The 287,059-nt window shown below is 43.8% G+C and overlaps 5 protein-coding genes and 3 long non-coding RNA genes across 17 annotated transcripts; 6 read left to right on the forward strand and 2 right to left on the reverse strand.

The window, feature by feature from the left end:
* Positions 1-3,303: 3,303 nt before the first annotated feature.
* MRPL15 (mitochondrial ribosomal protein L15) lies at positions 3,304-8,473 on the reverse strand. Its single transcript, XM_059901187.1, has 5 exons — positions 8,317-8,473; positions 7,340-7,494; positions 6,582-6,747; positions 4,272-4,395; positions 3,304-3,819 (listed from the first exon to the last, which is right to left on the reverse strand). Exons 1-5 carry the CDS (start codon positions 8,422-8,424, stop codon positions 3,482-3,484), a joined length of 891 nt encoding a protein of 296 aa, XP_059757170.1. The 5' UTR covers positions 8,425-8,473; the 3' UTR covers positions 3,304-3,481.
* A 10,480-nt stretch (positions 8,474-18,953) lies between these two features.
* Positions 18,954-39,412, forward strand: LYPLA1 (lysophospholipase 1). Its single transcript, XM_059901191.1, has 9 exons — positions 18,954-19,131; positions 19,927-19,958; positions 26,076-26,141; positions 27,975-28,022; positions 29,833-29,903; positions 32,274-32,347; positions 34,463-34,564; positions 35,871-36,047; positions 37,664-39,412. The coding sequence occupies exons 1-9, from the start codon at positions 19,063-19,065 to the stop codon at positions 37,715-37,717; spliced, it is 693 nt and encodes a 230-aa protein (XP_059757174.1). The 5' UTR covers positions 18,954-19,062; the 3' UTR covers positions 37,718-39,412.
* A 7,917-nt stretch (positions 39,413-47,329) lies between these two features.
* TCEA1 (transcription elongation factor A1) lies at positions 47,330-80,195 on the forward strand. The gene is made up of 10 exons (XM_059901737.1): positions 47,330-47,593; positions 55,803-55,865; positions 60,635-60,740; positions 65,163-65,250; positions 68,195-68,340; positions 69,478-69,534; positions 71,191-71,345; positions 74,276-74,422; positions 76,896-76,967; positions 78,649-80,195. The coding sequence occupies exons 1-10, from the start codon at positions 47,531-47,533 to the stop codon at positions 78,655-78,657; spliced, it is 906 nt and encodes a 301-aa protein (XP_059757720.1). The 5' UTR covers positions 47,330-47,530; the 3' UTR covers positions 78,658-80,195.
* Positions 80,196-86,606: 6,411 nt separating this feature from the next.
* RGS20 (regulator of G protein signaling 20) lies at positions 86,607-165,255 on the reverse strand. 3 transcript variants are annotated; one of them, XM_059901276.1, is made up of 6 exons: positions 165,091-165,255; positions 138,254-138,553; positions 104,898-105,046; positions 98,248-98,334; positions 92,585-92,819; positions 86,607-87,408 (listed from the first exon to the last, which is right to left on the reverse strand). In XM_059901276.1, exons 1-6 carry the CDS (start codon positions 165,253-165,255, stop codon positions 87,220-87,222), a joined length of 1,125 nt encoding a protein of 374 aa, XP_059757259.1. In that variant the 3' UTR covers positions 86,607-87,219. The 3 variants fall into 3 exon arrangements, with proteins under 3 accessions (XP_059757259.1, XP_059757260.1, XP_059757261.1); XM_059901277.1 differs by having other exon boundaries at positions 138,254-138,563; positions 165,083-165,255; XM_059901278.1 differs by lacking the exons at positions 138,254-138,553; positions 165,091-165,255 and adding an exon at positions 136,858-136,946.
* LOC132351493 (uncharacterized) lies at positions 138,415-169,022 on the forward strand. Of its 4 annotated transcripts, XR_009498359.1 has the most exons (5): positions 149,630-150,011; positions 150,425-150,526; positions 150,617-150,664; positions 160,474-160,722; positions 168,715-169,022. It is a non-coding gene; the product is annotated as an uncharacterized LOC132351493 (long non-coding RNA). The 4 variants fall into 4 exon arrangements; XR_009498360.1 differs by lacking the exon at positions 149,630-150,011 and adding an exon at positions 138,415-138,472 and having other exon boundaries at positions 150,425-150,664; XR_009498358.1 differs by having other exon boundaries at positions 150,425-150,664.
* Positions 169,023-169,775: 753 nt separating this feature from the next.
* On the forward strand, positions 169,776-231,898 carry ATP6V1H (ATPase H+ transporting V1 subunit H). 3 transcript variants are annotated; one of them, XM_059901273.1, is made up of 14 exons: positions 169,776-169,988; positions 171,356-171,510; positions 177,050-177,152; positions 178,119-178,208; positions 182,349-182,462; positions 185,137-185,241; positions 188,366-188,419; positions 198,455-198,552; positions 202,920-203,112; positions 211,431-211,609; positions 214,379-214,504; positions 216,673-216,774; positions 218,462-218,575; positions 231,539-231,898. In XM_059901273.1, exons 2-14 carry the CDS (start codon positions 171,398-171,400, stop codon positions 231,597-231,599), a joined length of 1,452 nt encoding a protein of 483 aa, XP_059757256.1. In that variant the 5' UTR covers positions 169,776-169,988; positions 171,356-171,397; the 3' UTR covers positions 231,600-231,898. The 3 variants fall into 3 exon arrangements, with proteins under 3 accessions (XP_059757256.1, XP_059757257.1, XP_059757258.1); XM_059901274.1 differs by lacking the exon at positions 188,366-188,419; XM_059901275.1 differs by lacking the exon at positions 169,776-169,988 and having other exon boundaries at positions 171,451-171,538.
* Positions 231,899-279,332: 47,434 nt separating this feature from the next.
* Positions 279,333-284,307, forward strand: LOC132351848 (uncharacterized). Its single transcript, XR_009498501.1, has 4 exons — positions 279,333-279,459; positions 279,606-279,779; positions 283,312-283,420; positions 284,116-284,307. It is a non-coding gene; the product is annotated as an uncharacterized LOC132351848 (long non-coding RNA).
* A 931-nt stretch (positions 284,308-285,238) lies between these two features.
* Positions 285,239-286,973, forward strand: LOC132351847 (uncharacterized). 3 transcript variants are annotated; one of them, XR_009498499.1, is made up of 3 exons: positions 285,239-285,514; positions 285,731-285,786; positions 286,650-286,973. It is a non-coding gene; the product is annotated as an uncharacterized LOC132351847 (long non-coding RNA). The 3 variants fall into 3 exon arrangements; XR_009498498.1 differs by having other exon boundaries at positions 285,735-285,786; XR_009498500.1 differs by lacking the exon at positions 286,650-286,973 and adding an exon at positions 286,546-286,627.
* The last annotated feature ends 86 nt before the right edge of the window (positions 286,974-287,059 follow it).

Genomic DNA, 287,059 nt, shown 5'->3' on the forward strand with positions numbered 1-287,059 from the left:
CTGGTAACCCAGTGAGCCCCCAACCACAGAAGGAGAGGGTGTTGCAGTTAAAGGATGTGCCCCAGGTCATCCGGCTGCCACTGGAGCCTGGAGCAGCACTGAAGTTTACATGTGCAAGATCGCGCCACGCCTGGCACACTGTCTGCAGCAAAGCCTCCCAGACGCGGGCACCAGAATCTGCACTAACTAAAGTCAGGGAGCACGCTTTGTTCTCTGACGCACGCGGAGCTGGGTCCCTCTGCTGCTGTCTGGCGTTTTCTCCGCCCTTGCAGAGCCGCTCCTCGTTCCAAAGAATAAAGTAACATTCAAAAAGGAAAATAAACCAAGGAAATCCAGTTACTACTTCCAGGCATGAAAAGATCTTTCCTAATGCATATCAACTCAAGCTTCTCTGGTCTTGGACCCACACAGGCCACGTACACTGAAAACAGGCTGAAGCCACACACCAGGAAAGGACTGCAATCCAGATGGAGGGCGTCTGGCTTTTCTACTTAGATCTCCAGGTGATGTGAACTCTTCATCCTTGGAAATGACCAGCAGCACCCAGCACTGTTACATAATTCAGCTTGAGTCTCCCTGCTACGCAGCGATTTTAGGACTGGCTTCATAAAGCAGAATGGACGGATTTTGTGGAACGTGCCTGTTTTGGCCAAGAATGATCTGCACGATCATACGATTAAGCCCAGGATACAGCTGTTTGTGACTAAGCCCCTGTGCCCTGAGGGTGACACGTCACCAGGCAGCTGTTTCCTGTTTTCACTCTTCCCTTTATCATTCTATCCGGACTTCCTTTCACCTGCAGGCCCCCAAGTCGGCCAACTTCAGCGAGTCTGGCGTCTGCCATCTCCTTTCCCACCCTCACTGCTGCTCAGGGTACTTGAGTCATTTACGTGGCGCGGGGACCCTCCTAAGGGCCTCACGAGTACATCCTGCGACTGGAAGGCAAGGAGGCCCCATCACCCACCTTCACGCGACTAACTGCCCCCTCGTTTCCCGTGAAGAACTGTCCAGGCGGCCCTGGCCCCTCCGACACAACTGCGAAGTGAACCACAAAACGGAACCTCTAGCAGCATGTCCGGGGGGCAGTAACCCACCCAGAGCGAGGCCAGCACTCTGCACAGAAAACGAGTGGTCTCTCGGGCTTGTCTTCTGCTTCAGGCCGGACACGGGACAGGATGTGTTTAAATGTAAGGAAGTTCATTTCTGTGCAAATAGGTTGAGGTCAAAGAAGTTTTCCTCAGCCCAAGGCAACACCTCAGTCATCATGGTATTTGAGCTTGTAATATACAAAGATTATGGGTCACTGCACTTTACAGTTGGCAAAGGTGAAGGAACTTGCCTAATGGATCCTATAGCAATGACTTAAGAATAGGGTGCAGTTTACCTGAACGGAAAGTGCCTTTGAAACAGTATTAGATGTAACAATAAGAAGTAAGGTCATTGCCTTTATTTGCAGTCTATGCCTTTTTTTAAAAAATTTATTTATTTTATTTATTTATTTTTGGCTGCACTGGGTCTTCGTTGCTGCGTGCAGGTTTTCTCTAGTTGCGGCGAGCAGGGGCTACTCTTCGTTGCAGTATGTGGGCTTCTCACTGTGGTGGCTTCTCTTGTTGCAGAGCACGGGCTCTAGGCATGCGGGCTTCAGTACTTGTGGCACGTGGGCTCAGTAGTTGTGGCTTGTGGGCTCTAGAGCGCAGGCTCAGTAGTTGTGGCGCACGGGCTTAGTTGCTCCATGGCATGTGGGATCTTCCGGGACCAGGGCTCGAACCCGTGTCCCCTGCATTGGCAGGCGGATTCTTAACCACTGCGCCACCAGGGAAGCCCCCTTTTTGATTCAAAAAAAGAAAAGAGACTCCAAACAAACTAAACAGTGGTAGTAGGTCAGGGACGGGCAACAGTAAGAGAATATGGACTTTTACTTTTTAGACTTCGGTATTACATAACCTCAAAACAAGCATGGACTACTTTTATAATGATAGAAAGTTTTTGAGGACTTTTCCCCATGATTTTAAAAAATGAAAATGTATTCTATTCCTGACTCTTAGTCACTGTAATCATCAACAAAAACACGTTTTCTCTGTACCTTGGAATTTTTCTTTGCTACCATCTGTCTTCTTCTGTATATAATATTCAAATAAAACTTTTTAGGTACCTAGCATAGGAAGTGTAAGATGGCTTTATGGCCAAAATGTTTAGAAAAAGAGGCACAGAAAAAAGTAGATGGTTTCTGGTGTTTTATCATCACTCTCCCTCAGAAACACCTGTCACTTGTATCTCTGAAAAATAAAAACATGTTTTTAAATTGTTGCCCATCCTCTGAAATTCACAGGTGACTATCCGAGAAGATGGGGCTAGTAGTGATTCTTATAAGTTCTGGGTACTAAGAAATGGTTTAATAACAAGCCAAACTAAATAATCTTGGATAAAAACTGAAATACACTCTTGGTACTTAAATTATAAACTGAATCTTAGCTCAGCAATATTGAGGTAGATAAGGTAACAAAACAATGCACTGTTTAGTTTTTTTAATTTTTTTATTTTCGTAAAATAAACAAGCAGGAATCATTTTTATTTCTACTGTTGAAGAATTATCATGAATTATTCAAGATTTAATTGCATCAGGATAAATTAAGCTTTCACGTGGTTAGATACAACAGATCTTTGCAAAGCTAAATGAGCTTACTGACTGAACCTTTTAAATTAACTGAGTTTAACTTTCACATGACCAATTGTTTTTATGGCTTATATAATCATTGACCATTTTTTCAAAAGCATTTAAAATGACTGAAAAACAAAGGTTTCCAAAGTCTATGAAATAAGTAAAATCGTATCAATTAGAATTAGAACATTTACCTTCTTCAAGGAAAAAAATGTTACTGGCTTGATCATTTCTGTCTACTCTGAGTTGAGAAAATGAATTCCCTTGGACTTTTTGTCTCAATTTTGCTAGCAAATATTGAACTACTTAGAAGCTACTCACCAGTCTTAAACCTTCAACTCACATCCCACATCTTAATCATCCCAAGCTGAAGGCTTACTGTCTTGACACTGGGTAGCAGCGCTTCGTGGCGGCTACCGAGTAAGAGGCTCACCAGCTCATTAGCAGCCCTCTGACCTTGACCAAGCAGCCGACAAAGCAATCCCATCCCACTTGCGCGTTCACTCTGATTTGCAACAATAAGACAAGACCTGGATGGAAAGATGATGGAAAACTCAACTGGAAATTGTCTGAGAGTTACACTCTTCCTTGGGCAGAGAACCAGGGAGCTCAGAACGGAGACAGAAGCACACAGTTCCACCAGATCCTCTATGCAGTCCTTGCTTACTGTATTTTTATTTTAACTTAGATAACAAAGAGAGAGATGATGACACAGAAAACACCAACATCTGCAGAATTACAAATTAAGCAAATGCAACGGGAAACACACGTGTTTCAGTCCCTTTCTGGTGCTCTTTTACCATCTGCTCTCTTGGAAGGAACTCAGGAGCTGTAGTACTTGAGGAGATTCTCATCCGTAGGTTTGAGGATTTTCTTATCTGCCATATTCACTACCCACCCGGGAGCAAGACCAAAGAAAATCTGCCTTGGATCTTTTCGAGCACTGAGCATTTTGAAGAGTTCGTCTTTAGTGATATCAGGTAAAATATAACCGTACTTCTTGGCGAGCGCCAGTCTCGCTTCAGGAAATTCAGCAGGATCCGCCAAGTAACCGCGATTCCTTGCATCAGTGTAATAGGTTACCAGTGCCTCAGGGGGGAGCATTCGCTTGGGAATGGGTTGTCCACGGAGAAAGAATGGAATAGGTTTGCACAGAATTTCTAAAAAAAATGTTTAAATAGAAAGAGAGAGATGCAAATACTGGCTATATACATAATGATTTTCTCTTAATAATGGTATTCTTTTAATTATTAATTTTTAAATATTTCCAAGAGGGAAACTTAATTCCCAAAACTTTTTTTTTTTTATTAAACAGGTTTGTCTTAAGTAAGCAAATGGAAACACTTGACTTTCAAGTCTGCATCTTGAAAGTCAAAGTTACTCCTGGGTCACCAACAGCGAGTGAATTTCTAAACGTGGGAAATAGCATATTTAAGCCCCATGTTTTACAAAACAAAACCTTTTTACGACACACTGGCTGAGGTGTACGAGAAGGCGGCGCCACCAGCCACACGACTAGCAGAAACCCCTCAAAGAGGAAGCCAAGGGGGCTGCAGAGCAAGTGAAACCCTCAAGTGGCAGTCAGCACGAGACCCCGAGGCAACAAGCTTACCCAGGCTTCGAGGGTCGTAGAAGGCCGTCGTGATGACACCCCCGTTCTTCTCGATCGCAGCGATGGCCAGCTCTGAAGCCAGCTGTACTTCAATATTAACTTTTGCCTTAAAGGTGTCAGCACCCTGTCACCCGTCAAAACAAGGTCTGTGAGGAGACGGCTTGGCTACAAGTGAGTTAATTACATGAGCTTCCCTTCTATACCGTGTTTTCTCCTCTAAAGGGTCTGCAACGTGACAGCTATTCCGACTTTAAATACCCCTGCTTTGAGGTCCTATCAAACACCAAATTCTTCCACGTTTTTTTAGGCCAACTTGTTTTACCAATTTTCATTCCCTACGAGCAGGGGTGACTAGCATTCGATTTTATGCGTTTGGCGGGTACCAACATGAGTACATATTCCCATTACTTCATTAACAGCACACTGTTTAATCCTCAGAGCAACTCTGAACCCACAGAATCACTGCCACACCAATGTCACAGACGGCAACACTGAACCACAGAGAGGTTAAGCAACTTGCCCAAGATCACAAAGCCAGGGAGTCTAGTCCCAGCGCCTTCGTTCCTAACCACATTATGCCGCGTGACACCGATAAAAACTTACCTTCCCGACCCATAAGTAAGCAAGAGGCCAAGAGCTGGTTAAAGAGGGGGGCAAGTGGGCTTGAGCCAGCAAAAGAACAAAGTATCTGGGCTTGGGAGGGGCCAGGCCCCTCTAGGGAAAGGGGCAGAGACAACAACAAAAATAAAAATAGTACTCAACTTTTTAAAGTCCTGTCTGGGCACTTTCATTAGGATGTGCTATATTTTACTCTAATTTCAAAACAGATTCTGACAAAATAAAAAGATGGTGGCACTACCATTCTTTTTGCAGTAATAAATTTTTTTTTGCTATTTTGGTGCGGCCGAAACAAGCTGGCTCCCAATTTCAAAATATTCCATCAATTCTAAGACACATTTTCTCACATTTTTCCCATCTATGATACTGGTAGGTATTTTTACAGTCAATGGCACTTTTGACTCAATGAAACAAAGTCTTGCCATATTATTTGAGATTTCTAATTACTGTTCCACAGATTGCTTAACCATTTCCCTATCCTTGGGCATTGGGGTTACTTCCAGCATTTTCAGTGTTATAAGAAGAATATTTAGCATTTCATTATATTAGGTTTCTTTTATTTTGTTTTTCCTTAGGACTTCTGTTCCCAAATTAGTAATGTTGTGCTGAAAGAGCAAAAAGAGTCTTACTATCCACTATTTACTACAAATCTGAAATCCAGAAAAGGGCAAGCAGTTTACAGAGCTGTAAATAATGTATAACTGTACTTATTCAACCAATGTCCTGGTGTAGATTTCAGAATGATTTTTGCTAGTTTAATACACACATGCCTGAAAGCTGCTGGGATGTGCATTAATGCCTGGTGAGGTCAAGGGTTTTTCCATATGTTAATCTACAATTGTGTTCCCTTATACACAATTCTATACAAGTAGAATACTGAGGCTTAATGGTGTATTTGGTATTCTCTCTTCGAATCATTTTATTTGGAAAACTTTTATCCACAAGTGTACTTTTTCAAAGGAATCTAAAAGGTTTTCCCATAAACTATGCTTCCCTCTAGTGGACACTAAGTTACTTACACAGCAACATCGTATTACTGACATACAAGAAACAGGTAGTTGATTAACAATCTACAAGTTTATTTGCTTATGAAACTCCTGGCCAACTTCTACAAATAGAAAACCGCTCCCTACAATTAGAACTGGATTTGGTTCATTTCTGTCTTCCATGAATACTGAGTGACTATCACAAGCCAATATTTCCAATGTTGAAAATACAGCAATGAATCAAAGTACCTGCTCTCAAAGAACTGACATCACAATGAGGAAAACAATGAAAAATAAATGCATTACTTGGTAATAAGTGTCAGGTGTTCATACACTCAAAGAAAGGTCCTTCGGGCAGAATAAGGCAGACGGTCGGGTATGAGAGTATGAATGTTCCTTTATAAAAAGTGTCAAAAACATCTTCCTGCTAGGATGACATTTGAACAGAGAACCAAAGAGAGTGAGGGAGAAATATGAATGGGTACCCAGGAGAAGAACATTCCAGGACCAGGAAACAGAGCCGCCCCTGCCTCCGCCCACAAAGAGCATGCAGCTTTCTAAAACCACAACGAGTATAACACGATCGCCGCTACATAATGGTTATGACAACTCAAAAGGGATAAAAATAAAGAAGGCAGAGTGTCGATTATATGGAAATCAGAAATAGCCATCTATGCAACTCCACAAAAATCTAACTCAGACTTACCTCCTCTACCAGCTGGACACCATAATCCCTTTTAGATGGCTGGATGGTCACGCCTCTCCCATTGACAAGTTGGGTTAAATCAATAGGTTGTGTAGGATCAACTCGACCCAAATCAATAAGATACTGCAGCCTGTTGAGACTCAAAGGCTGATACTGGCGTCTGAAGCTACACAAGAAAGTAACCGTAGTTGGAAAACTCAGTCAGATTTACCTTCCAGCAAGATCTCCAGATCAACTCAGAGCTTTGTCCTGGGTTTTCCTCCATCAATTTATATGGTTTAACAAAATAAAACCCCTGAGTATGGCATAAACATGTAATATTCCTTGATTTGGGCACAATGAAACAAAACCAGTAAGTACTTACTTTGTTTCACCAACAATTATTTGCCTAGGCATCTACTTCACTCATTTACACAAATAAGTAAATATGTGGAAAATTTAACCCACTATGTAAATTATACATTAATGGAACTCAAAGTAACAGTGATTACCATTTACTGGGTGACGACAATGAGTCAGATTTTATATATGTAATCACCCTAAAACTCGCGAGCAGGCACCATTATCTCCATTTTGCAAGTCTTAGTGCAACGTCTGGCTTTTTCCCCAATTCAGGCTAAACTTCATTACCAAAAATGGTTCAGAGAAACAGCAGTGAAAGTTTGCCTCAAAGTGGATTTAAATTTCTACCAACCTATTTTTAGGTAACTCTCAGTGAGAATTAGGTACTTTTACACTAAGAAGCAAAGTAAACTTACCTATGTCCTTCATTAAACCCGTATTTTGGGATTCGCAGGTAAAATGGAGTCTGGCCTCCCTCAAAGCCCAGCCGGGGCCGGGTTCCTCTCTGTCGTTCTCCCTTGTGGCCTCTGCCACATTTCCTACCTCTTCTCTGACCTCTTGGTCGTCTTTCCTGCAAGGAAAGAAGAATGTTTTATGATCTACAGATGCACTTTTTAAAATTGCATTTCACCTTTGCACTGTATTTTTTGGTTATGCCCTTCATTCAGCCAACCAAGCAGGACTAGCCAAGCCCACTACGTGCCAGGCACCATCCTAGCTGCTCTGAAGTCCAAACACTCCACATGAGCAGCTCTGCCTCTGAAGATGTAGCTAGTTCTTGCAACCAAACTCCAAGTTGTGTTTCAAAGGGAAAGTTCCAAGAATGAGATGAAAAAAAGGAGACTGTGACAGGTTGGAACTGAAAAAAATTGTAGAATTAAAACATCTACAACAAGCAAAGTTCGCATGATATGCAAGCGCATTTATTTTGGAATTTACTGTCAGTATGCCATTGTTACCCATATATATAGCGTTTTATTTAAATGCCAATTTATAAGGAAAATATTTTTCTTACTTTACATCCTGTCACTTCAGGAAAGCAACAAATTGATTTTTAAAGTGACAGTATGTCCATGACAGCTTTTCTAGCTATATTCAATGATTTGCAGAAGAGACATCAAACGTAATAAATCTTTCCCATGAAGATAAGGTATGGAAAAGTACTCCATGTTAAACCCAATTTTAAAAGAGACAATCATTTGTACTTCCTGCGACCTCGCGCCCCCGCCCTAATTAACGTAATTAAGCCTCTAAACCTGAACCTTACCGAGAACTGGGACCACGTGGGCAGGTTTTCCCGCGTCACCTAAGCAGAGGGGCTCAGGGGTCCCTGGTTCCCCCCGCGCCTCTGGACCCGCGACCCCGAGGGCCCCCGCGCCGCCCCCAGCCTTACCGGTTTCCTGGAGCCCGGGTTCGGCCTCATGTTAGCCAGGCTCACACGGGGCAGGGCCCGCAGCAGGTCCAGGGCCTGGGGCCCGCCGCCCCGCACCGGGCCGGCCATGACCCGCGCGCCCGCCAACCCGCAAGGGCGCCGGGCCGCCAGAGCCACGTGATTTCCGGCGCTGCTTTACGGCCGCGGCCCCGCCTCTGTCGTGCTGCAGGCCCGCCGCGCCGCGCCGCCAGCCGCGGGGCATGCCGGGAGCCGAGTGCAGTTGTGGCGGCGGCAGGTGTGCGAGGGTGTGTCTTCGCTGTGCACCGGCTTTATGTTTAGTTCGTTGGGGATGGGATCCTGTTTTGAGAGGTCGTGCCTTGACCTTGGCTCGGAATGTGCTGCATTCTCTTCCGCCGCACAAAGCACGCGTTGAAAACGGTGTGCGTTAGAGGGCTTGGATTCACTGGCCTGATGTGTCTCCCAGTCTGGTCCTTAGAGGCGCAGGGTCTTCTCCGAGCTCCAAGTGGGGCCCAGAATAAGATACCCTGGGCGCTGAAGTACTGGCCTGGAGCTGAGCCAATTATACGCCCTGTCCTCTGAAAGGAATTGCACAACGGAGAGTTGTGGGTTAATTGTTATTTGGGGCAAGATGAGGGCTATAGCCTGGGAGATAGCCCCTCAGCTCCGAGGAACTGCTCCGGAGAAGGTCAGTATATATGTGATTTACGTGAAGGGAGGTACGTGTCATCAAGCACACATGTTGGCAGAGGCTTGCTGCTGGTCACAAGGAGCAGATGTCACCGTTAATGATTCTAGTGCTCTTCTAGATACAAAGAGATGCCAGAATTTGGGCTCATAAAATCTTCTGAAAATGCCTATCTGAAAGCCTGTTCTGCCAGTTTTCCCAGAGCAAAGCGCGCCTTATTCCTGATCTCAGCCCTCAAGTCTTTTCAGGGGGTGTTGGAGGTCAGCGGCTGCAGTGGCTACTGACTTCATCGTTGTAGAGGCAGGTGGCGAGTTCCGACTTTTAGTTGGCAACCCTGAGATTCGAAAATAATACCCAGGGTCGAGCTATTACAGTGGCTGGCTGGTACCAACCCGTGAATAGGACTCAAACTCTGCATCCTGTACGAGTGCGTCTGTGTTGCTTTGACCAAGTCACAGACATGCTAACTTCACTTGCTGTTAATAATGAAGGAGCCACGCTGAGCGCTTGGCTATGTGTCAGTCGCGTGCTGAGTCACCCTCATTCGATTCATCAACTAAACAACCCCTCGTGGGGTAGATGTTATTACCTTTCGGACTTGGCAAGGGCGGTAGCTTGAACGACGTCTCAGAGCAAGCAGCAGAGCCAGGATTCACACTTTGCCTCCTATTACATAAGTAGTGTTTTTTATAATATAAAGTTGAATATCTGCAGCACAAAATACATAACAATATTTTCACTCAAAAGTATCGGCTTCCCCATTTTTGTCTTAAGTGAGTAACATAGACTATGCTCTTTTCTTTTTCTTTCTTTTATTGTTCTTTTTATGTTTCACTGTCTTGCTGGGGGGTTGTTCCTGCTGGTCCCTACTGGTGATCACAAATAGTGAAGGTGGAAATAAATTTTTGGAGGGCAACTACTTCTATGTTTAACTAAACATTTTTGAAGTTATTTTAAATCAAGTGTGAAAAACTACAGAGGTGACTCCCTGGCGGTCCAGTGGTTAGGACTCCGTGCTTTCACTCCTGGGGCCGAGTTCTATCCCTGGTCAGGGAACTAAGATCCCACAAGCCCCGTGACGTGGCAAAAAAAAAAAAAAAAAAAAAACACAGAAAGAAAAAGTTGCATTCATTCCTTTATTTGAGCAATATTTATGAGCAAGACACTGAACTTGTTACTGAAAAATATACATGGATGAAGTCAAACAGGATCTTGGTCCCAGATTGTTTGAAATCTAGTAGGGGAGATTTCCCAGGAATTATTATTATTATTTTTGGCTGCACCACACACTTGTGGAATCTTAGTTCCCCGACCAGGGATCAAACCCGGGCCCTTGGCAATGAAAGCGTGGAGTCCTAACCACTGGACGACCACGGAATTCCCCAAGAATGAATATTTTTGAAAAGTTAAAAAAGAATTAGGCCTCTTGTAGAACTAATAGCACTACAAGAGAAATACAAATATGTGAGTTCTATAAAACAATATGAAGATAAAAGTCCATACTATTTAGAAGTGTAGAAAGAAATATAGTGAAAAAAATAGAAGCTAGTTCCTGCCTTTAAGGGTTTTCAATTCAATATATTTCATCACCTTTCTGTTAGAAATTTCATACTTCTGGGAAGAAAATTGCAAAATATGTTGCAAAATGTGTCCTAATTTACAGAAAGATACACAGTTTTCCCCCTATCTAGAAAATCATTGTTTGCACTAAGTAATGAGTTTCTGGATGAGTGTTAGTTCCAATAATATTTTTTATCATCGAAAAAATTTTTATTGAATAAATGAGATACAGGAAATATAAAACAGTGTGCTGCACTTCTGCGAAGTAGATGCTTTTTGTTGTATACATTATGTAATGTTATTGGTGGACATCAGTTAATAATAGTGGAAGTAATAATTGTAGGCTACATATTTGTTTAGCCCATATGCAACATGTTGACCAAGCATATAAAACAGTCAAAATAATTTGATGAGTCTCATCTGTGTTGTAAAAATGTAAATTAAGGGTGTGTGGTGAATAAGTCATCGATCTTTAAGTCTACAGAAGTTTTACATCATCATTATCATTGCAGGATAATATTTATTAAGCACCCACATGCTTGGGATGTTGTCCTAGCCCCTGTTTAAATCACATTAAGGAGACCTTGTAATAAGAAAACGTCTCAGCAACTATTTAAGAGTCATCCTGACTCCAGCCCTGGTTAATAGTGACTACTGAGTCATTATATAAAAGAATGAAGTGAACCCTATAAAGATGCTATAATTTGAAGTCCATTGGGAAGGCCCTCCTTCTCATACACTCCCAAATAATCTTCCCCCACCTATCCCAGTGCTTTGACAGTCTGTCAATATAGATTGATTCCTTTTAGCTAATTAATTAAAATAAAAATTTTCAAGGATGTCAGAATGGGAGTCGGGGATGAAAATAAAAGGGGATAAATTCATCACACAAGGTACTGTGTCTGAACCATAATGATAATACACTATGAAATGAAGAGTCACATCAGGACTTCCCTGGTGATGCAGTGGTTAAGTATTCGCCTGCCAGTGCAGGGGACATGGGTTTGAACCCTGGTCCGGGAAGATCCCACGTGCCGCGGAGCAACTAAGCCCGTGCGCCACAACTGTTGAGCCTGCGCTCTAGGGCCCTGCGAGCCACAACTGCTGAAGCCTGTGCCCCACAACAAGAGAAGCCACTGCAGTGAGAAGCCCGCACACAGCAAGAAAGAGTAGCCCCATGCTCTCTGCAACTGGAGAAAGCCTGCACACAGCAACGAAGACGGAAGTCAGCCAAAAATAAATAAATAAATAAAACAATAATAAATTAAAAAAAGATCAACTCAACTGTTTCTGAGATTAAAAAACAACAAGACAAAAGCATGCACATAAAAGTCTCCCATCTCATCTCCCTAAATGAGGTCACACATTAAATAATATTTTGGCAGGGATGGGAACAGGAGGAGGAAAGGAATTTCAGTGATTCAATTATTACTGACAAGTCATTTTTAGAATGGGACGAAGAATAGGCTAATTTTGTGAAGATCAAAGTTGAGTAAAAAAAACTGGGGATGTGATTTTTCTTAGTGAAGGAAGGAAGTCAAGGGTGGGAAAGAAGTGAATGGCTTTGATATTGGGAGACAACAAATATTGAGACAGAGAAGAGAGCATGAAAAGGGTTGAAAATAAATGTCACCTTCAAAAAAATTACCTAGTTTTATCAAAGGTTGGTCCTGACTCAAAGGTCTTCATTCATACCTAGATAATTTTTGTTTTGATTTTATCATAGTACATAATGCATACATTTGTTATGAAAAAAATGCAGTTGTACAAAAGGGCCTACAATGAGAAGCAGGAGTTCTTCATAGGCAATCACTTTTAACTTTCTGTTTTTATTTCTTCTGGTGATTGCCTCCATATTTACAAATTAAAATTTCCCTACACTAATTGTTTTGATCAACTTTTGACATTGTATATTCACTTGTCTTATGATAGCTGAAGATTTATATTAAACTACTTCCTTCTAGTATTTTCTTTTCTCTCATGGTAAACTGTGTGATTTAAATAATATAAGAACTTTAAATAATATAAGAACTATTTCTTGGATGTTCAAGTTTCAGAAGTATATATGAGCTCCTCCCTCTGAGTAAGATGAAGATACTGACAAGCCTCACCTGTCACTCCTTTGCCCCTTCTCATTTCCAACTTCTGTTAGCTGTCTATTCACTAACAATTTACTGACAATTTAATCCATTGTCATGGATTATCAATATACCTGTACACTTTCAATCATCATTTAGTGTAAATAAGAAGCTACAACAATTACTGTATTTGCTCTTTCTAGACCAGTGTTCAGTATTTCCCTCTTTCCTGGCCCCAGAGAACTGGCTTTCAGGTTGACAGGCTTTCTTTAAATTCATGACCATAAACCTCAAATTGGTCATCCTACCTCAGTGTTCTAGAAAACTTACTTTTTCACTCTCCATGATGACTATTTTGTATCTACTCTCCCTCTCTCTCTCTGTCAATGATTTTCCTTTATACTTTAGAAAAAGAAGTCATGAGATGGAGAATTTCTTCCACATCCCACCAGTAAATGTACAGTCCTTCCTAGAACAGCATTCATCCTCTATATCCTATTAAAGAGAAGGAAGTGGCTTTTCTCCTAATGGACAGTCTTTCCACCTGTGATCTGGACTCCTCCCACCTGCTTAAGAATTCTGTAGTTTTCATATCCCCTTTCTTTCCTACATTATCAATCTCTCCCTGTACTGCTAATCAGAATATAAAAATGTAAAATGGTGCAGCCTCTTTGGAAAACAGTATGGAGGTTCCTCAAAAAAGTAAAAATAGGGGACTTCCCTGGCAGTCCAGTGAGTTCAGTCCCCGGTGGGGGAACTAAGATCCTGTGTGCCGCACAGTACAGCCAAAAAAATTTTTTTTAATTAAAAAAATTTTTTTAAGTAAAAATAGAGCTACGTTATCCGGCAATCCCACTCCTGGGTATATATCCAAAAGAACTGAAATCAGTATCTCGAAGAGATATTTGCACTTCCATGTTTACTGCAGCATTATTCACAGTAGCCAAGACATGGAAACAACCCATATGCATCGACAGACAAATGGATAAAGGAAATATGGGATAGACCTACAATTAAATATTATTCCAACTTAAAATTTAAGGAAATTGTACCATTTGTGACAACATGGATAGACCTGGAAGATGTTATGCTGAGTGAAATAAGTCAGTCAGAAAAGGACAAGTACTGCATGATTCCACCTACATCATGTATCTAAAATAGTCAAACTCATATAAGTAGAAAATAAATTGGTGATTGCTAGGGATTAGGAGTGGGGTAAATGGAGAGTTGTTGGTGACTGGGTATAAAGTTCCAGGTATGCAGAATGAATACTATCTAGGGATCTATATGATCTAGGGATCTATAAGATCTAGAGATCTATAACATTACAACATTGTGCCTATAGTTAGCAATGTGGTGTGTGCTTAAAAACTTAAGAAGGTAAATCTTTTTTTAAAAAATATTTATTTATTTATTTATTGGCTGCATCAGGTCTTAGCTGCGGCATGTGGGATCTTTTGTTGTGACACGCAGCCTCTCTAGTTGTGGCTCGTGGGCTCAGTAGTTGTGGCTCGCGGGCTTAGTTGCCCCGAGGCATGTGGGATCCTAGTTCCCCGACCAGGGATCAAACCTGCATCCCCTGCCTTGGAAGGCGGATTCTTAACCACTGGACCACCCGGGAAGTCCCAAGATGGTAAATTTTATGTTAAACATTCTTATCACAAGAAATCTTTAAGAGGTGATGGAATGTTTATTACCATGATTGTGGTGATGGTATCAAAAGTGTAAGCATATGTCCAAACTCATCAAAATGTACACATTAAATATGTACATTTTGTGTATATTAATTACACCTCAATAAAGCTAAAAAGTAGAAATTATCTTCTAAAGTGAGTTCTTAGCAGCACTCAAAGCAGTTGGCCACCCCTACTTGAAATATTTTCCTTGTTCGATTTCTGGATAGCCCACATTTCTGGTTTCTTTCTTCCATCCTGGCTGACCTCTCTCACTTTTACTGTCTCCTCCTACACTATCTGACCTCTAAATGTTGAAATTTATTTTTTCTATGCAGATGTTCTCCCAAGGTGATCTTAAATGGTTTATAAATTCTCAGATTTATACCCGCATCCCAAATCAGAGCCAATTTGTATAGAGGGAAGACTGTGAAGACACGGGGAGAAGACAGTAATCTACAAGTCAAGGAGAGAGGCCTCAGAAGAAACCAGCCTTGCTGACACCTTGATCTTAGACATCTCACCTCCAGAACTGTGAACAAATTAATTTGTCTGTTAATCCACCCAGTCTGTGGTCCTTTGTTATGGTAGCCCTAGCAAACTAATAGAGATTTTGCTACCAGGAATTAGGGCACTGCTCTAACAAACATCTAAAATTGTGGAAGTGACTTTAGAACTGGTTAATGGGTAGAGGCTGGGAGAGTGTTGAGGGGCATGTTAGAAAAAGGAACGAAAAGAGAAGATTTGGAAATTTCTCAGCCTTTCTATGTTGCAAAAAATGAGAGAGTATTCTGGAGGGAACATCAAGGGTGTGACTGGACAATCATTCACTACAGGGGCACAACAGTAAGCTTGAACTGAAAGATGGAACAGTCAGAGAACTTAAATATAGATTGATAGAGGTTACACAATCTGAGGAACAGAGAAAAAGAATGAAGAAAACTGAGCAGGGCCTTACAGAATTGTGGGACACCATTAGGCATACCAGCATTTGTGTAATGGAAGTAACTGAAGGAAAGGAGGGAGAGGAGCAGAAAAATATTGACTATATAGTGGTTGAAAACTTCCCAAACACTATGAGAAACATTACGTATCCAAGAAGCTCAATAAACTCTTAGCATGACTGAAAGGAGGTCTACACCCAGACACATCATGGTCAAATGCTGAAAGCTGATGGTATATGTCCAAAGGAATTGAAAGCAGGAAGTCAAACAGATATTTGTATGCCAATGTTCATTGAAGCATTGTTCACAGAAACCAAAAGATGGAAACAACCCAAGTGTCCATCAACAGATGAATGGATAAACAAAAAGTAGTGTACATCTGCAAAGGTATTTTATTCAATCATAAAAGGGAATGAAGATATGATACATGCCACAACATGGATGAACCTTGAAAACATTATGCTAAATGAAATAAGTGAGATACAAAAGGACAAATATTGTATGAATCCACTTACATAAAATATCTGGAATAAGCAAATTCATAGAGACAGAAAGTAGATTAGACATTACAGAAGGTTAGGGAGAGGGTGGAATGGAGAGTGTTGCTTAATAGTTACAGAGTTTCTGTTTGGAGTGATGCAAAAGTTTTGGAAATAGTGGTGAAGACTGCACGACATTTTAAATGCAATTAATGCTACTGAATTGTACACTTTAAAATGGCAAAAATGGCAAATTTCATGTTAAATACATTTCACTACAATTACAAAATTAATAATGTAATGTACCAAAAATCATTGAATTGTACACTTTAATGGATGAATTATATGATTTGTAAATTATATCTCAATAAAGCTGTCAAAGTAAAAGGATGGAAAAAGATAAACAGCAACAATAAGAGAGCTGGAGCAGCTATGCTCATATCCGAAAAAATAGATTTTAAGACGAAAATTGTTAACAGGAAGCAAAAACTGACAGAATCTAAAGAAGACAATAGACAATTCAACAATAAGAGTTGGGGACTTGAATTCCCCTCATTCAATAATTGACAGAATAAATAGGCAGAAGACTGATGAGGTTATAGAACATTTGAACAACATTAAAAACTAGCTGGACATAATAGACATCTATCAAACACTCTACCCAACAACAGCAGAATACATATTCTTCTCAAATGCACATGGAACAGCCTCCAAAATAGACCATATGCTGCGACATAAAACTTGTCTCAATATAACTAAAAATTTGAAGTCATACAAAGTATGTTTTCTGACCACAATGGAACTTGTGAAAGAAATTTGGGAAATACACAGATACATGGAAATTATTTTCAAGTATATAATTGCCTAAAACTATGGAATCTACCAAAAAAAAAAAAAGCTACTAAAACTTAAGTGAGTATAGCAAGATTTCAGATACAAGGCCAGTATGCAAAAATTAAATTCCTGTATCTAGCAATAAATAATTAAATTGAAATTTGAAATACCATTTACAATTGCATAAAATATGGATTTTCTAGGCATAAATTTGACAAAAGGTATTCCGGCCTATACAATGAAAAGTATAAAACATTACTAACAGAGGGCTTCCCTGGTGGCACAGAGGTTAAGAACACCTGCCAATGCAGGGGATACGGGTTCGGGCCCTGGTCCGGGAAGATGCCACATGCAGTGGCGCAACTAAGCCCGTGCGCCACAACTACTGATCCTGTGCTCTAGAGCCCACGAGCCACAACTACTGAAGCCCACCTGCCTAGAGCCTGTGCTCTGCCACAAGAGAAGCCACCGCAATGAGAAGCCCACGAACTACAACGAAGAGTAGCCCCCGCTTGCCACAACTAGAGAAAGCCCACGCACAGCAACGAAGACCCAACGCGGCCATAAATGAATAAATAAAAATTTATAAAAACAAAGAAACACTTTAAAAATAAATAAATAAAACATTACTGACAGAAATCCAAGATTGCCTAAAAATACATACTAGTTCTTGGATCAGAAGACTCAGTTGTCAGATTTCCTCAAATTGGTCTGTAGCTTCATGAGAATCTCAATGAAACTCCCAATAGCCTTTTTATTTTGGAGAAATCAGCACCAACTTAACATTTTTGAGAGCCCACAAAATTCTCAGCACTCAGATCCAGGATAAGAATGATTGGGGAAAAAATAAAAGAGACTATGAATAAGACCCCCAAACTTCAAGCATTCTGGCTATCATATAATTAAAATGGAGATTTTGTTGTTTTGTTTTTGTTTTTCAGATCTTTGTTCACTAGCTTCCCCTTCCCTTACACTGGACTCCCTAAGGACTGTTAAAAAACAAAACTCAACAGAGTAAATTTAAAAATCTAATTGGCTTTATGCAACGATTCATGAATGGGGCAGCACCCCATCCAGCAAGTAGAGAGGAGCTCCGGGAAGCCGCACAAACAGAAGACTGTTAAAGGCAGAAAGAGGGGGGCAACGAGGAAAGAGCAGATTACTTCATTTTTCTTTGGGGGATGGAAGGGGTCTAGACAGGCTGATTAACTCACTAACGCCGACTAGGAAATTCCAGACTGACTTTAAGATTACATTCTGCCAGAGATTGAAACTGGAATAAGTTTAGGTAGTAAGTTTCAGTTCGGGGCTGATGTGGGCTTAGCACAAGTGACTCCATTTTGGGCCTGTTATCTTCCTTTTAACAGATTGTATATATCCTCTAAGTTTCTCCACTAGATTGTGACAACTAAAAACTGTCGTTTGCCACCTGGTTCTACAAGGATGAAGTCAGTAGCCACTGCAGTCGCTGACCTTCAACACCTCCAGAAAGGAGTTCAGGGCTGAGATCAGGATGAGGTACCCTGTGCTCTGGGGAAAACTGGCAGAACGGGACTTCAGATAATTAGATACTTCCAGGTGAAAATTTTTATGAACCCAAACTCTTGCATCTTCGCACATTCAGAAAAGCACTAAAACCATTAAATCTCTTCTGACTAGCAGCAACCTTCTAGGGAGACGCGTGCTTGACTGCATGCACACTTGGACCAAAATCATCTACCCACTGACCTCGCCACCCGCCCCACCTTTTCAAAGCACGTCCTCAACGCTGAGAGGAGGTGTCCCAGGGAATAGCCCTCAGTGAGTCCCCAAATAAAACGGAACCACAGCTCTCACGGTGTGGGTTTTCTCCAGTGGTCAACTGTAACCCTCCGAAGGTCAGGGCATTTTGCCTTTAGGTGTGTCCATCTCCGCCCCTCCCAGATCCTACCAGGTATCTGATGGGCATCGGGCCACCGCTGTAGAATGGGGTCATGTGTTCTGGGGCCCAAATCAGTAGGACCTCCAGAGCCACCAATCAGCAAATTGTGGAAACTCGGTGACAACTGAGTGCTTCCCTCTCCAGTTGCAGTTTAAAGTAGGCGAGGCGCGGGCCCCCAAACTACACACCTGTGCAGACCCCAATAGAAATACCGCAGAAGCTGCCCCCCAGGTCCAATCCTTCCCGACCTTTGCAAGCGAGTCAGGTCGGGAGTGACCGCGCGGCCCCGCCCCCCCAGGCCGGCCGCCCGCACGGAGCACGCGCGGCCCGCGGGCCGGAGGTCAGCTCGGGCCGCCCTCTGCCGCGGCCAACGCGGCGTCGGGCGGCCGGGCACTGTGACGCGCGGGGCGACCGGCGGGGCGGGGCGGGGGAGGGGGCGGCGCGGCGTGGGCGCGCACGCGCCTGAGCGCGCGCCCGTGGGCGGGCAGAACTCGGCGCTCGCACCGCCTAGGGCCGCGGCCCGGCGCCTGCTCCGCCTTCCGCTTCCGACGCGCGGTCGGTGGAGCCGGTGTATGTGCGGCAATAACATGTCGGCCCCGCTGCCCGCCATCGTGCCCGCCGTCCGGAAGGCCACCGCCGTGGTGAGTGCGGCGCTGGGGGCCTCGCGAGGGGTCGCGTCGCGGGCCGGTGGGCGGCGGGCCGGGGCTGGGACGGGGCGTGCGGTCCGGGGGGGTTCGGGCGGGGTGGTGGGCGCCGCCCGGCCGGGCTGTGTGCGGGGGGCGCGGGGTCGCGGCGGGAGGGCGGGCGGCCCCGAGGCCCAGCGCCCCCGGCCCCGCATCCCCCGGGCCCTGCGCGCGGATCCGCCCCGGGACCCCGGAGGCACCCGCTTGAGCTGACGGCGCCCCAACTCCAGGTGTCTCTGGAGCACGTTGCTGCCTTGTCTGTGCATGAGGGAGATGCCTTGATTGTGTCACCTTGCACGCCTGTCCTCAGTTAAAGAAGTTTGAAGACTTAGTGTCCTTTTCGATCAGAGGTGCTGTTCCTTAGGAAACTTGTGCGTGAGGATCTCAAACTTACTTTTAGCCGCCGGAAGCTCCCTTTTGGGATGGAGAAATTCTACTGCACGCGTGAGAACTTTCATGGTTTGACCTGAAAGAGAGAAAACGATTTTTCTTGGAATGTGATCATTTGCCCAGAAGCCTGTCTAACTGGGACCTCTTTCAGTGCTAAAACCCCACGTTAATTATCTTAGGAGCTGCACGGAGAGACGTTAAGTGCTTTTGCCCCTTACGCGAGGTCTGTAGAGATTGATTAACTTGCTGAAGGTAGTGTTCTGTGATTCCGGCCTCCACCTTAACTGGGGCTCTGGAGTGTGTAACAACATTCCGCTGGGTTTATTTAGGCATTGCTTACTCATTGTTCCTCTTCCGTTCTAGGTGATTTTCCTTCATGGATTGGGAGACACAGGGTAGGTACCGTTGTTAGTACCCTAATGAAACGGGCCATGCAACTCTACACGAGCAAAGAATTCTAGGATTGTATAAAAATAGATTGATAGTCATATTTCGTACAGTCCAGTCATGAGATAGAATCTTTTCTTTTTTTGAAAACCCCCAGAATTTTCCCCTCATCCTCTTATTCTGTCATTCTTCACCTCCTGCGTCTGGAACATATTAAAACTGCAAACTCCTCCTTGAGTTGCCGTGGGTAGTGGATACCAGCGATGGGAGGCATGTTTGTAGAGATGCAAGTGAGAGCTTTCCAGAGGAGGTAAAATTTCAGGGCAGCTTGAGGAGAACTAGTTGATTTTGATAAGTGAGATAATAGCAATGTGAACATTCTGAATGAGAACTCCGATGTTCCCTGAAAAGAAAAAAATCAGTTGAAGGGCAGGGGATGCAGCTCAAAGATTTGTTTGGAGGCTTATCAAACACATTCTGTTGTGCTAACTGTAGCCACGTGGCTTATCTTTCACTCAGTCTCGTTCTATATTGAGAGCTTTTTAAAATTTAAATCAGTGGTTATCTGTTTGAAACTTCGATCAAATTGTTGTTATAACATTGTTACAAAATTGAAGAATTGGAGGAAAAGTGAAGATAAATAAATTTTGATAAGATAGCCAAGAAACTATTAAATCTTTGCAAGGAGGCACTGGGCCAGATTAATTCTTAAAAGTGATTCCTAATATCCTTTTATGCCTCCCAAGTAGAGGTACATGACACATGCCTTGCATGGAGTTATGGGAAAGGTTATAGAACTGTTTCTGGCCATCAGGTAGTCCTATGAAAAAGACAGACTTACTTTACTATTTATTTATTTATTTTACTAAACAGAGGTTTTAGAAGAGCTCTGTTTTATCACCAAACCTTTCTTGATGCTGAGACCCAGGGAGGATCTTGCTCACCTGTAACTTTCCCAATAAAGAGCTTCAAGGTCTGAAGAATCAGTCCAGGGGTTAAAAGCTTCAGTTGTAGAAAGATTCTCTGTGGTCCCCAGTTTAGCCAGATTCTTTAGACCAAAGTTAAGAGTGAAAGTGATGAAAAAAATGAACAATGTGAGATTAGAAACACAAAGAGCAGCCATGACATCTTGACTAAGAATTAAGTTTATATAAAGAATTAGAGGTCTCCAGTTCTGACAGTATTTACTTTGGGGGATGGCACGAAAGAAAGCTGACGCTAGATTGCTTCCATGAGCACATGACGAAATTCAGAACCAGCCGATGTGACAAGTGGCAATTCAATGTTTGAGATACTTTTTGGAGAACTAAAGTTCTTTTGTCAGGTTAACGTAGAGGGTGATGGGGATTAAGCAACTCAGCTATGAAAATGGGCAGCTTTGCCTTTCTTGGTTAAGGTTCTTTTTTGCAGGACCAGCCAAGGTGTGCTGTCTGGTAACTTGGGTCTTGCAGTCTGTGTTCTCATGAAAAGTCTCTGATGGCCAAATAAGATTGGGGGACCCTGTATAATCCTATATTTTCTCAATTCTAATATGTCATTTCCCCCACATTTTTATGTTACTGAGATGGGTATTCATCTTACGACACGTGTGGTTATTGTGGTGGTGATTTTTTTTTTTATTTTTTATAAAAGGCTTTTTTTCAGTGGTGCCACTTAGATTATATCTTAGTGTCTAGGAAATATGATATGGCATATTCTCCTCTAGAAGATTTACTGGGTATACACTAGCATGTTTAAAGCTCTGAAAAGTTCTGCAGGAAACACATCGGACCACAAAATTGTTTCTATGGATAACATGTATAATAAAATGTTAGTTCAAACTATATTGCATAAGATCAGTTTTCCTTCCAAAATAAAAACAGCTTGTCTTATGATTATGAAAATGTTACATTTGTCTTGTAAAAAAAAATTCAAATGCAAATATGCTTGAGAAGAGGGTGAAAAACAGTTGAACAACCCAGAGATACATATTTATTTTTGATAGCATTTTAAAACTGTTTTATTTTGAAATGCTTTCAAATTTATAGATGAGTTGCAAGAATAAAACAGATCCCTCAAAACCTTCTACTCAGACTCACTGAGCTCTATCGAATATGTTACTGTGTTTGCCAAAACTTGGGAGAGTAAATTGCCGATGCCATGATTCTTTATTTCCAGGCTTCAACATGTATCTCCTAAGAACAAGCAGAGTCTCTTATGTAACCACAGAAAATTACCAAATTCAGGAGATTCAGTGCCATTTAACATTGTTATCCGGTCTAGTCTGTCGCCTAACAGACCTTGGCAGCTGCCCCAGTCGCGTCCTTTGCAGTAGTCCTGTCCGCCGGCGCTTCCATCCCAGCCGCGCTGCCCTGAGCTGCTGCAGCTCTTCAGCCTCTTTTAATCTGGAACATTCCCTCGGCTCTTCTTTGGCGTTCGCGACATGGACGTTTCTGCAGGGATCAGGCTGGTCCCTCCATTTAGGTTTGTTTGACATTTCCTCACGATGACGTTCAGCTTGTGCATTTTTGGTACGAACACCATGTACATGGTACGGCCTCTTCATTGCATCATGGCAGGAGGCAGGTGGGGCCGTTCATCCCATTACTGATGCCGACCTGGAGCACGCGATAAAGGTGGTCTCTTTCTTCCTCTGGGTCTCTCTGTGGCACCTGTTCTCCCTGTGTAGGTAGAGTGAGTCGTGGGGAGATGCGAATCGTACATCAGACTTTCACCTGGTATTTTTAGCGTCTGTGGATGATTCTTGCTGGAGTAGGTTGTACTGTGATGTGATTTTCTAATTCTGCCACTCCTTTGATGTCTATTAGCTTGCCCCTCCCCACTTGTGTAGTTTGGACTCGTAGATTTACTTCATGGGTTACATTCCCTCATTGTTGTTATGTAAAATTTTTAACTACTTCTTTTAAAATAACTTCAAGTTTACATGAAAGTTGCAGAAATAGTATTTAGAGGTCCTTCTACCTGTCACTCAGATTACGCAGTTGTTAACATTTCTTACACACTTGAGAGTAAGTTGCAGACATGTTGCCTCATGACCCCATAGAGCCACTTCAGTGTGTATTTTGTAAGTACAAGGACATGGCCACTTAGCCATGGTGTAACCACCAGTCAGGCCGTCAACATTGATCTGAAGCTACCATCGCATCCAGCAGCCCCACTTGCGTTTCCCTGGGTTGACCCAGTGGTGTCCTTAATGGGTCCAGGATCTCAAGTTAGACTGAGCTGTCACGTCTCCTGGGGCTCCTTCAGTCCTGAGCAGTCCATTTTCTTGTCTTCGGTGACCTTGACACTTTTCCCCTATGGGCCAGTTCCTAGGTAGGATGTCCCTCAGTTCGGGTTTATGTGACGTCTCCCTTTTGGCAGAGACACTGCAGAGGTTGCTCTGGTGGTCCTGGGACCACACTGTGTTGATTTTTGTGCCTTTGCTGATGATACTATGTTTCATTATCTGGTTAAGGTAGTGTCTGCCAGGTTTCTCCACAGTAAAATTAATAAATATGATTGCACTTAGAAAGTGTTCTGTGGGGAGATACTTTGATTTTATGAAAATATCTGTTTCTCACCAATTTTTCACCTGTGGATTTAGCACCCATTAACGATTGCTGTCTGGATCTATTATTGTGATGGTTGCCAAATAATGATGTTTAAAAAAATTCCTTCATTCAGTATTTATTCGTTGGCAGTCTACAGTATTATTTTCAATCCTCTCCTTGTTTGACCTCTCAGTAAGATCTGACCCACTTAACCACTTCTGCCTTTGAAACTTTGTTTTATAAACTTTTACAATCTCGGCCTAGAAAAATCTCACACAGATGGGCAATACAGACCAGCGACGCCTGGAATATATGGAGGGGAAGGAGGGGTTTCCATGAAGAGGGCCCGGCTTTCTCCTTCCCTGCTCCCCTTCGTCAGAGCTGTGCTTTCCGGTGTCACAGTCAGCTGTGAGGGGAGGGAGTGTTTCCGTGCATGAAGCATGACTATGGGTGGGGCACCTGGGGGGAGGCAGGTCCCAACCTGCACTGCTGGCCCAGAACTGCCAGAGCCCAAGCCAGCTTTCCGCGGAATTACGAATACGGGCAGGGGGACGACTAGGAAGAACCCCGTGGTGTTGGGCTGGAATCGAGGAACTAGTGTAATCTCAGACTTTTTAACAAGTTCCCAGACGGTACCACATTTTTGAAAACCACTGGACTGAATGAACTGTTTGAGGCCACACTTCTAGATAGAGACAGAGTTGGGGCTAGAACCCAAGATTCCTACTCGTTTATTATTTACTAAAGTAATTTCCTTTGTTGCTTGTGCTTTTGGCTTCACGTCTAAAACACCATTGCCAAGTCCAAGGTCACAAAGATTTTCGCATGTTTTCTTCTAGGAGTTTTGTAGTTTGATCTCCTACGTTTAGGTCTTTGCTATATTTTGAGTTAATTTTTGTACATGGTGTGAGGTAGGAGTCTAACTTCATCCTGTTGCATGTGGGTTTCCACTTATTCCAGTTACTTTTGTTGAAAAGACTGTTCCTTCCCCATTGATTTGTTTTGGCACCCTGTTCAGAAATAAACTGACCATAAATGTGAGGGTTTATTTCTGTATTCTCAAATCTATTTCATTGATTTGTATGTCTTTTCAGGGTCACGATCTTTATTACTGTTGGTTTTAGAGTTAGCTTGTCGGTTTCTGCAAAGCCAGCTGTGACTCTTTAGAGATTGCGTTGACTGTGGATCCATTTGCGGAGCACTTCCATCTTAAGAATATTAAGTCTTCCAGAATGTGGGATGTCCGTTATATAGATATTTTTTCATTTCTTTCAACATGTTTTGTACTTTTCACACTAAAGTCTCACATACACACACACACACGAACCCACATGGAAACACACATATGCACATGCATGCACCCATATATAACTTCTAGAATAGTGCCTGGCTCAGTGTCAGTGTTACATAAGTGTTAATGTTCATAATGTTATTAACTTTTCTGTATTTCCTTAACACTTTGGGGGCAGGTGGATTAAAATAGAGAAGTAGTTAATAGAAAAGCATTTAACATTTATTTCAAAACTATTTAATCCAAAAACGTCTTAAGTTACCTTTATTTTACCCTCTAATAGAGGTAATATGTGGAAAGTATCAGGTGTAATGTCAAGTGTAAAGATGCAGGGAGCTGTATGTATGTATAGTATGATCCCACTCTTGTAAAATCTGTATCTATTTCTCAAGTGATATGCATGAAAAAAATTGGAAGGAAATACGTAGAAAGATTAACTGTTTATTTCTGGCCAGAAGGATTTTGATGACGTCTCATATTCTGTTTTTAACATATATATGTACATATACGCATAAGGAGAGAATGTTAATTAAAGTTATTTTTTCAACTTCTTTTTCTTTTTTTTTTTTTTTGGCTGCGTTGGGTCTTCATTGCTGTGCGCGGGCTTTCTCTAGTTGGGGCGAGCGGGGGCTACTCTTCGTTGCGGTGCATGGGCTTCTCATTGCGGTGGCTTCTCTTGTTGTGGAGCACGGGCTGTAGGCGTGCCAGGCTTCAGTAGTTGCGGCACGTGGGCTCAGTAGTTGTGGCTCACGGGCTCTAGAGCACAGGCTCAGTAGTTGTGGCGCACGGGCTTAGTTGCTCCGTGGCATGTGGGATCTTCCCGGACCAGGGCTCGAACCCGTGTCCCCTGCATTGGCAGGCAGATTCTTAACCATTGTGCCACCAGGGAAGTCCCTAAGGTTGTTATTTTTAATGGTGTAGTAATCATGGAGAAATATCAGACAGCTGCTTTACTTTACTTCTCTGAGGATTTTTTCTTCATATAAAATGAATTATATCATCTGTCTTGCCTACTTTGTTAGGCACATTGTTGGGAGGTCATAAAGAGATTTAAAAAATGTATTTTATAAATTATAAAGCCCAGTGAAGTATATGAAAGAGAAAATACTGCTCTTCAGGAATCATGAGAGATCGTTTTTATCCGCAGGTAAAGCTGAAATCATAAGCTTTGGGTTATTTCTAGGTTGGTAGTTGTCTTTTAAGGGGTTGAAATTTACCCTCACAGATTTACTCTTCTGTTATTAACTTACTGGAATTTAAAGCAGTATCTAATGGCGTTATTCACATGGTTTCTCCACCAGGCATGGGTGGGCAGAAGCCTTTGCAGGTATCAGAAGCTCCCACATCAAATACATCTGCCCGCACGCGTAAGTATTTTCAGTTTTCGGGCTTGGGATTCAGAGTCTGGAGAGAAACAATCGTGATAGCTTTACTTTTCCAGCAAAGCATTTGAATATTATAATTTTTATCTTTTAAATGTTCAGCTTCAAAATAAAGATTAGTAAGTTCTGTAAAACTAAAATGTGTCCTGGTTACATTGAATATTTTTCTTATCTTTTTTGTTGCGAAATTTAAAATAAAGCTCTCTTGGAGATCAGTTGAACTCACAGCCAGAAAAATTTTTGTAGACATACAAGCGCCTGTTAAGTTCTCAGGACATCCACGAGCTGTCTCTGAAGGGGATTTACCTGTCAGGTTTGGGAGAAATCTCTACTACCTTGAAAACATGCCTAAATTTGATCAGTTAGAGACAATGTGATGCAGCATGGAAAGAACAGAGACTTTGGAGAGTGTTAGGTTTGGTTTTGAATTCTGAAAACATTTGTGGGTGTCAGAAACTAGTAAGTTTTGAGCAAACTCAGAAAATCACTAAGATGAACAAGTCTTAGGTCAAAGTGTGCTGAGAAGCAGTAGCCATGGAGAAACAGGTGGGGTGAGATACATGCTGATAGGTTAGTAATTCATCCTCGGAAGTGGTCGTAGCAGCAGAGTCGATAAATGTGAAAGAGGAAAAATATGAGATTACGTAAGAAAACATTCCCTCCTCTTTTTATCCTAAATGGGTTGCTGTGTCCTTATTAATCTGACTCATGCCAGAGACAGAATTCTTTTTTTTTTTTTGTCTTTATTGGAGTATATTGTTTTACAATGGTGTGTTAGTTTAGTTTCTGCTTTATAACAAAGTGAATCAGGTATATGTATACATATATCCCCATATCCCCTCCCTCTTGCATCTCCCTCCCACCCTCCCGATCCCACCCCTCTAGGTGGACACAAAGCACCAAGTTGATCTCCCTGTGCTATGCGGCTGCTTCCCACTAGCTATCTGTTTTACATTTGGTAGTGTATATATGTCCATGCCACTCTCTCACTTCGTCCCAGCTTACCCTTCCCCCTCCCCATGTCCTCAAGTCCATTCTCTGTGTCTGCAAGACAGAATTCTTGATGGTGTTGGAATTTCTGCTACACTGTTATTGGCTCCAGGATTGAATTTAGTTTAAGGCTATTTCCCAACCTAGGGAAGTTTATGTTCTCATGGAAATTTTACTAAGACTTTGTGACCTCTAAGGTAGACTTGTTTCATGAGTCAGGAGGATGGTGGTGAGATGTAGTTAAGAGTGTATTTGTTTTTCTTTCCTTTTGTACCTAGCTGCATTCAGGTTGTCCAGCAAGTTTTTCATCACAGAATTGAGTTGGGTAAAATGGACACTTAGGCAAGACTTATATTTCCCTTATTTATTTAGAGGTCTCTTAAACAAGCAGGTACATAGCTAAGAACTAGAAAATAAGCAAAAACGTAATTTGAGCCTATGGGAATTGATGCCACCGTTTCTGTGCAGTAAGTTGCTTGTATCCTTAGCCCCTTAGTCAGAGGCTCAGAAATTTCCATCTGTGTTGGTTACTGTTTTCCTCCTCGTGTCTGGTTTGAAAGTATCAAGTAAAGATGTTGAAGAAGGGAGATGTGGTTTATTCGCCGAGCTTAGTCCACTCCAGCTGCGGCTCTGTCTTGAGAACCATCTGGAGGGCGTGGAGAACAGGACTGTGCAGGTGTGCGTGCGGTGAGGCAGCTCGTCTGTTCAAACTGTAGCGTTCAGTTTTGTGAGAGCCTCGAGGAATCATCTTCAGTTGATGGAATTTATCAGGTTTTGTACTTCGGTATATTATGCTTATTCTTCCTTTTCTTTTTCTTCCCCATGTAGACCGGTTATGCCTGTAACATTAAATATGAACATGGCCATGCCTTCTTGGTAAGTAAGACTTCACTTATTCAATAAGAACTTTTTACTTATACTTTTTTTTTTTTATCAGAAGTGCTTTTGCATCTAGCAGTTTTTAATTAATTATTTTTAAGTTGCAAAGTTACATATGTAACCTTTATTCGACTATTTCAGGTTTTATATGTTAGATTTGGGGTAAACTTAAGGAGCTGCACCAACAGGTAGAGAAACAGGAGAGAATGGGTGGAGAGAAATACCGTGGAGAACATCTCCTACTGCTTGATAAACCTTTGTTGATTTCAGTAACCAAACGTGTGGACGCGCCCGTGTGGCATCCACTCTGGTGAAGCCGCGGCCTCTCCACCTCCCACCTTCTTGCCTTCCTGGAGAGCTGGCCAGTTTTTAAGGAAAGCACTTCCTGTTGAGCCCTCTCAAGACATTCATGATGTCAGGCATTCCCTGTGTGCTTTACAGTTGGTTCTTTGTTCTCTGAGCCACTTCCAGACCATGCTTTCTTCCTGCTGCTCTGAGACTCTGCCATCAGGTCTGTTCAAAACTGATGACTTTGACAGCTGATTCCTATTCTCCTTTCCCCTCTAGCTCCTGCCACCGTCTTAGCTTTCGGGTGACTAGGGGATCCAATGTCAATGACCCATTCACAGCCTTGACCGGCTTGTCACTTCCTGGACTCTCCTCTTCCCGCTGACGTTTTCCTCTCTCAGCTTCAGGCACCCACAGCATCCCCTGGGCTTTGTCATCTGGAACTGTTCCATCTCTGAAGGCACTTACTTCAGACCTGATTGTCAAGCGTAGTTGTTCCTCCTGTGAGTTTGCTCCCCCGTCTTCTGCGCTGCCTGTTGAGGCCTCGTGGGGCCTCCAGCCTGCCGCCACCTTGTCCTCTGCTTGTTCCCACTCACCTCTAACCCACCCTGCACCTTCGTTTTTATCTGCCGGACATTCCTTGGCAACTTTTACAGGTTCCTGCCTACCTTGACCTTTGATTGTTCCACCTTCCCTCTCTGGCAAAATTCCTATCCAGAAGCAAAATTTCTACCTCACGTTGCTCGAGACCGTAGCGGAAGCACCCAGCGGGTAGCGAGGTAGTCGGGGCCAAAGGAGGGCCGCCCAGCCTCTGGTCTGAGGTCGCTGCAGTGCGTGGTGACAGGTTTTGCAGAATGTGGATGGAGGTGGCCTGTGTGCAGTAGGTGTGGGCCGCGCGTGCGCACGTGCCGTGGTGAAGTAGCTCCTTCCAGACGGCTGACTTACGACGCACTAGGAGGGAGGCGAGGGGCTGGAGTGTATTCCAAAGATCTTAGGGCTGTGGTTTGAGACTCCTGTGTGGGTGTCAGGTCGGACTAGGTCATTCTTCAGGTGTTTCTACCTTAAAATTATGTGGTACTGTGACTTTTTAATAGAATCTGTACCTAGTTGGTGTGAAGGGAACTTACAGGATATCACATTCACGCAATTAAGTTGACCGTTTGGCCTCCAGAGACAGGTTTTTTTGTTTTTTGTTTTTAATATTTATTTATTTATTTTGGCTGTGCCAGGTCTTAGTTGTGGCATGTGGAATCTTTTAGTTGCGGCATGCAGACTTCTTAGTTGCGGCATGTGGGATCTAGTTCCCCGGCCAGGGATCGAACCCAGGCCCCCTGCATTGGGAGCGCGGAGTCTTACCCACTCGACCACCAGGGAAGTCCCCAGAGACAGTTTAATTTGAGTTTAATGTTCTAGAGAATATCTTTGGTTAGCCTTTTTTCTCTAAAATTACCATCTTCTTATCAAGAGTAGATATTCTTAGAATTGAATGATTCTTTTAGAATTTTGCCTTATTTTCCAGGTTTGACATTATTGGGCTTTCACCAGATTCACAGGAAGACGAAACTGGAATTAAACAGGCAGCAGAAAGTGGTAAGTGAGAAAAGTTTTATAGTAGATTCAATCGTGGTAGTGTTGTTGATGAAATACTACATAGCTATCTAAACTCAGGTGGCGCTGTCCTTCCTTTCTGATGGCTCACTGTCTTGTTTGACTCGTTAATTATGGTCCGTGAAGGTGAGGTGGATGGGGAGGAACGGCATTTATCAGACTTGAGTGCTGTCGGATGCGTCGTTCTGCTTTGATTGACGTAGGCAAATGGAGAAAATCGCAGCGTGTTTGATGGTTGTGGCCAGTTATTGTCATTAAAGAGATTTGAAATAAGGACAAAGATAAGGCTACACATGATGTCATGATATATAATGAAAATTGTGGTAATGGTTAGTTTTAGTGAGGGGCCCCTGCTCAAACACTGCTGGACCTGCCAGGCGATTCCTGTAAATCATCTCACTGGGCACTCCTGTAACAGTGTTAGCTCTGCTTTACAGGGTCTCCGGTCACGTCCTCACTTATGAACATGGTAACCCTGCTTACTTGTGGGGTGAAAGCATAAAGAACACTGACTTATCGGGAGAAGTCTGGTTTTAGCCCATGTACAGGAGCACGTGTGTCTGACACGTATATACTGACACACTGACAAGCAGACAGCGCCATGGCCAGGCCGGCCTCCCTCATGACCTGGGTGGTGACGCGGTGGCCTCGATGCGACAGGCCTGGCTGTGAGGCGTTCGTTACAGACGCGAGGTGATAGGTACCCAGGGAACCCTGCGCGGTCTTCCTATTTTTACATTTGTTGGAAATTTTCAAAAATCGTTTAAAAACCAAAAACGGTAGGTAGGTTCCTTTTTAAAAATCTTTTTATTTTTTAGAAGAACTCTTAACTTTAAAACAGGGAAGATGCATTCAGAACATATTGGATATTAAGGAATGTCAAACCAAGGACACTGACTTTTAGGATCATCAAAAAGTAGATCAAAGCTAGACTCCTAGAGCTAGGATTTTGTCAAAATATAATAGGTGGTAGAGCTCGTGTCGGGTCTGGGGGTGAGTTGTCAGACCCTGGGAACATAGGGAGGGTGGGCCTTGTGGCGCGGACGGCCAGGCCCAGTGGGTTGCGGGGTGAAAGTCCCGTCTGGGGTAGGGTTGGCCCGTGGCATTCTTTGTGTCTGACGTGATGTGTGATTGGAGAGAATCGGGTTGAGACCCAGAGTTAGGAATGAGGGGTGTCTCCATTTGGTGCCGGGAAGATGTGCCCATGAACAAAGAAGAAAGGGCTCGGGGTGCGTCCAGGGCCTGGAATCAGGACCCGTCACTCCACAGCTGACTGCGGTCACCATACGTGGTTTAACTTTATCTCAGCGCTTGGTGTAACCAGAGGAGTGAAGCCGTGTGAAACGGAGGGAAAGTGGCCCCAGCTCCCTGCCCCTCCCCAGCGCAGGGCTGCTGCTGCCTGCTGCATCTCCTTTCCCGCCCGGGCCCTGCGGTTCCCCCTCAGTAAAGCCTCAGGCTTCTCAGCAAGGCTTTCGCCTCTTTACCCCTCTCCTCTCCTCTAGCCCGTTTTCCCCGCGCTCACCAGGGTACCCCTTGCTTTTCAGGCGATTCTAACTAAGAACTAAATTTATACAGAATGAAAAATACATTTAATTTGGGCTTTGGGGTTTTTGCAGTGTTCTAATTAAAGCAGGTTTTAGGTTTTTGGTAAAAAGGAAATATAAAGTTGGAAAGTTTCATCTTAAGAAGATGGAACTTACACATATGTCAAAAATGAGAGGAGATAAATTTGTAAAAGGTGCAGTTATCCCCAAAACATAGTATTATAAAGAAAAAGGAAATTCTAGGAGTTAATCAAGTAATACAGTTAATGATGCGTGTCAGAGTATTTTCCAGAAACAAAAGAATTCATTTGATTTTTCTCCCGCATTGTTTACTGGCTATAGGGAAAAGTATACTGTATCTTTTCTTTTTTTTTTTTTTAACAATATAGTGAATTGTTTAAACAACGTCAGGCACAAACCATGTAAACTACTTAACTACCTACGATTTAAAAATAACAGCTTTTAGGTACAAATGCCTATGGTTCATTGAAGAGCGAGAACTGTAAAATGTATATGAGCAGAATGGACCATGGATAAAGGACTATCCATGTCCATCTGCTGATGAGAGAAAAAACTGGTTTACAGATTATGCAACAAATCGTTGAACAGTTTAAGTAACAGCTGCAAAATCTGAGTTTTTGAAAATCCATTCTAGTTTTGTATTTTAATAGAGTGCTCCAAGTTTTTCACTTGTTTCGACCTTTAATATACTTTGTGCTTTTCTGTTATTAATTTTTTTCCTATTTAAATTATATCAATGGGCTTAACTTTGAAAGTATTGGTGATTTAACTTTTATGTTATTTTTAGTAAAAGCTTTGATAGACCAAGAGGTGAAGAATGGCATTCCTTCTAACAGAATTATTTTGGGAGGATTTTCTCAGGTAAGATAAAAGTTTGGGTGATATGTCAGCGTCATCAGTATATTTATCTAGAAGTCTGTAGTTTCAGTCGTTTTTCTATGGAGGAGTCCTGTTTTTAGGAGATGTTACAGAATCTGATATATTACTTACTGTTAATGCTGATTAAGTTTGAATGGACCAGAAATGATGATTGATTAATTAGAGAGTACGTCATGCTCTTTTCCTTTTTTAGTTTTCTCTCTTCAGTGATAGCCTTCACCCTACAGATTATGTCTTGAAAGTCAATTTATTAAGGAAACTGATTGGAACCTGGAATGTATTTTTCTAAAATAACTAGTACACATGCAGTAAGGTCTGAGTTAACACTCTGTACCTCTCTGAACAAAACTCTGCCTAAACGCAGGTGTTAAGTCCCCTTCCCAGGAGAAGACGAGCAGTGGAATAATAAGGTCGAAGAACAGAGAATTCCTTCCCTCTGTTTGTCACAGATTCCCAGCGGTCGAGCCCTGCGGACTTCCCTGTAATCGCAGTGGGGTGAGATCGGGGTGGGGACTCCCACGAAGCGACCCCAGTGCAGGGGCTGCGCCGGCCGCTCCCTGACCTCCACTGCATCTGTCCTGGTCCCCGGGTCGGGGGTGCTTCAGCCTCACCCCGTGTTCCGGGACCCCTCAGTGGTTCCCATTCCTGAGTACATGGTGGTCGTCCTTGGGAGGGGAGCGAAGTCAGTCTCGGTAGCACCACTCTGTCCTCTTCCCTCTTCTTGTCGTGTAAGATAAGTTTTAGATAGAAGTACATGATGTTTCTTTTCGGCATCTTTCTTCTCTTTCTGTACTTGTTCTCCTGCCGTCTATACGTTTTCTACAGTTACATCACACTGAGTTTACATCTTCATCTCAGCTCATCACCTGCTTGCCGTGTCACTCACCCCGAACTGCCCTCGCTGCCAGTCTGTAAATCCCCTGGGTCAACAATTTAGCGTCCAGACTGCCTGAATTAGGGCAGTGTCAGAATTATGGAGTCATTTAGAAGTTAGAATTCAGTAGAAACACAGGTCGTTGATATAATACAGTAAAAAGACGTGTTATTGATTTGGTATGTGTCGAAACTCACAGGTAATGTACGTTGTACTACACACTGTGACATAAATATGGGTACAAAAATGAATGCTTCATTCAGACAGGAGTCTGTCTATGAGATTCGTTGATTGTAGTTTGCAGAAACCAACTCCTAACACCCTAGGCAAAAAAGAGTAAGTTACGAGTCTGGGGTCACATCACGGAGGCCACGGATGAGAATGAAGCAAGGCCCCAGGAGGTACCAGGACTCGGGAAGCCATCGGGGCTGTCTCTCACCTGTTTCTCTGCCCGTCGGCTTCACTCGCCTGTCTGTCTGCAGCTGGCCGTCTGCTGCCTATGGCTTCTCCCGTTCTTGAGTTTACATGTTATAGTTCCAGCCACACAAAGAGAGACTGACGGTCTCTGAATTTCAGTTTTAAAATCTCTCAGATGAGAAAGAATCTCAGGTCCTCTCGTGGCCCCCGTGAGCCGTGGGCACGGGTCAGCGGGCACGCAGGCCCCAGGATACGGGTGTTGTGAGCCGGCGGCCTGTGCTCCAGAGGTGTCCGCCGCGGGGTCCTTCTCGTGAGTTCTTGTTTTGGAAAGTAATACCAGTTTAAGACCAGATTCGATTTTCTACCTACAACTTTGCCGAGGAGGAGATAGTTACTCTAGGGGACTTCCCTTGTGGTCCACTGCTTAAGACTCCGCGCTCCCACTGCAGGGGGTGTGGGTTGGATCCCTGGTTGGGGAACTAAGATCCCACATGATGCACGGTGCAGCCAAAACAAAGAAAATAGTAACTGTAAGTTCGGAGTGTCCTTACAGCATTGTCAGGGCAGCAGCGGGCTCTGCCGTTGGCTGGTTGGGCAGTTGCTGTGGTCTCACGACGGTCTTCAGTGTGGAGGGTCAGGTCCTTGCGGACACGGCGGGGTGTGCATGTATTTCTACCAGTTTGCCTATTGTATTGGGCGTCAGCCACCCACTTTGATTTTTTTATGAACGGTGTTGATAACAAGAATCACTCCCGTTGCTGCCGGCAGAAGTTGTGTCCCACTGACTTTCCCTGTTGTCTCTCCAGGGAGGAGCTTTATCTCTGTACACGGCACTGACCACACAGCAGAAGCTGGCCGGCGTCACCGCTCTCAGCTGCTGGCTGCCCCTGCGGACTTCCTTTCCACAGGTGCCTGGCCCACGCCTGCAGCGCGGCAGCTGAGCTGAGGGATGGCAGATGATGTTGAGGACACCGTCACGTTATGATTATTAATAAACTTAATTTTTTAAAGCAGTTTCAGGTTCACAACAAATTGAGCGGCAGGTACAGAAGGTGTCCATATACCCGCGTCCCCGTACACGCACAGCCCCCCATCAGCATCCCACAGCACAGGACACATTTGGTATAAGCAGTGAACCTACGGTGACACGTCAGTGTCACTCAAAGCCCGTAGCCTACATCAGTCATCCTTTTTTAAAAAGAATTGCCTTAGACTTTTGTGATGTACTATTGCTAGGCTTTATCTGTATACTACGCTGTCTTTACCGTGGGTTGCATGGAATAGAATAAGAAATGAGTCCTTAAAAAAAGAAAGGAAGAAAGGGAGGGAGAGGGAAGGAGGAAGGAAGTCTTTATTGTCATAAATTCTATATTTGAAGTCTTTGGTACATTTTAAGATATATATCAAAATTAGGGCTATTTTTTACACATAGAAATGATGTTTTTGAATGCTCAGTATGTTCATTGCTTGGTAGCAGAATTTTATTGTAGAATATAATTTCTAAATACTCAACAGTATAAAGCAAGATATAGTACACATGGGGGAGATGGACGTTACTTTATTTTCAAATTCATCCTTAAACCTAGGGGTTTTTTTCTTATCACTATATAGTAACCCTTTGGTGTCTTGCACGTAGTAAGTGCTGTTTATTAACTTTCTTATTCAAATCAAATAAGAGGGACTTCCCTGGTGGCGCAGTGGTTAAGAATCCGCCTGCCAATGCAGGGGACACGGGTTCGAGCCCTGGTCCGGGAAGACCCCACGTGCCGCGGAGCAGCTAAGCCCGTGCGCTCGCTGCAACTAGAGAAAGCCCGTGTGCAGCAGCAAAGACCCAACGCGGACAAAAATTAAAATTAAGTAATTAATTAATTAATTAAATACACAGTCTTAAAAAAAAATTAAAAAATCAAATAAGAGCTGCAAAGAACATGACTCAGCTGAAACATACTTCTCGTGTCCAGCCGCCCGAACATACGATTAGGATACAATGTGTTTCAGGAACTGATTCATTAGGAAGACATACAGTACACGGCAGGGTAATCATATGTCCTATAAAAGTTTAAATGAAGAGATGGGGGGGTATAAGGATGGGAGGAGTTTTATTTCTGTGGCCAAATGTAACCTGTAATGTGAGTAAGCACGTGTTGTATGTGCCTAGTGTAATGCTCCACACACCTGAATAAATAATCCTGGTCCTGTTCTGGTTTTTTGCAGGGTCCCATCAGTGGCGTGAATAGAGACATTTCTATTCTTCAGTGCCATGGAGATTTGGATCCTTTGGTTCCCCTCACGTTTGGTTCTCTTACTGCTGAAAGGCTAAAGACATTGGTAAATCCAACCAATGTAACCTTCAAAACCTATGGAGGCATGATGCACAGCTCATGTCAACAGGTGAGTGTTTGGAAGCAGTGATTATAGAGACACGTCTGCAACTGTTTGCATGTGGTATTTTTAAGATAAATAACATTTGACCGCTTGGGGATTTAAAGAAGTTAATTAATGAATTCACATTGAACCATAGGTTAGTAGGACTTAGATCAAAGTTTATGCAACTTAATTCAACAGACATTCACTCATTTCTTATTACATGTAAACACTGTAAATAATTCGAGGACAAATAAAAAACATTTCTCTGTTAAAATCTAAAGTAGATTACTTAAAATGAGAATTTTTAATAGGGAGAAGGATATATATCCAAGTAACTATATAGAAAGCAGAATGCGATATGTGTTATATTAGAAGTTTTTTAAAAGTACTCTGAAAAACTGAGATGGGTGATCGTAAGAATGAGGGTTGTCAGGATAGGTTTGGAGGCTTGCAAAGGACTAGAATAAAAATCAATTGCTAAGCACTGAGACAGTCCAAGTTAACATTTTTTGCAACTGTCAGCTGGCGAAATCATTTGCTTCGGGACAGAGAAGGCAGGTAGTAATATGACTTACCCAGAAAGATGGGGAACCTGGGATTCTAGGTGTTACTGAGAACATAGTTGAGCCCCTGATGATGCGTTGAATCCTGAAAGGGCGACACGCCGGGTACCAGGAGGGAGGGGCTGAGGGTCCAGAGCAGTGGTTTTCAAAGCACACCCGGCGCCCCCGGAGCTTAACAAACACACAGATGCCAGGACTCCAGACTCGGTGCCTCTGAGTCAGCACATTGAGGCTTCAGGAGCAAACGCAGGCGGCTGTGTGTGTGTGGATGAGACTCTGTTCACCACACTGGAGAACACTGGACGGATGGTTCGGGGCAGGAAGGGACAGGAGGTGGGGCTGGAGGAGGTGATGTCGCAGGAGCCCCTGGGGACCACACAGCGGGTGAGACAGGCCACCGCCGTGCCGTGCCTTCTTTGCCGAGTGAGGAGGTGATGCGGTTGAAGGTCCTCTGCATGCTCATGTGTGGGTCTAGGAGGCTCAGCTGTGAAATACTAGGGGTGGCAGCAGGAAATGTGTTTGAGGGAAGTGAGAAAGCTGGGCCAGACGCGGGAGGTGTCGAGCAGTTTCCTCTGTGATGGATTCACCTCTGCGTCTCTCCAGGCCTGCCTTGGGGACCTGCTCCCCTCAGCCTCAGCTGGCTGGTTGTGTGTGAATCCTTTTGAAAGGCACAGAGCATTTGGTGCTGTTGATTTAGCATTTCATTCTAATGAGGGAGTGTTAGAAGCTGGGCACGGACATGTGGTTGATGGCAGGTGTGTATGTGCCAAGTCTTCTCTGCGTGGTTACTGTCACTTTTAGACCCCCTTCCTCTCCCCCCGCCACCCCCAGTGTTTTATTTTGTTCAAGCAGTGCAAATGCAGACCATTTTCATAGGACTTCATAATACGTGAGAGTGATCATTGAATTACAATAATAATCATCGTAGGAAATGTTTTCTAATTTCTATCGGCGCCTCATTTCTCTTTCACCACTTTTTATGTAATTGTAGTAAAAATGTGGTTTTAGTTGTATTTAGTGGGGATTTAATTTCTGATTTGTGTAACTGCATATTAATAATCTCTTTATTCCAAACAGGAAATGATGGATATCAAGCAGTTCATTGATAAACTCCTACCTCCCATTGATTGACGTCACTAAGAGGCCTTGTGGAGAAGTGCACACCAGCATCATCGTCGTACCCGATCTTGAAACCTCTGATGTTTGCAGTGTTAAAGTGTTTTGCAAATACACACCAATGACACAGACTAAATAAATCTCCTCGTGGGAAATTTATGATCTTTTAAGTTTCTATGTATGTATTTGTATAACATGATCCAGAATATATTAGTATTAAAATAGGTGAAGCAGCTAGCTTCTTTCTCTCATATGTAATTCAGCAGAATAATAAAATACTGCAACCAGATTTTTTATTACATCACTTGAAAATTATTAGTATGCTTAATGAAAACTTGTTCAGGTATAAATGAGCAGTTAAGACATAAAAAGTCTATGCATGCTGTGACTTAGACTCTGGACTTATTCCCAAATTACTTAGTCACCATGCAGTATCTGTATTTTTATATATGTGTTCATATGTGCCTAATGATTATAATACATAATAAGAATGAGGTGTTATTACATTATTCCTAATAATAGGGATAATGCTTCTAAGTGTCAATAAAGAGAAATATTGCTGTCTTCAATTAATGGCCCTTTTATTTTGGGGACCAGGTTTTTCTTTCCTGAATATAATTTCTATTTAATACTCTTTTTTCCTCCCTAGAAAAGAAATGTGTTCTTTCTTCTTTTTTATCCTTCATAACAGACCAAATATTGCCTACTTGCCATAGACATCTGCTGTCAATACGTGCTGTAATTTGACATTCTTAATCACAGACATGACGGCACTGAAAATGTATTTATACTTGTAGAAAGAAGCCAGACATCCCTTCAAAGTTTCTACACTACTTCTTAAACTGGACCTTTGTCTGCAGTTTAGTCCTGCAGAGTTACTCGAATCTTTAGTCCAGGTAACGAGAATAATTCTGTGGTTGTACATTTCTGTAATTAACTGAAAGAATAATTAGGTCATATTCTACTATGTTCTGAAATATTTAAGACTGATCTTACAAACTGTAATTTCTAAGATGATTTGTTCTAAGATGATTCTCCTCATAGCATAGAGTTTTAGTTTACTTATTTTGCACATGTTTGAAACCGACTGCTGTAGGAAATGAACAATCCATTTGAAAAATTTGCTTTACTTTTATCTGCCAGTGGACTTATTTGAAATTTTCACTGTAGTCGGAGAGGATCTTTTTAAGTTAGTTTCTGTGCAAACATAAAAGTAGCAATTATTTGATTTTAAATAGATTTTTCAGATTATTGGTTAACATTATTTGAAAACAAGTTTATGGGTAATAAAAGTTAGTCAGAACTCAATACATGTGGTGTAGTTACCACCCAGTTTAATATGTAGCAAAAATGTACGCCTGATATTTCTGAACTGTTGTTAATTTTTCTGCTGTATTCCAACTGACTAGAACACCGTTAGGAACGCATCTTTATAAATGGGTGCTACTTGATGATGGAAATGATTTCGTATGGACAGTGTAGGATGTTAATAATGAAGCCATACGTTTATGTCTGGATTTACAGTTTTTAAACAATCATTTACTAAGTCATTTTGCTTTTATCTTGAAGAATATAAACTGTTGTTTCACTTACACAAATCAGCAAGATCTAATTTATGGCAAGAAATATTCCATTGAAATGTGCTGTAACGTGGGAAAATGTAAATCTTTTTCACGGTTTCTATCAATGTGAAATAAAATGTAATTCTGACTTTTCTGTGACTGGCTCTTTGGAATATTACTTTTAACATTTGGGTTTCCTTGGAATGGCTGTCTGTAAGGAAAAGGAGGAAAGCGACAGTGTAATCCCAGGAACACACATTGAGAGGGAAGTTTGATGGTGGTGTGGCCCCCGCCTGGCTCTTCTCCAGGCGGGGCCCAGGCTTCCTATTCCTCAGTGTTATGAACAAGCTGAATCAATCTTCAGTTTGATTTTCAGTGTTCCTAATCTATTTAAGAAGTTTGGTGTTTCCCTCTGTCTTCTCCTTCCATGTAGTAGTCATGGGGTTTTTTAAATTAGTGTCACAAATCAGTTATCAAGTAGTTTCTTCTCCGTTTATCTCACTGCTGATTTCTGACTTTCCCCAGTAAGGAATCCCGTCTGTTCTGCCTCTTAAGCAGTCCTTCAGCTTCTGCTTTTGAATAAAGTGACAGCTCACATTTTTGCGAGGCTGCTTGTTCCATTTTGGGGTAGCCCTCGTGGTAAGAGAGTTCTGTACTGTAATGCTGTCTTCAACTTCAGCTCTTTTTTAGATTTATCCTTCTTCACAGCAGCACTGTATTTCACGTGATAATCTTTGATTTCATCATCCTTTTGAAACTCTTGGTTCACAGTCAGATGTGGTCAGAGCGTGGTATTGTTTACGTCTGTCGACAGGTAACGACAGTGTCTATGTATGTGAGTCACTGGGAGGTTTACCTACTACTGCAGTCCTTCTTATTGCTACTTTTTAGAAGTAGATACGTGACACCCTCCTAACAACATACCATTTTATTCATAAAATTTACTAAAAAGTGAAAATTTGTTTATTCGTGAAGTACTTAATATATTCCAGGCAGGCACTGTACTAAGCATTTTATATCCTTTCCTCATATAATCTTCACATCAACCTTATCTTCATTTTACAGAAGAGGAAACTGATCCCTGGAGAGATGAACTGTTTGCCTGTGGTTACAGAGCTATTATGTGTAAGAGCCAGGGTTCAAAATGATGTGCCTTAATTACTTTGTGGTCCCCTGCCTTGCCCTGTGCCCCTGTGAGGTAATTTAAATGCTTCTAAACATAAATAAATGAATAAATAAATAAATAAATACAACACAAACTTATATTTCATATAATTCAAAACACCTAGAAATGCTAAATAAACTAGGGTAAAAATCAGCTTGCCCTAAAGAAATTGCATCCTGCGGTACCCAGAGAGAACTGAAAAGGGACCTAAAACCCACACAGCACACTTGACTCGGGGTCTCAGAAATAACTCACCGTTATGAAGCTAGCACCCTTTTAAGGGCTGCGCTCTTTGTCACAAGGTGAACTGGAAAAAAGTCTGACTGCCAGGAAGCGATGGGGAAGCTTGTCTGTTCTGGCTTGGGCTCCGAGTGAGAGAGAAGGGAGCTCTTCACTTGAATTTGTTTAACCAGAAGCTTGCCCTCATAGATATTTGGATTTTGAATTTATACTATTAATGTGGCCTGGAAACACATAAGCTTCTAAGTTAATATCAACAATTTCCTTGGGGACTTCCCTGGCAGTGCAGTGGTTAGGCCTCGGCACTTTCACTGCTGGGCTTGGGTTCGATCCCTGGTCGGGGAATTAAGATCCAGCATGCTGCAAGGCGAGGCAAAAAAAAAAAAAAGAATTTCCTCAGACTGGCTCTGCCCCTCGGGCACCTGGAAGAGGCAAACAGATTCTTTTTATTTGTTTATTTATTTAGGCGGGCTTCTCATTTCGGTGACTTATCTTGTTGCAGAGCACGGGCTCTAGGCATGTGGGCTCCGTAGTTGTGGCGCATGGGCTCAGTAGTTGTGGCTCACGGGCTTAGTTGCTCCACAGCACGTGGGATCTTCCCGGACCAGGGCTCGAACCCGTGTCCCCTGCACTGGCAGGCGGATTCTTAACCACTGTGCCACCAGGGAAGTCCCCAAACAGATTCTTTATGGAGAGTGACATTCTGAACCCAGGCTGGTTAATTTAGCCCTCCCAAAGGTGAGCTCAACACCCCCAAAGGATGAAGCCTATGAGAAAACTACCTACACAGGAACAGGAGGTGACACAAAAGGTAAAGGGATCATTGGGCTCTCAGGAACTTTAAGGGGATAGATGGTATGAGAGAGTTAACCAACCAGAGAAAAGAACAGACAAGTGAGAAGAAGGACACAGTATCAGAAAATGCAGCTTTGGGGACACGGGTTCGAGCCCTGGTCAGGGAAGATCCCACATGCCACGGAGCAACTAAGCCACAACTACTGAGCCTGCGCTCTAGAGCCCACGTGCCAACTACTGAACCCCGCGCACCTAGAACCCGTGCTCCGCAACAAGAGAAGCCACCGCGATGAGAAGCCCACGCACCACAACGAAGAGTAGCCCCCGCTCGCTGCAACTAGAGAAAGCCCGCGCGCAGCAACGAAGACCCAACGCAGCCAAAAATAAACAAATAAATAAATTTATATTAAAGAAAGAAAATGCAGCTTTGAAAAAGAAAACGTCTAGAAGTGAAAAATAACCACTCAAGTGAAAAATCTTAATGGAGAAGCATTATTTATGATGGTAAAATATTTGAAACAACCCGACGTGGGATAAAAGTGGACCAGCTAAATAAACTGCCCTCCACCTACACAATGGATTGTTACACTGCTATAAAAAAAGAATGAGGATGCTCTGTATTAATTTGGGAAGGATTCAGAATACATTATTGATGAAGAAATAATGTAAAAAACACAGGGGAGGAAATAAGACCATATATTTGACTTGGCTAGAATTTGCATTAAAAGAAAACCTCAAATGCGAGGAGGATGCAAAGGAGAATCTCATAAAAGTGGTTATGGATCGGGGAACGGATGAGGCAGGTAAGGAAAGGAGGGGAGCAGGCCGGCCTTGGATGTGCTTTTTCTATTCTTCAGATTTTTTACTGTGGTAAAATGTAACAAAATTTACAGTTTTAACCACTTTAAAGTTATACAGTTCAGTAGCATTAATTACATCCACATTGTTGTGCAACCGTCACCACCATCCACCTCCAGAACTTTATCAACTTCCCAAACTGAAACCCCATACTCCTTGTTCTTCAGATTTTTGACTTGTAATATCTGACCTACAAAAAATATTCAAATGGATGAATTAAACTGCATATTAGGGACTTCCCTGGTGGTCCAGGGGTTAAGACTCCACGCTCCCACCACGGGGGCCTGGGTTCGATCCCTGGTCAGGGAACTAGATCCCACATGCTGCAGCTAAAGATCCCGCATGCTGCAACTAAGACCCGGCGCAGTCAAATAAATATTAAAAAAAAAACAACTGCATATTAGACACAACAGACGTGTATGTGTGTGAAACTGTGTATGAAAGAAAGCTCTGAGGAATTTACTCAGAAGAAATCCCAGCAAGCAAAAGGGGAGGGTAAGAGACTAGAAAAGTAAAATTAAGAGGTCCAATATAAAGTTTAATGGAAGTTGCAGGAGAGAAGAGAATGGGAGAGAAGCAATACATGAAGATAAAATGACTGACATTTTTCCAGACTTCAGGAAAGGTAAGAAATCTCAGGTTCAGGAAGAAAAATGAGTTACTAACAGGATAAATAAACTAAGTCCCTAAAGAGACATTTCATGGTGCAAAGCAAAACTGCATACCATAGAAAAAGATCTTAATAGCAACCAGAGAGAGCCTGCTTTCACTGTCACACAGCATACTTAAGAAAAACACCACCAGAGGTCAGAAGATAATGGAATAACATCAAAGTGGGAGAGAAAAGGACAATTGGGAACTTCTACAGAGGTCAAACTCATTTCACAGTGAGGGCAAAAGAAAACCACTTTGACATAGAAAGTTTATGAGAAAAAGAATACTGACAGAACTGTTAAAAGGTGTTCTTTCAGAAAAAAAATGAGCCAGAGGAAAGGAGAGATGCAAAGAATGGGGAAAGAGTGGTAAACATTTGGGTAACTAAACAAGCACCGACTGCATGAAACTAATACTAACTTGGGAGCTGAAACACGACAAAAATGAAGTACCTGCCAAAATCAGTTGTATTTTATATACTAGCAAGGAACATGTAAAACCAAAATTTAAAATACAGTACTACTTATTATTGCCCAAAAGAAAAAATACCTAAGTGTAAACCTAACAAATCATGTATAGGATACGGAGGCTGAAAACTACAAAATGCTGATGAAAGACATCAAAGAAGATGTAAATAAATGGAGACAAACATCGTGTTCATGGATTGGAGGACTCAGTATAGTAAAGATGTTACTTCTCCCCAAATGGATAGAAAACTTCATGCAATACCTCTCAGAATCCCAGCAAGATTCTTGTAGCTATACACAAGATTATCCTAAAATTTATATGGAAAGGCGAAGAAACCAGAATAGATTAAACAGTATTGAAAAAGAAGAAAGTGGGAGAAATCCACTGGATTTCAAGACTTACTATACAGTGACAGAAATCGAAACTATGTGGTATTGGCAGAGAGAGACACATAGATGAACAAGATAAAGCAGAAATAGCCCCACACAAGCACAGCCAAATGGTTTTGGACAAAGGTACAAAAGCAATTAAACGAAGGAATGATAGTCTTTCAACAAATGGTGCTGAAGCAATTGGACATCCAAAGCCAAAGAAATGAACCTTGAACTAGACCTCATACCTTATACAGAAGTTAACTTAAAATGGATCATAGACTTAAACATCAAATATAAAACTATAAAACTTACAGAAGAAAACCCAGTAGAAAATCTTCAGGATCTAGGGCTTGAAGTGTTTCTAAATAAGACAGCAAAAGTATAATACCTCAAAGAAAAAAATTAATTGGACTTCCTCAAAATCTAAAACTTTGGCTCTTTCAAAGACCCTGTTAAGAGGATGAAAAGGCAAATTAAGACTGGGAGAAAATATCTACAAACCACATACCCACATAATCCAGTACCTATAATATATAAAGAGCTCTCAAAACTCAACAGTTGGGGCTTCCCTGGTGGTGCAGTGGTTGAGAGTCTGCCTGCCAATGCAGGGCACACGGGTTCGAGCCCCGGTCTGGGAAGATCCCACATGCCGCGGAGCAACTGGGCCCGTGAGCCACAACTACTGAGCCTGCGCGTCTGGAGCCTGTGCTCCGCAACAAGAGAGGCCGCGATAGTGAGAGGCCCGCGCACCGCGATGAAGAGTGGCCCCCGCTCGCCGCAACTACAGAAAGCCCTCGCGCACAAACGAAGACCCAACACAGCCAAAATAAATAAATAAATAAATAAATAAATATTAAAAAAAAAAAAAAAAAAGCTCCTAAGTGGACAAGATGGGTGCCTACATTAAAAAAAAAAAAAAAAAAAAAAAAACTCAACAGTTAAAAAAAAATCCAATTAGAAAATAGGCAAAAAAACATGAAGAGATACTCACTGAAGAGGCTACATGGATGGTAATCGAGCAGATGAAAATACATTCAACATCGCTAAACCATTAGGGAAGTGAAAAATTAAAACCAAAATGAAATATCACTATATACTTATTAGAACAACTAAAATAAAAAATAATGTCAATGCCAAATGCTGGTGAGGATGCAGAAGAATTGAGCTTTATTTCATCCCCACCCCTACAAGTTTGAAAGCTACATATCGTTGTATTCTTTTTTACTTAGCCTTACATTGTGAAAATTTAATCTAAATGGAATGACTATTTCTCATCTATTTTCCGAAAATAGGAGAACCATAGAATATTTCAACTTCTGTCGTCTCTCCCATTGTATATAAGAAACCCACAACTTTCCTTTTGAAGCATTCATAGACTGACAGGGAATTAAGAAGATAGTACAGAGAGGTCCTGTGTACACTTCACCCAGTTTTCTCCATTGGTTACATCTTACATATGTAAGATGAACAGAGCCTAAGAAATCTGTGGGAACCCATCAAGTATATGACATACACATCATGGAGTCCTAGGAAAGAAGAGAGAGGCAGCAAGAATATTTGAAGGAACGACGGCAAATCTCTCCCCCCACCCAAATTTTGATACCGTTACCACCAGATTTGTACTACGGTTCCACTATCTCCACATCCTTGTCAACACTTGTTTTTATCCATACTTTAATTCTAACCATCCTAGTGGATGTGAAATGGTATCTCATGCAGCTTTAATTTGCATTCCCTAATAACTGATTGTGTTGAGCATATTTTAATGTGCTTGTTGGCCATTTATACATCTGGAGAAATGTCTAGGCCTTAGCCCAACTTTTAACCAGGTTGTCTTTTTGTTGTTGAGTTTTAAGACTGCTTTATATGTCCAGGACACTAGGTTCTTATCAGATATGATTTGCAAATATTGTTTCCCATTTGGTGGGCTGTCTTTTCTCCTCTTGATAGCAATCTTTGATGTGCAAACCTGTTTAATTTTATCAAAGTCCAGTTTATCTGTTTCCTTTTGTTCCTTGTACTTTTGGTGTCATACCTAAAAATTGCGAAATCCAAGGTCATGAAGATTTATCATTGCCATTTTAACAAAATTAAGTGTTTCCAGGTTGCCTCTTGTAAGCTCTGTAAAACTAACTCTTGCCCCCAACACCCCTGGAAAAGTGTGCCACTGCTTGTGAGGCAAGGTACTCCCCAACCCATGGATTGTTTTCCTTTGGATAAAGCACATCAGACTCACCGCTAAATTGTTTCAGTTTTGTCATTTGGCAGTGTTATGTGTATTTTACCACAGTGAAAGTATAGTAAGCTGATTCTTTGGAAAAAAAACAAAAATGACAATTATTAGAGTAAATGTACAAAACTGCAAACATAAATGGCGATTTGTACATACTCATTAACTGATGCATCAAGTGGACAACAAACTGAGGTATAAGTATTTGAACAGTAAAATTAATTTCGGGCTAATGGGCCCACATAGAACTTCACATCTGCCGTTATAGAATACACATTCTTTTTCAGGACATATAAAATATTTATAAAAATTGATAAAACAAATCTCAGTAAATACCTTAGAACCAGTAACTTTGCAATCGCATATTTTCACTGCAATTTAAGTTGGGAATCAATAATAAAAAGACAATTTTAAGATGAAAATAAATAAATAAATAAAAAGGGACATGGTTCAAGTTACTCTTTCCCCCAAATAACTGAGGTAGAACAAAACCTGACATCATAGTATAGAAAAAACATTATTAGGTGGTGAATTTTGACTAATGATGGTTAAATTGGGTGTGGGGATAGGTCTGCAAACTGCACGAGATGGTAGTCAAGGGCGTTAATTGGGCAAAGACCTATTGAAGGAGCCTATACTCTCCAGTATTGATCATTTCAATTCTCCACCTTGGCTTTATGTTGTTAGTCATAACCCTTTAGGACGTCAACTTCCTCACTGACCTTCAGAGCAGGAGAGATGCCTTCATTAACTTCTTTGATGAGAATGTTACTGTCAACTATTACTCAACTGTATTCAAGGTACTGCGTCCAACATTCTGAGTCAGGAAACAAACAAGATTGGGTCTCCGGCTTTACGGCGCTTACAAACGACTTTAAAGAGGAAGCGCTTACAATGGTCACATTCCTACGATAAAGGCCTATTTAGGGGGATGGAGAATCTGATTTCCAGGCAGCCGTCGACGGCGGGGAAAATGCTGGGGTTCCGACTGACTGCAAAAGCGGCCCACGTTCCAGCGTCCAAAGCCGCCGGGCTCGGCGCCCCGGGGCTCTCTGCGGGCGCCACAGCCCGGGGAAGGGGGACCGGGAGACGGGGAACGGGGAACAGGGGGCGGGGTCCGCTGGGCGGGCGGGGCGGGGCCGGAGGGAGCGCGCGCAAAGCTCGGCCGCGCCGCCCGCCCACTTTCACGACAGCCGGGGAAGGCCTGCGGCCCGGCGGGCTTGTTGCCCGGCTGGTCGGCTGTCGATTGGAGGCCCCTGCTCGGCGCGCGCGGAGCTCGATTGGCGCTGCCTGAGGGGGAGGAGCGCCGCTGCCGCCGCCGCTGCTGCCGCCGCCGCCGCCGCCGCGGGCTCCGTGAGTGAGGAAGCGCTTCGGTCAGGCCTGCTGAGGGCCGTTGCCGACGCCTGGGCTCACCCGCCTCCCCGCCAGCTCCGCTCGCTTCCCGTCCCCCGCGGCCCGGCGCGGGGCAGGCCTGCCGGGGCCATGGAGGACGAGGTGGTCCGCATTGCCAAGAAGATGGACAAGATGGTGCAGAAGAAGAACGCGGTGAGCGCGGCGGGCGGCGCGGGCCGGAGGGAGGCCGGGCGGCGGGCGGGGGCCAGTCGGCCTGAGGGGGCTCCGGGCCGCGGTGAGCGCGGCGGGTGCCGCGTGACGGCGGCGAGGCCCGCGCTCTGGGGAGGGGGTCCTGGGGAGAGGGAGGGGCTTCGTGTCCCGCGGCCGCGTCCCGGGCAGAGGTTCTGGGGGGCTTCGTGTCCCGCGGCCGCGTCCCGGGAGGGGGTTCTGGGGGGCGTCCTGTCCCGCGGCCGCGTCCCGGGGAGAGGGTCCTGGGGGGGGGTCCCGGGGAGGGCGTCCGGTCCCGCGGCCACCGGCGCTGGGACCCGCCCTGGGCGCCCGAGGCCCCTCGTGATGAGCGCAGCCCGGTAAACTCCATCGAGGCGTCCTCCTCGTTATTTTAAACGTGACGGTGGCAAAGCCTCACTGGTTTAGCTGGAGAGTGCAGAGAGCCCTCCCTGTTTGAAAGAATTGGTTCTCTTTCCCGGGCTCATCGGCCAGCAGCGAGAAAACAACATCAAACAGAGGTTTGTGATCAGTTTTAGACGTGAAACTGTTAAAGCAAAACGTGAATTTCCTGGATCTTATATTTGAGGAAGGCTGAACATTCCCTTGATAGTCTCAACTACCCTGCATGTTTGCTTAGCAATTAAAAAAGGTGAATTACGCCAGTGTACTTGGCAAGTTGCTAAACTTTTTTGAAAAAGTGGATCTTGTTAGGCCGGGGAGTGCGGGGAGCTGTGTTTAAGGCGCTGCCGCCGACGAGGCCGTGCTGCCGGCTGGATTTGGACACATGTCGTTGCTGGTCCTCTGTCAGTGGCTTGCGATTGCTACCGGTGGCGTGTTCTGTTACTGATAACGTGTGCACGTGAACGTGTTCTCCTGTGGTTTGTATGAGGTGCTCCTGTTTCTGCATTTCTGTCCACCTGTGTGGGCCACTCTCAGTCCCTTGCTTCCGAGTCGTCTGTTTTCCGCTAAACTTCTGAAATTCTAAGTCCAACGAATGTGAAGGAGAGAAGGGCTGCTCTGGTTTGCACAGCACTTTGGAGCTACAAAGCGTCTGTGCAGAATTCTTTGGGGACTCACGACAGCTGTGTTGCATTCATTTTACAGAATAAGAAACTGAGTCAGACCAAGCAGGTCACCTCCGTAAATGAGGTGTGCGTTGTGGATTAAGCCAGGACCCGAGTTTTCTGCTGGGCAGCATGCAGAAGTAGCGTTAAACACCGAATTCGTAAGGCCTCAGACTTGGTGTGCGCCTCTGTTCCTGTAACAGGTGCATTGCCCGGCGTGCAATTTCATACCCTGTTCATCTGTATTTGCAATTTTGGCTTTTTAAAGTATTTCCTGTTTGTTTTCTGTTCCAGACGTTGCCTGTGCCACTTATTTTTTCTGTTGGTACAGGCCTTTCATTCCTCACTGCGAGTGGTGAGTTCTGTATATTTGATGGGCTGAACGTTTCTGTTATTCTGTTTAAACTGGCAAGTTTTTTTTCTTTGCCTAGAGAACCCTAGACTCCCCTAGTAGAAGCTGGCTCCTAGGGAAAAAGGCCGTTTCTTGGGTAATTTTTTTTTTGAACTCAGGCTGTAAAATGTGTACCTTTTAATCATCTAGTGCACTAGGTGTTTTTGTTTGTTTCCTTTCCTTGAAATAGACGTTTCCTAGAAATGAGGAATTCCTTAGTGAGCAGGTATGGAGAAGACCAGTTTGTATTTATCTGCAGTTCTCAAATTATAAACACATAATGCGTCAGCAGGAGAATGAGGATAAGCTCCGCAGATAATCCTCAAGTCTCATTTTTCTTCTCAAATCTTATATTTCTAGTAGTGCAGAACTTTACCAGTATAAAAACTTGCCCCCCCAAAAGAAAGGTAAAATTGACTGGCTCTTTTACTTTTTTTTCCTTCTCTCTTTTCCTGTCTGTCTTACAGAAATTCAAATAGGCAAATGAAATAGAGAAAGGGAAATGGTCTGAATGGCTCTCCCTCCCTGCCCTCCAGAGCACATCAGCGGCCCATAAATAGTTTTTTAAGTGCGCAGTAAGTTAACAGAAGTCTTTCTGGGGGTTTTAGGACTATGGTAGATTTGTTTCTCTTCTCTGTGTGTCTGGTTTCCAGATTTTCTCTGTGAGTTATTTTTTATATTATTTTGATACTGTGAAAAAGTAAACTTTGCTTGAAAAGTAATAGTTATCCTCTGAATTGAACTTTAAGTGCTGTTATTAGATATTGTTTTAATAAAACCGTAGGTGTCACTTTTAAGTAATAATAAAACAGCTACCATTTATTGAGCTATTACTCTGAGCTAGGCATTCTACTAAGTTACCTACTTTATCTCATTTATTCCTCAGTTTATTGAGATAAGTACTATCTCTATTCTAAAAATGAGGAAATGAAGTATTTAGAAAGTTAAGTGAATTGTTTTAAGCCTAATAGCTACAAAGAGGCCAAATGAAGATGTGAATCTAAATCTATTTTGCTTCAAAGCCAGTACTACTCTGTTCAACTACAGCATCTCTAGGAGACCCTTGCATCTGTATCTGAACCTTGCCTGGGTACAGTTGTACCACCAGGGCACTTGCTGTCATGGGGCAGACGGGCTTCCCTAAATATCCCAACAATATCTTGACCTGGTACTACCCAGGGTGTTGCCTCACGTGTGTACTTGATCTTAAACAGTACACACTTTGAGGCCATGATGAACCACGTGAATTAGTGCCAAATTTTCAGGTATTAGCTTTTTTTTTTTAAATAATGTATTTTTAAAAATTTATTTATGTATTCATTTTTGGCTGCATTGGGTCTTCACTGCTGTGCGTGGGCTTTCTCTAGTTGCAGCGAGCGGAGGCTGCTCTTCGTTGCGGTGTGCGGGTTTCTCGTTGCGGTGGCTTCTCTTGCTGCGGAGCACCGGCTCTAGGCGCGTGGGCTTCAGTACTTCTGGCGTGTGGGCTCAGTAGTTGTGGCTCGCGGGCTCTAGAACACAGGCTCAGTAGTTGTGGCGCACGGGCTTAGTTGCTCCGCAGCATGTGGGATCCTCCCGGACCAGGCTCGAACCTGTGTCCCCTGCATCAGCAGGCGGATTCTTAACCACTGCGCCACCAGGGAAGCCCCAGGGTATTAGCTGTTTTTTACATAGCTTTTTTCTTGTCAATCTGACTTTATCAGTAAGCAAGTCTTTGACTCCTAATCTTGGTTCAAATCCTGGCTCTTCTGAACTTTAGCTGTGTGATCTTAGGCAAGCTTCTTAACATCTCTAAAATGTTTTTCTTGGTAGTAAATTGGAGATAGTTTAGTAAAGATTAGATGCATATGAAATTGTTGGCAGTGCCTAGGATATGGTAAAGGCTAAAAAAACTTCTGGGTTATCTTTGTAAAGGATTTATAGCACTAGACTGTAGAAAGAGGAGTCAGGTGAGAGCGTAGAATTTTCAAGCTCACGGACACATTTTGTGGGATGTTGAGGTTTGTGTATTTTTTCTGCACTGAAGGCTCAGGGCTGAGTAGAATTAAATTGCAGAGAGAGAAACTGAAACTAGGTGTTAGAATTTCCTAGGAGCAGGGATACCTGAAATATGTACATTTCTAAGTCTTTATTGTACCTGGGTTAGAAAGAAAACTTTGGTTTCCATATCAGGGTTAGATTAATTAGCATAAATTGAAATTTAGAATGACTGCACAATTTTTTATAACAGCTTTATTTAGCTGTACATTACAGTTCACCCTTTTAAAGTACACAATTCAGTGGTTTTTAATATATTTGCAGATTTGTGCAGCTATCACCACTATCTAATTTTAGAACATTTTCATCACTCCAGATAGAAACTGTCCATTAAGTAACCACCATATCTACCCCAACCACTAATCTACTTTAATAAAATAAAAATAAAAGCTTTTATTTTTTAATTTTTATTTATTCATTTTTTGGCCACGCTGCGTGGCTTGCAGGATCTTCATTCCCTCACCAGGAATTAAACCCAGGCCACTGCAGTGGAAGCACTGAGTCTTAACCACTGGACCGCCAGGGAATTCCCACAAGCTTTTAATTTTTATGAAGTTGAATTTATATATTTTTTCTATTGTTGCTTGTGCTTTTGGTGTAGAATAACTACAAATTTGAGGCGACATAGTAAATTTATATTTCCTAGTTTATAGTGATGTTGCTGAGCTGTAACTCACATATTTATAATTTGTTTCCTTTTTAAAAAAATAAGTAGCATCTTAATTTTTTAGACCTTAAAATCTCATCATAATTCTTAGTAAGAATTGTTTTTGAGTTGATTGGGCTTAAATAATGCTCTCTTAAAATGCTGGCTTTATGGCTCTTTGAGAATATTGTTATGGTAGAAACAGATAATTTTTATATCTTTTATACCTCTTATCAACCATCTCCTCTGTTAGGCACTCTAGATTGATACTTCATATGTGTTACATTACCTCATTTGACCATTTTAACTACTCAAGGTTGGCGTGTTATGCTCATGTACATATAAAGAAGCTGAAGCTTGAGAAGGCCAAGTAACATTCCCCATATCTTATAATTTGGAAATGACAGAACATGGATTTGAATCTAGATCAGTCATATACTTGTAGCCCGTGTTCTCAACTGTATATTCCATGTTGCTCCTTCTCTCTTACGTCCCTTTGAAGAGAAGGATTTTTGTATCCTGTACAGTCTTGTATATACTGGGTTTTCAGTATACATTTTATAAAAGTACTTCTTTCTGATGACAGGTAGGAGTACCACCTATGTCATATGGTAGTGTGGTAGCTATTTATTTTTTAGCCAGTACTATGAACTAAATTTGACTCTGGAAGTTAAGGTAGAATCTTTCTTTCTCTTGCATCATTGTCTATAGGAGATGCTGCAATCTAGTAGACTTGACCTTTAGAGGCAGGTGATGATTGGGGACTGTTTGGTAATGCTGTTCATCGGAGTTCACAGAGCAGAACTGCCACGGGGGTTGGGGGAGGGGTTATGGCATGGAAAGAGCAGTGGTGTAAGGGTCAGGAAACTGGATTCTTGTCCCTTTACATTACCCATCAGTGTGGCCTCGGGCAAGTCACTTACCTTCTCTGAGTTTAAGGTTTTTTTCTTGTATAATTGAGGGTTTGAAGCAGATGCTGAAAGGTTTCTGCCTATTTTTGAATTCGCTGAGGTCAGAAAGGGTTTCTGTTGTGCTCATTGCTGTGTCCTCAGCACAGAGCAGAGCTTGGCACATGGTGCTAGTTGGGTATTTGTTGAGAGGCAATAAGTGTCCTTTGACAGAATGGGGTAAATCTCACCTTTTCTAGTTAGTAATCATGTGACCTTGTGCAAGTTTCTTAACTTAACCTGGGCTTTAATTTCCTCCTCTGTAAAACGGGGACGATAAGATTCCCTGCTTCCGTAGGGTTTATTGTAAAGATGAAATGAGATACTGCGTGTAAAGTGTTTAACACAGCGCTTGGCACACGATGACACTCAAAAGCTTTTGTCACTGAATTAATATACGATCATCTCTTTTTTGCCCTTTCACTCACCCAGATCATGAAAGTTGTTTATTTCTTTTTTTATAAATTTATTTATTTGTTTATTTTTGCCTGCATTGGGTCTTCGTTGCTGCGCGCGGGCTTTCTCTAGTTCCGGTGAGCGGGGGCTACTCTTTGTTGCAGTGCTTGGGCATCTCATCGCGGTGGCTTCTCTTGCTGCAGAGCATGGGCTCTAGGCACGCGGGCTTCAGTAGTTGTGGTGCGTGGGCTCAGTAGTTGTGGCTTGTGGGCTCTAGAGCGCAGGCTCAGTAGTTGTGGCGCATGGGCTTAGTTGCTCCGTGGCATGTGGGATCTTCCAGGACCAGGGCTCGAACCCGTGTCCCCTGCATTGGCAGGCGGATTCTTAACCACTGCGCCACCAGGGAAGTCCTATCTTCCTTTTTAATTGATCCTAGGTCAGAAATCCTTCAGAAAGACCATGGAGACATGGGTAGAAGAAAAACATCTATGGTAGATAAGGATACAGGCCCACAGTCTCGCCATCAAAACCTTTAGAGTCTGATATATTTGAGAATTCCAAATTTTTCAGGTTTATAAAGATGATGTAGTACAAACATCATATATTTCATGATATCCTCAGTGAGATCTGGGCAGTTCCCAGTAATCAGATATTAGCATTTCTGTAGTGAAATGCAGCATTTTCGCATTAAGTGGGGTAAGTAGAACATAAATAGCTTTATGCATCTGTTGAGATGGGATGTTGCTGCCAAGCGAGTTTACTGAAGATCTGTGAGAAATGAGAAGTCTTTTGGTTTTCAAGGGATTTTGGTTTGGGGATTTGCAGATACGGGATTGAAGATACTCGCTCACAAAAATGTCGTGCCTATACAAATTCTTGATTAATAGTAAATTTAAAATCAGTGTTTTATTTTTTAACAACTCTAATGTTTTACTATTTTTAGTTGCTTCTAAAGAAAAATTATGGAATTTTATGATCAGAAGGAATCTGTAAGCAATGGATCATTAACATCCTTCCTTCATAATAGTCTGTTTCATAATTTCTTTTGAACTTAAGTTTTTATTTATGAGGTACTGGGTTAAATTAAAATGATGTCTCTGTTTGTTGCCAGAAGAAAAGTTAATACTGTTTTATTCTCTACAGCCAAGTCTGTCTGTCAGCTTTAAATGGAAAAATTATCTGACTGGAAACCTCTGCTTGATTTTAAATTTAAGAAATGTACTGATACCATGAGGTTCCATGCTTGTTTCTTCCTTTGGGGTGCGTATGAGGGATGTGTTGCAGGGCTTTCTGTTTTCCCTGGGTGTGCTGTGTTTCACTGCTTCGTAGGGTGCTCGTTTTCATATTTTAACATTTCAGAAAGCAGAATGAGTTACACATGTTGCTGGCCAGATGGCCGTTGGGATGTACTTTCACAGGCGGAGCATCAAACCCAGCATTGACATTTGCGGAACGGGTGTCGGTGGCTTGGAAGCAAATCTGAGAGAGTAGTGGCGTGCTCTTCGACCCTCGAGGGACCAAATGGTAGCAGAGAAGCGGGGGCGAAGGCAGTGAGCCCCGCGCACCTCAGTGCCCACAGAGAGCTAGTGGCTCTGAGCTCTTTTATGGATTCTTTTGTGAAGTGTTGTGTTACTAGTGTTTCGATAACAACTCTTTGTGGACTAAACAGATATTATTGAATCTGAGTCAGTAAACAGTTTATAAGCATTAGACTCTGAGTGCAACGTAGTTTTAGAACCGCCTTAGCCAGTTTTGATTATATTTTTCTTTTTCTGTATGTAAATGGTGATACATGATAAAAATTCCAAGTCTAAGAGAATTGCAAAAGTAAAAAGAGGTGATAAAAAAGTTTTCCATAGTTTAATAGTTTTTTTGTTAGTGGTATGTAGAATAATGATTTGTCCAAATATAGTACATTAAGTCACTATTAGACTAAACGAAATATGACTGATTAAGTGGATGTATTAGAGGAGCTGAAATATGGCCGATGGAATGAATATCAGATTGGAACGTTGGCCACAAGCTGCAGGTGGCGCTGTTGCTTCTCCCCTTTTAACCTTAGCGCTCTCCATAAAGCTTCCAGGTTTGTTCCGTCTTCCTCAGCTACGTGGGAGCCTTTGATTCTAGGTGGCACCTGGCAGTGGACAGGCCTGCGAGCTTCACGCAGATCTTAACTGTGGATTTCCTTTCAGAATTTGCTTTTTACTGCTTTGCAAGAATCAGGTAGACAGCAGTGTTCTTGTGCCTGAGCAGCGAGGTACAGCGGCCTCGTGAGGGTTCCAGGGAAGTGATGCCCCTCTCGAATGCTGGAGGTGCTGCGGCATCCTGGGGACCCTCCCCTCCGCCGCCACTCCCACGTCCCCAGGCAGCTGCCCTCCATGAGTTTCGGGGTGTGTTGTGCCACCACAGTAAGAAACATTTTATGTTTGTAATTGGGGCACATATAGACAAATACTGCTGAAAGTAAACTTTCACAAAACAACACTTACGTGTGGTTATAACCCAGTAAATGCATTTTATGATCCTCTAGTGAGTCGCAACCCCTGTTTGGAAAACTCTTTCTCTCTCTCTCTCATCTATGTATCTATATACCATTCTCCTCACATGAATAAGTGAGCCCTAGTGAATTGTAGATAGGAAAATATAAATTTAGATCTCTAGTTACTCCTTGCTTTACTATCTGGGAAATTCAATTTGAAATTATTTTATTTTACAGGCTGGAGCATTGGATTTACTGAAGGAGCTTAAGAATATTCCCATGACCTTGGAATTATTACAGGTATGTGCTAATATGTATCATAATTTTTGAATAGGTATTTTTGTATTTTCCTGTTATGGTGAAACATTATTAACTTTCGTTTTTTTAAGATCGTAACATAAATCAGTAGTCTACTAAGTTACCATTGTAGAAAAATGTTGCCTTTCTCAGGAAGAATAAAACATACCCTCTGAGGTTGACAGTAGGAGTGAAACTCACTATGAAAGGAAATTGGACTCTTGGCCCTGACTTGACGTCCCAAGATTTCCCTTTCTGGATCTGCGGTCGCCAGCTGTGCTGCGTGAAGCTGGCCTGAGGGTGAGGGTGCAAGGGTCGCTCGCTCTTCTCCCTCTCTCAGCGCCGGCCTGCCCTGTGCACAGTCGGGTGTCTGGTCGTCATTGTGTAGAGTCATTACTCAAGTCTTAATGTTGCAGCAGGACTAAAACATAAAAATACAACTTTAACACAAGTCAGAATGTTAAAAAGGAAACTGAATTGTGAGATGAATCTGGCTATTTTCTACTACACATTTCTTATTATCCATGAGTGCCGCCTTTGATATTTCCATTCCATTAAGTCAGAATTTAGGGAAGGGTGACAGGGGTGTGTACGTGGTTGAGGAAAAAAAAATCACATGTATTTTCACTAACATCTAACTGAAATCGAGCATTTCTTTCAATTATGAAGGCAGTCAACCACAGTTGAATTAGTATTTATGACTAACTGAAAGAAATCACAGATATTTTAACCTCATGTTGTAGATATACATGTTATAGATATGTTGACGTGTGTTTTTGCCCGTTATTATGGTAGCTCTTATATGTTATGCTAGATCTTATTTAATGTTTTAATAAAGGAGCATGTGTATTACTGTATCACATTTAAGAAAACATTTTGTAACTTTATATAACTGCTTTTCTTTGTAATCCTATGTATTTAATCCATTTTGAAAGCATTCTGAGGAGGAGTCCATAAGCTTCAGTTTACCAAAGGGATCCATGGTGGGGAAAAAAGGTTAAGAATGCCTCCTCTAAGAATAGAACCAAGAGGAGAAAGGAAGCAAGCCATTAAGTCCTGTCTTCTCAGTTCAGATATCCTGTCCAAGGATCTGCAGGTCTGGCAAATCAGTTCTGAGAATGACCTTGAGTTTGTGTCAGTACCTCACCACCTAGTGTGGCCTTATCCTAGCAGTTCTGTGTGGGGATAATCACATCGAAAACAACAGTAACCTCAGTGTTTGTTTAAGAGATGTGTAGTTTTATAGAGGGTGTGGAGTTTGGGTAGGGTTATCATTTGTAATACACTTTGATTTTTTTATATGCTTCAATCCTTGGAAAGTTTATGTATTTATATAACAAACATTTGAGTTTTTATTAGGATTAGAAATTGTGTTGGGGTTATAAAGATGAATAAAATATGGTCTTTCCCCCTCATTGAGCTTAAAGTCTAGTAGAGGAAAACTGCTACGTAAACAAACAGAAAGGTATAGTTGCCCGGATAGAAGTCTGTATAGGATTTACAGTAAGTCCCCTACATAAGAAAGAGTTCCGTTCTGAGAGCTCATTCATAAGTCTAATTTGTTTGTAAGTCCCACAAAGTTAGCCTAGGTACCCAACCAATACAATTGGCTATATTGTACTGTACTGTAATAGGTTTATAATACTTCTCACACAAATAATACATAAAAAAAAAACACAAAAAATAAAACATTTTTAATCTTACAGTACAGTACCTTGAAAAGTACAGTAGCGCAGTACAACAGCTGGCATCCAGGGGCTGGCATCGAGTGAACAGGCAGGAAGAGTTACTGACTGGAGGAGGGAGAGGAGGTGGGAGATGGTAGAGCTGAAGGATGGTCAGCAATAGGAGACGGAGGGCAAGCTGCAATGTCACTCACACCTGACGCTGATGGCACAGGTTCTGGGTCCTTGCTGGATTCAATTCTATCTACCCTCTTGAAAAAACGGTCCAGTGATGTTTGGGTAGTAGCTCTTTTTTTCTCGTCATAGATGACATGGTAGCACTGGATTGCATTCTGAACGGCCTCTGCAACCTTCGTGTACCATTCTACGTTTGGGTCCTGTGCCTCAAAAACTAACAGTGCCTCCTCAAATAGAACTAACTTATGTGATTGGACATGCGAACACCCGTTCGCATCTTTGCAGGTTCGCAACTTGAAGGTTTGTATGTGGGGGATTTATTGTATTTGTTATAGGTAGGGCAAGAAAGAAGCACAAAGAAGTTTACTTCTTAATCTGATTACTTAACCTGGGAGGCTCAGGAAAGCCTTCATATGGTGATAAAGTGTAAACTGAGTCTCAAAACATGAATAGGTTCTCCCTAGGCAGATAGGACCGGGAAGGGTGTTCCAGCAGAGAAGGCAGGATGTGGAAGCAGCACGACATGTTCAGGTGGAGGAAGTGCGGCACAGGGCTGCAGCTGCGGTCCTGAGAGCGCCCTGCCTGGCGGCGTGGCGCGGGGGGCGCGTGCCCAGGCTGGCACGGAGGAAGGGTCGGGCAGCTTGTGGACTGACGCAGGTACTCAGGGAGCAGTGATGAGGGCCTGAGCTGAGGGCGTAGCAGTGGGAGCGGAGAGAAGGGGTACTTGTTATTGAGGGACAACCTACAAGAATTGGTAGCCGACCAGGTCGGGGGGGTGAAGGAGAAGGTGGAGTTTAGGATGATTGAGGTGTTTGCCATGGTGACTGGGTAGATGGTGCCATTTTACAGTAAAGCAAAATTCAAGAAAACCTAATGTGGTGGGGTTGGGATGGGAAGGAAATAAAGGTGGAAGGGTAAAGAGATAAAGGATAATTTTGGATCCATTGGGTTTTGAGATGCCTGTGAAACAGATGTAGATTCTGCTATGTAGCTGAGTTTATATCCTAGAGCAGTGCTGTCAGATAGCTTCATAGTCCTTTCCTCTTTCTACTGTCTTCTGCTCTTCCCAAAATACCTCCTAAAAGGAAGAAACAAACTTACTCAAATCATCTTAGTGTTTCACTCTACCTCCACAGCCTCGTTTCTTATTATTCTTGACCGGACAATCTCTCCCTCAAGTGAGCATGTTTATGTTCTCCTTATGGGTTTTCTTAGGTTTTAAGCAGAGCTTAGGTTTGGTCTCTTTAGTGATCAGAACATTCTGTGATAATTAAAAAGCAGTCACCCTACAGCACACGGTTTGTTCATAATCTCCTTATACCTTTGCTCGCCTCTGACCACCTCCTAAAGTCCCATTTTCTTTGCCAATCCATGTTGATCCCAAGCTCCAGAACTGTATTAGTGACTCAAGTTATTTCCTCCACTCATTCCAAAATTGGGTTTTCTTCTAGGCGGGGGTCGGGTGCTGGGGAAGGAGGGACGCCACAGGCATCGGGGCGGTAGCAGTCAGCACGTTAGCGGCATCCTGTGGGGCAGCGCGGAGACCACGCGACTGAGCTGTGCCGTACGCCCAGGCCCCTGCCTCTGGAAGGTTTTCTACATTGAAGTGCCTGCCACACCAGCTAACAAAGTAGTGTTTTAGAGAAGTTCTAAAACATTCTAAAGTTCTAAAAGTCTTTTCTTCACTGAAAAAAGTTCTGAGAACATACTATTTTCTACAGGAAAGAAGCCACTTTCTGTGGGAAAAAAATCCCCAAAACACTAATCTCAAATCATCTTGGGGTTTTAGAGCCATGAGTCCCCTGTGTCTCTCTGCTGTGGAACCTTCATCCGCCTTGCTCAGCTCTCCAAGAGAGAACACAGGGCACTCCAGCCAGACACACATTCTAGATTCTTCAGCAACTGTCCCGATTCTCTTCGTTGAGTACATTGAATAATTTAAAAGGAAATCTTAAGGACCCATTTATTTCTCAACCTTAAAGTTTATAGCAGGGGTTCCCTTCTCTTTTTTTTTTTTCTCACTAACAATTCCTTTTGTTATTTTTTTCTTCCATATCCATATTTTGAAAGATTGTCTACTGACAACCTGAACTTACTAAATAATTTACCATTTTTTATTTATCATCCATAATTGGCCTGTCATAGCCTTTGTGTTCTTTAAGCACAATTTGAAAACTGTTGATGTGTTGGAAAGAACATGGACTTCGGAGGTGACAGACCTGGATTAAAATCCAGTTTTTCCAGTTAGTAGTGGTGTGATGCTGGGCAGTTATTTATTGATACTTCCGGTCTGTTCATCTTTAAAAATAGGGATAATGATCTCGACTTTAAAGGGCTGTTAGGAAGGGTAATGAATATGGATGCTCCCAGCATAACGCCGGGCACGTAGTGTCGCCACAAGTCAAATTATCTGTGTGTGTTCTGTGACGTCCATTCTTAATATCTGTGATTATGTGCTGGTGTTTAGACCTATGTGGGTGGTGGTATTTGTTTGGGTGTCCTTATAAGTTGCAACAGGTGGTGTACAGAGTAATCTGTAGGAGAATGTAGAGAAGCAAAGTGCGTGTGTTAGCCGTGGTTGCATCAGCCTGCCTTGTGTACAAACACAGACACTTTATCTTCTGTTCTTCTCTTGTGGGAAAGACTGATTTCGTTTTGCTAGTTAACCAGCCTTACTTTAGCAGCAAGTCACATGCTGGCAGGTCTCAGTGATGAGAACCTTGATGCGTCTAATGTTTGATTTGAAGATGTCTGTGTCTTAAGTCTACAGTCTACCACTAAAAGAATTCAGATAATTGATTTTTTTTTCTGTTCTAAAATGGAAACAGGCATCTGGGAAAGAAGAAAAGGAAACAATGAATTGCCTGAAATAAAAGCGCTTATACGTATTTTTTTGTCATTGCCTTGCAGTCCACAAGAATCGGAATGTCAGTGAATGCTATTCGCAAGCAGAGCACAGATGAAGAAGTTACATCTTTAGCAAAGTCCCTCATCAAATCCTGGAAAAAGTTATTAGGTATAATAGAGCTTCCATTACATATATTTATGATGTTCTGGTTTCTTCAGACATTGGGTTGTTGAATTTTTTTTCTCTTAATGAATATAGATGTTTTGAAATCAGTGCCTTATAATACGGGAGGGGGCTTTAGTCTGACTTCCTTGAGGGTTCTACTTTTTAAACTAGTCAGATTTAGCTTTCTTGTTTTTCAACACTTAAAACTGAATTGCCTCTTTAAGAAGAAAATTTTCCTCTAAGGGGAAGGTGTGACACTTTTGGCAAAGGTTTTTGAAATAGTTTTCTAACTTACAGAAAATTTGCAAGAATAATAAAAATAACTCAACGTGTCCTTTTTCTAGATCATTAATTTTTAACATTTGTCATATTTGTTTTGTCATATTCTCTCTCCTCTGTATGTATATACTCTCACACACACATTATTTTTTCTGAACCATTTGTGAATAGGTTGCCGCTGTCATGCTTTATTTACTCTTTAATACTTAAGTGTGTGTGTTCTTGGAACAAGTTTATTTTCTTATGTAATCATAATACAGGAAATTCAGGAAATTTAACATTGGTGCAGTACCTTACTCTGCAGTGCATGTTGCAGTTTTGTCAGTTGTCCCAGTAACCACTCTTCCAGCTTTTCTCTCCTCCCGAACAGGACCTAGTCCAGGGCCATGTAATCTAGTCTGCCAATGTGGAATAGTTCTTTTAGTACATTGACTTTTGAAGAACGCACGCCCCCCTCTCCCCTCCCCCCTTTGTGGTTGTGTGTGGGTTTTTGTTTCTTTGTTTTGTTTTTTTGGTCTGCACAGCTCAGCTTGTGGGATCTTAGTTCCCTGACCAGTGATTGAACCCAGGCCCATGGCAGTGAAAACGCGGAGTCCTAACCACTGGACCACCAGCGAATTCCCCGCTTTGTTTTTAATAACATGTTCCTTATTTGGGCTTTATCTGGCATTTTCTCATGACTAGATCTGGTTGCGCATCCACAGTTGAGGTACTGCATACGTGTGTTGTGTCTTTCCCAGGTATCGCGTGCAGAGGCAGGGTGGTGTTAAGGTTGAGACCCAGCCGAGGTGTGCACTGCATCGTTATGATTTTTCCTCTTGTGTCTAGTAGGAGTTCTGTGGCGGTCACTTTAAGACCCTCAAACCGTCTTGCTCCCCATCAGACCTTCCCCCCCGCCCCCCCGTTTAGTACTCACTGATTGTGGCCGAAACCACCCTTTACAGTGACAGTGGCAAAGTTATGATTTTCTAGCTTTTCTACTTCTTCAGTATTTATATATCATCATTCTATAAGAAAGAACCCTCCTTTTACCTCCCAGTTCTTTTTCTATTATTAGTGTGGGCACGTGGATTCTTATTCTATATAATGGATTATAATCCATTACTGCTCATATTTATTTTGGTATTTACACTGTCCCAGCTTTGACCCGTGGGCACCCCTTCAGACTGTCTCCTGTGTCCCTTTGACAAGCTCCCTTCAGTTGTGTGTGTTTTTTTTTTTTTTATCTCTTTCTTACACTCTGGCATCACAAAATATGTTGGACTTATCTAACCCAGCCCTGGAATGAGCCATTTCCCTAGCAGTTATCAGCCTTATATGGAAGAGAAAATAGAAAAAGTGAAGCTTTTAAAATTTCATAGACAGCAATAGTAATAATAAAAGACTTATTACTTACAAGAGCTTGGAAACTAGGAGCCAAAAATTGTAAAGCCTATAAAATTTAGAAAGTCTAATCTTAAGAAAACTAATGTAATATATGATCCTGTATTGGATTCCTAACCAGAAAGAAACATTGCTATAAAGATCATTATTGGGATAATTGGCAGAATTTTATAAGGTCAGTGGGTAGGTAAACGATCTTGTATCATTGCTGGATCTACTTACGGTGATTATATACATGAATTTCTTTATTCTTAGGGAATTCATAGTGAAGTATTTAGGGATAAGGGAGCATAGTATCTGCTACTCATTTTCAGATGGTTCAAAAGAGATGTCTTTGTGCACACAGTGGTGCGTGTGAGTGTGTATGTGTTTGCACATGCGTGTGTATGTACGTGGCAGGGGGTGGAGGATGAATGAGCGAGGAAGGAAGCGTGCCAAAATGTTAACAGTCGGCGGGGGGGCGGTCTGAGTAAAGCTGTTTGTAATGTTCTTATAACATCTGTGCAACTGTCAAGTTCTTTCCGAATAAAAAGCTTTTTAAAAAAGGCTGATCTTTAAAGACAGACTGAAACTCTGTATTTCATTTAAATTTTAAATTAATTCCACATTAAAATTAAATAATAATTAAAATTAGCAACAGAAAGTTGATTAAGGACCATATATGTACATTTTTATTTCTGGAAAGAATGGTTTACGTTTTGTGGGAGAAAAGAGTGGACATTGCAGTTATGTTCATTTAATCTTAAAGAAGTTTTACTCTTGTATACTTATTGGAGGTATCTAATATCAGTACAAGTTCCTCTTTAAAAATGTTATTTATCCTAAAAGATTTACATGTTCATTAAATAAAATTTGGAGAGTTGGAGGAGGGAAAAATCCTTATTAAATCCCTCTCTAAATACAACTGTCAGTTAATATCTTGTATTTCTCCTCTTTTTCCTCCTGGTGCATGAATTTTGCTTCAACTATAATTTTACTTATGCTGTGTATACTTATTTATATTGTCTTTTTAGTGAAATTTTTTTGTATTTTTCCATCATCGTAGCTCATTTTTATTGGCTTCAGAATAATCTACTGGGTGATGAATATCTCTCTGTTTAAAGCTTTTTCTTTAGATTGTTAGCTAGATTTCTGGAAGATCTACTACTGCTTCTAGGTGGCACAGTTTTGAATACTTAAGATATGCCAAGCATTGACCTGTATTAGTGCACTTAGTTCTCCTGACGATCCGGTGCGCTCAGTGCTATTGTAACCCGCATTTGGTGATGAGGCACCGGAGGCACTGAGAGATGAGGCACCTTGTGCGCAGTTGGATTGGTGGTGAGTCGCCAGGGTGGGATGTGATCTGCAGACAGTCTGAGCCCAGAGCTGGAGCACTTCCCCGGGGTTCTGCTGTATTACCCACGGCACTCTGTTCATGACTGGTCATACCTCTACTGCCCTGCCTTCTCAGAGGACTGCCCCAGTACACACTGCACTAGAGCTGCTTTACTGCTCCCCCATCACTGGACCCCTGTTAGTATCGCCTGGTTATATCACCTCTCCGAAGCTTTCTACCTGTTACTTTGGGAATACGTCTTAGTCCTTGCTATATTCTGTAATGTCATTATTGATCTTTGTTTTCTACCTCACAATACTGTAGCGTCTTTAGGCCTTCCAGGGGAATTATAGAATAAAGGGGGCAATAAAATTGGTGTGTGAGAACTGACGTGTGTCATAGGGACTTGAATTGTGTTTCAGGTTTGGTCACCCTAACATTTACAAGTGAAGTTCTAGAATTGTGATTGGGACCATTCTCGGTCAGTCAGCGTCATCCAGGTTGGTGTATTAGGTCATCTGGTGACACTCATGCCTCACCGCCAGAGATGTGGATGGCATGATTTGGGATGGGAGCTTGAGCACAAGGACAGGCTTAGAGTTGCCTAGGTGGTCCTGCCACACAGTTGAATGTTTGTTCTTCTGTATCCTGTACAGAGGGATGTGGAGAATGGAATTATTTATGTAGCTCTTATTTATGTAGCTCATGTAGGGATCAAAATGTAGATCAAAGTGGGTTACACAGTAGATCCAACAATTTTCTGAACCTAACTTCAAGGCTGTTTTGGTTGATTTAAACATGAATGTTTCTTTTCAGTGCTGAACTATTGCCTTGACCCAACCTATTTTACGTACTTTATTTCCCCATGTCTAATTGCTCACTTCCTTCAGTCTTAAAGCTTTTGCTTTATTAGTATTAATAATCTGTATTAGTTTACAGATTATTTAAGGTAGAGGAGTTGCTGGGTAGGCGTAACTAATAATCCTGAGGTATATTCTTTGAAAATGTTGTTTACTATCCCTGAAATATTTATTTGTATTTTGAGTACCACCTCAAACTTTTTGACTTCATGAAAAATTATCAAAACGATATTGCTGTATATGCTTTGCACTTTCAGTTTTTTAAACGACAGTGCTAATGTTTTTCCATATTCTTTCCTTCCCTTGTTCTGAATACTTTTCTCCCTTTTATGTTACCACTGGCGTATGAATTTATGGTTCCCCCCCGATGAAGGAGTTTATTTGGGAGTGCCGGCTGAGCACCCACGCACATATGCTAATAGAAGAGCTTGCATAAGCTTCATTTACTTGCGGAAAACTTAGGATTTTAGCGGGGGCTTTTTTGGTTGCATAAATAGCTTGATAACATGTAGCAGTCCCATGTTTTGTTTTGTCTTGTTTTGTTTAAACAAGTGCTGACAACTCAGGAATTTCATAAATTTTCAGATGGACCAGCAACAGATAAAGACTCTGAAGAAAAGAAAAAAGATACTGCAGTTACATCACAGAATAGCCCTGAAGCAAGAGAAGAAAGGTATTTCACTTTATGGAAACTCATTTATGTTGAAAGTCATAGTTTTACTTGACCGTCACTTCCTCCATGGTCTTATGATCCCATGTCTGTACTCCTCTTTCTTTTTTCCAGTCACACGGAATCAGTATAAATGTATATAGCCAAATATCTAAGGTTTCTTATAAGATTTCTTGGTAATTTAAAAGAGAGTTAGAAGATACTACGAAAAAGAGAAATGATTTACATTGCACTTGGCGAGTGTAGTTGGATGGGCCCTGGGGTGGCACTGGGAGAGCTGGGAGTGGGGGGACTGACTAGGTGACTAGGGTTCATGTGGTTACTTCCTTTATTTGCCACATTTCTGTTTTAGATATTTTTGTCCCTGAATCCGTTTCTCCTCTTCATGGTTCTGTGTTCCTTCCCGATTTAGCTGTTTGTTGTAAGAACTTAAAACGTGTTCAGTAATGAAGAGTTCAAGTTATTCCTTGGCCACTTAAGAGGCCTTTGCATTCTTTCCTGTGACACGTAGTGAACTGTGCCGTGTCCCCGTGTTGACGCGATCAGGGATGTGCCTAGTATTCAGTAGATTAAATACAGACCCTCTGTTCTTGGGAGCCTTGACTTTGACTTAGAGCAGTAGTTCTCAAAGGGCGGTCCCCAGGAGCAGGCCTGGCAGCTTTGCGAAAAGCAGATTCTTGGGCCCTACCCTGGAATTACAGAACCAGGGTTTCTGGTGGCGGTGCCAGCCAGTGTTGTAGCAGGCCCTCCAGGTGACTCTGGCGCACGCACACTTTAGGCCGCCGGCTTTAACTTCATTTGCTTCTCAGTATTTTCCCCAGGCTGGTAACGCGTTCCTCATGTTTTGTTAGTCAGCAGAGTGATTAATACCCCTACGCTGTGTGTTATGTGTAAGTGCTAACTAACTTGATGCTAAAAAAGGTAAGCTAAAGATAGGGTTAGACACCAGTTGTTAATAAAGTTCATTCAGTTCTTTCCAACTATTTTGAGATGATTTTGGGCTTGTAGAAAGTGGTACGAATAGCGCAGAGAACTCCCAAATTGCCCCAGTGATATTTATATATGTATACGCATATGTGTGTATAAATGCATACACACACGAGTTTTATTTTGAACCAGACAAGAATAATTTACAGACATTATGCCCTTTACACCCCTACATGCTAAATACATCAATGTGTCTTTTCTAAGAACAAGGACATTTTCTCACAGATAGCCACAATACAGATATCAGTATCTGAACATTAACATAAATCTGATACTTTTTCCTAATCTGCAGGCCTTATTCATATTTTAGCATGTGTCCCAATAATATCTTTTGTTGCAAAGGAAAAAGAATTTTCCAAAATATCATCTTGGGTCACATTGCATTTAGTTATCATATCTGGCTCCTTTAATCTAGAGTAATTCTTCAGTCTGTCATTGTCTTTCATGACCTTGATGTTTTTGAAAAGTACAGGCCATAATTTATGGATTTTTTAACACATGCTTTCAGCTGTGTTACATTCAAAGTAATGAATGATTTAATGCCTTGAATATAATATATAAAGGTACAGACAAATATTTTAAATAGACAGTGAAGGAGGAGTGAGTTCTTAGTATATTTTCATCAGTTTTAAGTGATTGAAGTTTAGGGATAGAGCCTTTCTACAAGAGCATAGGGTTATTTTGTGCGAAGTCTGCCGAGGTAAGTGATTGGTATTTCCATACACACACACACACTCACTCATTCAAACAGTGACGAAAAAGTATAAAATATTGAAGAAGTGAGTCTGAGGTATCATCTAAAGGAAGATAGAAGGTTAGATCTAAGTGAGTTGCAGGTGAGAAGGGTTTTACGCCTTGGTGTAAGGATTTAAGGAGAAAGTGGTGCGGTTAGCTGCTTAGAACGTCAGAAGTGGTGCCAGAGGTAGTGACGTGAGGGAAGAGAAGGCCCTTCGTCCTCCTGGCAGCTCCCAGGGGCCACGGGCACAGAGTGAGCTCGTCCTTGAAGGAGCCGAGAGTGGCGTTTTTAAACAGGGCGTGTTCATCGGTGTGCGCTGAAGGCTGGGTACAGTGCCCCGGGGCACAGAGAGGAGTGAACTGAGTGAATGCTCACCTTTGCTCGTGAGAAGCTCGGGCTGGCGGCGGGAGGCACAGACCTGTGTGTAGACGGCGCTCTGGGAGACGGGCAGCAGGACTCAGGAGGCCTGCCTGCACCGCGGCCGCCCTGCCCGCGCGGGCTGTCTGCGAGCACGGCCGCTTACATCCGTGGGGTGAAGGGCTGGCTTCGTCTGGAAAGGTTTGTGGCAGAAATCTGCACTGGGATAAAGTTAACTGAAACCAGTCAGAAAGGTATTTTGCTAAGAATCTAATGTAAGAAGTTAATCAGAAGTAGTGGAAATGATTAGGTTGACTGGAAAAATTGCCCAACTGTCCTGATTGAATTGATGTTTCTGGGGAGAAGTTAAGAGACGTTGTATTTTCACAACTACTTCTCACTACACGTGGTTTTTATCCCGAAAGGGGTGTTGTACGTGTAAACCTCACTGGTTGTCTAATTGCAACAGGGTTTTTCCAGCATTTTCCCCTCTGTTTTTGGTGGAGAGCGGTCATATTCTCTGGTGCCATCCCCTTACCCCTCTCATAACCAAGATCCTTGCTTTGCAGTTGTTGTATTGAGCTGTAATGTGTATTTTCTGTATGAAAAATATTGTTTAATGTTTAAAAGGATGATCAAGGTTAAAAAAGTAAAAGGACATGAGATTTGTGTCATCTTTATTAAAATTTTAACTTCTTTTTAATCGATATGCAGGCAGTTTTTTTTTCATGTAAGAGTCACTGAAATACTGTTTCATTTATTTATGCCCCAAATTTTTGTTTTTAGAGAGTGATAGTAACGATGTTCACTTTAAGAGAGTTTTCCTGACTTCTTTTTGGTGTGTGTGTGCGTGTACGTGTACTTCAGTAGCTCCAGTGGCAACGTAAGCAGCAGAAAGGATGAGACAAATGCCCGAGACACTTACGTTTCATCTTTTCCTCGGGCACCAAGCACTTCTGATTCTGTGCGGTTAAAGTGTAGGGAGATGCTCGCCGCGGCTCTCCGAACGGGAGGTGAGTTTTGCGTACGCCTCGTGAGTTTCGGCGGTCAGTCCTTTGACCACTGCCACTGCTGCCCTGTCCGCCTCCTTGTGTCTGTCCTCCCGGTGGGATCCTGATGACAGCTGCTCGCCACTGCCCAGCTCAGGGAGGGCTTGCTGTGAGGGGGTTACAGGTGGCAGAGCGGAGGGCGCAAACTGGGCCTCTGCTTATTACTGTGTATTGCTGAGAAATGGGTTCCTTCTAATATATGGATGTTTCCCCTGATCTGTAGTAATTTAAGCTTTTCTTCGCAGTCTTTTTTCTCCTCACGTTTAATCTGCAAACTAAGTACTCTACCCTCAAGATTGGGAGTTAACAATACTGTATTTGGGTCCCATTGTTAAATGTTAGTATGACATATAGTAAGTTTTATATTCATAATTTCATTTCCTACTTTTTTTTTAAGTGGAAAAGAGATCTTGAGTTATATATGGGAGCTTTAATTTAATTTGGAGGTACTCATTCTTATGTAAAATTTTGCTTTTAAAAGTTTCATGTATAGAAATATTTATCCTCCTATACAAATTCATCCTTTCTCTTTTCTACTGTACTGAACCACAGTTAGTATGACCTAGTTTTCTCCTTACTCTGCCCTTTCTACTCTGATTCCTTTACTGTCTCTTTATATCTTTTTTCTTTTTCTTCCTAGTTTCTTTTTATTTCCTTCTATCCCTTTGAATATTTGCATAGGAGTCTTCTGATTATGTCCGTATATGTGACTGGCAGATGAAATGAATGGTTTCTTGGCATTGAAGCCTGAGTCACAGGAGACAAGACAGTTCTTTATAACTTTCTCTCCTCTCTGCTGGAGCAACCAGAATTTATGGAGTTGTGAAGTGAGGAATTGCCTGCTAGATGCATTACTTCCCCGCTCCTGAGGGATAAGGAGCCATCCCTGCAGGAGCCCTTTGGACATTAGGTGAAGCCAGAGGAGGAACATAGTGGGTAGTAGAGAGACAAGATTCCAGTGAAGCTAAACTGAAAGGATTCTTTGTGCAGGGCAAGTGGGGTTGAAGAAATAGGAATACAGTTTAATTGACCCTGTATTGAGATTTTCTTTTAATGTGTTATAATCACTTTTTCATGACAATTCTCTGTGCCTGTGTTTAGATGACTACATCGCTATTGGAGCTGATGAGGAAGAATTAGGATCTCAAATCGAGGAAGATATCCTTTGCGTGTATATTCATAATTGTTCTAAGAAATCCGCTAGATTATTTTTTCTTTCTGTAAAGAATTCAAAGTTTTATTCTTCAGTTTTTATCTTGACTGTTTTGTTGGGAAAGGGGAGGGCCGTCCGTGTCATTTTATTCTTCTTGTTTTCCTGTCATTCAAAAGTAAAACACATAGTACTGATAGTATTTTTATTTTTCTGCCTTGCAGATTGAGAACGTAGCATCTCAATTGAAGTGCAGAAGGGCATGGAAAACACACATGCTAGTAAATGGGAAGTAGGGTTTCATCTTTGGTGTTTCTCAGCAAAGCGTGTACGATCCCCTGAGCTCATTATCCTGGACAGGAGTGTGTTCATGCTGGGGGCCTTGGGAAGGGCTCTGGGAGAGGGAGGGGTCTTGCACGTGGGTCCGGAGAACAGGGAACCGCTAGGTGACAGTGTGACTGCGGGACTGTCCTGGTTGAGGAAATGGCCTTGTTAGAAAGGGAGCTGCTCTGGAGCTGGGCCCCTGCTGTCGCCTGTTCTCTTGAGAAAACCACCTGCTAAACTAGCTTCTTGCTGAGCCAAGGAGGAAATGATCCCTCAGGGCTACTGTGAAAGGTTTTCTCTCAGAAGGCCCTCCAGGGAGCTGTGTAGACTTTTTTTTTTTTTTTTTTTTTGGATTTTATTTTATTTTATTTTTTTAATAAATGTATTTATTTGTTTGTTTTTATTTTTGGCTGTGTTGGGTCTTCATTGCAGTGCACAGGCTTTTCATTGCGGTGGCTTCTCTTGTTGCGGAGCACGGGCTCTAGGTGCGTGGGCTTCAGTAGTTGTGGATTGCGGGCCCCAGAGCGCAGGCTCAGTAGTTGTGGCGCACGGGCTTAGTTGCTCCGTGACATGTGGGATCTTCCCGGGCCAGGGATCGAACCCGTGTCCCCTGACTTGGCAGGCGGATTCTTAACCACTGCGCTGCCAGGGAAGCCCTTATTTTTTTAAATTTATTTATTTTTGACTGCGTTGGGTCTTTGTTGCTGCGTGTGGGCTTTCTCTAGTTGCAGCGAGCGGGGGCTACTCTTCGTTGCGGTGCATGGGCTTCTCATTGCAATGGCTTCTCTTGCTGCGGAGCACGGGCTCTAGGCGCACGGGCTTCAGTAGTTGTGGCACGTGGGCTCAGTAGTTGTGGCTCACGGGCTTAGTTGCTCCGCGGCATGTGGGATCTTCCTGGGCCAGGGATTGAACCCGTGTCCCCTGACTTGGCAGGCGGATTCTTAACCACTGTGCCACCAGGGAAGTCCCTGTGTAGTCTTTTTGAGACTTTGAGGATCCTTGGTAGAATGCAGATTTGCCAAGGGAAAGCATGTGTAAGTTCAAGCTCTTATTAAGTTTTCTCACTCAGATTGCATATCTGAGTTACATTTTGAAACCCTTTTACTTTGTGTCTTGCTTGGCATTAAACATTGAGAAAGTATTGCTCATTCATAGCATAAAAGTATGATCACTATTTTTTGCCAGTTACAGATCAAGAAATCAGGCAGAAACAGTGCCTTGTTAACTTAATCTAAATTGGAAACACTGCTTAGAACTTTCAGGAATTCTTATTGTGGCAGAATAGGAAAAAGTTATCTTATCTTTATAACTTAACCTTTTTTTCCTTAATGGCCTAGTACCTATCTATCAAGAAATAAGGAATACGGACATGAAATACAAAAATAGAGTACGAAGTAGGATATCAAATCTTAAGGATGCTAAGAATCCAAATTTAAGGAAAAATGTGCTGTGTGGGAATATTCCTCCTGACTTATTTGCTAGAATGACGGCAGAGGTGAGTATATTTGTACATTTCTGTGACGGTATTCCATGATATCAAGTGTCAAGTCTATGTAAATCATGAAGTACTATATAAATACTACATATTAATAAATTGTTATTAGCTATTCTAATATACTTATATATACAGTATACCAGACAAATACTTAAGGTGATTGAATCTGTTGGCGTCAGTACTTTGTCCCTTTCAGAACTGTGCCGTGATCTTTGGGTGATTGCCTTAATAAATTATTGTCTAAAAACAAAAGTGTTTTTTACTTATTGTAGATTCATGTAGAATCAAAGAGTCGAATCTCTAATTGCAAACAGACTTTGTAACCTCTAAGCTCTTTTCATGGTTAAATACTAAAAAGTTGGTTATATCTTATTGACTATTCCTTATATTTATTTACAAAATGGTGGAGAAAATGGAATTCATTGTCTGCTATGTATATTTGTAGCTGTTCATAGATAATAGCTGCAGTGTGTCTGCAGTCTCACTATCTCACTAAGCATCCAAGACAGTGAATTTGTCTTTCTGTATAGCTAATAAAAATTGTTATATTTTTAAAATTCATTTTTTAAAACCTCATTAAAATAATTTAAAACTTTCACAAAGTAGAGAACAAAGTATAATGAAATCCTATATATCCATCACCCAGGCTTCAAGTATTTTAAATAATTAGTCACCTTCTTTATCTATCCCTTTTTTTGTTTTCTTTCTTTTCCCCTGAATTATTATTATTACTATTACTTTTTTAGAAACGACATCCAGGATTTATTTATTTATTTATTTATTTTAATAATTTTATTTATTTTTGGCTAGGTTGGGTCTTCGTTTCTGCGCGCGGGCTTTCTCTAGTTGTGGAGAGCAGGGGCTACTCTTCGTTGCGGTGCGCGGGCTTTTCATTGCTGTGGCTTCTCTTGCTGCAGAGCACAGGCTCTAGGCACGCAGGCTTCAGTAGTTGCAGCACGCGGGCTCAGTAGTTGTGGCTCATGGGCTCTAGAGCACAGGCTCAGTAGTTGTGGCGCACGGGCTTAGTTGCTCCGTGGCATGTGGGATCTTCCTGGACCAGGGCTCGAACCTGTGTCCCCTGCATTGGCAGGTGGATTCTCAACCACTGCGCCACCAGGGAAGCCCTCCCGTGAATTATTTTCAAGCAAATTCCAGACATTATATCCTTTTACCTTTCTATCCTTGGGAGATATCTTTAAAAATATGGTATTTTTCTTATGTAACTACATTGTCATCATGACATTTAACAAATCTAATGATAATTCCTTGGTATATCTAATACCTAGTTCATGTTCGTATTATGTTCCTGATTGTACATTTATTTTGTATCAGGATCCAAAGTCTAGATGTTACCTTAAGTTTGGTCTCTTAAGATTTTGTGTGTACATATTTAAATCTAAAGCAGTTTCTTCTGCTCCTGCCCCTTTTTTTCATAACATTGACCTGTTGAAGAATCCAGTTTATCTCTTGTATATCTCACAGTATGAATTGCCTGTTTCTTCCTCATGATGTTATTTAACTTTTCTGTCCCCTTTATTTTCTATGAACTGGAAGCTAGTTCTATAGGCTTGGTTACATGCAAGTTTAACTTTTCCTGCATAAATTCTTCATCGGTGGTCCTTCTTATTTCATATTGCATCACATCAGGAGACACATAGCTTGTTGCTCTAAGGGTGCGGAAATTGATCAGGGGTTGGTGTACTGACAGTCTGATCCCTCTGTTGTAAAGTTCTGCATCAGCCTTTCATCTATGTGTTCATCCACTGAATTGGTGATTTCATTAGGAGTTGCAAAATAGAGATTTCTAAAATTGTGTCATTCCTTTCACATTTATTAGCTAGATTTCTTTGATAAGCACTTTCCCTGAGTCGAAGGCTCTTGGTTACACTGTTGGTAAGAAGAGGAAAGGCAGGGTAAATGTGTAGTTCTTTCCTTTTGGTTAATAGTTATCAGAAGGAGGAGTTGGCGCCCTACTAAATGCCAGTGGGGGCTTTTGTTGCCGTTTTTGCAAGCGTTTGTGCTCTCCTTTTTTAAGTGTCATCACAGACTTGTGACTTCTTATTTATCCAGTGGGGATTGGTCTTTTCAGTCATTCGTATTGTTGGCTGAAGAAATCTTCCCCTCTGGCCAGTGGGAGCTCCTGCATGTAGCTCCTCTGTGACTTCTTATTTATCCAGTGGGGATTGGTCTTTTCAGTCATTCGTATTGTTGGCTGAAGAACTCATCCCCTCTGGCCAGTGGGAGCTCCTGCATGTAGCTCCTCTGTGACTTCTTATTTATCCAGTGGGGATTGGTCTTTTCAGTCATTCGTATTGTTGGCTGAAGAACTCATCCCCTCTGGCCAGTGGGAGCTCCTGCATGTAGCTCCTCTGTGACTTCTTATTTATCCAGTGGGGATTGGTCTTTTCAGTCATTCGTATTGTTGGCTGAAGAAATCTTCCCCTCTGGCCAGTGGGAGCTCCTGCATGTAGCTCCTCTGTCCGTGTGACTCACTCACAGTAGTCAGGTGGTTTCCGCGCTTTCTGGCACAAGATGACTCTGACTTACCTTGTGCTTTTCTTGACTCAAAACTGGAACCAGACATTCCTCCAGAGGCCTCTGGTTCCTTTTTCGGTAGTGGGCGGGGGGTGCAGTAGTAGAGACCATAGTCTGGATCCTAGAGGTGCTCATTGCTACAGGCTTACATTGTTTATAAGCCTTTGAACAGTAATTAAATCCAGTTTTCACATGCAGACTTATAAGTGTTTGAAAAAATTTTAAGAGTAAGCAAACTCTTATGAGTTCTTTGAGGAAAAATATTAATTTTTCACTTTTAAAACTTTAAAAGTTGATTTTGATCTTGTTAGTATTAAACTAAGGGAGCGTAAAAAGCATTCCGTATATGTATAGAAGATGCCCGTAACTGAGTGGTATTGCCACCTTCCGAACAGGAGATGGCCAGCGATGAGCTCAAAGAGATGCGGAAAAACTTGACCAAAGAAGCCATCAGAGAGCATCAGATGGCCAAGACAGGTGGGACCCAGACGGACTTGTTCACATGTGGCAAATGCAAGAAGAAGAACTGCACTTACACACAGGTTTGTGATTGTTTATAGATTCTTATTTTCATACTAAGAATGCTTGCAACTCCTATTTCAAAACAAGTAGTAAAGATAATTACCAGTATTTTGATATTTTTTGAGAGGAGATATCTCTTAAGTATAACAGTGCATTCTTAATACTAGCAGATTCCAGTTAATTGAAAATAAGTTGAAATAGTTATACTTCCATAGAAATTGTTACTGTGAAAGCTGTACAAACTGAAATTGATTAAATATTATAGAATTTAATAAAATGGCCATGTTTTTTCTCTAAGAGCTAATAAGCAGTTGATTATTGGTTAGTATATAAACAGGCTACAATTCTTTTTATTTGGCACGATCATGTAATTTAGGGAAAGTTCTTTGCTCTTCCTCACTCGGAGCCTGGGTACTTTTAGGTTAACTGCTTTCCAGATATTTATTCCTTTTTTGCAACATATTGATGGCTTTTATTTTCATATATGATGTGACTGACTTTCCTTTTTGTTCTTGAACCGCTGAAAAGAGCCGCGTTATAGTTGTTTTGATTGTATGTGCATATGTGACAAAATTTTTTCTCACTGTCATTAATTTCATTTGCTAACTAGGCTGTTTGTGCTATGTCTGTAATCCGCTAAATTCAAAATGTTCCCTTTAAAGAACAACTAATTGTTTCAGGTTACTAGAGAGACTTAGGGGATTGAATTTTTTGATTGACAGAAAATTAAGCACTTTATAAAAATAATGTTTAGTTTATTTGTTATTCTGTAAGTATACCTACTTATAGAAAAATTTGAAAATACAGAAAAGTATGAACAAGAAATTTAAAGTCACTCATTAATCTGCCATCCAGAGAGGACAATGATCTATATTTTGGTGCTTGTAGTATTTTGTGGATTTTTAAAAAACCTAGTTGCAGCTAAATACTGTAAACCATTTTATATACTTTTCCTCACTTTGTGTAAGCATTTTCCTTTGTTTGTTTGTTTTTTTAAACCTTTATAAACATCTTAATAGCTGTGTATAATATTCCATCAGATGGATAGACTCTAATAACTTATCTCATTATTTCCCTGTTGGATGTTTAGGTTGTTTCCAGTGTTTGTGTTATTATAAAATTATACTCTTCAAACATCCTTGTACACAGATCTCCCCTCCCAACTTTATTGAAAAATAATTGACCAATATAATTGTATATATTTAAAGTGTACAATATGATGCTTTGATATACATATATATCATGGAATGCTTACCAAGATCAAGATAATTAACACATCTGTCACCTCACATTTTCTTTTTTTTTTTGGTGAGAATGCTTAAGATCTGTGCTAACAGTAGTCCCCATGCTGTATGTTAGATCCTCAGAACTTATTCTTCTTATAACTGAAAGTTTATACCCTTTGATCTACATCTTCCCATGTCCTCCCATCTATTCTGTTTCTGTGAACTCAGCTTTTTTTTTTTTTTTTAAGACGCCACATATAAGTGATATCATACAGTATTTGTCTCTCTCTGTTTGGCATATTTCATTTAGCATAATGCCTTCCAGGTTCATCCATGTTGTCTCAAATGGCAGGATTTCCTTCTTTTTTATGGCTGAATAATATTCCATCGTGTATATATGCCATTTTTTCTTTATCCATTTATCTGTTGAAGGACATTTAGGTTGTTTCCATGTCTTGGCTATTGTGAATAATTCTGCAGAGAACATGTGTGCAGATAATCTCTTTGATACACTGATTTCATTTCCTTCAGATGTGTACCAAGATGCAGAATTGCTAGATCATATGGTAGCTCTGTTTTTAATTTTTTGAGGAACCTCCACACCATTTTCCACAGCAGCCACACAAACTTACATTCTCACCAACAGTGCACAAGGGTTCCCTTTTCTCCACACCCTTGACAACACTTGCTTTTTCTTGTCTTTTTGATAATAGCCATTCTAACAGGTGTGAGGTGATATTTTCTTGTGGTGTTAATTTGCATTTCCCCAGTGATTAGTGATGTTGAGCTGCACACAGATCTTTGTGTTTCTAATTACCATCTTATGATAGATCAGATATCAAGCTCCTAGGTCACAGAAGATGGGTATTTAAGGCTCTTGTTGCTGCCTAACTTAGAAAGGTTGTGGCAGTTTATATTTGTCATAATGAAATATTTGTAATTTTTACATCCTTGCTAATTTGTAAGAGAAAATTGGTATGTCTTTTAATTAACATTTCTGTGCTTCTTAGTTATGATGAAAAATTTTCATGTTTATTAGCCATTTATCAGTAGTATAATGTGTGACTTTAGATGAACAGATAAAAGATGAAAAGACAAGGAAGGACTTAGAAAAATGAAGTTTGGAAATGTGTGTTTGTTTGACATTATTTCGCTTATCTGAGCTTGTTTCGGGCTCTTATACATTTTACTGTGGTACCGTTCTTAATTAGGTTGGACTTTTTGTAGTATTGTGAAAAGTAGTATTTTTCACCTGACTTTGCCGCAGGTCCAAACACGGAGTGCTGATGAACCGATGACAACGTTTGTTGTCTGCAACGAGTGTGGAAACCGGTGGAAGGTACGCGCCTCCTGGGGTCCCCGTCTCACCTGTTTACGTGGGCTGGTCTCTCCGGGTCTGCTTCGGGGGCCGCCTGGATGTCCCGGTGCGTGCACGTGCTCACGCTGCCCAGTGCTGGGGAAGGCCGTGGCTGGAGTCTGTCGTGGAACGTACTGTTTGCTGCCCTACTAGAAATAAAGAGGTTGACTTAATTTGCCAACCTTCATGTCGTCTTGTTGCAGAAATGACAGGATTGAATCTTAAATGTGCATTACAGTGTCACAGTCCTGTATATACTATATCCATTCAGTTGCTTCCACTCTTGTTCTTCCGGAAAACCTGTACAAGTGTATGGCTTGTCTTCATAGATTTTGGTTCTGGAAAAACTACTCTACCTTGTTGAAATCCAGCCCGATGGTTTTAGTGTTTATTTTAGGAAATCCAGATGAGCACCGCCGTGGTTTCGTAGGCTTTCCACTAAGCCTTCCTTTGTATGGCCTGTGTTCTCTTGAATTAGCCCCGCACAGGCAAGTTATGTTATTTGAATGATTCATTCTTGAGTGATTTTTGTGAGCCACAGAAATATAATTTAAAATTGGGAGAAGAATTACACATCATACCTGAGACAGAGTTGGGGATACTAGGAGTGTGCGACTGGGGGGGCTCACACGGTAGGAAGATACTCCCTGGAGCCAAACAGGCTTTGAACTGCTTTGCTACTTAGCGTTACCGAACTGTGATGTTCTCATGACCCACATTACAGGGTGTGGTGAGTGGTAGAAATAATGTATTTAAAGTGTCTGGTCATTGTTGGTGCTCCAAAAATGCTGGCTACTTTTATTAGCTTTTGTGAAACTTGTATAAGATTCTTTTCTTTTTTAAGTTATACTTACATTAGACTTTTTAGTCTAATGCTTATTTTGAATTATTCATATAGGTTAAAGCATTTTCTGAAAATCAGAAGTGAATTAAAAGGCAGACAATGGGAGAATATCCTTCTCGAGTATAGTGTGAGACTTTGGCTCTCGGCACTCTTTCCGGGCTTGAGGACAGTACACATTTTATTACAAAGATTCGTTCTGGGCCGGGAGATTAATGGTACTGAGTGTGTCTTCATGGCTTGAAACAGTGTCTCCCTTCCTGAGTTGGCAGGTTTTTTAATTGGTCTAAGAGAGGGATGTTCATTTTTTTTCAGTCCTGTTGGGCAAATCTGGCTTTTCCAGAGCGCTCTTGGACTTGTTTACATGATGCATCGTGGTGATGAAGGTGAGGATGAGGATGAGGAGGAGGAGGACTGGGTATATTGTAGTTTGTATTGAATGCAGGCAATTTGCTGCTTAAGTGCTGACGTAGTTCCTGTTGGATTTAAGAAAATTCAATTTAATGTAGAAAGCTGATGCCTACAGTGGCTTACTCTAGAAGTTCAAATTTGGAATTAATTTTTTTAACCTGAAATTAAGGAGAGAGGTACTTAAGAAAATATTTTATACTGTTTCTTTATTTATGTATTCCTAGTAATTCTAAGTTGGAAGAGCCAAACACTTAATATAGGTGACTATTCATGTCTGGAAAACACAGCATCTTTTTTAAAAATGCCTCTTTCTTTAGCAATTTAAGGTGTATGCTGTCTTAAATGTGGGAAGGGGTACACCCCATTGTCTGTATTTAAAGGTCTCACAAAATATTTCTTCTTTTTTGACAGTTCTGTTGAGTTGGAAGAATTGGCAAAACGTCTGGACCATTAAGAAAATGGATTTTGTAATTAGCTTTAAGACTAGGCCAACCAACTAGTTTGCAAATCAGATTTTTAAAGTAACATATATCCCTTGGGTTAGTCTCTGTTTTTGACATAGGATCCCTTCCTTAAATGCCTTCTGTAGTTTCAGAGCAGTAAGGAGACCACATAGTAATTGTATGGTATCTGTTTCAAAACATTTTTTTTCCATTTTTATAAGTAAGTTGATATTAAACTTTTGGCAGTTTATTTTTACCTTTTTTTTTCCTTCTTAAAGGAAAATGTACCTTAACTTTTTTACAATCTGAAACATACACAGTAAAAATGGTATTCTTCTCAGTTAATACACAAATGGAAATTACATTTTTTTCCTATATTGGCATGTACCTGCAAATATTAAAAGAGGAGAAGAGGTAATGTAATTATAAGTTTATCAAACATGGTGTGTATTCAGATAATACTTGACCAGCTTATCTAAATTGTACATAATATTTCAACTAGCATATGAAATTGATTTTAATTATTATGTTCACAAGTCTGGGATAATTAGTTATTATTTTGCATTTGTAACTAACTGTGATCCTCATTTCTTGTAATTTCTTGTACATGTTTATTACTTGTTTGTAATAGATTTTACTTTTGGAAACATGACTTGACTTTGTTGAAATCAGTTTGGTTTGTTGTTTATTTACCTGTTTGACTTTGTAGTGTATTTTACTTTTGCAGAACACTGTTGTAGTTTAGTAGGCTTTTCCTAAATCCCAGCTCAGGCAAAGAATGAAAACTTTTGACTGTTTTTTCCTTTTGTAGGAAGACATACTGGGAAGAAAATGTTAGCATTTTAGGATAGTGTTGTTCTTACAAACAGTTCATGACTTAACTTTGATTTGGAAATCTGTGCTGACCAAGGACTTTAAGGTTTATATAAATCATTAACGCTGTGGCCTTTCCGTATGGACACTAATGGAGCACATTTCTGTCCTGACTCTCTTTCTGTCACACAAGAATGAGGTTGTGGAACAGACTAATACTTGGGCTGTAACACAGCTGATTTGCAGGAAGGACCTTACAGTTAAGTGTGTGCCATCTGTTTTGTTAGGAATAAGAAAAAATGATTTTCACACTTGGTCTGGCACATCTTCAGGCCACTGTTAACAAAGTCCACGTTTCATTGTGCTCCGTCTGTGCCCTCAAACCTCTATAGGAAGATCTGAGTACCTGCTTTGCACTCCCCTTCGCTCCCTCTTCTCCACTGCTTACTGCAGGTCAGTTTGATGTAATAGAGAAAACAACATCTAAAAGTCCATGTTCAGACCCCACATAGAGGAATTGGCCCACTGGTACCATCCCACCTCTACTTTGTCAGGTCACAGAGTAACCTTTTATCATTTGAAAAATAACGTGCGTTTTTGAAAGAATGAATTTAATAAGAATAAAATTAAAATAGTCCCACTTTTAAATTAAGTGATCCATTTTTAAATTTGTTAATAAAGTTTCTTGTTATTAAACATGTATCACATTTTGTCATTTCTATTTAGATATTGATGCTTGCTTTACTTTTTGTTTAAAAAGTTCTACTTTCCCAACTATTAAGGTGATTTTAAAGTCCAGTTTTAATTAAGTGATGGCTGCCTGGTTGTAAGTATTAAGGGACTAGTACTGAGCAGTAGTACATAGCACGTTTGTCTTCTCTCCTGGACCCCTGGTGAGGGATGCAGGCTGGTTCTGAGCAGAGCACGTGAGTGCCTCCCTTGTGTGCACTTAACGTAATATGAGAGACCAAATAGTGAATCTTATATTGGAAAATGCCAGCCAGTTATAAAGTAACTGGAAGTGAATGTTCTCAAGGGTAATATTTGCTAACGTCTATTTCCAGGACAAAGTCACTGTGTAAATGAACATATACAGGAAGTAAGTTAGAAAGGTGTAGTGCCAGTTAATGAAGCACTGTCCCAGGAAAGCAGAATATCGCCACCTTGGCTTTCCTGCTCACCTGAGGGTGATGAGCATTGGTATGAACGTTGAGAAGCCATGGCAGGAGTTCTGAAATGCTTACATACACGCAGACGTCAAACCTGTCCTCACAGATGGAAGAATGTTTAAAGTATTAATGAGACTAGACGTTGACAGTGATTGTCTACAGGTCAGAGTGATATTCGGGGATTTGAGTTGAATTATGAAAATAAAAACTAGAGTTAAAGTCATAAGATTTAAGGAGTTTTCATCAACAGTTCCTCTTTCCTGCCCCCGGCGGGCCCCACCTCCATCCCATTTAGCTGGAGCAAATTAGCTGTTTGAGAAGAATTGAATATCCCGCTGGGAAATGTAATGTGAATAGGCACGGACATAAAATCCACATACTTCTGTAAGCTTCAAAAATAAGCAGAGTGTCAATACCAACATTGAAGATGCTACCTCACAGCGAGTAGGACAGAGTTACTGCCTGATGAGTTCCTAGGTAGTAATGGAAGAATTAGGCTGAAGGAAGCTTGTAAGTGCAGTCAGTCCAGAGCAGTAGACAAGTGTGCTCGGAAGTCTCCCCATGCGGCTGTGCTGTGGCCAATAGCTGTAACTCAGGGAAGGTGGAGTCCATACGTTTTGATGGGAAACTTGTTCACTGCTGTATTTAGCCCCTAGAAGAATGGATGTCACATAGGAGGTGCGTGTGAAGTAGTTTTTCTTGGTTCTGTTTGTGTTACATTTCTTGACCGTGCGGGAGCTGGGACCTGAAGACTGTTCTACCACGATTGAGGACCTGCGGGAGGAGGGTAGGTAAATAGTGTTGGCGACGCTCTAGACTCCAGCTCCAGAGGAAGCAGTAACAAGCTCGAGTCTCGGGAGGTTTCTTTTGGTACTGAAGTTCTGCAAAGTGATGGCGACAGTTTTATTATTAATTAAAAAAGTGTTCGGATCGGACCTGTGCACTCTGGTGCTTGTTCATCGAAGTGGGGGATGGAAATGAGAGCACAGGTGACTGCCTCCAATGACTTGTTCTGCTTCCTCTCGCCAGCGCTGTACAACGACAGCTCATTATGACTCTTCTTTCCTTAGTGGCCCTGACTGCGGAGAGGAACAGCATTTCATGTGTGATGTGCCCTTCAGCCCGGTTAAATTAGCCCAAGTGTTTTCATAATTGGAAGGCTGAGCTGCTTTGACATAAAAAGGCTTTTTCACTCTTACATGTGGTTTACAGTGTGTATCCAAGTTATTTTTGTAATAATGCCATTGGAAAGTATAGCTGATAATAAAAAGGCAAAATTGTGAGAATACTGGCAAGGCAGGGCATAACTATCTTTCGATTTTTTGGCACTAGTTCCCAAACATCTTTTCTGATTCATTTAGGGGACACCTCGCCTCCATGTGACCCTGGTGGGTCTGTCATTCAGTGTCCCACCCCACCCCGTGCTCCTTTCCTGGGGTTACTTTATGAAAGATGGGAGAAGCACTGTTTCTCCTGGACGAGCTAAGCCAGCAGGAGCTGCCCCTGGGGCTCCCTGTGCCATTTTACCCAGAGTGTGCAGAGACCCTCTCTGTGTGATGAGTCTGGGGGAGGCTGAGATGGGGGAAGGTCTGGGTCCAGCCACTTGGGTGTTGGAACTACCCTGGACTTCCTGCTAATGAAAGCCAGTCAGTTTCCTTTGTGTTTAAATTAGTTTTAGATTTCTGTGACAAGCAACGGAAAAAAGACGGTTTCATCCTAAATTGTTTTGGATGAATATTTAAGTAAATGTATGATTCTAAATGAAAGTACTGATAACAGAACATCAAAACCTATGGGAACACTACTAAGATTTCCAGTTAACTGCAGAAGCATTTTTGATCCAGAAGGAGCATTAAAGTCACAGTTCAGTATCAGGCTGATTCATCTCGGGATTGTTTCACTGATGGGTCCATCCCTGCCCCCTTAATAATTGCAGTCTTCATCCTCTTTTTAAATTCATATTTAAAAACATATCCATAAGATCAAATGCTCATTAATCCTCTCCCCATTAAAAACTTTAAACATTGAGGTATACAGTTGACCCTTGAACAACCCGGGTTTGAACTGCCTGGGTCCACTTATTTGTGGATTTTTTGATACGTACTGTGGTGCCATAGGACCCACGGTTGGTTAAATCCACAGATGCAGAACCTAGGGTATGAGGGCCAACTAAAATTCTGTGCAGATTTTTAACCTGGTGGAGGGTTGGCTCCCCTAACCCCCCATGTAGTTCAAGGGTCAGCTGTAATTGACATATAACACTATTAGCTTTAGGTGTACAACATAATGATTTGACCTATGTGTATATTGCAAGGTGATTGTCACAATATATCCATCACCACATCTAGTTTACGATTTTTTTAATTAATTAATTTGGTTGTGCTGGGTCAGTTGCAGCAGGCGGGCTCCTTAGTTTCAGCTCGTGGGCTCCTTAGTTGCGGCATGCGTGTGGGATCTAGTTCCCTGAGCAGGGATGGAACCCAGGGCCCCTGCATTGGGAGCGTGGAATCTTAACCACTGCGCCACCAGGGAAGTCTAGTTTACAATTTTTTTTCTTGTGATGAGAACTTTTAAGACCTGCTCCCTTAGCAGCTTTCAAATATACAGTACAGTATTTTTTTAAATAGATTTTTATTGGAGTATAATTGCTTCACAATACTGTGTTAGTTTCTGTTGCACAACAAAGCGATAAGTGTTGTTATCTATAGTCACCATACTGTTAATTTAAAAAACTTTTTGTGTTTTTTAAATAATTATTTTTTTATTCAGACTTCCCATTCTGAGGCTAATCAAGTTTTAACTGCTAGTTTTCTTATAGTTAATATTTTGATTATTTATTCGCCTTTCCAGAACATTCCACTGGGACAGTTAATTCAAGTGGATGGATTATAAAGTCAAGGCCACAATTTCATCCCCTATGAGATTAAGCTGGCATTACTCAGGAAAAACCCTGTTTGATGACTGCTGTACTTTAGATGATTTAAAAATTGAAATTTTTTGATTACACATGTCAGGAAAGAAGCTTAATGGTTAGCTCCAAATTTGGTAACTAACAGGAAAAAAAAAAACAAACCTGACTGACTTGTGTAAGACAGTATCATCTTTATATATGAAGAATGAATTTTTTTTAATGTTTATTTTGTCATGTTCAATGAGAAAAACTGGCCTCCTGAGCCTTTGTGAGTTCTAAAAACAGAGAGGCCTGCTGGACGCCTACTCAAATACCACCCCGGGAAACTGGCTGGATTACCTTCGTCTTCTATGTCGAAGTCGTGAACTAGAGAAAATGATCTCCCTGGCTCTGTAGTTTTCTCTGTTACGTCGGTGTGTGTGTACGTGCTCATACCGGGCTATCTAGTCCTCTTTTCCTTGGAAATAGGCCCTGCGTAGCGGTTAAGAGCGTGGGCTTCTGGTCTGCTCAGGTTCAAATGCAGCTGCCATGTACCAGCTGTGAGACTGACCAAGTACTTCACCCCTCTCTCTGCTCATTTGTAAAGATGAGCATCCTACCGTAGAGGGTTGTAAGGACTAAACAATAATTTACAGCAATAAGACTTTGGACCAGTATCCAGTTCCATCGGTGAGAGGACTCTTTTTGGGAATGGCCATTATTAACGTTATAAATGGACACACATTATACATACCCTGCAGTTCGCTGTTTTAGCTTAGAACACTCCCTGCCAGTGCATGGAGGTGTATGCCAGCCACCTTCACCGTAGGGCAAGCAGTCTGCGGGTATATACCATTCCCTTGAAAACCTATTCCCCTGTGGGTAGATTTTGATGTTTTGTCGGGTGGATTCAGCTAGTGGGCGTGTGCATGCAGAATGATATTGCCAGATTGCTTTCCAGAAAGTCAGACCAGTTCACCCACCTGCCAACAGCGTAGGAACGCCCATTTCCTGACACCTTGCTAATGCTGGATATCAGCTATCCTTGTGACTTTTGCAAACCTAGGGGGAAACGGTAACCACTGTCATCTCGTTGTTCTGAGTTCACATGATTATCATTTTGTATATGTTGTGTTCCTATTTTCTTGTTTTCTAGCCAGTTGATTTTTTCCATTAATGGTTTATATTGTGTTTTTCCTTTTCTGTCTATAGAGTTGTCTAATTTGTAGACACTCCTAATACATTCTGCATAGTAATCTTGAGTGTGTTTTATAGCATAATATTTGTGTTTTCATTCTTTTATGTTTTTATGTTGTACAGAATTTAAATTTTTACATAATCCAATCTCAGTGTTTCTTTTATGATTTCTAGATTTTACGTTTTGCTTAGATGCTTTCCATCTGAAGTTACAAAAATATTGCCTACATTTTCTTCCAGTGTTCTTATAATGTTCTTTTAGACCTTTAAACCATGTGGAATTTACATTTGTTTCTATACATTTTTTTCCAAATGGCGAGCCATCCATCCGAACAAGATCAGCCTGTCAGATTTTACATAAAATTTCTTTAAACCTTGGAGTTGCATTGAAAGGGAGTCCAAAGAAGCTTCCAGTGTGGGAAGAAGTCAAGGGGGATGGAATCTAAGAGCCGAGTCTAGGCAGCACCCACTCCGGGGGCTGCTGCATCCCCAGAGGCACCCCCCGGCTCTCCCTGCACGGGTATGGGGACGAGGAGCTCCTCTAACTGTCCCTCGGGAGCGCTGGCTCCTCTGTCCACCTGGCAGGGATGTGCGCTCAGCCCTGCTCAGGCTGTAACCCTCCAGCCAGTCCCTGTGTTGACAAATCCCCCGTCAATACTCCAGCCTAAAGCCTAGGCCCCCGGCTCCAGCTCCTCCTCCACATCTTTTACATCTCCACTTACCTCCTGCTTGACAGGCCGGAACTGGACCCTTTGGGGTTTGCTCCAAGTACCAATGCCTTCCCTACACCTCCGCCCCACACACACACTCTTCTTGTCCTGTAGGCTGTAGCTCTGGTGTCACCTCCGCCCCCAAAGCTTCCCGTAGCCTCCAGGGCTTCCCGAGCTCAGCTCTTCTCTGGATGGGTACTCCCCACTGCTATCGCCACTGCCCCACACGCCTGTCATCCTTACTCGGATGTAAACAGCTGGAGGGCAGCGTTGATGCCTTGATCCCAGTGACGTCCTCTTTGTCTAAGGAAAAAAATGGGGCCCTAGAACATGAAGTCAGAATTAAGATGCAGACTCTGATACAGAGGATGGATAAACAGCAAGGTCTTGGTGCACGGCACAGGGAACTCTATTCAGTATCCTGGGATAAACCGTAACGGAAAAGAGTAGGAAAAAGAATCTATATACGTATAACTGAATCACTTTGCTGTACAGCAGAAATTAACCCAACATCATTGTAAATCAACTACTTCAATAAAATTAAAAAAAAAATAGAAGCACACGAGGCGTTGACGCCTTGAAAAGGAGGAAAGAGCACCTTCTCTGGGACTGGGCTGGGAAGGTGGGCATTGACCTCGACCCACGCGGATTTATAGGTCACGTGAGAAGGTGCAGGGTTAGCGGCACGATTTTCACAGTAAAGGGGGAGGTGAGGTGTTTTGCTGAGAATGAGGTTGAGGGCTTAGGGTTGAAGAGCATAAGGAAGGAGTCATCAGGCTGAAGGGCCAGGGAGGGAGGTGGCCAAGAGGAGGGCCGTCCCATTAGGGCCTCGTGTAAATCACGTTCCAACCCACTACTCAGACTATTCCGGATTCTGGATGCCTTTCTTTCCCATTCATCCTAGTGACGGGTTTCTTCAGGACGGTTTAGGCCTACAAACCCATATTTTTACCTGTGAGCCATGAAGTTATCCTATTCACCTGTGATAAAAAGTGGGATCTAAAAAGAAAATCCTAGTCTGGGAGCTAGAAGAGAATCTTGCGTGTGTCCCCACTTACTTAATCTTATATTTCCCAAATAGTGACATGTGAAAAAAAGATTGAGATAAAACTCTTGTGCTTTATTTTTTTAGAGTGAAAATGCCCATATTTCTTTCAATAGTAAAAATGGAGATATGCTTATTTGAACGTTTTGTGATGAACACAACCTACGTGAAAATTCATTCTTCAGGTTGGCAGATTCTGGTAATAAAGGTAACTTTTCAACAACAGCATTTTCTAAGCAGTACGTCTCTTATCAAACATTTGAGGCTGATCCACTTCAGAGCCCAGGGCTTTACATTAACCATGTAAGATACACACGCACATGATACGCATCTACGTACATGTATCCTAAGATAAAGTAGAATACCAGTTTTACAGGTAGCGGTCACATCTTTATAAAATGGGAATTTGGGTCCTGTTCCCATGGATGTACACGCTGCAGGCAGTGTGGTGTCTTCTTGTGTATCCTTTGTCACTGAGAACGTGCTACTGTCATTGTAAGTGTAAATATACTACCTTTCTACACAGCCGTACCCCATTTTTCCCAAAAGTATCACAAAAGGTGGCCGCAATGTACTTGGTGAATATACAGCCTTCTGCAGAATATAAAAATAACCCGAGCATGACCCAGCAGAAGACACTACTGGCTCTAAATCCCCTGTCCTACACGGAGTCCACGAGTTCTTTGTTTTATTAATAATAAATATTTTGAACATCCTAGGCTTCCACTGCTTTCTCAGATAAGGAGCGAAGCAGGTCTTTGTACAGAGCAGAGTTCATGAACCGGGGGTACGAGTCCCTGTGCATCAAGGTGTAGATCTGCAGCTGGGCGTCGTCGAAGATGTGCGGGGATGGCTCGGCCATGCTTCTGTTGATGGTCTCCCTCACGCGGGAGTCCAGGCTGACCTGCCGGCGGGGACACATGGGGCTGTGTCAGACAAGGGCCTCTTCGGACATACACCCCAACTCCCATACCTTGTTTGGTGTTTTAAAAATCCCAGACCCAACAAGGTCATCCCCAAACCTAAGCTGTTGAGAGAGGAACTGAACACAGTGAACAGTGGTCCCAAACTTCAGAGGCATCAGAAGCCCCTGGAAGGCTCGTTAAAAAGTACGGGGGGGCCCCCCAGAGCTCCTGACCCAGTGGATCTGGGGGCGGCTGACAGTTTATTTCTCATGAGTTCTCTTGGAGATGCCGGTGGGAATCGCACTGCTTTAGAAAACCACAACGCTGCTCTACTTCTTGAAAATGAGGGGACTTTTATATATATATAAATTTCAAAAATGTGGGAAGGGCTTCCCTGGTGGCACAGTGGTTAAGAATCTGCCTGCCAATGCAGGGGACACAGGTTCAAACCCTGGTCTGGGAAGATCCCACATGCCACGGAGCAACGAAGCCCGTGCACCACAACTGCTGAGCCTGCGCTCTAGAGCCCGTGAGCCACAGCTACTGAGCCCACGTGCCACAACTACTGAAGCCTGCACGCCTAGAGCCCGTGCTCCACAAGAAGAGAAGCCACCAAAATGAGAAGCCAGCGCACCGCAATGAAGAGTAGCCCCTGCTCGCCACAACTAGAGAAAGCCCACGTGCAGCAACGAAGACCCAACACAGCCAAAAATAAAATTAATTAATTAAAAAAAAAAGTGGGAACTTTCTTCTACAACTTTTACACACACACATTCTATATAAAGTTTTAAAACATGCAAAGTAATATTATATAATATTCAATATTATGTTCATAAATATTTATAGTAAGCATGACAAACTCCAAATTCAGGATAGTAACTACTATCCTGGGAGAAGAAGGGGAATGTGGGAGAGGTGCTTCAATTTTATCTGTAATTTCGTTTTGTTGTATAACTAGACTATCTTACCAAATTAAATGCAAAATTTTGTCTTGAAAAAAAAATAATAAAATAAACTAAAATAAAATGAGGGGACTATGGCCGCAAGGAAGAAAGGTAGCGCACATTGACTTACCCCTGGCTAACTGCCTAAGAACACTAGGGCTAAAACCTGGAGCTCCAGGCTGGGGTCAGGCAGAAGTGACCCGAAGCACCGTGGAAGGGTCGATAGCACGGGCTTGGGCGTAACTCCGGGCTCTGTCGCTGTTTAGCTGTGGGACCTCAGGCAGAGTGAACTGTGCTCTGAAGAACTGCTCCATAAGGACCTCCCCGGTGGTCCAGTGGTTAAGACTCCGAGCTCCCAGTGCAGGGGCCGTGGGTTCGAGCCTTGGTCGGGGAACTAAGATCCCACATGCCGCGTGGTGCAGCAAAAATCCCCGAAAAACCTGCTCCGTAAAGCAGGGGTGACGAAGGTGGTAGCTGGTCAGGGCTTAATGAGAGTGAATTCAAAGTGTGCGGAGTCCACGACGTCCCGGGAGCTGCTGGCTCCTCGCACTCCGACGTCAGCTCGTCCTGGACGAAGCGCATCCCGGACCAGAGCGGCCCGCGGGAGGCAGACAGCCGAGAACGGACACCACCACCAAGAAGGACTCCACGGCTTCTCTGCTGCGTGCGGAGCCTCGGCTGCACCGTCTCTGCACCAGGCGGGCAGGAGAGGTACGCGCCGCACGTGCTGCTGTTTAATACAAAACCGAAAGTGTGCTTGTCCAAGTCACTGAGCACGGGCTTCAGTGATGTGTCTTTCCAGAGGCATCTCTCCACCTCCTCCTGGGAAGCCCCTGTGCCTGCCCACGTTACTCAAACCTAACCTCGGGACGGCGGCGCAGCATCTCCGGGATGCTCGGGAAGGGCTGGGACCCCTCATCCCCCAAGTCAGGGTCCTGCTCACCCTCATCCTCCCTCTGGCTCTGTAATCGGCACAGAGCCCTGCTGACGCCGCCTCTTTAACGCGGCTCGAATCCGGCCACCGCCCCCCTCCCCTCTGCCGCGACCCCCGTGGAGGTCAGCCACCCCCTCGACGGGGTTTGTTCACCAGCCTGCTGACTGGCCTCGGGCCGGCGGTCCAGGGCCTCTCCGCACCACCCCCGGACCCACCACTCGGCTCCAGACCTCGTGCTGGTGTCGGTGGGCTCAGGATCAAGCGCAAAGCTGGCAAGTTCCAAGTTTAAACGTAGGAGGCCCTTTATGACCTGCTCCCACTGGCTCCCCAGCTCCCCCTCACTGCTCCACTCAAGAATACAAGGAACTTGGAGTTAGCCTGGAATTTAAAGGAGGAAGGAGCGAGAACTAGCCTGTCTTTGTTCTAGGAGGCTGTCTAGGGGAACTGTCTAGAATGGCCTGGCAACGTGTACCTCTGTCAGGTCTTGGCTTCCACGTCGCTCCCCGGTCCTGGGAAGCCTCCCAGCCACCCTGAGCTGACCCCCACGGCTGCCCTCACCACCAGGCCATGCCCTCCTAGAAGCTTCCGGAGTGGGAGGGCCCAGGTCTTAGGAGCTCAGCTCCTGCCAGAGTGGGGACTCGGCACTCACTGTGGGCTGAGAGGAGAGAGCCTCCTGCTTGCTCTTGTTAGAAAATTAGACTAAGCCTGGGACTTCCCTGGCGGTCCAGTGGTTAAGACACCGCCTTCCAAAGCAGGGGGTGCGGGTTCGATCCCTGGTCGGGGAACTAAGATCCCACATGCCTCGCGGCCAAAAAACCAAAACATAAAACAGAAGCAGTATTGTAACAAATTCAATAAGGACTTTAAAAATGGTCCACATCAAAAAAAAGTCTTTAAAAAAAAAAGAAAGAAAATTAGACTAAGCGTTACTGCAGAAAACATCAAAAAATATTCTAGGGCACTTCCCTGGTGGCGCAGGGTTAAGAATCCGCCTGCCAACGCAGGGGACACGGGTTCAAGCCCCAGTCCGGGAAGCTCCCACATGCTGCGGAGCAACTAAACCCGTGCACCACAACTACTGAGCCTGCGCTCTAGAGCCCACGAGCCACAACTACTGAAGCCTGCGAGCCACAACTACTGAGCCCATGAGCCACGACTACTGAGCCTGCGCTCTAGAGCCCACGAGCCACAACTACTGAGCCCACGTGCCACAACTACTGAAGCCCGCGCACCTAGAGCCTGTGCTCCGCAACAAGAGAAGCCACTGCAATGAGAAGCCCACGCACCGCAACCAAGAGTAGCCTCTGCTCGCGGCAACTAGAGAAAGCCCGCGCGCAGCAACAAAGACCCAACGCAGCCAAAAATAAATAAATTTAAAAAATACATTCTAGTTCACCAACAGTTAAGGCGCAAATGGAACTGTTTCATTCTCTACAGCCTCCATCTGAAGACCGTCCCTCAGGTGCTGGTGGGGACAGGGTCTGCTCAGGACGGGAAATGGACACAGGGTTGCTGAGGGTGGTCACCCGGGGTGAGCCTGCTCTGCCCGGCGTGGGCAGGACTTCACATTGTCCCCCCTGTCACTCTTCCCAAATGTTCGGGCAAGTGAGGACCTCCCCTTCCTACACAGGAGGGAACCGAGGTGCAGAGAGGCTTGGAAACACACCCGAGGTCATGCAGCTATTAAATGAGAGAACTGAGGCTCAAACCCCAGTGCATCTGACCCCAAGGTCTATGCTCTTAAACTTTTCTAGCTTTTACATTTCAAGTAATAGATGCTTATATTTGGGAGGAAAGGGTCGTCTTTTTATATCATCTTTGCTTTACAAATTTGCCAAGTTTTTTGGTTGTATAATTCTTTGAAAGACAGTGATGAAAAACCTTGCCTTAAAAAATAAAAAGGAAAGTCATGACAAAATAAAAATATGTGGAAGCCATACATTAAAGGACAAGAATTCTCTTGCTTTTTGTTAACCCCAAATGGAAACTGAACTTCGTATCCGTACATCTGTCAATGGAATATCTCCAACTTACTGCAAACTTAAGGGAGCGAAATTGAGTCCCACTGTCTTTCTCCCAAGCATGGTCCCCACCCCGTCTGCCTAAACCAGACGTGCAGTCATTCCAGACTCAGATCAAAGCCATCCTCTCTGGCTTCTCTTCAGCTGGCCTGGTTGGACCATCGTCATGTCTGGGTTGGAATTCGTCCTCTAACTGGTCTCTGCTTCTGGTCGTCTTTTCCTAATCTATCATGTGGTCTTCAAAAATCCAAGTTTGATGATATTACCAGGCTAAAATCCAAGCTCTTCCCGGGATAAACCTCAGAAAGCCTCAGCCTGGTCCGCAAACCTCTCCACGCTCTCGGACCATCCTCTTTTCCTAAACGTTCCTCCCGCTGTTGGCCACCGGCCCCAGTTGTTTGGTAAGCGCTCCACACTTCAGCCACTAACCTTCCGACGCGTTCACTGTTCCGGTGACCCCATGCTCTTATCCTTGGCCCATCTAGTCCTGTCCCCTGGGATGCCTTCATCCCGCTGCGTTTCTGGTAATTTCCTCCTCATTATCCTTGGCCCATCCATGGCCTCTCCAGGTACCTCTTCCTCATTCCCCCCGCCCCCCAGGGATGGCTCGTCCCCCAGCCCGTCACGACCCCGAGACGTCGCACCCGGGGCCCCATGTCTGCTGCCCCCTTGTCTGTGAGCTCCCTGACAGGAGAGGTCCTGTTTTATGAGCTTTACATTCTGAGCGGCACATGTGGGATTCTACCATCGGAGCTACAAGGCACTTGGGTTTGAGGCCAACCTGACCTCCTAGATTTTAGATTTGGAAGAATGCAAACTGAGAGATGGAAACTTGATGATTTCACTCATCTGGTCATCTCTCTTAACGTAACAGAGGGACACTGTGGGGCGAACCTCTGCCACACCAGCATCATATTAGTGATGCTCTTTCCATCTGAAATCAGGGCACCTGTAAACGAGGTTTTGCTCAGATTAAAAGGATAATTTTATTTAAAGGAATGCTTATAGAGTGTCATTTTAAAACAGTGTTTACAGCAAAATGCATAGACGCCTCCTTCTAGAGAATCGGATGAAAGTTATAGATACTTTTCCCAGGAAAATGCACACAATCTTTGACTGATTTCGGGGGTCACTTGGCGCCCATTGGTGGGCCCACCCCCCAAGGCGTTTGCACACTATGAATGGTGGAGCAGCCCTGACCAGGCCGGGTGGCCAGACACTGAAGGGGTTCCTTTCACCTACGGCCTCCTGGGGGACGTTTCTGGTGGGTACGTACCTCTTTTGGAGAAAGAATAGAAACGTAGTCTTCATATATTATTCTTGCTTTCTCTTCAATCACGGCTTTATTAGCTTCTTTCTTCAGTTCCTCACACGCCATCCAGAAGAGCATGTTCTCCTCGCTGAACTCCGTTCGGAGAAACTCCCGGAAAGCGTTGCGTCCCGCGGGCGTGAGCATGAGCTTGTCGAAGGACTGCGCCCAGGCGCTGGCCTCCTCCAGGGCGGGGGCCGGGCTGGGCGGGGGCGGGAGAAAGGGGCGAAGGGAGCAGAGCTATTGGTGGCTGATGTGAACTTCATCCCGAGCAACGTGTCCTTTTCGCTCTGAGAATGAAAATGTGCCCTTAGGCCCTTTTAGGCAGAGAAAGAGCTGCTCTCATTTCCTTGCGCCTTCGGCAGAAACACATGTGGCACTTTCCAACTGTCTAGCAGGATGGCACCACTGCTGGCAAAGGGCCTGCAAACCAAACTGCTGGAATAACTGCTAAGAACAAGCCTGTACACCTAGGCACATCCTGGCAAAGATTTTAAATTATAAAAGTAAAACAAAAAATTCTTACAACCACCTGACCACAAACTCCCCAGGCGGCTGTGATAGACCCAAGTCAGGCCTGACCACCTGGCTTCCAGAACAGTCATGGGGCAGTGTCTGGCCAGGGTTCGAAAAGATTCAAAAGAGAATGTTAAAGAGGAAAAGAAAAGAAGATACGTTATGTCCAGTAACTGCAAGTGATGAACAGCGATGACGAAATGAGAACTTACGGATTCACCTTTCACCTGGAGACCTAGGCCATCGGCAGCACTGCACTCACCTGGGTGCCAGGTGCGCACACTGCCCTCTGGACACCCCCCTCCATCCCCGACGGAACTGCTGTTCTTGATTTGGGGGCTTACCCTGTTTTAGTTTATTTTTACTTACATTTTCATTATATCGAGGTCAGAAAACACAATCTGTTCAACAATGATCCTTATTAATTTCTTTTCCCTTACCCTTTTTTTCCCATAGTTTTTATGTATGGATGTATCCCTGAAGAATATATTCTTTCGTTTTTCTTTTTTAAAGACTCTGCTTTTATTTTTATTTTATTATTTATTTATTTATTATTTATTTATTGGCCGTGCCTCGAGGCTTGTGTGATCTTAGTTCCTTGACCAGGGGTTGAACCCATGCCCCCTGCAATGGAAGCGCAGAGTCCTAACCACTGGACCGCCAGGGAATTTCCCTTCCTGGACAATTCTGATAGTTGAATTCAGCCTACTCATTTTTGTGATTCCATCTTTAATTGGTTTAAACATTTCAGAGACCATTATTTTATATTTGATTGCAGATAATTCTAACATCTGAAGTCTTTTGGCCTCTAAATCCAAGTGTTGTTTCTACTGACTCTCATTTGTGGTAGGCTGTGTCCTTCTAGTTTTGTAATTTTTGTTTATTTATTTATTTTTTATTTTATTTTTTTACTTTATTTATTTTTGGCTGTGTTGGGTCTTCGTTTCTGTGCGAGGGCTTTCTCCAGTTGCAGCAAGTGGGGGCCACTCTTCATCGTGGTGCGCGGGCCTCTCACTGTCGCGGCTTCTCTTGTTGCGGAGCACAGGCTCCAGACGCACAGGCTCAGTAGTTGTGACTCACAGGCCTAGTTGCTCCGCAGCATGTGGGATCTTCCCAGACCAGGGCTCGAACCCGTGTCCCCTGCATTGGCAGGCAGACTCTCAACCACTGCGCCACCAGGGAAGCCCTAGTTTTGTAATTTTTGGTTGGTCTTAATCTTTGGGAAACTGAGAGTCACATTTGATGGCATTCCCTTTCCTCCAGAGAGGATGTGTGTGTGCTTCCTACTGACTGGGGGCCACTTCTGGTGCTTTCGTGGAGCAGGGCTGAATCCTGGAATCCTGGCTTTCAGCTCCTTGCCCTACCGCCTGTGCACTGGCTCTGAGAGAAAACGCTTCTGTCCTGTGCTTAGCAGTCACTGCTCAGGGCTTTACTGACTTTTTTTTTTTTTAATTTTTATTTATTTATGGCTGTGTTGGGTCTTTGTTTCTGTGCGAGGGCTTTCTCTAGTTGCAGCAAGCAGGGGCCACTCTTTATCGCAGTGCGCGGGCCTCTCACTGTCGCGGCCTCTCTTGTTGCGGAGCACAGGCTCCAGACGTGCAGGCTCAGTAATTGTGGCTCACGGGCCTAGTTGCTCCGCGGCATGTGGGATCTTCCCAGACCAGGGCTCGAACCCGTGTCCCCTGCATTGGCAGGCAGATTCTCAACCACTGCGCCACCAGGGAAGCCCTTTACTTACTTTTTATTTGGTTTTGCTTTTCAGGTGTTTTGTCCTTTTCCTTACTTTCTGTGAGCCCAGTGTTGCAAAAACTTTTAGACTTATGCAAAATCTGTTCTTCTGTCTTGGGAAGGCCCCCGGATGATCTAATCTGCCACACTGCCAAAGGCTCTCCATTTAGTTTTGGGAGGTAAACAGTGTATCGCAAAGAATTTGATATGTAGCGAACTCGTCCTAATTATACGACGATGATAGAAAAAACTCTCCCATATGCAAAGTTTACAATGTAAATTCTATGTCCTTTTCCTATCTTTAAGATGGATTATAAGTGACCCAGCAGAGAAACATCAGTGAAAAGCTGAAGACCAGAGAGTTCCCTGGTGCTCCAGTGGTTAGGATTCCGGGCTTTCATTGCCATGGCCCAGGTCCAATCCCTGGGTGGGGAACTGAGATCCCATAAGCCACGCCACACGGCCAAAAAAAATAAAAAAGCTGAAGACCAGACAAAATGGGTCATAGAAAGCGAGTAGTCAGCTGAGCCAGCAGTGAGACACAGACAGACAAACAATCATTTCAAGTTTAGTTTCAAAGTTAGATTCAGTGTGTATAGATGAATCCTATGTAAGTACAACTGTGTGGAAATGCACAGACAGTTCCTTTGAGGATACATAAAAAAACTGTTGATGGTTTGTATTTGGAGATTGGGACAAGGTCTGGAGTAAGAGGACAATTGAGCTTTTATTGTAAAACTTTTGTATTGTCTGATTTCTGTTTTTTATAACAGGTGTTTAAGCTTTTCATCATAAAAAGAGTATTCTGTATGAAAACATAAATCTCTATCATAACCAGCAAAATTAGTTTTGAAAGAAATATATATATACATGTTTTTTGGCTATGCGGCTTGTGGGATCTCAGTTACCCCACCAGGGATTGAACCCAGGCCACAGCAGTGAAAGCCCAGAATCCTAACCACTAGGCCACCAGGGAACTCCCTGAAAGAAATATTTTAAAAGATGCTTAAAAGATAATTTAAAAATAGTAACTTAAAGCAATCTACATAAAAATACCAGATTCTTTTTAGATAGGTTAATTAAATTGGCAAGGCTTAGTAAAGAATGCTAAATTAAAAAAAAAAGAATGCTGTTATGTTCCTTAAATATGGGGATTCAAAATATATCTTCTTACTCCTTTTAATTTAAGAAATACATACAAAAGAATGACTGAAAAACTTAAGGGTAATCAGTAGTACCCTTTAAAAAAAGAGAGAGAGAGAGAGAGAGAGAGAGAGGGAGGGAGAAAACGTATCTTTTCCATAGTACCAAAGAACCCAGGAGCAAAGAAAGCACAGTTCATACAGTAAAAAAAAAAAAAAAAAAAGGAAATAATTAGGGGGTATTGTAAGTAGACAATCAACAAACATTCTAGAAGATTAAACATATCTGTAATCATCAAGACAACTGACCCAATGTAATTGGATTTTAATTCCCAATTGAGTGACAAAGACTCAAACTGGGCAAAAATCCAACATAATGCTATTTTCGGGAAGCGTACAAAATACTACCAAAAATTATAAACAAATAGACAGGCAAAGACATGTGAGGGAAATGCAAATGAATAAAATTAATATCTAAATAGAAATGGAAGCAAAAGGCATCAAATTGGATAAAGAGTCATTTTATATCATTGGCTATGACTGAGAACAAATAATGGCCGATATACATGGAATCCTTCCCTCTTGCCTGGCTCTGTTCTCAGTGCTTTACTGGTTACTCAGTGCTCACGACAACCCTTCTTTGGCTGAGTCACAACACACTGTTATTATCCCCATTTTACACGCAGGGAAACTGAGGCAGAATGTGGCTGCTAAGTGCCCAAGGTCATACAGGCAGGATGGACAGAGCCAGCACCAGACGAGGGCTTTCTGGTTCCAGACAGGACTCAAAGCCTCAAGCCCTGGTGCAGAACACAGTATACTGAAATACATAAGATAAAAACGGGACTTCCTTGGTGGTGCAGCGGTTAAGAATCCGCCTGCCAATGTAGGGGACACGGGTTCGAGCCCTGGTCCGGGAAGATCCCACATGCCACGGAGAAACTAAGCCCCTGCGCCACAACTACTGAGCCTGTGCTCTAGAGCCCACGTGCCACAACTACTGAAGCCCACGCGCCTAGAGCCCGTGCTCCTCAACATGAGAAGCCACCGCAATGAGAAGCCTGCGCACCGCAATGAAGCGTAGCCCCCGCTCGCTGCAACTAGAGAAAGCCCGCACACAGTAACGAAGACCCAACGCAGCCATAAATAAATAAATTAATTAAAGAAATAAAAGCTGTTTTTAACAGACTCATGAATTATGCAAGATCTTAATATGCATCCTAGACTTTGAAATATCTGGGTAAAAATAAATAAAATAAAGAATGAAGAAAAATATTTTAACTAAACTTTTAGGTTACTTGTTTTTTCCCCCCTCAAAAATAAATAATTTACGACAAGACCTATTTGAACAATGCTTTTAGGATATTTGTCTATTGCCTGCAGTTATATTGGCATAACACAAAGAAAAGGAATAAGAATAGGTAAGTGGAAGTAAATCCATAGATAATACAGGAAGGAAAAAAGACAATTTTAAAATTTGGCATTATGGAAAGTAATTTGTGTTTTTCCAAGTTTTTCTCAAAATACTTAAAACATAATACATTTACTAAAGTATAAATTTATAGTTAAGAAAAAAAAATGGACCTTTAAAATTTTCCTGAAACCCTAACTTGCGTATTTCATTATGTTCTTTTATTTAAAAAAGTAAATCACATAAAAATAAAATGATGTCATATGTTTTGCCAAGAAGCATCAATTTCTATTTGTGATTAACAGGCATTAGATTAACAATGGAACTGATTTTTCTCCCTGTCACACAATGAATTACAAGGAATTCTGCAGGGACTTCCCTGGCAGTCCAGTGGTTAAGACTCCGAGCTCCCAATGCAGGGGGCCCGGGTTCAATCCCTGGTTGAGGAACTAAGATCTCGCATGCCTCACGGCGTGGCCACAAAATAAATAAATAAATAAATAACTTAAAAAAAAAAAAAAGAATTCTGCAGAGTGAAAATGTGATGCAACATTATGATTTGATATTATTAAATTGTAGTTAGAGAAACTGTGTGTTCTATTGAAACAAAAATGCAAAAAAAAAAAATCTGGTTGAGAATCTATGAGAGGATGGAGGTTCATTAAACTTATTTTGATCATCATTTCATGACGTATACAAGTCAGATCATTATGCTGTTCTCCTTAGGCTTACACGGTGCTGGATGTCAATTGTATCTCAATAAAACTGTAAGGAAAAAATAATAAGGTTGGCATTTCTGTCGATTTAGTGAGCTAAACACTGTGAGATTTTACCTTTCTTCACAGGTGGGAAGGTCCTCTGTTCTGAGTTCATAGGAAGTACTCCTGAGTCTCTGTTCTTCTTGGTTTCTAACAGTGAGACTGCAAGAAATAAGACAAACACGTGTTAGTTGAGATCATTCTGTATCAAGGAAAGATTTTTTACAAATATTTCAGAGAACTCCAGGTTACCAAGTAGAATTAATTTCTTTTCTTGATAAAAGTGACACTTCTTTGTTTTCTTAAGAAAACCAAAAGTATGAAAATAAAGTATTAGCAAAATTAATGCTATGTATAATACTATGGTCTACACTCATTGAGAGAGTTTACATTTAGAATAATAATTCTTTTCATAAAACATGTCCATTAGAAAGTAGTAAAAAGGTCAGATTTTCAGGAATGTTTTCGGTTTTCATTTTGTTTCCTGAACCTTGAAAAAAAGGCATACATTCTCCAGACTTTGTTTCCCAGTGAAAATGGAGATTTTATGTATTTACAGGCACACATATGAAAGTATGAAAGAAAGCCAGGAAAGTGTGCAATCAAAACCTCTATTGTATCTTTCAAGAGAGTTTGTTTCCTTATACACATTTTGTACCTTCATTTGTAAATTTATTCCAGGTATTTCTGTTGTTATAGTAAATGGAATTTTCACTTCCATCTCATCTTCTAACTTTATTGTTTGTACGTCTGAAGGTAATTTCTTAATAGCTTTACTGAACCATCATTTTTACATCATAAAGTTGCCTCTTTAAAGTGTACAACTCAGTGGTTTTTAGCATAATCACAAGGGTGTATGACCCTCACTACTATCTAATTTCGCAACATTTTCATCACCCCGAAAAGAAGCCCAGACCTGTTGGCACCCACTGCTCATGACACACTACCTCTGACCTACACCAGCCCTCAACATACACGAATCTGCTTCCTGTCTCTAGAGATACGTCTCTTCTTTTTCACTGAATGAAAGATTCTTTAAATTCTACAGTGCTTTACAATTTTCAAAAGTTTCACACACATGATTTCATATAATCCCATAATAACCCTTTTCTCCGCCACCTCTCTATGGCCACTCCTCCTTCCCTCTCCCCAGTGGTAACCACTAGTTTGTTCTCTAAGACATGTCTATTCTGTTTTATGTTTTGTTTTTTTGGCCACGAGGCATGTGGGATCTTAGCTCCCCGACCAGGGATTGAACCTGCACCCCCTGCCTTGGAAGGCGAAGTCTTAACCACTGGACCACCAGGGAAGTCCCGACATGTCTATTCTGGATCACACCATATGTGGTCCTTGGTGGCTGGCTTCTTTCACTTGGCATACTGGTTTAAGGTTCATTCATGTTGTAGCATGTTTCACTACGTTATTCCTTTTTGTGTCTGAATAATATTCCATTGCCTGGATATATCACAATTTGTTATCCATTCATTGGCTGATGGACAGTTACGTTGTTTGCACGTCAGGGCTATTTGTAAATAATTCCACTATGAACAGTCACGTACAAGTCTTTGTGTGGCTGTCTGTTTTTATTTCTCCTGCGTAGATACCCAGGAGTGGAAATGCTGTCATGTCGTAACTCTATTTTTAACATTTTGAGGAAGGCCCAAACTGTTCTCCAAAGCAGCTGCACCATTTCACACGCCCACCAGCAATGTTGGAGGGATCCAATTCCTCCACACCCTTGACAACACTTACTGTTGTCTGTCTTTCTTATTCTAGCCATTTAGGTGTTTATGAAGTGGTATCACATTGTGCTTTTGGTTTGCATTTTGCTAATGACTCATGACATTTGAGCATCTTTACAAGTATTTATCAGCTAGTTGTACATCTTCTTTGGAGACATATCTATTCAGATCCTTCACCCATTTTTAAATTGGTTTGTCTTTTTATTTTTGAATTGTAAGAGTTCTTTACCTTCTGAAAGCTATTATTTTTTGTTAATTTGATTTCTCTTTTGTGTTTGTGTCAGCTTAGCAACAATTCCCCTGGCATTCTCAAGGGAATTCTCATATCATCAGCAAACAGGGAGCTTTTCCTCTTCTTTCCCAATTCTTGGGTCTCCAGTTGTTTTTTCTTGTCTGATCCCTAAAGCACAGTGTTGAATAGTAGGGAAGATCCTGGACAGCCTTGCCTTGTTCTTTTTTTAAAAAATTAATTAATTAATTTATTTTTGGCTGCGTTGGGTCTTCGTTGCTGTGTGTGGGCTTTCTCTAGTTGCAGCGAGCGGGGGCTACTCTTCGTCGCAGTGTGCAGGCTTCTCACTGCGGTGGCTTCTCTTGTTGCGGAACATGGGCTCTAGGTGCGCGGGCTTCAGTAGTTGTGGCACGTGGGCTCTAGAGCGCAGGCTCAGTAGTTGTGGTGCACGGGCTTAGTTTCTCCGTGGCATGTGGGATCTTCCTGGACCAGGGCTCGAACCCGTGTCCCCTGACTTGGCAGGTGGATTCTTAACCACTGCGCCACCAGGGAAGTCCCCCTTGCCTTGTTCTTGATTTTAGCAGGAATGCTTTTAGTTTCCCATTAATATCAAAATGGATTTTTACCACTGATTAGTTGAGTTTGCTTTATCTTACTATTGCCTCTGTACTGTCTTTTCTATTCTTGTATTACGCCTTTCCTTAACATTCTTTACACCATTTTATAGAAGTCTTTTATTCTATTTTCAGGCACATCTGTTTATGAATTTTCAGTAATTGTGTGTTTGTGTGTAGCTCTATTTTTCTTTAAGTGCTGTCATTAGACATGCAGGAACTCCTTTTTCTTGTTGCTTTCATGACGCCAGGGCTAACAGTTTCAGTAAACGATGGTTTCTTAAAAAAAAACAAAAACAAAAACGAATTTGAGAGGCATCTGGGTGGTACTCTCTCTGCAGGAGTATTAATACTGCCCGACATCATAGACTTCTTTTGTAAGAGAAAACAGTACTACACAGTGGGTATGAAAAAGCAAAGAGGAAAAGGAAGGATGAATTTGACACAAGATTCTTAAAAGAACTGTAAGTTGTATTATGAATAAATAATGCAATATGTACTTAAGCTTTGGCATTTTTTCCATGTCTCATATTTTTAAAAGTAGGAATATTTCTTAGGCGACAATGTGTTGTTCTTGAAAAACAGTAATATATTTTGTGTCAACTTTTTGAACCTGAATTTATTTTTATTGTTAAAGTAGAATAAGAAAATGTTGATAGAAGCCAAAATAGTTGCTCACCACTTTGAAGAACTATTCAGTAAAAGAAGACCCCTGCTTAGGTCTCTTTTGGTAAAGTTTAGAGTTGTTATAAAGAGGAAAAATTTCTTCAGTCTTCTAGAAAGGAAAACAAAAAGTTTATTTTCAAGAGATCAAGACTCTGCATGACTTCCTTTATAAAATGAAACGCCTGAAGGCCAGAAAGCAGGATTCTGAGAAAGTTAATACAAGGGCTTAGAAAACTAATTGCCATTTACCTTTCTTAAAAATGGACTCACTGTGTACTCTCAACATGGATAAATCTCAAAAGCATGTTGTGAAAAAAATCAAGGAAATCAAATATTGGAACAGTTCAAGTTTTCCACGCACTTTTCCCCCAACCTATTTCCCCCTTTCTTCTCCTGAGATAACCACCACACTTATTTTTTTGTTTTTTATCATTACCATTCAGTTACCCTACCCTCTCTAAAAATGTATAAATAAATAAATAAAAATATATAGATACGCACATATTTCCAAACTTTGTAAATATGCATTGCTTTACAAGTCGCTTTTTCTCCTTTTTCTTCTTTAAAAGCACATGCATTTAAAAGCCGGATGGTATCACATTATATAACTACACCACAAAGCATCTATTCAGATATTTTCAGTTTTTCTCAATCAGATTAATGCTGCTATGACCCCTCTCACAGGATGAATCATGATGCAATAAATGTTCATGTACAAGTCTTTGGATGAAATGTGTTTTTATTTTTCCTGCTAGCATATTTTAATATTTTAATGTAGCCAAATTTATGAATCTCTTCCTTTTACAGATTTTCCTCTTTCTTTTTAAAAGTTAATTCTTCCCAACACCAAGATCATAAAGATATTATCTTGTGTTTTCCTCTTGGATATTCACGTTTAGGCTTTTAAGCCATCTGGAGTTGATCTTGGGAGATTAATTTTTTACATGATGCAATATAGGAATATAAATCTATTTCTATGGATTTGGATACCAGGTAGGGTGACCAACCTTCCCAGTTTGTCTGGGGCTCATGAGTTTTCTGGGACATAGGACTTTCAACGCTAAAACCAACCAGGCAACTGGGATGAGCTGGTCATCCTAATGCCAAGAATCTGGGTATTTATAGAATAGCTCATTCTTTCTTTTGCTAAAGCCACCTTTGCCATATGCTGATAAAGTTTTCAGTATTTTTTTTTTAATTTTTAAAAATTAAAATTTTTTTGGCTGCATTGGGTTTTGTTGCTGTGCGCGGGCTTTCTCTAGTTGTGGTGAGCGGGGGCTACTCTTTGTTGCGGTGTGCGGGCTTCTCTTGTTGCGGAGCACGGGCTCTAGGTGCGCAGGCTTCAGTAGTTGTGGCACGCGGGCTCAGTAGTTGTGGCTCGCGGGCTCTAGAGCACAGGCTCAGTAGTTGTGGCGCACGGGCTTAGTTGCTCCGCGGCCTGTGGGATCTTCCCGGACCAGGGCTCGAACCCGTGTCCCCTGCACTGGCAGGCGGATTCTTAACCACTGCGCCACCAGGGAAGCCCCAGTATTTCTTTTATTGCCTTCCCTTGATGTGGAAAAATCGATGTTCCATTTCTGACTAAGCATAAATACCATTAATTTTGAAAGAAAATGTTCTTATAGTTTTTTCCTAGGAAAGACGGAGGTATTTGATTTGTTGATTGTTAACATGAGGTTGTTTGTTTATGGCTCTGGATGTACACTTTCTAACACAAAATTAAATACCAAGTTTTACAGCTGTGTTTGCTTCTTTTGTATTCATCAGTGTTACTTGTTTCCCATGACTGCCCTCTGGGTTCACTTTTTACCCTTTTTACCCTTGAATACATCCTTAGTTCTTTAGGGAGGGTCTGAAGCAGTTACCTCTCTTGGCCTTTGTGTGTCTGAAAATGACTTATTTTACCTACACTCCTGAGTTATAGTTTGACTAAGTTTTCTGTTCCTTCGCTCCCGTACTTTGAAGTCATTGTTCTCTTGTCTCTCGTAGACACACATACCACGTGCTGCCCAGGTGCTGGCCGTGATGAGGAGGTCCAGTCCAGGTTGGATTTATATTTCATTCGCCCTGGTTGACGTTAGTAGGAAGAGGCTGCTCTGGGACCCGTCACCACCTGCCGCCCATACACCCTCAGCCCCAGACACTGCTCAGACCATGGTCCCCACCTCCTGTGCCACCCCAAGGCACCAGAGCCGGAAGGGGGGGTGGGGTAAACGCCAGGCGGCATCCCTCCTGCACAGGGACACCTTTGCACACCTCTCAGGCGTCATCTCGCTGAGCCTGATGAGCAGTGAAAGGGCGGAAAAGGGGCCTCAGTGCCGTCTCTTCACCCCTGGTAGGTCCCCTCCCCGACTAGCGGGGCTCCTGGACACCTCGGGGCTGCCAACGCGCCCTTTCCTCCCGTCTCCTGCCGGGTCCTCTAGACCTCTTGTCAGGGCTGAAGGCTCACTTTAAACTCCGGGCTGCTCGGCTCTGGTCAGCCACTCTCCCCCATATTCCCACTTGAGTCTGGGGTTCTGTCCCGAATGGACAGACCTCCCAGCATCAGGGTAACATCCATCCTCAGAGGCACTGGCCTGGAACTTTCTGGAAATTAACACCAGCCCGAGGCAAGCAGGAGCAGCCCAAACCGTCCCGGACTTTTCACCTTCAGCCTCCACCCCGCCCACCCCCAGTTCTAATGGTTCTACGTCACTGATCAATCCCAGTTTTCCTTCTTCTCCACTGGATAGTGAGGTCTTGGTCTAACTTGCAGTCAAGCCCAAATAAATTTACAATAATTTAATTGCCTAAAGCTATGCACACATTTGACTGTCATGAAGCACGTTTCATATCCAAGATTTCAGAAATGCAACCTAATGTTCTTGTGATTTCTGGGTGTAACTCAGCCCCATTTCTCTAGATCTTCAACAGTGACTCAAATGCTCAAGTTGTATCTCTTTTTTTAAAGCAATGATTGTGTATCTTCCACTACTAGTAAGTGAGCCTATATTTTTAGATTTTCCTCTCTCTGTCAAGCTTAGGTTTTGACATTTTTCTTTATTAAAAAACAATATTAATAAAACAGAAGCAGCAGAATGTAAAATGCAGGCTCATTCTCCTTGATAACCCTAAACTTAAAGACCCAGATTAAATTCTAAGTCCTCCATGAAGCCTTTGTTACCAACTGGAGGGCCTTGAGTTCACTCCTTTCTGCCCAGATATTAATATTCAATCGTCAGCTGTCTTAGATTGTTCTTTAGATATTTGATATAAATTAGTTAGCCTGATTTTGGGGATTTGCATATGTCTCCCCAGAGCTAGGATGCAGCCTCCTCTTGGGTTTGTTTTTGTTGTCGTCCTTTACAGAACCCACATCAGAGGCAGGCATATAGCAGCTGCTTAAAAGCACTTACTGCATTCATCATAAACTGGCACCATGCAGGGTACCGTTTTCCTACCAGGAGCGCGTTCATGAAAAGCCGCAAACCTTACCAAGAACAGCTACAACAGCAGCACCAGCAGAAGCAGCAAGCGTTGGACCCCCGGTTCCCCACTCCGTGCTGGCCTGGGGCGGAGGCTGCGGGCCCTTGGGCTGTGCACACCTGCCGCTTTCGCATCTCCGTGCGTTCTGATCCCATCGGCTGCAACAGGGAAAGTAAAAGGGGGGCGGGGGCAGAGTTAGCACCACATAAGCTGGAGATTCCGATTCCGCTGTCGTTTGCATCATTGAGAAGATGCAGTGTGACTCTCTCCAGATCATTTCTGCGAATTCTGGCAAAATTTGGTGCTTAGCATCCATTCATTGACCAAACATTTATTCCCTGTCTGGAAGCACGGTGTTAAATTCTAGGAGTGAAAGGACGAATTGGGGGGGGGGTCCCTGTGCTAAGGCGCTCACAGTTGGGTCAAGGAGACAGACGCTGGCATCACATCCCTCAGACATCGCGGTGAGGACCTACCACAGGTGCGTTTCGTAGCTCGAGTCCCCCCCGCCCCCCGCTGGACCATTGTGAGGAGGGGGGGCAGTTACAGGGGCAGCTGGATCGCAGCTGCAAAGCCCTTGGAGCCGCGCCCGTGCGCAGTCCTGCTCAGGGATGCCCAGGACGTGAGCCCGGCTCAGGACAGTGACCCACCCCCATCCTGCCACCTGTAGGGACGGTGCCCTGGCCTTCCTCCCTGGACACTGCGCGGTCGGAAACCGCTTCATCCCTCGCCTTGCCTGAGAACTACAGGAATGGTTGAAGGAGAAAAATATAAACGCAGCATAAGAAACGAGAAATTGCTGTGTCCGTTTTTATTTTTGATACAATGGTTTGAATTGTTGGTGGGGTAAAAGAAAAAAAAATCCAATCTGTGTTAAAGAACCTTAAATAGATCTTTGGAATCAAATTCTGAATTTGATATTCTATTCCAACATTAGATTTATCTATCCCTGCTATTACTTATCCTTATATGCTGTTGGACTTTGTTTTAATTATCATACTTTTATTATATGTTTTCATATTGGGTAAGTTAAATTCTCTTCGTGAATTAAAACCAGGGAGCTCCCTGGTGGCCTAGTGGTAAGGATTCTGGGCTTTCACTGCTGTAGCCCGGGTTCAATTCCTGGCCGGGGAACTGAGATTCCACAAGCTGCCATGGCACAGCCAGGGGGGGAAAAAAAAAAAAAAGGTTATGAATTAAAACCAAAAAACCTTTTTGGCTGTTCTTGCCTGTTTGTGTTCCAGTGGAATTTTGGAATCAGCTCATCAATACCATGCGGGAATTTGATAAGGACCACACTGGATTTACGAGAAACATTTGCGAGAAATGACATCTGTTTCAGCACCTATCAGGGATGACTGTGGAACATGGAAGAACCATGGTTCTATTACAAGTTCATCACTAAAGGGGTGTTGCCTAGAAGCTTAAATGATACATAACAGCCCATCTCTGAGAACCCCGCCTCCCAGGTAATGAGCGTTAAGCTAAAGTACCTTTGCTTAGCTCACAAGAAACGTCCTGACCAGGCCCACCTGTGAATGGCTGCAGGCAGGAAGAAATTCACACAGCCCGTCCGGAGGCCACCCAGAACCAGGAAGTGCTCGACTTTACTGCCTCCCCTTTGAGTATAAAAGAAGCCTGAACTCTAATTTGCGGAAGATGGTTCCTTGAGACCCTAGTCCGTCATCTTCTTGGTCTGCTGGCTCTCCGAATAAAGTCGCTGTTCCCCGCCTCAACAGCGCGTCTCTTGATTTATTGGCCTGTCCTGCGGCAAGCAGTAGGAGCTTGGATGGCAACTACTACTCAGGGTTGGCCCTTGTCTTTTAATCATCCTGGGATGTAAGTCCCAAAACAGAACGAGAGACCCGTCAGAGGGATTTACTGTCCCTTCCTCCACAGCCAGAACCATGCTTACAACACCCGTCCACAGTGCCCCGCCTGGGTGGTCCAGCCTCCTGAGTGGACCCCCTTGAATGCCCCTGGGGGAGAAGCTGGGCTCCTCTGGCATCACGTTCTCACCGCATCCGCGGCATTTCAGTGGAGCCAGAGACTGACAACGGTTTCACTTCATTCAGGACACGGAGAGGCAAGGACACGCCAGCTCAGTCTCCAAAGATGCTTTCAGCCAAAGATGCTCCGGGTAACTTATTTTCTCAGAGATACTGATGCACCTTGCCTCATTAAAAACAAAATCCCCATTGCTTCTCAAAAGAAGGAAGGATTGTGACGTGGTCATGTCAGTGGGTTTCAACGTCTTTGTGAGACTGGGTCTCCCCAGTCGGTCATGAAATAGCTCTTCATTTAAACCCTGTCTTATGTACAGTTAAAGAGTTGTCCTCAAACAGGTTCTGCATATTTTTGATAGGTTTTTTCCTGAATATTTTAGAGGTCAATTTTTGCTGCTGTTGTAAATACCTCCCCACCCAACCCCCATGTTTCTAAATAGTTACTTCAGAGTCTAGGAAGGCTAATGACACTCTATCTGACCTCTCTATTGACTTCTCTTAGTTTTACGAGTCTTTCTGTTAATTCTCTTGTTAGAATCTCTTGTTTCCTAGTTAGATACTGTCTATAAATAATCACACTTTACTTTCTGTCCCTTTCCAAGGTATATACCTCTTTCCTCTCCTTGGTCTTACTTCACTGGCCAGGAAGTTCAGTAAATATTGAAAAGTAGAAATACTGTCAGGCACTTTTGTTTTCTTCATGACTTTAATGAGAAGACTGACAGTATTTTCCCTGCATGTGTGATGTGTGTCGGAGGTTTCTGGGAGAAGATAACTTTACCAAGTTAAGCAAGTTTTCTTATATTGCTTACATAGTATAAAATAAGTTGTGCCAGCCTATCTTAATAGTTAACGTATTTTATTTGTTCGTACACACCTATTTCTTTGTAAATACAGTTGTCCCTCAGCACCCGTGGGGGACTGGTTCCAGGACCCCCAGGATACCAAAGTTCACAGATGCTCAAGTCCCTTACATAAAATGATGTGGTATTTGCACATAACCTGTGCACATCCTCCTGGACGCTTTAAATTATCTCTAGATTACTTGTAATACCTAATACAATGTAAAGGCCATGTGAATAGTTGCCAGTGCAAGGCAAAATTCAAGTTTTGATTTTTGGAACTTTCTGGAGTTTTCCCCAGTATTTTTGATCTGAGGTTGGTTGAATCCATGGATGCAGAACCTGGGGATACAGAGTGCCAACCTACCTGGAAGAATCTTGATGATTTAGTGAGTAAACTCTTAGAGAACATCACAAGGTTGCTCATGACTAAATATAGCCTTCAGAAATCAGAGGCAAATCTCATCAAAGTCTGCTCTTATACACTTTTGAAAACAGCTTTATTGAGGTCTAACAGACATGCAATAAATGGCACATGTTTATTGATGTTTTGACATGTATATACTTGTGACACCACGACCACAGTCAAGACCACATCATCAAGCTCAAAAGTTTCCTCACATCACTTGGGACCCCTCCCTCCTGCACCTGCCAGCCCCAGACAGTCACTGATCTGCTTCCTCTTACTATATATTAATTTGCATTTATTAGAATTTTATAAAAATGGAATCATACGACATCTACTCTTTTTTATCTGGCTTTCTTCATTCAGCATAGTTATTTTCTGATTGTTGTATTGTTCATTCCTTTGTATTTCTGAGCAGTATTCCATTGTATAGATGTACCACAATTTCCTTATCCACTCACGTACTGATGGACTTATACCTTTTTGATAGTTGCTAGAAAGATTTTATATATATATATCTCATTGTCTTCTTTTGAACGTGGAAGTCTTTTATCAGACAAAATGAGAGGTGTATGTTGCTGAGACTGTGTTAAAAGGTACTGCACTGTTTACAGTTGTAACGTGTTTCTTCAGTGTGTTCTTCCACATTGATTAATGCTTGATGATTATGTTCTTTTGGCATTTGTATTGGATTAGTCCTGGGATGTTAACCATTTTCCTAATTTATAATCCCTCATTTCTTTTCCCAGTGTTCTATGTCTCAGTTCATCTTTGTAGAGTCTCAACTTGGTCTCAGAATCTATTTAATTTTTCCTCTGAATATCATTACAGTTTCTTGGAATTCTTATACATGGTTCAGTAATTTTGACATCTTAAATCATTTAAAGCTTTAAATACACAAGTACATAGAAATATATGCCATTCTTATAAAATTTACAAACAAGCTATCATCTCTCAGTTCCTCAAAATTCTAAATTAATAGGCATGGTTTTCACTCAGTCACTAGCTGTTGGAATGTTTAGTGGCGGGAGTGGTCACGATACCCAGGCCCTGCTGAGCAGTGGTGAAATATGAGAGCCTGAAAGGAAGCTAAAAATGTTAATAAAACATGAATATAAAGATAAGCAAAATGTTGATAATGGTTGAAGTTGTGTCATTGACCATGGTGTTTGTTATACTAGCCTCACTACATTTATGTATGTTTGAAAATTTTCCTTAATGAAGTTTCCAAAATGTCGAATTCTATTGCATTAAAAAAAAAATCTTTTGAGATGATCATATGAATTTCCTCCTTTGAATAGTTAATGAAGTGAATCACATTAATGCATTTCTTTTTCTTTTTTTTGGCCACGCTGGGTGGCGTGTGGGATCTTAGTTCCCTGACCAGGCATCGAACCTGAGCCCCCTGCAGTGGAAGCACAGAGACCTGACCACTGGACCGCCAGGGGAGTCCCAAATGCATTTCTTTTTTTCTTTTCAATTTAATTAATTAATTAATTAATTAATTTGGCTGCGTTGGGTCTTCGTTGCTGCACGTGGGCTTTCTCTAGTTGTGGCGAGCAGGGGCTGATCTTTGTTGCGGTGCGTGGGCTTCTCATTGCGGTGGCTTCTCTTGTTGTGGAGCACGGGCTCTAGGTGCGTGGGCTTCAGTAGTTGTGGCCCGCAGGCTCAGTAGTTGTGGCTCGCGGGCTCTAGAGCGCAGGCTCAGTAGTTGTGCTGCACGGGCTTAGTTGCTCCGTGGCACGTGGGATCTTCCCAGACCAGGGCTCGAACCCGTGTCCCCTGCACTGGCAGGCGGATTGTTAACCACTGTGCCACCAGGGAAGCCCCCCAAATGCATTTCTTAATGTTGAATCACACTTACCTTACTAAGTAAACTCTTGCTGGGTCTAAAAGATGATTATTCTTTTATTATACTGCTGAAATTGATTTGGTAATATTTTTTAGGGAGTTTTAAAATCTATTTATCTTTCTTTTTTTCTAAGAGAATTATTTTTTCCCTGAAGATATGTAGAATCTGCCGGTAAAATTACTAGAACCTTTCAGGCGTGGCTTGCTGACGATGTTTTCAATTTACTCTTTGATTTCTGTTCTTTTCATAGTTTCTTCCCGGCTTTGAGTCAATATGGTATTTTCATTTCCTGAAAAAAATCCATCCCTTTCATCTAGTTTTCAAATTTACTGGAACTTTTCATTATTAGTCATCTTAATTGTCAGATCGAGATGCTTTAAATTACAGCAGGCTTGTTCAAAATGCAAATAGGTTCTTGGAGCCGTGGAAAGGGAAGGGAAGCCTGAATTTCCCAGAAACTATGGAAAGTGATGGAAGCCCAGCAGAGAAGAGGTGAGGAGTGTACCTTTTGGCGTTTCCTGCTGTCTGGGGAGAGAGGATGGCCTGGAAAGTGGATGCGGCATCTCAGAAGGAGCCCTTGGCAACCCCCATTCTACTTTGTTTCTGCGAATCAGACTACTCTAGGAACCTCAGGGATTGAACCGGGGCCCCGTCGCCGAGTCCTAACCACTGGACTGCCAGAGAAGTCCCAAGGGACACATTTTCTATCAGGGCTGCCACAAAAGTGGAAAGGTGTCATCGCTCTGAACTTGGATCTTCCTGATTCTGGCCCACGGTTCCACATATACGGTCAAAATAACTTAAATGGATTTTTCAAAGCTTTTATTTACTTTTACAATAAAACCTCTTAAGGTTCCTTTCAAAAAAAAAAAGTTGCTTATGGGAGAGTTGCATATTTAGTGTCACTAAATATTTGTAGAGAATTAATTTTTCTTTTTAACATCTTTATTGGAGTATAATTGCTTTACAATGGTGTGTTAGTTTCTGCTTTATAACAAAGTGAATCAGTTATACATATACATATGTCTGAGAATTAATTTTTTAAATGTCATAGCTAGTTAATATAAAGACTAACAACATATATTAAATGAATGCTACCTATTTACAAGATTTAAAAAATATACCATTGTCGATTATGTTAGTTCAGCTCATCCTTTCAGACATTGACATGTGGTCTGATTAGCCAAACTAGCTTGCATCTTTTTCTTCACCTCCATCATATGTGTGGGAGAACTCCACACACATTTCATTTCCATTTGCTTTTTCTAAGTAACATGGAATCAGTGCTCCTTTGATATTGCTATTCTATTCCTCCCCTGGTGTGTGTCTGGCACAGACTGCTGGCCACCATTTCAGTGTCTGCTGGGATGACCCAAGCATGCCACATACATGAGGCCCCAGTAACTGGCTGCCTTTGCTTGAGGATCCCAAGGCTCAGAAGTTAGATGAATGTAAAACCAATGTCAGTGACCTCAGAAACATTTTCTGTAATTTATGGCAGCCTGAGGAAATGGGAAAAACAGGTTGGCAGTTTATTAAATATTCAGATCTTAGCTAAGAGATGATCCTACTCAAACATTGCTTTTCCAGTCCTAGGAACACAGCATTCAAGAGAATTCTTTCAAAGTTCAAGCAAAAGCCAAGGTAAATAAGGTAAATTCTTTTTTTTTTTTTCGCTGCACTGGGTCCTCGTTGTGGTGCGCGGGCTTCTCACTGTGGTGGCTTCTCTTGTTGCAGAGCACAGGCTCTAGGCGCGCAGGCTTCAGTAGTTGTGGCTCGTGGGCTCTAGAGCGCAGGCTCAGGAGTGTGGCGCACAGGCTTAGCTGCTCCGTGGCATGTGGGATCTTCCTGGATGAGGGATCGAACCCGTGTCCCCTGCATTGGCAGGTGGATTCTTAACCACTGCGCCACCTGGGAAGTTCCCCAAGGTAAATTCTTAATCTTGATCGCAATCTTCTGGTAATTTGGAGTTGAAAGCAGTAACCAGTTAGAAAAAATTTTAACCAGACCATGATTAGCTCAGAAAAGTTATTTCTTATTTTCTGGTAAGTTTGAACTTGGTGGTTGGATTCCATGAATAGCTATTTATTTTCATTATGGTTTCCAAATTCTAAAAATAGCCATTATTGAATTACGCATTGGGAATATGATGAAACATCAAGTATTGTGTGCAAAAAATCTTATCTCTTAGAAGGGCCTGAGACCTGAGTCCATGTTCCATAAGGTGAGGAATCATAGACAAGATCCTGACGAAGGAGAACCAAGAACCTTAAAGGACATACATTCAAAACCATCCTCAGCGACCTTTAGAAACACAATCTTATCATCAGTAGGACATGATGGGCTCTGAAAGAGTTAAGCCAGAACATAAGGAAATTTGAGAGGAGAAATTACTCTGTGTGTCCCAAGCTCTCTCTCTTTATACAGACATCCTAATCCAGTATGACTTCATCTTCACTTGATTACATCTGCAAAAGCCCTTTTTCCAAATAAGGCCACATTTACAAGTACCAGGGTTAGGACTTTGTCTTAGCCCGTTCATTTGGGCTGCCATAACAAAAGACCACAGACTGGGGCCTTATAAACAATAGATATTTACTTCTCACAGTTCCGGAGGCTGGAAGTCTGAGATCAGGGAGCCAGCAGGTCACAATCTGGCGAGGGCACTCTTCCTGGTGGTTCAGAGCTGGCACCTTCCTGCTGTGTCCTCACAAGGTGAAGGGGACTAGGGATCTCTCTGGAGCCTCTTTCATGAGAGCTTTCATCCCATTCGTGAGGGCTCCCAAGGGCTCCACCACTAATACCACCATCTTTAGGGGTTAGGATTTCAACCTATGAATTTTGTTGGGGGGGACACAAACACTCAGCCATATTAGACTTCAACATATTTTGGGGGGGATACAATTTAACCCACGACAATGTCTAACATAGTCAGGGGCTCCTGTGAAGCCATTTTAATGCTTCTTTCCAGAATGAATCATCCCCATTCGCGTCCAGATGACTGGCTACTTTAATCTAGAGCTGAGCTGATGAAACAAGGTGATACTTTATTAATGATGTTATATTAAAAGTCATTTTAAAAATGAAAATAACACACGCCCATGGTAGGAAAAACCAGACAATACCGAAGGATTTGCTATGAAAACTCCTAGAGGAAATCATTATCTGTTTTTTGTATGTCCTTCCAGATAGCTACACACATTTATACACTTTTAAGAAAAGGCGAGCATAGTATACACACCACCCCGTGCCTCTCTTTTTCACCTGACAAAGCACTGAGGTTCTTTTCACATTAGGACACGTGGTCTACTGCCCACACCGGAGTGAATTAGGTTTCTCCAACTTAAGTGTCTCAGAAAAGACAAAGGCACAACCCAAATGCTTTGCTTCTCGAGTAATGATTTGTTTCTATTGTGTTTGGGTATACCCAGATTATTTGTTCATTTATTCGAGAAATGAAAACAGAGGTAGAAAAGTAGGGTCTAATACCATCTTAAGGGATTCTCTTATCCCTTCTATGGGTGGGTTCAGTCATCACACTGAAGCAAGCACAGAAGGGCTGGAACCTCTGTGGTTAGAAGAGCGGATGGTAAGAAGAGGTTGGCTGAATGAATGAACACTTCAAACAAAAACAGATGCTTTGTTTAACATCATACCTCATATAAAATAATGACTGTACTTCTGCTGTGCTAAAGAGTTTTACTGTACCATATGTAGAAAAAGTCGTTCCATTAACATCCCACCTGAAAGGTCTGATTGGTTGAGCAGTATTCAAGGCTAATTAAGAGAATAATGCTCATATTTTTATGGGGTTTTATAGATTACAGGAGACTTTTATATGTATCACCTAATTTCTTCCTTCCCACAATTTCGTTAGCCAGGAAAGACAGTTATTAATTCCTCTTTTCAGTAAAGAAACCAAGGCTTAAAGAGGCTAAACTCACCCCCTGAGGTGACACAGATGACGACCTGTAGCCCAGGTCACCGAGCCCTCAGCCAATGCTCTTTCTTCGTACCAGCCTGTCAGTCCAAGGGACTCTTTCAGAAATTTGATAGCTCAGTGCAGACACATGCATTTTAAAATACACTAATGTGATAATAATTCCAGTTATGATGCTTACTTTTACCTGAACATGATCTAATCTATTTAATTTTTAGGCCAAAGGAGCTAAAGTGACTTGTCCACAGACACATGGCTAGTTGATAGCATATGTGGGATTAGAATTCACAAACACACACACAGAGTCATTCTTTCTCTCCAATACATTATGCTGTTTCCCTTGAGACTGCACATATTTTTATTTTTTTATCTTTTATTTTTAAAAAATTTTAAACCATTTTTAAAAACTGAAGTATACTTAATTTACAATGTGTTAGTTTCAAGTGTACAGCAAAGTCATTCAGATTTATATATATTTCAGATTCTTTTCCATTATAGGTATTAAAAGATATTGAGTATAGCTCCCTGTGCTATATGGTAGGTCCTTGTTGGTTATCTATTTTATATATAGTAGTGTGTATATGTTAATCCCAAACTCCTAATTTATCTCACCCCATCCCCTTTGGTAACCATAAGTTTGTTTTCTATGTCTGTGAGTCTATTTCTATTTTGTAAGTAAGTTCATTTGTATCACTTTTTTTTAGATTCCACATATGAGTGATATCATATGATATTTGTCTAACTTACTTCACTTAACATGATATTTTTATAAACATTAACATGCACTTAGGTCTTTAGACATTCCAATCAGTTTTTTCATTTCTTTTGGCCCAAAATGCAGAAACCATTTGCAAATGAAATTGCAGATATAAGATTTCATCAAAGGCAAAATATTAATTTAAACCTGAGCTTGAAAATAATAAAACTAATTTTTAAAAAACAAACAAAAATCTCCAACAAAGGGCTTCCCTGGTGGCGCAGTGGTTGAGAGTCTGCCTGCCAATGCGGGGGACACGGGTTTGGGCCCTGGTCTGGGAGGATTCCACATGCCGCGGAGCAGCTGAGCCCGTGAGCCACAACTACTGAGCCTGCGCGTCTGGAGCCTGTGCTCCGCAACAAGAGAGGCCGCGATAGTGAGAGGCCCGCGCACCACGATGAAGAGTGGCCCCCACTTGCCGCAACTAGAGAAAGCCCTCGCACAGAAACGAAGACCCAACGCAGCCAAATAAATAAAAATAAATTAAAAAAAAAAAATCCCCAACAAAACATGCATACTGGTGAACATTCAACTAGGCTTCTATCCAGAACAGAGGTACATAGAGAAATCACAGCTCCTCTGAACTTTCCAATCCTTCTCCCACCCCCAGAAATAACCAGCTTTAAGGTTTGATGTGATTCTTTCCAGAACCACTTCTATGAAATTAAGAACGTGTAATTAACTTTAGTTTAAAACATAGTTTTAGTATGCTTATCTAAATGGCCTTGGACGCTATGTGTGACTCTGTGCCTTATATTTTTTACTTTAAAAATGTCTCAGAAATCTTCCTGGACAGTACATGTAGCTCTATCTCATTCATTCAATAGTTGGCTAGTATCTCATAGTTTAGATGCCTAGATGTATCATAATGTAACTACTGTTCCCCCCAGAGACCACAAAAGATTGGCAGATTTGATTATATAAAAATGCTAAACTTCAGAGCCATGAGCAAATATAAACAAGGCTGCCGCTGCCAAGTATGAGAAAGTTTAAGTATCAATAAGAATATTAACTGCGATGAACTGAAACATCATATGTGTGTAAATCCGTGATTTCACAGTGATACTAAAACACTCACTGTTACTTTTAGAAAATGTTAGGGAACCAAATGATTTTGAAAACTGGTAAATAAGGACAGAGAATGAAGTTTTTATTCTGCCTTTTCCTACACAAACATTACTTCAGGGTAATCCAAGAGTTGATAAGAAGTTTCTCTTTAGAAAAGTTTACTATCTGATAAATGAAGGAGAATCTCCCTCCTGGACCATAAGTATCCGACCTCCTCTCACAACACTATGCTAGGGCGGTAATTTTACCTTATTTCTTCAGTCTCGCCCTATAAAGATCCCTCCCGATATTTTTTTGGAGCCTGTTCAAACGACCGGGTCTTTGTTGCTGCTCTGTATTAGGAACAAAGCTCCTTTCCTCCGGAGCCACGTCTGTTCATTTTCCTTTTGCTGTTTTCTGAGCTTCCCTTGACTGGTACCAACGTGCATCAAAAGAACGCTCTTCCAGGAATATTCTCTGCACAGTGTCCTCCAGAGACACTCTCATTTCCTTGTTCTCTGCAGTAATGTTTCTGAGCATTTAGCCCCATTTGCTCCTAATTTTAGCCTCCTTTTGGTCTTTCTACCTTCTAACTTTTCCCAGCCTGGGAAAGCTTTTTCTAACATACTTCCCCCCTGGAGGCAAAAGATGATTTTTCACAGATTCACGTTAGTTACAGGCTCTGCACTGACCCTGCCTGCAGGGCGAGCACATCCAGGGTGTGCTGGGTGGTGGTGGTGACATGGTGGAGGGTTGGGCGGGCCTCCTGCAGGTTCTCCTTGGGGTCTGGTGCTCACCCCGGGGGCGGGGGTGGAGGAAGCTATGATCCAGGTCCCTCTCAGCCGAGCCCCTCACCCCTGGTAGGACTGGAAGAAGTCCAGGGCACAGGCTGGGGAAGGGACTGTTGAAAGGCACTTGTCCGTGAGGGAGGAGGGCCAATCTGGTGTGCTGAGCGCGAGGCTTCCAGAACCCAGATGGGAGCTACTTCTGAGGATGAGGGGCGTTGAGGCTGATTAATCCGACAGGAAGTCTTTTTTGGCTGCTGCTTCTCTTTCATTCAAGAATCTACACAATGGGGACTTCCCTGGCGGTCCAGTGGGTAAGACTCCACGCTTCCGATGCAGGGGGTGCGGGTTCGATCCCTGGTCAGGGAACTAAGATCCCACATGCTGCACGGCGTGGCCAAAAAAAAAAAGGAAAAAAAAAGAATCTACACAATGGATAAACAACAAGGTCCTACTGTAGAGCATAGGGAACTCTATTCAATATCCTCTGATAAACCATAATGGAAAAGAATATGAAAAAGAATATATATATGTATAACTGAATCACTTTGCTGTACAGCAGAAATTAACACAGCATAGTAAATCAACTATACTTCAATAAAATTAAAAAAGAATCTACACAATGGAGTTTGAAAAACAGACCAACTGAAAGCAGCAGGGAAGATTTCACTGTTGAACCCTCTCTGGGTTTAGCGACCTGCTCTGAAAACAGCCACAGGTGAATACATCTTTCTCTGAATCACATGCTCCAGGCATAAACACTGATCACCTGAAGCCAATTAAGTCACAAACAGGCCCTCTGCCTGCCCAAGACTCCCACCTGTTATTAGCAGCTGGGAAATGAAATGAATCCAGTCAACAGCAATGTTTCTACTGTTTCGTGGGATCTTGAAGTCAGAGGGTTTTAAGTTTGAGAATGCTGGCAGGTTATCCTGAGGCACACTCATCACCAGAAAAAATCCAACTCACTCTGGCTCATGAAATATTAAGGACGAGCTGGAATTACCTGCATTAACTTCAGCACAAATAGACCAAAAATCAAATCAAAGCTGTGTCTTCCACTTCATATGACACAGAAAGCTAACAATTTTTAGTAGCTAGTGGGTTTTAGAGGGAGAGAGCTTAACTCTTCTTCTGTGCAAAATTATGAGTTCTCAAAATTTTCTCTTTTGGTTTTATTGTCTGAATAATTTCGGGACTATTTTAAGAAAAAGCTGGTTCACTGTTCTAGTAAGGGAAGTCAACCGAAAGCTTAATAATAACAACAGACTTTTTAGAATTATGATTACTCCCAGATGGATGCTTACACATCTCCTTACCTTTTAAAAAACTACTGACGTATGTGACCATCTGTTTTTCAGTGACTTTGAGTGGAAATCTTTACTATTTTGTTGATCTCGCTGTCGCCAAGTTTGTAACTTGAACCACCAAAGGTTTTAAGACTATGACAGTAATGTCTTTTTCTTCTGTTGTTACTAAATGAACATATTGTATGACTCAACTTTTACAACTGCCTTCGGGAATTATTAGAAATAATAAGAAAGTATGATTGGAAGAAAATTAATAAATTATGCATGCTTTTACTGTTCTTTTTATTCTATTATTATTTTTATGGCTGTGTTGGGTCTTCGTTTCTGTGTGAGGGCTTTCTCTAGTTGTGGCAAGCGGGGGCCACTCTTCATCGTGGTGCGCGGGCCTCTCACTATCGCGGCCTCTCTTGTTGCGGAGCACAGGCTCCAGATGCGCAGGCTCAGTAGTTGTGGCACACGGGCCTAGTTGCTCCGCGGCATGTGGGATCTTCCCAGACCAGGGCTCGAACCCGTGTGCCCTGCATCGGCAGACAGACTCTCAACCACTGCGCCGCCAGGGAAGCCCTACTTGTTCTTTCTTAATACCAATCAACAATTACAGAGTATTTGCCAAGTAGTGATGGAAATTTTGACCATGGGCTTTCCGTACCCCAGGAGGCCACGGGAGTTTCTCAAGGAGACTGTAGGTGGCTGCTTTCCCGATGACCGCTTAGCCCAAGGCACCTCTGAAAGAACTGCACACTTACTAAATCTTTGCTGTGGGGCTGTTTCAGGCAATCTTCAAGTCGCTAAAGAACATGAATTCTCAGGTTTGGGTGAGAATTTCTGCTACCTTTATAGTATTTCAAGGAAATAAAGTAAAGCAAGGAATAGGCTCTCTAAGAAGAATTTCTGAGCCATCATTGCAAATTACAGAAAAAACAGGACAAAATATCTGCAACGTGGAAAAATTAATGTCTAAGGTGGAACTTATCATTCCTCGGGCAAACCCACCCATCCTCTCCCTCCTTCTACCTTGGTGAGCAGCGTTACTATCCGTCTAGTTGAAGTTACCCTCAACTTCCAACTCACGGCAAAACCAGATGAAGTCTGTCTCCTGGATGTCCTTCCCGTCTGCCCCCTGTTCTCTCTCCACGTGCCGCAGCCCGGGTCCACATCCCGGGGCCTTCCTTGGATTAGGAAGGAAGGTTCCATATCAATCACTCTGCCTCTTTGCTTGCCCCGGGTCACTAGAAAACGGGTTAAATTGTGTAAGGATGTCCTTTCTCCCTCTGAGGTTTTTCTTTTTTACTCTGCCTTCTGAAGCATCATTGTAGGTGGTGAGACTTGTTAGGGAGGAAGTTGACCTTTGGATGAATGTGCTTTGGCTTGGGAAATACATTTTCATTTTGGACAGCTGAGAAGGGGAGGCTGAGGGACAGAGGGACAGGCTGCCTGACGCTGCTCTGGCTTGGGCTCTGAAGAAGCACGGAGAGGGCCAGGTTGTCAGCCCGGGTCATTGGGTTACAGACCTTGCCAACATCACAGGCACAAGCCAGTCGGGAATGTGGTTTGCTTCTCGCAGTTTCTTGTGTGCTATGGCTCAGGGACCTAACCGTTGTGGAAGGTGGCTTGCTGGAGTGCAGATGTAGCCAAGGTTAAAATGATAATCTGTATATTCTCTATATATTTACAGAGAATACAGACCCTGGCAAAGCTGTTCTCTGCTTTTGGGAAGTCAGAAGAGTGCTTGCCTTGAGGAGGGAGTTCGGGGAGCTGGTAACGTGCTGTTGTACAGTGCGGGCGTTCGTTACACAGGCGTGTTTGGTTTGTGAAAATGTACCAAACCTTATGTGCGCTTTTCTATTTGTAGGGCATCATTTTAAAGAAAGCTAAAAACGCAATCGGGAAAGGCTAGCAGGAGACAGGGTAATGGAAGAAGTGGGGGGGACCCCGCTTTTATCATCACCGGGATACCTGTCCCCGGCCAGGGCACTGACCGCATGAGCCTCGCAAGGGCCACGGGGCAGTGAACACGGGCCTGGGAAGCCCTCCCAGCTCGAAGCAAGCACGACGGACTCCAGATGCCTGCTTGCGCCTCTCCTATTTAGTTGTTCCTTCGTGATTTTCCTCCGCTGCAAGGTGTTTTCCTTGTCCTCCCAGCGTTGTTGACCCTTGTGTCACAGAACTAGAAAGCATTATGAGGAGGAAGCTTTCAAAGAAAACTAATGACTGAGGTGGTGTCTGTCTGATGCAGAAACCCTACACAGGTCTTCGCCTAAATCTGGTGTCCAGTAGGCACAATCACGCTTACTGCAAAGGACTTTCGTATTGTCCAGCATCCTGGGATACTGTCAGCAAGACATTGGGAGAAGTGGTAGAGGGGATCCCTTCTAAACATCCTTCCTGGCTGCTCCGTTTCATGGTTTCCCAAAGGTTGAAAACATGCCAAGTCTGTGTTTGACGGCTTCTCAGGAGGTTCAGGTAAAGAGCGACCCAGTTATAAATCTAGCGTAAGGAGGCTAAAAATAGGACTTGCGTTTGTTTTCAAAGTGTTCTCCTGTTGAACTGATCACAAACGTGTACTGAGCACCCCCTGTGTGCATTACCGCTGCAGGCGCTGGACCGCGGGGGTGAACTAGACTGCTTCTGCCAAGGGTTCCAGTGAGAGAAACAGACACAAGCCATGAAAACAGATAGGCTGGAGAACTCCAGGTCTGAGAAGTGTTGCCAAGATGGGAAATGGTTGAGACCCTAGAGCATGACGTGGGGACGACAGTCACAGTCAGGGCCTCGGGGGGTCTCTGAAGAGCGGGGGGTCTCTGAGGAGGGGGCACCTGAGGAGAGGACTGTGGCGTGGCGTGTGGGGCGTGAGGCTTCTAAGAAGGAAGTGCAGCCACGAATGAGATGGGCATGTCCCTGGACCACGCGGGAAGTGCGGAGGAGGAGGAAGGATGGAGGCTGCTGAGGACAGGTGAGCACAGGTGAGGACAGGTGAGCACAGGTGAGGGCCAGGGAGGGGGGAATGGGCTGGAGGCCTCAGAGACCAGGGAGCTTGTGCAGGAAAGGATCAGAGCGGGCGAGCGGGCGGGAAGGGCGGTGCGGTCCTGGCGCGGGGATGGGGTCTGAGGATGAGTGAGGTTTCCCAGGAGGTGCGGGCGGTCATCGCTGACTCCAGGGATGGCTGAGGTGCGGGCTGACGTGGGGGAGGGCAGTGGACTTCTGGGGTCGAGAAATCAAGGCGCTGGGAGACCAGAGTACAGCACAGGTCATTGCCAAGGATGCTGAAGAAATAGGAGAATGATGACAGGAACGGCGCTGGAGAGGAAATGATGGCCACACGCTAGAGTCTTCTACGTGAGGGGCAGGGACCCGAGGGCGAGCAGGTACTGGAGGGAGCGGTACTGGGGCTTCGATCTAGGACATGCATTGGGAAGAAGTGTTTTCTGTATTGTGGTAAACGCACGTGACAGAAAACACACCACTTTAACCATTGTTAGGTGTGCGGCTCAGTGGTGCTAAGCCCATTCACTCTGTTTTCCAACAACCCTCACCTCCATCCACCTCCAGAGCTCTTCTTCTTCCCAAACTGAAACTCTGTCCCCATTAAACACTGACTTCCCCCCTCCCCCAGCCCCAGGCACCCACTGTTCTACTCCCTGTCTCTGTGAATGCGACTCTTCTAGGTTCCTCAGATAAGAAGAATCGTAAAATATGTGTCTTTTTGTGACTGGCCTAGTCACTTAGCATAATGTCTTCAAGGTTCCTCATGTTGTGTCCCGGGTCATACCTAAGAGGGAGGGTTTTGGGGGAAGACAGTGAGGAAGTGTCTTGGAAATGGCAACGGGAGCAAAGAGACACCCATGTGACTTCTAGGAGTGGACGTAAATGGTGCAATTTCAGCAGAAAAATGTCCCTGATTACCAGGGCCGTGGGAGAAGCACTGTCCTCGGAAGAGTTGCCACACTTCAGGGAGAGACAAGAGGGGAGGGACATCGGGGGACAATGTGGAGAACTAGGGGTGTCTTGCTGATGACTGACTGGGTCCCGGGGAGCACAGCGGGCGGGGTGGAGGGGCACCTGATGAGGTCAGATCACGGGACGAGCAGCCCTGCGCTGACCAGGACCAGAGACGCCCAAGGGGGTTTAACTGGGGGCTCCTGCATGTCTCGGGCTTCCAGCCCACAGTGGGACTTACAGAAGGATCGCTGGAAAACGTGAGCGATCGATCAAGAATTTTAAAAAGTCTGTGTAGTGGGAACGTAGGAAAAGCCATCGTGGGCTTTCAAGTCAGAGGTCCTTCCAGGCTGACCTTTGCACTTGTGAGGCCTGGACCAAATTCCCTCACCTTTCTAAGCCCCCCGCCTCCTCATTTGTATGATATGAGCCACACTGAGATTTGATAAAAGTAGTGAATGAGAGAATGTACACGAAAGGTCTCTGAAACCATGAAGTGCTAATCCAATGCCATAATTATTCCTCTGACTTAGTACTTACTGATGACACTTAATGTAAAAGACTATGGTAAGTCCTTAAATTGTGTTCTAAGATCATAAACAAATTGATCCTATGCCTTTGGGTCTCTATTTGGTGGCATCAACTAGCCAGGCCCCTACCTGTTCACTCTCAGACATCTGGCACCTTGACCATTCACCAGCCTACAAGCAACCTAAACTGCCTCTGAGGGAAGGCAAGCAATGACCAAAATAGCGGAGAAAAGCTAAGGATGGGAGGACTAGAGAAGAGGGATGTAAATTTGTTGGCTTGTCAATCAGAGCAAAAGAGCAGTTTTGTGCTTTCACTGGGGAAGCCCGAGGAAGGCCCGCTGGGGACGGAGCAGGAAGAGGTGTGGGTCCAGCCCTGGCTTGCCCACCGTCAGTCTTTGTGACCTCAGCAATCGGCCACCTCCCTGGGCCTCGGCTTTCTCACCTGCAAACTGAAGGAGCAAGATGCTCACTAAGCTCTTCTTGTTATTCTACGATGCTGTCATTCCCTGGGTGAACTATGAAAACATTACCAAATGAAAAAAGCCAGATAAAAAAGTCCACATATTATATGATTCTATTTATATGAAATGTCCAGAACAGGCAAATCTGTAGAAACAAAAAGTAGATCAGTGGTTGCCAGGGGCTGCAGGAGAAAGAGACTTGGTGAGTGACAATTAACGTGGGTAGGTTTCTTCTTAGAATGATGAAAATGGGAAAATGTTCTAAAGTGGATTACGGTGATAGTTACACACTGTGAATATACTAAAAGCCCCTGAGCTCTGCATGTCTAATGGGTGTGACCTTACATAAATCACTTGCCTGAGCTGAGCTGTTGGCCAAGTCATTCCCACTTTCTGTTTCATGAAGTTCATTTGAGTCGGGTACAGTAGCTAATTGGGCATTGTTCATTTTGTTGGGTGTGACAGTGGCATTCCATGACTGACAGCTGAGACACATCAGAAGAGGAAAGAAAAATACCCAAGGAAGAAGGGAGAGAGAAGACAGCGGGGACCAGCGGCCGTGCTGGGCTGGTGTGCCCGAGCAGAGACAATGCTGGGGAGACAGGGATAATAAGAGCATCCCACAGCGCAGGGGCGTGGTCCATAAGGGGACCGGTGCCTGGCTCCAGAAGGAAATGCTACGTCATAGCTCAGAACCACGGTATTTATCAGAAATCTTAAAGTGTGTATTTGGGGGGGAAAAGTGCCACGTAAATCCTTTCCCTGCACGTCCCAGCGCGGAATGCAGATGAACATGCCAGGCGTGTTACGTAGCATCCCAGGGCTCTCCTTCATCGACTGGGTTAGCACCGAGGTCAGGAATGCAAGCTCTTTCCCTGGTGAAAAGCACTAGAGTGCTCTTCGGCCCAGAGAATTACAATATTTATAGTCTTTCCTACAATCAGCAGGGGAGAAGTGGGTTCCCAAAGTGCATCCCGAGAAACAGAAATGCGTAAAAGGTAACTACTTACATTTCAGGTTTTATTTAATGGAGAAGACAATGGGTAAGCGCAATTAATGCCACGTAAGCCCTGTGTTCAGTCTCGAACGTATTTTATCTCTACCTCTGCCTTGAAAATCTAAATAAAACTAGAGCCTGCAGGGTATCGTGTATTACGCATGCTTCAATGAAACCCTAAGAATGTGAATTGAAATTTCATGTAAACACAGTGAGAAGGCGGCCATCTGCAAGCCAAGGAGAGGGGCCTCAGGAAGAACCAAACCTGCCCACACCTTGAGCTTGAACTTCCAGCCCCCAGAACCATGAGAAAATAAACGTCTGCTGTTTAAGCCACCCCGGCCTGTGGTATTTTGTTATGGCAGTCCTAGAATACTAATATAGTCAGGCATTAAATGATGTTAAAATATTGTTCGTTTTGTTGGGTGTGACAAAGGTATTGCTATAATTATATGGATATCATATTTTAAAGTGTGCTTACTATAAGGTTATCATGTTTCTTTTTTTTAAAATTAATTAATTATTTATTTATTTATTTATTTATTTATTTTTGGCTGTGTTGGGTCTTCGTTTCTGTGCGAGGGCTTTCTCTAGTTGCGGCAAGCGGGGGCCACTCTTCATCGCGGTGCGCGGGCCTCTCACTATCGCGGCCTCTCTTGTTGCGGAGCACAGGCTCCAGACGCGCAGGCTCAGTAGTTGTGGCTCACGGGCCCAGTTGCTCCGCGGCATGTGGGATCTTCCCAGACCAGGGCTCGAACCCGTGTCCCCTGCATTAGCAGGCAGATTCTCAACCACTGCGCCACCAGGGAAGCCCCTATCATGTTTCTTAAAAGTAACATTCGTTTTTGTTTTAACTGTCTTTAATAAATAACATTTATAATGAAGCTTCCTATCCTTGCCCCTAAATTATGAGCTGGAGCTACGGAAACTCTTATGGATGAGGCGGCCTTTCCTTCTCACAGGTGAGAGCAGGAACTCAGCCGGTGCTCCAGAAGCTCGCTGCACTCTGGCCCAGTCTGCTGGGGCGCTCCCGACCCACACTGTCTGCGGAGCACAAACCTCACGCACGGCAGGCCTGGATGAATACTTGTTGGTTGAAGAACTTTTCCACCAGTTACAGCAGATGGGTTATGAAATGTATTAGTGTATATGCAAATTAAGGATAATAAAAAGGTACAAAAAGGCATGTTCAGAAGTAACTAACTAGCCTTTTCTACTCTTTTCAGGTCTGTCTGGGCAAGTTTTCTCTCTTTGTCTCTTTTTTCACAGATTCTACTTTTCCCCACAGAAAATTCTCCATTATCCCTTACTGAATGGTAGCGTTGGGCTATTCAGACTTTGCCTCACGTACATTATTAGTTAGAATTTTCAACTGTGACGATGATCCTATTATAAATGATATGAGATATCCAGCTCCCATCCTATTTAAAGCTTTTAGGCTGTGAGTAATTTGAATCCCTAAAAGCCTTCAGCATCTGAGCTCTCATCCCCAAAACCTTTGTGTGTATCACTTCTCTCTGGCCCTTCTTCATTGGTACTTTTGGGGCTTGTTAACTGTCATTAAATTTTCCTGTTAGCATGAAAATGCGAAATGTTGAAATGGTGGATACCAAAAGGAAACTTGTTAGATCCTTCGATTTTATTTCCTATAGGAGATTATCTTTAATTGGATCTTTGGCCTGTCCTTCTGAATTTTTACTTTTTTTTTCCTTGAGAGTACATTATTTTTCTAAGAAATGTCATTGTTATTGGTTGAACTTATTTTCACACAGGCGGTTTCCTACAAGAACCTGGTAATACTCCACACTGACATCTCGGTTACAGATTAGAGGCAGGCCCACATATTCTGTAAAGGACCGGAGAGTAAATACGGTAGCCTCCGTGGGCTCATTACAGCTGTCAATTGCCCCATCAGCCCCAAAACTGTCACAGACATCACCCACATGAACGCGTGGGGCTGGGTGTCAATAAAACCTTATTCATGGACACCGAAATTTGAACTACATAAAATTTCTGTGTCACGAAATGTTCTTCTTCGATTTCCTTCCCCCAACGATTAAGAAAGCTAAGAACTACTGAGCTTCCGCGTTAGTGAACACCTGGAGGAGCTGGGAGGGTGGGGCACCAAGGGAGGGGGGCAGCTCCTCGCCCCTCCCCCAGGCCTTGCCCTCAGACTCCTTCCATTTGGCCGTTCCTGAGTTACTGATACCCTCCTCCCCGCCCAGCAAGAAGGGAACCTGCCAGGGCTGCCACTTTTCCCTGTGTCCCCAGCCTGCAGGCCCACTCCATCAAGATTTTGGACTTGCTAAGTTTTGTGAGCCAATTCCTCAAAAGCAATCTCTCTCTCCCTGTATATATATATATATAAAATAAGTAAATAAACAATGTTTAAAAATATAAAAACCTTTCTTAGTGCACAGCCCACAGAAGGACAGGCCGTGTTCTGGCTTTGGACATGGGCCTTAGTTAGCTGTAATAAATACACAGAAATGCTCAGCAGACTGTTTACAGCGTGAGAAAAGGAGGTGCAGGTTCTGTGGCAGAAATAGCCACTGATTAGGCTCCAGAATTTCCCGCCACGAGCCCCCGAAGTTTAGCGCCACAGCACAGACTCACGTTTCCGCCTCTAGCCCCCCGCCAGCCCCTGCTTTCAAAACACTCCAATCCAGCTGTCCCCTGGCATCACAACTGGAGCTCTCGTGGACGTCTCAGACTCCGGCGTCTAAACGGGCTCAAGTCCCACCCCCTGCCCCCGCTGTTTCCTCCCCCGTGGGCTTCGAGCCCATCCACGGTGCCCCAGCCACTCACATCCCAGGAGTCGCCTAGACTCTTCTTTTCACCTCACTCATTGGTAAGCTTGCGCCCTCCTCTCCAAACCCACTGCACACCCTCCAAAATGCATCTCCCTCTGCTCTATCCCGCCCAGATTTTTGGCTACAGTGGCAGAGATGAGTAGTTGCAATAGAGACCACATGGCCCTCAAGGCCTAAAATAGTTTTAAAATAGAATCCAGACTTTGTTAGTCCCCTCCTGTGCCCGTCAATGGTAACGCATGACACCAAAATAAAATCTCAACTCTTTATCAGAGCCTGCTTTTTCCCCTAACAATCTCCAACGAATGCACAACTTCCCCTCGGCCTAAATGCGCAAAGGTAGCGGTAACCACACCTTCTGACTCCATTTACTCTGTGGAGCTGTCCCCACGCGGACCCAAACCCGCGCCGTCTGGCTCCAGGCACGGGTCCCTCTCAACACCCGCACAGCAGCACCCTTCGCGCCACAGCTGTGCACAGGCTACGGTCACACAGACTGGGGTTGTTCTGGGACGCCCGTCGGTGGTCTGCTGCCGATCAGAACGGGCTAAGGGACAGGCCAGCACACGGTCACCCTGGTTCCACGCTGCCTTCGTGTTCCCAAGACAGTTCCCGGCGGCCGGGCCCATGGGACGTTTTTGTCTGCTGTTCCCAGGGGGTGTGTGACAGGATCTCTGCTCCTCAAGGTTTTGGTTTTCTACAATTTGCACCAAAATATCTCCTGAATTTTAGGGCCCCACGCCCTCGGCATGAAGGGTTCGATGGCTAGTGTGCTGAACAAGCAGATATAAAATTGAAATGGATTGAAATGTTTAATGGTGATGCATTTTGGGCTCTTTGTAGGGAACCACAGCCATTCGGTTCTCCTTTGGTGAGACCACATGAGGCAGTCAGACGCGGGGATTTAGGAATAAAACCCCCATCCTAAGGGATGCATAAAAAGGCTCATAAAGGACCAATTTCCATTAAAAAATAATCTCTATGCAGTCTCCTGATTCTCAGACTACTTTTGATAGATTTTAACAAATATGTGCTCTAAGTTAGAATTTATAGTTTTATTTCCTTCATGATTTTGAACAGATCATTAGAAGATAAGGGAAAAAATAATATGCCTTTTGGGGGTTAGTTTATGAGATGTGTTTACCACGAACAGGTGAGTTATGCACGTTACTAGATTTTGCATACTTTTTTTCATACCTCTTTGTGCCATTGTATTCACCCTCCTTTAACCCAAATTTATTCCACCTGGTCTGGTACGCTGTTCAGTCGTTTTTGTTAATAAGTACTTCATTTTGCCAAAAGAACAGTACAGAACTTCCCAGTCATTTAAAGGTCTAGAAGTAACTTACTTGCTTTAGCGGAAACTTAGCTCTAATGAGAATTTGATAAATTCTAGGTTGTTGTAAACTAGACCCCATAATTCTTTTTTTTTTTGGCCTCGCTGCACGGCATGCAGGATCTTAATTCCCTGACCAGGGATCGAACCTGTGCCCCCTGCAGTGGAAATGCGGAGTCCTAACCACTGGACCGCCAGGGAGGTCCCGAGACCCCATAATTCTTGTGCCTTGATTTAAACCTGCGTACAGATTGTAAAGAGTGCAGTCAGATGCTAGACCCGCAAAGCTGGCTCTTATCACGCTACAGAACTAAACACAGATGCATCTTGGGCCTCAGGGATGCAGGCCGGGATGCAGGCCGGAACGCTGTCCCACTGGCTGGGGAGGGGGCGGGCGATCAGGAGAGGCCTGCTACTCTAGAACCATCCAACTGCCCCCGGGACTACTATTTCCATTCTAAATTTAGAGCAGAACTTAATTGTTTCCATATATTAGTGAGGTCTTTTTTTAAAAAGAAACAAATGCTGAAGTCAAAATAAAAGAGCAGAGGGGTAACAGGAAATATACTGTAAAAATATTTAAATAACATGGAGATAACATTAAAATTACTCACAAACCCCACAGACTCTCCTCTTTAAAGATCAACTAGCTGTCCTTTCCAGAAAATATTGTTAGCCTTTTCTTCATATTTCCTAATATGGTTTTCTTGTTGCCAACATCTTATAATAAACCCTAGTGGATATAACACCAAGTAGCTAGATGTGAATTTTGCTGAGAGCAGACTACTTTGGATGTAATTCTTCCTGCCATTAAAATTTATTTATTTATTTATTTGGATTTATTTGGTCTAAAAAAACAAAGATTTTGGCAAAATATGAATGCATAAACTTATTTAGTAATATTTTCATAGATATTAAGTCATAGGTATAGGCATTTCATATCAAAGAACTTTTTTCAGCACCTTGTTTGAATGGTAAAAGTTTTAGAATCTGTACCAGATATAAATATATCAAAATATGTGTTTAAAATCAGATTATCCATGTTCAGGGGCCTAAAATAATGATGGATAAATATTAGAGGAATAATGATAACAGCTACCACTTAACTGAATACTCTCGTAAATGCTCTACTGTACATTTCTTGTTATAAAGTAAGTGTAATTATCCCCGTTGTACATATTTGGAATCCGAGGCTCACAGAACTAGCAAGCAAAGTCAAAATTCAAACCCAGTTCTCTTTCATTCCAGTGCTCATGCTTTTTACATCACACAACTGCAATCTGAAGCAGGAAGAGTTGCAAGGATTATAATGTACTTCTTTTCCTTCTTTAAACTCACAAAACATGTATTGCATTTTATATTCATACACGGCAAAATTTTGAATGTTCGTTTTCTAAATTGCATTGGAAACAAATGATACTATAGAAAGATAAAAAATGTGATTCCAAGATAGAAGAAAAAGAAACTTAATTCAAGAAAAATGGTAATAGGTCAGCTCCTGAGCAACAACTAAAAATGTTAGATGGATAACTGAAATCCCATTTCTAAAGACATCAAAGAGCTGTGGAGGCAAAAAGGCTGAATTACCTAAAGTGTCTGAGGGAGAGCTCCTCCCCAGGGAGCAGTCTGTCACCGTGTGTCTCCTTCCCTGAGGGCGTATGTGGACTCTGGGCATGGGCTGAGGCTAGAGTCTCAGATGGGAGAGCACATCTCCCTTCAATAACAAGGTCTCCCCCAGACACACAGCTGCCCTCCTCGTGACCTTTACCAGACCGTGGAAGCCACCTGGGGAAGGCAGGGGCAGAAAGAAGCCTCTGAAGGTGAGACCGAGTCTCCTAGTCTTTCAAGACTGAGGAGATAGAAACCCGTTAGGCTCTAAATCCGAAGCCCAGGAGAAAACACTTGAGGAATGGGAAGTAACTGAGGTTACGTAAGTCTTACTAAAATTGCAACCCGTCCCAACCCATTTCAATACCTGTTAGGACTGAAGTCATCAGCTACTCATTCTCACAGAGCAAATCCCTCCAAGGGAGATTCCTTGCTGGTGGAAGATGTAATCCAAACCTATACGGTTTCTTTATATATGATGTCTACATACAACAAAAATTACTAGATACGTGAAGAGACAGAAAAATGTGATCAATGATTAAAAAACAAACAACAGGTACAGGCTCATAAAAACCTCAACACTGGATTTAGTAGGTAAGAATTAGATGGAAAAACTGATGAAAACATGGAGAATTTCATCAGAAAATTGAAATGTATTAACAAGCATCAAATGGACATACTACATTTAGAATAAAACAGTTTTTGAAATTAATGATCACTAGATGGTTTAACAGAAGACTGGGCACAGCAGAAGACAGGTCACGTGAACTAAAACACACGTTAAAAGAAAGTATTCAAGTTGAAGGAGAGACAAAAAATGGACAAAACCTAGGATCGAATAAAAGATATACGTATGATTTGAGTCTCAGAAGCAGGAGAGAAAGGGAGAAAACTGCTAAGAAGCAATATCTGAAGAGATATTGAGTGAAAAATTTCCAAAGCTGATGAAAGAGATCAGTTCACAGATACAAGGAGCCCAGTGAATCCAAAGCAGGACAAATATAAAACCACACCTAGGCACATTGTGTTCCAACAGTGGCAAGCCAAAAACAAAGAGAAAAATTTTAAATGAGCCAGAGAAAGAAGATATGTCACCTTCATAGAAGCATGACTTTTCAGCAGAAACTACAGAAGTCGAAAGGTAATGGAATGAGAGTGTAAAGGCAAGGCACAGATTGGGATTTGCAACACACACACAGATAGACAAACAGATACACACACACATTTTTGACAATAACTTATATCCAGCATATATTAAAAACTCTTACAAATCAATAAGAAAAACACAGACCATACAACAGAAAAATAGGTCAAAAACTTGTAGAGGCAGTTTACAAGAGAAGATATACAAATGGCTGAAAAAGATGTTCAGCATCATTAGTAATCAGGGAAATACAAATTAAAACCACAATGCTAAACCTCTATGGACACCAGAATGACTACCATTAAATCAGTGGACAATACTAAATGCTGGTGAGGATGTGAAGCAATATATGTTGCTGGTAGGGGTGTAAGTTGGTTTGGCGTGTAAAAACCGCCAGTATCTAATAAAGCTACACATATACTGGATCTATTACCCAGCAATTTCATTCCTGAGCATCCAATGGAAATCAGGGCTTAATGTTTATCAAAAGACATGAATAAGAATGTTCACATTAGCATTATTCACGGTGGAAACAACTCAGATGTCCTTTAGGAGTGGAATGGAGGGACTTCCCTGGTGGCGTAGTGGTTAAGGATCTGCCTGCCAAGGCAGTGGACACGGGTTCGAGACCTGGTCCGGGAAGATCCCACATGCCGCGGAGCAACTAAGCCTGCGAGCCACAACTACTGAGCCTGCGCTCTAGAGCCCGTGAGCCACAACTACCAAGCCCGTGTGCCACAAATACTGACGCCCGCGTGCCTAGAGCCAGTGCTTTGCAACGAGAGAAGCCCGCACACTGCAACGAAGAGCAGCCCCCGCTCTCCGCAACTAGAGAAAGCCCGCGCACAGCAATGAAGACCCAACATAGCCAAAAACAAATAAATTAAAACAACAAAAAAAAGAGAGTGGAATGGATACGTGAACTGGTGTGTATTCACACAAAGGAACACTGCATTGAAAAATAACAATATATGCAACAGTGAATGAATCTCAAAAACATAATGCTGAGCTAAAGAACCAGCTGCAAAGAATATGTACTGTCTAATTCTAGAAGAGGTTCAACACCAGGCACAACTAATATGTGGTTTGGGAACTTACAACAGTGGATACCTGTGAGTATTGGCTGGGAGGAAGCAAGAGGGGATGTTACGGATACAGGTTGAGAATATCCGGTATCTTGATCTAGAGCAGTGGTGAGCCCCCAGGGCACACTTGACAATGCCTAGAGACATTTTTGGTTGTCATTTCCAGGGATGGTATGCTACTGGCATCCAGAGGCAGAGGACAGGGGTGCTGTTAAACATCCTGCAACGCACAGTTCAGCCTCCCACTGGGAGGCCGTCAACCCAAAATGTCCACAGTGCTGAGGTTGAGAAATCCTGATGCAGATAATGGTAACACGAGGGTAACTGAGAACGTGTACACTTGACTATAATTTATAACAAACGAAGTTAAAAAAATCAGGACTCTCACAAAAATAGCTATAGTTCCTCACTGAGATTTAGAAAATGTACATGAAACTTCGTTTCCATTTTATAAATAGTCTAATTTATTAAAGAGTCCTAACCACCTGAACTTGCCAGGAATTGCATTAAGCCTGGAAGAACTAGACTCTTTGTGTGCAGTCCCTATTAAATGGAAAAAAGTATCTACACCTTTCTATATAGCAGGAGATGCACAAATTAGAATCTGGGTTATCACAGAAATGGATATTTGTAGAAACACAATAAGGGTATATGGTAAAGTCCATACATCTGGGTTTCTCTTGCAACCACTACAATACAAATAGAGAAAAACATACATGTACTTTTAAAAACAATAGTCTCATAACCTTGATTCCAAGGATAATAACTTCTTGCCATTAATTATCAACAAGACTTTTACATAAATTAAGGAATCTACTGGTCCCTTAAATCTTATTATCACCACACCCTGAGACACAAAAGTCACTTAGAAGGGTTGCGTAGGGCATGGGTTGCACAATTCTTTCCAGTGTCTTGCATAAACGGAACAGCTATACAAGCCTGTGTGGATCTAGCCAAACAGCCCCAGAAGGGCTGGAACTGCTGGGAGTGTTGCAGCCTTAGAACGACGGGCACCACAAACTCGTGTTCTAGCTCTGGAGCAAATACCGTCCAGTTAACATCAGAGGTGATAGGGGCATAAACAGAGACAAACCAGAGAAAAAGATGTTTCCCTCCACTTCACCGTTGGGCTGAGGTGCACGTGGTCAACCCAGGACCTCAGGAAGTCCAACTGCTGGGTGACTTTGCATGAGATGCTGTCGTCTAAAATCCAAACACCGATACGTACTTGAGAAGGATTTTACAATGTAAAGTAAAATTAATTAATAACTAGAAATTGAGCATTCCCAAACCATCAAGGTCAACTGGCTGTAATAATCACTGAAATAACTCGAGTGAAATATCACTGCTGGGCAGCAGAGCATATTACTGATTCTTCACAGATGACTCCTCATGCAAATAGCTGGAATCTAATCAGCAGGAGTCTGTGAATTCATAATCACGGAATATCACCTTGGGCACTCAGTCATATCAGGCTTGGCTGTGAAGAGCTGCTGCAGAAGCCCATTCAATGGTACTGGGAACTGACTCACCCCGTGCAGCGCTGTCTAAACTCTCGAACTGGCTGCTCAAGGTAACATTCAGGGACCATCTCAGCAGCGCTGGGTCGTCAGTGACTCACTTGTACTGTACTAAATGCTAGGCTCTGACTCGGCGTGAACCCTGTTAGTTGCTGCTGACACTACAGGTATTTGAATAGACGCTCACACTGTGAGTCACCTGTTTGCTGTACAGAACACCGATTGGCAATGTTGCCAGTTGAACAGTGATTCACGTTAGAATCGTAATGGGACCTGACTTGATACGTGTGATTTCAAAACTCAGTTCTGCTGGACTGGCTTGGGAGCCTGCTAGAAAGTCACTCCCCGCTTAATGCCCTGGATTTCTGTCTAAGAACATGTGTCCAGAGAGGCAAAATCAAGGGTAAGACGTCGCGCTCACGACTGGAGAAGACCATGGCTTCCTTCTTCAAGGACGCAGGCACGGTTCCTATAAGTGCCTTCCCTGGCAGATACAGCATTCCTGTAAATAACTTTGCAAGGCCAGACACGCACGTGAAAGGCTCTGCCATGTAATTTCTAAACCGCTTATGTGAGGTCTGGACCTTTAAGCCACCACCTGCGTCTGTTCATGAAAGGTGAATGTCATTAGACGGCCACATGCAGAAATGAAAAAACAGCAGAACTTTCGGAAGTGCTGTTCAAGTGTCTGGAACGAAACCAGTCACCTGGCAATTGCATTAAAATAAGAAAGCTTTTTTTCCTTTTTCATGCTTGCTTGTCTACAAAATCTGGAATAATAAAATCTCCTGGTATGTAATCTTGAAAGACTTTCCTAAAAAGATCTCTTACAGGAACCTTCAATTTTTAAACATTTAAGAAAAGCTCAAAACTGATTTCTAATGTAAAACCGCTGCAAGGGATTAACAGAATATGCAGCCAAATGTGGGATCTTAAATTCTAACCCTGGCTCTACCTCTTGCTTGATCTGGGACCTTCCCATACCTCAAACAAGTCATGTGGTCATACCTTCTGATGTGAGGGACCGTGATAAAGTGGTCGGCCAGCAGTAGCCACATTACAGCCCGGCCTTTCATATGTCGCTGATATCACATGCTTGTATATTTTTTCCTTATATCATACCTTCTGGTTTCCTATTTGTTAAAGGTTCATAAACCTGCAGTAAACAGGAAATCACCTGTGCAGTGTGTAAGAGGCCTGGGCAGAGTCAGAAGACCTAATTCTAATCCCATTTAGGCCTCTATTTAGCTGCAGATATCTGACCTTTAACCTCTCTGAATGTTTCCTCACTGGTAAAGTGAAGGAGGTACATAAGTAATCTGACTTTTATCATTCTATATTTTTGATATCAAGGGCATTTTGGCTAATATGTTTACAATGATCTTAGAGAAGTTAGCATGTCTAGCTCCTAAGTTTCCACACTCTCTTAAGTAAAACTGACTCAGGGCAATATTTTAATGCAGACATCGGATTTTCTGTATATACCATGACCTAATACGTAGTTTTAATGCGTATCTGTTTTACAAAGTAAAATATTTTTAAGGTTAGAGATAATTTTCTTAAAATGTTATTTGAATCGTATATACGTCATAATTATTTGAAATAAAAGGGCCCAGATGATGTAGAAATGTATTGTTTTTAAATTTAGATACTGACATAGAAAACATTTTCTATTTTTCTAATTTTGACGGACATCTTCTATTTCATCACGTATACTCTTTATAACAAACAAAATGTGCATTTTGTTCCTGATCTTTTAATTTTGAAGTCTACTTAGCCAATTTAGCACCAATACAATAACAATAGTAATAGTAACTTTTGTTTGGTATGTGTCAGAGCTCTGCTGTATTAATTTACTGAATGCTGGCAGCCAACCTGTGAGGCAGGTATTTTTCTTATCCCCATTTTACAGATGATAAAACTACGGCACCGAGAGGTTAAGCAACTTGCCCGAGGTCACACCGCTAGGCTGAGATTTGAATCTAGACAGTTACTGAGTCCAGGGCTCTTACCCATTACGCAATATTGCCCCTCATGTGCGATACTGATACTGATACAAAAGACGCCACTTAAGGAACAGGAGATAAACCGGACGAAACCCAGTAGAAAATCAGGTTGTGAGTAAAAAACTAAGAGTTTACAGATAGAGTCTTTCCATGACACAACTCCTTTGCCAAGTCTGGGGAGGAATTCACACTATTTCGTGAACTCGGACCCCTGTTTGGTCAGTTCCACAATCTGGAACCACCAGAAGCGAAAGAAGCCAAGCCACGCAGGGGCCCTGCGACCTGCGCTCCAGAGGAGGGGGGACTGACCCAGGACGGTAACGAGACGGTGCAGAAGCTCCCCGCCTCCGGGGCCACCGCGAGCTCCCGCGGGCGAGTGACTGCTGCTGGCCGCCTGTGGACGAGGGGCGCTCCGCCCGCGCTGCGGGCACCGGCTGCGGTCGCCGCAACCCGCGCCCTCCGGCCAATCGGCTGGGCGGGGGCGGACAAAGAGCGCTCGGCCTCGGCCGGATTCTCCCGAGGAAGGGATGTGGGAGCGAGTTCCCGCGGAGCGCCCGCCCCCTCCCGGCCAGAAACTCGGCCTCGGCGCTCACTCCTCCACCCGGCCCGCCTAGGGGGCGCGGGGGGCTGAGCTGCTGGCGGGGCCGCGTCCCCCGCCCCGCGCCCGCGTCCTTTGCCGCCGCCGGGCTCGCTCCGCGCCGCGGCCGCCCGCCCGGGCTCTCTCTCCTCGGGCGCTGGCGACTCCCGGAGGCTCGCAAAGCCGCTCGAGTCCCCGCGCGCTGCCCCTCCCCAGACCCCTCCCCCGCCGCCCATCCCTTCCCGCCCACTCCCCCCGCTGCGGGAGGGCCCCGGGCGCACCAGCCAAGCCGGCCGGAAGCCCGCCGCCTCCGCGACCCCTCCCCCGCCCACTCTGCCCACACCTGGGGGAGGGGGAGTCGCCGCGCCCGCCGAAGCCCAGTCCCTGCCGCGCGCCGCCGTCCCGGAGGTCCCCGCAGCCCGGGCGCCACACTCGTTCCAACTTCCGAGCGCAGCCCCGAGAGCGCGGAAGACTCAATCGCCGGGTTCCCGCAAGAAAAATACCCGCGGCGCCCGCCTCCCCCCCCCCCGCCCCCCTCGGCTCGGGCAGAGCGTGGGGACGGTTCTGTCCATTCGGTTTTCCGAGCTTCAGTGGCGACACCGAGTCAGGCCCCCGGGGTCCGCGGCGGGCGCCCGCTTCCCGCCCGACTCCTCGGGTCCCCGCCGTAGTGGCGCGTCTCCGCGGCGATTCCGGGAGCGTCTCCGCTTCCTTCCCACCTGCGCTCAGACCGCCCGCCTCCGGCGCCCGGGGTTTCCCAGGTCTGCTTCGGGTGTCAGTAGCCCACCCACTCGCTGGCGCCCGACCACCGAGTTCGAACCGTGCGGACGCCCCGGCGGAGCCCCTTGAGACACGGTCACGCCCCAAGCCCCGCACGCCCTGCACGCTGACCCGCTCCCGCCACCGTGGTCCAGCCCAGCGTGCGCGCCCCGCCCGGCCCCGGCCACCTCCCGGCCCGAGGCCACAGGGCGAGTCCGGGAGGGAGAAGGGGGCGTTGAGGAAGTGGCTACTCACGCTTCCACTGTCAGCCCCGCGAGCCCGAGGGGGAGCTGCGGCCCGCGCGCCTCCGTCCGCTGTGCGCATGCGTCCCGCGAGTGCCTTATTTTTATGATAATTCTAGGTGCTGCCCTCGCTACGCCCGCGATAGCTCTCCCCGGCTTTCCTCTTTCTCTGGCTCTCCGTCTTTCCTGTCGCCTTCTTCTCCCCCCCGCCTCCCTCGCCTCTGCCTCTCCCCGCCCCTCCCTCCCCCCTCCCCGGCCGGGCCACCCAGGGCTCGCTTCCCTCCCGCGGCGGCGCGCTCCTCTGCGGCGGGGCTTGGGGCGGGGGGCTTGGGGCGGGGGTCCCCATCCATGCCGAGACCGTGGTTCCCTTTTTCAGCCCCGGGTTAGGAAGTACCGAGAGTGTGGGCGCCGCAGAGCCCCCTCGGCTCTCTCTATGCTTGGCGCGCGGGGGCCGAGCGGACCCCCGGCGTGCGGGAGAGCGCGCTGGGATCTTGTGAATGGAGCGGGCGGGGGGAGGCACCCGTGTGTGCGCGCGGGGTGCGCGGCGCGCCGGGGTGCTCGTACCCGGAGGGTCCGGCCGTGGACTCTCCGCCTCTGGAGGCCGGTCCCCAACATCTCCCTTTCCCCGGGGTGCTTCTCCAGCTCTACCCCCGCCCCACCCGGCTGCAGCCTCCGCCTCTGGAGGTACCAAACTGGAAAGGGGTTCCTTGCCCCCTCCCCGCCTGCCGGAGCCGAAGGTCCCACCTGGCTGGGTGGCGGGGGGCTTGGCTAACTCCCGACTCCGGAGTCCGGGGAAGGGGGGGACCCGGAGGGTGGCGGGAACCCCGCCGCCGCCGCCGCCCAGCTCTGCGGGTACGGAGCCCTGGAGCCCCCGGTGTGCCCTCGGGAGACGCGGTCCGACCTCCGGGCCGTGCGCCCGAGCTCGGCGGGCTAAACTGAAGCTGGAAGCCGACCTGACACTAAAATAACATCACGTCATTTCCTCCCTGGCCTCCCGAGCGCGCCGTAGCCGGGGGCTGGGGAGTGGGAGCGCGAGGAGGGGGCGGAGGCTCGTCTGGGGGAGGCTTGGAGGAGGGGCAGGAGAGCGATGCGTGAGTTCGAGAAGCGGCTTCGGGGAGGACGGGGGCTCCCCCGGCCCCGTTCCGTAGGCTCTGGGAGGAAGTGGCCCGAGAAGAGTAGCTTCGAGGGTCTCCTGGGGGGAGGGGTGTCCGGCGGGCCGCCGGCGCCTTTTCCGTGAGCGTTCTCGGCCGGGTCTCGACCTTCCCACCCGTCCCCCTCCCCTTCTCCCCTTGCTGGCGGGATCCCCTGCTCGCCCCACGTGGAGTGGGTCAGTCGGGGTTAGGGAGGAACCCGGGAAACTGGCGTCCCGCTGAGGCCGCGGATTGGGCGGCGGAGACCACAGTACTCACGGGCATGGGCGAGCTCTGCCCGGCGCCGGCGTCCTCTTCCCGGGGCAGGCGTCCCCCTGGGGGTCGGCCGGGCAGTGCCAGAGCTGCCCTGAGCAGGAGCGAGAGGCGGCCCGGCCGCTCCTCCTGGCCCGGCGCGAGCCCAGCGGCTGGCAGGGCGGGGAGCAGGAGAGAGAAGTCCGGGCGCCGCCGGGGAGCCCCAGGAAGGGGTCGCTGGAGAAGGTGAGCGAAGAAGCGCGCGAGGCCGGAGAGCGTGCCGGAGAGGAGGCCGAGCAGCTTCGGGGCAGCGGGCGAGCCTGGGAGCTGTGCAGGGCCGGCGGCGGGCAGGGCGAGAGGAGGGGGAGGAGAGAAACAAAATCACACACCGTCACTGTCGGGTCTCGCTACAGACTGAAGAGAAGGTGCAGAGTGCCAGTTACTGCGGCATTTCGAGGCATTACTTTCGGGGTGCAAGAGAAGGTCGGTGAGAGCAAAAGCAAAGGCCTCTGCTTAGAAGGGGAGATCCCCTTCTCTCCTTTCTCCCCTCTCTTCCCTGCTTCCCCTCCCTCCCATTCTCCCCCCACCCCTTTCAAACTCCTTGCTACTCAGAGTGTGGTCCCTGGGCCAACAGCTTGGATAATACCCAGGAGCTTGTTGGGAATGCAGAACCTCAGACCCTATCCTGACCTGGTAGTGCCCAGAGCTCTACCAGAAGTTGGTATGAGGTTACTAGGTACTTGTGATAGGTGTCCAGGGGAGGCTTGGATACAGGCAGAAGACTGAGGGGTCCTCAGGCTGGCGGAAAAGGGACTGGCGATGTGACTTTGGTTGTGCTGGGTGCGGGGGTCAGGGGAGACCAGGACTTAAGAGCACAGTCTGCAGGCCCCCTTTCCACACTCGCTGTGTCCATCTTATTTCCACGAACACAGGCCTTTCCACCCTCCACTTGTTGCTTGGGAGAGCTAAGCAGCCGAGGTTAAGATAAAAGTATTATTTTCTTGGAAAGCATAGGGAAACATTAATTTAGAAGTCAGAGGCCCAGGGGTCCAGACTCATCCTTGAAATGAACTCCATGGCAAACCTTGGGAGATTCTTTATTCTTTGAGTTGGTCTGATTCATTTACGAAGTAAAAGATTGAACTCAGTGGCTTATTAATTTATTAATTAATTAATTTATTTATGGCTGTGTTGGGTCTTCGTTGCTGCGCTCGGGCTTTCCCTAGTTGTGGCGAGCGGAGGCTACTCTTTGTTGCGGAGCGTGGGCTTCTCATTGCGGTGGTTTCTCTTGTTGCGGAGCACAGGCTCTAGGTGCGGGGGCTTCAGTAGCTGTGGCACGTGGGCTCAGTAGTTGTGGCGCGCAGGCTCCGTAGTTGTGGCTTGCGGGCTCTAGAGCGCAGGCTCAGTAGTTGTGGCTCGCGGGCTCTAGAGTGCAGGCTCAGTAGTTGTGGCGCACGGGCTTAGTTGCTCCGCGGCATGTGGGATCTTCCCGGACCAGGGCTCGAATGCGTGTCCCCTGCACTGGCAGGCAGATTCTTCACCCCTGCGCCACCAGGGAAGTCCCTCAGTGGCTTTTTAAGCTCAACCGCCTCGTTCAGGCTCTCGTTTTGGAGCTCTCAGGGCTTCTTGGTCCACTAATACTTAGTGAAGTTACAAACCGGAACCTAACTCAGCCAATCCAAACAGCCCCCTCAAGCAAAACAAAAAGGGAATTTAAGCTGTTGGTGAAGAGCGAGAGAAGTGGTTGCCAAGAAAAATGAAGGTGGAGGCGGGAAGCCGCGAAGGCGAGGGACCGGGCGGCGAGGCGCGGGTCCCCGGGGCGCGGCTGCCGCTCTCCAGGGTCCTGACGGCGGGAGCGGCCTCGGGGGCTTGGCGCGGCCCCCACCCCGCTCGGCCATGGCCGGGCCCGGCCTGCTTTCTTCCGCCGGTGGATGTCTTGTGGGAAGCGGGTGTCGGAGGGAACAAGGCAACCTAGCAACCCATTCTCATGCATGAGGCCCTTCCTGGGCCGCCGCCGGCCGCGTCGGCTGATTCGTCGTTCCCTCGTTTGTATGCTCCCGGCGAGAGTGGAGCTCGCTTTGCATTTCCGAGTAAGTTCACACTCTTTCGCTTCCCCTCATTACCCTTTCCTAGAGAACGGGGTCGTTCGCCCGGTATGTTCTTTCTCCGCGTGCAGACGGGCCTCTCCCCTCCCCCACTCTCTGGACAGGCGCCGCGTTTATTTCAGGGGTTGGAGCTGGGAGCCCGGGAGGCTCCTGGATAAGCGCCAGCAGCTCGCTCGAGGGGGAAATGAGCGATTCGGAAAACGCTCGGAGCGGCACTCGGCGCCCAGCGGCTGTCTCCCGGGGAGGGCCGCAGGCGCCGCGCCCCTGGCCGGGGGTGGGTGGGAAGGGGGGCTCGGCCGCGGCGGCGCCCCTGGACGCGGGCGGGCCGCTGCTGACCCCGTGCGCACCTGCGGGGAGCGTGGGCCGTCGGCCGCGTCCGCTCCAGCGCGGCGTCCGTGGCCGCAGGCACCCCAGCGGACGCGGCCCCCGGCCGGAAGGACCGTATGCTAAGGAGGCCCAGAGAGAAGCGCCGCGGTTCCCGGCGGCCCGGAGCTTGACCGCTCCGCCCGCGGCCTTCCCGACCGGCTTCAGGCACGCGCTGCACGAGGCGGAGAGCGCACGCCCGGCTGCCGGGGCCCGAAGGGCACGCCCCCGGCCCTGCGTGGGTCCCGGCATTTGCGTCTCCAGCTCAGGTTTCCGAATGGTTTTCCGAGAACGTGTGAACCTGTAACCTGACTCTCCCCCTCCCGCCCCAGCCCTGCTTCCCGAGCCGCTTGATGCCCCTTGCTGGGCACGCTTCATTAGTCATCCCGCTGCGCTGCTGCGCTCCGAGACAGAGACGCTTGGGAGGGAAGCCGGGGAAATGTTCCGGCAGAAGGGAAGTCCCAGACTCAGCCCCAGAAACGCCAAGCCCGGCTCCTGTGCGTCTCCGGAGAAGTCCACCTTTCCCTCTTCCCTGGCGTGGTCTTTTCCCTCCGGATGAGTAGCCGGCTGCCCAGTTCTGTCTCCTGTCTCCGCGAGGGACGGAGGCTTCTCTGACTGGCGGGGCTGTGAAGCATGACAGGTGTCGGGTGCTGAAACGCGTCCACTTCCTTCGGTCGTTCTAGCAAGGTCAGAGCACGGAGTGTCAATGTAGCCCCAAAATTCGGTCTGAGCAGAGGACTTCAGCCGCCGGCGGTACTGATCACTCCAGAAAGTCCTGCCTTCCTTTCAGGCCAGATTCTAGTTGACGGTCTGAAAGTTTCAAAAACTTAGCCGCCAAAGGGAATCATCTTGGCATCCGTATTCCTGAAAGCACTGCTCCTTAGGGATCCGGAAGACTTAGGGAGTACCTTATTCTGATCGAGTGTCCACTCGCCTAGTTGATCATGTTGGTTATTGAACCATGGAGAGGAGAAAATCACACCCCTAATCAATACCAACAAAGTCTCACCCCTTTAAAAGGCAAATTGAAAATTTTTCATTCACCCCTAAATAGTACCCTTTCATAAAGGAAACCTCCATGGCAGAATTAACCCACTTTATTACCAAAACATTCTGAGAACTTTAGAATTAAAATCACAGTCAGAATGGAAATTGAAATTAGATTTAATTTTATGAGATGACCTATTTTTTCCTGAACTTTATTTTAAAAAATTCTATTTTGCTGTGGTTTAGCCGTACTATACATTTTAATTTTCTATTGTTTGGACAAGTCATTTTTCCACTTGGATCTAAGAATCTAATTCAGAGTGATTGAAAACTATAGAGGCAAATCTTTGCTTGTGCTGACTGTAAATCATGCAGATTGGAAAAGCAACAATAAATAAGACAAACAGACCATGGATACTAGAGTCACAGGTTAATATTAATTTGAGGCCAACTGAACAATTAATCAAACGTTTCTATTAAGGTTCACTTAGAATTTTAATGTTGCTAGTGAAAGTACAGCTGGTGAAAAGAGTACCTCTGCAGCTCTTAATTACTTCTGACTTCATTCTCTTAATAACTTTCTAAGGCTTATGGGGAGGTGTCATAAGGAGATGTGGAATGATGAAGCAAAGGTAATGAGGAAGGTGGGCCATGAACAGAAGTGGAGTGAACCAGAAATGAGGGCCACTTAGGTGACATGTGTGTGTGGGGAAGGGAAACACTCCCAAGCTCTATCTCCTCTATTTTTGCTGAGATAACAGGGCCTTCTGCCACTCTGCTGGTATTCCAAACCAAGTGAGGAGCTCAGGACAGGAGGTGGGTCTTTATTTGAATATATCCATATATTTATTTGAATTATATCCCAAACTGAACTCTGATTTTCCCCTCCAAACTTTCTCCTCCTGCAGTCTTCACCGTCTCAGTAAATGGCAACTTGATTATTTTAATTCAGGTCAAAAACATTGGAGTATCCCTGACTCCTTTCCTTCATACTCTTCAGTCAAATCCAGCTGCTTCTCATATTGTCTTTTTTTTTTTAATCTACTTTTTAAAAAGATAAATTTATTTATTTATTTATGGCTGCGTTGGGTCTTTGTTGCTGTGCGCGGGCTTTCTCTAGTTGCGGCAAGCGGGGGCTACTCTTGGTTGCGGTGCACGGGCTTCTCATTGCAGTGGCTTCTCTTGTTGCGGAGCACAGGCTCTAGGCGCGCGGGCTTCAGTAGCTGTGGCACATGGGCTCAGTAGTTGTGGCTCGCGGGCTCTAGAGCGCAGGCTCAGTGGTTGTGGCACACGGGCTTAGTTGCTCCGCGGCATGTGGGATCTTCCCGGACCAGGGCTCGAACCCGTGTCCCTTGCACTGGCAGGTGTATTCTTAACCACTATGCCACCAGGGAAGTCCTGCTTCTCATATTCTCTTAACACAGCTGTCACTCTGTGTTATAGGCTGAATTGGGTCTCCCTCAAATTTGTATGTTGAAGTCCTGGAACCCCCAACACCTCAGAATATCACCTTATTTGGAAGTAGGGTCGCTGCAGATGTAATTAGTTAGGATGAGGTCTTGCTGGAGTAGGATGAGTCCCTAATCCAGTATGACTGGTGTCCTTATAAAAAGGGAAAGTTTGGACACAGACAGGTGGCATCTTGAGGATTCTCTATGTATAGTATCATGTCATCTGCAAACAGTGACAGTTTTACTTCTTCTTTTCCAATTTGTATTCCTTTTATTTCTTTTTCTTCCCTGATTGCCATGGCTAGGACTTCCAAAACTATGTTGAATAATAGTGGTGAGAGTGGAAATCCTTGTCTCGTTCCTGATCTTAGAGGAAATGGTTTCAGTTTTTCACCATTGAGAATGATGTTTGCTGTGGGTTTGTCATATATGGCCTTTATTACGTTGAGGTAGGTTCCCTCTATGCCCACTTTCTGGAGAGTTTTTATCATAAATGGGTGTTGAATTTTGTCAAAAGCTTTTTCTGCATCTATGGAGATGATCATATGGTTTTTATTCTTCAATTTGTTAATATGGTGTATCACATTGATTGATTTGTGTATATTGAAGAATCCTTGCATCCCTGGGATAAATCCCACTTGATCGTGGTGTATGATCCTTTTAATGTGTTGTTGCATTCTGTTTCCTAGTATTTTGTTGAGGATTTTTGCATCTATATTCATCAGTGATATTGGTCTGTAATTTTCTTTTTTTGTAGTATCTCTGTCTATTTTTGGTATCAGGGTGATGGTGGCCTCATAGAATGAGTTTGGGAGTGTTCCTTTCTCTGCAATTTTTTGGAAGAGTTTGAGAAGGATGGCTGTTAACTCTTCTCTAAATGTTTAATAGAATTCACCTGTGAAGCCATCTGGTTCTGGACTTTTTTTTGTTGGAAGATTTTTAATCACAGTTTCAACTTCATTACTTGTGATTGGTCTGTTCATATTTTCTATTTCTTCCTGGTTCAGTCTTGGAAGGTTATACCTTTCTAAGAATTTGTCCATTTCTTCCAGGTTGTCCCATTTTATTGGCATAGAGTTGCTTGTAGTAGTCTCTCATGATGCTTTGTATTTCTGTGGTGTCCGTTATAACTTCTCCTTTTTCATTTCTAATTTTATTGATTTGAGTCCTCTCCCTCTTTTTCTTGATGAGTCTGGCTAAAGGTTTATCAATTTTGTTTATCTTCTCAAAGAACCACCTTTTAGTTTTATTGATCTTTGCTATTGTTTTCTTTGTTTCTATTTCATTTATTTCTGCTCTGATCTTTATGATTTCTTTCCTTCTACTAACTTTGGGTTTTGTTTGTTCTTCTTTCTCTAGTTCCTTTAGGTGTAAGGTTAGGTTGTTTATTTGAGATTTTTCTTGTTTCTTTTTTTTTTTTTTTATAGATTTATTTAATTAATTAATTTATTTATTTTTGGCTGTGTTGGGTCTTTCTTGCTGTGTGGGCTTTCTCTAGATGTGGCGAGCAGGGGCTGCTCTTTGTTAGGGTGCGAGGGCTTCTCACCGCGATGGCCTCTCTTGTTGCGGAGCACAGGCTCTAGGTGCGCAGGCTTCAGTAGTTGTGGCCTGCAGGCTCCTGAGCGCAGGCTCAGTAGTTGTGGCACATGGGCTTAGTTGCTCTGCAGCATGTGGGATCCTCCCGGACCAGGGCTCGAACCCATATCCCCTGTATTGTCAGGCGGATTCTTAACCACTGCGCCAGCAGGGAAGCCCCTTTTCTTGTTTCTTTAGGTAGGATTGTATTGCTATACACTTCCCTCTTAGAACTGCTTTTGCTGCATCCCATAGGTTTTGGATTGTTGTGTTTTCGTTGTCATTTGTCTCTAGGTATTTTTTGATTTCCTCTTTGATTTCTTCAGTCATCTCTTGGTTATTTAGTAACGTATTGTTTAGCCTCCATGTGTTTGTGTTTTTTACCTTTTTTTCCCTGTAATTGATTTCTAATCTCATAGTGTTGTGGTCAGAAAAGATGCGTGATATGATTTCAATTATCTTAAATTTACTGAGGCTTGATTTGTGACCGAAGAAGTGATCTATCCTGGAGAATGTTCTGTGTACACTTGAGAAGAAAATGTAATCTGCTCTTCGGATGGAATGTCCTGTAAATATCAATTAAATCTATCTGGTCTATTGTGTCATTTAAAGCTTGTGTTTCCTTATTAATTTTCTGTCTGGATGATCTGTCCATTGGTGTAAATGAGGTGTTAAAGTTCCCCACTTTTATTGTGTTACTGTCAATTTCCTCTTTTATAGCTGTTAGCATTTTCCTCATGTACTGAGGTGCTCCTATGTTGGGTGCATGTATACTTATAATTGTTATATCTTCTTCTTGGATTGATCCCTTGACCATTATGTAGTGTCCTTCCTTGTCTCTTGTAACATTCTTTATTTTAAAGTCTATTTTATCTGATATGAGTAGAGCTACTCCAGCTTTCTTTTGATTTCCATTTGCATGGAATATCTTTTTCCATCCCCTCACTTTCAGTCTGTATGTGTCCCTAGGTCTGAAGTGGGTCTCTTGTAGACAGCATATATATGGGTCTTGTTTTTGTATCCATTCAGCAAGCCTGTGTCTTTTGGTTGGAGCATTTAATGCATTCACGTTTAAGGTAATTATCAATATGTATGTTCCTGTGACCATTTTCTTAATTGTTTTGGGTTTGTTTTTGTAGGTCCTTTTCTTCTCTTGTGTTTCCCACTTAGAGAAGTTCCTTTAGCATTTGTTGTAGAGCTGGTTTGGTGGTGTGAATTCTCTTAGCTTTTGCTTGTCTGTAAAGCTTTTGATTTCTCTGTCGAATCTGAATGAGATCCTTGCTGGGTAGAGTAATCTTGGTTGTAGTTTCTTCCCTTTCATTACTATAAATGTATTGTGCCACTCCCTTCTGGCTTGTAGAGTTTCTGCTGAGAAATCAGCTGTTAACCTTATGGGAGTTCCCTTGTATGTTATTTGGCGTTTTTCCCGTGTTGCTTTTAATAATTTTTCTTTGTTTTTAATTTTTGTCAATTTGATTACTATGTGTCTCGGCGTGTTTCTCCTTGGGTTTATCCTGCCTGGGACTCTGCGCTTCCTGGACTTGGGTGGCTATTTCCTTTCCCAAGTTAGGGAAGTTTTCAACTATAATCTCTTCAAATATTTTCTTGGGTCCTTTATCTCTCTCCTCCTTCTGGGACCCTTATAATGCAAATGTTGGTGCGTTTAATGTAGTCCCAGAGGTCTCTTAGGCTGTCTTCATTTCTTCTCATTCTTTATTTGTTCTGTTCCGTGGCAGTGAATTCCACCATTCTGTCTTCCAGGTCACTTATCCGTTCTTCTGCCTCAGTTATTCTGCTCTTGATTCCTTCTAATGTATTTTTCATTTCAGTTATTGCATTGTTCATCTCTGTTTGTTTGTTCTTTAATTCTTCTAGGTGTTCTTCAGTTTTTCTAGGTCTTTGTTAAACATTTCTTTCATCTTCTCGATCTTTGCCTCCATTCTTTATCCGAGGTCCTATATCATCTTCACTATCATTATTCTGAATTCTTTTTCTGGAAGGGTGCCTATCTTCACTTCATTTAGTTGTTTTTCTGAGGTTTTATTTTGTTCTTTGATTTGGTGCATAGTCCTCTGCCTTTTCATTTTGTCTTTCTGTGAATGTGGTTTTCGTTCCACAGGCTGCAGAATTGTAGTTCTTCTTGCTTCTGCTCTCTGCCTTCTGGTGGATGAGGCTGTCTAAGAGGCTTATGCAAGCTTCCTGATGGGAGGGACTGGTGGTGGGTAGAGCTGGGTGTTGCCCTGGTGGGCAGAGCTGAGTAAAACTTTAATCCGCTTGTCTGCTGATGGGTGGGGCTGGGTTCTGTCCCTGTTAGTTGTTTGGCCTGAGGCAACCCAACACTGGCGCTTACAGGCTCTTTGGTAGGGCTAAAGGTGAGTCAGGGAGGGCTCATGCCAAGGAGTACTTCCCAGAACTTCTGCTGCCAGTGTCCTTGTCCTCACGGTGAGCCACAGCCACCCCCCGCCTCTGCAGGAGACCCTCCAACACTAGCAGGCAGGTCTGGGTCAGTCTCCCCTGGGGTCACTGCTCCTTCCCCTGGGTCCTGATGTGCACACTACTTTGTGTGTGCCCTCCAAGAGTGGAGTCTCTGTTTCCCCCAGTCCTGTCGAAGTCCTGCAATCAAATCCCGCTAGCCTTCAAAGTCTGATTTCCTGGGAATTCCTCCTCCTGTTGCCGGACCCCCAGGTTGGGAAGCCTGACGTGGGGCTCAGAACCTTCACTCCAGTGGGTGGACGTCTGTGGTGTAAGTGTTCTCTGGTTGGGAGTCACCCAGCCAGCAGTTATGGGATTTGATTTTATTGTGATTGCGCCCCTCCTGCCGTCTCCTTGCAGCTTCTCCTTTGTCTTGGATGTGGGGTATCTGTTTTGGTGAGTTCCAGTGTCTTCCTGTTGATGATGGTTCAGCACTTAGTTGTGATTCTGGTGCTCTTGCAAGAGGGAGTGAGAGCACGTCCTTCTACTCCGCCATCTTGAACCAATCTCCAGAAATAGAATTCTGACACAGGCTACAACATGGACGAACCTTGAAAACCCTATGCTAAGTGAAAGAAGCTGGACACAAAAGGACAAATACTGACTGAGTCCATTGATATGAGGTACCAAAAATAGTCAGACATACAGATAGAAAGTAGAAGAGAGGTTACTTGGGGCAGGGGGGAGAGGATAATGGGGAGTTATTGTTTAGTGGGTCCAGAGTGTTTGGGCTGATGAAAAAGCTCTGGAAATAGATCGTAATAGTGGTTCCACAACCTTGTGAATGTATTTAATGCTACTGCATTATACACTTTAAAGTGGTTAAAATGGTAAATTTTACGTTTTTTATATTTTAGCACAATTGAAAAAACACTCAAAACTCTTCAAGATGTGAGAGGAGAGGAGCCTGAGAAAGCCCACCAGGGGTGAGGGTGCGGGCAGCTAAGTTAACCAATCGTGGTTCTGCTGTAGAGTTGTCACCTACTCTTGCGGTTCTCTCATTTTGATTTCTGCTGCCAAATAGAGCTTGCCAACTCTCATCCTCTTCCTAGCATTTAGTGACGCCTAGGTTGTGATTTGGGAAAGTAGAAAAGGAATAGCAGACGCAGGGATTAGACCAAGAAGGGTCTTGTTAGCCACTCATTTATTAATCTTTCAACAAACATTAATTACCTGCTTAGTATATTCTTAAGTTCCAGGCAATGTCTTAGATGCTCTGGATTCAAGGTGAGTGGGGAAGAAAATGACCTTCTCTTGTATGTACTGAATGAGGGGGTGTAAGAGTCTAGGTAGACTGAATAGGGCAAGCAAGTCATAGTAAGGATTTTGGATTTTATTTTATTTTTTCTTTTTTTTTTTTGGCCATGCCATGTGACATGCGGAATCTTAGCTCCCCAACCAGGGATTGAACCTGGGATCAAACCCATGCCCCCTGCATTGGGAGTGCAGAGTCTTAACCACTAGACTGCCAGGGAAGTCCCTGGATTTTATTTTAAAAGCAGTGATAATCAGTGAAAGGTTTTAAGCAAGAGAGTGACATCATGTGATTTATATATTTTAAAGACTTCTTTGGCTGCTTTGCATAAGAGTGAATTGGAAGAGGGCAAGCATGGGAACAGTGAAACAGGAGGCTTTGAACTGGTCCAGGTGAGAGAGGAGGATGACTTGGGCAGGTAATGGGAATAAAATAGAGAGAAGTGGACAGATATGAGATACATTTTAGAGAGAATTAACGGGACGTCGTAGGGTGGATTCAATGTACAGGCTGAGAAAAAGGGACTCAAGGAAAATTCCTAGGTTTTCTGCCTTAAGCAGTTGGGTGACTTGCTGAAATGAGGAAGGCGGGGAGGGAAATCAAGAATCCAGGTAAACACATGTTTTGGATGCCTATGAGTCACTCAAATGGAGCCGTTCAAAAGGCTGTTGTGAAAGAGCCTGAAGCTCAGGGTAGAGGTGGGAACCTTGGAGATGTAAATTTAGGAATCATTAGCATAAAATGATATTGAAAGCTATTGGGATTGGGTAAGATCCCTAGAAAGAGATGAAAAGATAGAACAAGGTTGAGTCCGCTTAAGGAGTTTGACACGTCCAGATGGAAATGGGGAGCACGGACAAAGTTGAATCAGGGAGTTAACACAGTCAGTTTTGTGTTTTAGGAAGATCTCTGACTTCTGGTGTCAGTTAGAGGCAGGCATGACTCGAAAGAGGAGACCAGAGAAGAGGCTGCTGCGATAAATTTTTTGGGAGATGATAGTAACTTTATCTAGGAAAGTGTTAAAAGAGATGGAGATAACTAAATAAACGGATCAAGAGATAATTCTGAATAGTGTGGACAAAACTTGAAGACTGATTAGGGGTGTGAAATGAGGATAAGATTAAGGTCAAGGGTTATGCCTCTAAATTTCTAGTTCAAAACCAGGCAGATCATGGTACCCTTTCACCATCATGAAAAAGTTTGGGGAACGGTAAAGACAGATTGCCAATTTTGACATGCCTAGACATTTCAAGCTAGATGGTGAGTAAACATTTGTACATTCATGTGTGGACTGCAGGAGAGAGAGCTGAATCATCACCCGTAAGCTGTCCCAAAGCTGTCGACACAGCCAAGGTTAGCCAGGGAGAACGAGTTGAGTGAGAAAAAGGCCTAGGATGAAAACCTAGGGAATTTCCAATACGTCAGAGTCAATAAAGGGAGAGGGATTTGCAAAAGAGGCCGAAAAAGAGCAGCCGGCGAAGTAGAAGGAAAGCAAGGTAAAAGGGACGTCGGGTACCCTGTTCCAGGCATTGGTCGTATGACACGTCGTTCATTCCTTGTAACAGGCCGGCAAGCAGGTATGTCTCATCTCCGTGTAACAGAAGGCTGCACTGAGACTCAGAAAGGTGAAATGGCCTCGCCAAAGACTCTTGTCTAGAAAACAACAGAACAAGTGTGAAGGAATTCAAGCAAACCCTGGGCTATCTGCTTTCCATCCTTTGGTCTTTAGTAAAAGGAATGACGTGTGTGTGTGTGTGTGTGTGTGTGTGTGTGTGTGTGTGTACATGTTTTTATATACATAAGACCATCTCTGCAGGATACGTAGAAGCTGGTAAGAGTGGAGAGCGTTTGCCTTTACGGGGGAATGGAGGTTGCTGTCTGGCCAGATGGAGACTTACTGTATTGTATGCGCTTCTGGGCTCTGTGTTATTGTAACAGAGAGTGGGTAATAAAGAGTTTGTCTTCATTTCTAATGCCTGACTGCTGACAGCTTCCAGGTGCCACCACTCTCCCCCTTCTACCCCACATCTGGGCGGCTGATACGGGACACCAGGTGCCCTCTCCCTTGGCTTCCGCGGGAAGGTCCAACCAGGTAAGCCAAGGAGACCCTTGCCAAGGAGAACTCTCGGCCCGGCCCGGCCATGGAAACCCCAAGCAGATCCCCTTTCTCTGCTCTCTCAAGCTGTTTCTGGACCTGCTTCCATGCTGCCCTCCTCAGAGGCTGCATCGTGTGAGTAATAACCCTTTCTATGCTCTCTGGTGTGCGTGTGACCTCACTGGTCTGGGCATTGGAACCACAGCTTGGGCAGGTGCCGGGCGGGGGGGTCCATCCTGCCTATGTGGGGTGACCACAGCAATCACATCTGTTCACAGCTGTGGGGTTGCATGATTCTCATTCCGAATATTTTAATTAAAAATGTAAACTAATGAAAACATTTTTAAATGGTAAGAATAAAAAAGATCAGTGTACCAAAGTCCTAAGACTTCAAAATCTTCCTCCCCCATGTTTCGTATTTGTTAGTTCCTTTAAGAGGCTGAAAAAGAAGAGAAAGGAAAATAAAAGTAAACTAAACTAAAGCCTGTGCTCTGTCTTCTGAAATATTCTGTATCTCCAGAGATCAGGAAGGGAATTCTTACTACATAAAATATCAGAAAATTAAAGAGAAAAATGCAAAACTCATATTTGAAGCTTTAGTGATGTTTTTCTGGGATCTCCAGCTCTATAAAAATTACCTCTGTATAAACTAGTATAGTTTTTTAAAATCATGGATGATTACAATTCAAAAAATTACATATATATATATATATATTTTTTTTTTTTTTTTACCAAACAAGCTATTCCTAGGAAATAGTAGGCAGTCCCCTAACAAAATCCCCACTATATTTTACATACTTATTTTTATCATAAAAATAAGTGACATTTTTTACCCTGATATATGAACAGTTACAAAATGTTCTCCTATACGTTACTAGACTAATCACTGCCCCCTGCCCCATCTCCCCGCCCCCCTCCCCCGGCTGTTTAATGAGGAAACTGCAGACCAGTGAGGTTAGATGATGTCTGCTAGGACAAGTAAAAAGCAGAGCTGGGCCACCAGCCTATAACTCCTGGCTGTGATGCTTTGTGACTCCACACCCAGGACATAGGGTCATTATTTACTGACGCCCATGACAGTAATCAACGACAGAGATACTGTTCACTCATATTCCCCACATGCCTCTGGTAGTTTCCAGTTTTAATTAAGTACCTTTGACCACAATGATTCTCTTAGACCAAAATTCCCATTTACCTTTCTTCTCACACTCAGCGAGTAATGAGAATTCCAGGACTAGTTATGCTTCCAAACCTGCAGAGGAGATTGAATTACTAAGTTCAACTCTACAGGTATGAGGTCAGTTAACCACATGCCTGTTAATTCTCCATTTCCTTACTAAATTAATAGTCTGATTTACCTAAACTTAAGGAATAGTATTTTAGGCACTAATACAGAAGCCCCTGACATTTTAGATAGTAAGGGATACACACCAAAGTGAAGGCTTTAGGAGAATCTGCCTCATAACGTCAGACACCTTTGGTAAATTATATCTATGGATTCCATAATATTGTTATTCTAAACTGAAATGCAGTACAGTTGAAACTCAGTGTAATGTCCAAAGTCTCTATTTAATTATCTATTTTTTGCAAGAAAGCTTGCAATCTTAGCACAGCAAAGCTTTCCAAAATGATTGACCGTCATAGTCTAACATAATTTTAAATCACAGATTTCTTTTTCACTGCATATACAGTTTCTCTTAAGAAGATAAAGGAACAGGTCAACAAGGATTCAGATTGTGATATTTCATCCCAAGGCTTTTCAAAGCTTGATGTCAGTAACTTTGAGAAATGAAAAACCCTTTTGTTAAAATCCTAAGAGCCGGCGGAGGCAAGTGTAAGGTTGACAAGTGCAGGGGAGAGAGACGTTCACAATCATCAGAGTCTTCTGTTTCTTCAGTTGTGTACATGTATATAAAAGTTTCTAACACCACTGTTGTTTGAATCCTAAGCACACGTACACCAACCCCACGCCCACACCTTGGCCCTGCCTTGGAGTGGAGACACAGCAGAATCCACAGAGAAAGCTCTAGAGCGCCCCAAGCGTGCACTTCAGCGTCCCCGCTGGGCTTATTAAATTACAGCAGACTCTCCTTCACAGGTCCCGCCTTGGCGTCTACACCGCGCCTCTGTCTAGTCTAATCCGTTCCCCACCCTGCAGAACAGGTGACCTTTCTAAGAGCCAAACGTGATCGTGTTACTTCCCTCCCTCTAACCATTCGGTGGCCCCTCATGTCTCTACAGGACTTAATGTGGCATAAAAGACCTTTCGTGATTTGCTGATACTCCGTTCACTCACCCAACTTTCTCACTGTTCCTTTGTACTCCAGGCTGCAATCACATTAAGCATCCTTCGGTTCCTAAAATCCCCTTGTTCACTTGCATTCCTGCTCTCCGTATAAACTGTTCCCTCTGCCGGCATCACGCCCCTTTCCCAGTCGGGGCCTCTTCTTCTCTTCCTGGGCGATCTCCCAGTTAGCCTTCAAGGCTCAGCTTAGATGCCGTTTCCCCGGGGATCTCACCAGGGCTCGGTCAGCTGCCCGTCTCCTTTCTCTGACCACAGCACTTCCTGCCCTCGGTGGCGACAGTGACAGTCCGTTGCCCTGTGTGGCTCCCAGCCCAGTGTGTGTCAGAACTGTGCCTTATTCAGACCCGTGCCTGAAAAGCCTAAAGCAGTCCTGGGACATAATGTGTATTCAATCAGTATTTGTTAAATGAACGAACTTAGAAATGACATGACCTGGATTTGGTGATTGTGGAGGCTGTGTCAGGGGTACCTAGGGTTTTATCATGCTGTTTTTCTCTGCTTTTGTGTATATTTGACATTTTCTGTAATAAAAAGATTTTTTAAAAGTCACGGTTTTTAACCTCTAGATGATGTGTCTCATGTCTTGTTAAATTGCAAAAGACAAGAAACGGTGGGACAGAATCTGCCCCAATTCCGTACACATGCCTCGAGGGTATGAGTTTATTAAAATGGGTGTTCTGAGAAGGCCTGACGCCGAAGGGGACACCTGCACTCCATTTGTCCCCATCGTTGGGCTGGATCCACAAGTGTCACATTGGAGGAGCACAAAAATCAACAAACAGGATGGCAAGAACAAGGGGAGCCATTGTTCTGTCCAAAGCGGACAGCCTGTGACGGGCTGGGAGGGCCGTGTGGGCTCTGTGCTCCCCCAGTGGCTCCTTATGAACCGGGCTCTGTGCGATCCTCACCGGGCTGCCCGAGGACTTGTCAGAGGGCCCTGATTTCTTTGAGCTGGACTTGGCTGAATTGGATGGCTTTGCCTGGCTTTTATTATTATTATTTTATTATTATTATTATTTTTTAAAATTTTTGGTTGCGTTGGGTCTTCATTGCTGTGCGTGGGCTTTCTCTAGTTGCGGCGAGCGGGGGCTACTCTTCCTTGAGGTGCGCGGGCGTCTCACTGCGGTGGCTTCTCTTGTTGCAGAGCACGGGCTCTAGGCCCACGGGCTTCAGTAGTTGTGGCTTGTGGGCTCGCAGTTGTGGCTCGCGCGCTCTAGAGCGCAGGCTCAGTAGTTGTGGCTCGCAGGCTCTAGAGCGCAGGCTCAGTAGTTGTGGCTTGCAGGCTCTAGAGCACAGGCTCAGTAGTTGTGGCGCACGGGCTTAGTTGCTCCGTGGCATGTGGGATCTTCCCTGACCAGGGCTCGAACCCGTGTCCCCTGCATTGGCAGGTGGATTCTTAACCACTGCGCCACCAGGGAAGCCCAGCCTGGCATTTTACAAGGAGTGTTTTCCTTGAGGAAGCTGGAGGCTGGCACCGACTTGAAATGACACATTTTGGGGCCGTTCAGGATTCATAACTGTCATTAATTTCCTTCGGGACATGAGACATTTGGCTGAAGAAAGATTTTAACAGTGACCTCAGGTTAAAGAGGTCAAGAGAAAACTTTATATCTCTGATTAGGGTTTCACCCACGTGGTGGGAAGGAAGCAGGGCAATAATGCATTTCTATCTGCTAATCAATCGGCCGATCAATATTGACTGGGCTCTTACCACGTGCCCAGCAGGTGTGAGGCCCCACCTGTAGAGGGGAATCACTAGGTTAATAACTGTGCTGGGAGAAACGGGCTACAGATCAAGCACGTGGGTCCTGGGGGTTCCCCAGGGAAGCCTGGATCCTTGGACGCACGTTGTTTTTTAATATTCAAAGTATCTGATAAAAAAGAAAAGCCAAATGAAATTATATGTGACAGGTATAACTGTTGTGATTTCATAGATGATAAAACCAAGACTCAGAGAATTAAACCCAACTTGGACCTGAATTCAAAGCCCATGCTTGCCATTCCAAAGACATTGCTTTATGTCATCGCACTGCCTGGTGGCGGTTTGGACCTGGGCGGGCCGGAAGGATGTGCGTAACCGAACTCCTGTAGCTGGGATAAAGGACGTCTTGGAGTCATCAGACTTCGATTAGTTACAACCCAGCCTCAGGTTTTACTAGTTTGAAACCCTGCAGTGCTTGCGTTTCCACCAGATGTCACCATTGACCGGCCCTCACTCCCTCCGGTCTTTTAAAAAACAAGGGAGCACTGTCTTGCCGTTGGAATCCTCAGCGTGGTGATTGCATCTGCGCCTGAGAATGGAGGGCCCTGTGACAAGAAGGCCGCCGGGCGCTGAATCTTGACTCAGCGAGGAGGAATTTGAAAATGTAGTCAGCCTTCCACTTCCCCGATTTCCTACAATCCAAAGGCATTCTTTTTTTTTTTCTCCCCCTTGTGATTTCATGTCTGTAAAAAACAGCCCATTTCTGATGGACGAGCCAAGCAGAGTTATCTGGCCTTTGGCCGAGACTGCATGGGACAGAGGAGGCTCTGGGGTGAGGGGAGGACACAGGGAGGATGCAGGGGGCTGGGGGCGGGACCAGGCCACAGCGTGTCTTCTGGGGAGAGGCCAGAGGCCGCCAAACACCGGGTCTCTCTCCTGCTCAGAGTTTATTCACCCCCGATTACACTCTTGGAAGAGTTCATGCTCGGGGATCTAATATTAGCATTCCCTGCAGATTTTGTGAGCAGGAACGATACATTAGTTCATTTACATCTAAGTGCCAAATGAACTTGAGCTTTCTTTGTTTCCTAATAGGAGAAACCAGGCCAGAATGAGAGGCTGAGATGCCCAGGGTACGCCTGGGGATATTGGGGAAGGTGTGGGCGGGGGGGAGAAGGAGGAGAACTTCTCATCTCCCGGTTGGACCCAGGCTGATGGCTGTGGTGCCGGGCAGACCTTCTTTGCTTCCTTCCCTCATACCTTGCCTCTCTCAATGTTGTCAGAATATACATGGGGCAATGACGGGCCCCCAAAGCCTGGGCTCCCCCAGGGGCCAACAAATGACAGACATGCCTGGCTTTCTTCTCCGAGACAGAAACTCTGGGAAAGGGGAGCCCTGCAGACTTTGCTGACACTAGTGAGTTGTTAAAAACAGTCACTTTGCAGCTATTTTTAGGAAAAGACAAAAACAGAAAAAGGCAGTGATAGGACCTGGCTCTTGTTTGCTGATCATACGCTTATTTGTCAATCCAGCAAACTTGTTCTGCAGCAAAAGTGTCCATATAATTAAGTACATGTCCTCCTAGGATGGTGCTGGCAGAACAACACTCTCTTCCACTGAAAACTTCAAAAAATACATCCTTGAGAACATGTGACCTTCTGGGCAAATGGTCGCAGATCAGAGTCTCAAATAAACAGGACTAAATCTAACTTGCAGAAGCAGAGAGAGCAGATTTATTACAGAACTGGGAAATGTGGAGCGAAATTGGTAATATCAAATGCTTTTGATCATTTCTTTCTAGCCATGTTTTATTCATTCCATTTGGCCATATTTTGCTCAGCGATTTTTTACATAACCTCAAGCAACCTTTCCTGATAACTTATAGGTAAAAATAGTCATGTCCCCATGTGTCTGAGTGATCAGGTGACCCACACTGGATCCATCCGGTCTGACTCAAGAGAGCAGAGAGGGTCACACGAAAACTTCAGTGTCCACCCGTGTCCCCTCGGGGAGGGGATGTATGGGGACTATACTTCAGTTGTGGAGGGCCTATCCACGGATATCTGCTAAATAGGGATAAACAGAGGAGAAGGATGGATTTATCTCTGAGATGTGATCATAAAGCTCTTGAGCGATAGATGTCAAGATGCCAGAACTCAAACATCGAAATCGGGGCTCTCTCCTTTGAGTATGTGGTTGCCTTGGGGGTCCACACGCTGCTTCAAAGTTGCAGCCCCTCAAAACTCGTGCTGGACAGCTATTTAAGGCTGTCTCACGGCCGACGGGATGGCCAGGGCTGTTGACCCAGGCGTAGGCACCAGACCCCCCTGGGTTGGACTCTCTCTCCTGGGCACTGGCAGTGAGGACGTGGAGAGGCAGCGACTTGGTCTGAGCCTTTTCCACCAGCTTCCACAGACCCCCGGGGTCAGGTTCTGGAGCTGCTTGGCTCCTACCCCCCTGCTGTTTACTCTTCTCTTCTAGTCAGGTGCAGCTTGAACGGGCAGCTACAAAACTGTGTCGAGACTACGCTTGTGATATTTAATTCATTCTCAGTCTGTTTTTGAATAACAGTCCTTAGAATGGTCTCTCACTGGAAAATGAATCCTTATAATTTTTCGTGTTGAGAATTCAAAATCACATCAGCGAAATAGATTCTTATGGAAAAACGTATTTGGTTACATCGACGTCAAATTAAATTGCTTACGTAGTCTGCCATTTGGGTTTTACTCTTGACTATTTGAATATATGCCAGTTGTCACTGCATAGTTTAAACTATTATCTTTCAACATAGTTGCTTCATTTTAAAACTACTTTTTTTCAGTCATTTAAAATGCAGTAACTGTAAAACCATTTTGCAGAGGTTTCTAAAATAAGCTCTCAAATGATACAAGCCTAATCTGAATTGCTTTATGCACGGAATGGAAATAAACGGTTCGTACGGAACCTATAACACAAGATTACTATCTAAGATTCCCAGTAAATTTCATCTACATCTTTACCCTGCAAGAAGGCAAAACTTTAAATTTTCTAGCATGTTTGCAGTGGTTTTATGGTTTGGTGAAGGCTGGCTTGATTTTGGCAGGAAAGCCAACAACATGATGTTATGAGATCTTTTGCACAGTGGAAATGAGACTTAGATATATTTCTTCCTAACCATAAATTTAAAATCTGAGAGCGATAAAATTTATGACTAAAAGTCTAAACAGCACGCCGAGGCCAACAAGGATTTTTTACAGTATACTTTTTAGACTTCCAGACAGGATCTTTTGCCATTTAAAATTTTTTCTGAAAGGTTAAGTTCAATCTTGCTATCCAGTGAAAGTCTAAAGCATATACTAGCTGCTCCCACTGTGGTATATAAATAGAATATGGAAAGCTGTAATTATGTATTTATTTAATTTGTTATTTAATTTTAAAGGGTAAATTCTAAGCTCTAGTCTTCGTGATTTTTAACAAAAATGTTTTTATTATGTTAGTTTTCAAAATTAAAAAAATAATAAACTGAGCAAATATATTAACAAACCCTCATATCCCTCACTGTTTCAACAGTTATCACCATATTGCCAGTTTTGCTTCGCCTCCTACCTGCCCTACCTTCCTCTCCTCCTGGATTATCTTAAAACAAGTTGAAAGTCACAGTCATTTGTTCTGCAGACACTTCCGCGTGCCTCTTGGGACTTTTTAAAAAGCATAACTGCAGTCCCATTTGAGCTGGACATTCTTTAGACAGTCAAGGGGACATCACTGCCTTTCCCTTTGCTGGCACCTGGCTCCACCCCCTCAAAGGCGCCCCTCCCTCCGCTTTAGAGATGCTGTCCAGGCAGAATTCTTCCAACTTTCTTCCACCAGACACGAGGAGTGAGGCCCGATGTCTCCTCCCTCCCTTGCTCTGCCAGTTAATCTGGAGAGGTAAGCCTCTTCCCTCATTCTTTTCCCCTTTCTTATAATGATATAACCAGACTTCTAAAGAACAGTCACACTTTACAGTCACTTTTTACCTCTATTAGTTCCATCTGATTAACTGTTTCAGTAGTTACCACCAATCCCTCTGAACCGTGGCTCTCTCATTCTTGGGTTCTCATTTTGCCCTATCTTTTGTTGCTCTGACAAGAATTTTCATGTGATTAACAGGAAGTGCAGTTGTGTCATGTGTCATCCACATCCTGGCATATCTTAAAATATCTTTCTCTTGTGTTAAGGCATGAATGACACCTGGCTATGAATAAGTGTTGAGACACAGTTTTTTCTCTTTTTTTTTTGAAAGCTCTCTAGTTATAAGTCTATTGTTTTCAGTTATTGAGTGCTTCAGAGAATTATAAGGCAAAGTTTCTTTTTTGTTTCCTTGTAGGTAATCTCATTTTCCCCCTTTTGGATATTTATAGAAATAGTGTCTTAATTTTTGAAATTTGAACATTCTATGAAGATATTTTACTAGATTTAGTTTTCATTGTCTGACGGAATACAATATGTATTCTCAAATTATTATATGAAATCTTTATATCAGGAGTATAAAATTGTGTTTTTTTAAAAAATTGATTATTGCTGTTTCACTGCTCAGATCTGCTTTTAATCTGTTCCTTTTATCTATCCCTAAGGTGAATTTCCAAGATCTGTCCTCCATATCCCTTATTTCCTCTCCTCCCTCATAATTTTAATTTATCTTTCTTCTCTGTTCTGATAGACTTTTTCAAACATTTCTTTATTTTGATATTTCCTACTTTGATAATTTTAATTTTTGTGGTGTCCAATCTGCTATTAAAAATCTCCCTCCTTTTCAAAATTGATAACAGAATGTCTTATCTCCATGCAAAACTTCCTTTTCTACAGTTTTTGGTGATGTCTCACTCATTTCAGAAATGCAACATCTGCTTGAATATTATAATGAATATAACACGGGCACGAGTTATTAAGACGTGTCTTCTGTGTCCTACGTGAGTATGCCGTGGTGGTTCAATGTCAACCGACAACAAAGCTACCAGTGGCAGCAGAAAGCACCTGGCGCCGTAGGCTGAATCTCCAGGCAGCGATGCTGGTTGGGCTTCAGAGAAGCCCTGTGTGGCTCTTGTCACACACCCTGGAAATCAAGCCGTGTGTGAGAATCCGGAGACACCAAAGAATGAGAGGCTTCTTACCATGTGCCCTGAGCCTGGTGTGACTGGTAACATACACGAAGCACTTCAGAGCCTTCACTTTTAGAAATACTGCCATTCGTTTGTGTGTCCAGAAACTCTACGTGTACAGTCTCAAGAACAAAAGCTAAGGGCTTCCCTGGTGGTGCAGTGGTTAAGAATCCGCCTGCCAATGCAGGGGACACGGGTTCGAGCCCTGGTCCAGGAAGATCCCACATGCCGCGGAGCAACTAAGCCCGTGCGCCACAACTACTGAAGCCTGTGCTCCAGAGCCTGCGAGCCACAACTACTGAGCCCATGAGCCACAACTACTGAACCTGTGCTCCACAACAGGAGAAGCCACCGCAATGAGAAGCCCGCGCACCGCAACGAAGAGTAACCCCTGCTTGCTGCAACTGGAGAAAGCCCACACGCAGCAACGAAGACCCAACACAGCCAAAAATAAATAAATATATTTATTTAAAAAAGAAAGAAAGAATAAAAGCTAAGTTTCAAACTCAAGCTAAGTTAGAAAACTACCTAATGCTATATATCCTCTAACCCATTCTCATTCAGAAAAACTTCAGACGAGCAAAGAAGCCCATAAAACTAGTCTACCTTTGCTAAACCAAATTATTTGGTGGCGCTGGTGGAGATGTTTGCCTCTAAAAATATAATCCAGCGGCGAAAACCCAATCTTTAATGTAAAACCCTGAAAGACAATTACTTAAATGTTAAAAATGTTGGTAAACATGATCAAAACTTGTATTTAAAAGTTTTCATCTAAAACTTTGAAGAACAGGACTGATGTGGATCTTTTTTGTACAGTTATTTTCAGAGTCGAAAAATCTTGTGGAGAATGAAGACGCTGACACTGCGTTTTACACGCTATTCCCACTGGCGGGAAGAATCACATTTTCCCAGAAGCCCCTGAGTCTGGAGCCTGGTGAGCTCTCCTGCCTTTGCTCACCTGGAAACACCTGCAGTAGGAACCCAGGGATTCCCGGCTAGCCTGTGCGCGCCCAGGACGGAAGATGTAACCACGACAGACTTGCAGACGAGCCTTTCCCTAAGCAGGTTTGTGAGCCTCTCAGGTGTTAAGCAAATTAGTACAGAGTTCTTTTCAGAGGGTCTTCGGAAAGATAAGAACCATCTTTGTCCTTCTCAGCGAACTTACCCTTTCACAACTGGAGGCAGGACAGAACAATTTTGTCGTCTGAATACGTTCATGTGAAGGTGCTGGATACTAGAAGCATAATTCCTTTCTCACTAAGATATTTTTTCCTCTCTTCTTTCTTCTATCCTTTTTGCCACACAAAGCTCCGTTGTCTTCATAGGTACCCTTTGGGGCCTTGGAATTGATTTCTCTCCTTTTAGTGTGTAATGTCTCAAAACAAGTGCTTTGATCAGATGCTCAAGGGGTCACACATCTGGAACAGGAGAGCACTTAGGAGTCTGTACTCTTAGAGGCGCATCGACATTGAAATGATATGAACAATAATTTTGTGTAGAACACTTTCTTGTCTAAGCTCTGACCACTTTTATTACTGCGAAAGAATGCACACACATATACGTATGTTTCTGTATTGATAGATGGATGGGTAGATGACTTGACTTATTGCCAGTGTGGCTGGAAAGTGTCCGCTCTCTCTCTCTCCCGTTTATTATTAGAAAGAGTGACTGGTCCAGGGGGCACCCCCCCTCCCTCTTGTACTTTGTGCCCTGAATGGAAGGAAGCAAAAATCCTTGTGGAGAAAAAATAATTCTGACGAAGCCAAGTTCGTGAGTGTGTGTGCGTGTGTGTGCATGTTTGGGGAATATTAATTTATTTTGTAGTAAATGAGTGGCCGTGTTGGGCTGCTTTGGGCAGAATGCACAGAGAAATCACTATTGAGGCTACTGGCTTCAAGCCCACGAGATTATAGCCTGCTTCTAAAGCACTGCCAGAATCTATCGAATTAGTAATGAAATCAGTGTCAGAAAAACCTAGGTTCAAATCACCACTCAGCTGACTTCACACGTGTAACCAAAAGTTTTTCCAAACCTGTTTTCTCATCTCTAAAACAGGTCTAACGACATCAGTGCTACTGACCTAATGAAATTGGTTAAGAATCCAAATAAAAAGAACAACAGGAAGAACCACAATAAATGTAGGCAACACATTTATGCAACACATAAATGTATTGTTATTTTCAGTCTAACCTGCCTTTGGAGGGCTTTTACTTTTTTTTTTATTTTTAATTTTGAAATAATTATAGATTCACCGGAAGTTCCAAAAAAGGATGTACACAATGGTCCCACGCACTCTTCATCCAGTTTCGCCCAATGGGAACTTCATAAGTTGTACAACATCAAAACCAGGAGACTGACATTGGTACAATTCTAAGAGCTTACTCAGATTTCACAAGTGTGTGTGAGAGTGTAGTTCTATGCAGTTTTATCACACATGTAGGTTTGTGTAACCACGGAAATCAAGATAAAGAAGTGTTTCATCCCTGCAAAGCTCCCTCAAACCACCCCTTTGTAGCTGCATCCACCACCCTCTCGCCATCCTAGTCTTTGGTAATCACGAATCTATGCTCCATTGCTATAATTTTATTTTAACAATGTTATATAAATGGCATCATACAGAATGTGACCTTTTGGGATTGGCTTTTTTCACTCAGCCTCATTCCCTTGAGATTGATCCCAGGGGCAATGTCAGTAGTTCATTCCTTTTGTGTATCAGTAGTTGATTCCTCTTAGTTGGTTCATCGTGTTCCAGGGCACGGATGTACCATAGTTTATTTAATCCTTTATCCCTTGAAGGACTTTTGGGTTGTTTCTAGTTTTTGGCTATTATGAATAAAGCTGCTGTGAACATTAGCATATGGAGTCTGTGTGAACACAGGTTTTCATTTCTCTGGGATAAATGCCCAATAGTGACATTGCTGGACCATACGATAGTTGCATGTTTAGTTTTGTAAGAAACTGCCAGATTGTTTTCCAGACTGCCTGTACCATTTTGCCGTCCTACCAGCAAGCTTTGAGTGATCTAGCATCTCTTCATCCTTGCCAGGAATTGGTTTTGTCACTGTGTTTCATTTTAGCCATTCTGATAGGTGAGTAGTGATAGTTCATTGTGTTTTTAGCTTGCATTTCCCTAGTGGTAATGATGTTGACTATCTTTTCATGTGTTTATTTGCCATCTGTGTATGCTGTTTGATGAAATGCCTGTTCACGTCTTTTGCCCATATCCTACTTGGAATGTTTGGGTTTTTTATTCTTGAGTTTTGAGAGGTCTTTATATTTCTAGTTACAAGGTCTTTGTCAGATATGGGGGGTCTGCAAATATTTTCTCAAAGTCTGTAACTTGTCTCTACATCCTCTTAAATAGGGTCTTTGGCGGAGCAAAATTTTTATTTTTGATGGGATCCAGTTTATCAATTTTTCTTCCATGAACTATGCTTTTGCTATATAAGAACTCTGCCTGCCTTAGGTTATAAAGATTTCTTATCATTTTTTCCTATAAGTTTTACAGTTTTACATATAGTTGTGCATTTAAGACCGTGGCCTCTGGGCATCTAGACACATTTCAGCCCATGTTTTGCTTACTTCTCTCCATTTCTAGACATTATTTCATGTCTACCTTAAATGTCACCTTTCCCACTCTTTCATTAGACCTTTTTCAGTTATTTTACTCCATATCAATCATATTCCATCTCAGTGTCTTACTGCCTTACTGATTGAAAGGGTGTAATCACACAGCTAGCCTCTAGTATTGACAGGACTAATGCTGATAGGATGCTATTTTGATAATACTGTGAGTCTGTAGAGAGGAAAGACAATATCTTTCTCTTTCTCAAAACTTAGCTCAAGGTTTTGCAGATAGTAAGGACTCAGTGATATTTGTAGAATTAAATGCATTGAGTTCTACCATCCTGATCCTTGCTAGATGAGGGACATGGCCGCCTAAATGTGCATCTATATTCAGACGCAATAGAAAAAGGCAACACTGAGTGGAGAGGCCAGTAGCACCCCAACTGGATCTCTCCTGACTGCTTGCACCTGCTGCTGCACAGGCTGGGACCTGATTACCTGGGTTAATGAGGTCAGGATGGCAGCTCGGAGGGCCCAGCGCCCCAGGGCTGTCGATTCCAGGATGCTGTCGGAATGTGTACTGCACGTTCATAGATACTTTCCAATCCTTTGCCTATGACTCTGCTTAAAGCATACTCTCCAAGGCAGTTAGAACTTTGAAATTATATGTGTGTATACACATATTATATATATACATACATGTATGTTATATATATGCACACACGACATATACTGTTATTGCTGCCTGTGTCCTCATAGTTGTCTCCAAATTCTACCTTTTAGAAATCTCTTTTGTGTGTGTTGCCTACATTTAGATGCCCATTAATTAAGGACTTCTGGCCGTTCTATCCCATTTCATTCTAGTTTCCTAAAGATCTAGTGTTTCGGTGATAGGAGGAGGTGTGGAAATTCATGTATTATTTGTCTGAAAGCTCAAAAGTAAAGGTCAGTACATTCCTACAGAAAAAGGTTCCTAATGACTAAAAAACCCCACAATTTTTCTTCTCCTTGTGCCAATTGGTTAAAATAACACTGGGGAAAGGGCAGATCCAGATAATTAGAGTCTACAAATAAATAATGATTATTGTGAGGATATGAGCATAGGGACAGATAGATTTTCTAGTGCTACAGGATTTGGACAGGTTTGCTGTCGTAGGATTTGCAGCATTTAATTCTGAGTTCTGATCATTATTTGTCAGAGGTATTAACACATGCCCATCTCCCTCCACATGAATAACCTTTGAAGAGGTGGTTCTATTTATAGTTAAGAGGATTTACAGCCTTAAACTGTACTTTCTGCAAAGATACACACAATACTGAGCAGGAAAATGGTTACTCTTTAGGGAAATCATGTTATCTAGTGGCAGAAATTCACGCTTAGGAAATTCACCTAGGAAACTATGACTTTAGGAAAAAAACCCCTTAGCTCCTTAATGTTCTTATGTGCCTGTATTAGTTTATCAGTTTGTTTTCTCGAACAATTTTTGTAGAAAGCTTTTCATTACTATATGGGATATAATTTTTGTATCAGAGAAAAATATCTAAGGGTTAGTATCAATAACCACAAAAATCTATGTCTAGGTTTTTTGCTTTTTAAAACATTACCTCCTGAAACATACAAACAAACAACATGTAATTGTTTGCCTTGGTAAAGGGAAGTTGTTTAGATTGGAGAAGCCTGGAAGGATCAGGTAATTATTATCAAGGTTCTAGTTTTTCTCTTGGGTTTGGTTTGGAAGCATTTTTGATAAATCATCAATAAGATAAAGTGAGCCCTGGCACTAAAGCTTGCTTATGGTTTTGTATTCTTTCTGGATAAACTCTTTCCTTGTCAACAAAGGTCACGGACTGTGGAGACGGTCTTACCTTGACATTGTGCCTGGCCATGGTGCCTCCTTCATTCTCCACGGTTTGATGAATGTTCGCATTATATTCCTCAGCCCTAGGCGGGAGCAGAAATCGTATCCGCATAGATGGTCTGGAGAAATGTTTCTGGACGTCTTCTTGGTTGTCTGGGGAAAGCCTAGGCATGTTTTTACAATAAAGCCTCCAAACGAGTCCTGTAGCTTGATTTTAACACCACCAGCCCAGGGTCCACTCTATTTCTCTTCCTTTGTCTGGTGCTGGTCTGTCGCTCAGTCTGCTGGGGGCCTCCCTGCAAAGTTACATCAACTGAAGCAAAAGGATTATCTGTGTTGTGGGTCAGCAGTTTATCCACAGACCGTTAGCCTCTGACTTTGAGCATCCAGGTATGTTCTGACTGCCCTCTACAGGCAGCAATGTATTCCTAATTCAAATTTAATGCTAAATCAAAACTGGAAGACATGATTCAAGGGATATATTGCTTAGTATATCATGATAAAGGAAATAGATTGCGTGGCAAAATTCTGTGTTCGTAGTGTGTGATACTTCACAATTTTGGGCTATACACTCAAGAGGCAGAGGAGCCACCTGATCTATCTAGGTCTCCTAAAAGGTCACTTTAGTAGCAGTCAGCTTTGCGGCTGGATATGTGTGCTAAACTCATACCCAAACTTAAGCCCAAGGATTATTACACTTTTTACTTAGGTCATATAGAATTAATTGAAGTGATTTTCTTAGGCGGTAACTAGTCCTCTAATGATTAAGCCAAGACTTGGCTTCTACATCATACTTCCTATTTGTAAAGTGCTTTATAAATATAAGATTATTAAACAGAGTGCAAATAGATAGACCGTAATACCTTTTTCTCAAACGGTATCTAATGCCCAAGTAGCCTTTGCTGGCTCTGGGGGTGCACAGAGGCAAGGATCCCAGGTATGTATTACTGGGGACAACGAACTGGAGAAGTTTCCTTTATAAAATGATCCCAGGCCCCCAAAACTGACATACAAAACTAACACAATCCCCAGCAACATCCCAGCTCCCTTTTTTGCAGAAATTGACCAGGCTGATTCTAAAATTTATATGAGATTGTAAGGGACCCAGAATATCCAAAACAGTCTCAAAAAATAAGAACAGAGTTAGAGAATTCACACTTCTCAATTTGAAAAATTACTACAAAGCTACAGTAACTAAGACTGGGGTGCTGGCATAAGGATAGACACATAGATCAACATAATAGAATTGAGAGTCCAGAAATGAACCCACACATTTATGGTCAGTTGATTTTTGACAAAGGGTGCCAAGACAATTCAATTGGGAAAGAACTGTCTTTTCTGCAAATGGTGCTGGAACAACGGGACGGCCTCAGGCATAAAAATTAAGTTGGACCTCACACCACATTAAAAACTGAACTTGGACTTCCCTGGTGGCACAGTGGTTAAGAATCCGCCTGCCAATGCAGGGCACATGGGTTCAAGCCCTGGTCCAGGAAGATCCCACATGCTGCGGAGCAACTAAGCCCATGCGCCACAACTACTGAGCCTGTGCTCTACAGCCCGCAAGCCACAGCTACTGAGCCCGTGTGCCACAACTACTGAAGCCCGCGCACCTAGAACCCATGCTCTGCAACAAGAGAAGCCACCACAATGAGAAGCCTGCACACCACAACGAAGAGTAGCCCCCGCTTGCCGCAACTAGAGAAAGCCCATGAGCAGCAATGAAGACCCAACACAGCCAAAAATAAATAAATAAATAAATTTAATTTTTTAAAAAACTGAACTCAAAATGAATCATAGACCAAAATGTAAGAGTTAAGACTATAACACCCTTAAACGAAAACGTAGGAGAAAATATTTGTGACCTTAGATTAGGCAAAGCCTTCTTAGGTTCAATACCAAAAGTGCAAGTGACAAAAGAAAAAAATAGGTAAACTTGACTTCATCAAAATAAAAAACTTTTGCTCTTCAAAGGACATCATGAAGAAAGTGAAAAGACACCCACAAAATAGGGGAAAATATGGCAAATCATACATACATAATAAGGGACTTGTATCCAGAATATAAAAAGGGCTCTTAAAAAAAACAACTAGAAATGGGTGAATTGTCTAAATAGACATTTCTCAAAAGAAGGCATGCAAATGGCCAAAAAGTGTATGAAAAGATGCTCAACATCTTTAGCCATTGGGGAAATGTAAGTCAAAATCACTAATGAGATACCACGTCACACCCAACAGGTTGGCTTTAATAAAAAAGACAGACCATCACAAGTGTTAGTGAGGATGCGGAGCAACTGGGACCTTCATACACTGCTGGTGGGAGTGTAGAATGACGCAACCACTTTGGAAAACAGTTTGGCGGCAGCAATTCCCTTGTAGATATCCACCGAAGCAAGAGAAGTGAAACATATGTTCACCAAAGACACGCAAATGTCCAGTAATTGGAATCAACCCACATGCCCATCAACTGGTGAGCAGATAGACAAAGTGAGGTATATCCACACAACAGAATATTATTCAGCCATAAAAAGGAATGAAGTACTGATACGTACTGCCACATGAATGAACCTTGAACATTATGTTAAGTGGGAAAAGCCAGTCACAGAAGACCACATATTGTATAACTCCATGTATAAAAAATGTCCAGAACAGGCAAATCTATAGATACAGAACGTATTGATAGATTAGTGGTTGCCTAGGGTCGGAGGGTCTGGGGAGAGATGGAGAATGATTGCTAATGAGTAAGAGGTTTCTCTTAGGGGAGATGAAAATGTTATTACACTGATTGCAGTGATGGTTGCCCAGCCCTGGGAATATACTGAATATCTGAGGGTCTAAGGACCTGGTGTTTGGTTCTGGATTCTCAGAACGAAAATGGAATAGGTGGTATCAATAGACTCAAATTGACCTGTGTGATTTCCGGAGCTGGAAGGGACCATCAAGAGTGTCTTGTCCTCCTTCCCATCATCTTCTTCATTTTGTGAATGGGGAAACATGCATGGGATATCAGGTGATGTGTCCAAGGGCTACATGTGATAGTACAGTTGGGACTAGCCTCCACATCTCCGTACCCTGGGGCCAGAAACCATGGCTCTGCACCACCCTGCAAACCAAATCGTTTGTGTTTCTCTTTAAGGATGCCATTTAGGTCCACCAGCCTTTTCCTCACTTCCCTACTCTCATTTCTGCATCTTCTATTCTGGTGTCAAACATTGGAGGAAACATTTCCTTTGAACATTTGTTAATCTCTCTTAGCACTTTCCCCACACTTGTAAACATTCTCCCTCTCAGAAACTTCTACTTAAAAATTATTTCTATGAACATTCTTTCATCTTCTTAAGTTTAATTTGTTAATGATTTTTATCTAAGTAAGTCTCCTAATGAAACGTTGCACACACAGTGCTCCTGAGATCCTAGTAAACATTTTTTCATATTTGAGGGTGTGTGTGTGTGTGTGTGTTTACATCTAGTGGAACTGCAGCACTGACTGGCATTCCCTGGAATTCTGTGTAAAGCAAGTGTCCTGGAGACTGCAGGAAGGAGAGTTTCTATGAGAAAAGAATTTTATAGTTTGTTCAAGGTGAGTAAAGTACTTACTGACAAATATGTATTTATTTTGCATTATTCCCAAGTATAAGGACATTTCCTACAGGGTCAGTGTAACAGGCAGGATGGAGAGACTTGCATCTGAGAGCATAAACATCTCAGAGTGCGTGGAAGCTGATGGACGTGTAATCCACGCATCTCCTAGAAGCAGCTGAAGAAGGCAAGGAAATGGATTCTCCTCTAGAGCCTGGGGGGCGGCGCGGAGGACTCAGCCCAGCCAAACATCCGCAGCCCAGTGACACCCACCTCAGACTTCTGCCCTAGAGAACTGTAAGATAATACATTTGTGTTGCTTTAAGCCAGCAAATCTGTGGCAATTTGTTACAGCAGCAATAGAAAAATAATACAATATTATATACTATTCCTACTGTGTTTCTTTGTAATCAGTGTATAATATTAGTTCTGTTTTCAAAACTTGACCTAAATTTAACATTTGTAGGAGAAATGTATTGGTTATACCTATAAATCCCTTTCAGCAGTTATCAAAAACAATATGCTATTATATTATACCCGCTAACTAGTTGCAGTGTAGCGTTACTCATTATTATCTTAAGACAAAGAGGGAAGCTGAGGCCTGGACTGGGGAAAACTTCGGCTCAAAACGGGGTTTTCAGAAAAATACAAGGTGCTATTAAATTTGAATTTTAATTAAACAGGAATAGTTTTGTTGTTGTTTTGTTTTTTTAGTATAATTGCAGCTGTGGCATGGAACATCCACCGTTCGCTAAATCTGCAGCCCTAGGGCAAGATAATTTTTGTGACCCACGTCTCAGCATCAGTTTCATGCTGAGACTCGGAATAAGAACGCCTGCTTCACTGACTTGTGAAACCCAAGTGAAAGTCAACCGATTTCAAAGCACTAAATTAAACTTTTCAGAATGACGGCTAAGCTAGATGAGTTTTGGTCCGGCCCTCTCCCTGGGACTCCATCCCCGGGGGAGCCGGGTGTCGGGGTGCGGGGTCCCCGCGTGTCCGGCCCGCCCCCAGCCCCGCGCTCAGCGAAAGCCTCTCACGCGCAGGGCGCTCCTCTGGCTGTTTTGGGCCCTCCCGGCTTCCGCCTTCCGGGCGGTCACGTGCCTCGGCCCACGTGACCGGCGCTCCTGTCATTCCCCCGCGGCCGCTGAGGCTTCCTCCTGCCTGTAAGGCCCTTCACGTCCGCTCGGTGCCGAGTCGCGCTCGCGTTCTGGCGCCGCGTCCCCGCCGCCGCTCAGGCCTCCGGACTCGGCAGGAGACCCGACTCGGCGCCCCAGCACGGCGGCGGTCCCGACTCCGGACCGCCGCATCTTCTCGCCGCCTTGGGGTGCGTTGGAGGGTCCCGCGGGTTCGCTGGGTGAGGCCGCGCTCGGGTCGTGCCGTCTGCGGCCCCGGCCCCGGTCCCCGACTCCTACCCCGACCCCGGCGAGGCGAGCTTGCGGTTTCTCCGCTTCCCTGGAGCGCGCTGGGTTCTGCCGCCCAGGCGCCGCCTGCCCTCCTCCGGCCCCGGTTCCCCGATTTCTTGCCTTCCGGGCCTCAGCGGGGTTTTCGAAACTGCGGAGCGTTCCCCGCAGGGAAGGGCAGGGGAGAGAGGGTGGGCGGGTGAAAGGCGTGCTTTCCCCAGGATTGGGCCGCGGCCCTGGCCGGCTGGGGGGTTCGAGTTGTTCAGGGACCTAGGTGACCGCCCTGAGGCACCTTCAGCCGCCGCAGGAGGGGCCGCTGGGGCTGAGCCCGCTTGATTCCAGGTTCCAGCCTGGCCCGGACGGAGGCTGTTTCCACCTGGGCCCAGCCAGTCCGCATTGCCCGTGTTTGTTCATGCAGCACATCCTCAGATGTAGAGGTTACTTCCAAACTGACTAAGGTCATTGGGCTCCTGGAATAGAATTTGGGGTGTGGTTTAAGCTTCTTTGTTGTCATAACTCTGAGCTTATATTTTGTAAACCGGAACTTATAGTTTGTGTCGTGATAAAATCAGGCTTAAGCTTTTATCTTTAAGTTTAGGAGTGAGAATTACTTAAAAGCTCATTAATGTAGGATCATATTATCAGACCTGTCTCTCGTGTTGGCTGAGCCTAAACTGTAATCTTTATTTGTTTCAAAAAATTCTCCCAATATTGATTTTGAAGCTGCTATGAATTTTGATTGAAAAAAGAAAGCTGTGTCTTCTAAGATACTGCATTCCCACTTTGGGTGTTTTAATTTGAGTAAATAATGTTAGAAAGGACATGTAGGTTTTTCATATGCTACTTTAAAATGATGCTTAGTAAATGTGAATAAAATAATTGGTCCTATCTGTACTATGCAGGTTCTTATTTTTTCTCTGTCAGAAGAGGAAAGTTGAGCTCAGCGGTATACATTTAAAATACTTTCCTATTTTGTATGCCTATTCTAAGCATGGTTTCTTAATTCAATATCTTAAATGGTTACTTTAAAAATCTTACTTCCATATTGGTGCCAATAATTAGAAAACCTTTCCTGGAAATGTAAAAACCTACAGAGAACACTTCTGTGGAACAGTGCATAACGGGACAAGATTTGAAATATAATGGCGTAACTATTTAATGTTTAGGATATTTAGTATTTGAGTTGAATGCTTGTAGAGACTAAGGTGATAATGATGCTATTGCTAATAATAATAGTAGTAGTTGTTAAAAAAACAGTCACACCTTGTATTCTGGTTTTACCTTGCATCAGAATTGAAGGTCTGCAGAAAAACATTCAAGATCATAAATTTAGATGACCAACATGGATATCCGGGGCGCCGTGGATGCTGCCGTTCCAACCAACATCATTGCTGCCAAGGCTGCAGAAGTTCGTGCGAACAAAGTGAACTGGCAGTCCTACCTTCAGTGAGTGCTGGTTTGCTGTGAATCATGGGTAATCATGTGCCTTTGCTGCAGACTTTTTCATGGTCATGCTTCTGTGAGAGGAATACTGGAAAAATACTAATAAATGTGGAAGAAAACACTTCCTCCTTAGACTAATTAGCTGTCACAGGGAGACAGCTTCGTGTGATGGAAGCAGCTTGGGGCTCTAGTTGGGAGGCAGCACTGGCCCAGCACTTTTGACCTTCTCTGCCTGGAAAGGGGTACTGTTTGGATGAATGGGGAGCACAGGAGGAGTGTTCAGGCCCTGGAGGGAGGAAGAGGATGATGGGCAGAGCCTGCCCGACTCCCCCCCTGACCCCTGCCCCGTATGCCTTGGTGGTCAGCGTGGGGACGGGTGGGGTTGCAGAAGGGCTCAGACAACCAGCAAAGAGAGCAGGCGTTTGAGTTTCAAGACTTGGGTTTGAATTCTGGTTCTTGCGTCTACTAGTTTGCTGGTCTTCGGCAAATCCCTGAACTCCTCTGAGGTTCACTAAAGTAAATGTGAAATGGGGATACATATTCCATGGGAGCGTTGCTGAAATCGTGTATTTAAAGCATTAGCACAGTTGAATACAAGCATTGGTGTGTTGAATACATTCAATAAATTTTAGTTCTTTCCCCCTCCTTGTGTGTGTTAAGATTTAGCATGTGGGTGTTCTGTACTTATCTTAAAGTGAGTGTTCATTTATCCTTGACCATACTTTATCGTGTTGACTTTACTTCATATCTGTTTATTTTGGTATATTCATAACGGTGAGTTATTAAGGAAATTCAGTTAAGATTTGCATGCATATTTTGAAAAGCAAATTGGGAAAGCTCTAGTTTTATATTTAGCAGTTTGCTTTGTTCTAAGAGGTATATGCAGTGTACCAAAATGATCCCATTTATTTCTGTTAATTTAGTTACTCCTCACACGTTTAATAACCATCTGCCAAGTTTGAGGCATTTTTTCCAGTCTTTGGGGCTACTAAAAGATAAACTTGTAATCTAGTAAGGAGGTCAGGTATATAAACTGATCATTTGGAGATCAGTTGACCATATGTTTAGGGGTCTATTTCTGGGCCCAAGGAACACAGTTTTAAATTCACTGTTGGAGGAATTAGAAATACCTGATAGTTCTATGCAGGAATTAGATAATCACATTTGCCTTTTGGTTGGATTGTTCTTCCCTCAGTGAGGAGGGTAGATTTGTGGATAATAAGCCTGGAGCTAGCTAGGGACAGGTTAGAGCAGTATTCCTGTTGTGGGAATGGCTAGAATTGGGGAGATTGGAGAAAATCTTGGTGATCAGTTTGATGTATGAGGGTGAAAAAGCATCTAGGATGACTTCTGGTTTCCCTGTCTAAGGGCATGGATTATGGTGAGGCCACAGATTCAACGGCAGGAGCAAGAGGGGCTTTCTGCTGTTTTCTCTGGTCATCTGTGTCTGTGTAATTGTTTAAGTCCCCTGTGAAATGAGGATTTTGAGCTCTGTTTCCTAATCTTAGTCCAGAGTGTGTTTAGACTGGAAGGCAAGGAGTTTCATGTTTATAAAGCCCGACTGTTTATAACCTAAATAGAATAATGTTGAACTTGATCATAAAGCACTGGCTGACGGGCAGGTGTTCCCTCGCGTTGGCATTTGGAACGTTCGTAGTTACAGGGAGATTTTTAATTGCTTTCTCTTCTGTTCCTCCTGTTCCAAGGCCTCCCCACTACGTACGTCATAGTCTCCCTTTTTTCCTACTTCTGCCCTTTATTCTGCTGTCCAGCTCGTGGTTTCCTTTATAGAAGCCATCTACTCTGTACGTCTGTACACAGATGCTCCCCACATGTCAGCCGTGTGCCTCTGTTGAGCTGGCTGTGGGGACACCAGTGGGTGTGAGATGTGCTCCCCCCACCCCCAGAGCGCTCACAGCTTGTTGGGGGCTGGACGGGACCCGTGAGTTATCAGTGAATCTGATGCCACATTGTTTTCTGATAGAGTAAAACCCGTGGGAGAATCGCCCAGTGTCAAAGGCCAGTACCTCTCACACATTAACATGTTACTGTGGAAGTCCTGTGCCTTAAAGTGTATTTACACGTGATTAAACTTCTTAATCATTCAGGTAGGCAGTCCATAAACGAATGGGCGTGGCTATTCCGGTCAAACTGGAATCCAGTAAAACTGTCCTGAGGATGCAAGAGTTAAAAATACTGTCGGGACTTCCCTCGTGGTCCAGTGGCTAAGCCTCTGTGCTCCCAGTGCAGGGGGCCCGGGTTCAATCCCTGGTCAGGGAACTAGATCCCACATGCATGCCACAACTGAGAGTTTGAATGCTGCAATTAAAGATCCCGTAACTAAGAACTAACTAAGATGCCGTAACTAAGACCTGGCACAGCCTAAATAAATAAATAAATTAATTAAAAAAAAAAAATACTGTCCTTCCTCTCGAGTTTAAAGTTTAATGAGGAAGCAAACCTTTAACTAAAAAATTAAATAACGAATTGTGGTAAGCGTTAAAATGGAGACATATGTCAAGTTTTCCCAGATAACAGAAGGAGGGAGCGAATCATCACCCAGCAGCACTGGGGACGTCCTCAGGGAGCACATGAAGATGCCTGCGGGGGTCACGGGCAGAGCTGCCGGGAGGGAAGGAGCCTCCGGGCGGGCGGTGGAGACTCGGAAGGATGCGCAGGGCTCGGGGAGCTTCAGGTCGGCTGGTGGGGCCCCGCCCAGGCTGCTGCGGGCCGGAGTGTGGCGCCCGCACGTGCCAGCTGTGCAGGGGCCGTCCCCCCCCGCTTGTCCCTGACAGTCCGCACCCCGCCCAGGCACAGGTCTGCACACCCAGGCCCTGTCCCCAGTCTGACCGCCTCTCTCCAGGTGCCCCGTGCCGCCTGGCGCAGGCTGCCCGCGTCTCACGCGGCCGGGGGTCTCTACGGTCACTGTGCCCCGGAGGTACAGTTTTAACAGGGCAGTGAGAGTCATTTCAGACAATGTGGATCAGACCCGCACGGACCTGCTGTGTAGCACAGGGAACTATGCTCCATATTTTATAAAAACCTATAAGGGAAAAGAAGCTGAAAGAGAATCTCTCTCTCTCTCTCCCTCTCTCTCTCTCTATATATATATAGATAGAGATTTTAGTCTCTCTCTATATATAGATATAGATTTTATACATATATACCTGAGTCACTTTGCTGTGCACCTGAAACTAACGTGACATTGTAAGTCAGCTCTGGTTCAATTGAGCCGCAGCGGAGGTCAGGTCACGCCCCGCTGCCCCCAGCCCTGCAGCTGCTCTGCGTTCCTATAGATTTTATATCTATATACCTGAGTCACTTTGCTGTGCACCTGAAACTAACGTGACATTGTAAGTCAGCTCTGGTTCAATTGAGCCGCAGCGGAGGTCAGGTCACGCCCCGCTGCCCCCAGCCCTGCAGCTGCTCTGTGTTCCTGCTCTCACAGCCAGCTAGCTCACTGCTGCCCCAGCGTCCTTGCACTTGCACTTCTGTCTGTGGAAGTTCCTCCTGGATCACTTGGTTCGTTAACTCCCTTCATTCAGGTGTCTGTGCAGGTGACCTCAGGAAGGCCTTCTCTAATCCAGTAAAATATGTCCTTTCCTCCCTACCTAGCTTTAGGTTTTTTTTTTAATAAACTTTTAGAATCCTGGCATTATGATGATATGTGTGTGTGTATTTTTTTTAAAAGTATTTGCTTTTGTGCTTGTGTATTTTCTGGTTTCTGCACTGGAATGTGAGCTCACGGAGGGAGGGATGTCTAGTTCATTGCTGTGTGGCCTGTTCCTTAAGGTGTCTGGCACATAGCTGGCTGGCAGCTAATGCTGGCTGGCAGCTAATACTGGCTGATCAGATCATGAATGAGCAGAGGACTTGGAGGGGTGCGGTGGAGACAAGCTTTTGGGAAAAGAAGTAACGTACTTGGTAAGTCACATATTGTTCCATGGTAATTTCGTAGCAATTCTGTGAAGTAAGTTTTCTATCCTCATTTTAAAGATGAGTAGACAGCTGCTCACGTAGGTTAAGTACCATGGACGTGCTCATAGGTTTTAGTGAGTCAACTGATTGAAAAGGTTTTTGTTGAAAGCCTCTGCCTAGGTGCTAGGTAGAGCCGCCTTTCAAATTCACAGTCTGACCAAATGAAAGGAGTAAAACAGTCGGGGGGGGGGGTGTGTTTGACAAAGCTGCCTGGCCCTGTAGGTCAGAGGGATGTGGAGGAGGGTTGGATTGGAAGCAGGAAGCCCGTTGGACCGTGGCCATCGGGCTGAGCCACCCCAGAGGCAGGGAAGTGGGGAGGAGACTGATGCCAGGGGGAGGAATTGTGAGGACGGGGCCCGCCCAGACTTGGCTCATCGCAGGAGGGGCCGGAGTCCATGACCTGTTAGATTGTGGGACTGTCAAAGGAAGATTACAGGTGAAATAAGTTAAACACAGAAAGCAAAAACAGGTTCCTTGGGACAAATGCAAGGAAGTTAGACTTCAGAAGGAATGGCTTGCCAAATAAAAACACAAAAGAAAGCTGCAAAATTTCAAGATTACCAAGTATAACCTTCATAGTACACTTTCTCAACGGTAGAAAAACTGCATCTTTTTCATATGATTATCCTATTTAAAAAGGTGTGGCATGCTTTTACATGTCAGCATAGCCAAATTTGGGGGTAAAATTGTTTGAGCTAGGGAGTTCAGGTTTATGAAAAAAGACTTCATTTATTTGGGGGCTGGAACCAGACAGGGTGGCGTCGTTATCTTGGTCTAGCCTGGGGTGCAGAGTGCGTTTTCTCCTGACCAGCTGTGGTACGTGAAGTGCTGAGTCTTAATGGAAACAGGGCACAGTGTCTGTTTTTGCTTCCATCGTCCCATCAGCCTGGCTGGGGGATAGAGTGTGTGTGGGGTATACATTCACGACCTCAGTTCTGCCCCTGTAGGGTGTGGAGTGCCTGTGTCATACGTGTGATCTGTGAGTGGGGCTGGGAGAGGTCAGCCTGGAGTTCAGATCGAGAGTTAGCACTTCGGGTGGGGGAAGAAGATGGAGTGCGGGCTGACTGCTGGGAGGAGGGGGATGTTTTCAGAGAGGATTTGCTCACATTTTTCTGGGTCTGAAGGGAAAGAATATGCTGGAGGAAATGACTGCAGAAAGTTGTATACAGGGGGTTTGGTCTTGATAACTTAGATGGCCAAGTAAATTGGCTTGGGACGGGGATAGGCTGAGACTTGGATGAGGCCCAGAGGTGGCATTTTGGTGAGTGTTTCCTGTGGACCAGGCCCTGTGCTAACCACCTCATGTGAATTATTTCATCCTCAGTTCCGCCCCTTCAAGGCATGTGGTTCTTGTTCCCATTTTGCAGGTAAGTTAGCTCTGGTCGGGGCCTGGGAGGCCCGTGAGCAGTAGATAGTGCGGCTGGACTCAGACGGCAGGGCCGTGGGACGCCAGGGTCTGGTGTCAACCCTCGCAGCGAGAGGAGAGAGGCAGGGCGTCCTGTATCGCTTGCTCCCAGTGGCTCTTCAACTCTTGCTGAACGAAAACCTTGTTCTTTCTTTCCAGGGGGCAGATGATTTCTTCCGAAGACTGCGAATTCATTCAAAGATTTGAAATGAAAAGAAGTCCTGAGGAGAAGCAGGAGATGCTTCAGACTGAAGGCAGTCAGGTGATCAGTTCAGATATTAGACCATGAACCTGCCCCGTGTCATTAGACATTCTAGAAATCTTCTCAATGACCATGTGATAGTCCACTGTAGGTAGGCGTCATAATTTAACTAAAGATTCTTTTTTATTGGAAGACATTTGAGGGATCTCTAGTTTTCTTTGTTAATTTTGGAAAAAATGTCCTATTGAGTATGTTTATTCCTCCATCCTTTTCTGCATTTCTGAAAAATTTTTTCGAATTAGAATAGATTCCTAGCATGGAAATTACTGTTTCAAAGTATACAGTATTTTCACAGTTGCTTAACTTTTCTGTTTTTTTAGACAATTTTTTTTCTACTTTGTATTCTCACTAGAATAACATCTAACTCTGCTGTCCATCAGATTTTCTGATACAGTGCCCTGATTGGCTGAAGGAGCCCGTATACAAATTCAGCCTGATTCTCACAACAATCCTGGGAAATTTGGGAGGAAACATGTCGTGGGTGCCAGTTTTGTTGAATTCTAGAGAGACAGTGACATTGGTGTTAAATCACAGGATGGAGACTGCTCAGAGCCTTCTGATTCCAGTGATTGTACCGAATTCCTGTACTTGTGCTGCTCTGGTATTCTGTTTCCTAGTAAAAGCAAAAAAAACCCCAAAACCAAAAAAACAAACAAAAAAAGCCCCAAAACCAATGATAATATTAGATTTGTCTACGTAACTTAGTCTTTACGGTGTTAAGAGTTGATAGTGGCGAGATCTATTTAAAAATAGTAAACATTTTGACGTCACTAGAAATTATTAAAAAACTGATGCAAACCCTAGTATGGTCCTCCCATACTTCATCACAGTATTTGTAAAAGGCAGGCATTTTCTATAACTGCATCCTAATTTAGGCAAGAGAAATAATATTTTAATGAAATTCCATTAAAATGTCGTGTTTGCACATTTGAAAGCAGTGGTTAATGTTCATTTCATCTTTTCTAGTGTGCTAAGACATTTATAAATCTGATGACTCACATCTCCAAAGAGCAGACAGTTCAGTACATACTCACTGTGGTCGACGACACGCTGCAGGTGGGTGTGCTCTTCACCTGACACGTTTGGTCCTCACCTTTTTGTGTTCTCCCAGTAACAGCACTTCTGTAAGGTTTCACCTAGAGCACTTGTTCCCTTCCAGAGTGTGAGAGTATATTTTTCTTCATTGTGTGAGTTGTCATTTGCTGATAGTGGTAAAGATGGGACTGCCCACACACTGGCTATTTTGTTGTCTTTAGGATGTCGGGGAATCAGTATGTCTTTCCGTATTTCCTCAGAGTTCTGCGTTGGACAACAGCGGTGCTCGGTGCATCCCTTGAGGCTTTCCGGATGCTCTGCCTACTCACAGATGATGCGGCTCTTTTCTTTCAGTCATTCAGCAGATTTCAGTGCCCCTGTGTCCCGGGCCAGGGCCAGGCCCTGGGGGTTTAGTGCTGACTGTAGGCAAGGTGCTTGCCCTCAAAAGCGTGGTGTTCTTGGAGAGCATTTTGGTTCTCATCTGAGACTTTTCCAGTGACGTGAAGTTTCTATTTACTGCTTTGTTGTCCCTAAACAGAGGGCCTCCCTTATTCACAGTATTGTATTTTATACTGGAGTATAGTCTAGGTTTAGATTGTTGGTATTGAGAGCAGTCTTTCTGAAACAGGCCAACTGGCTGCAAAATCCAAGGCCTGTCTGCACGTCTCAGGGAAAAGAGTCTTGAAGACTCAAGAGTCTGCCTGTCTCTTGAAGAAAAGAGTCAGTCTGGCTGCTTGGAGGGCGTCCGTCTGTCAGTTTACGAGGAAGAGCATTTATCGCTGGCCTACTGGGTGCAACCACTGGGCGAACTGTTCCTGAGCACCCGGAGGTTAGGAGGAAGGGTGCTGCCCGTCTAGGGGCCATCGTGTCCCTTACAGGGATGTTGTGATTTTATCAGCTCAGGATGGCTGTCCAGCCTGGGCTGACGCAAGCCTGTCGGAGAATGATCTCTGTCTTTCTCGGCACTTTTTCCTTTAGGAAAGTAAGGTCAGGATAAATGGGGGAGTGCTATGGTCTGCCTTGGTAATCCGCGTTCCTATGACTGGACTAGAATGAGGAGGCCGTGAGCTGGCCTGCAGACCCTGGTTTTGTTGATACGTAACACCCACCCACCCACACTCACACATGCACAGATTCCCTCGATTTTTATACACATTTACAAACCCGTAAATTAAAAACCGTGAGTTCACACAGACCATCTCCAGTTTGTGCCCTCTACCGCCCCGCCCCCGAGTTCATGCCAGCCCCCCGTTCCATGCTGGATTGTCTTCTGTGCTGGCGAGGGGGCACAGTCATCTCGTCCTCTGTTACTCACTTGTTCTACCCATGATACAGAGGAAGTCGGCTCAGAATTGCTGACCCACATGCCCGAAAAAAGCCCTTTGCCTGGAGTTCAGTATTTGTCTGCAGTACTTTGTCTTTAAACGAGGTTGTGCAGAGTATTGTGTTCAAGTTTGTTTTAGTGTGGTTATATTATTTTTCCAGAAATAGTCAGCTTCATTTATTTTTGTTTGTAATCTACTTCAGTTTTTTTCCTCATCCCTGTTGGTTTTATTTTACTATTTTTTATTATGTAAAACGTTTATATGCTTCCAGAAGTCAAAACTATACAGAAAGGTATGTCCCCAGTCCCCCTTGCCCACACTCCCACCTACCTCTTGTAGGTCATAATATTGTAGACTTCTGTTTGTCCTTCCTGTTTTTCTTATTGCAAACAGGTACACATGTACAGGTACACATGTATTTTCTTATTTCCCTCTCTTTCTTATACAGAAATACATACTAGACATAGTCTGTTGTATTTTGTTTGTTTCACTTAGCAATATGCCAGAAATCATTCTATTTCAGTTCAATCTCCCATATTTTTTTTGACAGCTACAGAGGACATTAGTAGATATACCATATTTTACTTAATTGGCCTCTGATGTAATAGCCATTGAGGTTGGTTCAGGTACATATATATTGGGTTTAATAAAGTTTTATTTTTCAAAACGTGCAGTTGGTGGGACCGCTCATGCATCTTCCCAGCAGCTGGGGCATCTCCACCTCTGGTGTTTCTGGTGTAGGTTACTTGAGCTGTTTCAAAAGCCGTCACTAGGTCTTTTCCTGTGGAGCTGCTGACAGGCTGGCCTGGCCAGGGAAGCATGAATCTTCCGTCTCTCAGAGGCGACAGCTGGGGTTGCGAGCTTCCTACCGAGTTGGCCGCCTGTGGCTTTGTTACGAAGACCAGGTTCCTGAGCCTGTCCCAAATTCTGCCTTTGGACCACTTCTTCTTTTTGGCTTTGCCCGTAGATCATTCTCCGGGTCTTTGTCCTTAGTGGCCGACTTTCTGACATCTTTCTTCTTGCCGTCTTTGGGGGCATCTCAAGCTCGGAGGGCAGCTGCTACCACTGAGGCCTCGCTAAGATGTCGGGCAAAAAGCGGTTACCGTATTTTGTAATTAGAAATAATGAAGGTAATAACCTTATGCAAATGTATTTTCTATTGTTGGGAGTGTACTTCACGGTAAGTTCTTAGAAATGGGATTTCTGGATAAAAGAGAACCACATACGCAGCTTTGTTAAGATATCGCCAAATACTCCATTTTGCGTTCCCGCCAGCGTGTGAGAATGCCTGTTTCCCTACAGCCTTGCCAACAGAAGGCGCTGTCAGGTTGTTACATTTTTGCCAATCAAGGCGGTGTCCGCAGTAGGACATCTTCAAGTGTATCGTTTTATTTGTTCTTGTTGACCTGTGTTTATGAAGGATCTGTGGAGAGATTTAGACTTAGGTAGCTGCCATTATCCTTAGCTACTGATTAAACGTATTCTGACAATTGATTTTATTGGTAAAATTTTAACTTTGAAAATAGTCCACCAGTGGAGTTAATGATGACCTACCTGAACTTCAAGTTCTTTGATGAAGTCGTTATCGGAACTATTTCAATTGTTAGTCTAGACTATAATGATTTGTTAACTTAAAGAGATAGTAGTCTACTCCTCAAATAGGTAATTGCTAGCACAGACCAAAGTTAAAACCATTGTATTTAAAAAGATTTGAATGTTGATCCGAGAGTTAAAATTATTGTTTATGTGGTTATTTGTGCTGTTTACCAAATATTGCTACTTAACCACCATGTTTTAGTGAACCAGATAGTGGATTTCAGCCAGCGATATGCAGAGAAAATTTCAGTGACAGAGTTTGCATGATTTCAGCTAAGAATTAATTGTTCCTCTGATGTACCTGCTGGTATGCTATGCTGTTTTTTGCTGTCTTCATCTGCCCCGATTTTTCTATCACCGTGTGCTAAGGGTCACCTAGAACATCTGAGGTGTCTCCAGTTCCCTGTTTCCCTGGCCTGTTTGTAAGTAGCTTGAAGTGCTTCCTGCTGATCCTCCCGTCTAGGGCTGAATTGGGATCTCTCTGCCCTTCCCGATTTTGTTTGTGTGGAAGGAGGGTGGAGGTGTCCAGACAGCACTGAGAGGGCAGGCTGAGGAGAGATGTAACTCGGGTGCTACACTTGCAGGGGGTCTGTTATCGTGGCTCACCTGATTTAAACTAATCATAATAATTCAAGGTGATTTTACTTAAAACTACCTACCCCGGCCCCCATTGTCACCCCCTGCCCCATTGTAATAATAACAGGGAGACAAATCTCATACCGACTGGAAAGAGAAAACACCGGGGCTTCCTTGGTGGCGCAGTGGTTAAGAATCCGCCTGCCAATGCAGGGGACACGGGTTCAAGTCCTGGTCCGGGAAGATCCCACATGCCGCGGAGCAACTAAGCCCGTGCGCCACAACTACTGAGCCTGTGCTCTAGAGCCCGCGAGCCGCAATTACTGAGCCCGCATGCCACAACTACTGTAGCCCACGCGCCTGGAGCTGGTGCTCCGCAACAAGAGAAGCCACTGCAGTGAGAAGCCCGCGCACCGCAGCGAGGAGTGGCCCCCGCTCGCCGCAACTAGAGAAAGCCCGCGCGCAGCAACAAAGACCCAGTGTGGCCAAAAATAAATAAATAAAATAAATAAATTTTTAAAAAAAGAAAACATGGATTGAGGGGACATAAAATGAAAGGCTGAGAAGCAGTGCACAATTGTTAACGTTCTTTAGGAAAATGCATTCTGATCAGTGATGTTTCTTTCTTTCTTTCTGGTTTTTTTTTTTTTTTTTTTTCTTTTAGGAAAATCACCAGCGCGTTAGCATTTTCTTTGACTATGCTAAACGTAGCAAGAACACCGCCTGGTCCTACTTTCTGCCGATGTTGAATCGCCAGGATCTCTTCACTGTTCATATGGTAAGTTTTGAATTGGTCACATTTCTGATTCAGGGAAGAAATGCACCCGGGCCGGTTGTGACTTGGTAACGTCCAGTACCCAGAGGAGTGACTGCTCTGACGTTGACTTTTCAAAGCAGCGCTTCCTTACTGGTTAGTAATGTGGGGTGTTGGGAGGTCAGAGGAGTCAGGGTTGCTTTGACACAGTTCAAGTTGGTAGAGCATTTGATGAACTCATTGAGATAAAAGCCTTTGGTAGGGCTTCCCTGGTGGCACAGTGGTCAAGAATCACCTGCCAGTGCAGGGGACACAGGTTCGAGCCCTGGTCTGGGAAGATCCCACATGCCACAGAGCAGCTAAGCCCATGTGCCACAACTACTGAGCCCGCGTGCCACAACTACTGAAGCCCGCGTGCCACAACTACTGAAGCCCGCGTGCCTAGAGCCCATGCTCTACAACAAGAGAAGCCACCACAATGAGAAGCCCGCGCACCGCAACGAAGAGTAGCCCCTGCTCGCTGCAACTAGAGAAAGCCCGCGCATAGCAACGAAGACCCAACACAGCCATAAACAAACAAACAACAAACAAATAAATAAAAATTTTAAAATAAAGCCTGTGGTAAATTCACATGTGCAAACAGCTTTAGGTGGTCTGTGACAGAATTAACTGCATTTTACTATAGAAATTAAATTTTGCTTTGAAGCAGCTGTTGTGTTTAATTTTTATTTTAATTAAGTAGTTAATTAATTGCTTTTTAATATCTTAGATACACTCCTGTTTTAAACTTAGCCTGAAAGGCTATCTTTGGAAGTGTTAACACTGAGCAGAAGGTCTGAGAGGACGATCAGAGAATCAGTCCTTGTACAGGCCTTTTCTGTTCCTAGCGCATTGTGGGCTGCAGGGGGCGCTCCTGAGGCTGCATTTCGTTGATGTCTTTACATTTTCACAGCAAGATCCACTGTCAGTGAAACAGTTTTGAGCACACGCTTTCTCTTTCTCTCCATATATATCTATATTCATGTATGTTCGTATATTGTATGGAACATTCGTAAAAAATTAAAAAGGAGGACTCATGAAATAAACTATTTTAAAGAGTACTTTTAAAAAAAAAACTAATATATTTTCTTCTTTCAAATCGTGTAGAGGCTTATTTTCACTGTCTGGAAACATGATTTAAACATTTTCCTAATTTTGATGGTCTTATAAAAAAAATTGACAAATATGTTAAAGACCAAATACACATTTAGGGTAAGATTCATCATTATTCATGGTGTAGCCAAGTCTGTGTTTCAGTTTCTCTATGATTTCAGTTACTTTTGGCTAATCTTTCAGATTTTGAGTGTCAGATGGCCGCTGGTTCACCCCGTGCTGGTGAAGAGCTTGTGCTGGGAGGGGAAGCGCCGGGCCTCGCGTCCCTCTGTCTTTGCCCTTTTTGCCTGTGCTTACACTGCTGGTCATCTTTTCAATTTCCCGTTTCCTTACAGGGATCCTTTCGTGTCACCTACCTGTTTTGTGACAGGTCAGTTTAAGTTAGATAGCGTGTCCGTGAACTCACTTAGCGAGGCACGTGAAGACGACCGCGTGTCACTGCAAAGCGAGGGAGTCGGGGTGCTGGGCTCTGCCCCCACCCCCGTGGTGCAGGCTCCCGAATATGCCACGACACACACTGCCCTCTGTCACCTCGCTCGCTGTGTGCACGTCTGGGAACAGACCTCAGTGTATTTTTGCCTTAGCTAATCAGCCTTCACGGTCTCTACTAGGATTAACTCCTGTTGAATGATGAGAGCTTTGAAACACTAACTTGCTTATAGAAAGTACTGAAAGAATATTTATTAAATTGGGTTTGTGGGTGGAGAAGTAGTATTTTATACTGCCTTTCCCTCCACCCCCCAGGTATATCTATATCTATATATATTTCCGGATTTATTGAGGTGTAAAGTATACAACATGATGATTTGATAAAATACACTTATACTGCCTATTTAATTAAAAAAATTCATGATTCATTTTTTTTTAACATCTTTATTGGAGTATAATTGCTTTACAATGATGTGTTAGTTTCTGCTGTATAACAGAGTGAATCAGCTACACATATACATATATCCCCATATCTCCTCCCTCTTGCGTCTCCCTCCCACCCTCCCTTCGTGATTCATTTTATAGCTTGGAGAAAATTGAGAAGTTTTTGAGTGAGGAGAAAAAGGTGTTTGTTTCTATTGAGAGAGATGACTATTCAATACCCAGGATATATTTTATACCAAGATACAGATTTGTAACTGTGAGAACTCACAAGGGCTTGAATGACCGAGGTAGTGGCTGGCAGTTTGTTGGAGCGATTGCTCAGAACTCTGGCAAGTGATTTGGTGAAAGTCGCTAAGAAGGATTTTTGTGTTCTTTTGATTTTTGCTGGTCTTATAATGAATCCTAATCTTACTTTTGAAACTCAGAATAATGCAGGGAATGTCGTGAAATTCTTAAAACACAACTGATTTTGGTTCACTTTAATGGAAATATTTAGAACTACATTTGACCATATTAGAAATATTTTTAAAAATGAAATATAATCTATTATCTTTGGAGGAGTTGAGTGCTAAAAGAAATCCTGCAGCAAAATGGTTATGAGTCCTGTTTCTTAGGGTCTATGGTGTGATTTTTAGAATCAGTATAATATTCAAATGTATTTCTTATTTTTCAGGCAGCAAGAATTATTGCCAAGTTAGCAGCTTGGGGAAAAGAATTGATGGAAGGCAGTGACTTAAATTACTATTTCAATTGGATAAAGACTCAGCTGAGTTCACAGGTAAAAGACATTCCTCTTCGTATCTTTGAAAGGAATATAACGTCCATGTTCTTTAAAGCTATTTATGGTAATTATGTGAAATTACAGAAACTCTATGTTAAAAAGGAGGCATTCTGAGCTTGATGAGTCAGCCGTGCTGCTTGCAGGTCGGGTAGGGGCTTCACCTTTTCTGCCTGTGACTGGCTTCAGCTCAGACCTTCCTGTCTCCACTTCCTGTCTGCCACTCGGGATTTTCCCTTCATTTCAGCAGGTAGGGAGGATTTCCCTTCCAGGACGGCAGCTGCCGAGATCACACGGGTTGGAGGATTGGAAGGCCGCACACAGCTCCAAGGGTGCACTCGTGTGAGGCTCACGAGAGAGGAGGGTGCACTCGTGTGAGGCTCACGAGAGAGGAGGGCGCGCCCGTGGGAGGCTCACGAGAGAGGAGGAGAGACGGTGCGATGGGCGAGCATCTCTGCCCTGGGACCCTGGACCACCCAGATCGGTGCCAGGTGTCTTGGTTTGGAGAGAGTTCTTTGAAAGTGTGCAGTGGGTCCTTTATGCCCTGTGGTCACATACCCAGGCCAAACTGTCTGACCAGTCACACCGATAAACAAACTGGCCCTGGCTGCCGCCAGGAGGGTTTCAGACTGCAGACAGCACGGGACGGCTCATTAGTCAGCCCGCCTGTAGTCCTGGCCAGGGGTCCGTCCCAGGCACCACTGGGTGGCCTGGGGCCGCTCTCTGCAGCCCGAGAGGACGTCTCCCTCAGTGACTCCCTCTCAGGATCTCACCGTGTCCTCGTGGGGTTGAGTTCAAGGCCAAAGGGGAACACGGAGCCTGCTTGCTGTGGTCTCGCTGCCGTCAGGGCCCTCGAGCCCGCTTCTTCGTGGAGGAGGACAGCTTTCGGGGTGATGGCTGGCAGATGACGAGTTTTCCCTTTTGTCTTCTGGGTTCCCCAGCGCAGGGCGGATGGCGGGACACTCCCGACGGCTCAGTGGAGGGTTTCTTTTCCTTTAGGCGTCCGATGACCAAGTGAGAGGTGGTGAGGGGGCTTGGAGGGAGTGAGCCGCGGAGAAGGAGTGAGCTGAGCTGGGTGGGGAGGCGTATCTGTATCCGGAAGGAAAGGCAGGAGGGAGTGAGCTTTGGTGTGGGCGGGACATGGAGGATGGGCCAGGAGAAGCCCTGCTGGGAGGCATGGTGGCCTCAGGGCTAGATGACAAGCAAGGGCCTATTTGAAATGAAGGTTTGGAAAGTTGTAATTTAGATTGCTGGTGACTTTATGATTTTAGTAGATTTTAATTTGAAGTATGAGAGAGACACCATGACATTTTGCTTCGATTTATTTTTTGTCTTATCATTGCCTGCCTTTTTGTGGGGGGAGCCTAATAACCTTTTCTGTTTGGATAGAGAGATTTTGAAGTGTCTTGAACAAAAGCAATTATTTTCTCTGTCAACAGCATACATTTTAACACTCTTTTGGGCTTAGTTTTTAAAAGTATTTTTACAAGAGCCACAAGTTTTGCAGATTTTACTGAGTTTGTGAGGTATTTCAAAAAGAAGATACTTAGAACATGAAAAATACGTATGTGAAGATGAGATGTATTTATTTCTACATGTGTATCATTTGGGATCAGAGCGCTTAGTTAAAGAGGTAACCCGCCCCCCCCCCCTTTCTTTTTTCCTCTTATGAGATTAGTTTTCCCTTTGAGGAAACTTCATTCTGCTTTAGTGTTAGGCATGGTCTGGTGGTAATAAGGCTCTATGCTAGCTGGACTCATAAAATGACATCTGGTAGCAAAGAATGCACGCTGCAGTGTGCCGCTAACATTTTGGGTTGTTTCATCTTAGACTTTTCCTCGTAGGAGTAACATTTATGTTGTGCCTCACAGATGATTGGTCAGTTTTAGAATGATTAGCTGTGGTTGTAACCACATCCAGCAATCGGGGGGATATTTCTCCGGTCACTAGTGGAAGCAGAGATTTCAGTGTCTGGAACACTTTTCATTAGACTTGGTGTGAGACACACGCTCTTAAAGACCTTTCTGTATCTTTCCAGCGCGCTTGCTCTTTTTATCGCCGAGCCTTTGGCCTCGTTCAGTTACTGTCTGGCGTTGCTGCTTTGCACGTCCTGCCCCAGGGAGAGGCTTCAGGCCCGTCCAGCCGTGCCTCAGAGTCTGGTCACTGCTTCCGCTGGGCTCTGGCTGGCTACCACCCTTGCTGTGGGCAGACACTTGTCCACAGCCTTTGATCAGGGTGCAGTGACAGGCATGAAGCAGAGGCTTGTTCGGGCTTTTATTTTCTACTTTGCTTAAATGCCACGTGATAGCACTGTTTCTGCAAGGTCTCTTTTTCTCTATCATAAGCGTTTTCTCCCTCATAAAAAGGACCACATTTTCATGATTCTAATAGAAATAGACTTTCAAAAGTCTGAATTAGGTGCCAATTTGGATATTTTGTTCTTTGACTTTATAGAGACATTTAGGAGCCTTTTTCCCAATAGTTTAACTGTTATACCTGGGTTATAGGGGCTTATGCCTGGCACTTAGTAGATAAGTTATTGAATAAAACAAAATAAAAATTTCCTTTCAGAAATTCATGATCACTTTTCTCTTGCATATTCAGCTTCTGACTTTCTACCTTAAATTTTCTTTGGTCATTTCTGTGTAACAGGTGAGGTTCTGATTGTCATGACAATGTGTTAGCACTGCTGTGGATAACCTAATTTTTTAAGTTCCATGTAGTACCTTCCCATCGTCAGGCACCTGTTTGGAAAGCTTTGCCACAGAATATAGTGTAGATGGTTCAGCTTAAGACAGTTGTCTCATTGGAAAAATGACCCAGGAAGTAAATCCTGAGACTTGGAAATGTGCACTAGCTTCACTTATGAAATGTAATTGGAACTTAGTATTCAGTTTATTATTGTTCCTTTTAAAATAATTTATTGATGAAGATATGATCCGGAAGAGTGTAACAGCGTTTAGAATATTTCGTATCATCCCCACGTTTTTTATTAGCGGATGATACTCCGTTCAGTAGGGTTAGGAAAACAGTGATAAAATTTGCTTAGCTCTCTTTCGTAAGCTGATGAAGTAGGATAAAGTTAAAAGCAAAACTAAGTAATAAGTTATTTATTTCGTAATAGAAACTGCGTGGCAGCGGCGTCGCTGTTGAAGCAGGGACGGTCTCCTCAAGCGATGTAAGTACCTTCCTTCCTCGTTCACTGGCCTCCTAACACCCTGAATTTAAGTTATTTTGAGTCACAGACATTTAACGTCTTGAAGGTGTTCACTAGTCCCCCGGATGTAAATCCGTGGATTTGGTGTCACCTCCAGTTGGGTTAATGGTGTTGTGAAAGCTGTGTGTAAAGTAAGCCTCTCTGGGCTGTGCGGTTGCTTTCTGCTGTTGGTGGGCATGGGACTTCCTCTTCCTGTTGCTCTTCTCTTCAGGCAGCTTTTTCTCAGGCCTGAGAATCAGAGCAAGTCTGGACTCAGGTGCACAAGTCGAGTGAGTAAGCAGAGCTCCTCTCTTAAGACTTTAGCTGTCTCATGAACGCGAACGTCTGACAGGTACACGAACCCTGCGCCAGGCAGCTGAAAACAGTTCCGTTCCCCGCTGGCACGAAAACCCACTACTTGCCTGAGTCGCTCAGGGTTTAATGGGGCCCTACGTGGTGGCCAGACTCTCCCTCCCCCTTTTTCGGGCCGATCCTGCCCCACATTTATGTAGAGCCAAAAGGTTAAAGGTTAAAGCTAATCATGCCCCCCCAGTTCCTCTCCTGGTTAGGGTTATCTCCCCCGGTTGGGAGTGGTTTAACTTTGCTGTCTTGAGACTAGTTCAAGAATTGCCAACAGATTTGGACAAGTATGGGTTGGCCTGGATAGCGCCAGCCGAGAGCGAGGTGGGGGGAGAGTTAGAAAGGTAGGTGAGGCATATTCAGCTTCCTTTGCTGGAAGTATCTCTGGGAAACCGGAAAGCACCTTCCGAGGATGGTGTCTCCCACCTGCCCGTGCTAGACCTCAGCGAAGCTGTGTGGGGGCCACGCAGGGTCCGTGTCCACAACCCGCAGGCCGCGCCCTGTGTGTGCTCGTAGACTGGAGAGGGCGACACAGTCCCTCTCAAAGCCAGGAGTGGGGCTGCTCTTGGGGCACGGGTCGAGGGACTTGGCAAATAGTGCGCCAGGCCGGAAAATGGCCGCGCGTCTTCTGAAATCAGAACAGGGTACAGAACTAAGTGAGCAGTGTTGGGGCCAGGGTGGGGGAAGGAGGCGGTAGGTTCGAAGTCTGGATAGTCAGCCATAAGCAGATGTTTAAATTGGGAATCCTTATTTTACATGACTTGAGTTTCTTTCTACCAGTTTGAAATTTTGAAAAATTGTTTGATTTGAAAAATTGTCTAATTAGACTTATTTGTAAAATTTTTGAAAGGTGTTTTTGGAATAAACTTAAGTGGTTATTAAAGTGTTTGGAAGTTAGTAAAGCTCACGCAGTGAGGTGCGAGCTCTGGTGACGTGACATTCTTCTTTTGCTCTTTTCTGTCCGGTGTGTGGGAAAAACAACGCTGATCTATTGAATTGGCAGTGGTTAGTCAAAGTGGTTTATCTGGTCGACTCAGACACGTATATCCCAAACGGAATTAGCATCAGGGGTGATTCTGAGTGAAGAAAAGCTGGCTTTTGGTGGCCCCCTCTCTTCCGTTTAGTGCCCTTCACACCTGAACATACCCCCTGTCTCTTGCTGGAGGTTCCTGCTTTTTCAGAAGGCTGTCAGCTTGGAAGGCAGACTTAACGAAGTTGACAGAGAGGTGTTAGCACTTCCTTTGATACTTGTATTTCAGTAGGGGGATCAGAATTGGTAGCTGGTATGTGTGGAGCTCTTCCTGTGTGCCTGGCAGTGTTTTAGTCATTTTGCATTTACATCTCCTTGAATGTTCACACCCCGTCTTTGACATCGGTCTCACCATAAGCCACGTTTTAGGGATGCGCAGTGAGGCTGGAAAGGCACTCCGCTTGCCCAAGGTCATCGCTCATGGTGACAGAACCCCCAAGGAGACGAATTCCTTGCCTAGAGGATTCTGAGGCACCTGGACTGGACTTGGAGCTTCAGGCATTCTCCAAGTTGCCTCACCTACTCAGACTTGTAAAGAATATCCATGTTATATCTTAAAATCCCTTTAGGTTTTCAGGCAGCATAGAAAAGCAGTTTGGTAAACTGCATTCTGTGCTGTTGCCACTTGATGTCAGTATAAAACAAACAGAACAAAGCTTTACACAGCAAAATGAGAAATTCGCAGGATGCAACAGTCTTGACTTTTAAAATGGCACAGAATCATCATCATAAGTTACGAGTGGATCATTACAGACATTTTAATTTAAATGACGTTATATAAATGAAATGTTCTAAAAATGATTTGTGTTGTTTTTACCTAAATGTAAAAATAATAAACTATATCACATGACATGTACTTGCCCTAACTTACCTTCAACTGTCTGTTCAGTTCTTTGTTGGCTCTTGCACGGGAATTATCAATCTTCTGCGTTTCCAAGGACGTCGCCCAGCTTAGATGTTGATTGCTGGGCTGCTGCCCTGACAAAAAGAGGAACACCGTGATCTCTCCTAGCCTTTGGAGGAGTCAGGAGAATCTGGGCATTCTGTTCCCTCTGTCCAGCTTCTTTCATACCTGTGTGCAGGGGACCGTGGTAACTCTCCGCTCCCGCGTCCTGTTCTCTGTTGTAGACCTGCTCCGGCCCTGGTTATTGCTGGATGGACATGGTCTCGTTGGTAGTAAGTAACGTGATTAGGTTGCCAGGTTCTCCATATCGCTCGTCTTGTCTTGCCTTTTAATGTTCTGGAGCAGTTCTGTCCAGTAGAACTCTCTGGGGTGACGGCAGTGTTCTTTATATCTGCGGTGTCCACTCTGGTAGCCCCACCTGGCTCTTGAGCACCTGGAAACCTGGCATGTGTGAGTGAGCAAGTAAACTTGCAGTTTTTTGTAGGCTTTTTGGTTTGCTTGTTTACAGCTTTATTGAAATCTGTTTCTCATACCATAAAATCTTTCCATTTGCCATTGGTTTTAGTATATTTACAGAGTTGGGCAACAACTGCCACCATCTGATTTTGTAGCGCTTTCAACACCCCAGAAAGAAACCGTGTCCACCGAAACAGTCACCCCCATTCCTAACCCCCTCGCCTAAACTCTGGCATCCACTCACTTACTTTCCGTCTCTGCATTCACCTCTTCTGGCCACTATCTGTACACAAGTCACGTAATATGTGGTCATCCGTGACTGGCTTCTCTCACTTAGCTTATGTTTTCAGGATTCATCCATGTTTTAGCATGTAATAACAACATTTTAGAATGAAAGGGGGAAAAAAAAACAACCTTAGCTTTTTTGGCTTTTGGCCACACTCCTTAAATTGTTTTCTCTGACAGTTCTAATATCCTTGTTAATGTGAAGGTAGTTTTACTGCTTTGACTCTTTTAAATTTAAGGCTCTGTTTTTAATTTAAGACTTTTCAGCCTTTCAGAAGAGTTGGAGGACTTTAACGATTTGGTTCTTCACTGTTTGTCCGTAAGTGCATCAAAAGTGCTACCCGAGTAGCAGAAATGAGGGGCTGCGTCAGGAATTCGCATAGTGCAGCCCTCTTATTTAACTCTGGTCCCCTCTAGCCTGTGATTTGTAAAGTCTGTGAGGACCCAGAGAAGTTCACAATCAATTACGTGTCTTGGTGCAGGTTTCCAGAGCATTGCTGTTTACCTGAAGCAGTTTTTGGATGATCTTCATTGTATCACAAAATTATCACAAAATTAGTACGTTTTAAACATTGTGGATCATTAAAATATATGCAAAGAATAAATGTTAAGAAAAGGAGAACAGATAAGAACCTGTCAGTTTTGCTTTTCTGATTAGGAAGGATTGCGTAAATTCTGGCAATGCAAAGGAAAATTAAATGGTAAAGTATTTCAGTACCAGACTTTCTTTTACATATCATTTTCAAACTATAACATCAATAACAATAATAAGGTAACCTAATATTGTACATTGGATGTGTTCTCGGAAGTTGCATACAAAGCAGTGATTTATAAAGTAAATCATATTTTCTTAAGTCTGCAATAATTTTTTCCTACAATAAAGAATCCCAGTAGTCATGTAATTAAATTATACACCTAAGAAAATTAGATTGAAAGCAATACTTGAAGGAGATTTATAAATTTGTAAATTAACAGTGAAATTACTTTCTTGGTAAGACTTAAGTCTAAAATGAAATTATGTTAAGTTAATTTAGGTATTAATTTAATATAGGTATTTTATGAGTATTGACTAGAGGGTAGAGGGTCTCTTTTAATAAGCCAACTTCAAGAGAATTCTTACACTATATGTGTTTTAGTTCCTGAATATGAAGTAATAATAACAACAAGAACAATAATGATGATAATGTTCCTTAGAGTTGTTTTGTGTTTAACTGATGTGAGTTCAGATTTGAGTAGCAGAGGTTTTTGTTTTGTTTTTTAATTTAAGGCTATTTTTTTAAAATTGGGCTGGTATTGCTTTCCTTTATTGATGAGACAACAATTTTGAAGAGTTTAAAGTGATTTGCCAAAGATAAATTGGCAGAACTTCTGACTGACAAAACCTCTCTCCCTCCCCTCTTTGCCTCCCTTCCTTTCTTTGGTCACTTATTTTTATGTCATAACTTTGTTGGGGAGGAAAAAATTACGCTCTGCTCCTTCTGGGTTCTTCTGTCTGGCCAAAGAATTAAATTGACGTGAGACAGATTAACAGGAGAAAATCAGATTTAATTACGTATGTACAGGGGCCCCGTAATATGAGGCCGCAGATGTGGCGCCTGAGAGAGAAGAAGGGGGTGCCGGGGCGGGGGGGACTTCAGCGGGGAGAAGGCAGTTCACATGGAGATGGGAAGGAAAGCAGATGTTTGGTGACAGATGTTTGCTGGGCCCCCAGGGACAGTGGGACACACAGAGGACTCTGGTCTCCCAGCCCTGTGCAGCTCCCCCCAGCGCCGACCCGTGTGCTTTGTAGATCTCCGGTGACAGTGCCCTTCCTGGACCAGGGCCTTTGTCTGAGTTCTTTAGGCAGTTAAGGGGCAGGTAAAAAGACAGACTTCTTGAATCCTCTGCTTTCAAAAAAATAATCACCCTAAAATAATCCTCATGCCAAAGGGACCCATTTAAGATGGCAAATCTTGTTCCCCTACAGCTTACATAGAGTAAAATAGATTTTTAAATGTTCAGCTGAATGCATTTATACATCGTGTGTCCTACTGAATACTTTCCTTTGCCTCGGCTCCCACAAAGGTTTTCGTTATTATGCATTAGTTTTGCCTGACCTTGAACTCCATAAAAGTGGAATCATACACAGTGTGAACTCTTGTGTGTCCGAATTCTTGTGCAGTATTGTGTCAGTGAGAGTCACTCACGTTGCACCTGGCAGTAATTCATCTCTTTATTGCCGTGTAGTAATCTATTAAATGAATATTATCCATACTCTTATTGACGGATGTTTGAGTTAGTTCTGGTTCTTGACTGTTGTGAATATCTTGCTATGAACATCCTGTACATGGCCTTTGGTAGATGTAACCACTTACTCCTGGAGCACTTCTAGAATGGAGTTGCCGGGCTACAGGTTACATGTGAGCTTAGGTCCAGCAGTCCAATCACTTTTCTAAACCAGTTTACACGTTGTCAACAAAGTAGGAGAGTTCCCGTTGTTCCCGTTTCCTCCTGGCACTGATGTTGTCCTGCGTTAGTGTCTAAAGTGGACGTCATGATAGAAGCAAAAATCACACATAAGATGTGCACACTCACTTTTTAGTTCTATGAGAAAAGATTCATTTAATAGTCATGACACGTTGAATACTTTTGGGATTGGTTAATCACCAGTCCTGGAGGATTTCATGTAGAACTGGCTTCTGGGGTTTATTTTGGTCGATGGTGTGTTCTACAAACTCAGCTTTGTGCTTCGCTGATACCACTGGACACACGTGTGTTTCCACTGCGTCTGAGACAGGTGCTCTTCTCTGCATTGCAGACGTCTTTTTTTTTTTTTTACGCCCTTGATTCCAAAATTTAGAGGAATATTATCTTTACTTTTTCTCATTTAGTTTGTACTTAAATCCCAGCATTATGGAGGTGGATATTGAAAATTGGTCTGTAAACATTGTTATGGCATGAGTTTTACTCTGGTACATTGTCGCTGCAGTTTTTATGTTTATCTTTCATTGCCTACTTGCTTTGTAATTCCTCACTTCTTGAATTACTTTGTAATTCTGCAGAATATGGATCTGGGAGACCCTCTTCACCAGGAAGGTGAATTCTGTCAGTTGCTGTTTTCCTTATGTCATTATTCCACCATAATATAGGAGAATTTGCATTTTCAGCAATATTGGAAAATTTATCTAATGATGTTCTCTTAATATGTTGAGAAGTAAAGTTAGTTTTTCTCTACCAGGGAGGTTTGTGTGTTTGAGAGTACATACTGTAGCTGGTTCTCAGCCCAGCCTGTCATATATTAGTTAATGAGGTTATCCCCGCGCCCCATGGGATGTGCCCTGTTATCCCCATTTTATAGGTGGGAAGCTCATTCAAGGGCACACGGCTTGGAAGTGGCTGAGCCTGGCAGGCTGGTTCCAGAGCCTTTGTTCGTAACTGTTATGCTACGTTACTGCCTTTCTTTCATGGTGGTGGAGTTAACATTGGAGCCGTGAGTCAGTTCAGCTGGAGAGAGGAGGAGTGAGAGCTTTCCCGGAAGCAGCTGGAGGTAGAGGTCTGGTTCTCTGGGGGAGAGTAACTGTTGGACCTGGCACTTTAAGGTCACTGCTGATCCTAGCGTTTGCCATGTTAGTGGAGTGATAAGGTATCAGAGAGGTAAGAACCTGGTGATGATTCTCTCAAGAAAACTTCCTGCGTTGGGAGGAAGAAAGATGCTGAGATTGGTACAAGGTTTAGGGATAATTTTAAGACGGGAAAGATTGAGTATATTTAGGAGCTGAGGAGAGGAAACCTATCAAACAGAGGTTGGAGCCGCAGGGAGGGGTCTGAGTGATGGAACGCTGTGTGGGAGGAATGGGACGCGGGCCTTGCTGGGCCCGTGGGTCCTGAACGGGAAGAACGGTCTGCCTCTGCTTGGTGGGAGGGAGTGCGAAGGGCCAGCGACGTGCAGTTGGGGGGCGCGAGGTTGGCAGCTCAGTGACTCGCTAGCTCATTGTCTCCGTTTCTTCCCTTAGTGCTGAGGTGAGGGAAGAGAGCAGGACAGGAGGGTAGAGGTGAAGGTGTGAGCATGGCCCTGGGGACGGCAGCGAGAGCAGCGTGAAACTGCCCGATGGCTGTGCGTGGCTGTGTGGCGCTCTCCAGCAGTGTTTGAATGACCTCTGTGTGGGGGAAGACTCGGTGGGTGGCTCGTTGGGTTGATTGAAGGCTGACTGTTTTCTTCTAAAAAACTCATTGAATAACTTTGTACATGAGACTAACAGGACAATGTGAGAGAAAGGTAAGGAAGTGATACAATTTACTTTGTTTAATTGAAGGCAGTAACTCAGTCATTCATCAGTGTTGCCTTCACTGTATACTTTGAAAATAATTTCTGGACTGGTATTGGACTGCCTCATGGTGCATCACAGGAGAGAGTGCAGTTTTAGAAGCAGCATCTTTTTAAAAAAATTTTTAATAGATCTTTATTGGAGTATAGTTGCTTCACAATACCGTGTTAGTTTCTGTTGCACAACAAAGCGAATCGGCCATATGCATACACATATCCCCATATCCCCTCCCTCTTGAGCCTCCCTCCCACCCTCCCTTTCCCACCCCTCTAGGTCATCGCAAAGCACCGAGCTGACCTCCCTGTGCTGTGCGGCTGCTTCCCACCAGCCAGCTATTTTACATTTGGTAGTGTGTATATGGCGATGCTACCCTCACTTCGCCCCAGCTTCCCCCTCCCACCCCGTGTCCTCAAGTCCATTTTCTACGTCTGCCTCTTTATTCCTGCCCTGCAGCTATGTTCGTCAGTACCATTAGAAGCAGCGTCTTTTGTTTATTTTTTAATAGATCTTTATTGGAGTATAATTGCTTTGCAATGGTGTGTTAGTTTCTGCTTTATAACAAAGTGAATCAGTTATACGTATACATATATCCTCATATCCCCTCCCTCTTGCGTCTCCCTCCCTCCCGCCCTCCATATCCCACCCCTCTAGGTGGTCACAAAGCACCGAGCTGATCTCCCTGTGCTATGCGGCTGCTTCCCACTAGCTATCGATTTTACATTTGGTAGTGTATATATGTCCATGCCACTCTCTCACTTCATCCCAGCTTACCCTTCCCCCTCCCCATGTCCTCAAGTCCATTCTCTACATCTGCGTCTTTATTCCTGTCCTGCCCCTAGGTTCTTGAGAACCTTTTTTTTTTTTTTAAGATTCCATATATATGTGTTAGCATTCAGTATTTGTTTTTCTCTTTCTGACTTACTTCACTCTATATGACAGTCTCTAGGTCCATCCACTTCACTACAAATAACTCAATTTCATTTCTTTTTATGGCTGAGTAATATTCCATTGTATATCTGTGCCACATCTTCTTTATCCATTCATCTGTTGATGGACACTTAGGTTGCTTCCATGTCCTGGCGATTGTAAATAGTGCTGAAGCAGAATCTTTTATATGCTTGTTTATACGTGAGTCCTGAAGCTGTAACTAGCAACGAAGAATCCATTTTTTAAATGTGTCATGTATTTCAACATAGTAGGGTAAATGGACACAGACAAGAAAAAGACTTACAGTGAACCAAGAAATTCTCGTGTTGAGAGGAAATCGATGATAAATGGAAGAGGAGAGAGTGCCCTAGGCTGCCTTTTATTCATTATTGTAGAAACCTTGCTTAGGCGCTCTCTCTAAACAAGGCAGATGGAATTCTCCTTTTCACAAAGAGTTACTTAGCTGCTGACCTAATTGGAAAAATACATTTTTTTTTTTCCTATTATGGAAGATTGTTTTTGAGCTGAAAATTCACTTTTTTTTTTTTTTTTGTCATTAATTTCTGCGAATGTTTTGGGTTTTCAGGCAAATTAAGTTACTGGATACAGTGTGCTTTTGGGCAACTATGTTCACTACTTTCTAGGTAAAATCTAAGATAACCTTTTCATGATAACTTTTGATTATTCCACTAAGTATATCATTGTGTTTTTGTATTTGAGTGCCTGGAATTCTTTGAAGTGTTAGGTTTTAACAAACTTAGTTTAAATTAAAACATAGAGCTGAAGTGGCATCATGTCTATTAGGTTTTGTGACTTTATATGGCATCCACGATCCTCTCCTTTCTTTCTTTTTTCTTTTTGTTAGCATGTTCTTTAAGGCTGGAGTCTGAAATTTCCCCTTGTCCCTCCATTTCTTATAGATGTAAGGCTCATGGTAAATATTTAGGGAGGCGCCCAGGCCAGGTGTTACTCCCAGCTTTCCTAACATGGAGGAGCGTGCAACTTCTTGGGGATATTTATTCTATTTATTTCAAGCTTCAGATTTCACCTCAATTTCTCTAACATAGTGCCTGTTGAACTGATAGTTTAAAAATAAATCAGTCTTTTTCAAGTGTTTAAGTAGACTTTTTATATGCTGTATAGTTTTTTTTTTTTTTTAAGTTCTTATTTATTGAGTTTCTGTGACATGTCCAGCTCTGTGCGAAATGAATTACTTTACTTAATCCTAAGAGCACCCTTTCAGGGTGCTTGGGGTATCCTCATTAAGGATGAAGAAATTGAGCATTGACAAGGTTCGGAAACTTGCGCAAGATCATTCAAATATGGGCCTGTCTCAAAGCATACACTTTTATCTCTTTCATTTTATTGTTGTTCTTTGATACTTGTATAATTATGAAGGGCAGTAGTCTCTGTATCGTGCCTCTATTCGGGGCTAAGTGAAACATTGCAAGGTAATAAGCTGTTTATCAAACCATATCAGAGGCATAATTACTTTGTTCCTTGATTTCCCTGACTGGATGTGTTCAGTGGGCTTGAACCATGTAGGCTTAATTTGGCAAAAGAAGTCAGCTTCATTTCTAGGAGGAAGAGAGAAGAGCAACAAGGATTGACTTTTGAAAAAATATTTGAGACTTTTGGACTTTTCAGATGATACGAAACTCTAGTAAAAACCACTCCAGAGTTTGCTATCTGCATGACCTTGTGACTTGAAGTGCTTTCCGGGTTTAAACGCTGTGCTTCTCCCCGCACAGAGCTCTCAGTATGTGCAGTGTGTGGCCGGGTGTCTGCAGCTGATGCTCCGAGTCAACGAGTACCGCTTTGCCTGGGTGGAAGCAGATGGGGTGAACTGGTGAGCGCCCTTTATTTTGACTGTGGAGTAGCATTTAAAAGCATCTCTCCTTGAGAATTTCAAAGAAATGAATACATTTAATCATCTAAAAGAAGGTTTTTTTAAAAAAAAAGTCTTGTGTGAGGTTTCTGTGCAGGAGACTCTCTCTAGCGACTCAGAGCCCCCGGTTTCCCTGGAGGGGTGTCAGGTCGGCTCCCTCTGCCTCGTATGGAACGTTCCAGACTCCAGCAGGAGAGCAGGCGCTCAGCACAAGCATCTTGTTTGTGCACACGGTTTAGTTTTCCCTGTCATTTAGGAGAACTCTGGGTTCCGTGTAGGGAACAGATTACCAGTCAAATTCCCGCAAGTCAGCCAAGGGCCAGCTTTGCAGGCAGCCCTTTCTGAGGATAGCTGTCTCCGGACCATGACGTTAACGCTTTTCCGCACAGACACTTAAAGGTGGACTACACAGGTGGTGTTTCCAGTCTTTTTACTTTCTTAAAAGTGATGCAGTATTTTGGGCAATACAATAAGAAAGGATAATTATTTCTTTCACTATTATATCATCTTCCTAGGTGATTCCGTCATTCTCCAATTTTCTTATAATTTTAGTCTTCAATATTTATTAGCATAGTTGAGAATAATGGATGAATAATGATGAAATAAGATCTAGGATGATGAAATAGTGTGATTCTTCAAATTATAGTGAACAAACTCACCAAGATCACATAGTGTGTCTTAGGTTTATAAATAGGTCCAATGGACCTGTATTGTAATTGCAAGATAAATTGAATTTTATTCTGTTAAACACAAAGTAGATTTTCTTTTTTGTTCTTTGGAAGACCTGTAAGAGAGAATAAAAGTCATGAAACAGCAGTTTATACAAATAGTTATAATTGCTCAAAAAATAAACTCAAATACTAGAATTTGGTCCAGTGGACTGAGGCTAACAAAATACTGCTGTTCAAAATATTGTTGGCACTAATATTTTGGAGGATGGTAAGCAGTTTTAACTATTCAGTTTAGCAACAAGAGCAGGCATAAGTACAATCTAGAATATTCCATGTTCAACCTACACACTTTGATATGCTAATGCCCACTAACAAGGTTAGTAGTAATCAAATTAATACAGAGACTTTTAGGTTGAGAACAGGCATTAATAAAGGTAGAATATGTTAACTTGCTGATAGTAGGGCAATTTAGAAAAGTCATTGAATTTTTTCACTTTTTTAGAAAGAAATCACGTACTTTTTACTCTGCCATTTCTTTTGTTTAGGGTCGAAAGTTTTCTTTTTTTCCTTTTTGGTGCTCCTCAAATCACAAGCAGGGATCCTGAGAGGAGAAAAAATTGTAAGCATAGCCTGTTTGAGGAGAGTGGAAGAGGACTGATGGTTTAAGACCCCAGGACATTTTTATCTCTGCATAGTTTCCTTTCTTTCCTTCTTGGTTACACGAATGACACACACTCTTTCTGAATGTTTCTGGGCCCGTGTAAGACCAAGAGTAGTATGCTTTGACTTCACTAGAAAGTCTGAAGATTAGCACTGATTTTTTAAATACTGGAGCTAAAAGGGGGCTTTTGCTGGGGTAATTGCTTCCCCAAATCCAACGGCCATTTATGAACATTTATATCCTGACATTTGAAGTATTTTGAAAGTATAAAGTAGTATATAAATGAAAGGTAAGATTAAAAAAAATATATTGCGTGGTGAGATGCGAGGGGCCCATGAGTCTGACGAACAGCAGGAAGTGTGCCCGTCAGCCAGTGGTCAGCTGTTTGTCTCCCTAGTCCCTGCGTTGGCATGATTTGAAAAGAAAAATCTTAATTAAAAAGCAGAGCACAAAAATAGTTATTTTGGCATCATGGACCTTAACCTTTCTAATCTTGGATTTGACAGTTTGTGTTTTTTGCACTCTCTGCGTGATGTTATACCATATATTATGGGGAGTAAAGGAAACATATGTGGTCCGTTCCTTTAAGAGATATACAGCCTAGCTGGAAAGTATGAAACACCTAACAAAGGTAGCACATAGGATGCCACAGCATCTTTTAGAAACTTTTCCAGTGACTTTAAAAGTAACACTAAACTCAGCAGTTTGCGAGGCAGAGCAGAGACCTACAAGGTAATTAGCACCCGCTGGTTCTTCAGGCCCAGCTTGAGGGCCACGGCCTCTGGGAATCCTCCCTCCCTCTGCGCTGGGCTCTCAAGGAATGTGGACAGTGTCTTGTTTTTGCCCGTTTTATCCCCGTGCCTTGCGCTGTACCTGCCACATAGACCCTCAACAGATACTTGTTAAATGACCGTGTTTGGGTTTCTGTTGGGCCTCTGTGTCCTTTGTCCCCCTTAGCTCGCTCTTCCTGCCTCACTGGGTTCAGAGTTAGGGTTCTTGCCCCTAAGGGAATCCCTGCCTTATTCCAGTGAACAGGGGCCTTATTTTGCTTCATTAGGGCGTTTCTGTGGTTGATATTTGGGTGTAGAAGACCACCTTGTCTGTGCAGTAGCATCCCGTCTGTTGTGGGCCCACTTTAACTCTGTTCAGCTTCTCTGCGGGGTCCGCGTCGCTGAGCACGCCTCCCCTTGAGACCTTCCGTCTGGGTCTGAGCACCAGTGTATTGGCCTTGAACTCTCCTTCGCCCCTCTCATCGTTAAAAATTTTTCCTTTTCACAGAGAGAATTTAATGTGAAGAAATTAAATTCTCCCTAGGTATAAACTAGGTATAAATTTGTGAACTGGGTTTCTGAAAACAGATAAAGTGACTCTCAAGTGTCAGAGATCCTACTACCCCTAAAGCGGGGAGCAAAGGTAAGAGGTTGGAGTTGCCAGGGTCCACGGGCTGCAGGAGGGGCTGCATGAAGTGAAGCTCAGGCCTGGAGGGGACAGTACAGCTCAGCTGGGGCTGGGTCCCCACGCTCGAGGTCGGGGACCCAGACGGCGGGTGCTGGTGTCTCGAGGGTGCAGGGACGCTCGTTCTGCCAGAGCCCGTGCAGGATGAATTCAGCCGCTGCCACGGGTGAAGAAGCGTGCCGAAGCGATGCTGGCAGGAACAGGAGGTCGACAGGAGAGGTCCCTTCTTCCTCCATCCCTGAGTGAGCCGCGAGCACCTCCTGTCGCCGAGCCAGCGGGGAAAGCGGAGATGGGGAACGCGGAAAGTGAATTGTCAGCCTCAGCATCCCAGAGTGTAGCAGGCTGAGCTTAACAAGTGGAACAGTCAGAGCGCACAGGAAGCCAGGTACCAGGGTGCTGATAGCGTAAAATGCTGTGCTCTGACCGCTGTTGAATGCTGACGTCAATATTAAATAAAAGCAGGCCTTACGTACCAACCAAAAGTAGATTCAAGGGAGAAATCATGCATGAGAAAATTAAGGGCAATTCAGCGAATTTATGTGTATACAAATCAGAAAAATGGGGAAATGGCACAAATATAAGCCTTCCACTAAGTTAGTAGTTGTAAATCGTAAAATTAGATTTAAAATGTATTTAATTTTAATAGACTTTTATTTTTTAGAGCAATTTTAGGTTTACAGAAAAATTGGAAGCACAGAGAGTGCCCGTATGTGCCTGCCCTCCCAAAGTCTTCCCTGTTACTAGCAGCTGCTGTTCGTGTGATACCTTTGTTTCAGTTGATGAACCAATGCTGATATGTGATTACTGACTAAGTTTACACTACTGCGCGCTCTGTGTTGTGCGTTCTGTGGATTTTGGGTTCTCTTTAACCCCTCTGGTTGCTGTTTAGCCGTCTGATTTGATGCTTTCTGTCCCTTGTGTGAATGCAGGCATGCCCCGGGGAAATTTCCTTAGCGCTTTCCTTGGTGTAACCTGTCATTTCCACACCGCTTTCCCAGTTTCCTTATCAGTAAGACGGGAGGCTGAACTAGAAGCTTCTGAGGTTCTGACCCCAAATTTGATGATTGGCTGTGTGTCAAATTCAGACACATGACAGGCTTTTTCCAAACTCATTTCCTTTTTTCTCTGTCGAGTTTCCTAAATATTTTTCAAGCTATAAATGATCCTCTTGGATCATTTTCAGTCCAGACTGAAAATCTTGATTATACCGTCTGGCTTCACTGAAATGTACATCCGCTGTGTCACCATGTCCTGAGGCTTTTACTTCTTGAATGTCCGTCAGGGTCCTCCTACTGTTCCCTCTGTGGGCCGTGCTCCCTGCAGCGAGGGTGGTGGTGTCCTTGAGACTCTGGAGAGAGGCTTACGTGACGCCGTGCAGGACTGGCCCTCTGTGAGCAGGGGTCTGGCTTGCTCGTTCCTTCGGGGGAAAAAAGAGGACGTGATTCAGAGAGACTGATCCATTAGCGCAAAAAGAACAGTTATTTCTTCTCTCCTGTTGTGCTGTCATGTTAAATGTTTTCTCAACGTGTGTTCCTTTTCAGCATCATGGGAGTTCTGAGTAACAAGTGTGGCTTTCAGCTCCAGTATCAGATGATTTTTTCTATATGGCTCCTGGCGTTCAGTCCTCAGATGTGTGAACACCTGCGACGCTACAACATCATTCCTGTTCTGTCCGACATCCTGCAAGAATCGGTCAAAGAGAAAGTGACAAGAATCATTCTTGCAGCATTCCGGGTACGTGTTTTGTGTGTGTGTGTGTGTATAAGGCATTTTTTTTACTGTGGAGTATATTTCAGGGCTTTTAGCAGGTGGGAAAAACTTGCTTGTTCCCCATGTAGTTATGGAACTGTGGCATCTTGGTGAGCTTGGAGTAAAATATCACAGTTTGTACTCATAGCAGGGGGAGTGGACAGGTGGGGGGAAGCCATCTAAATGGATGACACGTAAGAGTGGCTGGGAGATGGTAGACCTACAAATCCAAGCTATTGGCTTTAGAATTTGTGTTTTTAACCATTGTTTGTTCTTACGCTTTCTTTAAACAAACAACGACAAATCAAAAATAAAAGGTTGTGCAGATGTATTGCAAAACCGTAAATAGCGTAGACACCACATTTGCCAAATATAGTCACTAACATCTTTCAGATTTTTCTAAGCAAATAGAGATAAATATATAAATAGGTGTCTAATTTTGTTTTGTATTTAAAAATAAGAGTGGTGTCATGTTATAAATACTGTTCTATAACTTTATTCTTAACAATATATAATAAATGTGTTTTCATTTTCCTGTAGTAGATCCAGTATTCTTTTCAGTGGCTATATTATACTGTGTTGATGTAAAGTGGTTTATTTAATCAGTGTCCTATTGATGGAAATGTGAGGTGTTTCCAGTTTCTTTTACATATGTTTTCCCACTTTGATGAGTATTTCGGTTGGGTAAGTTCCAGAGATGGAATTGCTGAGTCAAAGAATATACTTTTTACCAGTTCTGATAGATGATGTCAAATCACCTGTCAAAAATGTGCAAATTTATGTTTCCAGTAATTATGTATCGGGCAAGAATACAGAGAGTCCCTACTTTCTCTTAGTGCGTGGACTTTTTTCTAAATTGGAAGCTGTTCATGAAGTTGGCGTGAAAACTCTTTTAAAAAAATAGATTTTCTTAATTGGTGAACTGTTAGGAAAGATAGTCATCCTTGATTCAATATCTTTGCAATTAGATTATCCTAGAAAGATGTTTTGGATTATTATTATTTTTTCCCTTTGTATGACTTTAACTTCTGGGAAATAGAAAGATCAACAGTTGCCTGAGTGATAAACATGGAAGTGAATTTTATTTTATCAGCTCATATCTACCTACCCTTTTCTGTATGTCAGTGACATATTTTTTACGTTAAAATATCTATCTTTCCAAATGTTGAAGATTGTAAACATTTAGCACAAAATTATTTCTTTTGATAGTTTGTTAATAAGGTGACTTGTTTGTTTAAGGTGAAATATAGGTGTGGGAAGAACTGCTGTAGAACTCAGGGTCTTATTTCAGCTGTTCTCTTGTTTCATAGACTATATCTCTACACTTGTATCTTTCCCCCTCAGTTTTGATAAACTTACATGGTTTTTTATAAGTGTCATTTAGATAATATAGTGAGTGCTGTGAGTTTTAGGAAGAAATCAGATACTAATAATTTATAGTAATGGACTGAGATTTAATCTAAAGCTCAGCATAAGCTGCTTTATTTTTTGTTTTTTTTAAAATAAATTTATTTATTTATTTATTTATGTATTTTGGCTGCGTTGGGTCTTTGTTGCTGTGTGTGGGCTTTCTCTAGTTGCGGCGAGCGGGGGCTACTCTTCCTTGCGGTGCGTGGGCTTCTCATTGCGGTGTCTTCTCTTGTGGTGGAGCACGGGCTCAGTAGTCGTGGTTTGCGGGCTCTAGAGCGCAGGCTCAGTAGTCGTGGCGCACGGGCTTAGTTGCTCCGTGGCATGTGGGATCTTCCCGGACCAGGGCTCGAACCCGTGCCCCCTGCGTTGGCAGGCGGATGCTTAACCACTGCGCCACCAGGGAAGCCCGTTTTTGGTTTTTTTTGAGACAAGCCATTTGTCTTATCAAATCATTTATTTATTTATGTATTTATGTATTTATGTATGTATTTATTTATTATCACAGTTGATTTATAATATTACATTAGTTTCAGGTGTATAACGTTGATTCAGTATTTTTATAGAGTATACGCCATTGAAAGTTATTACACAACAATGGCTGTCGTTCCCTGTGCCGTACAGTATGTCCTTGCTGCTCATCTGTTTCACACACAGGAGCTCGTATCTGTTAACCCTGACCCCTGTCTTGTCCCTCCCCCTACACCCCCGGCATAAACTGCTTTGCACATAATGTATGTGGCAGCTGTTCTAGCTGAGCTTCCCACAGACCTTGCTTAGCATTTTGTCCCTTCTCTAGTTCCTCCTCCCATTGATTTTCATGTTAAGTCATTATTATGTTAGATAAAAGGGTCATTGGAAGCAGGTACCTCTGATATGGGTATATGGTAGGTGAGAGGTGTTTGTTGATATTAGCTGGATCGTACCTTTGAGCTGTTCCCTCCCCCTCTCCCTCCCTCCCCCTTCCCTATCCTATTCTATCCTATCCTATCCTTTCTTTTTCCTGTTCCTCCCCCCACCCCCCATTTCATGTATTATCTGTCCACCTCTCAATGCATCAGATGTGGACTTTGTATTTTGTTTGAATCTGTCTTTGATGGAGAGACTTCATGAAGTCACCATGATGAATGTTTACGGTATACAAAGTTCAAAAAGTCACAAGAAGTATAAAGCCAGACTGAGATTCTTAGTTTTCTTTTGACCTGATTTGGGAGCTCTCCAGATTGATTATCTGCTTTTTATGGAAATTTGAGGGGTACAATAGCACAGCCCTTTTCTAAGTTTCCTTTCCACGTGGTGTGTTAGCGAGAGTGTAGGCTCTGGAGTAGACACGCCTAGGGGTGAATCCCAGCACCAGGTTGCTGGGAGAGTGGCTTGAACTCTCAGAGCTGATTTCTCCACTTGTGAAAGGTGGTTAGTGATACTTAACTCACTTCAAGATTGGGTAAGAATTCAACGAAATAACAGACGAAGTGCCTGGCAATAGTAAATATACAATCTGTATTTATTTTCCTGCCTTTTCGCTCCATAAAAGCATAAAATACTAGCAATTTGCCTCTTTAACGCCCACCTCTAGAAATTGCATTCTAAGTTAATGTGGAACCTAGGCAAAGATCAAGTGCTGTTCTGTTTGATTTAGAAAAGACAGCATGAATATTTTACTAATGTTTAGCAAGATTTTAAAATCTTATTTATACTTCATTTGCAGTTTCAATTTTTTACCCGCAATGTGTCGAACTTATGCTAATTTCTCGGCTTCTGTTGTCTAATTTGGATTTCAGATTATTTAAAATACACCCAACCTATTGACAGGTATATTAGTTTTTTGGACTCTCCTTGATAAATTGGGACAGTATAATCATTGCATGGTTATACTGAAGACTGAATATCAGAAGAACATCTTTAGACATCCAGAACTTTGATGTACACAACTGAGTTAAAATCGAGCCATTAGTAAGGACATAGTAAAGCCATTTGATTTAGACCATCGAATAGGTGTAAAAAATGACGTGTTCTTTTTTTTCTTCGTTATTCTCAAATTCCTGTAACCTTTAATAAAGATTTCACCAATGAGGTTGTTTGAGGATTGTCTAATTATGCACTTTTCCCCACATCCTGAAACTCAGGAAGGGAATTTTTGTGCTTTTGGAAGCTTGGTGAGCTGCTGTGAGCTGAAGAAATCTAGCAGCTGTTAATTTTTTTTTTTTTTCCATTTGGCTGGGTGAATTTATTTTTGAAAATGTCTGTCTCACTTATTCATAGCAGGTGCTGAACTCCAGGTCTCCATGAATGTTATTCCATTGGTTAACTTGATATGTCAATCTTTCGTTTCTAAAATAAATTAGAATGTTTTTTGAGGCTGTGACTGAGAAAGACATTCAAGCCCATATTTGTTGTGTAGAGTTTTTCTCTTTTTGGCTCTTTTTAGTCAAGAGCCTCCGTAATATGTCAGATAAGAAGATAAATTGTATTTTACAACTGCATCGTTTTCAGCATAAAGGCTTAGAAAGAAATACCACCAAATTGAATTTGGATCTACATTAGCTGTACTAACCATGATGTTTAACTCACACCCACACACATATGCACACACAGACACAGGCAAACACAGACTTACATCTTCCTGCGCAGACAGTTCACAGTCATAACCTCTTCAGAGAGACCTGCTCTGGTTTGGGTGTGTGGGGACTGTTTTGCCCACTGCTTTCACATAGAAGTGTTGCTATCAAGAAATTTCATTCCTAGGTCTACCCCTCATTCCTTATTTCAGGAATTTATCTCTCTTGTTTATTAGATACCAGGTTTGGAAGAGGTTTGGTAAGACTGAGACATTTGTAGTCTTGGGGTGAGTCCCGTAATGCAGCGCTGCTTCGGGTGTGGTCTGCACGTCAGTGCAGTTCTGTCAGCTGTTGGTTAGCCGCTTGCGAGGGATAAGTACAGAAAGGGAGAGCAAGCATTTAGAAACTTACGGTAATTTGACGTGTCTGTCAAATTTAATGATAAAGATTTGAGCTTGTATTTTGCACGTCTTTTAAAGTTCATTTTTCTAGAAATTCATTTTTATTGTATTTTTTACTAAAAGTATTTGTTCCTGACTGATTGGAAATTGAAAATCAAACAGAACTGGTCTTCACCACAGACGGTTTGAGAAGCACTGCTTTAACGTGTATGTTACAAGGTTAGCAGTTTTGGTGAAGGAAGGATCTGAATTGTCACTTGGTTCCACCTTGTTCTTAGTGAAGTCAAGGTCGCTCTGCACCGTTACTTGGACACAGACCAAAATGATATTTACGCTTTTGATTTTGTTGAGGTGAAGATGCCATTGAGTTTAGTGTCTTTAAAGAGTACACTGCTGCCAGATGATCTAGGTTTGTTTCTGGTAAATTCATTTTCCAAAGTATTTTTCACAACCTTTTTATTCTTTGTAATGAGATGGAGAGATGAAATTAAAACATGTTTTGAGGGAAAAACAGGTAAGGTTTATTGATTGATTTGACATAGGCTTGAAGGAAAGGGGAACATCAAACATGACTAAGTTTCGAAGTGCTGTTGTCTTAGAGAATTGAGAGGAGAGATGGTTTCAGAAGAGTGCCATCAGGCTGTTCTTTACCAGTTACACTGACTGGGTTGAGGTTATAGTTGAAACTGTTAGTTATGATAATATCTTAAATATGAAGTGTAACTCTCCAGGCAACAAATATGTAGGACCATATGAACAGAAGAGTTTTGATATGTTTCTAAATTTAGGAGAGATAATAGTAAGAAAAGTAACTGGAAAAGGTAACAGAGAAAACTAAGTAGACTAATAAGTAAAATCTCACAAAAGCGAGGGGTGAAGGGAGGAGTTTCATAAAGGGAGACGTTACCAGAATTCAAGCCGCCCTACAGTTTAAGGTTTTTATTTGAATTCCATTATGGTCAGAGAACATGTTCTATATGGTTCCAATTCTTTGAAATTTGAGATTTGTCTTATGCTCATCTTATGGTCTGTCATGGTGAATGTAGCATGTGTACTTGAAAAGAATGCATGTTTTGCAGATGTATCATGTTCTATAAATGTCAGTTAAATCAGGGTGGTTCATAGTATCGTTTGGATCATCTCTGTACTGATTCTGTTGTTCAGTGGTTCTATCAATGATCAATTGCTAAGAGAGAGAGTTGTTAAAATTTCCAGCTGTTAGTGTGGATTTGTCTGTTTCTCCTTTCAGTTCTGCCAGTTATTGTTTCATGTATTTTGAAACTCTGTTTTTTTTTTAAACTTTTTATTTTTTTAAAATTTATTTATATTTATTTATTTTTGGCTGCGTTGGGTCTTCGTTGCTGCGCGCGGGCTTTCTCTAGTTGTGGTGAGTGGGGGCTACTCCTCATCGTGGTGCATGGGCTTCTCATTACGGTGGCTTCTCTTGTTGCGGAGCGTGGTCTCTAAGTGCGTGGGCTTCAGTAGTTGTGGCACACGGGCTCAGTAGTTGTGGCGTGCAGGCTCTAGAGCGCAGGCTCAGTAGTCGTGGCTCACGGGCTTAGTTGCTCCGCGGCATGTGGGATCTTCCTGGGCCAGGGCTCGAACCCATGTCCCCTGCATTGGCAGGTGGATTCTTAACCACTGTGCCACCAGGGAAGTCCCAATGCTCTTGGTCTTGCTACCTACTTTATTTGAAATTAATATAGACATGCCAGCTTTCTTCCACTTATGGTTTTCCATCTTTTAGTTTCAACCTGTGTCTTATATTTAAAATTTGTCTCTTTGAGACAACATATACTTGGGTCTTGAATTTTTATCTGTTCTAATAATCTCTGCCTCTTAATTGGAGTGTTTAGTTCACTGACATTTAGAGTAATTATTGGTATGGTTGGATTTAGGTCTGCCATTTTATTATTTTCTTCTGTTTGTTTCATCTGTTTTTTGTTCTGTCTTTCATTCCTGCCTTCTCTTATGTTAACTGAGTTCTTTTTAGAATTTCAGTTTAATTTTTCTATTGGCTTTTTAACTGTTCTGCTTTGTAGTATTTTATTTCTTATAGGTTGTTTGGTGTCACAATATTTATCCTTAACCTTTTCCATTATACTTGAAGTTAATATTACATTCTCACCAGTAGTGCACAGATGTTCTCTTTTCTCCACAATGTGGACAACACTGGCTGTCTTTTGTTTTTTGATAATAGCTGTCCTAACAAGTGCGAAGTGATATTTACTTGTGGTTTTGACTTGAATTTCCCTGATGATCAGTGATGTTGAGCACTGTTTCATGATCTGTTGGCCATCTTTATGTCTTCTTTGGGAGAGTGTCTATACAGATCCTCTGCCCATTTTTTAATTGGCTTGTGCTTTTTTGTTGTTGTTGTTGCTAGTGAGTTAAATGAGTTCTTTATACATTTTCGATATTGCCCTCCTATCAGATATATGGTTTGCAAATGTTTTCTCCCATTTCGTAGGATGCCTTTTCATTTTGCTTTTTTTGTTTCTTTGGCTGTGCAGAAGCTTTTGAGTTTGATATAGTCCCAGTTGTTGATTTTTACTTTTGCTGTGCTTTTGGTGTCATATCCAAAAAATCATTCCCAAAGCTAATGTCAAGGAGATTTTCCCCTGTGTTTTCTTCTATGAGTCTGACAGTTTCTGGTCTTATGTTTAAGTCTTTAATCCCTTTTGAGTTAGTTTTTGTGACTGGTATAAAGATACGGGTCCAATTTCATTTTTTTGCATGTGGTTATCCAGTTTCCCTGATGACATTATTGAAGAGACTATCCTTTCCACAATAGGTTTTGTTAGCTCCCTCGTCAAATATTAGTTGACTGAATATGTACGGGCTTATTTTTGGGCTCTCTATTCTGTTCCATTGGACTGTGTGTCTGTTTTAAGCCATTACCATACTGTTTTGATCATTGTAGCCTTGTAGTTTAGTTTGAAATCAGTAAGTGTGATTTCTCCGGCTTTATTCTTCTTTCTCAGGATTGCTTTGGATATTTGGAGTCTTTTATATTTCTATACAAGTTTTAGGATTGTTTTTCCTATTTCTGTGAAAATTGGAATTTTGGTAGGGATCGATCTCACTAATTTCCATATGCTAAGCTAAATCTCTCTCTGCATTTATTTAACATAATTATTAGAAACATAACTTCCTTGCAAAAATAAAGAAATTTAAAATTTTGGTACAGTTGATTTAGAATTGTTATTCCAGGATTTTTTTGACTGTGGGAGATTTGACAGGCCTTCTTTACCAACTTTGTGAAGGTGGCTTTCTTGAGAGCTTGTTTGTCCTTGTTCTAGACCTCAGCATGAGCATGGTGTTTGCTCTGAAATATTGGTTAATTCAGTGAACAGTTTATCTTCAGAATTACTTAGATTCCTTTGCTGATTTCATAAGTACTCTTAAAAATTGCAGAAGAAAACTGAGGAATTTGCTTGAATGTCACAAAACTTTTCTGATAATTACTGAAGCAAGAGAGTTTTTTTAATTGCCGTCCTTTGTGCACTTACAGGTTGAATGGACGGAGAAAAAGGTCAGTGACTGGAAACTAGAGAGATACTTGAGGAAACAGTCTTTCTTAGCATCCTAGGGGCTCCATGTGGCCAAGAAATGGAGTGTTCATGGTGGTGACCTCAAGAGCAGGGCTGTGAGGAAGGATGGTGATGGACCTCATTGTAAATGTGTTCAGTGTTTGAGGCTTGTCTAGGTCAATAATTTAAAATGTTTAGTAAGCCAGTAAGTAAGGAAGGAATCAGAAGGATGCTCCTGATATGGGGCAGATGCTTAGGAAAAAAGTCAGGATTTGTGATCCAGTCATCCACTTAAGGTGATAGTTAACCTGAGAACAGGAGGAGGAGAGAGGATGTGAAAGCAGGTGCAGAGAACATCACATAACAAACTATATCATTTCTTGTCGTGTCTTTGCCTAACCCAGAACTTCTTAGAAAAATCAACTGAAAGAGAAACTCGCCAAGAGTATGCTCTGGCTATGATTCAGTGCAAAGTTCTGAAACAGTTGGAGAACTTGGAACAGCAGAAGTACGACGACGAAGATATCAGTGAAGATATAAAATTTCTCTTGGAGAAACTTGGTGAGAGTGTCCAGGATCTTAGGTATGTTATTCTTTTTAATTCTCACAGGCTGGGTATATTGGGCCTTGTTTGACTTGCCTCATATTTTAAGGAAATTTAAATTTGTTACAAACTATAAACTCAAAAGATTGCAGTAAAACATCATGTCTTCTATTGAAAATTGAGGGGTTGGAAACGCTGGCTCATCATCATGGCAACCATTGGTCAGAGCTGTGTGTTATTTCTCCTCTTTAGGGTAGATCCCCACTGTTCTCTGTTGTCTAAAATCTGACCTGGTGTTCTACCACGGGTTGTGGGTGCCACCCTTTGAGAATCTCCCCCTGGTTTAAAATCTTTTTTAAGCAGCAGTCATTGTTAATTTGTGGAGGAGGTTTGCTCAGATATGGAAAGAGTATTTTTTCCTGCTTTTTTGAAGTCCCTATTGGTTTTATTTATTTTTTATATTAAAAATTATGCAAGTGATGTACATGCAGTAAAGAAAAAAAAATCCCTTTTTTTTATACAGTACAGAATACAGTACAGTACAGAATACAGAATACAGTACAGTACAGAATACAATACAGTACAGAAGAGGCAACACGCCAGTCCCCCCATCTTCCCCACCTACTTCCCCCTGCCCCTCTGGTTTCTTGTGTTCATTCCCAAAAAAACCTAGCCCCCCTCCCCCTAGCATGCATGCATGTGCGTGCGCACACATGCGTACACACAGACACACAGACACACACAGACACACACAAATAGGGTTCTACGTATTCTTCTGGTCGTGGTTCTTTTTTGTTTAATAATAGCTCGATGATTTTTCCCATTAACCCATGCATTCTTTGTTTTTGAACTATTGATAGATTTTAAAAAGAGAGCTACTCACTAGAAATAGATGGGGTTTGGGCGCCAGGATGACTCCAGTCTGAATTGTTGGGCCACTTTGTCCGCGTGCGGCCTTGAGCAAGCCTCTTGACATTTTAAAGTCTCAATTTTCCTTTTGGTAAAATAGTGATAAAAATTCTAACCTTGTAGGATTTTCTGTGAGGTGTCCAGCAAGTGCCTTTAGTATAGTATGTGTTCCACAAATGTATTTACCAGGTAATTCAGTGCAGCCCATAAGCTCAAGGCCCAAAAGCTTTTATAGAGATGGGAGCTGTCACCCATATCAGTGGTTTGTATGGAGTTTTGTGGAGGAAGGCGGATGATTTTTGTGTTTTAATAATTTCAGATATGAGTCAGTTGTTTGTAATATAATAGGCCAGCAATAGGCTTGCAATTTATACAAATTCTATTTTATTATGTTTATTTTAAAAAATTATCATTAGTTCTTCTGTAATAATGATTTGAGATCCTTTTAAAAAATAAATAAGATTAGTGATAGCTTTCTAAATTATTTAATCCATGCTAGCCAATTGTTATTATTTACTGATTTTTCATGTTGAATTTGGTAATTTGAAAAATATTGCTGTTTATCTAAAGCTAACAGGGTGATGGGAGCAGATGAAATAGATTTGTCTCTTTATGTTGTTACACGTTTAGCATATTAACTTAAACAATATTAGGTTACGTCTTATATTAAGTAGCCTTTCATTAAATTACTACTTTATTTAGCAGGTTACTATGATCAACTTAACCAGTGAATCTTTGTTATACTGAATTATCAATCAGTATTAAATGGCTACTTCTTTTTGAAAATTTTACTTGAAAGAAAGTACAAGCATGTCTTGTCACTTTGTTCACTGGCTAACCACATTAAAACAGTTTTATATTATGAAGATTTGAATAATTGTTGCTTGATACATAGTGAATAATTTTTGAATTAAAGTGCATTTTAGTTTGTTACATGTACAGAGGTTTTTGTTTTTAATTAATCTGTAGTGGGCTAATTCAGTTAATGAATTACCTCTGCATTGTTGGTAGTCACGTTTAAAAATATTGTACTGAGGTGTGTGTTTTTATTTTTGTAGCGCAGTATCATGGTTTGTCATTTAAAGTATGATAGAATATACTATTTTATTTTGTGTTAAAGTAATATACTTTTACATAAATTTATCTTTATGTATCTAGTGGTCTGGCAAATACAGTGTTTTAAGAGGCATGGTAGAAACAATGCTAGATTATCAGATATTTAATTTATTTTTATTTTTATTTATTTATTTATTTATTTATTTATTTACTTTTGGCTGCGTTAGGTCCTCGTTGCTGCGCACGGGCTTTTGCTCGTGGCGAGCGGGGGCTACTCTTCGTTGCTGTGTGCGGGCTTCTCACTGCGGTGGCTTCTCTTGTTGCAGAGCACAGGCTCTAGGCGCGTGGGTTTCAGTAGTTGTGGCATGCAGGCTCAGTAGTTGTGGCTCTTGGGCTCTAGAGCACAGGCTCAGTAGTTGTGGTGCACAAGCTTAGTTGCTCTGTGGCATGTTGGGTCTTCCTGGACCAGGGCTTGAACCCATGTCCCCTGCATTGGCAGGCGGATTCTTAACCACTGTGCCACCAGGGAAGTCCCCATCAGATATTTTAGTGATGTACATACATTTATGTGTATATTAAGGTTAGAATTTTGAAAACAAGTGCTCCTTTTAATATCTCATGGTGAACATTCAAATTTGACAGGAGTACTGGACCGTAGTACCCTGAATAAGTTTCACATGATTTATTGAAGATTAAGCCATTTAAACTTGTTTAGAGGTAATTTTTGAATGTACAAAGGATGATCAGTCTTTGTAGTTAAATAATTAGTGAAGATGTTTTATTTTTTTTAATTTTGGACTATCTATCTCTCAGATTCTTATAAACTTTGAATTCTTTTTACAGCTCATTTGATGAATATAGTTCAGAACTTAAATCTGGAAGATTGGAATGGAGTCCTGTGCACAAATCTGAGAAATTTTGGAGAGAAAATGCTGTGAGGTTAAATGAGAAGAATTATGAGCTCTTGAAGTAAGTTTTAAATTCCAGTTTACACTCTGAATAAACCCCCATCCTTCCACATACTCGTGGACACATTTTTGTCCCTCTTAAAATTTTTAGATATTCCATGGTTTTAATTTCTATTTTCTTGCTTACTCATGTGGTTGAATACCTTTTCGTGTGCTTATTGGCCATTTGGATATCTTTTTTCCCAGGAGAAGTGCCTGTTCAAGTTTTTGTTTTTGTGGGAATTCTGTAGGTTTCTTGGTCATATGTATTCATCACAGCTCTTCTTCTACCACGTCAAATGCCACTAACTCTTTACTTTTGATGTAGCTCAGTTTATTATTTATGGCTAGTGCTTTCTTGTGTCTGGTTAAGAAGTTTTTGCCTACCCAAGGTCTTGAAGATATACTTCTGTGTTATCTGCTAGCAGCTTTATCGTTTAACCTCTCACATTTAGATTTCCATTCCGTGTGGAATTGGTTTTTGGGTAAGGTGTATAAGGTAGGTCAAGATTTGTTTTTTTCATTACATGGATATAGAATTGAACTAGCAACATTTATTGAAAATAACATTTTCCCCACTGCTTTGCATGGTTCCCTTTGTTATAATAAAGATGACCTAATATGTGCAAGTGTCTTTCTTTCTTTTTTACTGAGATATAAGTCACATACCACACAATTCACCCATTTAAAGTGTATAAATCAGTATATTCATGAGGATGTGTAACCATCAACACAGTCAATTATAGAGCATTTTCCATCACTTCAAAAAGAAACCCTGTATCCTTTAGCTGTCACTTCTCTGTCCAACCATCCCCTCAGCCCTAAGCTTTTACTTTCTGTCTCTATGGATTTGCCTATTAGGAAAATTTCATGTAAATGGAATCATATAATATTTGTCCTTTTGTGACCAGCTTCTTTCATTTACCATAAGGTGTTCAAGGTTCATTCATGTTGTAGCATTTAGCAGTACTTTGTTCCTTTTTATGGTCATATAATATTCCATCATAAGGATATATTACATTTTATTTACCCACTCATTAGGTGATGGGCATTTGGGTTATTATGAAAAATGCTGGTAATAAACATTTGTGTACAGGTTTTTATGTGGACATACGTTTTTATTTCTCTTCCTTGGGTAGACACCTATGAATAGAATTGCTGAATCATATGGTAACTCTGTTTAACCATTTCAGGAACTACTCAACTATTTTCCAAAGTGGCTGCACAATTTCATATTCCCACCAGCAGTGTATGAGGATTCTGATTTCTCCATCTCCATGTCAGCACTTACTATTGTCTGACTTCTTGATTCTAGCCATTTTAGTGAGTGTGAAGTAATATCTCATCATGGTTTTGATTTGTATTTCCTTGATGGCTAACGAGTCAGGCATCTTTTCATGTCCTTATTGGCCATTTTATATCTTTGGAGAAATGTCTGTTCAGATTCTTAGTTCATTTTTTAAATGCGTTGTCTTTTTAGTATTTAGTTGTAAGAGTTTTTTTAATATATTTTGGATGTAAATCCCTGATCAGACAATATACTTTGCAAATGTTATCTCCCATTTTTGGGTTATCTTCTCAGTTTTTGGATAGAATTACTACATATATACCTTACTATAACTGTTAAAATTAATAGACTTTAATTTTTAGAATAACTTTAGGTTTACAGAAAAATTGAAGGGAGTACAGAGAGTACTCATATACCCTCTCTTCCCCCACCAGGCACAGTTTCCCCTATTTTTAACGTCTTGCCTAAGTGTGGCACGTTTGTTAATTGATGAACCAATATTTATACATTATTTTAACTGAAGTCCATAGTTTACGTTCAGGTTCATGGCTTTCTGTTGTACAGTTCCTGCTGTGTCACAGTATCACACAGAATAGTTTCACTGCCCTAAGAACTCCCTATGTTTTCCCTTCTTCCCTTTCCCTGATATTGTGGGAATTGTGGGTGGTGGACATTGTGAATCTGAAAGTGACCTGTTAATGTGTGTATAAAGGTTTGAAAGCTGCTAACTTACGTGCAGTAAATCATGTGTAGTGTATTGCGTGTAGCAGTGAAACCTGTAGAAAATACAGTTATATTTGTAAGTGTCTATTTTCAGGAAAGTATCGGCATTATACCTTTGCTCTGTTGTGCTCTAGAAAAGAATTAGAAATCAATCTCTCTTTGGATTAAATTTATTTCAGAATTTTGACCAAACTTCTGGAGGTGTCCGATGACCCACAAGTCTTAGCTGTTGCTGCCCATGACGTTGGCGAGTACGTTCGGCATTACCCGCGAGGCAAGCGGTAAGTGAGGAACCTTGGTTTCATTGGGGTGTCCTGAGATGTTCAGCATAGGGGTCCTAGTTCATATACTCCTGTAAAGTAGACTCGTTCAGCCGAGGAGCTGATGGAGTGAGCGGAATCAAGATGACCATAGTACTGGGAATCACGATAAATGATAAACCTAATTAAAGATGGGAAGTATGAAAACATAAGCACACGTGTATAATACTGTTGTGCAGTAGCCAACAGAGATCACACCAGAAATTTCATGTTCAGGGTTTTCTTTGGTTTGTATGATTTAATTCAAAAGCCATTTTGTTAGCACTGGTGATTTTTAAATTATTATTTGTAGTTACATTGTTATTGACCTGAGTAGGTTCCAAGTATAAAAGGAAATATAACACGTGTAAGAAAAGTCACAGTAGATATATAGTAATGGAAGGATGTGTTTCCAAGTACTGAAGAGTGAGGAATTCCCTCTGGGAGGAGACAGGTAAGGCTTTGCAGAGGAGGTGAGGCTGGCTCGGTAATGTGAAATCACTTAGGTACGCTAACAGTGAAAGGACAGGAGTTGAGGGAGAAAGCATTAAATGAGACTGAGGCTGTTGTATGCTGTTTGGAGAAGCTTGTTACATACCTGGCACGTATCAAGCACTCATAAAGTTTGGGTATAATTATACTGCATTTTTTTCCCTCAATTCAGTACGTTTTTTAAAAAAAGATGCTTTAAAAAATAAAATATAAAAAGGCATACAGATAAAGCCTCTCCCTCACCCCTGACCCCATGTGCTCATCTGCAAGGTTGTCTTAAAGCACCAGAAGCCCTACTGCACTAAGGTGCCACTTGTCACGGGCTGTGTGGTGGCGATGTCATTCCCCAGGCGGCGCCGACCGCAGCTCCCACACTCCCAGGCTGGGATTAAAGACGCTCGCCGGCTCCTTGCACGCCCCCGCTGCCCCCCAGAGGAGCAGAGGACCTCCTTCCATTCGTGAGGCAAATAACCATTTTCACTTCGCTTTTGTGTCTGTAGTAACTGGATTTTTCAGGGGGTTGAGGGAACAGTGACAGAAAGCAGTGCTGGTTGTCAGTCTTCCTGGTGTTCTTGACAACAGGAATTTTCTCATTTGTTTCACTGCCCAGCAGGTCATGTGGCATGTTCCATCATTACAGGAAAGGGCAGATATCTTAACAAATCACGTCTTTTTCAGGAAATTAACATGGCTCCTACGGGGTGCTTTTTAACCTCATGTTCTCTGCTGTCTGCATCTGAGCCCGTATCTGGTTCACAGCATGGCCACTGCTGGGCTTAATATTGATCTGATATTACTTCAGACATAAGGTGGTATTCAGTATACTGGTTTTTAAGCAAGCCACAAATGCTGGTAATAAAGAAGTTAATACTCAACTGCCTAGAACACTGTCATCTAGATTACTGCAACAGTCCAGGTTGATGATATTTGCCCAGACTAGGAAATGAGAATAACAATTGGATTTATCATTAGGGATTCAAGAGAAAATATATAAAAACTTTAAACCTGTGATTTGGAGAAAATGATATTTAAAAAAAGACACGTGTGTTGGTTTACTTACCTGTATGGTTACTTTTCTTTGTAAAACCACTGGGCAGTTCGGAGTTGGGGCTTTCTGCTAACAGCTTGCATTTGAAAGTAGCGGCAGCATCTTCACCATGTGGCTTCTGGCCCCCAGGGTCATCGAGCAGCTCGGCGGGAAGCAGCTGGTGATGAACCACATGCACCACGAGGACCAGCAGGTGCGCTACAACGCCCTCCTGGCCGTGCAGAAGCTCATGGTGCACAACTGGTAGGTGCCGCCCGCCCCCCGCTGCCCTGTTGGGCCTCGCGTCCCCGTCCAGAAGTTCTTGTGGAAAGGCTCCGATGAGTGGTGGCTTTTAACAGCAGTGATTTTGATTAATACCTAGAACTACATTTTAGCCGTTCAGAGCAGTGATGTGATAATTTAGAAAAAACAGCTGCATTAATGTTCTGAAGAAATGTATATTCAAAGTACTAGTATCAGAAACAACTCCAGAAGTAACTAAAAGGACCATTACGACATAGGTGAATACGTTTTTTGAGAGTTGAATGGAATTCAGCTGGACTATTGATTAGAGACGCTACAATTTTGCAGGGTTTAACTGTTCAGCGTACAGTTAACCTGAATGGATTTTTACCAGTTCACATGAAAACAGTAAAAGCTGATTGATCAGTTAAGATTCAGCTCTCACATTTCATCTGTTACAGCCTTTTGCTTTTGAAATAGTAGCCAGAGTCCTATTTTTTCTCTTGCTTTTATTTTTTAAATCAAAATGATTGACCTTTTTGTACTCAAAACAAGATAAATTAGAGTGACTACTTAGGTACAATGGTGAGCCATCTGTGTCTGTGAGCGGACAACCCTGGACTCGGCCGTGGCTGTTTTAGCAGTAGGTTGGCTGTTCCGCGATCTTCTGAGTTCAGATGCCTCTCTATTCCCCATTCTTGGGAAAGATGCGCTAACTGACGGTAATGCTACTGATAGTTCCAAAGGACAGATTAATGGCACATCCAAATGCTTACATGTGAAAGATGCAGGCAGATACAGGATAGGAGAGGATCCAGGATTGCCGTCATGACATCATGTATTAAATATTAGGATCCTGCCACTTACGCACTTTTCTCGTGAATACTGACATTTATGCCTTCTTCCAGCAGCTGCTCTCTGAGCACTTAATTTGTACCCTGTTACCCTAGGCTCCAGGTGACAGATGTGATGCAAGTGGGTGATGAGAGATGGCCTTTCTGAGTAGTCCCAGCAGCCAGGCTGAGACAGTGATGGAAAGGAACCAGTCACCCGCCGCCAGTGTTGGGGGTTGGATTTCAGGTGGAGGGAATGGGAGGGGAAAGGACCAGGAAGCAGGAGGGAGCTTGGCTCCTTTCAGAGCAGCGCCTGGAGCCCTGTTTGGCTGTGACAGCTGGGGGCCGGGAGGCGGCGCTAATGGCAGCTGGTGGGCCGCATGGCACCCAGTCCTCACCGCAGACAGCCGCCCGCCGCGCTGGGGCTCAGAGCGGAAGCTGAAGGAGCGGCTGAGGCCAGCATGAAAGGAGGCGGGCGAGGCGAGGTGGCCGCCATCTGATCGCCGAGGGTCTGCTGGGTCCTTCTGCTGGATGAGTTGAAAGCCATGGTTAAGGTTTTAACAGGGGAGTGACAGGATTTGATTTGTATTTTGAAAGGTCTCACAGGCTCCTCTGCGGAGAGTGGATGGTTGGGGGCGAGTGTGGCAGCAGGAAGACCGTTTCCGTAGATTCTTGTTGTGGCCATGGGGAGGGATGGCTCGTGCCGTGGACTAGAATGGTGACAGTTGGTACCAAGTGGTAGATGGACTGGGGATCGATTTCAGAGCTGGTGCTCACGGCGCTCGATGGACTGAAAGTGTTTTTACTCTTTTCACATTGTCTGTGCAAGAAGAATGGGATCAAGGCAGAGGGCACTCCAAATGGTTTTTTATCTACTATTTAGCAGAGGAAAATCTTCCAAGTCTGTCAGGAAACTAGAGAATACTCCACTGGATTCCCTCCTTCTTTTACTTTACCCTGAGCCACGTTTTTCAACGTAAATTATTTAGTAATTTTCTCTCTCTTGGTTTGTTTCTGTTTCTTTCATGAAGTTCGTTTACAGAATGTTGGCATTTAATAGAGTTGGAGGCTGTTGCAGTCAGTGAGCTTGTATTTGACAGATATTTTCCTGAAGTTTCCATTAAATACAGTTTTATTTTCCCCTTTTGTTGAAAGTAGGGCTGTTGAAGCATAATTCTTCTTTTGTTAATAAAAAACAACTTCATTTTAATAGTTCTTTCTCTTGAAGAATTTATTGTTAGTTTTTTTTTTAATTAATTAATTAATTAATTTTTGGCTGCCTTGGGTCTTCGTTGCTGCGTGCAGGCTTTCTCTAGTTGCGGCGAGCGGGGGCTACTCTTTGTTGCGGTGCGCGGGCTTCTCATTGCAGTGGCTTCTCTTGTTGCAGAGCACGGGCTCTAGGTGCGCGGGCTTCAGTAGCTGTGGCACGTGGGCTCAGTAGTTGTGGCTTGCAGGCTCAGTAGCTGTGGCTTGCGGGCTCAGTAGTTGTGGCTTGCAGGCTCTAGAGCGCAGGCTCAGTAGTCGTGGCACACGGGCTTAGTTGCTCCGCGACATGTGGCATCTTCCCGGACCAGGGCTCGAACCCACGTCCCCTGCACTGGCAGGCGGATTCTTAACCACTGCACCATCAGGGAAGCCCCCCCTTTTTTTTCTGTAATGTATATTTCTAATGTGGAAAAAGCTGGGTGTGGAATAGGATGTTGACTGGGAATTTTCCCTTTGCCGGTGGAGAAAATTTTTTGGTTAAGAATTTTTATTGTGCAAATGATCATGCATTAAAGATGAAACATTTAAAATTTGAAAACTTTTCCTTGAATTTAGGAATCTGATTTGGTCTCAGTAAATTTTTTGATGTACGATTACAAAAGGAAAAGTAAATTGTCTTTATAGCCAGACTCTGGTTTATTTGCTCTTTGTCATTGACTAGCTGATGAGAGAATATCCTTTTCCCCCCTTCTCTCTAATTATGTGCCAAGCTATTTTAGCTTTAATGTTTTAGTTATGATAAATCCCCTTTAATGGAGAAGCTTAGTGTCAGCATTTTCCTATACTTTCTTTAAAAAAGGAATTTTCATATAAAGATGAGAATTCACATGTGACCTGTATCTTTTGTTGTGACATATGCATTTCTCTGGCACTTTGTGCCAGAGAATGAAAATTGCTCAAGTAATAGCAATTTATTTCAACATCAGATTAGTGTGAGACCAAATAGAATGCCATTGGAAAGTCAATCTTCAGCAGAGTTATCCCCAAATGTAAAAGGATTTTGAATCAGTATCTTTATGCATGTAACCAAGTTGCCTTCAGTAAATCATGCTGGTAAAGTCTGCCTTTCTACTTTCCTGAAATAGAGGCTTTTTAACCTAAACCATGGTACTGGTGTCTGAAAGATGTTTCACACTAAATAAAACCTGAAAACACAGTTGACTTGGTTTCCTTTCAACATTTTGTTTGTTTTGATTTAATTAAAACAAAATTTTAGAAAAGGGTATATTTTAGTACAACACGGTGAAATAAATTAGTTGAAGATAATGAAAATACAACCATGGGTAAAAGTAGAATAAAAGTCTGTCTGAATGGCAGCAGCAACTTTTCCTGAAAGTTTTGCACGTTTTCTCTGTTGTTGTTTTGCTCTGAGGCCCTCCCTGGCTATTTCCAGATTTCCAGCACACTCTTGACTTTTTTACTTTTTTCTACCATAAATGATTTTTAGATTTTTGGCATTGCATTATTACCAGTTTCTGTTGATTAGACTAAATCGTAATTTTAGATATCGTAAAGTTAACATTTCTTTTTTACTGAGGAGAATTTTTTTTTTTGGTTTTAAGTTAAAAATTACATATTAAGTATAAATTGGATACTCACAATATCATGGAACTGGGTCTTGATTTAGACTCTGCTCTAGGGAGTTAAATATTACTTTTCTTGATAATGTAGAGAAGGATTTATCCCTGGTTTATAGAACATGGAGTATAGAGTTATATATCATGTGAAAATGCTACTTAATTCTTTTTCACGATTTTATGACTGATTGCGGAATTATTTCCGTGAACTGCAGGACTTAGAGTAGCCAGTGTTTCTCCCTTCCACTTAACACCTGTGTTTACGTGGAATGACGGGTGGGTTACATGTAACCCTGACTGATGTGGGTGGGGCATGGGGGGCTGAATGGAGTTGCTGGGGTGTGCAGTGGGCACACACCGGGGTCTCCTCAGTTCAGAGGGCCTCGAGCGGGTCAGTCCTAGCCACAGCTCTGCTAAGTGGCACGTGCAGGCTCTGATCCTCCCGTCCCCATGTGCAGTTCCTGGTATGTCCCTCGTTCTTTTGAGCAGGGCTGGATTTTTATATTCTTAAATTTGTCAAAATATGTAAACAGTGACAGCTTACTTTAGAGAACTTTTATATAGACCCTCAGTTTATACATTATAATTTAACATCATAAAATGTCATCATTTTTCTCCTACCGAATGATGTTAAATGTCATCAGCCTCTAATTCAGAAGCAGCAATATGTGCATATGGACAGCTCAGGACCTCAGGAAAGAAACACTGAATTTTGTAGGTAGAGGATCTCCTGTAGAATTTTCTCTTTGTTTCTAGCTTCTTTTTCAACCTATTTTCAAGCAGAATAATAAGTTATAAGAGTGTCACCCTCTCTAGGTTTTTCACGTGTAGGTAAATAGAGAGGAACGCAGCAAGCCGAGGGTGTGGGTGATACTACTTTATTCTCGGATCTTTACATCTGCTTAGGATATTTTAGTTGTTCTGTAAGTAGTACATAGCCATAAATGCAGTGATTAAAACAGTTACTTATGAACAGAATTGAAGGAAAAAAACCCTTATGTAAGTTTTAACTTTTTAGCATTAATAATCATGTTACCAAAACATTCCATGTGATTTTAAATAAACATATGACATTTCTGGGTTTAACATTTTCCAAAACTAATTTAGAAAATTGTGGTCTCTCTTTGGGTACCTGGAGTTTTCCACATTATTCTTATGATATTTTTAGTGGAGGAATTCTCATGTAAGAATCTTACATTCTAAATATAATTAAAGAAAAAGGAGTCTATAATAAGTGCTAAACATGGACTTTGCTTATTGCATACTATCTTCTTAAGAGTCCTTCTAACAGCACAGACATTTCTCCCACACAGCACATTAACCAGATTTGCACGTAGTGTGGTCATTTAGGGGCGTACTCTGCATTGTACAGATCGCTTTTTGTTGTAACTACTTGCTGATCTGGAACCAGCATTTAAAATGAAAAGGAGGGACTTCTGGTTTCCGGTTATGCATGTAAGGAGTTTGGAAGTTGCCACTACATCTGAACAACAAGTAAATAGCTGAACAGACTGAAAAAATCAACAATCCTTCTTGGATCCATAGGGGAGAAGGTAGGGCGAGACTGGAGAGGCAGGTGAATACAGGGAGTTGTGGCTTACCTGAGCAGGACTCACACGTGGAGCCCAGCGGGGGACCGGTGCCTGGCAGGAGAGCTGGACTGTGCTTGGTGAATTGCAGGAGGCTCAGTGTGCACAAGTCTGAGGATTAAAAACTCCAGGGGAGCCAGTCATGGGGGGCCCCCACCACATGGGGAGATTTCTCTCCAGAAGCCAGACCAGGTTTCCACGAGAAATATCTGAGAAAAATTCCCTTGGCCTTCTGGCAGGGGGAGGGGAAAGGAACCATTTTGATATAGTTCTAACTATTGTTCCATTCTAAAAAGGCCTGGGGAAACTAGTTAACCAGAGCCCAGCCTGCTGGGGTGTCATCAGAGTCCGACTGACCTGGGGAAGGGAAATAACCAACTCTAGCTGGCTCTAATCATCCTGTCCCACCCAAAGGGGTAGAAAAAACCCTGAGGAACACTCATGAAGTTCACGATCCCGAGGCCCAGGTTCAAGAAAGACTGAGACCCAATCAAAGGACTCCAGAAAGCTTCCTCTCCCTCACCTCACCACCAGGTTACAGAAGGTTCATTTACAGCAGTTTCTTTTACCTAGCACACCATGTCCAGCTATCAAGAAAATAGTACAAGGCATACCAAAAAGCAAAAAAAAAAAAAAAAAGAAGAGACATAGTAAGCATCAGAACCAGCCATGGCAGTAATGTTGGAAGATCAGACTGGGAACTTTAAACAACTAGGATTAATATGCTGAGGACTCTAGTGGATAAAGTAGGCAGCAAGCAAGAACAGATGGGCAAGTTAAGCAGAGAGACAGAAATCCTAAGAAAGAACCGAAAAGAAATGTTAGAGCTCAAAAACACTGTAAAAGAAATGAAGAATGCCTTTGATGGACTTATTAGTTAGACTGGACACGGCTGAGGAAAGACTCTCTGAGGTTGAGGATATATCAATAGAAACCTCCAAAACTGAAAAGCAAAGAGAACAAAGACTAAAAAAATGGGACAGAATATCCAAGGACTATGGGACAACTACAAAAGAGGTAAAATACATCTGGTGGGAATATCAGAAAAAGAAAGAGAGAAAGGAACAGAAGAAATACTTGAAACAGTAATGACTGAGGATTTCCCAAGTTAATGTCAGACACCAAACCACAGATCCAGAAAGCTCAGAGAACACCAAGCAGGATAAAAACTAAAAAAAAACTACACCTGAACATGCAATTTTCAAATTACAGAAAATCGAAGGTGAAAAAAAAAAAAATCCTGAAAGAAGCCAGGGGGAAAAAACACCTTACCTATAGAGGAACAAAGATAAGAATTACATCCAACTTCTCAGAAACCATGTCAGCAAAAAGAGAGTGGAGTGAAATATTTAACATGTTGAGAGAAGAAACTCACCAAATTCTGTACCCTTTGAAGTTATCCTTCAAAAGTGAAGGAGGAATAAAGATTTCCTCAGATAAACAAAAAATTGAGGGAGTTTGTTGCCAGTAGACCTGCCATACAGAGAATATGAAAAAAAGTTCTTTAGAGAGAAGGAAAATAATATAGGTCAGAAACTCAGACCTATGTAAAGAAAGGAAGAGCATCAAAGAAGGAACAACTGAAGGTAAAATAAAAACTTTTATTTTTCTTATTCCTAACTAATATAACATAGAAGTTTGTTCAAAAACTAATAGCAACAATATCCTTGGGTATGTACGCTTATATGTATTTTATACACATTGCTTGCGTATGTTTATATATAAATGAAATAAGTGGCAGCAATGATTCAAGGGACGAGAGGAAGGAATTAAGATTATTTGGTTATTACAAGCTACTCACACTATCCATGAAGTGGTATAGTGCTGTTTGAAAATATACATGGATTAATTGTAAATTAATATATTGCAAACTCTAGGGCAGTCACTAAAAAAAGTAAAAAAAGAAGTATAACTGACATGCTGAGTAAGAAAGGAGAGAAAATAGAATCATATAAAATGCTGAATTAAAACCACAAAAGGCAGAAAAAGAGTGGAAGACAAAAATAGGAGCAAAAAAACAAGGGCAACAAATAGGAAACAGAAATGAATATGGTAGATATTAATCCAGCTGTATCAGTAATCACTCTGAATGTCAATGGTCTAACTGCACCAAGCAAAAGATAGATCATCAGAGCAGATCAAAAAGCATGACCCAACTACATGTAGCCTATAAGAAACCCACTTTAAATATAAAGACACATATGGATTAGAAGTAAATGAAAGGAGAAAAATATATCATGCTAACACTAATCAAAAGAAAGCAGAAGTAGCTATATTGCTTTCAGAGAAAGCAGACTTACAAGTAAGGAAAGTTTATCAGGGATAAGAAAGGTCATTCTGGGGCTTCCCTGGTGGCGCAGTGGTTGAGAGTCTGCCTGCCAATGCAGGGAACACGGGTTTGAGCCCTGGTCTGGGAGGATCCCACATGCCGCGGAGCAACTGGGCCCGTGAGCCACAATTGCTGAGCCTGCGCGTCTGGAGCCTGTGCTCCACAGCAGGAGAGGCCGCGATAGTGAGAGGCCCGCGCACCGTGATGAAGAGTGGCCCCTGCTTGCCACAACTAGAGAAAGCCCTCGCACAGAAACAAAGACCCAACACAGCCATAAATAAATAAATAAATAAAAATAAATTAAAAAGCTTTAAAAAAAAAAAAAGAAAGGTCATTCTGCAAAGATAAAGGGGTTAGTTCTCCAAAAGGACATTATAATTCTTAACATGTATATGCCTAACAACAGAGCATCAAACTATGTGGGGCAAAAACTGATAGAACTGTAAGGAGAAATAGATGAATTCTATCATAGTTGAAGATTTCAGCACCCCCCTTTCAGAAATGGACAGATCCTGCAGGCAGAAAATCAATAAGGACACAATTAAGTCAACAACACTATCAATCAACTGAATAGAATTGACATCTATAGACTACCTCATCCAATACCAGCAGAATACACATTTCTCTCAAGCCCACATGGAACATTCACCAAGACAGACCACATTCTGGACCATAAAACTCACCTTAACAAATTAAAAAAAATAGGAATCATGCAGTGTCAGCTGTCAGACCACAGTGGAATTAAAGTAGAAATCAATAACAGGAAGATAACTGGAAAATCCCCAAATATGTGGGGATTAAACAACACACTTCTAAATAACACATAGGTCAAAGAAGAAATCTCAAGAGAAATATAAACATATTTTGAACTAAGTGAAAATGAAAATACAGCTTTTCAAAATTTGTGAGATGCAGTGCAAGCAGTGCTTAGAGGGAAATTTATAGCACCGAATGCATATATTAGAAAAGAAGAAAGTTCAAAAGTCAGTAATCTAAGTTTCCAGCTTAGGAAATGAGAAGAAAAGAGCAAATTAAATCAAAGTAAGCAGAAGAAAAGGAATAAGAACAAAAAAACAAGGAAAGTGAAAATAGGAGATTTGTAGAGAAAATCAAGGAAACCAAAAGCTGGTTTTTTGAAAAAATTAATGATACTGATGAGCCTATGGCCAGACTAATGAAGGAAAAAAGAGAAGACACAAATTAACTAGTCAGGAATGAAAAAGGGAACATCACTACAGATCCCATGGAAAGTAAAAGGATAATAAGGGAATACTATGATCCCCTCTCACAACTCCTTTGTACTGGAAGTTCTAGCTAATGCATTAAGACAAGAAAAGAAAATAAATGGTATACAGATTGGGAAGGAGGACATAAAACTGCCTTTGCTTGCAGATGACATGATCATGTACATAGAAAATCCTAAAGATTTGATAAAAACAAACAAACAAACAAATGTCCTGGAACTAATAAGCAATTACAGCAAGGTTGTAGGATATGAGGTTAATACAGAAAAGTCAATCACTTTCCTATATACCAGCAATGAACAGGTGGAATTTGAAATTAAAAACACAATACCATTTATATTAGCACTTCCCCAAAATGGAATATTTAGGTATAAATTCAACAAAATATGTATAAGATCTACATGAGGAAAACTGTTAAACTCTGTGAATGAAATCACGGAAGAACTAAGTAAATGGAGAGAGATTCCATGTTCATGGATAGGAAGATTCAATACTGTCAAGATGTTAGTTCTCAACTTGATCTATTGATATAAATTTAATGCAATCCCAGTCAAAATCCCAGCAAGTTATTTATTTATTTTTTTTGGACATTGACAAACTGATACTAAAGTTTGCATGGAGAAGCAAAAGACGCAGCATAGCCCACACAATATTGAAGGAGAAGAACAAAGTTGGAAAACTGACACCACCTGACTTGAAGACTTATTATAAAGCTAAGTAATCAAGATAGTGTGGGTATGGGTGAAAGAGTAAACAAATAGATCAATGGAACAGGACAGAGAGCCCAGAAATAGGGCCCCATAAATATAGTCAACTGATCTTTGCCAAAGGAGTAAAGGCAATACAATGGAGCAAAAGTAGTCTCTTCAACAAATGGTGCTGGAACAACTGGACATCCACAAAAACTAACTCAAAATGGATCATGAACCTAAATGTAAAACACAGAACTCCTAGAAGAAAACATAGGAGAAAATCCAGATGACCTTGGAGCACTGTGATTTTTACGTGGTTCGTGGCTTTACATAGGAAAATCGGTTCATAAAAACAAAATTTGCTTTGTGTGTAATACTCAGAATCATGATAAAAGCTGGAGGAATAACTCAACTTTAAACTATATGACATCTGAGAGAAGGAGAAGGGGGTGCAGGGGGGTACTTCAGCGGGGAGAAGGCAGTTCACACGGAGGTGGGAAAGTGGATGTTTGGTGACAGATGCTTGCTGGGCCCGCAGGGACAGTGGGACACACAGAGGACTCTGGTCTCCCGGCCCTGTGTAGCTCCCCCCAGCGCCGACCCGTGTGCTTTGTAGATCTCCGGTGACAGTGCCCTTCCTGGACCAAGGCCTTTGTCTGAGTTCTTTAGGCAGTTAAGGGGCAGGTAAGAAGCGAACTTGCCAAGGCTTTTGTTTTTTAAAAAAATAATCAGCCTAAAATAATCCTCATGTTGAAGAAACACATACTGGGTGGCAAATTCTGTTCCCCTACAAAGTCATGGATGAAGATTAAAGAGAAGAAAATATTACACTTCTCAAATTTTGCTTCTTAGGTAGTAGAAGCAAAGAATTAATGTCCAGCTCCTGTAGATTGCTGGTACAAATCGGATACCCTTTGAGTGAATTATGAGTTGAATTTTTATTGTATTGATCTTCGTGTTTAGCGAGACTGACTCAGTACTCAGATTAACTCACTTAAGTAGCTCTTCTGGAGTCCTATTAGGGACACATTGTCATCCCCTGAAGAAAAGTCCATAGTCGCTTTTCCTCTTGCCTGACAGTGACGTAACCTTAACCTGAAGAAATTATTCACACCTGTTATTATTTCCTACTCTAAAGATAGGCACAGTGTCTGCTTTCTGCACCTTTCTGGCCTCTTTTTGGAGGCCTGGCAGCCTCACAGTAGAGAGAGGAATGGACCTGAGCCCCGGCCCGTGCACCTGCCCGCTTTGCTCCTGAGCAGGTGATTGCAGCTTTCCCTCCCCTGTCGATGGAGATGAGAATGCCCACTCCCAGGACGCTGCAGAGGTGAGAGGATAAGGGTGGGCACCCCTGTACTCAGGTTTCCCCGGTGGCCGGTACCAAAGTGCAGACATAGCCGCCTTTGTGTGTTCCCAGCCCCAGGCCCCTGGTGTCCGGACTGCCCCGTGCCTGGGGTCACACAGGACTCAGAGGCAGCTTGGATGAATCTCGGGAATGTTTTAATTGACCACATTTGATGTCAGGGCAGCAGACCACAACCCTTTACAAGACGAACCCAGGAGTAGATTTTCTCCAAAGCTTCGTGCAGGCTGGGTCCTCTCTCTGTAGGACAGGATCTTTTTCAGTTGCTCCTCGGTTCGGCTCCCTCTGAATTTAACAACCCACATGCCATAGCAAACAACAATTTCAGGAAAGCCTGAGGAGGAATTTGATTCTTCTGTCCGCGGGTCCCATCTGGGCTCTTCTCCCAGTAGACTTGGTATCCTGTGACCTACCTCAAGTAGGGCTCACAGAGTTCCATCTGGGATTCTTGATGTGTGGGTTTTTAGTTGAACCCTTTACATCTATGTGTGTTCTTGTCCTTCGCTTAAATCCTAGCTTGCATAAACCCTACTTAGCAGACAAGGAAAGGGGGCCCTGGTTTTTGTACTCCCCGAGCGGTAAGGTTGTGAGGAGGGGAATGCCCCATGGCCACCTTGTATGCAGGGAGAAAATGAGAGTGTAGTGGGTGGAGCATTATTATCTACCTGTAATAAAGACCTTTGACCAGGAAAACAAGAGCAGAAGACATTGGGGAGGAAGCTATGGCTGGGCGTGTTTTTATTTTTATTTTTTTGATTTTTGTTTTTAAATTTTTTTTTTTTAATGTGGACCATTTTTAAAGTCTTTATTGAATTTGTTACAGTACTGCTTCTGTTTTATGTTTTGGTTTTTTTGGCCGCGAGGCATGTGGGATCTTAGCTCCCCGACCAGGGATGGAACCCGCGCCCCCTGCAGTGGAAGGCGGTGTCTTAACCACTGGACCGCCAGGGAAGCCCTCTGGGTGTGTTTTTAAATTCTCTGCGGGAACAGCTCTTCTTCCCTCTGTTTTAATCCTCCTGCTGTGACCCTACTTCTGCAACGCCTCCTGTGTGAGGAAATCAGGTACCTTCCCCACGTCCCGGTATTCACTGTTGTCCCCTGAGTATTAGTTGGGTCCTGGCACAGGAGATGAACCACAGCCCCAAGGGACTAGACCCACCTGGTGGTTCACGGCGTGAGCTCCGGGCAGCTTTGCCAGGCTCCGGAATGTAAACCCGGTCCCTATTCCAAAACACAAGCTTTTCCCTTTTAACAGGAGGGGATCTTTTAAATATTCTTAAAAGATCTCTTTTTTCTGGTCCTTATTAGGTAGTTCAAAAACAAAAGTTTAGGCAAATCCTTCATAGGAAAATAGGGAAAAGGTTGTTTTCTGTCCTGGAATCAACAGTGGTATCTGTATGCAATTTAGAGCGAAGTATACACAGACCATTCGAATAATTTTCTGAAGTAGAACGTCACCTGAAACGTTTGGAGACCACTGCTCTAAGCCACAGTTGCCCATCTGTAAAATGAGAATACTCCTTCTCGGCTCTCGTGATTGTTCTGTGGGTTCAGTAGGACCATCTTGGTGAAGGTTTCAGACTCTGCCAGTGCAGAGTAAGTGCTGCGTAACTAGTAGCTCTGATTAAGTGTCGTGATTCTGGATGTTATTTTCAGTGATTGTTTTCATGTGCTCTTGGGTAAATCCTTAGAGATAAACACTTGTACTTTCTAACGTCAGGAAATTTGTTTCTTATGTATCGGGCCACTTACTTGGAATCCTCCGTACGTTGATTTTGAACTTGTTAGATTGCAGAAGTGGTGACAGCAGACACGACTCTCTAAACAGGAAAGCAGACGTTGCCGGTGATCGAATGCAGAATTACTTGTTTGTGTGTGTCATGCCTTGTTTGTCTGTGGTTCATGGAGTGTTTAAAATTCATACAGTACAGGTACTTTTGAAATTTGGACAAGATTAGTTTTCTGGGGCTATTTTACTAGTTTTTAGATGTTAAAGTAAGCATAGACGACAGTGTATATAGTTCTTCAATTTTGAAAGAGATTCTTTGTTTCGGTTCTAATCTCCCTTGCTATTTCCTTCCTGTGTTTCAGGGAATATCTTGGTAAACAGCTCCAGTCTGAGCAACCGCAGACTGCAGCTGCCCGGAGCTGAACGGGCGCTCAGCCTCGGGGTCTCCAGCCGCCCCTTCCCCCGGGGCAGAAGACCTGGAGTGTGAGTCGGAGTGATTAGGGTCGAGAGCAATCAATTTCTCATTTTACGTGTCATTTTTTTCTGTTGTGTAGCTTTCCCCAGTGCTGATTTCAATACGAGTGTTTGCCCATTACTTTGTATTAAAGTGGGTGCTTTCTGTATCTAAGGAAAATATTACTGTTACATATACTGCTTGTAATTTCTGTATTTATTGTTCTCTGGGAATGCATATGGAATTATTAAAGGATTCTCACTCCAAATATGTTTTTGTCTTTCCTTGTTCCTGACTTGGCCTTTTACATAAATACCTCTTGTCCCAACCAAATTGGGAGAATTGTATTTGCAAAAATAGTGAATGGTAAATAAATGTTTTGAAATTATATGTATCTCTGTCTTCCGTCCGTCCATCCATCCATCTGTCCGTCCATCCACACATACACGTTGCGGCAATCCTCTGCTAACATTCAGAGAACTTTAAAATGTTAAATTAACTCGATGTGCTGCTGTGGTCTAGAAGATTTGCTTATGGAACACAGTGAGGAATTTTAGCTTTAGATTATTTTCATTGGTTTCCTGTACTTTTATTCTTGGACTTTGGTACCTCAAGTCTATTTTCTTTTAATACGCTTTGGTTTAAATGTTGCCAGTAGACATTTTATCCCAGCCCCAGCCCCAGCCCTTGTTCTGGAACGCCAGGCCTTGAGCGGGGCATCCACGGCCTGTACGTTCACCTCCCCCAGATCTGAGCCTTTTGTTTTTAACCTTATCACCTGGTCTCTCTGAGTCTCATTTTTCATTCATTTTCATTTTATTTTCACTTTTCATTCCTAGCAGTTCTCTGAATGTTGAGTTGTTGAGTAAAGGTTGTAAGGCTAACAGACAGTTTATTTGATAAGTTTTTCTTCTACAGAAAGACACTCATAGGATCCATCTCCTGTTTAAGGATGAAAGATTGTCTCATTTTCAACGTAGAGATCTTGTGGGAAAAGTTAGTTGAAATGATGGTCGTCAGTGGGTTCATGTGACTCAGTGATTTTTCTTAGAGTTGACTTCCTATTTTCCAAGAAAATAGGTAGTCTGATCAAACCAATTTTTTCTTGACTGAAAGTTCTAAATTTTTAAAAGTGCTTAGACCTAGACATTTTTACTTCTTAAACATGGAAGAATACTAGCCAGTGGAATTACAGATTCTGCATTAGCAAAGGATCAGTTTTCATGTTAAGGTATTAATGGTTTGCAAAGTTATTAGGTTCTTAAGACACTCAATTTCTAGAAGTTCTGGTAACCAGAGACAGTGAAATCTTCTGAATTTCATAAGAACACATTGATTGTCTGATGTCATACTTTCTGATTTTAGTTTCATTTTGCATAGCCCTGTAGTTATAAAGTAGACAGTCATCCTGGTGGAAATCATTGGTGCTCTAATCCCCGAGAAGTGCTTTTGTACATGGGGAGCAATACTCCCATGCCCATGTTTTAATTATTATCCCAAATATTAAAATTAACTATCTCTAGGCACTTTTTTCCTTTTAAATCTTTACACTCAGCTTATAGAACTTATAACAGTTACAAAACAATCACTTTCATTTTTTTCTGTGCTTAATGTTTTTAACATTCAGTGATTAAATCCTCCTGTAAATATAATGCCACTTACACTTTCAAGTAAACTGCAAACACTGAGTGGAGTTCTAACTCTGACAAACAAAATCCAAGTAGGTAACCCTTTTTTTGAAAAAAGACCAGCTAATCATTTATTCTATCCATTGACAAGCTATAAACCATATTTGGGTACCCAAGTATCAAATTCCAAATCTGTTCTGAGAATCACCTCTTTTTTTCTTTTCCTTCCAGTTTTATTGAGATATAATTGACATGCAGCACTGTGTAAGTTTCAGGTGTGCAGCATAATGACCTGACTTAACATGCATCATGGAATGATCATAGGTTTAATGAACATCTATCATCTCGTATAGATAAAAGATTAAAGAAACAGAAAAAATATTTCTTCCCTGTGATGAGAACCCTCAGGATTTACCCTCTTAACAACTTTCATATATAACATACAGCGGTGTTAGTTAAATTTATCGTATTGTGTATTATAGCCTAGTGCTTATTTATCTTATAACTGGAAGTTTGTACCTTTGACCACCTTCATCCAACCCCCCTCCTTCCACCCCCTACCTCTGGCGACCAGACGTCTGATCCCTTTTTCTATGAGCTTGTTTGTTTGTTTTGAAGTACAATTGACCTACGACACTGTGTTAGTTTCTGTTACACAACATAGTGATTTGATATTTCCATACATTTCAAAGTGATCACCACAATAAGTCTAGTTACCATCCGTCACCATATAAAGATATTACATAATTATTGACTCTATTCCCCACACTGTACACATCATACCTGTGGCTCACTTACTTTGCAACTGGAAGTTTGTACCTCTCTCACCTGTTTCTCTCCTCCCCCATCCCCTCCCCTCTGGCAACCACCTGTTGGTTCTCTGTACCTATGACTCTTGTTTCTATTTTGTTACATTTATTTGTTGTTTTTTAGATTCCATGTATAAGTGAAATAATACAGTATTTGTCTTTCTCTGCCAGACTTATTTCACTTAGCATAATACTCTCTAGGTCCATCTGTGTCATCACAAATGGCAAGATTTTCTTCTTTTTTTTATGGATGAGTAATATTCCACTGTATGTATACACCACATCTTTATCCATTCGTCTATTGACGGGCACTTTGGTTGCTTCCATATCTTGGCAATTGTAAATAGTGCTGCTGTGAACACTGGGGTGCAGGTATCTTTTTGAATTAATGTTTTCATTTCCTTTGGTTAAATACCCAGAAGTGAAATTGCTGGATTGTATGGCAATTCTGTTGTTAACTTTCTGAGGAAACTCCGTACTGTTTCCCATAGTGGCTTCACCTATTTATACTCCCACCAACACTGCATAACGGTTCTCTTTTTCTCCACATCCTCGCCAGCACTTGTTTTCTCTTGTCTTATTGATAATAGCCATTCTAGCAGGTGTGAAGTAATAGCTCATTGTGGTTGTGATTTGCATTTACTTGATGATTAGTGTTGTTGAGCATCTTTTCCTGTGTCTCTTGGCCATCTGTATGTCTTCTCTGGAAAAATATCTATTCAAGTCCTCTACCCATTTAAAAATTATTTTTAACTTGTTTTATTGTTTAAAAACAAATTTTTTTTTGTGGAAAACTTCTTTTTTGGGTTTTATTGACCCTTATATTTTAAAAGATGTGTGAAAGGGACATCTCACTGGCAGGTAAAGCTTGTTCCCACACATTGTACCTGGACAGTCACGAATACCAGATTTATAGAACATACCCAATTGAAAAAAATCTTCACACTTCCTGTTTAGCCACATGGGAGTAATTGAGGTTAGTTTTTATATAGTTAAAATGTAAAAAATTTTGTACCTTCTAGGTGTCAAATCTTGGAAAGCACTGAGCCAGGTTTTGATGCTTTTGATTTATTTGATAATTGCTTAAAAGGTGCTCCATTCTCATCCTTTGCCTTTGAAAATAGAGAATATTTGAGACTAAAATTTGAAACCATTCAAAGTTAGTAGGTGTCAGTCACTTTCCAAATCTGAACCTTGTGATGAAATCACTTTTGAGTTTGAAATTTCTCCCTTATTTTGCTGTACACAGTGTTCGTTCTGATTAAGAGATGTGGCTCCTTTAACTTTCTGAACAAGTTTCCAGTGGAAAAGTCAGTTGGAAAGAAGACCGACTTTTACTGCAAATGTTATGTTACTTCAACATTTATGCAAGTCCGACCCTGAGGACACATTCTCTTTCAATTCTTAGAAGAGAAAGAGAGTTGATTACTCTTCCAAAAATAGAAAAAAAGTGGAAGAAACATTTCTATGATTGAAGGGACGCTGGTTCTAAGATGCTTTACCTTCTGGTAACTGTCTGTGCCTTTGTCTCTTTCCCCTCTCAAAGGAAGAAAGAAAATATCAGGGAGCTTAGCTGAAAGAACCAATGTACAAAAACTATTGAATAACCATGTATCAGGTAGAAATAACATATTTGCAACAATATCACAAAGGTTGCAAGGAGGAGGAAATGGAATTATATACTCTCATGAGGTTTTTACATGATACATGACGGGGTATAACATGTAGCCTGTGATGAACTAAGGATGCACAATTAATTCCCTAGAGCAACCATTAAAACAATAAACCAGGAGGTCCAGCCAAAGAACCATTAGCGAAGATAAAATGGAACACTAGAAATACTTGATTAACCCAAAAGAGGGCGGGGGAAGAGAAACAAAGAAGAGAGGGGCCACATAGAAAACAAATTGCAAGAAAATAGATGTAACCCAACAGTAATAACTACATTACGGGAGGGGTCTGGGAATCCCACTGTTACGCATCCAGAATTTTAACTTCAGGACACCCGTTGGCTCCAGTTCCTGAGACTGGGGAAGAGGGGGTGGGTGATCTGGAGTGCTAAGTGGCTTGCTTCTATCACCTTCTCCCCGCCTACCCCTTGGCAGGCTGTTATTAAAGGAGAAAAGCAGAAACCTAAGTCAGTTGCCATTTGTCCATCTGCTGTCCTGTATTTGCTGTCATCTCTCTTGTTCTCTTTGTGGGTTTATTCCTTTTGATTTGTTTTTGTTTATTTCTTTTTTTATCCATTGTAGCATTTTGAGTGGGGTTGGATAGGAAGCAGAGAGAAATGCGTGTGTTTAGTTCACCATGTTTAACCTGAACTCCCAAAATTTAGTCAAAGTTGGCATGTAAGATCCATATTAGAATAAGCCTAGATTAAACCTGGGAGTAAGGGGGCAGGTGTGCCAGCGTGTATGGCCTCAGAGTTGGAGGGGTTTTTGAGTCTGTCCGTTCTAACAATGTTTAACATTTGAGGTTGTGAGAATTAAAATTAGTACGTGTAAAGGAGTGAGAACAGATTGTAATCATTACATGTGACTATTTTATGTACCATGATAGACAGATATCCTGCCTCAATGTATACCAGTGACAGGCTACCTGTTGTATTGCAAACAGCTCTAGTTAGTGTGTTTTCTTGCTTTGAGACAGTATCAGTTTCTAGTAAATTTCAACATTTGGGGCAAGGTCTACCTTTGGAATAACACAGAACAAGTCTTGTCCTTAAGATTCTATTTTCTTCTAAAACGTTTCTTCTACAATAATGATTCTTTATTCTTGGCATTTAAAATGTCTCTATTTGAATGCTAATATCTGAGACCGCATTCTGATGGAGCAGGTGAAGCAAACGTGTCACGTGATGTGTTAGTGGGTGAGGCTGGGACCCTCCCCCCGGGCGGCACAGACATCAGGAGAAGCAGTCGGGAGAAAAGATTGAAAAAGTGAGGTTTTTTGCTCTGAAGAGAGCGGCCGTGCCCATAATCCCCCCCAGAGCAGTGGTCCTGCCTGCGGCTTTGTGCAGGGGTGCTGCCTTGGTGGCCCTCTGCACCCGCACAGCTGACGGCTCGGAATGGGGGCCTGACCCAAAGGCAGCAAATCAGGAGATGGCCGTGGCCGGGCCGGGGTGCCGTCCAGTCTGGGTGCGGGCCCGGGAGGACAGTCGTGCTGACCCAGACCTCTCCTTTGAGATGTTGGCATGAGGCTCAGACGAAAGTAATAGGCAGTGAGATGATACACACGGGAGAATACCTAGAAAACCCTCAGCAAAAGTCCCTGAGGCAGAGAGGAGAGGGGGGAGGTGAGCTGGGTGACAGCGGGGCGGGAAGAGGGGGGTCATCGGTGCCCGTCATCAGCCTGGCAGAAGGCCAGCATCCCTGAGGCCCAGGTGGGTGGTCCTGGGTGATCACAGGACATAAGGTCCCTATGTAAACACACATTTCTCTGTGCTGGCAACCAACAACAGGAAACTGAAATTAAAAATAGTGTAAAAACAGTAACTGGCAATGTTAGAGACCATGGCTAATCTGCTATCCTGTGTCCCTTAGTAAGTACTCTGAGCAGAGACCTCTTCTAATCCTTGAAGTCGTGGTGAAAACAAGAAATAAATATTTGTTATTTAAAAAAAAAAAAAAAAAAGGAAAGTAATGTAAAAATACTTCAAAAATTTAACAAAATATGTGTAAGATCTGTGCACTAAAAGCTGTAACATTGCTGAGGCGAATGAAAGAGGATAAACTTAATGAGGAGATCTATTACGATCATGGATTTGGAGACGCAGTAGGGTTACCGTGTCAGTTCTCCCCAGTTGGTCCATAGATTCCATACAATCCCAACAGCAATACCAGCAGGCTTTGCTGTAGAAATAGACAAACTGATTTTAAAGTTTACGTGGAAATGCAAAAGACCTAGAAGAGCTGAAACAATTTTGAAAGAATTGAAAGTTGGAGGCATTAACAGTACTTGGCTTTCAGTAGAGCCAGGATGGTACTGACATAAAAATCAGTGTATAAAACCAGGGGCAGGATAGAGTCTGGAAACAGAGCTTGCTGGAATAAAACTAAACAAATGAGGCCTAATTTGGGAGATTAAAATATAAACAAAGTAGAATGAAAATACTGCACGTAATAGAACGTGATTTGTGAGGCTCGTGATCCGAGTTTGTTTCCTTGCTTTACTTGGGAGGAGGGAAAAGGTATTGCTTAACTCTCAAGTTTTATAAGTTAAATATTTGTGGTGATATATTTAGGGTAACTCATGTTACTGGAGCAACTGGATATCCGTGTGCAAAACGGTAAACTTCCGTCTATACCTTGCACCGTATAAAAAGGTGATCTCAAGCTGGATCATAGACCGAAATGTAAAACCTAAGCTCCAGAGCTTATGTCCCTGAGTGGCTGGTGTCTGTGAGTTGAAGGGAGGGACACAGATCTCAAGGGGAGTGAATCCAGCTCAGTAGATCTTTATTGACAACTGCTCTGGGTGTGACCTGCACTAGACAATAGGCATTGTCTTCAAGCAGCTTACAGTTAGTTCAGTGAGAGAGGAGAGCCAGCACTAGGTGAAGATGTTCGCTAGCTTTGCTAAGTGCTAGAGGGAAGTGAAAGGGAGCATTTCCTGCACATTCCCCCCATCCCGCACGGGCCCTCTGTCTCGTGACGTGCCCTTGAGCGCAGAGGGCTCCAGCATGTAACCCACCCGGCCTCTCGGGTCCCTCCCTCACTTTGTCCAGGAGAGGGCGTGATTGAGCTCATGGGGAGTTTGGGAGGAGGAACTTGGGCCGTGGATCACGGTCCTTCCTCTCCACTTCCACAGGGCGTGAGCTGCCTGCAGGAGGGTCTGCCCCTGCTGGGAGGAGCCTGGCTGGTGCCCACCCCTGCCGTGACGGGGCTGCAGGGTGAGTCTGCCGAGATTTGGGGCTCAGGATGGTGGAACTGACTTGCTTGAAGCCTCCAGCGGCAGCTGTATCAGTCACAAAGATTCCACTGGGCCTTATGCTCGTGGGTTCACGTTCAGGTGGGGAAAAAGAATAGCATTTATCAAGGTCCTCAAAGATATCTACGGTAAGAATAGATAGATTAGGGGCACAGATTGGGTCCCAGATTAGGACCCCTAACCTAGCCTGGGGCTTCAGGGAAGACGTCTTAAAGGAAATGATCCTGGAGCCGGATGTCCAAGGCTGAGTAGAGGTTCACCAGCCGGCAGGAGAGGAGAGGGTGTGAAGACTGTCGTTACCTGCGAGAGCACTGTTGTGAAAAGGCCTGGGCTCAAGAAACAGCGCTATTTGAGGAACAAACACAGCACGATTTCTAGAGGGCAAGGTGGACACGGGGGTGAGGGAAGTATGAGGAGTGGGCTTCGTTTTCCAATGTAACTGTTGTCCCTTTCTTTTTTTAAAAAAAATATTTCTTTATTTATTTTGACTGCACCGGGTCTTAGTTGTGGCATGCATGCGGGATGTAGCTCCCCGACCAGGGATCGAACCCGGGCCCCCTGCATTGGGAGCGCAGAGTCTTACCCACTGGACCACCAGGGAAGTCCCCATAACTATTGTCACCTTTGAAACTCATAGTCCAGAAAATCCCAATTCCTTAAGTAACCGGGCAGGTGCATCTTGACAGTAAGATGTGTGATACAGGCTTGGGGCTTCCACGAAGGACATTCCTGCTATGGGTCCACAGGCCACGTGGCCGTCAACCCTAGCGCCGTCTGCGTTCCCTTACAGCAGTAGAGCATGTGTGACGAGGGAGGTGGGCAGCCCTGGGACGCTGGCATGGGAATAGCTAGAGCATCATGCTCAGGCTTGGGCATCACGATTTGTGAGAAACAGCGGAAAACCAGAGAACATCCAGTGATGTGTGAGCAGCACTTCAAAGTAGGTCATTCAAAAAGGCACTGAAGAAACTGGGGTAAGTCGGACCCATCCTGTGTTGTCTGGTGATAGATTTTTGGCTCTGGATAAAGAAGGGACTTTCTATTAGAGTTGTGTAGAATAAAATGTTGCTGAGAGGTAGTGATTCTAAAATTAGTGGGTGTGCCTACTTTGTGGAAGGCCTGTGCTAAGTGCTTTAAATGCTCTACCTCTCCTGAAGCTTAGAATGGCCCTCTTGTGAGGCTACGACTGTTACCCCTCTTTTAGAGAAGAGGAGGCCCTGAGGGAGGTTAAGTGACTTACCCAAGCTTATGGGATTTGCACTCAGCTTGAACAACTACTTGGTTGAGACAAGGAAAATCAGGGGTAGCCACCTATCAAAGATATTCTAAAGTCAAAACTAGCCCCAGATTTTACTAGATAAGCAACTAGATGACCATGCAGTAGAACCCTATTTAAAATGAGTGGAACCCCACTATTTATCACGGATAAAAGTGGACTTGCTCTGTATTAAAGTGGAGATACATCGGCACACCTTCCCCGTGTTAATGCAAGTCCGTGTGCCCGACACACAGTGAGGCCAAACAAACTGGAACATAGGAATTTGGAGCAGAGAAAGGTTTACTTCAGGGCCGTGCAAGGAGACAATGTGGCTTATGCCTTAAAAAGCCCCAGGCTCCCCGAAGGGTTTTGGCAAAGCACTTTTAAAAGCCAGGTGAGGCAGCAATCAGAAACGAAAAAGAAATAAAAGGAATTGGCAAAGAAGAAGTTAAACTGTCACTGATTGCAGATGACATGATAGTATACATAGAGAATCCTAAAGAGGCTACCAGAAAACTACTAGAACTAATCAATGAATTTGGTAAAGTAGCAGGATTCAAAATTAACGCACAGAAATCTCTTGCATTCCTATACACCAACGATGAAAAATCTGGAAGAGAAATTAAGGAAACACTCCCATTTACCATTGCAACAAAAAGAATAAAATACCTAGGAATAAACCCACCTAAGGAGACAAAAGACCTGTATGCAGAAAACTATAAGACACTGATGAAAGAAATTAAAGATGATACCAACCGATGGAGAGATATACCATGTTCCTAGATTGGAAGAATCAACATTGTGAAAATGACTATACTACCCAAAACAATCTACAGATTCAGTGCAATCCCTATCAAACTACCAGTGGCATTTTTCACAGAACTAGAACAAAAAATTTCACAATTTGTATGGAAATACAAAAGACCTTGAATAGCCAAAGCAATCTTGAGAAAGAAAAACGGAGCTGGAGGAATCAGGCTCCCTGACTTCAGACTATACTACAACGGTACAGTAGTCAAGACAGTATGTATGGTACTGGCACAAAAACAGAACTATAGATCAATGGAACAGGAAAGAAAGCCCAGAGATAAACCCATGCACATATGGTCACCTTATTTTTGATAAAGGAGGCAAGAATATGTAATGGAGATAGCCTCTTCAATAAGTGGTGCTGGGAAAACTGGACAGCTACATGTAAAAGAATGAAATTAGAACACTCCCTGACACCATACACAAAAATAAACTCAAGGTGGATTAAAGACCTAAATGTAAGGCCAGACACTATAAAACTCTTAGAGGAAAACATAGGTGAACACTCTATGACATAAATCACAGCAAGATCCTCTTTGACCCACCTCCTAGAGAAATGGAAATAAAAACAAAAATAAACAAATGGGACGTAATGAAACTTAAAAACTTTTTGCACAGCAAAGGAAAACATAAGATGAAAAGACAACCCTCAGACTGGGAGAAAATATTTGCAAATGAAGCAACTGACAAAGGATTAATCTCCAAAATTTACAAGCAGCTCATGCAGCTCAATATCAAAAAAACAAAAAACCCAATCCAAAAATGGGCAGAAGACCTAAACAGACATTTCTCCAAAGAAGATATACAGATTGCCAACAAACACATGAAAGGATGCTCAACATCACTAATCATTAGAGAAATGCAAGTCAAAACTACAATGCAATATCATCTCACACTGGTCAGAATGGCCATCATCAAAAAATCTACAAATAATAAATGCTGGAGAGGTTGTGGAGAAAAGGGAACTCTCTTGCACTCTTGGTGGGAATGTAAATTGATACAGCCACTATGGAGGACAGTATGGAGGGGCCTTAAAGAACTAAAAATAGAACTACCATACGACCCAGCAATCCCACTACTGGGCATATACCCTGAGAAAACCATAATTCAAAAAGAGTCATGTACCACAATGTTCATTGCAGCTCTATTTACAATAGCCAGGACATGGAAGCAACCTAAGTGTCCATTGACAGATGAATGGATAAAGAAGATGTGGCACATATATACAATGGAATATTACTCAGCCATAAAAAGAAATGAAATGGAGGTATTTATAATGAGGTGGATGGAGTTATAGTCTGTCATACAGAGTGAAGTAAGTCAGAAAGAGAAAAACAAATACCGTATGCTAGCACATATATATGGTATCTAAAAAAAAAAAAAAAATGGTTCTGAAGAACCTAGGGGCAGGACAGGAATAAAGATGCAGACATAGAGAATGGACTTGAGGACACGGGGAGGGGGAAGGGTAAGCTGGGTTGAAGTGAGAGAGTGGTATGGACTTATATACACTACCAAATGTACAATAGATAGCTAGTGGGAAGCAACCGCATAGCACAGGGAGATCAGCTCAGTGCTTTGTGACCACCTAGAGGGGTGGGATAGGGAGGATGGGAGGGAGACGCAAGAGGGAGGAGATATGGGGATATATGTATATGTATAGCTGATTCACTTTGTTATAAAGCAGAAACTAACACACCATTGTAAAGCAATTATACTCCAATAAAGATGTTAGAAAAGAAGAAAAAACTGCTCTATGCAAGACTGACCTAAGTACTTATTGTGTCCAGGTGTGTGTGTGTGTGTGTGTGTATCCAGATGTGTGTCCAGGTATCTGTGTGTGTGTGTCCAGGTGTGTGTGTGTATGTGTGTATAAAAGAATGTGTAAGAGATGCTACTTTCTATCTTTGAAGAGTTTATAATATAGGAAGAGAGAGGAATCATAGCTTTAATATAAGGCAGATGTGATGAATCCTGTAACAAAAATTTAAAATGTTTCATGTGGTTGCCAAGAATGATGTATTGCTTTGGTTTGGAGAAATGGGGAAAAGAATCACAGAGGAAAAGATGAGACTCGAGGTCTGTGTAGCTTTTCCACAGGGCCTCTTCTCAGTCTTCAGTCACCTGGCGTCCTCCCTCACTCCCCCCGTGTGACTGCTCTTATCACCTGACCGCCCACATCCCTGTTGCTGGATGGGGCAGGTACCTGTCAGTCCTCACCTAACAGACTTCACAGCACTGGTCGTTCTTAACCAGCCCTGCTCTCTCTGAGGATGACCTGTTCTCTGCTTTGACTGATCCCGGCGGGATGAGACCTTTCCCACCCACTCAGGAGACAGGGAGCCACCGTGCTCGGGTGGAAGAGCCACCGTGTGGTCTCCCACACCCACCCTCAGGATCATCTTGCAAAGATGCACCTATTGAACATGGCGCCTGGAAAGAATGCATCAAGTAGACATGGGTGTTCCAGAGAAGAGATCAGACGGTCTGGGCCGGGCCACCAGGGAACCCACAGAGGGGACCACACCGAGCCGGCCTCGCAGCTGATGATGGGTCACCACCGGTCCGTGGGGAAGGAAGCGGACGGCGGTCTCAGCATCCACCTGCATCTTTTGTCACAGTGCCCTCCACACGGGCCGCACCTTGAGGTCACGCCTCTTCTCACTTCCTCTTTCTCCCACTTCACAAAACAAGAAGAATCTGAGATCTTGGTCTTGGAGAAGCTCTTTTCATCAAAGTTCCATAAACCCGTGTGGGGTTTTCTGCATCTTAACTAGATTGCTGTTGAGTGAATGTGACATTAGAAACAGTATTTTGGTCAATCCTGGGATATTCTGAATTCAGATACACTGCAGAGTGGGGCAGGGTGAGAATGCCACTTTTTATTTTGTGCCCTCATCTTTCATGTCCTGACCACTGGGAGCAGTGCATCCCTCTTTAGGGAGAGCTCCCTGAGAGCTGGGCTTGGGAGTGTCATTACGGATTGAGGCCATGGCATTTTATCCATCCAGATACAAGCTCACGGCAAAGCTGCAGGTCTTATTCGAAGTGTCCGCGGAATCAGGTAGTAAAGGTTTGTGGAGAGCATCCTGGGACGCATCATCCGTTCCGAGACAAACCCTCCACATTTCAGGAACGAGACAGACCCCTCTCATTGGCCCATTTCATGGACCATGTTGCAGTTCCCAAGATGGTAGCGTTTCAAGGAGGAAGAGGTGAAAAGATTCGTGTTTACTTCTGGCAGATAAATGCTACATGTTTGCAAAAAATAGGCATATCCAGCAGAGATACATAATGGTTTTACATTTTCACAAACTTTTATTCAGACTCAAAGGGCAAAAAAACTATTTTCATTCACTCTTGCCAGATTGCTGAAGACCGGGAGTACGCTGTACTTAATAACAATCACTAATACGTCTTTTGTAAGCTCCATACCTGCTAGCCACACAGTAGAATCTCTTCTTTTTGCTGTTTGTTTCCAAAGAGAAGATTATCTTATACTGTTACAAGCCGAGAATTTTAAGCATGAATAGAGACAAAATATCCCCCATACCCAATCAATACCCTGAAGGTAGGAAAACCAGTTTAATTTACTTAGTTAATTCGTGATATAGTTAAAGTCTTGGCATGCTGTTGTAATCCTGTCAAATTCATGATTCTAAATTTAACCATTTAAAATTATTAACTATTGTTCATTTATTTCTATACAATAATTCATATTTTCTGTACATGAGTCATGTCTTTTTAAGGCAGACAGACACAACCAAGAATATTGAAATTTAGTATGAAGCTCTCTATGTTTTAGTTTATAGTCAATGGGAAAAATTCTAAAATATTCAATATTCAATTTTATACATTTTGTTTTCACTCCAGTCGTATATCAACTTGATAAACTAGGTATTTCTAAGTTAAAGATGATCAAGTTTAATGAGCAGCATTTGGAAGTCTAGGAAAAGCCTTTTTTTTTTTTTTTTTTGGCTGCACCACGCAGCTTGTGGGATCTTAGTTCCCCAACCAGGGACTGAACCCAGGCCCTCGGCAGTGAGAGCGCCGGGTCTTAACCACTGGACCGCCAGGGAATTCTGGAAAAGCCTATTTTTGAAATGCCTTCCCCACACTGAGAAAGAGGATTGACTTCGTAAAAAATCGAAGTCAAATTGATTTTCACATCTTTGCTGTCGACACGATTGAAACAGGACCTAAGTGAATTGTCAGCCGATAGATCATTTAAAATAATTTTTTCAAGCTAAGTCAGTATGTGCTTTTTTTGAGGGGGCATATAAGTCAGAAGCAGTTCAAACAATTCAGTGACAGTGCTATAACAAAACTCCTTCCTTTCCCATGTACTCATTATGGGCACAATTACTTCTTAACACTGAGGGCCATGTGAATGACAAACAGGTGTACAATTAAAACTTACCCCTGTCTTATTTTAGCAATCAACAATCTTCATGAATGGATACATGAAAAGACCCAACCTTTAGCCCCATTAATCTAATAAAAATTTACCCGTTCATGTTTAGTAATTATTAAAATTTGTAAGACATTGATGTGAATAACTCAATCCAGGAGACATTGCTTTTTTATATTTGGAAAACAAGAGTGCTAAGAAATTAGAAAGACTATCTATCCATTTATCTTTATCTATCTTGCAGAAAAGTGATCGGTAACAATTTTTAGGCATAAGAATATATTTAAATAGGGTACATTTCTGTGGAGGGAAAGACTGTAAGTGTGAATTTCAGAGGAAAAAGAATGATATAAATTTTCTATTAAATAATAGGACTTGTTTTTCCAAAGTTCCTTTAGTATGTAAACAAAGAAGGCTTGTGTGTGATTCTGGCTTCTCAGTATATTCTTCTGCTTCTTCAATAAGATCTACACCAAGGGAACCATTTAGGGATTATTTTAATATTTATATGCAGACTGTGGACAGGCACAGATCCTTCCTGAATTTTAAAGCTAGGATTCTGGTTCCTAGCCTTCCAAATAAAGAGCATTGTCTTTTAGGGTGCTCTCTTAATAAACTGTAGTTTTATCTGGATGAATTACATGTTATAGTTTTTGTGAGTAGTCTCACCCCATGTTTCCAACAGATAATATTCATACCAACCTCATGGAGCTTCAGGGCAAGTCTTATTTTTATCTCCTTTTATAGTACAAGTGATGAAACTAGAGAGAGACATATTCTCAGTTATGGAAATTCTTAACGTGATTCTCAACTCTAACATATAGTTTATAATTGATAAGTTTTACTTATAGCGTTATATTTTTAACTCTATAATAACCCCAGGGATGGTACAAATCCTAGAATAAAACATTATCAGAGAAAATGACTTGAAGTTGAGGTTACTACCCATATGAAAACAGAGAAGCGAGCAGAGATTAGCCTGCTTTGTTTTCCCTCCGGGGAGGCAGCTTTGCACCAGCATCAAACCGTCCAGCCCTCCGGGGACCATATCGCTGCCCCTGTGCCCAGCCTGGTGCCTCAGGTGGCAGGGGGACCTTGCTGCTTTGACATCTCTGGGGCACAGTATTTTTGTTCTTTCTCAGCTCAGCAAACTAGAAGTAGGTTTGAGTTTCTCTGTTCTCTGAGGTGTCAGCTTCTTCAAGGTAATAGGCATTTAAGCATCTTATCAAGTTTAAAAACAAAAATTAAACTGTGCAGTTAAAAATAATTAAGATGGTAAATTTTACATTATATGTATTATCATAATAAGAAAAATATAGATTCTAATCCCTTCTTACACGATGCAGTCAAGTCCTAGTTCTCTGTGTCAAGGCCGCAGAGCCCTGGTGTGGACTGCTCAATCTATTTGTGAGGTTATAGCTCCTCCCCACTAGGAATAGTTGTGGCTCTGAGCCCGAAGGCCAGCAGCTGCAAGGGGTCCTGTAGGGCAGATAATCCACGGCATCAGAACTGAGCATGTGTCAGAATGGCCTTGACCGTAACGTAACTTTTGTTAAATTAATTAATTAATTAATTACTTTTTGGCTGCGTTGGGTCTTTGTTGCTGCATGCGGGCTTTCTCTAGTTGTGGCGAGCGTGGGCTACTCTTCATTGTGGTGCACGGGCTTCTCATTGCGGTGGCTTCTCTTGTTGCGGAGCATGGGCTCTAGGCACGCAGGCTTCAGTAGTTGTGGCTTGCGGGCTCAGTAGTTGTGGCACATGGGCTCAGTAGTTGTGGCTCGCGGGCTCTAGAGTGCAGGCTCAGTAGTTGTGGTGCATGGGCTTAGTTGCTCCGCGGCATGTGGGATCTTCCCGGACCAGGACTCGAACCCGTGTCCCCTGCATTGGCAGGTGGATTCTTAAGCACTGCACCACCCGGGAAGTCCCCGTAATGTAATTTCAGAAGCTCCAAATGAGGTCGCTTTGGGCCACTGCGAGAAAATACCACATTTCTTATAAACTGTAGAAATGTATTGCTCACAGTTCTGGAGGCTGGAAGTCAAGGTCAGGGTGGCAGCATGGCCGGGTGAGAGCCCTCTTCTGGGTTGCCAACTCCTGATCTCTCGCTGTGTCCTCACCTGAAGGAAAGGGTGAGGGAGCTCTGTGGGGTCTCTTTTATAAGAACACTAATCCCGTTCATGGGGGCTCCACCCTCATGACCTAATAACCTCCCAAGGCCCCCCCCTCCCAATATCATCGCCTCTGGGGCTTGGGATTCAACAGATGAATTTGGAGCAGGGGGGCACAACCATTCAGACCATAGCAAGATGGAGCCCGGAGTGGGGCTTTCAGAAATAGACTGACCTGAGTCTCCCCGCGGCACCCCACAGGCTGTGTGACCTTGGGTTACGGAAATTTATTGGATACTTGTTTTCTCTCCTATAGCTTGTGTCATGGTAATAGTACTTACCTCAGAGGGCGGTGGTGAGAATCAGTGTGCACGCTGCCGTGGTAAGTGGGCCACCACCATGACCTCAATACTGGAGCCCTTCTGACCGCTCTGTGGCATTTTGGAACTGCCACCACATTTGGAAATCAACCAGCTTGCAGTGTAGATTGACATTAAGATATCAGTGCCGTGTATGGGATTAAGGTCTCAGAAGAGGACAATTATACTAAAGATAATATATGAAATGTATTCACTTATTCATTAAAACATTTAGTGAATGTCTGCTAAATGCCAGACTCTGATAGACAATCAAACCACAATCTGTAGATTGAACTTTTGTTAGGTTTTTGGTCTCGTTAACGATGCTGAGAGAAGCATGATGTAACAAGGCGCATCTCTGAATGAGGAGATAGGATGTATTTGGCGTGCACCGGGGAGGGTATGAATTCTCTTGCAGAGAGCATGCGTTAGGCAATTATTTTTCCAGTTTTCTTGCTGTGTCATTAAACGTACCTGGGGCAAATCATTTGACATTCTCAGGGTTCACCTTTCTCTCGCACGATGAGAAGCTGATTCAGATTTGGGTTGCTGATTGTTTAGCTGTGAGGATGGGACGGGGGTGGGTGGTAGGTGAAGAGCTGCACCACCTAAGGTCACTTGGAGGACACGAACTCAGGGTGCCAATTCTGCATTTTTGAAAGAACTTGACTTAGTTCTGGCTTCAGACTGTCTGCTGATGGCAGAAAGTTGAATGCAGGCTTAGTCAGTTGATTTAGGCTTTTCTCGGTCAGTTCCGGGTTTCTTTCCTCTTTTTCTCCTCGGAGCTGCAGCCGCCTGGGCAGAGCCCTGGTGTTGGTGTCGGCCCTTGGGCATCTCTGTCTGGCGTCTGCTGGAATGTCCTGTCTCTGTCCAGCATCTCAAACAGCCACGCCATGTCCCCTTGGTCCTGATGAGAAGGCCGCCCCAGCCCCCGCCCTTGCTGAGTCCGGTGGTGGAGGCCCAGCTTCGGTGCTAATTTGTTCTTCACTGCTTCGCACACACCTCCCCTCTTGGGGTGAGAGGGGGGCTGTGAGAAGCTTAGGTGCTTTCCCTACCGCTCAGGGGCTGTGGACGTGGGGACAGGGACCCTCTCTGGACTCAGCAGTGTCTCCCCTCTCCCCCCGCCCTGATTTTTCTTCCGCAAAGTATAGAATCTTTATTATTTAATCTCTCTTCATCTGTGATGCCTAAATCTGTTGTTTACCTGCCACACCTATTTAAGGCAAATCATCACATTTAGTAAAGACAAAGAATTTATGGCTCTAAATCAGAGCTTTTCAATGTTTTGTGGTTTCAGAGACCCCTGTAAGAATGTTATGAATTTCATGAATCTTCGGACCAGAAAAATGCAAAGAAAATGCACACACTCATGATTGGGTGTTTTGTGGACTTTCTGAAGCTGAGGTTTTCATGTCCTTGATGCCAGCTGCTGGCCTTGCATCAGGCAGAAATTCCATTACCCGAATTTCCAGAACAGACTCTCTGAAGTAGAATGTACTAAAAACAGTACATTAGAATCAGAGAGCTTAGAACAGAAAGTAATAGGAAAGCCTTCAGGTGCCTTTACTTCAACCATGAAGAAACCGGGGCCCCCAGACAATGGGCAATTGGCCCGGGTCACTCAGCCGCTGCGGGTGAGGATGCAGATGTGTGAGCTCCTGTCACTGTCACGTGTGCTGATGTGTGCTTCTGAGCCTCCAGTCGGGAGCAACCTGGTCTCTGGTCAGACAGTGGGGCTGGACTGTCACGAACTAGGTCACCTGGACTGGATATGAGCCTAGCCAGCCTGTAGGTTTTCTCTTGTGAGAGAAATACAACTGAAAACAAACTAACCAACCAACTAACCAACATAACTAACGAACCAAATAACTAGCCAACTAACCAACCAACTAGCCAACCAGCTAACTAACTTCCTAACCAACCAAATAACTAGCCAACTAGCCAGCCAGCCAACTAGCCAACTAGCCACCAGCTAACCAACCAACTAACCAAATAACTAGCCAACTAACCCACCAGCCAACTAACTAGCCAACTAGCCAACCAACCAACTAACCAAATAACTAGCCAACCAGCCAACTAACTAACCAAATAACTAGCCAACCAGCCAACTAGCCACCAGCTAACTAACCAACCAACTAACCAAATAACTAGCCAACTAACCAACCAACTAGACAACTAACCAACCAACTAACCAAATAACTAGCCAACTAACCAACCAGCCAACTAACTAGCCAGCTAGCCAACCAGCCAACTAACTAACTGAGTCTTTCCTTTCCTCCCTCCTCCCTTTCTCTTAAGTCTCTCTTCCTGGTTTTCTTGCCCTCTTTTTGTTCCCTGCTTTCGGGTCTCCGCAGGCGGAGCGTGGCTCCGGCCCGGGTGATTTCCCACTGTTAGGGTGTCTGGGGGGAGGCAGAGTTGCTGAGACAGGCTTTGGGGTGAAGGACATTCACTATGAATCACCCGCTCTGGGAGCCGGCGGGAGGAGGCAGTTCGGGCGGAGACGGACGGCGAGCCGTGGCTCGGTGCCCCCAGGAGCCTGCAGCAAGCCTGCCCACGTGGCAGGGCCTCCTTCCTCCGCCTCGCCCTGTGTGTCCCGGGACGCTGTGACGCCGCTGGTCTCCGCAGCCCAGCCAGGCCCTGCAGGAGGACGTTGTCTGCCGAGCGCACTCCCCGAAGCCTGGCCGCGCACCGTCCCCAAAGGAGAACCGGGCAGGTCACCCTGCGCCCGCCGCAGGCTGCCCCGCGCCGCCCGGCTCCCCTGTCCCGCGCGTGTAGGGACCGGATTCCCCGCTGGCTCTTGCCGAGCGGCGGCTGAACGAGGCGGGTCTCGGAGCACGGTTGTTACTTGTCACCCCCTCCTCCGTTACCCCTCCTAGAGGCTCCGCACGCTCGGAGGCCCCCTCTGCTGGCCTCAGCTGTGCGCCTGCTTACGTGGCTCAGACCCTCACCCGGGGGACCCCAGTCCCTCTCAGGTCCTTCTCCTGTCCGTTTGCGTCAAACCCCACATCTGCCACTGAGAATAACGTGAGCTGGGCGGCGGCGGGTTTGGGGCCAGCGTATCGGGACGTTTTAGGACAAGATGAGGCCCGTGGACCAGTCGGCCTCAGAAACCTCTCCCCCCCGTACCGTCTGTGCTGAGAACGGCTCCAGTGATGGGGGCGGGTGAGGGGCGCTCCCGGGAAGGCCCTCGCTGTTTGCGCAGGCGGGGCTGGTTTGGGACTTGGGCCGACTCCCGGGGTGCGGTGACGTCGTGCCCTGAGAGCCTGTCCTGTAGGCCGACAAGGGGCTACGGTGCTGGAGGGCTGGATGAGGCTGCGCGGTGAGCGCTTTCAGCCACCCCAGGAAGCACCCGCATCCCTGCCTCAGGGCACCTAATAATTGATTCCAGGGAGGTGCGGAGGGTTGGCGGGACGTCAGGAAAGAAGCCGAAGCCGGTGTGAGGAAAGGTAGCTAGATTTTACCACGTCTGAGCGCAGCTGTCAGGGGCCCTGGAAGGGGCAGACTGGCTGATCTGGACGCTGTTGGTGTGGAGAGAGCAGTGCTGGCGAGCGATGGCGCCACTCGGGGTCCAGCTGGAGTAAAGAAAGCCTGAGACACAGGATGAAGAGCACGCCTCAGCCTTCTCAGGAACGGAAAGTGCTGGCCCGGCGGAGGAAGAAGCGAAGGCAAGAGGAAGGTGAACAGCTACTGACCGCCGGGGTGGGGGGGGATAATCAGTGACGCTTTTTAGAAGGCAGCGTAGCAATAAGTTTTCAAGATCCTTAAAAATACTCCCCTGGAGGCACAGTGGTTAAGCATCCGCCTGCCAATGCAGGGGACACGGGTTCAAGCCCTGGTCCGGGAAGATCCCACATACTGCAGAGCAACTAAGCCCATGCGCCACAACTACTGAGCCCATGAGCCACAACTACTGAAGCCCACGCGCCTAGAGCCCGTGCTCCGCAACAAGAGAAGCCACCGCAATGAGAAGCCCGCACACTGCAACCAAGAGCAGCCCCCGCTCGCTGCAACTAGAGGAAGCCCACATGCAGCAACAAAGACCCAACGCAGCCAAAAACAAACAAACAAATAAATAAATATTGTTAAAAATACAGGGCTGAAAGTAAGATATAAAGTTATAAAAGTAATACATATAATAATGTAAAAAAGAAGTATTAAAAAAAGAATACTGACACCCTTGGATTCTGTCACTCCTTTTATAGGAGTCTATTTTAAGGAAATCGTAACTGATGCTTGCAGAGATTCATCATAGCTATTCATGGAGTAGCTATTCTAATGGTTTAAAAAAATCTAAATCATTAATGGGGAAGTTATACATCAGTCAGGAGACATCTATGCACTAGGATACCACATAGCCACTCATAACTTGTTGAAGAATTCTTAATGATACAAGGCAACTTTTCATGATATTTTAGGTAAAAAAATAAGAATAAAAATATAGATTATAATTTCAGTTATGTGAGTTGATACATGCCTATATACATATATTTATTAAAAACAAGCTCAGATTTTGCATTGTATTTAAAATTTGGATCTGCTATGATCACAATTTATTTTTATATAACTTATGTTACAAAGAAAGAAACCTTACAAATGATTTTTCATAACTCTAAGAAACGTTTTACATTTTATACTGTTATTTGAGTCAATTAAAACAAAGCCCATTTTGTCAAAGTTGAATTAGCTACCACATGTTTGGTTAGAAACTTAAGTTTTGGTAACACCCATACAATAAATAAATAAAATTTCTCACAACAAGTAGAACAGTATTAGTCTCAGGACCAAAGGTTTTTATAACAATTAACCGTTTTGATTAGACTATAAGCTCACAGGAGTATTTATTGTCAGTGAGTTACTCCATTTCATGGTAACTCAAAAATACAAAATAAACCTGACTTCAAAGAATCTTCACCTGCCTTGGCCCACCGTGGGAGGATCTACTGCTCTGTTCCCCGGAGTTCTTTCTCTCTTCTCTTTATTTATTTATTTATTTATTTTCTCCTTTTTTTTTCTCTTCTCTTTAAACCTGGCGGACTGCTCAGCCAGGAAATCCCCGAGGCTATAAAGTGCCCCCTTAATTGCTTCTGGAACTTGTGGCCCTTCGTTTGTTAAAACATAAACTGGGGCATAGTGGATGGGGAATCGGGCAGCACGGGGCAGGAGGTGCTGGAGGTCAGGGGGCCGGTAGAGCTGGGAGAGATGCACACGCAGGAGGTGGGAAAGGAGGCTGTTCATTGGCTGGGGCTCCACCTGCTTGGCGCTTTGTGGTGGGTGGTCCTTAGGCGTTGAGGCGTTTACAGGCTGAGGTTTCGGTTCGCTTTCCTCTGCTGCTAAGGCGCTAGAGCCTCCTTAGTCCGCTGGCCTCCTTGTTGAGTTAATTTACAGCTTTATTAAAAGCTGGTTTTAATTAAGGCTGAAAAGAGTATTGGAGCGCATACCTCCCTCTGTAGACACATCTGCGTCCCTCCCAGCTTTACCTCCACACTGCCTCCTGGATCCGGGGCTTCTCTTGACGCCCGAGCCCACCGCCTCCGTCGCATGCAGGGTGAGGCCAGGTGGAGGGGCTGGGGCGCTCCCCCTGCACCTTAGGGTCCAGTCCCAAAGCCAACCTGGCCCCAGCCTGGCCCCCAGAGCTTCCTCCTGGTGCCCCTCTGGCTTCTCTCCGGGCACAATCCTGGTTCCCTCAGTTCTCCTACTAGACTCCTCAGAGCCGCAGCATTTCCTCCAGGAGGCCTCCCTGGCCCCAGTCTTGCTGGCCTCTCCCCAAGGCTGCGAGCTCTTGAAAGCAGAGAGGGTGTCTGACTCACTGCCCTGCACCCAGCCCCTCATGCAGCGCTGGGTAAGCAGAGGTGCTCAATTTGCACGTGAACGATTTACACCGGAAGTGGAATGACGGTCCCTAAAAGAAGCCTATGGACGAGTAGATGGCCACGTTCAACAGCATTTACTCTGTCGGTAGAGGGGGGAGGGATTCCTGGACCCAACTCCTGGCCGAACCTCAGGGAGGTCCTGGCGGGGGTGGTCCCTGTAGAGACGGGGGCTCCGATGTGCAGTGAGGGGCGCCAGGCTGTGCCGAGCTGCCTCGGTGGCCCCCAGCCCTTGGCCTTGGAGAACAGGCAGTGTTCAGCTGTCGAATGGCAGAGACTGAGCCATGAAAGGAAGGGACACTTGGGGATGAAATCGGCCTCATTTTTAAGTGTCAAGAGATCGGCAATGAATTGCTTTCTTCCTTCCTCAGGCAGGAGGGCTGGGAGGACCTGCGGTGGGTGAGCAGGAGACCTCCTACGAAGGATGATAATTGGCATTGTGCTTCCTGGGGCTGAACACTTTTTGGAGGTGCAGTTTTCCATCAATAGAATGGGGTCAATAATGCCTATTTGATAGCGTTGTTATGAAGATGAAATGAGATCATGAATTTGGGTTATTACAGGTCCTGACACAGAGTTGGTGCTCAGTTGCTAACTCCAATAAGCAATTGTCTCCTTGTAAGAGAGATGCTCGCCAAGTTGGATGACCCTTCACAACTATCATGTACAATTCAGTTTAGAATCAGGTTTGGGAACCATTATCTGAAGCACTCAGGGGTCTGTAATTGTCCATCCTATGCTTGCTCATGACCTACATTTTCAAGCTGAGTGATTGTTTTCCTAGTTACCTGACAACATCCGCTTTTTCAATACCACTCGGCCATTACAGTGGCTACGCTAATTTAGGTGAATAAAACGTAGATGGATTCTTTTTAAAATTTCCATGAATGCAAATGGGTTTCTGGACTCGAATATCATGGCCTCGTTTTTGTCACTGATTTGTGGGTGGAGGTCGTGAGATGTCATTTCCAATAGCAGGTTTGTTTTTTTCTGGAACCTTTACCCCGCAGACGAAGTCTCTGCTCTCCCTTTCAGGGAAGGGGACAATGGAAATGACACTCTGTACTCTTGCTTGCTGGCTTTTATGTGCGCATCTGGACAAATTGAAAGCAGAGCAGAAAGCAGCACTCTCTTACACGTTTCAAAGGTGTGGGGAAGATAAACATCATTTGAATTGTCAAGTCACTCTTCACAATAGAGGAAGAGAAATTGTGAGCAGCATAGAAGGAAAACTGGGGCAAACAGACAAAAGAGCGTGGTGAGGCTGAGTCGTGGCCCTGCCCTTCAGGTTTTCACTTGAGAGACGCGAGGACAGACAAAAGTGGAGGGAAAGGCCGCGGGTTCTGGGCTGAATTCTGTGGTTCTGGCTTGGGACTCTTGACTAATGACGACTCCCTGTTCTTCAGTTTCACAGATAAGCAAACTCATCAAGACAAATTATTTGTGCTGGTAGATTATACAGATAATTAAGGCCAATCAGTAAGCACACATTATATTTTAGTAATAATTTCTAGCATAAATAAAATTGCGCCATCACACCCATGCTTGGCACTGGGGAGCGTTGGAGCATCGGTGGTAGCTGGCGGTCCATTTACCGTCTCTCTTAAACAGGGGAAGGGGGTGACCCCAGGCCAGCGGTGGGAGGGCCGGAGGTGTGGATGGGTGTGTCCTACCCAGTTCGGTAGGTGCCACTGTAGTTAAGAGATTAGGTAAAGTTGGGGTGTGTGGGGGGCATGGGAGACGGATCACAAAAGCCAGGGAATGGAGTCTAAATGGATCTTAAAAAAAGGCCAGGGAACTATGTAGAAAATTCAGCTTTTGAAGCTAAGAGTCTGAGAATCAGGGAAGAGAGACAGGACACCTGGGATCAGGAATTGCCCGTGGGGTTTGCTACGGGCTCCCAGCAGGGGGTGGTGAGTGGTTAAAAGGCCAGGATGGAGTCCGGGGCCCTTCCCAGGGCACAGCAGCCGGAAGGCCAAAAATTCTGCAGGCTCACGATCACGGTCTTCCTGGCCAGCTGAGTGAGGCTGACCGGCTGTGCTGTCCGTGCCCTGTGTAGGGGTTTCCGTACTGGTAACCCGCCAGGGGGCACACTCTGGAGCAGTCGTGGGCACCAGGGAGGCATTCTGCTCCCCCCTGCTCGTGGTCCTGCAGCGGCTGGCATTTTACTTGTATCAGCCCCAGTGACGTTGCCCAGAGAACTGGTTCCCCACCCTCCTCCTCACCATGCATCATCACACTTTTTGTCCTTTGCCAAAGTGGGCCGTGGAGCAAGTCAGCTTGGGCCTGAGTCCTGGACCTGCCACTCGCGAGCTCTGTGACCTTGGGCAAGTGACTTAACATCTCTGTGCCACTGTTTCTGCTTCTATAAAATGGTGAGAGTAAGGGTACCCAACTCATAGGACTGTGATTAGGAACATGCGCCATAATATTTACATGACCTCGGATAAAGCTCGTGTTAAATAAATCCCATCCATTAGTGCTTGATGACTCTGCCAGTTTTCCGATTCTTTGAAGTGTAACCAAACACACAACATCCTCAGTAATCCGACACTTGCAGCGCGCATGGCGTGTGAGGGTCCAGGGCTGAAAAATCTGAGAACTTGAACTAGGAGGTAAGACTTTGTTCTTTTTTCATTCAGCCCCACACGACGCAGCGCTGAATTCCCATCAGCCATTGATTTGGTCCTCGGCTTTCTTTCTTTCTTTCTTTCTTTTTTTTAAAGTAAGAAAACAATATTTATTCATTCATTCACTCACTCAATGAACATATAAGTGCCTACCATCTGAGGGATGGTATGATCTGGAATCTAAAATTAAATGATGTAGTCTGTGCCCTCAAGAGTTTTTAAGAGAGTCAATAAATAAGTGATTAAAATGCATTGTGGCAAAGGTTAGTACGAGGCGCGACTAACCTTTGGCATGGAAGGGGTATAAGGCAGGGGATCGGAGGGGCCTCCGAGAGGAGATGCTGTCTGAATGGGATGCAGGAGAGGTACTGCAGGTACTTCTCTATGGCTGCAGTGCCAGTGTGGAAAGATGGGGCGGAGCTGAGCGTGGAGCATAGAGCAGAGGTCGTGTGAAAGAGCTCTGCCTCTGTTCTGAGACCCATGTCAACCTCCTGAAAGACTGAAGGAAGTTGGTCCCCTGCTTTCAAGCCCACAGCGACAATCTGTCTCCACGAGGGAGATGCCCTGCTTCCTCCCATGATCGTTCCTTCTAATCTCATTGGCTGGCATGGGTTCTCCACTGCTAGGCAACACTTACTTTTCTGTGTCCTTTTTGTCCTTCCCATCCAGCGTGGTAAGGAGCTCAGGAGCTCCGCAGCCCGCAGAGCTCACAAAGGCAAATGAAAGAGGGAACGGGGGGGGCAAGGGGAGTGAGCTGTCCTGGCCCCTCTGGGAGGCCCTCAGCTCCTGGCTATCCAGGCAGCACCCCGCTGGGCCAGGCAGCTGCCCATGACCCTGGCGATGCCCAGGGCTGTCCAGAGCCCCGCTCTGTCCCCACTGCCACCTCCTCTCCTGTCCTGGGACTCACTGTGAGCCTTCCTGGTGGGGCAGCATGGGCTGGAAGTCCCTAGAATTTGCCCAGTAGAATGTGTGGTAAAGGTCATTTGAAGAGCGTGTAAAAAGCTTTTCGGCCCAGGAGCTGGTGTGGCCTCAGCTCAGATGCTTCGAGGCAATTGTCTTCTTCCGGTTCTGCCCAAGCTCTGAGCCAGCCCTGCTCCAGGCTGGGCTCTCCAGGCTTGTCCACCTGCAGGGGGGCCGGCTCCACCCACCTCCTTCCGCAGCAGCCGTGGGACTGCTTTCTCTGCAGAAGGAGGCTGCTTGGAGGTTCTAATTGTTCTAACGTTTGTCTTCTGTAAAGCACAGGGGAGGCCCCTCTCAGGAGCCACCCTAGGGCACTCACTCAGCACTCTGTTCCTGGCCAGATGGGTTTGCACCCCCAGGCTGACCTTGTTCACGGAGGGAGCACCGCCTGACCCATCCCACTCAGCCGTGAAGCCAGAGGCCGGAAAGGTCCGCTGTCCCACAGCCAAGCGGAGGCACCGGCGTTCTCTGCCTTTCCAGTCATGTGGCTGGAGTTCCGGGAACCGAGGGAGCCCCTGTACCTGCCTGGGTCTGGTGTCTGCCTCTCTGTCTCTCTCTTCTGTTTTTGAGCTGTAAACAGATTTGTTTCTCAAATATTAGATACTTAAAAAAAAAACTTACACATACTTTAAAGATACAAGTACTACGGCAATAATGATAATAATCACACCACCCGGACCGCCCGGATACTCGCCACCCCCCCACTTCCCCTCCAGCTAAGGAAGGTGCATCACCAGGCCCTTCCAGGACTCCTGAGTCTCCCTGTGGCCCCTCCCCTCCCTCGCCTTTGAGGTGACCAGGATCTTGAATAGTATGTTTAGCACCCCTTGCTTTTCTTCCTGGTTTACTTCAGGTGAATCCCTAATCGGTATATTCAGTTTTCCACGCTTTCACATTTTATATAAATAGAGTCACATGGTAAGAATTCTCCTGCAACGTATTTTTCAAATGTCAATCTTTTCCAAAGATTCATCCACGTTGATGGGTATAGCTGCTGCGTTCCTTCTTTTTTAGCCTCTGCTGTATAAGGACGCCCTGGGTGAGTGAACCACAATGTGCTTACCTTTTCTCATTGGTCTTTGGGTCTGGCTATGTTTTCTTGCCCCTTCAGCCAGTGTGGCCATAGACTTTACTTCCAGAACTCGGGTGCTCAGGGCAGTAGTTTCCCCAAGGTGGCAGTTCTCAAACTTTCTGTTCTAGGACCCTTTACATTCTTAAAAACTGTTGATGAAAGGGCTTTTGTTTGGATGGGTTGTATCTATCGATATTTAATATATCAAAAATTAACAGCGAGGACTTCCCTGGCGGTCCAGTGGTTAAGACTCCGCACTTCCACCGCAAGGGGGCACGGGTTTGATCCCTGGTTGGGGAACTAAGATCCCTCATGCCACATGGCGAGGCCAAAAAAAAAAAAAAAAACTTAACAGTGAATGATTTTTTAAAAAAATAAATTTATTTATTTATTTATTTTTGGCTGCGTTGGGTCTTTGTTGCTGCACGTGGGCTTTCTCTAGTTGCAGAGAGCGGGGGCTACTCTTTGTTGTGGTGCGCGGGCTTCTCATTGCGGTGGCTTCTCTTGTTGAGGAGCACGGCCTCTAGGCGTGCGGGCTTCATTAGTTGTGGCTCACGGGCTCTAGAGCGCAGGCTCAGTAGTTGTGGCACGTGGGCTTAGCTGCTCCGCGGCATGTGGGATCTTCCCGGACCAGGGCTTGAACCCGTGTCCCCTGCATTGGCAGGCGGATTCTCAACCACTGCACCACCAGGGAAGCCCAGGAGGACAGTTTTTAAACAAGGGCTTGGGCCTTGACCACGTTTGTCTTAAACAGGGCAGACATGGATCTAGGGAAAACAGGAGAGCAGGAAACTTGGATATGATGTGAAGGGGCATCCAGCAGCAAATGAGAAAAACAGTGAAGCTGTCTCTTCCATTAAATCTGGGATCATTCATCCTCCAATACCTTGTCATGTCCTGTTTCAAAGACCTTCCCACATGAAGATTTATCGCTTTTCTAGAAGCCGTATGGAGTGTTCCAAGTGATTGCATGGTAACACTGTGAGGGACATTTGCCTATTTACTCAGGCATGCAAGATATGCCCTCTGAAATGCAGGGTTTTGTTTCTAATCGTTTCTCTTTTTCTCTCCCTTTTCTGTACTTTAACACCCAGAACCTCCCAATTTAAAAGGACATTGGGTGAGCTGCCCATTATTTAAATCATCCTCTCCATGGCAAAGCCCTTGAGTGATTTGGGGTTGGGAGGAGATAAGACAAAGAGTCCATCAATTTCTTATTTGCACATAGTGTCTGGACACGTTAATAAACCAATCCAGAATGACTAATCATAATCTTTTCACGTTATAAAGTATATATCTCATAGCTGTAGTCATTAATGCCAAATGAAATGAGGGCTAAATGGGGATTTTAGCCGTAATCCTATTGTAGAGTTCCTCAGGGATATACATTATACTTTAACAAACCAGTAACTTACGAGAATTTGTCATTGTAGTCAATTTTGATGTAGTATTATTTCTTTAGAGAAAATCCAATTCTAAAAATCTTATTTCCCATTCACACATCGGCAAATATGTTTAGACTTATTGCTTTTATTCTCAAATTTGGTTATCAGATCTTAATTATTACCTTTATTAGCCCTCTTGCTAAAAACATGTGCTTTATATGTATCTCGGTATCTCTGTCCTTGAATTCTTCAGCCCTTGGGAGTGACCTTCCCCTTTAATATCCAAACAAAATAATTGAGCCCTTATCTAACACGACTGCAGCAAGTTCCGTCCTCAGGTCCCAAAGTGTGTCTCTGAAGGTTCTGGGTTGTGGTTATGTTTTCTCCTGGTTGTTACTTATTCCCTGTTACTGCAAGTGACTTCTAGCTGTTTGCCTTCCATCTCTGGCCACGCGCCATGTCGCTGTCTCTGTGAATCCCTCAATCCATTTTATCCCCACCCCAAATGCTGAACTGGTCCCATCCCCTTCGTCCACAAAACAGAGCAGGTGAGTGTAAGGCTGGTGTGAAGGCTGGGAGGTGACAGAGCTCAGTTATAACCTGGAACAGGAGACGGTTTATACCTCTCAATCCCACAGTCATTTCCGCACCTCACAATCCTTCCCCACCAACTCCCCCTTCCCCCGAACGCCTCCTCAGGGGTGGCAGGTGTGGGGGACAAGTCTCCTAACCATGTCATCACCCCACAGACCACCAGGACCCCAGACTCCCTGATCACAGGCATGTCAGTGGGAACCCAAAATCTCTCACCTCATAGCCATCCCTGTGGAGATGCAGTCCACCACCACAGAGGTAATTTTTTCCATATTTAATCGTAATAAAATGAACACAGTTGGAAGCATCTGCATTTGGATTACTTCACCAACGTTCAAGACCAGCCTATACCTGTGTGAGCAAAACTGCTCATAAAAATGGTCCCTCTCAGGACAGAGATAAAGTCTCCCCAGGGATAAATTTCAGCTTCTAGCCTTGATACATAAATGACTGGCGTTTTAAAAGTAGCACATTTTGGAGGGTTATCTACCTGTTTATCTATCTACCTACCTACCCGTCCACGTAGTGAAGCATAGCTATATATAAGTAGTAAGGATATACCTATAATGGTAGACATCGTTGATGGCAGAGTGTCAGTATCCACTAAGTGTGGAATGTATCTTTTGCATATGCCAAGAAGTGTTGCATGAACTACATATGACTTGGGATTAAAGCTTAAATAGTGAACGTTGAAGTTAACTTGAATAGTAGTGATTTTTTTGATTAAATAAAAGTTTGTTTTTTTTTTAAATCTAAATCCTCCATTTTCTGCCTCTAAACTATGACTCATCTCACTACTAGACCTCATCTTTTTCATCAACAACCTAAAAGTTGACTTTCTTTTGGAGGCTATTTCATAAGGAAATCAAATCTCCCTTCACAAGAGCTGCTAAATCTGGTGACTTGCAAAGAACAATGGGCCAACACTGAGGTGTCCTCATCTGCCAGGTCCATGCTCCCCACCTGCTGAATGAACCCTGCAGCCTTGTGGCAATTTAAATCCATGCTTCAAGAAAGATGACAGGTCTCCATTTTTGGATACTCAAGAAACTTTTTTTTTTTTTTTTTTTTAATTTATTTATTTTTGGCTGTGTTGGGTCTTTGTTTCTGTGCGAGGGCTTTCTCCAGCTGTGGCGAGCAGGGGCCACTCTTCATCGCGGTGTGTGGGCCTCTCACTGTCGCGGCCTCTCCCGTTGCGGAGCACAGGCTCCAGACAGACGCGCAGGCTCAGTAGATGTGGCTCACGGGCTTAGTTGCTCCGCGGCATGTGGGATCTTCCCAGACCAGGGCTCGAACCCGTGTCCCCTGCATTGGCAGGCAGATTCTTAACCACTGCACCACCAGGGAAGCCCCGAAACTTTGTTAATAGTTACAGCTGCAAACTTTTCAAGGTGGAAGACCCTTAGTTATTTTTTTTTGCATATAAAATTTATATGAGAATAAAAGTGTAATTTGCTATTTTCTCTGGCTGCTTAGCACATTCTTCTAGAATCTTGGTGGGAGAATACATATATACATACGTGTGTGTACACAGGGAGGAGAGAGAAAGAGAAAAACAAAGAGAGAGGGACGGAGAGTGAGAGGAAGTGACAGGGAGGTGGAGGGAGCCATTATTTTAAGGAATTGGCTCTGTGATTGCAGAGGTTGGCAAGCTCAAAATTCACAGACTGGCTAGAGATTCAGGTAAGAGTTGGTGTTACAGTCTGGAGCCCAAAGGCTACAAACTTCAGCAGGATTTCTCTGTTGCAGTCTGGAGACAGGATTCCCTCTTCCTTAGGGGACCGCTATCTTTTCGTTGAAGACCTTCAACTGATTGGATGAGGCCCACCGTTATGGAGGTTAATCTGCTTCACTCAGCGTCCACTGATGTAAATGTTAATCACATCTAGGGACTTCCCTGGCGGTCCAGTGGTTAAGACTTCGCCTTCCAATGCAGGGGGCGTGGGTTCGATCCCTGGTTGGGGAGCTAAGATCCCACCTGCCTTGTGGCCAAAAAACCAAAACATAAAACAGAAGCAATATTGTAACAAATTCAATAAAGACTTTAAAAATGGTCCACATCAAAAAAAATCTTTAAAAAAAGTGTTAATCACATCTAAAAATACCTTCAAAGCAACAACTAGATTGACGTTTGACCAAACAACTTGGCACTGTTGCCTGGGCCAGGTTGACAAAATTAAGCATCACGATGACTTCAGCTCTCTCCATCACAAGCACATGGACCAATATTTGGTTCAGAATTTGGTGTCCCAAAGAAGCAGGGTCAGCAGGATCTCTTCCTGGTGAAGACAGCAGCATGGGCAGTGCCCACTGCCAAGGATAGACGTGGCGGGTTCCCAGCAGAGGGTCCCGAGCCTGTTGTGCAGATGGCAGCTGGGCAGGCAGTGGCCGTGGGGAGGTGTCCACAGGGACAGTTGGTGGCCTAATTTTGAACTGTTTAGCTGTGTAACCTCAGCCACTGGTTCTCCAGCCCCCAAGAGTTACTTTGAACAACTCAATATCATTTACTAAATTCCTGCTGAATTATCAAAGTTTATTTCTGTAATTTCCAACTGATTCAGGAGGTCATACAAAAGTGAGCCTGTAAATTGTGATGTACTGGATTTGCTTCTACGGGTGTCTCTGTATTGGGTAAGGAAGGCATTTCAGAGGCGTTCTGGTGTCTTGGGGAAGAACGCGTAGATAAAGACAGATGTGTGAGCTCACAGAGGTGTAGCCACGGAACCCCACACGGGGGGTCTGTGCGGTCATGGGGCAGACAGCCCAGGCGCTGGGAGTGATTGATGATGGAAATATAAAAGCAGGAGTCTGGTCTCCGATTGGAGGCACACTCGAGGGTTATACATTCTCTCGGCAACCTCTTGATGCAGGACAGACCACCTCCTACATTGAGAGTAAGTTCTGCATTTCAACAGAAGCAGTGGAGAGGAAATTCCAGCATGTAGCAGTTTATGTGGTACTGGCTTCTGCACAAAGCAGATGTGATTTCTGACTGAAAAATCCAGAGGGAGGGAGGGAGGGAGAGAGAGAAGGCTCTTTTAAAATCGATAAGCTGAACATTTTCATTGCCTTGAAGCATACAAGATCATCCTCTCTTCCTGCAGATATATTTTCTCTTTTGATTGCTCTCGTCACAATAGTCCTTTAGCTACTTATCTTCAACTACTCACGTGGCCCTGATATTCTAGCTGTGAGCTTTTCCATCTTTTGTGAGTTTATCAGAGTTCACAAGGTTAATTATTTCTTCAGAGACCACGGAGAGGACAATGGGAGACGATAGCAGAAGAATAATTGTAATGCTCGCAACGGCTCGGTGCTTTGCATTTCATGTAACTCTGCAATAAATTTTGCTTGCTCTTCCTCCCAATTTCTGTAGTGAACTTCATTTTTCCCATGTGGAGTCAACCAGAGAAAGTGCTAGCTGTCTAGGTCTACGTGGTAACATAATCAAATATTAAAATGAAAACTTGTCGACCCTGAGCTTGGCTGACGTGTGTCCTCTCTCACGTAGGATTGATAATTGACTTAGACAGAATTTAGCTTGCTTCTGTTGGACACAGAAAACAGCAAGAAACAATAAACGCTGATAACCAGATAAATCAAACTCAAAAGAACGAGAACAACAGGACTGAAACACAGTGTATCAACAAGGAACCTCTGCGAGTGGATAACCAAGCCAGAGGACAGCGTTTGAACCAGTTACCATGAAAACAGCGGAATCATCACCGCCGTGCCAGGCCGTGTTTCAGGTCCAGGCGGGGCGGGAGGGAGGTACTGTCCTGGCAGGTGGACGCAGGGGGCAGCTGTGCTTTTGCTGAGACGTGGTGAGGGATGGAAGGAGTGGGGGGCGCACAGCAGAGCGGCTGAAATACGGACACAGATGGACTAAGAAGGAAGCAGAACTGGGAGCGCATTCAGAGACTGGATTAAGTCAAGGGAAGGGGTCAGCAGCCTGGAGGTTGTAGTGAGGCAATCAAGTGGGCGGAGAGGAGATAACGGGAGGAATAGCGGTGCAGGTGAAGCCCACACAGTCAGCCAGGTATGGTCCAACTTAGGTTTCAAGCGGTGACAATCCTCAGGCATCTTCACGGGCGTAAGGGTGACGGGGAGGAAGGGCAAAGGGCGCGGGAAGTAGGAGGCTGGTGTTCTGAGGAGCAGCTTGTTGGGTGGCCGGCCTCACGCACACGTGCAGAGCAGCAAGATGACAGGTGGGGTAGGGCGTCTCAGCCTTTGGGGTGGAACCAGCAGTGGCATCGCCGAAGGGCAGGAACCTAAAAGAAACGGGGCTTTTCACTTGAGGGCAGGGAGCCGGAACCAGGAGAGGGATGGGGCCAGGAGGGACCCAGAGTCGCACCTGCCCCTGAGGTTTACGGGGTCCTGGAGCCCAAGCAGGAGTGATTCAAGAGCTTCTCAGCTGGTGTGAAGCTCAGGATGGCTGGGTCCAGTAGAGACAAGGAGTGGATGGGAGAATCTGGAGAACAGATTTGCTGGGGTTTATTTGCCATGGAGCAGGGAGAGGCTCAGTGGAAAGGTCTTGGAGAAAAGGGGGAAGGCTGAGTTAAGAGCAAAAGATTCAGGATTTCCAAGACCTGTGGCAAACCGTAGGCCCAGCGAATGCCGCCAGGGATCACAGCGGTTGCTTACATCTGTACCACGTGGTGATGGTTAACTTTGTGTTTACTTAGCTAGGCTGTGGCTCCCAGTTCTTGGTCAAACATCAGTCTAGATGTCACGCGAACTTATTTTTGATGAGATTAACATTTAAATCAGTAGCTTTTGTGTAAAACGGATGACCCTGCATCGTGAGGGCAGGCAACACTCAGTCAGCTGAAGGCCTGAAGAGCCAAGACAGAGGTCCTGAGGAAGAGGGAGTTCTGCCAGCGAATGGCCTTCAGACTGAGCTGCAGCACCAACTCTTTCCTGCATCTCCAGCCAGCTGGCCTGCCTTACAGATTTCAGACTTAGTTCTTGTGCTCTCCTGAATCAGTTCCTTAAAGCCTCTCTTGCTCTGTCTCTCTCTGACCCTTTCTCTTCACACTCACACACACCCACACACACACACACTCACCTCTCTCTACATGTAAACCTTTATTTATATATAAATACATCCTATAGTTTCTGTTTTTCGTTGAGACTAATACACATGCTGAATATTTTCCAGTCATTTTTTTAGAATAAATTTATTTTATTTATTTTTGGCTGTGTTGGGTCTTTGTTGCTGCACGTGGGCTTTCTCTAGTTGCGGTGAGCGGGGGCTACCCTTCGTTGCGGTGCACGGGCATCTCATTGCAGTGGCTTCTCTTGTTGCGGAGCGCGGGCTCTAGGCGCAGGCTTCAGTAGTTGTGGCGCGTGGGCTCAGTAGTTGTGGCTCGCAGGCTGTAGAGCACAGGCTCAGTAGTTGTGGTGCACGGGCTTAGCTGCTCCGCGGCATGTGGGATCTTCCTGGACTGGGGCTCCAACCCGTGTCCCCTGCATTGGCAGGCGGATTCTTAACCACTGCGCCACCAGGGAAGCCCTTTCCAGTCATTTTTCTAAGTGCTTTTCACTTACTAACTCATCTCACTTTCACAGGGACCTGAAATCTTCCGGGACGGGTGGTGAGTCGGAGGACACAGGCCTCCTTGGAAGGGGTTAGAGCATCCTGGGAAGAGCTTGCCTCAGATGAACTCCTGGCCTGGCGTTTAGCCACTCAGATTAATCAGAGGTTCAAGTCCCTGGGCAAAAATCAGATTGTGCATCCAATTATCTGCATCTCCTTTCTCTTCTTTCAAAGATCTGTGAGTCTGGCACTGTGATTAACATTTTATGTCTGAAGTCACAGAGGCTCAGAGTTTTCACATGGATGGATCCTGGTTTAGGTAACAAGGCAGACTGAACGGATGCTCATCAATTATGCTCTGCTCTCCTGCCCAGCTCCTTTTTTTCCCTTGTGGCAAACAATGTAAAATTTACCATTTTAACCATTTTTAAGTACACATTTCTCCATATGTACATATGGAGTGATATATGGTGATGTTGAATTTTTTCTTTGGAAATATAAAACTGTCTCCTAACGTGAAAAAGAACTTAATAACATAAAATAGGATTTGAAAGTCCAAGCAGTAATTGTATGAGAAATCAGTAGTGTTCGGGACTATTATTAAGCAGTTAAACCAGGTTATTAGTTAGAGCCTGTGTCTGGTGTTTAAACATTGCAGGTGAACATGTGACTATATTTATATTGTCTCTGCGTCTGTAAGTGTAATAAAGAGTTGATTTCCTCATGGCAAGTGAAATGAGGTAGACAAGCCACTTGCTCTTCCAGAAGACATTAATTCATCAGCATGTATACTATTCGGAAATACTTAAAAGACATGAATTCATGTCAGCCACAGTGAGTGTTGCCTTCTCGTTGACTTAGGCTTACTGATTGCCAGGTGGTGAAGAGATTTCAACTCCTGCGTCAACTTTAATTGGTTGGTAAAGGCTGCCTGGGGTACTGTATTGAATGGGCTTTTGAGACTGGGGCTGCCCATTCAACCTCACGTATTTAACTGAGCACCTACTGTGTGCAGGCAGCGCGTTAGATACTGAGGATGGGACGGCAGATGAGACATCCCAGTTCCTGCCTCAGAGAATTGAGGGCCTCGCAAGGAAGACAGTGAACCCGGTGACTGTAATGGGGATGGCGAAACTGTGGGAGGACAGGTGTGGGCACAGGTGAAGCAGCCACCTGGGCGGGGGGGTCTTGGGCAGCTCCCTGTAGGAGGCAGTGGTTGAAGGTTTGTGAGGGGTGGAGGGGAGACGGACAGAGGGTGTTTGCAGTGGGCAAGCAGGAGCGGGAATGTACCGTGTTCTCTACGTGGTTTAACTTCTTTAGAGGCAGCCTTCTAACCACTTAGGCGAGTTTTCAAGGTGTGTAACATGGTTTGGAGGCGTCTTGTAATGACCTCTATCAGTCAGCCCAAGTGGGAATCCGGGGTAATAAAAAATCAATAGCAGGAGAAACTGAATCACTCACACACTGCTGATGGGAGTGTGAAATGGTGGAGCCATCCTGGAAAACACTTTGGCAGCTTCTTAACAAACTAAACATGCAACTGCCACCCGACCCAGCAATTGCACTCCTGGGCTTTTATTGCAGAGACGTGAAAACTTATTTTTACACCAGAGCCTGTACATAAATGTTTATAGCAGCTTTATTTGTAAGGGCCCAAACTGGAACTCGGCCTGGGTGCCCTTCAACAGGCGATTGGATAAAGGCACTGTGGTACAGACACCCCGCAGAATACTCCCCCGCGAGGAAAAGGAAAAAAGTACCGATGCACTCAGCAACCCGGAGGAACCTCCAGGGAATTACAGTGAGCGAAAAGTCCGATCTCCAAAGGTCACATACGGAACATTTTTGAAACGGCAGAATTTTAGAAATGGAAACCAGATTCGTGGTTGCCACAGGAAGGGATTGTGGATGGCTAGAAAGGATAACGTGAGGGATCCTTGCAAAGTTGGAACCGTTTGGCCTCTTGACTATGGCAGTGGAAACACAAACTGACCTAGATGATACAGTTGTACGGGACTTCATACACACACAGCAAGCAGATGAAACTGGGGATATCTGAATAAGGCTGTGGAGTCTATCAACGTCAAGATACTGGTGGTGATACTGTGCTGTAGTCTTATAAAATGTTACTGCTGAGGAAACGATACGGGGGATGAAGGATTCTTCTGCATTATTGCTCACAACTGCACACAAATATATTCTCTAAAAAAAAGAGAGAGAAAGACACAAGACCTACAACTCAACAACACAACGTTCAGAAGTTAATAAATAGTATTCCACAAAGTCCAGACGGGTGAGAAAAATGTAGATGGAGCAAGGGAATCCACAAGGGGAGGGCTCGGAGGGAATCCCTCACGTGGTGAATAAAGGATCAGAGGGTTTGCTTCACAATTATTCTTTAAACTGTGATTCGGCTATGTGCTTGTCGGCATGTATGTTACATTCAACGACAAAAAGAAAAGGAAGTAGAAGGGAAAGGTAGTCTTTCTTTTTGGCTTATAGTTAGCAGTCAATATCTTCAGTATTGTCTTGCCCTGGTCTCTCCCCCTTCCTGTTAGGAGCATGGTACATTTAATTTCAATCCACTCTTAATTGAAAGCCTGCTGGCAAATACAGAGAACGTGGGAGAAGACCATGCCGTGATCAGGCTAGTTTTAGAGGTGGTTAGTATTCTCATCAAGTTCTGGAACAATTACGATGCCAGGTGAGTGCACGTTAAATTCAGAAATTGGCAAGCAGGCACACGGCCGTCTCACTGGACTTCTTGTCACAGCAAGTGTCACTTGTTGTCTCTGAACCCCACCATTGCTACTGACAGTGGAGAGAATGAAGTGTCAAATAGCCTGGCGTCGCGGCCTGGGGCAGGACCGGTTCCGCAGGGTCTGGGGTGTAGAATAGGAAACAGGCCTCCTTGGAGAAAGGTATGAGCCTCAGGTGTCTTCTCACATAGATTCCCTGGCTGTATGTTGTGTTTTAATTTTATTTTCCAAATTGATTACAAGTTCTTTCTATCTGATACCCAAATTTCATTCCCTCCAAATACGTAGCGAAAACACCAAATGCCACCTGGTTCATTTATTTGATTAATAAATATGTGTTGAGTGCTCACTGTGCCGCGTAAGCAAAATAAACCTTTTGCTCAGTGGATAGCCGGGCTTGACAGCAGGCGAGGAAACTGCTGGATGGGCGGGAACTTTGGGACCATGGACGGATTCCCTGACATCTAAGGCTGCTTTGGGCGCTGAGCCTGCGTGGATGTACGTCCTGTTTCTTTATCTGGAACACTCTAGAACTAATGGCTCAGACCAATTTTTAACCCCCTCAGGAGCATCTGGGGCATTTTCCTGATGGCTGACTCTTCCGGGAACGGGGTAAGATAAAATCGCAGCAGCCCACGACAAACCGTTCCCACTTCTTCTCAGTGGCGCTCGGAGCCCCCTCCTTCCTGGCTGTCCCCCCGACAGGCCCACCAAGCCTCAGCTAACCCGCCTTGAGCATCTTCTATGTCCCAGACTCCGTTCCAGCCACCTTCCACGTATCACAGTATTTAACGGACAGCGACCCAGTGAGGTAGGAATGTTAAGATTCCCGTTTCACGGATGGGGAAGCTGAGGCACACAGCTACACAGCCTCCCCAATGTCTGTAGCTGGTAAGGGACGAAGTGCGGACGCCTGGTTCCCTGGTGCCATCTGAGCCCGAGCAGGGTCACTGCAATCGTCTCGTCTTGGCGGTCAGCGGCCTGAGCGGCTTCTTGCTTGGACGTCGGGACTCTCTCCTGTTGCTCACCCGGCTGGCCCTGAGGCTCCTGTTGTGGCCCAGCTGATGTGGGTGGGTCCTGGGCTGGGGACAGGCTCTGTGTCGCTGGGGATCAGCAAGAGCCCGAGATTCCTCGTCCCTCACTGTCCGGGACACCTGGGGGCTCCCAGGCCTTGAGGGGTTCAGTCTCGGGGGCCTGTCTTTTACTGTGAATGTTTCCAGAGCTGCAGTTGGGGGTTTGGGGGTTCAGGGTGGAGGTCCCCTCCCAGCTCCTTGGAGGTGGGGCCTGAGCTTCTCTCTGTGACACTAGGATTCTCCCTCAAGAGCAAATCGGTGATGTGTGCGTGTCACTGGTGCCGAGTCCCTTGGGGATGTACAGCAATGAGTGTCCACCACGTGCTAGAAACTTCTGGCACCCCCTCTGCCCCATCCTTAAGCCCCCTCTTGTGTGGGTGATACCCAGGGCTGGCATCTCCTGATCTCCGGAGGGTTAGGAGTCTAGAGTCTGCTCGACTGGGCCCTTTCTTTGAATTCATACAATCGCATTTTACTAATTCTTGAGAAAAAGCAATTCCAATTATTTGGAAGGACACAGCATTTCTGAAGAAAGGGCAAGCTTGTTTATTTCTTCCAGCCTGGAAGTGGGTATTATGCTTGTGTTTTCCAAGTCCTAACTGCCCGGAGGGAGTTAACCTCCAGCAAGTCACAAACGGTCTTATTTTTAAATGGTGAAATGGATTGAAAAGGATTGCAGAGGTTAGTCAGTTTACCTGGTCTCCGGAGCGGAAGCAAACCCGGCACCGTCTCGTCTCCCTCAGCCCCTCAGGCCACAGGTGCCGGGGAGCTCAGTGGAGAATCGGGGTCCTGCAGTTTGTGTGGGGTCTTTGCAGCATTTTCTAGAACTCCCCGCCGTCTCATGAGGGTCCTTCATCAGGAACCTGAAGAAGGTGAGCCAGTGCTCAGGGGAAGCCCCAGGGCACAGCAGACTCAGTAAACGTGTCCGAAAGGAATGACTCTTAGACGAAGTAGTGACGTGTCTGAAGGCATTTTACATAAGACAAGACTTTCCTCCGAAGATGCTGAACCACTGTCTACCAGATAAGGCGTCGGGACTGAAGGTAAGTCAGATGGATTCCTGCTGGGGGCCTCCTTCCCTTCTTCTGTCCTCACACCCACCCCTGCCCAGCCCTGGGGGAGACGAGGTGGGCGCCTCCCGCGGGGTCTCAGGTGAATCCCAGCCTAGTGTTAGATTTGGGGTTGCCAGATTCCCTGCGAGAATTCAGAGTAGAAGAAATCAGTAGTTTCCAGGATGGTGTGTGTAATCAGGCATTTCTGAGGGAAGAGACTGCCTTTGAGGCAACCAAATGTACCATTTGAAATGGATTAAAAACATTTGTTTTTGGATGAGAGTTTGGTCAGCGACAGTTCTCCAGCCTGCCCATCCCCACTTCTGCTGTGAGCCTCTTTGTCCCAGGTCACCACACCCCCACAAGACAGGACAGCTGCTGCTCCCAGGGAGAAGTTTCTGGAGCCCAAAGCTGGATTTCTACATGTTTGCTTGGAGGTGGAATCAGGACCCCCTGGGGGCTCCCCTCTGCTGCCCGAAGTTCTCTCTGACCTTGACCCTCCGCCAGGCTCTGAGCAGGAGGTGTGGAAAGACGGAGAAATCCAGACCAAATATGAGTTCTGATTCCACCAAGAGCAAATCACTTAAACTGAGCTTCAGTTTCCTTGCTTGTGAAATGGAGGTAACAATGCTTATTGTACAGGGATGTTACGAGGATTTGAAGTGTGGCACACATACATTCAATGCATCTCCCTTCTCTTGGCTAAAAATTTCAGTGGAAACAATGGCTAAAATTGTTCTGGTATGTAAGTTACTTTAGGCTGATGTTAGGTGCTGACAAAACCTAAACCTTGATTTTCGTTATCAATAAAACAACTCTTTGATGGGATTGGCAAATCTACAGATCTCTTCCTTCGGAGAAGCAGAAAGCTGTAAAGAGAGTAAACTGATAGAAATCCAACTTTGTAAGCCTCCCCTCTCTTCCTTCTCTGGACAGGGGAAGCCGTGACCTGGACCAGCAGGGGGTGGTTGTAGCCGTGTGCTTCGTGCCCCCTCCTGGGTGTGGAGCACCGTGGTAGGCCCCCGGGGTTGCTAACGCGAATAGTCTGTGAGCTCTGCTGTGGCGGGAGAATGCCGTGCCTGAGGATTTTTATTACACGTGTGCTATAGGAGACAGCGAACAGGCCTCTGTCTGAGCCCCAGGTGCTGGGGAAACACAGAGCAGAGCGGAGACACCAGTGATGGTAGGGTTCGGCCCCGTGGCTGGTGGGCTCCTGGTGTTCACGCCCCTGGGTAGCCGCTCCTCTTGAGTGTGGGCAGGACCTGTGACTTGCCTTCAGCCAACAGGATACGCAGAATGACGGGCCATCACTTCCACGGTCGTGTTACACAGGACTTTGACTTGAGTCTTGCCAGCCTCTCCCTTGCTGGCTCTGATGAAGCAAGCTGCCGTGCTGGGGGTTACCCTGTGGGGAGGCTCTTGTGGCCAGGAGCTGAGGGCGGCTTCTAGCAGCTAACCAGCGAGAAAGTGAGGCTCGCATCCAACACTCTGCCGGGGACTGGATTCTGCCAATAAGCCCAGGAGCTTGGAAACAGACCCTTCCCCAGTCGAGCCAGAAGATGAGACCACAGCCCTGGCTGACACCTTGACTTCAGCCTGGGAGACCCTGAACCAGAGGACACAGCTGAGTGTCCATGCCTGGACTCCTGTTCACAGAAACTGGGAGTTTATACCTGTGTGCTCTTTAAGCTGCTAAATGTGTGGTAGCTTGTTAAGCCATTGAGTGTATACAGGTCTCAAGAGAGTTGCGGTTGGTGGAGGTTTTAGAAAGAGAGTTAAAGCAAGGATATTCCAAAGAAAGAGCAGAAAAAGCAAATGACATGGCCTGAGAGGGTGTATGCCTTTCAGAAAACAGGGCGGGTTCGGTGTGGCTTTTTGTGAAGGTGGTGGTTGCATCAGGAGGTGAGGCTGGGAAGGAGTGTGGTGCTGGGTATAAAAGGCCTTTGCTACATACTGAGGCGCTTGGTCTGCATCCTGAAGTCTTTGGGAAACTATCAAAGGGTTTTAGGCTGGGGAGGGAAAGCACCAGATTTTTATGTAGGAAAAAATACTGGCGGTGGTGTAGAAGATGCATGGAAGTGGGGAGACTGGTCCAGCTGACGCTGAGGAGTGATGCTCTATGAGGTTCCTGCCACACCTCCTTCCCTATAAGCTGGACCCCTTAGTCTGAGGTGATGTTTTGCAGGATGTTATATTGATAAAGGGGCACCTGTAAGCCTTCAAATAGTGGTACTGACAGCAGAACAGCATGCAGGGAAAGGAAACCAAGATCTGGAGTCAGTGTTGTAAGGATGCATGGCTACTCCCTCCAGGGTGGAAACATACAGCACGTTAACCTAGTTGCAGGTTAATTACCAGTGCAGGTTAATAACCTAGTTGCAGGTTAATTACCAGTGGCCGCCTGCTCTGCCCAAAGTCTCTGTGCTGGCAGCTGGGTCCCTGGAACAGCCGTAGTGAGTGGAGGCCATGCGATTGGGCCAATGAACAGCTCCCCTCCTGCCATCAGGCTGCCACCCACTCAAAATTTCATTCTTTTTTATGGCTGAGTAATATTCCATCGTATATATACCACATCTTCCTTATCCAGACATCTGGTGATGGACACTTAGGTTGCTTTCATATCTATGTAAGTCAGACAGAGAAAGACAAACACTATACACTTATATGTGGAATCTAAAAAATAAAACGAATGAATGAATATAACAAAACAGAAACAGACTCATAGATACAGAGAACAAACTAGTGGTTACCAGAGGGGAGAGGGGTGAGGGTGGGACGAGATAAAGGAAGGGGATTAAGAGGTACCAACTACCAGGTGTAAAGTAAATAAGACACAAAGACGTAATGTGCAGCACAGGGAATATAACTGATATTTTATAATAACTTTAAATGGAGAATAATCTATAAAAATAAAAAAATATGTATATATTGATTTAAAAACCCCCAGTAGGGTCTATTTGCTGTTCCCATAGATTCTCGCAGCTCAAGGGGCCCTGTTTGCAGCTCTGGCCTTGACACCAGCGACAGCAGTTATGTCCACCTTGGCCCCTGAGGATGGCACGTTGTCTCAGGGACTCTCTCACCAGGGCTCCCATGGTCCCCACTGACTCGGGGTGACCCCCTCTCCTGGTAGAACGTCAGCCCCCGTTTACTGAGGGCCCCGAGCTTCTTGAGCGCTGCTCTGCTTTCACCAGAGCATTTCTTAGGAGAAGGGAGTGTCCCTGTGCCCTCTTAGGGGACACACCGGGCGAGGGGCTCTCTGGTCTCGTGTGACGAAGCCACCTGAACACGCCCTCAGGACCCCACCAAGGAGGTCCGGCGTCTCGTCCTGTTCCCTGGAGGCTGTCACGAGGTCCTCTTTCAAGGGGCCGTTCCCCCGGCTCCACAGGGTGGGCTCCAGTCACCCCTGCCAGACAGTAAACGTGGACCCGAAGAGAAAGCAGACCCCCCCCCCCCCCCCCCGTGCAGCCTCGTGCCCTCTCCCCGCCCCACACCCTCGCCCCCGGCGCCCGTACCTGCCCCCCTGGGTCCTCCGGGAGGTATTCGCAAGGTCTGGCGCGTTGCGGTGAGGTGTCTCTTTCCCTTTGCTCAGCCTGTGTGGACACCTGCACTCACGATTGCTCTGGAGGCACCTCAGAGGAGCAGAGAGGGCCGGTGTCACTTTACCTGCGCCCGCGCGAGGTCTCCTGCAGCTGGAGGCTCCCTCTAGGCTCTTCTCCAGAGACAGGAAAGGGGGGGGGGGTCAGCTGTCCTGGAGGCGCCAGGTGAAGCATCTTCTGGGGCTGCACACTCCTTTGCTGTTCCCCCACCCCCATGAGCACGCCCTCAGCCGAGTGTTGGTACCATTCGCTCTCAGACTGTAGGCTGTGGAGGGCGCAGGGGTCTTTGAGCCGTTACAGAGGCTCTGCCTTGGAGTTGGCGACTTGAGCCTTTGCTCAAGGCTTCCAGGATGGGCCGGGCTGGAATCAGGGTGAGGTGCACACCCTAGAGGACGTCCCGTGTTCAGGTGTTTACAGGGGCTTCTGGACGCGATGGCAGAGGCACTTCTGGAAAAGGGGAGCCTTTCTCTGGAACTGGAAGGGCGAGCATCATTTAGCTGAGCAGAGCAGAGGGGGGACTGTTCTAGAGAGGGCGCTGGCTGGTGACCCCTCCTTTGCAGGGCTGGGGACAGGCGTGATGCCAGCGCTGGGTGGCTCCTTGGGAAGGTAACCGAGACGGACTGGGGTTTAGCACGTGGCCAGTGACCCACTGTTTATTCAGAAAAATACGCATCTTCACTGAAATGACAAACGTTAATCGAACGCAGCTTTCTGATGAGCCTGATGGACACCTTGTCAGCCCATCCTCTCCTGACACTGAGCTCAAGTCACTCATTAAAGCGAGAATGTCCACTGCCTCCTCAAGGCTCCGTGTCTAACTCTGAGATTTTTCTATCCTTTCTTCCCCACCATCCTTTTAATTTCTCCAGGAATATTGCAACTTGGCTTGCCACACTCTGGGCTTTCAATCCCCGTGTCCTTTCTTGTAGCTCTGTGGATTGAAGCCCAAAGCAGCCACAGAAACTAATCACCGTGGCTCCTGGTTTTGGGGGATGCATCTTTCTAATTAAGGTTTCCTTTGTCCGCTCACTTCTGATTCATTCATTCTGTCATTTCATCTTTATCTTGACTCTTTTAATTAATTAATTTATTTATTTATGGCTGTGTTGGGTCTTCGTTTCTGTGCGAGGGCTTTCTCCAGTTGCGGCAAGCGGGGGCCACTCTTCATCGCGGTGCGCGGGCCTCTCACTATCGCGGCCTCTCTTGTTGCGGAGCACAGGCTCCAGACGCGCAGGCTCAGTAGTTGTGGCTCACGGGCCCAGTTGCTCCGCGGCATGTGGGATCTTCCCAGACCAGGGCTCGAACCCGTGTCCCCTGCGTTGGCAGGCAGATTCTCAACCACTGCGCCACCAGGGAAGCCCCTATCTTGACTCTTTATAAAGCCACTTATTGGAGATGAAAGTGTTCGAATTTTATCTTTTGTTCTGCATGTTTAAAAATACAGTTAAGGGAGCATTCCTGGTGGTGCAGGGGTTAAGAATCCGCCTGCCAATGCAGGGGACACGGGTTCGAGCCCTGGTCCGGGAAGATCCCACATGCCACGGAGCAGCTAAGCCCGTGCGCCACAACTACTGCGCCTGCGCTGTAGAGCCCACGAGCCACAACTACTGAAGCCCGCACACCTAGAGCCCGTGCTCCGCAACAAGAGAAGCCACTGCAAGGAGAAGCCTGCGCACCGCAACGAAGACCCAACGCAGCCAAAAATAAATAAATAAAAAATAAATAAGTAAAATAAATAGAAAGTACTCAAGAAATTGTTATAGTTTAAAAAAAAATGCAATCAAGGAAAATAGAACTTATTGTGTTATATTATTGTTTCTCACCAAGGAATGGAGTGTGTGTGTGTGTGTGTGTGTGACAGACAGACAGACAGACAGAGGCAGAGAGAGGGCGAGGCTCAGTTCGCAGTGCTGAGCAGGGAGCTGGTCACAGCGACCTGGCCTCTAGAGGCCTTCAGGGCTGAGCTGCCCGGCGTGGCAGGATCTCTGGTCTGGGTGGGAACAGTGGGGCTGAGAGCCCAGCCTCCTGCCTCTCGAGTCCCCATCCTCATGCAACCTTAGAGCCTCGGGGTTTAGAAAATCAGGGTAGTAGTTTCAAAGCCACTGCAGCAGCCAGTTTAAAAACCACTGTAACAGACAAGGGCTGCAGCTCCAACTCTAGTGCACGTTCCTTCCTCATGTCGATTGCTATTTCTTTTCACATCTCTTTTTCTCCGTAGAGTGAGACATGGCTGCTCGTTATCACCCACAACACCCCCTAGGGACATTTACTGGACCCTCCTTGAGCTCCCTATGCTCCTGGATTGTCCCCAGCCAGCCCGTTCCCTTCCACTTGTGACTGTCCCTCTCCTCTGGCCACTGCAGGGCTTCAGGTGTCAGTCCTTTCTGGACCCCCGGTCAGGGTGCTGCCCAACACACGAGGGTGTCTCAGAGTCCCAAATGCCCTCACCTCCTTCCTCCACGCCTGTGTGCTGAGTGGTCCAGGAAAGATGCTGGGATCCAGCTGACAGACTCAAGGACTCCGCTGCGGGGAATTAAAAAGGAGAGAGGTAAAATACAGCGCGTATCAGGAAGACAGCAGGTCAAACAGTGGGTGTCTGAAAAAAAAAAAAGAAAAAAACAGGTGCGATCTTCTGGGCTCTGTTCTCTGTCTTTCTGAGAACTTGGCTGACCTTGGCTGGTCGGGGTGTGACCAGAGTCTCTGCCAAGTTCTCTGTTTCTCCCGGGCACTACCATGTGCCTTCTAGCTGGGCTGAAGCTCCACTGAAATTAACTCTGTTTGGCAAAGATTAGATGGGAGGTTCTTCCAACAACTCTCGTACAAGTGAAACCACATCTGTAGTCTGTTCTAATTGATTCTGTGACCTTGAACAAGTCCCCTTACCTCTCTGGGCTTCAGTTTCCCCATCAGTAAAATCAAGGATTTGAATAGATGGTCTTTTTAAAAAACTTTTTTATTTAAAATAGATAACCAACAAGGACCTACTGGATAGCACAGGGAATTCTGATCAATACTCTGCAATAACCTAAATGGGAAAAGAATTTGAATGGATGGTCTCTAAATGCTTGACTTTTAGAAGCTGTTGCTGTGTGCGTGCCCTGAAAGTGCCCTGAAGGACCTAGGGGCCTTGAAGCAGCCCGTCCGGGGCAGCTTTAGCTGGGTGTGGGTTTTATAAACAAGGGGCTTGGAAGAATCCTTTCCTACAGATCTGCCCTTCGGCCTCACTGCCCTTCTTTCCCTAACATCTCCGAGTGCAAAACCGTCTACAACCCTAAGAAAAATCTCTAAAGCACTATTAGCTGACATTTCCCTTTTAAGGCAGCTGTAGTAGACTTTTCCTGCAAAATCCTCAGAAGTAGAGCTTTGCTGTTTAAGGCTGTTTTATGGAGAGCAGGGATGAGGACGAAAGACAGGGCTGGCCCGGGATCGGGAAGCCGCAAGCTGACAAAGACATCTGCATGTGACACGTGAAGCCACCACCCTTTCTCAGGAGCTGAGAACGGTTCTTCCAGAACAGTAGATTACCTGAGGCTGAGGGCGTGAACCTGGGCGCGAATGTGCATTACAAGACGTGTTCCAGCGCATCCTGCCGTCTGCTACCCAAAGGTGCTGAGTTTCAGCTGTCAGAGGGTGTGGTATTTGGACGGAGGTGGGGGGAGAGCGGTGAACCCTGCCTTCCTCAGCGGAGGTGGGGTCAGCAGCCGTCCCCCACGCTTACTTCTCCACGAGAGATGAGAAACCATGTCTCAGGTCCCTCTGCTCCCGCTGGAAAGGGCCCAGGATTTGTGCTGTGGCACTGAGGCGCGTGGGTACCTTGCAGCGTCCGGGCTCCGCGCGACGGCAGCGCGAGGTGCTCGAGGATGGATGAGGTCTAGCCCGACCCAGGCACGCTGAGCAAAATCTCACCCTGTGTCCTTCCGGCTTGACTTCGGACACACCTCTGCCCGCCCTCCCGTGACACCCCGGGGGCCGCGCAGCTCCCTCTGCACAGAGACGCTTCCCGCCCAGGGTCCTGTGGTCTGGAAGGACGCGGTTGTACTTCCTCGCGTCTGTGCAGGGATGGCCAGCTTGAGGAAGAAGTTGTACTTGTGGCCTGTGGTGAGTGTCAAGTGTGCATGTCACCACCATGGGGGTGAAGCGGGGGGCGGGGGGGGCACTGGCCAGGTGTTTTGCTGTGACATCTTGGGAACTTGTCTCATCTGCTTGGTGAGTCTTGTTTTTTTAATTGGAGTATAGTTGATTTACAATAGTGTGTTAGTTTCACGTGTACAGCAAAGTGATTCAGTTAAATATATATTTTTTCAGATTATTTTCCATTATAGGTCATTACAAGATATTGAATATTGTTCCCTGAGTTATATAGTAAATCCTTGTTGTTTATTTTATACATAGTAGTGTGCACCTGTTAATCCCCATTCCCAATTTATCCCCCCTTCCTCTTTGGTAACCATAAGTTTGTTTTCTATGACTGTGTGTTTCTGTTTGTAAATAAGTTCATTTGTACTATTTTTGGATTCCACATATAAGTGGTATCATATAATATTTGTCTTTGTCTGACTTACTTCACTTAATATGATAATCTCTAGGTCCATCCATGTTGCTGCAAATGGCATGATTTCATTCTTTTTTATGGCTAATATTCCATTGTATGTATGTACCACATCTTCTTTATCCATTCACCTTTCAAATTAGAGCTTTCATCTTTTCCGGATATATGTCCAGGAGTGGGATTGCTGGATCATATGGTAGCTCTATTTTTATTTTTTAAGGAACCTCCGAATTGTTTTCCATAGTGGCTGCAGCAATTTACATTTCCTGCTAGGTGGATCCTTTGTTTTGTCTTTTGCCATTCAAGGGTGAAACAGCATTGAAAGAAGTCTGAAACTGATGGTTGCAGCAGAAGGAAATGGGACAAGTTCAGCCACACATAAAGCCTGGAGGGGGGAGAACACTGCATTGCCAGCTCACCTGGATTTGGGAAACTGAAGTAAGAAAATTTACAATCCTCCCTTCACCCTCCAAAATGCTTTCAGAAAGGTGCTCAACTTCAGGCAACGTTTAAGGGCTTAGAGGCGTGCCATTTATTACTGCAGAGCTGGTGAAAGCTAGTCACTTGATTTATGTTTATCACAGGAGCACAGGGTAACACAGTGAGGACACAGACTTGGAACAGTGGGCACTGAAGCACCTTAACCTTCATGCGTCTTCTGCTGTTCTTACGGGAATGTCTCGGTTGAGAAGAAAAACATCCTTGGCGTCGTGACAATGCAAACACGTTGGCCCCAGACCCACACTCTGAGCTGCAGTGTGAGTCTCGGCCGGGCCCTTCCAGCTCTGAGTTGTCAGCCACAGTGGCCACTCCGGGACCCCGGGAGGGATGGTACATGGTCCGCCTCTTGCTCACGATTGTCCTGAAAGCTGTGAGGTCCTAGGCTATCCAAGCCAAGTATATTAGTAGAATTTTTTTTAATTACAAAAAATTTACTTGTCCTATGCCTCATAAAATCTTTTTTTTCTAAAATTCTGGAAATGGTGCCAGAGCATTTGCTAATAGCTGTGGGACTATTGTTTAATAAATAGTCTCTCCACGGTCTGCAATAGCTCTCTGCTCATTTTTGGATGATACTATGAAGAACATTTCAGTGTAGTTTTCTCCAAAGTTGAGAAACATTTTTTTCCTTCTCTGTTTATTCATGTTATCCTACTAACTAGCTGATAGGCACTAAGGATCTAAAATATACTTTAAATAGTTTTATCATATTTCATGTGTTATATACACTGATTTAAAATAATTAATCCTCATAAAATACAAAGATAAATAGGTTTTTAAAAATCTGCTGTTTTGCATATTCCAAGCCATTACCTGAAGCCCATTACTTGGATTATTGAGAGTTGATTTGAAATTACTTCTTTACCTCTGAAAATTAATTAAAAAAAATTTTTTTCTTTGGGACGTCCCTGGCAGTCCAGTGGTTAAGACTCTGCACTTCCACTGCAGGGGGCACGGGTTCAATCCCTGGTCAGGGAACTAAGATCCCACGTGCTGCATGGTGCAGCCAAAACACAATTTTTTTTCGTCTATAAAATTAGGATGAAGTCTGATAGTATGTAAGTGAACAAGGATTTTTTTTTAAAGCCTTTAACATAGGCTCAAAATGATCACGATGATTCCTAATGACATGTTTGTCATCAGACATTAGAGTTTTATTCTTCTCTAAGAAGCATTTATGTGGAGTTTGGGGATTTATGAACTTGAAAGGGCTTGGTGACTGGGCAGGTTTTTCATCGGAAAGCTGGGAGGGAGAATGAAAGTGATGAGACGTAGCATGTGGTAGGAAGGGCGACTGGTTCAAGTCCTTTCTGCACCTGGGGGGGCCTGCACGCGAACCTGAGCGAGGAACGCACGCCAGCTCCTGTTGGACCTGAGCGAGGAACACACGCCAGCTCCTGTTGGTGCACCTGCACGGTTGGCATCACCCGTTACTCCTGTGGCTGCTTATCTGCCATGAGCGATTAGAAAATTATCAGGTCTGGTTTTCCATGCCTTATCGTCTAAACCTACCTTAAATCGAGGCAGACCATCTTCTGTGGTTCTTCCAGAACGACCTCCCCATTCACTCAATAGGGGAAATTGCTTCAGAGATACCTTTGAATAACTCTCCAGGGACATTTTGAAGGCTACAAAATATTAACGGGGGCCTTAGGCAAAGAAACCAGGTGACGCTGCACCTCTATGCAGATCCTGGGTCTTTTCATCTGGCTAACGGGAAAGAACGCCGGAGGACCACCTGTGATTTCGGAGTCGGCTTTGTCCCAAGAGCTACTCTGTTCTGCCATAAATACTTTGACCTTCCCGCACCCATCTGGAAAGCTCAGTAGCTATACATCTTCTCCAGGGCATATCTTCTGGACCTGATGTTCAGAGAGAGAACAGGCAAAGGGTGAAAGCTTATAAATTTAGGTCAGCCCATTAAAGTGGCTGCTGTCGCCTCTGCTCAGACGGAGATCACTCATCTTTCTCTGGAGACTTCAGCGCTCCCTTGGGCCGCCCACTGGGCAACATTTACTTCCTGTCGTGACGGCAGACATGGAAATGTGGGCTATGATTTATGAGTCTCTTTGGGTTTCCAACCAAAATTCCATGCATGGTTATCTGTAACACACTCGCGGTCTGTGGAGGCCAGCAGAGTTGTAGAGGTCTCTGTTATCATGTATTTAATTTTGAAATCGTTTTTTCCTGTGATGTAGCATTTCTGGATTTTCAGTTCACTGTTTATTCTCAATTGGCTGCATTTGTTAATCTGGGAGAAAGAGGGAAAACTAGGAAGGTCTAGAAAACTGTTCACATCCTCTTGGACAAGCTCACAGATGAAACTTCAGAGCAGAAAGCATTTTGTACACTTGGACAAAGACTGCCAAGGCAAGTTACTCTGGGGGAAATCCTTGATTATCCCTCTGCAAAAGGGTGACAGAAAGCAAGGAGGGTAACCAGGACCATTGGAAATCCTTGATTGCCATTTGGGACTTATTCATCCTGTGCTGCAATTAGACCACGGGTTCTAGAGTGGAGCGCACCCAAGAATGAGGAAACTGATTGAAAATGCACATTCCTGTACCCACCCTTGAAATTCTGAAACCTGACATCTGGGTGCCACCTGGGATTCTGCACGTTTTGTTTGTTTGTTTGTTTTTGCCATGCCACGTGGCTTGTGGGATCTTAGTTCCCCAACCAGGAATTGAACCTGGGCCACAGCAGTGAAAGCGCCAAGTCCTAACCACTGGACTCAAATTCCCACTGGAATTCCCTGGGATTTTGCATGTTTAACAAACACACCAGATGATTCTGTAGACCACCCTCTGGGAAACCTTGGTCTAGAAAACCGTGTACAAAATATCCTGATACAGAGCAGCGGCTCGTGATTTAAGAGTTTCCAGATTTTCTAGAGCAGCTTTTTTTTTTTTTATAAATTTATTTATTTTATTATTTTATTTTATTTATTTATTGTTTCTGGCTGCGTTGGGTCTTCGTTGCTGCACGCAGGCTTTCTCTAGTTGCGGCGAGCAGGGGCTACTCTTCGTTGTGGTGCGCGGGCTTCTCATTGCGGTGGCTTCTCTTGTTGCGGAGCACCGGCTCTAGGCACACGGGCTTCAGTAGTTGTGGCACGCAAGCTCAGTAGTTGTGGCTCTTGGGCTCTAGAGCGCAGGCTCAGTAGTTGTGGTGCACGGGCTTAGTTGCTCTGCGGCATGTGGGATCTTCCCGTACCAGGGCTCAAACCTGTGTCCCCTGCATTGGCAGGCAGATTCTCAACCACTGCGCCATGAGGGAAGCCCCAGCTTTTATTTTTATTTTGTTTTTTCATTTTTACCAAATCTTTAAGTTAAACTGAACGAGATATTCAAATTCTCCACTCCTTCAATGTCGTAGATAATCAAGAACATTTGTACAGTGTTGAGGGGAGCTCGGTCAGGTTCAAGGTCAGGGTGCTGGCTTTCACTTTGTGCTGCTTCCCTTACCTCCACCACCCTCATCACCATTCACCCAGCCTCAGGTTCATTCTAATTCCTCCGTTCCTCTGCAAAACATCTATTTTCAAATACTCACTGCTTCTCACACTATTTTGTTTCAAGTCTGCTGTGTGACAGTTGGCCTGGCCTTGGGACAGATTTACATCCTGCACACCTGTCCTAACAGCAAGCTACAAATTGCTTAATTGTTATCCCCAATTTATAGAGCAAGGCATTGAGGCTGAGGGGCTCCAGGTAACAAAGCTGGGAAGCAGGAGAGTGAGAATTCTCAGCCAGGTCTGGAACTCAACCTCACACACGTTCCTTCCCCCAGGAAAGGTCACGTCAACATCTCGGGAGAGAATCTCCGAATTCCAGGGCCGGGAGACCCCTGAGACCCTCAATCCAAGCCTTTTACTCCATATGGGAAAACTGAGGCACAGGTTGGTGAAACTACTTCCTAATCCACACAGATTTTAAATATTAGACTCAAAACCAAACTCCACATTTCTTTCCGCAGTATTGCTTTGTTGCCTCTTAAACACTTTAATGTTTATCCGTTAGGAACAGTGGAGTTGAGGGTAAGTAACAACTCGGGTTTACTTCATTTCTTCAACTCTCTGTATTTAGGGCCAAGGAGATAGGATAATTTTGTGGATGATAAACGTTGTGTTCTATATCAAGATTGTGCAACATATGAAAGTTAGCCTGTCAACAGCTTTAACCTAAGAGAGAAATTGGGGTTATTTCTATAATGGTAGAGACCAGGGCTAGATCAGGCGGGGAGCTGTTTACTTCCAACAGTTCTATGGAGAAAATGTATCACGTCTCTGTCAAGAGCTCAATTTCCCTCCTACACACTTTACATTTCTGGTTGCACACCTCATTTTTTCTGTCTGAACCTGCGGTTTTGGTAGCCCTGACACCTCTGAAGCCGGGCTCACTCCCATGAGTTGTAGTTAGATGCGCAAGTGGGGTTACGTACGGGGGCCTCCTTCTTCTTCTGTGTGCAGGAAGCTCTGGTGCTGGCAACTCTCACCTGGAAGCAAGGGATTTTTCGGGGGTAAGATTGGTCCTCCATTAAAAACAAAAAGCAACATAAAATGAAAAAACCCTGAAAGCCCTATTAATCCTCCAGGGTCCAGCGCATCCATCAGTGTAACGGAAAGTGGTTCAGCTGAAGGTGACGGGGGTGCCCTGCCCCCGCTGTCTGCTGTCCCCTCCCCAACCCGACACCAAGGTCTGCGTGCACTTTGTCCCCAGCGGTGTCGCCCTCCGGACCCAGAGCCTTAACAGCCTTCTCAAGCTGCTGTGATCGCCCAGTTCGGTTCTGGCCACGAGGTGAGCCAGGTATGCATGTGTGTGTGTTTACCCATGTGTACATGCATGTGCATGTGTGCTTGTATACTTATGTGTATGTATGCCCAAAGCCGCCCCTCCAAAAGCCAGGAACGCCTTCAAAATGTGGCATCTCCTGGGGGCTGTCGCTGATTGCCTTTCATCGTACTCGTGGACTTGCATCTGCCAGGAAGGCTGTGTTGGCTGACGGTTGTGGGCTTGGGCTCCAGAGCCGGACCGTCTGGAATCAGATATCTGCTCGCAACTTACTTGCGCTATGACCTTGGGAAAATGGCTTACCCCTCACTTCCTCACTTTCCCCAGCTGTGAAGTCGGGGTGTTACAGTACCTCCCCAGCAGGGTTATTGTGAGGATGGATTGAACGAATCAGTGACTAATTATAAAATATTGGGAACAATGTGTGGCACATAGTAAGTTCTCAGAAATATAAGCCGACAATATTATTTTTACTGAGGAATATCAGCCGTGGATGCGGGCAGCTAGGACGAGAGATAAAGCTCAGAGCAGACATTCAGCCTAACATCCAAGGGAAGTGTCATGTATTCTCTTGGGCAGGCACCATCATGAAATGTAACCGGGTAGCAGAAAACATCAACGTTGATGGAACTTCCCAAGGGCAAGGGAAGAAGGAGGAAGAGATGGTGGCTTTATACCAAGATGACGTTGACAACGGCTGAAGAACTTCCCTTGTCTCCTGTGGATGGAGTTGGTTATTTATGGTGGTTTTATTTCAAGCGTCAGCTAATGTAGTTGAAACAGGGGATTAACTATAAAAACTGGGGATGACTTATGGAACCCAAGGGCAGGAATCCAGCTGGGTCTCAGGAGAGGCTGGAACAGGGAATGTGGGGGGCTCTTTCTCCATCTCCCGTCTGCCCCTTTCTCTGCTTTTGCTCAGGATGCTCGCTCTGCACGAGGACCTCTTCTGCTTCTCAGCTGACTTGTTGGGTGAAGGTGGCCACCAGAGGCTCCTGAGGCCATATGTTACTCTTCTGCCCTTTGGTGAATCTCACATCCTCACCCTCAGTCACAGGCACTCACCGTCAGCAAGAGTGAGGGTCACCCGAGAGCAACACGACAGCAAGGAACCAGACTCATGTCTTGGAGGAGATGTGCTGGGCAGAAAGGACCACCTCCTGGGAGCACCATTCACATGGTCCACGATGGCCACCTGAACGGTAACACCCACTTCTTTACTGAGGCAGTATGTGTTTATATCAATATACAATTCACCGTATTAAAAAGATCATTTACACTTTTGGGGGTAAAGTCGTTTGATTCAGCAGGTCAGTCCTATGGAAAATAAACGTCGTTGTCTGGCCAGCATGTCTTTGTCTTTTCCTCACTGTCCTGGAAGTGTGTATATATTTTTTTTCCTTCTTTTTTATTTTAAGGTAGCAGATGTACTTTTCGGCTATGGAAGCTCTCTGATCTCTAACACTGGATTCCTGTGAGTGTGTCTGCCATCCATCCTTCCTATAACTTGCGGTAAAGTGAATTGAGGCTCTCACTTCTTGTTTGGGTGCCTTACTGTGTCTTAGACGTTATCCTACCTGATATTACAGTGTCCTCAGCTTATTGTCACTTGGGGACTTCAATTTTCAAGTGAATGAGATTTCTGGCAGAATGGCTCCATCATTCATGATCACTATGGCAACAGTGGGACTGCTTTTCATGGGTGGTTGCAGCTTCTATAAACAGCCAAGATGGTCCCCCACATTTTTGGAATATGTATCAAAAGGAAAGAATAAGAAACTTTTTTTTTTCTGACCATCTTTTTTTTTTTTTAACATCTTTATGGGAGTATAATTGCTTTACAATGGTGTGTTAGTTTCAAGAAACTTTAAAAATATATTTTCATCACCTCCCCTTCAGATGGGGATCATGTGATACGGCCAGGTGCTCAGATAAATTATGGTAACATCTGCATTCCTTTTCCAGATATAGCATAAGTCTCTTGCCAAATGTGCTAAGAACATATGGGTTGTAATGATAAAGTTTTAATGCTTAGATTGTTTAATTTTCTTAACTAGGGTTACAGAAGAGAAATTTAGCAGCCTTTAAAAATCACCGATAGATCCTTAAAGATTTAGAAATTTTGCCTTTTCGATGAGCTAGGAATCAGCAGTAAGGTGATGGTGTGACTAACTTGCCCACTCACATCCTTTTCTATGTTTTGTATTCCCTTCCCTGTCACACCGACAACCAGCACAGTGACCGCTGAACGATAAGTTAACCAGCTTCTGTCAATACCTATCGGTATTTTGCCTCTAAATCTCCATCCTCTTGCTCATCCTCATTGGTTACCCTCAGGGATTCACCCGGATGAAAAAGGAGAGACAAGGTCTGAGGTTGAAGCAGCAAAAGCAGAAAGGACGTGAAGCTTGAAGGAAAGAAGATCAACTCCTACCCGGTCGGTCCTCTGCGTGCCTTTCCCTGGGCTTCCGATTCTGTGCCGTGTGGATGTAGTAACAGCAATTCCCTAGGCTCTTTCCAAATCTCACTTTCAGAGTCTGTTTCAACATTTCCACTAGTCCACAGGAGATGTAATTGCACTCACGATCAGTTACTCTGCGGGCCTATTTCAGCTTCTTTCCTGCCTTTATTTTATGTCTGGAACGTTGTTTTTCTTTCTCTTTTTGCCTCCTGTTTTGATTTATACTCTCTGGTTAGGTTTTTTTTTTTTTTTTTTTTAGTTTCTTAGATGTTTTTATTCAGCAATA

Source organism: Balaenoptera ricei, chromosome 17, assembly GCF_028023285.1.
Source record: "Balaenoptera ricei isolate mBalRic1 chromosome 17, mBalRic1.hap2, whole genome shotgun sequence".
NCBI lineage: Eukaryota > Metazoa > Chordata > Mammalia > Artiodactyla > Balaenopteridae > Balaenoptera > Balaenoptera ricei.

Excerpts from the sequence above, each read along its gene's own strand:
- MRPL15 (XM_059901187.1), bottom strand. The coding sequence starts at position 8,424 with ATGGCCGGCCCGGTGCGGGGCGGCGGGCCCCAGGCCCTGGACCTGCTG. Across the intron at positions 7,495-8,316 it reads ACCCGGGCTCCAGGAAACCG|GAAAGACGACCAAGAGGTCA; the intron begins GTAAGGCTGGGG and ends CTTTCCTTGCAG. Across the intron at positions 4,396-6,581 it reads GTGTCCAGCTGGTAGAGGAG|GGTGCTGACACCTTTAAGGC; the intron begins GTAAGTCTGAGT and ends GACGGGTGACAG.
- LYPLA1 (XM_059901191.1), top strand. The coding sequence starts at position 19,063 with ATGTGCGGCAATAACATGTCGGCCCCGCTGCCCGCCATCGTGCCCGCC. Across the intron at positions 29,904-32,273 it reads TAAACAGGCAGCAGAAAGTG|TAAAAGCTTTGATAGACCAA; the intron begins GTAAGTGAGAAA and ends TGTTATTTTTAG. Across the intron at positions 34,565-35,870 it reads TGCGGACTTCCTTTCCACAG|GGTCCCATCAGTGGCGTGAA; the intron begins GTGCCTGGCCCA and ends GGTTTTTTGCAG.
- TCEA1 (XM_059901737.1), top strand. The coding sequence starts at position 47,531 with ATGGAGGACGAGGTGGTCCGCATTGCCAAGAAGATGGACAAGATGGTG. Across the intron at positions 68,341-69,477 it reads CGCGGCTCTCCGAACGGGAG|ATGACTACATCGCTATTGGA; the intron begins GTGAGTTTTGCG and ends GCCTGTGTTTAG. Across the intron at positions 69,535-71,190 it reads AGGATCTCAAATCGAGGAAG|CTATCTATCAAGAAATAAGG; the intron begins ATATCCTTTGCG and ends ATGGCCTAGTAC.
- RGS20 (XM_059901277.1), bottom strand. The coding sequence starts at position 165,255 with ATGCCTAGGCTTTCCCCAGACAACCAAGAAGACGTCCAGAAACATTTC. Across the intron at positions 98,335-104,897 it reads TGCTGTTGTAGCTGTTCTTG|TCTCACTGTTAGAAACCAAG; the intron begins GTAAGGTTTGCG and ends TATTTCTTGCAG. Across the intron at positions 87,409-92,584 it reads CTATTCTTTCTCCAAAAGAG|GTCAGCCTGGACTCCCGCGT; the intron begins GTACGTACCCAC and ends CCCCGCCGGCAG.
- ATP6V1H (XM_059901273.1), top strand. The coding sequence starts at position 171,398 with ATGACCAACATGGATATCCGGGGCGCCGTGGATGCTGCCGTTCCAACC. Across the intron at positions 177,153-178,118 it reads TTCAGACTGAAGGCAGTCAG|TGTGCTAAGACATTTATAAA; the intron begins GTGATCAGTTCA and ends CATCTTTTCTAG. Across the intron at positions 178,209-182,348 it reads TGGTCGACGACACGCTGCAG|GAAAATCACCAGCGCGTTAG; the intron begins GTGGGTGTGCTC and ends TTTTTCTTTTAG.